Source organism: Lissotriton helveticus, chromosome 9 (genome assembly GCF_964261635.1).
Source record: "Lissotriton helveticus chromosome 9, aLisHel1.1, whole genome shotgun sequence".
NCBI lineage: Eukaryota > Metazoa > Chordata > Amphibia > Caudata > Salamandridae > Lissotriton > Lissotriton helveticus.
This window is the reverse complement of record NC_136070.1, coordinates 672,020,453-672,308,810: the sequence shown is the minus strand read 5'-3', so window position 1 is coordinate 672,308,810 and position 288,358 is coordinate 672,020,453.

The following is a 288,358-nucleotide window of genomic DNA, read 5'->3' as shown; positions in this document are numbered from 1 at the left end:
CTGGAAATAACTCTCCTCATTAAAAAATGCCTCACAACTTGAACTATGCATCCATTCTCCGGAAAAAACTTCACAAAAATTACTACGATTAACTATTCTCTTCCATCTACTATTTCTTTTGAAATCATAAATTGCCTTGTTTAGCTTCCTAATTCTATTGATTATCAAAATAAATAACTTTCGTTTAATTTCAAATGCCTGATCAATAACTTTCTCAACTTTTTTTTTCTCTTATAAAAAACCACTTTCTGTTGACCTTTCTTAATATTTTTTAACAAATTGCCACTTATCCTGTTGTGGAACATTCGTTTACGAATGTCCCTAAACTGTTGTTTCCTTCTACTATCATGCACAGAGTTATCTCTTGCTCTAGCAGTAACATTTTTGATTGGCCTTTCCTTTCCGTTTAAATTGCTTCTCTTTTTCTGGACTAAAACATTTTCTGTAGTACTACTTTTTTTTTTACAAATGTTTCTTATGAATGATTTCGTGGTCTTACCCGGTGCTTTCTTGGTGACTTGACGATTTTTTATTGTAGAGGACTGCTGCAATATGATGAACCTGCTGTCTTTGACGTTTTGTAGCCTTTCTGATTCTATCCTTAGACGGCATTCTCAAAATTTGAAATGATCTGCAGTTGAATCTGTGGTAAAATATAATAAAAATTTTTATTAACCACTATTACCAAACAGTAAATCAATAACAGTCATCAAAAACTTAACACACTCCTTGTCATTTTTACATAGAATAATTTTTAGTGCTTTGGCAAATTTAGTATTCACAAATAGTAGCAAAGAAATGGAATGCTTCTACATTTTACCTGTGCTGTTTTATATGTGAATCTGATCTAATTTTATGAGCATATTTTAATATTTTATTGAAGACACTACACATAACCTGTTTTTGAAGGTGTGTTTAATTTTAAATGAAACGGTTTACATTTTTACTTTTCATTTCTTGTAAATTTTAAAAATAAATGTTTATAGTTCCATAGGCTCAAGCAGGTCAGCTTCCCACCCTATGTCATACAATTCTGACAAATCGGCACCTCATCATGTTCTTCATCATCCTCAGGATTTAAATCATCCAAGGGATCTACTTCCACTGACGTTTCAATGACAAGTTCAATGATAAGATCGAGATCAACTGATTGCTCATTATCACTCATGCTTGATGTTGTCGTTATCTTTAAAAAAAGAGAACAACAATGAGATGTTGCAGAGTAAGGCACAAATCTCAGAGACTATAATAGTAAAATTGTTTAACAAGAGTAACATTTTGCAGCTATTATTTAGCCATGTCCAGCGATGCTGAAGAGGTGAGGCCTATGTCCAAGTTTTCAGTAAACAGGACTCATCTCTTCTTAACCTTGGATAAACCTCACCGACTCTGTGTCCCCTGCACATACTTAAATGTAAAGGGGCAGATTTATGTTAACTGGCACATCCCCAGGGATGCACCAGTTAACGTGCACCGCTGCTCTGCCACCCATGGTGTGCCGCATTTACAATGTGGAGCACCATTGAGTAAAAACAGCACAGATGCGTCACGCATCTGTGCCGCAAAAGCAGCACATTGCACGAATCACATCGTAAACACGACATGTCTACTGCAATGCACAGGAGGAAGCCACACATTGCATGGTGCTTCACTCCTTATGCCTGTTTCAAACAGCCATAAGGATTTGATTCAGCAATGCTATAAAGCTGACTCAGTGAAATCTTCTAAATTTCACTGTGTTAGTTTTACAGGGCTTTCATGCAAATGAATGCCCACCCTGCAACAAAACACCTATATGAAACCTGATGCAGGTTTCATGTGGCACAGGACTTTACAGCATAACACATCTGCCTAGATGCATCAAGTTGTAAATATGTCGCCACATAGCAAATCTTTTGCACCGCCGCTGCGTCACAAAAGTGACGCACAGTGACGCAAAAGAGGCATACACCTATCATAAATCTGTCCCTAACATTTTAAATGATTGATTCAGGATGACGATAAAGTGTGGCCTATCCAGAGGTTTGTTTGAGGTGAGGCCTACTCAGGGTTGCAGATGAAATTTACGCTTGTTGAAGAGTACAGAGGAGATAATACATGTGAAGGCCTACCAATGAAGTAAGTCATATCCACTTCACTCTTGAACAAATGCCAGACCTTTTCTGTGTCCGTGGACAGACCTAAACCTCATCTGCACAATGTCATTCGTAAACTTAGGAAACACAGGTGATGTAATTGAAAAATGTGGAGTTTCTTTTCCTCATTTCACAATCACATCACCTGTGTTTCCTTTGCTTAGGTATCTCATAGTGCAGATGGACTCTAGCATATCAAAGAGTACACATAAGTTGAGCAGTGTATACAACAATTTTGACATTTACAGAAGATTCAGCTTCTTATCTTGTTGGAGATGAAATGAGGCCTGGCTTGCAACATGGTGCATCTTTTGCATCACTGCTGCATCGGTTTCATGTGGCACGGGACTTTACAGCATGACACATCTGCCTAGATGCATCAAGTTGTAAATATGTCGCCACATAGCAAATCTTTTGCACCGCCGCTGCGTCACAAAAGTGACGCACAGTGACGCAAAAGAGTCATACACCTATCATAAATCTGTCCCTAACATTTTAAATGATTGATTCAGGATGACGATAAGGTGTGGCCTATCCAGAGGTTTGTTTAAGGTGAGGCCTACTCAGGGTTGCAGATGAAATTTACGCTTGTTGAAGAGTACAGAGGAGATAATACATGTGAAAGCCTACCAATGAAGTAAGTCATGTCCACTTCACTCTTGAACAAAGGCCAGACCTCTTCTGTGTCCGTGGACAGACCTAAACCTCATCTGCACAATGTCATTCGTAAACTTAGGAAACACAGGTGATGTAATTGAAAAATGTGGAGTTTCTTTTCCTCATTTCACAATCACATCACCTATGTTTCCTTTGCTTAGGTATCTCATAGTGCAGATGGACTCTAGCATATCAAAGAGTACACATAAGTTGAGCAGTGTATACAACAATTTTGACATTTACAGAAGATTCAGCTTCTTATCTTGTTGGAGATGAAATGAGGCCTGTCTTGCAACATGGTGCACGTTCTGCATCACTGCTGCATCGGTTTCATGTGGCACGGGACTTTACAGCATGACACATCTGCCTAGATGCATCAAGTTGCAAATATGTCGCCACATGGCAAATCTTTTGCACCGCCGCTGCGTCACAAAAGTCACGCACAGTGACGCAAAAGAGGCATACACCTATCATAAATCTGTCCCTAACATTTTAAATGATTGATTCAGGATGACGATAAAGTGTGGCCTATCCAGAGGTTTGTTTGAGGTGAGGCCTACTCAGGGTTGCAGATGAAATTTACGCTTGTTGAAGAGTACAGAGGAGATAATATATGTGAAGGCTTACCAATGAAGTAAGTCATATCAACTTCACTCTTGAACAAAGGCCAGACCTCTTCTGTGTCCGTGGACAGACCTAAACCTCATCTGCACAATGTCATTCGTAAACTTAGGAAACACAGGTGATGTAATTGAAAAATGTGGAGTTTCTTTTCCTCATTTCACAATCACATCACCTGTGTTTCCTTTGCTTAGGTATCTCATAGTGCAGATGGACTCTAGCATATCAAAGAGTACAGAGAAGTTGAGCAGTGTATACAACAATTTTGACATTTACAGAAGATTCAGCTTCTTATCTTGTTGGCGATGAAATGAGGCCTGTCTTGCAGCATGGTGCATCTTTTGCATCACTGCTGCATCGGTTTCATGTGGCATGGGACTTTACAGCATGACACATCTGCCTAGATGCATCAAGTTGTAAATATGTCGCCACATAGCAAATCTTTTGCACCGCCGCTGCGTCACAAAAGTGACGCACAGTGACGCAAAAGAGTCATACACCTATCATAAATCTGTCCCTAACATTTTAAATGATTGATTCAGGATGACGATAAGGTGTGGCCTATCCAGAGGTTTGTTTAAGGTGAGGCCTACTCAGGGTTGCAGATGAAATTTACGCTTGTTGAAGAGTACAGAGGAGATAATACATGTGAAAGCCTACCAATGAAGTAAGTCATGTCCACTTCACTCTTGAACAAAGGCCAGACCTCTTCTGAGTCCGTGGACAGACCTAGACCTCATCTGCACAATGTCATTCGTAAACTTAGGAAACACAGGTGATGTAATTGAAAAATGTGGAGTTTCTTTTCCTCATTTCACAATCACATCACCTGTGTTTCCTTTGCTTAGGTATCTCATAGTGCAGATGGAGTCTAGCATATCAAAGACTACGCAGAAGGTTAGAACTGTATGGAACATGGCTATGTAAGTCAAATAATCAAAATCTAAATTTGCCAAGCACACATGGGGGTGTATTTACAAGGACCTTGCACCACAGGGAAAGGTCTTAAATTAAAATGGGAAAAATAACATCAGAGAGACTCAAAGGCCTTATAAATATGCCCCAAGCAACCTATGAAGCTCTAGCATTACATATCAAGAAACCTAATTGATTTCAAAAATCGTTTTTAAACTCATCATCTAAATAAATGATATACCTACATTCATCGGGAAGTGACTTAAAATGCCCTAAGACACATGAAAGCGTTTTTTTTAAGCCCTTGCTCCATTTTTAGATCACTTTTAACATCGCTATGTAAGTCAAATAATCAAGATCTAAATTTGCCAAGCACAGATGGGGGCGTATTTACAAGGACCTTGCACCACAGGGAAAGGTCTTAAATTAAAATGGGAAAAATAACATCAGAGAGACACAAAGGCCTTATAAATATGCCCCAAGCAACCTATGAAGCTCTAGCAGTACATATCAAGAAACCTAATTGTTTTCATAAATCGTTTTTAAACACATCATCTAAATCAATTATATACCTACATTCAAGGGGAAATGACTTAAAATGGCCTAAGACACATGAAAGCGTTTTTTTTTAAGGCCCTTGCAACATTTTTGGGTCACTTTTAACATGGCTATGTTAGTCAAAGAATTAAAATCTAAATTTGCCAAGCACAGATGGGGGCATATTTACAAGGAGCTTGCACCACGGGGAAAGGTCTTAAATTAAAATGGGAAAAATTACATCAAAGGAAGTCAAAAGCCTTGAAAATATGCCCCAAGCAACCTATGAAACTCTAGCAGAACATATCAAGAAACCTAATTGATTTGAAAAAACGTTTTTAAACACATCTTGTAAAGCAATTATATTCATACATTCATGGGGAAGTGAGTTAAAATACCCTAAGACACATGAAAGCATTTTTGTAAGACCCTTGCACTATTTTGGCGTCACTTTTAACATGGCTATGTATCACAAAGAAACAAAATCTATTTGTAAAACACTTGACACAAAGCAACATTTTAAATACACAACTTTCTTCATAATTTTCACCCTAAACCATACTATTCTCTATCTAAATTAAATGAATCTTTTCTCACCTTAGCAAATACTTTATGAGTTTCAAAACAGTCTCAGAAACACACCAAATTGTCTTTAGCAGAGCAAAAGGTATGCACTCCAGAGTCAGCAAGCAACAATGCCACAGAAATGCTGTAATTCATCACACATATCTCTCATGTCACCCAATCAAAACTCTTCCCTCACTTTTTTCAAATCAACACCCTTCCCCCCCTGCCCTTTCTGCCTTTTTTGCATAGCAACCACCTCCTGAAAGACCTCTGATGTTTGCAAGTTCACACAACAATGTTTCAATTGAACTCTGAACTCTCAGTACACCTGCATATCCAATGCAATCTTTCATAAAATGATTTTTTCTTGACCATTCAAATTACATCTTTCAAAGAACTCATCCATGCACCCTAACTTTCTGTTTTCAGCAATCAAAATCCACCAATCACTGCTACTGCTTCATTAACACAGAAACTCCACAGTTTTTTTCATTTTAAACTCTTATTTTTTCAACTGCCATTTCATTGCCACACTTCATCTGACTGCAGCAGAACCTTCTCTCACCATGTTTTCTGTCTGGATTGTTGGACATAGTTACATCTACTGGGCTCAGAGGTATGCTGATAACAGAAATTTACCTAACCTCAATTTACAAGATGCGGAAATTAAGTGGTTTGGCCACAGAGGATTAAAATGTCACCAATTGATACCATTGGTGAAAACCTTTATGCATTTGCCTAAACCTGACCTGTTAATTGTGCACTGTGGAGGAAATGACTTGGGCACTTTGACTGGGGTAGGTCTGGAAATGCTTTTAAAGGACACCTTTGAGCAATTGATGGCACTTTTTCCTCAAACTGCCTTGGTATATTCAAATATATGCCAAAGACAGAAATGGAGGTGGTCGAACCAATTTTGTCCACAAATTGAGAAATCGAGGAAGCATGTAAACAAATCTGTTTCAGCTTACATGAGAGACCATGGAATGGGCTCCATCTACAACAATAACTTACGTTACTACATGCAAGATATCTACAGAGGAGATGGAGTTCACTTCTCAGATGAAGGGAACAGAGTTTTCATTCTGAATTTAAAACTGTGCATTGGTACCTACTTATAAGTACCTAAATGTACCATAAACCCAAAAGCTCTTCTCAGAGCTACCCTACATCTGATCACTCACAATTATTATTTTACTCTAACTTTTTTCACTAATTTTCAACAAAGTACGCTCCCCGGAGCGCTACCCGGTACGCGAACCGGAAGCTAACCGCGCGAAATTTAAAAAAAAAATGGTTTTTTTTCGCACATATGGGCCTCCTCAGCCACCCTCAGAAAACCTAGGGGGTCAAAATACGTCTACCGTGCCCCCTTCTACCCATTCTGAACATTATTTGCCCTCCATCTTGTATCTTAATTCGACCGAAACACAAAATGGTGGACTCCCGTAACGCTGCCGGTTCGCGTACCGGGGCGCTCACCGGGAAGCGCTCCATTAAAAAAGGCGGGAAAGTAATTTACAGAAGAAACCCTGGAGACACTTTCACCAAATATAGATTAGCTCATACTACATACCAATCCCTACCATTTTCACAAATTTGGTTGGAATTCCATTTAGCCATTTAGCCTGTAGACCTCTCTAAATAACCTGAGGTAAATTACTTCACAAAACACATCTGAAGTGTTGGAATTGACAACCAATTAAAATGTTACTTTCATTTTCTACTTTTTTTTACCTGACATTTGATTGGTTATGTACCTGAATATATATAAAAAAAGAGAGAGAAACACAGCCATTTTGACTACTACTTCCTGAACTACATTGCAAGATCATTTTCACTCACAACTTAAACTTGTTTTTAAAAGGTAAGATATTATTTTATAAATTTGAAAACATTTTCAGATAGTTATATATTATCCCTCTGTAAGAGTTAGACATTGAGAAAGGCTTGTTTATTATAATTATGGATTGATTTAGGTTTCTGTGGTATAATTATGAATTTACATAGGCTTTTTCACAGGCACTTTTTAATAGTACTACTTCATGCCTCAAAAGTACCTGTCAGAACTTAAACCCAACAGTGCCCTATCTCTACTGATATATTTATTTTTTATTCAAATTTCAGCACAAAAATGCAAGGAGAACAGAACGTTTCCTTTGAAATTGTCCTAGACATGAACAATGAGGAAATAATTGAACCCATTGACTTGGAATTCATGGATGAATCATGAGACCATGAACTTCTACAATGTGTAGAATCTGTGGATTATTTACTTCATTATGATGACGGTCAAATGTGGGAAGTTATGTTCACTCAACAAGAGGACATATCGGACAGTCAAATGTTAGACGTTCTATTAAATTTTGAAAAAGAATCAGAAAAATAAAATTATATTTAATATTAAAAAATTGTTTGAGTCTTTAATCATTTGTATATGTAATTCATAAACTAGTACCAAATTGATTATAATGTAAAGTCAGACTTATAGTATACTCTGCACAATTCCAAAAATACATTTATATTTAATAATCATTAATACTGCTACTTAAATAAATAAAAAAAAGCAACAAAAAGAACAATCAATAAACATACAATATTTCAAAATATCATAGTCTATCATTCTTTTTTCCTTATAGTACGCTCCCCGGACCGCTTCCCGGTGCTCGTACCGGGCGCTACCCACGCAAAAAAAAAAACTTTTTTTTTTTTTTTTTGCCCCGCGGGGCCCTTTTAAAGCCTCCACATCAAACCTAGGGGGTCAGGGAGGATCTACTATGCCCCCTTATGGTCATTTCCCCCTTTGTTTTGGCCTCCTCTTGTCTCTCGATCCTACCGAGAGACAAGATGGCGGCCGCTCCGGACTGTTTAGAATGTTGACAGACACCGGAGAGCCAATCAGCTTCGCTTCGTGAAGTTCCGTTACGCGTCAAGTACGCGAACCGGGGCGCTGCCCGGAGCGCGCTTACAGATATATATATTTTTTTGAACGTTAATTTCTCAAAATCCACTAGAGCACATATCTTGAGACCTAGCAAAGGCACATCGGGCTAACAGTCCCTACAATTTTGCCAAGTTTCGTGCAAATCCATTCAGCCATTCGGGCTAAAAGTGAGGCCAACCGCCCTATGGAAATTAACATGGGAAAAACGTGTTTTGGGACCCCCCTTTTTTCTCGGCCCCTCCTTGACGAACCCCCCCCAAATTTTCAGGGGACGCTCAGAAACAAAATGTTCCATTTTCCTGAAAATTTCAGCCAATTCCGTCCACAAACGCCAAAGTTATTAGACATAGAATTTTCAAAAATCCCATAGAGAAAAAACCCTAACTATATATACCTACTGGCGACCGCCAGTAGGTAATATATATATATATATATATATATATATATATATTTATATATATATATATATATATATATATATATATATATATATATATATATATATATATATATACACACACACATGTAAATAGATGTATATGTATATATATTCACTGAAAAAAACCCAAAGGTTACAGGACCGTTATGGTTAGGCTCAGATTTCACTCGTATGAAATCAATGAAATTCAGCAGTTATAGCTACCTGAGCTAAATGTAACTTATGCCCCCGTAATCCATTGCTTATGACCTCACGTATTACATCACTCATTACATCTCAAATGACATCACTAATGACATCACTGATGACACTTCCAGTAAGTGTTAGTATTTTGTAAGAGTTTATGACTGTCACCCATATATACTAAGGTACCACAAAAGTTACGGTAGTGTGCTAGGGAGACTACTAATGAGTGATACTACTTTTCATATCTATAATGTGAGTGACTGTGTGACTATTTATCATTGATCGTATGGGTGTGTGAGTGGCTGTATGGGTTTATAACTGGGTGTGTGAGTAGCTGTGTGGGTGAGTGAGATGCTGTGTGACTGGCTGTATTGGTGAGTGAGTGGGTATGTCATGGCTGTATTGGTGTGTGAATGGCGGGGTGAGTCGCTTTATGGGTAGGTAAGTGGGTGTTTAGTGACTGTATAGTTGAGTGAGTAGATGTCTGAATGGATGTATGAGTGAGTGACTGGGCGTGTAAGTGGCTGTATAGGGGAGCAAGTGGTTGTTCGAGTGCGTGCTTCATTAACTGAGTAGTTGTATGAATGGCTCTATCAATGAGTACGGGGATGTATGAGTGCTTGAATAAATGTGTGAATGGGTATGTAGGTGGTTGAGTGAGTGTGTGAGGGATTGTATGAGTGAGTAAGTTGCTGTATTGAGAGGCTGATTGGGTGAGTGAGTGGGTGTGCGAGTGAATTTGTAGGTAAATAAGTGGTTGTGTGAGTAGCTGTCTGGGTGAGTGTGTGGTTATGTGACTGGCTGTATGGGTGTGTAACTGGTTGCATGAGAGGCTGTATGGGGGAGTGAATTGTGTGAGTGGCAGTACAGGTGAGTGAGTGTGTGAGTGGGTCTGTGAGTGGGTCTATGGAGGAGTGAGAGGGTGTGTGAGTACTGGTATAGGTCTGTGAATGGGTATGTCAGCGTTTGGGTGGGTGTGTGAATGGGCATATAAAAGGTTGTTGGGGGCGTGTAGGTGTGTGTGGTTCTGTGGATGATGTCATCAGTGATGTCACTGATCATGTCATGAGTAATGTCCTATGTGAGTTCAAAAGTACATTAAGCCCACACCTGTTGACATTGCCAATGCTTGTTTAGTAAAGCAGAGAAAACCCAAGTATTGCAGATACATTTCACAGTGAATCTCTTCCTGATCAGTGAGTGGTAAGTAAGCACCCTTAGACAGCGAGGGCTCCATTCACTTGTGCTCTATGAATCCCTTTGTAGCTCAAAGTACACTGATGAGCAGAGAGTATCTGTGCCTCATGAACGTGAATTCAGAATTGCAGGCAGAGATTTCCTTTAAAAATTTGGTTTGATATTGCACATACTTCCTTTATGTTTACAATTAGAACGTATATTCTGCAAAGGCCTGTTACATGGTGTTCTGGAATGTTTTTTGATCAAAGCAACAGTCTTGCCAAGCCATCCTTTTAGAATTTAATGTATCTTTGGCCCAGAGTCACAAACTGCGCCTGGAGACTTCCTAGGAGAAGAGGGTGTTAGGTGCTCTGTTTTTTTTTTTAAAAAATCCAGTTTTACTTGTTTAAGAACATTTCAAATTGTTCAGTAACTTTACGCCATAATGGTTAATTATGTTGTTTAAAAAATGAAAATATCATAACCCCACAACCGAGACACGAAGAGGTGAGAGGGCTCTGCACTGAAATGTGATTAAAGTAGACAAATGCTTGGCCTCGCCTAAAGAGTCTTTTTCAACCTGCAGCTTACCCCCTACTCACCCATGGCATCAACAAAAAGGGCACTGGTTCAGGAAGTCTAATCAGCAGCTGTTTAGTAACAAAGTGTTCACTGAATTTGTAAAGGGGGCCCTTTCACCATCCCCTCAATCCCACATCACCAGTGTTTGCATCCCCTGCCCTCCAGCCACTGGAATGCAGGTAATACACGTCCACTATCTGGGAAGCTGTCCTCATCTTGTATCTGGTACCAATACATAACAGAGGCATGTAAATGTATTCCACTCTGCTGTATAATTAATACACTTAGTCAAACCTGGGGATGAACCTCAAAATCTCTTTTTCAATGCCTACATTATTTACCATGTATTTTCTCGACATATGCGCCCAGCCATTATTTTTCGCTTTCAACCCTTGAGCTGATCAGCTGACCTGGCTGGATCGGTGGTCTAGCAGTAGTCTAGTAATAGGGAGATGGTTTACCTGTTTCTACTACCTATTAAAATTTCCAATAGAGCACAATCTTCACAAGTAAATAATGTTTCTACATTTTACATCTTCAAACTGCATGCTGTCTCAATAATATTCACTACATTCCTTAAATCTGGCATTAAAAAGCTGTCCTTTAATCAAAACTTTGATATGTTGCCTCCCCGTTTTTTTCAACTCTCTTTCATATGTCCCTCTCCGTCCCTTCCACCCTCTACATGTCTCCCCTGTCTGAGCACAACCTACTCTGACACATGCACCATTGACTTTTCTATATTTCAGTAAATTTCCCACAACTCATTTACAAGATCACAATCTATCCTTCCTCTACTTAAAGTTATACCGATGCAATGTAACAATACCTAATCTCCACTAACTCCTGTATAATTACCACCAACCACATGTTTGAGTAACATTGCGACCAACCGCTAATACTTTAGTCCACCATATAAAACTGAAATTACTACATGGAATGATTTGCTTTGCGTGCACAAGACAAATCACGATAAATAAAAAACAGTAACGAATAACACTGAACTAACCATCAATCTTGGGTACTGGAGCAGCATGCTGCCCAGTGTAAAGCACTTTGCCACCTCGTCAGGGTTAGTAAGCGCTATATAAATGCAATTATAATACTGTATAATAGGCAGTGCATTGTGGGCACATCGGTTATAGTTAGCTCAGGTAACTTTAATACCAAGTTTCACAGGATTTGTACAGTGAAATCCGAGCTAACTATAACGTCCCAGTAATCTTTTATTTTCCAGTGAATTTCTAAGGATTTTTAATTCTATTTGCTTCCTATAACAACAACCCTGTAACCTTTGTTTTTTAAGTGAATTGCAAAGACTTTTCAAAATCTATTTCCTAAATATAACATCCCTGAAACTTTTGCTTTTTAAGTGAATTTCAATTGTTTCTCACTTGTAGCTTCATTTGCAGAGTGGTGGACAAAGGGGGCAGGACTTACTGGAGGTAACAGGAGGACTTCTGGACCCACAAAAAACCTCTGCATCCAAGACGACTTTATCCCCCAACCAGCAGTGTGCAAGGCACATTTGCAGAGTGTTGGAGAAAGGGGGCATGGTCTCCGAAGACCTCGCATCAATTCCTCTGTGTGGGACTTACTGGAGGTAACAGGATAGGTTTGTTCGTCCCTAAGTACACACTAGAGTCAAGGGGACTTCATCCTCCAACCAGCAGCATGCCAGGAGGCGTGATTGCAGAGTAGTTTAAAAAGGGGGCCTCCCGAGGGTGGGCACCTTGGGAGTTAGCAGGAGCAGGCCCTGGGGGAGGCGGTCTCCAGGTCCATGTAACGGATCCACGAGGGTTTCCCATGTGACTCCCCTTTTTTCTTGATTTTGCCCGAGGAAGGTGTTGTTCCCCGGGAACTCACGCAATGTAAAAAAAAGTCCTGGGGAGGTGGCAGTACCCAGGACTGCGGAAGTCAATGAGGCCCCCTGCATTGTTTTAGCATGAAGCCCCATTTAAAAAAAAATAAGCCCCGGGAGTGGTGGTCACCAGGACAGCGGGGAAGGCAATGAAGTCCTCCCCCTAATTAATGTTTAAAGTAACCCCAGGGTGGCGGTAGTCCCCAGGGCATAAAAAGCCCCCGGACGGGGCGCCCATGCACTCTCTACTTTTTTTGCATATTGCCACGGGGACTCGCCCCACCCAGGGGCCGATACTTAACAATGCGCTGGAGCCTGGGCTTTGTTTTTCTTTTATTTTCTCGGCAGGATTCACTGAAAAAAAAAAGGTGTCAGTGACGTTATAGTTAGAAAATAGAATTAAAAAACCCTGCAGAAATTCACTGAAAAAAACAATGGTTACAGGGACGGTTTAGTAACGCTCAGATTTTCCTTGTACAACACCATAAATTATGTGAGGTCATAAGCAATACATTGCTGGGGCATAAGTTATAGTTAGATCAGGTAACTAGAACTGCTGTATTTCACTAGTTTTGCATGAGTGAAATATGAGCCTAATCTGGCATTAAAAAACTGTCCTTTAATCTAAACTTTGGTTTGTTGCCTCTCTTTTTTAAGTCGTGGCTAGGCAGCGCATGCTCTGTCTCGTCGAGAGATGCTGTATACAGTATAGCAGGGGAAGCTCTGCCCACTTTCCGCCTATCTTCTTGATTGGCTGAATTAATAAATGCTGCAATCTGATTGGTTTTCGGCAACTTAATCCCGCCTCGTGACGGCCATATTGTTATTTTTTTCCTTCAATAGCTATCGGCCCCTTTACTTTTAAAAGTCTTTTGTTCCCCTGCCTCCCCCGTTCCCTCCTGCAGTCCATAAGTTCTCTGCCCACCACCACCCCCTCACCCACTCCCGTTAGTGCTTTCTTGAAGAACAGCATTTTTGTTTACAATACAATAGGGCTCGTGCAAATACGAGTCCTATTGCATTTGTAAATGCTTGTTTTCTTCTGGGATTGGCTGCGTGAGTTCGCACTATATTTTGCCTGACCTGTCCTATCCTGTCCAGAACACATGCGCATACAACGTCTTTAGACAGGCCAATTTACTGTGGAAGGCAGAGACAGCACAAGCAGCGAAACCAAAGAGGACAAAGTGAAGCGTGGTGAGTTCCACTCTGTCCTCCTCACACACAGATCATCCGCCTGACTACTCTTCTTTGGTATGCCTCCATAGCTGTACATTTCTCTAAAACTGTTAGTTGTATGCATCCTCAGGCAATAATGTTTAATTAGCGCTTAGGCTTTGGAACACAACTCTGGGAGCTTTGCGGGCTTAGCCACTTATGTGGTCTGGCTCAGGGAGCTTTCTGTGGCTGCCACCTCCGTTCGTCTCCTGTGTGCCTCGCCATAGCGGCCACAACTCGCCCTCCGTCCAGGACTCGGTTCCCCTCTAAGGCCGTTTTATCAGAAGCTGCGCGTGATTCAGCTCTGTGCCAGCTGCTCCACTTCCTTGTACAAGTGGAAGTATATGCCCTGGGTCGTTGTGGCTGGCCCGGCCCGGTACCGTCATGGCAATTCTGACACGGAGTAAGTTTCAAGCATTGTGCTAATCTCCTTGCTCTAGCTCATGGCTCTGCCTGTGCTCCTCGCCAAGAGCATCGAAGGATTCGAAGCATTTCCATTCTCGAGTCAAAATTTCATTTGTGTTCGTGAACATATTTCCATTGCAGCAAAGGCGTCGAACAGGCCACGTGCCTGCGATCATGCGATGTGTGTAATTTATACACAATGGGCACTTGAGGTCAAAGCACGCCACCCTTCGGCCATTACTGGGCTCCCTCACACAGCCTGTGAAACGCAGCAAGCAATCTAGGGTAGGAATGCAGCTGAGACAGGAAAGTAAGTTCCACACGAGTTTCTGGTTTTCTAATAATACAGCCTCAGAGTGAGTGCTATTTATTAGTTTATAAGTCGTAATGTGCTACATTGCGGAGAAAGTTTCTTTATGTTTTCTTTAAAAAAGCACACCCTCTTAGAAATCTATTTTTTGAAATACACAAGTACAAACTTGCTCCTTCAAGCCTCAGAGGGCATACTTTACATGGAAAGGCGCTGCAAGGACATGTGTGTCAAATGTGGTGAGAACGTGGCTGTAGGGCCTCTGCAGGGCCTGCCCTTTTCATATTTCAGGGTTAGCAGCTGATCACCGTTATTGTTAACAGTCAGGACCCAGACAGGTAGACCAAGGAGCAGAGGGACCCCCTCCCAGCAGCATGACGGGCAGCTCGGGTTCCAGCCACAAGCCTGTTAATGTCCTTTAGTATAGCTGGCATACAAAGCGCACTTGTCCCCCCACCACCATCCTTCCCCTCATAAAAACACTTGAATCAGTTTTGGTCTTCACAGTGTAAACATTTGTTAACTTACAGATCCGGCCAATTACTCCATTGGCCTCTTTTTACTTATTTGGGACCATCCTTTAATATATTTTTCTTCAAAACACCACAGCACTCCAATAACTGTAAAGATTATACATTTTTATGCTTGACCTTCGAGCTGTGCCAGCAGGCCACAACCAAGATAGCCTGCTCTCCTTAGGCTGACCGCCCCCCGGTCAACAGAGCCGCAGGTAAATAATCTGCCACCTCTTGTGACAACCACTGGCTTCCTGGGTAGAGCCAGAGAGTCCGGAGCCACCAGCAGGTCAGCACCCCTCTCTCGCCAGCACGGAGCCCTGATAGACTTCAAGACCTGTTCTGGGACCAAAAATGCCACCGACAAACGGAGTCCCTGTCATTTCTCTTGCCCAGGACCCCGCCACAGGGCGAGGCGCTCCCTGGCGGACTCGACCCCCCCCCCTCAGCAATCTAATACCTCTGCGATGGCTCCTAACACTGTCTGTATGAACAACTCATTACCTGCCTTAGACAAGTGCACCCCATCCGCCGCATATAGTTCTAACCTTGCTGTTTGTATCAACTTGTGCCTGATGGTCCGGATGCTGGATCTCTTTAGAATTTCCGCCACTGACTGATTCAGCCTCTTCACCGACCTATTCACAGCCCTTGGCGGCGCCCCTTCCGCCCATACTTGCCGTGGAATAACCTCAGACCAGAGTAATATCGCATTGGGCACCTTGTTCTTGACCGCTGCCAGCACTGAGAACAAAGCTTCCTTGACGCCCCTTCTTCCCGCCGGGATCATGTCATTGCCCCCTGAATAAGTCACTAAAATATCAGGGATAGGCATGCCGCTGGCCATGGCGCCCCGCAAATCATTAGGGACGCCCCCTAAACGTTGGCCGCCTATTCCCACCCAATGGTGGTCAATTCTTTTTGCCCTCTGTGCTCTCTCTTCCCGTGAGTCCTTGAAGGCAAGCCCTGCCCTGCGAATAAAAGAGTGGCCACACCAGCATATTTGGGATTTCTGGGATTTTGTACCTAGAGCAAATTGAAGATGAACATAATCAACGTGAGGCGGCAGGAATGGGGCATCAACACCGAGTACTTAAACTAACTGGGGGCGTACGTACCGCTCAAAGCATGTTGATTTCCATTGACCCACCCTCTTAATGATGTCCTCTGAGAGGCCTAATTCCGCTGCTGTCGTGGCTGCGCCGATGCGGAACGAATGGGATGTGAAATGAGTTGTGTCTACCCCTAGACCTACCAGAGCAAGCTTGCACACTCTAATGAACTGAAATCTGGTGAGGGGAACACCATCTCCATGCAATAACATTCTGTTGTCACCCCCCTTTGGCCTGATCTGCAGAAAATTCTTTGCCAAGCTTACCGGGCAACATGTCGCCCTTAGCATTGTTCTTAATTGGACCCAAACCCCTTTATCTAACGGATCGGTTTTTGATCTCCGCACCCTGACTTGCAGTGAGTCCTCAGTCAGAATCACATCCTCACATCGTATGCCCCCTTCTTTGTCTGCCTTTGAGGCTGGTAGCAACTCTGAAATCCTGAATGCCCCGAAAAAGGCTAATGAGTATGCTACTCTAAATAATTGTGTCTCGTATGGTGTAAAGCAAATTCTGGGCAGTATTTCCAGGATGTTAGTTAACCTGCTTGCATCTATGGGTCTCCTGTTGTCTTTTACCCCTGGTGACAGTCGCTCCCAACCCTTCATCGCTCTTCTCACCCTTGGGTCTTTTGTTGGGTCTGCCTCACCTCCTAATCCGGCATAGAATGCTATAGCCGACAGTTGCCTTCTCATCATCGCTGATGACTTGCCACTCGCTTTCTGATGCACTATAAATTCTAATACACTTAAAGGTGAAACCCCTCCATTCTCCCTGCCCCTTTCAAATAACCCTGATAAGCCTGCCATGACCTCTCATACATACTCTTGGTCTTGGGGGCCAGAGACGCTGTTATCAACTCAGGGGTGGGGCACCAAGCTTCCATAGTCCCGCCGGGAAGTCCGTCATCTCTATGTCTGCTTGCGGCCATCGGGTGCGAAATTCTGCCAACTTAAAATGGGACAAAGCGTCAGCGACCATGTTGTCTACCCCCGGCACGTGTCTGGCAGTAAAATGTACATTGCGCTGTAAACATTGCATCACTAGTTCCTTCAACAGGCGCAGAACCCAGGTGCACTTCGCTCTCTGATTGTTAATTGCCATCACCACTGACATGCTGTCTGACCAAAACACAATCTGCCGGTTCGCCAATATGTCCCCCCACAAATGCAAGGCCACAATTATTGGGAACAATTCTAAGAAGGTAATATTCCGTGTGAGTCCTGACAGCGCCCGTTCCTCCGGCCAGTGCTGCATGCACCACCTATGTCCCAAGACCGCCCCAAAACCCACGCTGCCTGCTGCATCTGTGAACAATTCTAACTCAACATTGGGGTGACTCGGCATCTGCCAGATCACTGTCCCATTGACATTTTTTAGAAATTCTTTCCAAATAGTTAAGTCGTTCTTCACTTCCGCTGAGAGTCTAGTATGATGCATGACGCAGCCCTGACATTGCCCTTGCTATGCTCCTAGAAAAGGCCCTGCCCATTGGTATGACTCTCAGTGCGAAGTTCAACTGCCCCACCAAAACTTGCAATTGATGCAGTGTTACCTTCCGGGCCACCAAACAGCTTTAAATGGCTGCCTTGAATGCCGCCACCTTCTCTTGTGGGAGCCTACATATCCCGTCTCTAGTGTCTATCTCTATGCCTAGGAATGTTAGACGAGTAGTTGGCCCTTCCGTCTTCTCTGCGGCAAGTGGCACGCCCAGAGCTTTTGCCAGGTGCTGGAAGCCCAGCAGGGCCTTCCTGCATGCTAAGGAGCCCTGCGGTCCCATGAACAAGAAATCATCTAGGTAGCGTACCACCTCGTATGATGTGATTGACGTAAAGAATTGTTGTACTGCCCACCCCAAGAACCTGCTGAAAGTCTCAAACACTGCGCACGCGATCGAGCACCCCATTGGCATGCAAAGATCGATGAAATACTCTTCCCTGAAGGTGAAACCTAAAAACTTGGTGTCCTCAGGATGCACTGGCAGGAGACGAAAGGCTGCCTCGATATCCGATTTAGCCATCAAAGCTCCTTCGCCTAGCCCCTGCAACTTCTGGATAGCGGTGTCAAAAGTGGTATTGCGCACTGTGCACAGATCTGGGTCAAGTTTGTCGTTGACGGATAAACCTGGTGGGCTTGATAGGTTGTGAATCAAACGGAATTTCCCTTTTTCCTTTTTTGGTACCAACCCCAATGGTGAGCATATCAAATCGGGCCTCGGCAACTGTTTGAAAGGTCCCGCCACCCTCCCCAGCGTAACTTCACTTGCAATTTTTTGTCTCGTCACTTCCATGTTCGGTAGTACTGAGCGTTGGTTGCACGGGGCAGCAGTAGCCGGGGTAGCAGAAGATGGGATGCGAAAGCCGGACAGAAAGCCATTATGTAAAAACTGGGCATCTTGCAATTTGTCATACTTGCTAAGAAGGTGTGTTAGCACGTGCAGTCTAATGGGTGTTGGCAAGTCTCTAGGGTGCTTGTGGGGGCCGTCCTTTAGCTTGGGTAGGGGCGGGCTGCTCTTTTGGCTTCCCCAATTTCTTGAAACATCTAGTTTCCGGGTGTGCCTGTCCGCCACAAAAGGAGCAACAGTGCTTGAATCTGCATGCTGTGCCACGGGTGCACTCATTCTTATTGAACTGCCAGTAGGCCAGTTTTTTATCTCCTGCCCCTCTGTCACCCCGAAAGGACTGATTGGGAAAGGGGTGACTGGTCTTATTCACAGGTAATGTTAAATAAAATACTGTCTGCCATACATTAATTTCGCGCTGGTCCCATGCTATCTCTGGGTGCACTGCCTTCATTTGCCTAAACTTGGTGTCGTATTGGAGCCATCCTGTCCCTGGGAATTCGGACGCCGCCCCATGAATTAATGATATGTAGCTAATTATTTGGGGTGCCACTGTGGGATACCCCTCAACAATGATAGCTGCGTACATTTGCGAATCCCGTAATCCAATTCTTGATCGACCAGTCTACCCATACCTTCTTCTGCTTATACTCCCCTTCTTTTCCTACTCTGGTTTTCCCCGGGACCACCCCGGCATTTATGAGATCAAAGACATCTATATATTCGCCCTTCAAAATCCTCTCCTTGGTCTCCAAGGGCACATGCCATGTAATACCGACCGATGGCGATAACGCCATGGACGCAGATCCATAAATTAAAGCGCTGTATGCTAAAGTTGGCTGCCCCATCACCACTGGCCCCACTGCCCCAGGATAGGAACTCACGGGGCCCCCTGCGCAGTTGCTAAGCATTTGTCCTTGCGTCGTTGTTGTTACCGCCATTGGGGATTGCCCCATGGCTACCCCCGGATAGGCCATTGCGGGAATCATTGAACCTATTGCGCAATTACTAAGCGCCTGCCCTTGCGACGTTGCTGCTACTACTCCTGGGGATTGCGCCACACCCCCTGACTGAACCCACACTTGCGCTATACCACTGCCTGGCTGTGCAACTATTGTTGGCGTGGTTTGCAGTCCCATTTGCGCATTAGGCGCTTCCACGGTTGAGACAGGCACTTTTCCCACCTGTGTACCATTGTTTGTTGTGTTGGCTCCCCCGTTTGAGCTCCCTATTTGCACTGTGTCCGACCCCAAGCCTGCTGTATCTAACACCTCTACCTCACCTGAGGATGTGGCTTGCGCGTCATTCGTTCTATTGCGCTTTTCGATTGGCGCATCTTTAAACTTCTCTGGTGTGCGCCGTGCCCGGTTGCTCCGCGCTGTTTGCTCTTGTGTACTTGTACCGGCCCATTACTTCAAAGTATTAAGCGCCCAATCCACGCCCTTCTCCTTGGTGACCTCCAACAGCTCAGTCAATGCTAGGTAGTCATCTTTTGTTGCCTGGGCTTCCTTTCCCTTTCGTGCACATCTTGGTGGCATTCTGCGCTTAATAAGAGACGAGAAAACATGTTATCATCAGCATTTTACCCTTTTATTCCCTGTGACTTGGCCTCTGAGGAACTCCACCCCACAGCCTCCTCCTTTCCGTGTCTTAAGATGTCCCCCCTCATCTGCATTCGTCTGTGTGCTGCCATTCACCATTCTCCCCTCTGGCATCTACTTGCCCCTCTTTAATCAAAGCCCCCATCTTGCTCTCACACTCGCAAATGCTAGTCTTTAATGCGGAGTAAAAGGTGAGAACTGCCAGTAAATGTGCTAGCTAAGTGAGTACCTACAATCAGCTTTCTTTCCACTGCGCCTACTCCCTTAATTGCGGTTAGCCGTAATCGGCTTCTAATTCTGTATAATTAGGTCCCGACTCGCTTGTCATGAATCGGGTCCGCTTACCGCCAAAATGTCCGCCCACCAATTACGTCCCATCAACTTGTTCCTTTTGCTGATTATCGCTTAGAGGCCGCCCTACGCCTCGTACACTGCTCGTTTACTGTTGCGCTTTATTCGTGCCGTTTCCGTGCCGTATTTAACTTTTTTAGAACTTCCATCCTTCCATTGTAAGGTAACGATTGGACCTCCCACCCGAAAGTCAAGTGTTTACTGGTGTGCCCCATTCGCACCCATGCTTATTCACTCGCTCCTTTCATCACGCCCGCTCCGATCATCCTTGTCTTACCCACGCGCTCCGAACTCTCGTAACTCACTCGCCACACGTTCTGTCTCCTCAACTTGTACGCCATGCATACCCTGAGGCGCTCTCAATCGTACATCGCCTGCTACGCGATATCCATACTACCACATCGCACACTGTGAGGCCCACTTACCTGCCCCTAGGGTCTCGCGGACGCTCCTCCTCAAATCGCTGCCGCCGCACTTGGCTGTAACTCTGACACGACCTCCGACCCAGACGCAGGAAAAATGGACAAAGAGGGGGAAGCTGACGCCCCTTTGGCTTTTAAACCCCCCGCCAAACCTTAATTACTTCCCGGGTGAATCTGCTCTTCTTTGCTGACGCGCTTCCGGTCCGCTTGTTATTGTGCCCCCCTTCCGGGTCTCGCGACCCGGAAGGGGTTCCTCCACTGCCAGGGCCCTTTGTTGCCACTAAAGGCGCCACGCCCCTTAAGTGGGGTGGCGCCCCTCAATTCTCTCATTTTGTAGGCTGTTCTTCTAACTATGCATTTCTGGTCTGTTGTATTCATCACATTAAAATGTGCAGGTGGCAAGATAAACTCCTCAGAGAATCAACAAGTGACAATTAGCTAAATGGCTTCCTGTCAAGAATATCTGGTGTATTCCAGCACTTAAACCAGGTACTTTCTAGACTTGCAGTCCTGCTCCGGTCAGCACCGTAGCAAGGACAGTCCCCCTCTCCTTCCCCCTTTCCAGTATGGGCACCATTGGGATCCCCTGTTACTTTTCTGGTATTGAGAAGAAGCATTGTGTAAAGTGTTCTAACTTCAAGGAGCAAAATCCAGGGACAAAAAAGGTATTCGAGGGGTGATGCATGTGACACAAAACAATCAAACAAGTGTGGTGTGATCCACCCTTGACTTTGAAAGTGCCTAATTCCATGTGGTACTAATGGGAACTGCCATGGCTGGAATATATTTTGCAGTTTCTTCGATTTGTGACCTCTATTAATGTCCACTAGACAAACTACCATCATGGAGAGGACAAATTATAAGGTTTGTCTATGCCCCCTTTCTGCAACTCATGACGCTTACATGGCAAACAAACAAGCTCAAGATTGACATATTTTGACCAGTGTTGCTTTTCACAATCCAAACGCAACTCACACCCGTCCCCAGGAAGCTTGGCGAGCACCCCTCTGGGTGACCCTGAGCAGGGTGGCACCTGGGGGGGGTTCATGTGGTGCAAGCGCTCAGTACTTGGCTGAGTCCAGCTCTCAGGACATGCCGCCTGACGACGTGTGAAGCACTTATACCTCTTCAGCTCACAGAGGGCCTCCCAATGCAGCAGCAATTCAATGCATATTTTAAAAATAAGTACGTGTTCGTAAGATGTTATATATGTGTTGAATGGCTAAACACTTATAAGGTCCAAAAGGTGAGACCGATTGCATTGCCAATGCTTGTTTTCTACTCTCTTTCATATGTCCCTCTCCGTCCCTTCCATCCTCTACATGTGAATGAATGAATGAATGAGTACATGCTAGTATAGCGCATGGCTACCCGGAGGCATCCCAGCGCTTTAGACCAAAACAAGTAGTCACCGCTCAACGAAATAGAAAGGTCTTCAACCGTTTCCTGAAGGCAAGATGGTTAGATTCCAGCCGGATAAAGTCAGGGAGCTGATTCCAAAATTTTGCTGAATGAAATGAAAAACGTCGGCCATGCATGTCCATTTGACCCTAGGGACTATCAGCAGGTTCCTGTGGTTAGATCTGAGAGATCGCGGAGTCTGATGGTGAAGAAACATAGGGCGAAGGAGGGCCGGGCCATTGTCAGTGGTTGACTTATGGACCATACACATGGCCTTGAACCAGACCCTTTCCTGCACCGGCAGCCAATGTAGTAGTCGCAGTGCCGCCTTAGCAGAGCTACGTCTCGGGACATCCATAAGAAGTCAGGCCGCACAGTTCTGAACAGTGTGTAAGATTTTGATGGTACCTTGAGGTGCACCCAGATAAACCGCGTTCGCATAATCCAAACTGGATAAGATAAGTGTCTGGACAAGGAGGCGTCTGGCCTCGAGAGGAAGAAGGGCCAGGACCTTCCTTAGGAGTCTAAGCAGACCATAACATGTAGCTGCGACCTTACGAGGTTGTACTCGAAAACCCAGACTAGGATCTAACCATACGCCCAGGCTCTTAATTTGGAGTTTCGGAGCGGAAGGGGGGCCGAGGCACTCAGGCCACCAAGGGTCTGGATTAATGGGGGCCTTGTACCCTAACATCATAATTTCGGTTTTTGAACCATTGAGCTTGAGGAAAGAGGAGTCCATCCATGCAAGAACCTTACTAAGACAGGGTGACAGATTATTTACCCCTGTCTCGGCTGCCTCCGCCCGTGAGAGGGAAACACCCAACTGCGTGTCATCGGCGTAGGTGACCAACTGAACTTCCCAGGGAAAACCACATCAGCCAAAGGCCTCATGCATATGTTAAACATGGTGGGGCTCAATGAAGATCCCTGGGGAATGCCATATTGCAGGGGAAGCTGTTTAGAAGTTGCTTCATCTTCAAACACAGCGAAGGTTCTGTCAGCAAGAAAGGACTGCAACCATTTAAGGGCAGTCCCTATGACTCCTACCTCCCTCAAGCGCTGGATCATGAGCAGGTGGTTAACCGTGTCGAAGGCTGCGCTGAGGTCCAGCAGGACCACCGCAGCGCAGGCTCCCACATCGACAATTTTCCTAGCTTCCTCGACCACGGTAACCAAGGCAGTCTCTGTGCCCTGCCTGCTTCTAAAACCCATCTGGGTGGGACGCAGGGCTTTGTTAGTCTCAACGAACGATGATAATGCGGAATTAGCATGTTTCTCAGCGATTTTACCCAACCCAGGCAGGAAGGATATGGGGCGATAATTTGACCAGTCTTCAGGGTCTAGGCTGTTTATTTTTAGAAGTGCCTTGACTCTAGCCTGCTTCCACAGTGGCGGAACCAAACCAGCAGCCAGGGAAGAGTTGATAACATCCCTGATGACTGAGGAAACAGTCGCAGAGGCCAGCTTAAGGACAGATGGAGGCGCAACATCTGAGGGGGAGCCTAATTTGAGATTCCCAAGGAGTCTTTCTACAGTGACTAAGTCAAGCAGAGGAAAAAACTCCAGCACAGCAGGCAATGCGGGGGCTGTTGGGGGAAGAATGGGATCCAAAGGGTGAAATGCTGAGTAGATATTTGCCACCTTAGATGCAAAGAAATTAGCCAACTCATCACAACGTTTTTGGGGGTCCAACGATTCATTAGGGGGACTGGGAGGGGTGACCAATGATTTAAAAATTTAAAAAATTTCCCTAGGGGAGTTGGCGGCAGAAGTAATCTTATCTGTATAGTAAGAAGATTGTGCAATTTTTATTTGATTTTTATATGTCCGTACTGCCAGTCTGCATTTGTTTTTGTTGTCGCCAGAAAATGTTTTTCTCCATTTTCTTTCAGACTGCTTACAACTTTGTTTAAGCAGTTTTAATTCAAGGGAGTGCCAAGGCTTTTTATTGGAGCCAATGCGATGGCAAACATCTGTTTTAGGGAGAGTGAGATCTAAAGAGGCCTCTAACCAACTATTAAAAGATGCGTTGGCCATTACGGGATTATCACAGAAGGTTGGAGGGGATTCATTCACGTTAGCTACGCAATCATCCAGAAAGAGTCTAGACCAAATCCGGCTCAACTTCCTAGTTAATCTGACCGGATAATTTTGGTCTGGGGGCAACCACGAAAATGATATCAAAGCATGGTCCGCCCAAGGGACAAAGAGCGACTCTTCCCAACGGATATAATCCAGGTTGGTAAAAAAGTGGTCAATCAGATGGCCTGCTAAATGAGTAGGTCCGGCCACGATTTGTTTGAGCTGTAGCATCCCAAGCCCTTCCATAAGATCTTGCAAGGGGGGAGCCTCCGGTTCGTCAAGGTGAATATTAAAATCACCCAAGATGGAGAAATTAGGGGCAGTACTAGTGATATGAGTAATCGTATCTTGGAGATTGTTGCAAAAATTATTATGTGCTCCAGGGGGCCGGTACACCAAAATCCCCGAGAAGGTACAAGTGGGGGAGAAAGAGATGGCAAACGCCATACTCTCACAGTCTAATAAAGGACTACTAGTAGTCCGACATCCGAATGTGTTTCTATAAATATTTGCGACCCCTCCCCCCCGCCCACTCAAACGATCATGCCTGCTAATAACATAGTTTGGCGGCGAGGCTCGAACTGCATCTGAGTCCGAGGCCTCATTCATCCAGGTTTCAGTTAAAAAGAGGATGTCGGGGTCTCAATCTTTCAACAACATACAGATTTTGCTAGCACGTTTGGGGAGGGAGGGGCAGTTAAGAAGCGCTAGGGAGTACGACTTTACTTTCCCATTTTTAAGAGGAGGTGTTTCTTATGGCCCGATGACAAAATTGCAGTGAGGGCAGGGGGTCAGTATCTCCTCCGGCGAGATAGAATGGGGGCATATCGATATTAAATCTCCTCTCATACTCCAGAGCTGCTCCCCACTATATTTAAAATTACCGGCTCTACTATGTCCCAGAGTACCGGCCCCTGGCTCCGTCCTGGCGGAGACGGGCTTTCCTTTGGCGCTCCTTCGGCGTGAGCGAGGCGCGTCCGCTGCTCGCTTCCGCTGCGCGGAGACATGATCGTTTTGATTTATACTGTCTCCGCGCGCGTCCAAGAGCCTAGTCCGCCAACCTGCGTGCCTCCCCAAGATGGCCGCTGTATCTTACCGGCAGCCTCCGTGGGCATAAACGACTACTTGGCTGAGTGAGGGCAGTAAATGCATGTCTACTCTGTCTGAGCACAACCTACTCTGACACATGCACCATTGACTTTTCTATATTTCAGTACATTTCCCACAACTCATTTACAAGATCAAAATCTCTCCTTCCTCTTCTGAAAGTTATACCTATGCAACCTAACAATACCTGATCTCCACTAACTCCTGTATTAATCCCACCAACCATATGTTTGAGCTCACCCCTCTGAGTAACATTTCTACCAACCGCTAATACTTTAGTCCACCATATAAAACTGAAATTACTACATGGAATGATTGGCTTTGAGTGCACAAGACGAATCGCGATAAATAACAAACAGTAACAAATACCACTGAACTAACCATCAATCTTGGGTACTGGAGCAGCATGCTGCCCAGTTTAAAGCTCTTTGCTGCCTCGTCAGGGGTAGTAAGCGCTATATAAATGCAATTATAATACAATAAAATAGGCAGTGCATTGTGGGCACATCAGTTATAGTTAGCTCAGGTAACTTTAATACCAAGTTTCACTGGTTTTGTACAGTGAAATCTGAGCTAACTATAACGTCCCTGTAATCTGTTTTTTCCAGTGAATTTCTAAGGATTTTTAATTCTATTTGCTTGCTATAACAACAGCCCTGTAACCTTTGTTTTTTAAGTGAATTTCAAAGGCTTTTCAAAATCTATTTCCTAAATATAACTTACCTGAAACCTTTTGTTTTTTAAGTGAATTTCAATGGTTTTTCACTTGTAGCTGCATTTGCAGAGCGGTGGACAAAGGGGGCGGGACTTACTGGAGGTAACAGGAGGGCTTCTGGGCCCACAAGAAACCTCAGCATCCAAGCGGACTTTATCCCCCAACCAGTAGTGTGCAAGGCACATTTGCCGAGTTTTGGAGAAAGGGGGCATGGTCTCCGAAGACCTCTCATCAATTCCGCTGTGTGGGACTTACTGGAGGTCAGACCAAGCAAAGAAAGGTACTGCCTACATTTCAAAATAGCAAGGGCCCTAGAGCAGAGTCCCAAGATTATAAATCGCTAGCTGAAGCTGACCCCGACATATTTTTTATGCCATATGACCACAGATAAAATTAGCAAAAAATAACATTTTTTATTTTCATAATATCAAAACAGACAAAAGATTCACAAATATATCATAAATAGACATCATCAATAATCAATAGTGTCCCACACATCACTTCATTCATACTACCAATCTCATTCATACAAGCATTCATCAATCCTAAAACATCACACTTCATTCGAGGAGGTAAAGGAGGTCTTCTGGGCCCACAAGAAACCTCCGCATCCAAGAGGACTTTATCCCCCAACGAGCAGTGTGCAAGGCACATTTGCAGAGTGTTGGAGAAAGGGGGCATGGTCTCCGAAGACCTCCCATCAATTCCGCTGTGTGAGACTTACTGGAGGTAACAGGATAGGTATGTTGGTCCCTAAGGACACACTAGAGTCAAGGGGACTTCATCCTCCAACCAGCAGCATGCCAGGAGGCATGATTGCAGAGTAGTTTAAAAAGGGGGCCTCCCGAGGGTGGGCACCTTGGGAGGTAGCAGGAGCAGGCCCTGGGGGGGGAGGTCCCGAGGGCCATGTATGGTTCCACAAGGGTGTCCAGGTGGCCCGCCTCTTTCTTGATTTTGCCCCAGGAAGGTGGTGGTCCCCGGGGACTCCCTGAATGTAAAAACAAAGTCATGAGGAGGTGGCAGTCCCCAGGGCTGCGGGGGGTCAATGAGGCCCCCTGCATTGTTTTAGCATGAAGCCACAGGGAGGTGGCAGTCCCGGGCTGGGAGGGTCTAGGAGGACCCCCATTTAAAAATAAATAAGCCCCGGGAGTGGTGGTTACCAGGGCATCGGGGAGGCAATGAAGTCCTCCCCCTCATTAATGTTTAAAGAAACCCCAGGGTGGTGGTAGTCCCCAGGCCATAAAAAGGCTCAGATTTCACTCGTACAACACCATAAATTATGTGATGTCATAAGCAGTACATTGATGGGGCATAAGTTATAGTTAGATCAGGTAACTAGAACTGCTGTATTTCACTAGTTTTGCATGAGTGAAATATGAGCCTAATTTTAACGTCCCTGTAACCTTTGTTTATTTTCCAATGAATATATATATATATATATATATATATATATATATATATATATATATATATATATATATATATATATATATATATATATATTAATATATATTTTTTATATATTATGTACTGCTGTACTGCGCAGAACATGTTTCTGTACAATCCCTTTGCTCAGAGGAGCAATAGGCACTACCAAAATGAAACCTGAAGTGCTTTAGAGCCGGACTAGGATGTCATGCATGAAAAGCATGTGGAGGGGACCTAAATAGGGTGCAAACATACTGTGTGAAGACGCTGCTTATTGACGGTTTTCTTAGATTTGAAAGATTTAAAAATAAAAGAGAAAAAAAGATAACCTTACTGACATGAAACATCTGATACTACTAAACATCATGGCACCAACCCCTGAAGATTTTGCTTTAAGTAGGTGTGACATATTCTTGTACTATTCCTGGATTACTACTAAACTTCAAAAGTAAGCAATGAGTAATTTGGTCTTACTTTTGGTTTAAACTATAAGTACTTCAGCAGTAAGTCAAATCTATAGTTTTGTGAATCAGGCATCAAAGACCGCAGGTACTGTTATCACAGAGAATCAAATTACCAGCAGGGTTAAATATAAATAGAAGGAAGATACCTAGCATTTGGAGTTGACTATAAAGGCTAGAAATACAATTCAAGTAATATACTTTTTTCAATCACAAAGTCAACTCTTTGCACACATTATCTAAAGAGAACCATAATGTTTTATCAGTTCTAGTCTGTTGGTGGTAATTTTAGTTTAGTATTTAATCACTGAATTCACAACAAACATCACTAAGATGAATCACTAGAATGACACAGCAGTTTCCCAAGTCTAATGGAGAAGGTAAGATTGACAGACACACAGATATTTAAAAATGAGCCTTAAAGGAAAATGAACATTATTTAAAAAGTCAGAAATGTTTTTTCACAAATGACTTTTTTTAGTCAAGTAAATCAATTATCTGTGGGATCAATTAATCTAAGGTAAGTAATATCTATTTGTATGACCATGCACACCTAGGAATGATTAACATTTTTATCCTGGGAAAAGTGTGGCTGTTTCATCTGGAAGCCAAATAGGTCCCATTTAAAAGAGATTGAACCCTTTAGTTCATGAGCTTGTAAAGGTCTCAAAAAAATGTTGCAAGACCCTCAAAGCATGTGTCATGGATGCTTAATATCGAATAACTCTAATTTCAAGGAATCTGGATAAAATATTAAAAGGAGTGCAATAGAAACTTACTAGACAGAAAAACAAAAGGCAGTGCTTCAAACAGAGGGAATCTATCATAGAAAACACATATTAAATAAGTAAAAACAACTTTGATAGCAATACAATCCATAAAACTAAGGCTGAATTTGGTTTTACAAAATGAAAAAGCTATTGGGCAGTAGGATAATAACTTGCACAGTTCTAGCACTAAAGAGCAAGAATGAACAAGCTAGAAACATGTGGTTTACAATAAACGGAGACTGCTTCTAAAGGACCAAGAAATAAGTGATGAATTCAGGCCGTTCTATCATAGCATTTATTGGGCTTAAGAGGCTAGCTAAGTGAAAGTTGTGACTTTTTTAAGGAAAGTAAGTGCTCATCATTATGCAAGACCCATGTAGCTTATTTAAGAGACGTCTGGCCGCCTGACTTGCTTGCACCTCAGTTAAGTACGTCTGGAAAGGCTAAATTTAGCACATGTGCTAACCCTTCACTTTGCATAACAATGCAATAAGCATAAATTAGCAATAAGGGATCCTGGCTTGGTCGACGACCTCGGGAAGCTGCGTTTTAGAGGGCGGACTAATTCTAAAACGGAGGGCTGCCCTTTCACCTAGTCCATCACCTAAGCCATCTCTAATGAGCAGAAAACGTTACTAGATAACAGGGAGTCGGTTGGACCACTGCTAGCAAGCGAGGAACTGATCTAACCCGGCCTGACACTAAAAATGCGACTAAAAAGATATCAGGAGCAGAGAACAACCAAAAAACAAGCACAACCAACCGTTAAAAACAAGACCTGGGCCCAAATAAACATAAAAAGGAGGACGGTGGGGAAAACAACCCTACAGCAACAGCACATGAGCAAAATCTGCGTCTCGCAAATAAGGCTAAACGGCTGCAGTATACTTACGAGGAGATAGGTACGCAGCAAGGAGAACCGGAGGAAAGAATCCTGGCAAAAGTTTGAGAAAAACATTGAGGATCATGTGTTTAATACTAATAAGAAATCAATAGAAAATACGACAGTGAAGGAGATCTCATAACGATGCACAACGTTGGCCCCAAGAAGAAATTTTAGTCAAAAAGCAAGAGAAAATCTCACACAGCGCTTGCTACATAGACTACAAGAAGAAAAGATAGACAATAATAAATTTAATTTAATTTAAGAAGATCAGTGGAAGCCATCTTAAAAAGAACTCTCCCCACTTAAAAGTCAGCAACACCAAAAAGCGGACCACCAAACTACAAAAATGACCGAAAATAACTTAGAAGTGGCAGGCATAAATGCTCACATCATAAAATATCCACCCTTTCTTTCCAAAACTTCAGCCAAAAAATTTAAACACAATCTATTGAGGAAAAACCCTGACACATTGATCTCGGACCCGTGCTGTAACCAAGACCTAAACGTGATCGCATACGACATGATATTCTTTACCAGGAAAACGGCGAAATGGCGCACAGTCATTACAGAGAAGCTCAACATACAATCTGTCAGCAATATACCACATGGCACTAAACTAGTGATCACACCGTCACCTAGAATCAAGGCAGACTTGTGCATAACGCTATATAAGAATGGAATAGTGCTTATACAGGCAGCCAATGCCGACTTAGAAACATTTGACCACATATTCCCTACCTTAAAGGATTGTGTAGAGAACACAAGGAAACAACAACGCCCTCTGAATGGGCAAGTAGATAGTCCAGACTCCATCGATTCTACCAACACTGACATCATTCTACTGAGAGACACACAGGACTCGCAACACAGAACGCATCCAAATGACACAGGCGGTAATCGACCTAATGAATATCAACACCCCCAACAAGCAATGTCAAAGACAAAATTCAATCGGAATAACGATGATATAGAGAGCTCAGAAAATCGGTTACCTCGGACTACTACAGCTCTAGATCCGACACAAGCACAGAAGGAAGAAACATCGCTGACCCACCAAGACGCTGAGCCGCAATGCCTAACAGCGCCAGAAGACTCAATGGAGAGAGAAGTCAGGCAGGATGAAATGACTGAAAACGGTGAAGAATTACCCATAAGCACTAATAAGAAGGCCCCGCAGCAAACACTGAGGGAAGTACGAAGACTGCGCTCACAGGATATGACTTCGCCGTCAGAGAGGCCACTCAGTAAGGACCTAAACATAAGTGACCTGGAAAACGCGACCACCCCAGCAAGCGCCCCATGTACAAGTCAAAGGTCAAGTAGGAACACACAAAGTAGCCACCACCCAATACCGAAAGGGAGTCCACGTAAAAGAGCGTCTTCCTTACACATCCCACACAATAGAGACATGGCTAATGGAACCGGAGGCACCAAAGAAAGGAACCTGAGAAAAGGAACGGAACCTACACATGAGGAAACAAAAGATGAGCATCGAACAGAGAGGAGGAACACTATGAATACAGGACCGCAGTCTCAAAAAGAAATTAGTAGAATACAGACACAAATTGAAAACATGTCAAAAGACTTACAAATCACACTGAAAAGAGTGGAAAACATCCTGGAACTCACGGTAGATACACACTCCAAAGTTGAGCACATGCAAGAACTACTGCAGATGTCGAGCAGACAAAATAGACCAAAGAGAACCCTCAGGTACTTAACAGAAGAAGAAACAAGGTCAATACTGAATAGTTACGAACCCGAAGAACACAGTAGAGGGGAGATAATTAAAACTGTGCCGATTGATGCTAACAGAATATCCAAACAAAATGGAAGGAAACTAGACTTCAACAACCTGCAGCAAGTCCATATATCCACGAACCTGAGTGAACAGGAATCTAATAATGCAAGAAAACCAGTGAAATGCATGTTGCTCAACTGCAGGTCAGCTGTAAAGCACGCATCAGACGTTGCTGCTCTTATCATTAATCAGGAAATCGATATAGCTATCCTAACTGAAACCTGGCTCTCGGAATCATCATCACCATGCATAGACCTGTTAGTGCCCCCCCAGTATAACATAGTAAGACTGGACAGACCAATAAAGATTGGGGGAGGGATAGCCTGCATCCACCGATCTGATATAGAAATCAACCAAATTCAATCCGACCCTATGGAAGGCTTTGAATACCTAGGCCTTAATGTTCGATCTACAGGCATTCAAAGTTGCATCCTGCATGTCATCTATCATCCCCCAGGAAATAATGCTACCTTTATAGACCAGTTAATGGAGATTATCACGGAAAATTCTAACATCCACTCGAACAACATATTCCTAGGTGATTTTAACTTACACTGGAATGACAATAAGGACAAACTGATCAACACTCTGAAGGACTTCCTGACTGAGTTAAACCTTACCCAAGCATGCACACAACCAACACACTCGAAAGGAGGAATTCTTGATTGGATACTTTCAAGAAGCAATATCATACAGTTACAATCTGTTATGCCATGCGACTGGTCGGATCACCACGTCATAACCTTCCTAATGCCAACGCTGAAAAGGGGAAAGACTAAGCAGCCTACTAAACTCAAGAAGTGGACACGGGAGACTAAAGAGTCGAATATCGAACGATTAGTAGAAGAATGTGAGAAAGATCTCAAGTTACCAAAGGACATGCAGAACGTGAATGACCTAATAGACCACTTCAACACAACAGTCACAAACTTAGTTAACACCACTATGCCACTAAAGTTAAAAAGAGTGTCGGAAAAGGACAAAAACCCATGGTTTAATGAAGATCTGAACGAGGATAGACGGAAACTGAGAATGGCCGAAAGGATATGGAGACAAAACCCGGCAACTCCAGAGCTGAAATCATTAAGGAAAATAAGGAAGGAATACAACAAAAAGATCCTGAAGTCTAAAAAGGAATATATTAGATCAGAATTGGATAACGCCAAAAACAGACCAAGGAAACTATTCGAGGTCCTAAAGCAACAATCCAACAAATCGGCAAAATCAGCCCAAGAATCCACTAAAACCCTTCTGAGCTGTGAAGTATTCGCTAATTTTTTCACCGACAAGGCCATCACATTGGACACAGAGCTCAAAGCTGAAGCGGACAATCTACTCATCCAACCACACAGTCTACACAATAACATTCAGACAAACGACCTTGAGGAAACTAAAAACAAAGCACACTGGGACACCTTCAAAACGTATGATCAGAATACCATCGCCAAAACACTAGAGGACATCAAACCAAATAACCACTTCAATGATCCACTCCCCACCAAATGTTTACAAAATATCAATCACGTCATCATCCCAATATGGACAAAAATAATAAATGCATCGCTATCGCAAGGGGTCCTTCCTGAATGCCTGAAAGCAGGCCAAGTGACACCGATCATCAAGAAACCAACAGCGGACCCAGCAGATCCGAATAACTTTCGCCCAGTCACCAATATTCCATTACTGGCCAAGTTAATCGAAAAATGCGTACAAAATCAACTAAGCCAACACATCACAAACTTCAGACTATTGGACAACTGCCAATCAGGATTCAGAACAGGACACAGCACGGAAACAGCGATCCTACATATCGCGGATGACGCCTTACAGGCCCTAGATCTTAATAGAACATGTCTACTGGTCCTTCTAGACTTATCATCAGCGTTTGACACGGTAAATCATGAGAAACTACTAGACAGGCTACACAAAAGGATGGGAATATCAGGTCTGGTACTGAAATGGTTTGAATCCTTCCTTCAGAACAGATCACAAAGATTCCTGGTCAACCAATCCTTATCCCCCTCTTGTCCAAACTCGATCGGGGTCCCTCAAGGATCTACCTTATCTCCCTCACTCTTTAACCTTTACGTTGAACCTCTGACAGAAATCCTCCAAGACGCAAACATATCCTATCACATGTACGCGGATGACACGCAGATCTACATCAAAGTAGCATCTCTAGAAGACATCAAGTTAATCAATGAAGCGTTAAGAAAGACAATGTATTGGTTAACCAGTAATCACCTGAAACTGAATGCTCAAAAAACTGAATTCCTATTAATTTCACCACCTAAGATCAATTCAGAGACGATAGAGTGGACCAAAATGATCACAGCACTAAACTGCACCCCTACGCTGGTGGACTCAGCCAAATCGTTAGGAGTCACCTTGGACAAGAATCTAAACATGAAAGCACACATCAAAATAATGGCAAAAAGTGCGCGCTTTCACTTGAACTACTTAAGGAAAATGAAACCGTTCATCTCATCGGCAGACCTCAAACTAGCAATTCAATCCTTAGTTATCTCAAGGATTGAATACGGATGTACAACCTTGGCAGGTCTACCAAAAATGTCCACGGCACCGCTAAAAGCATGCCTCAATGCAGCGGCAAGGCTCATCACCGGATCGAGGAAGTTCGACCATATTTCACCTCACCTAAAAGCGTTAAACTGGCTTCCATATGAAGCGAGAATCCAATTTAAAATGGCATGTATCACACACAAAGCACTCCACTACAAAACACCGAGTTACCTGGCCCAGAAGATTAAGATATCGGGAGGTTGCAGACCGGCCAGAAGTGCCAAGGAGCTGCTGTTGAGGCCACCCATATTCAGGAAAAAGAAAACCTATGACAGAGCGTTCTCTGGGGCAGCCCCCAGAGTATGGAACTCACTCCCTCCGAAGATCAGGAAAATCACTAACATTATTACATTCAAAAAGGAAGCTAAGAGCTTCCTAATGAACAAGTTCCTTACGTAGTCAAGTACGGACCTCAACGTCACTGCATCGGAAAGGGCCCGCACGGAGCATCGAATGGAAACTAGAAACAATGTCCAGTAAGCAGTAACGACCCAGAGGCTAGAGCACAGAGAGAACTAGATGAAATTGCATAATCAAAGCCAAGACAGTATGGTCTACTCAGGAACTCAGCATTGAATTTAACAGGATATTGGAGAAAAGTTATAAACTTTTTGTCAACTTGGGGTCAGACACAGGTTGAAAATTTTAGCATTATGCTATCCTGGTGTTAGTACTAACCGCATCTACCTCATTTCAATATGATACGCCTAGTTATGTAAAGTATAAATAAATTACCATACTGCAGTAAGACAATGCTAGGTGAATTGTAGCAGTAGGTTACACCTAATGTATGGAACTATAACTACCTACCTTCATTCCCTTTAGGTAACGCTATGTGAATGGTTTGTCTAATCTACCTCATGTTTATGTATTCTGTATTTCTAATATACCTCCTGTTCATATATGTTGTGAAGCGCTCTGATACCCAAGGGTCACGTTCGCGCTATATAAAACTTTCTAAATAAATAAATAAATGCACTATATTTTTGCATTGCACTCACTATCAAAATAAAGATCCAAATGTTCAAAAGCCTTCATAACATCTCTGAAATTCAGATCCTGTAGACCTGCACGTTTTTTCCTTCCTACACTACAGCCCCCAATAATGCTTTTTCAGTGAAAGAATTTATATGAAGACAAAGGAAAAGAAATGCATCTGTTATGATGACTTAAGTTTGTAATGACAATGGCAATTTAAATCTGTAACATATGAAAATGTACAGTAAGATTGTTATTTACATCATGCGACAACACTGCTTTTTTCACGAAATGTAAACTATGGTGATTTTCTCAACTTTAGCAGTATAAATCTACTCTTTCCATGTTTGATGTAAATTCAGGTGCTCCTAATCCCAATGAAGAAGAAAGTACAAAGATGGATAGAGAGAGAGAGAGAGCAAATAATATTTTCTGTTTCTTAACAGATATACCACATGATCAAACAGCTTCTCGGTAGAGTTTAGTAAACCATTACAGAATTCTTATCACCTACACTTCATTATGTATATAAATAGAACATAGCTATAATCTAAAGTGTTAACCTTAAGGAAGGAAACGATCTTTGACTATTTGGCATCTGTCGTCCAGCCCCCTTAATGAAGTTGCGCACAAAAGCATTTTCTGACATTCTGCCAATTAATTTAAAAAGTAAGATAAACGTTGGATCATAAATAGCAGGTGAGTTGATTAAAAATAAGTCGGCTCATGTGAACACATGGTTAGTATCGGATGTGCAACAAATTATGGATATTATATCTAGTCCTGTAAAGATCTCAGACACTGACTCAAGACATTAAACAACCCTCAGTTGAAAGTATATGGACACTATTCTAGTAGGCAAAGGATTTGGGATTTGTTTTCAAAGCAACTTATACTTTACAATAATGTTGTGGTTCAGGCGACAACAGTGGCAAAGACGAGAGCCTGACTGCTCAGCACATAATCGTTTGCCCAAAGATGTATGTAAATCAAATGTTGTTCCTGAAATAAAGATATCGTTGTTGTTTTCCCTTGGGTTAAAAAAGAGAACAAGACAGACTGCCCACTCTCTACGTCACCAAAATGACTAAACACCAAGGGAAGAGGAAATGTCAGATTAAAGGGATTCTAAGGATTTCAGAGACAGCCCTTATTAAGACATTGGCAGAAATTGGTAAAAATGGCACTACAGAAATAAATAAATAAAGTTATCTGTTTCTAAAAAAGAGAGGTTTTTCCGTAGGGCAGCGCTGCAGGCCTTCCTGCTGTGCTGCCCTACGTTAAAAGTGAAAGGGCAGGAGTGCGCCGTATCTATCAGCACATTCCTGCCCTTTTCCCCTGCACCGGCGCACTATGGGCTGCCGTGTGTCAACGCAGGCACCTTTGCACCATGGTGCAAGGGTGCCTGCGTTGCGGGATGATTATTTCTATGCAAAGAAAGGAAACCTCACTGCACAGAAACAATCAGAAGAGGCTTTTTCCTCTTTCTATGTGTGCTGCAGAATGCAGCACACATAGAAAAAGGAAACACGAGCAGAAATAAAGATATTTCTCCTCGTTGTGCGTCTTTTGTCACTGCCTCAGATTTACGAATTCTCGTAAATCTGGGGATGTGTAAAAAAGCCATGGATGTTGCTGGGAACGCCCCCAGCAACACCCATTGCACGCCCCTTCAATGCAGAAAAATTTGTTAAAGGGAGCCATATTTAAGAGGCGGGATTAAACTAAAAAAAGTGACTTAGTGCTGTCACGTAAATATGGAGTAGGCTCCTGCGTCACGGAACGTCACTAAAAGTGACATTCTGGCGGCGCAAGGGGTCTCATAAATGAGGCCCTGAGAGTTTAGAGCAATGTACATCCTATATTGAAGATCAGTGTCTGAAGAATATGGAACTGAGTGAAGTACGAACCCCATAAATTGAGAAAATAAAAACGATTTCTGAGGAGGAAATGTTTCTCACTGTGATAACCTAAGTATTCTGGGTTTTCTGGAGGAGCTGAAAAACAATACACAAAATCAATGCTTACATAAAACGTTATCTCAATTGCTATTCTCAAATAGACCCTCAGAAAGTTATTTGGCAAAATGAAAGTCAGAAAAAACACTTTTGTCAGGATTTTGCCTTTCAAGCAAAAGAATGTTGTTTTTGCACAGGCAAGTGTTGGAAAATAGGCTTCTCAAAAGGGTCACCCTAAACATTTTGCCTTCTTCCTCCTCTTTTTCTGACCTTCTTTGTGTTGCCCTTGGACACTGAGCACTTTGCCACTGCTGGCCAGTGCTAAAGTGCATGTGCTTCTCCTCTAAACATGGTAACATTGATGTATACACAACTCAAATATTTAATTTACTTGTAAGTCCCTTGTAAAGTGGTATACAATATATATCCAGGGCCTGTAATCTATATACTACTAGTGGGCCTGCAGGACTGGTTGTGGCACCCACACAAGTAGCCTTTCAAAATGTCACAGGCCTGCCATTGCAAGGCTTATGTGTGCAGTTTACTGCAATTTCTACATTTGCATTTCAAACCACTTGGCAAGCCTTAAACTCCCATTTGTTACACAGAAGTCACCCCTAAGGTAGATCCTAGGGTAGGTATGTATTTTTACATTTTACATGTCCTTGTAGTGACAAACAGCCACATTTGGTTTTCACTACTGTGAGGCCTACTCCTCTTATAGGCTAGCATTGGGAATTCCTTAAAACACTTTTCGTCTGTTATTACTTATCTGAAAGGAGTATATAAACATGTTTTATATCTTTGGAATGGTAATGATAAACCCTTTTAAATGGTAAAGTTGGATTTAACATTGATATTTTGAAAATGGCACTTTTAGAAAGTGAAAGGAACAAGTGATGGACAAAAGTCACCCCAGTCATAAGGATCAGGTTTAAATCCATCGTTCTTTTGCTCACCACACCACTCCAGTTTGGGCCCAGCCATATGCAAATCCGTCTTGACCCTGTTCCTCATCGGAACAGTCCAGCCTGAACTGCCAATCCGGGTCCTCCCTGGACTAGAAACATTCATAATGGCACTGGTTTCGGGGCATCACCCCATATCAGCCAGACTAGCTTGAATCCAGTGGCGTAGTGAGCATCGGGCCCATGTCTGGGCATACCCTTCCCACTTAGGGTGCCAAAAGCAAAAGGGACAAGTGATGGCCGGAATGCTAACTTTAGAAAGTGGCTATTTCTCTGCTTTTGCTGCTCTGTGTGCCTTGCAGCTTGTCTCCAATACACGTCTGGGGTGGGTGACAGCTGCATTCGCTCTAGTCAGCCACAAACACACGAAGGGTGGACATGACAGAGTACTCAATTGCATTATTCTGCATTCTGATAGCTCTTCCTAGGCAGGAAGAAAGAGGGGGAGCTCATACTTACACCCAAATAGACAGTGTCCTGTTTCCCACACAAAGGGCTGATTACCCCCTACTGATAGTCTAGAGCCACGGCTGGGATGAAAGCAGGCCTGTGCACTTCAAGGGCTTACTTTGAAGTCACCCCCTCTTCAAAGGCACAACAGGGTATACGTTCTGGGGCTCTGACACAACCAAGACAGTACATTACTGGACCTGTGAAGAACTCTGCCAAGAGTAAAGACTACTTTGCCACAAGGATTTCCACTTTGCCTGATTGCTGCTCTGGAGGAACTGCTTTCTGCTTTACTGAGCTGCCCTGCTCCCTGCTGATCTCTACCCTGCTGAGGACACCCATCTCACTTGAACCCAGCCTAACTCCAAGGGCTTGTTAGCTGTTTCTGAAGTCTCAGGGCCATCAAAAACTTCCTACAACACTGCTGCTGGACTCTGCCATTTGTGAGTCGTACCTTGCCTGAGGTGCCAATCTAGTCCTGGGCCTTGGAAATGGGTTCTGCAGCTTTTTTGCTACAAACTTGGTGCAGTGATGATTTTACACCGATTGGTACAGATGCAGTGCCCTTCAACACCAATGCTGATTGCGAGGTTCGACGCCGATCTGGGACCAGACTGCGATGCTCGACGTCCACGCTTTGCTCCATCCAAGGTTCTTTCTAAGAGGGACCTGCTTGAGTCCTGCAGCTGGCCTGCCCTCCATCCCAGTCGACCTGAACTTTGGATGTGCCCTGGTCCAGCATGACCTAAAATAACCCCTTAGCACTATTGGCTTCTGAGCATTACTTTTTGATTTATTCCTTAAAAATTTATGACTCCAGTTCTACTTATTGGATTTGTTCACTTTGGTCTTTTTCTAAACCTGTGTGGAGTATTTTTCTGATGTTTTCAGTATGTTGCAGTGTGGGTGGGTGTGTGTTCCACAAATAACTTACACACTTACACATTGCTTCTTTAGATAAGCCTGACTGTCCTGTACCAAACTACCAGAGGGGAAGTTCAGATTATTTTTGAATGTTTATCTAGCTTTCCCTGTCTCGGATTGTGGTCTCTACTTGGGCAGTGTGCATACCTCTGCCAACTAGAGACCCAATTGCTAACAGCAAGTGAGTTCACAAATATTACACAGTGAGAAAAGGTTCCAAAATTATGAATGTTAGCCAAATGAACAAAGATACTGCAGGCAAAAGTAGGCTGTTCTGTGAGGCAAAACAGGATGCAGTTGTTTTATATAAACATATATTTTTGCCAGGTAGTGTTTAGTGAGCTAACTATACCTTGCGCCTCTGCGATGTCCTGCTTGTGGCCTCACATATTATACCACTCATAATATGTTAAATAACTTAATTGATACATCACTAATGACATTTAAAATGACATCACCGATGACATCACTGATACTACTTTCATCATATACAACATAGAGTTACTGAGGGTACACTTGTGGACCTATTGCATGAAAATAGCGTGAGTGTGATTGTACATGATAAAACTTATACACTTACCAACTGCTTGAGTTTTGAGTACAATTATTACTCCTTTTTAAACAAGTAAAATGCTGAGTGCACCTAATGGTTGCAGAAGTATGTTTCAAAGTAAGTTGTGGCTTAAACTGTGGGAAAGGCCAAAGCCTCTGCTGACATTGGATTATCCACCCAAAAATATCTGGGAACATGCCAATGCTAAATAGTTGTAATACAGTGCTATAGTCAAATTCTATGTTGTAAGACATTTTGAAGTTGTCAATGTTTTTTCCAGAATGTTACTGATGATTTTGAGTTATTGCAAATGGTTGAATTATGTACAATGTACGAGTGTCCCACTTGGAGGCGGCTTATCTCACATAATCATGGCTCTAATGTTGCATGCCATTGTGTGCATCTCAGGAATCTGTATAGTGTATTTTACCCAACTGCAGAGGGATGTCCATAGGTTCTAGGAGAAGGTGTCTTTTGAGGGGAACATTCCAACCAGTCAACCTCATGACTTAACATTGTAGGTTATGGGGAGTCTATAAGAGGGTACTCCAAGGTGAATAGAAAATTGGCCACAGTTTGTGTGTTTAATTACTTCAAGTCCATAATCCCTATAGGATGCAGTCACAATTAGTGGATGATGCAAACAGTGATGTCACCAGTCAAGTCATTTAACATGACATGTGTAAAGTCCTAAGCAGTGAACGGTGGGAGATCAAGTTATAGCTAGCTTTGTTAATGATAACTGGTGAATTTCAGAGGTTCTTTTGATTTTAAATGTTAGTGTTTATCTTATTTCAACATCTAAGAGTAATATCACTGTAAACATTTTTTCCAGTGAAATTCATTTTTTTTGCCTTTTAACATAAGCTAATATCCTATTTGCGTACATAATTATAATGTTACTTTAACCTTTGGTTCGAGCCAATGGTAAGTTCGCTGCAACTGTATTTGTGATGATATGTCAAGATGTTAAACATGAAAATCAATTAAGTTTGTTTAAAAAAAAAACCCTAACGTTTGCTTCTTTCAGTGAATTTCATTAAAAAAATAATAATAATCATCCAATTACCCTGCAGCACACGTGCCCAACCCCGCGATGACCGGCCAACTCACCGTAATCCACGGCATCACATCCCACAGCTGCAGACCAACCTTGGAGAAGTGGAGAAGTGTGGCTCAATGATTGGAGCGGCAGACCCTGATGCAGAGGTCAGGCCCGGACCAGGGTTCAATACCCGCCTCGGTGGGTCTTGGGCTCAATTTCCCCGGACCTGATAATTCTCGCCTCGGTGCCTATTCTAATCATGGGTCCCAATCTGCAACTCTGGGCAATAGCTTGCTTAATCTCCACAACGGCCCCAACAGCGCTAGGATGCCTGGCTTCACCTTGGGGGTGCCCAGGAGTGGGCACTTCACAGGGAAAGGCCAGGAAGGGTTCCACAGTGGAATGTGTACAGCGCTTTGAGACCCCATCGGGGGTGATACGTGCCCTATATAAGCACTACTACATTTACATTTACATTCTACTTCCCATAGTAGGAAAAAAGCCAAGCCGCTACATTGGAGTGGCAACAGGGCCTGAATCCCAGCTTGGTCCTGCACCTAGCCCTCTGCGGGTGTCCACTCCCTGCCTGCCCATGGCAGACGGCCATGGCAGACGGCTAATCGCAGTGGAAAATTGGCCACAGGACCAGACCTTTGACTAGGCCCTGTGGCCAACCCTCCTCTACTCTCCCCTCCACAAGCATCCTACCCACATTTTCTTTTTTTCCATTTATTCGGTGCATCAGGGGTACCAGCCACCAACTTTCATTCCCATTATGCTGCAGTACCGCACTATTTTCCTTGGGGAAGCTTGGGCAGTACCGCAATACCATGGGAGTGAGGCTTGAGTGGCGGCTCCAAGAGGAGTACTGGACTACCTTATGGGAGGTACCCCAAAATTATGTTGAAAAACAGAAGTTTTGGGGAACTTGTGAGGGTTTGGGCACCTGCAGGGCTCGACTGCAGAGTCAGACAAGTCCAACTGCCTTCTGTGCATGGCTGAACAACTTGTGCAGCAGGGGATTTTCTACAGGGCACATCGTCCCTAGGGCATCCAATCCACATATTTTTCACGTACCACAGGTGTACCTGCCGCCCAAGTTTCAGCCCCATACTTCCAAGGTACAGCACAAGCTTCATTGGAAAAGTTTGCATAGTTCTACATCACCATGGGCGTGAAGCTTGAGTGGCGGCTCACACCGGAGTTGTGCAGTACCTCATGGAAGGCTCACATTGGGAACCACAATAGCACCACTCCCCACCACTCAAAAACATAACAATTTTGGTCCCTGGGCAGGTCCCTCTGGATTCTTCCTATCAGTGTCTGAGGGTGAGGGTGTCCATACCAAGCCCACTAAAACTATTTTGAAAAAATATTTTCATGACACGAGTCCCTGAGTCCTGTAGTGGTGCAACATTTTGTTCTGCGTTGCGGCCAGTCAATCAGATCAGATGGCTGATGGGAGAAAAAGCTCCCTCTGCCAATCAGAAGCCCACAGTTTTTAAATGTTCTGCACCGCAGGACTCCCATGGGACCAACAGTCTAATTATACCTAACTCTGTCACCCCTTTATAATAATAATAATCAACATCTGTAAAGTGTAAACTTATCACCCCTAAGGGTATCAAGGCACTGGGGGGGGGGCTTCAGGGAGATTAAGTGAGCTATTGCCCAGAGTCACATGATGCTGAGCTAAGCTGCAGCCAGCGCAGAGTATCAAACCGTGAGCCCCAGGTTCCGGAGTCAGCTGCTCTGGCCCCTGCGTCACACCTCTCCCTCAACCCACTTTTAAAACTGAAATTAGCAAAACAAATTTCATGAAGATCAAGTTTTCTAAGTAAACTTCTAACTTTCTGCCAAATTTGGTGTAATTTCTTCAGCCATTTTTTCTGTATCAGAGGGCAACAATTCCCATTAGAATGTAACATGGAAATCAGCATTTTGGGATCCCGTTCTTTTTGATGGATCAGTGAGAAACTTTCCATGAAGGAGTTGAGGTGGATGAACTTTGGTTTTGGAGAGTCTTGTGGAGATATGTTAAACAGCGCCAAAGTTATTAGTAAAAATTCTGACTGAACAATACCTACATAGTGGCAACATGAAATACTCTATTAGAAAGATTACTATAATCTACTGAAATGTTGGAGATTCATAAATTGTACGTCTTCCCTCACTTCTAAGTTGTAAAAGCATTTTTATTTCACACTGCAGTTCTTCTGACTCAATTGCAAGATTTCCCTTTGTAAGATTGCATTCATTGTATTTGTATTTTGATTTGCCACTTTCCTTCCATTTCCAGATTAAATTACCATTAGTCCTTTTCCTATTTTTTGTTTTAATTCTTATGCTCCAGAGTATTTCTACCCTTAGGGGGCAGAGTCATGGACATCCATTCACAAAAAAGTAAGGGGCAGCGACAGTGATATAATGTGAACCTTGGCTTCTTGACATCAGAGGACGTGACACCACCTTTAACACTGAAGTTCAGACGCCAAAGAGTGAGCACCACTCTGGTCACACCCACAGAACGCAAAAACACTTCCCATGTAAGGCACTCGGCAAATGACCTCTGCTGCAAACAAGTACTCCCATATTGTGTAAAGTAATGTGGAGTAATAGCTGTACCACAGAATGTGCACACATTATGATGTATAATTTATCTTTTCTTGCCAAATATTTTAATCAACAAATTTAATGATGATGCATTTTTAAACTTTTGGTAGTATAGATCACAGGCTGACACCGACAGTCAAGTTCCAGCAGAACTAGAAAACCAGGAAAGTCTGCTGAAGAAACACGTCCTTCTAATTCCTACCTTTTCTGCTAAAGTCGAGTGGAGAAACACATTAAAATTCCCAGTCTGCAGGACAAACAAACACAGTGCTTAGGGGAGTTTGGGGCCTGCAACTTGTAACCCTGGGCGTAGTTTGCGTAGTCGTGCTACGCGTAGCTATGCGAAGTGCACTTCGCACTACGCACGCAACGCTTAACTACGCAAACTGTGGTAGGGAAATGCTGTTCGCAATGATTGCACAGTGCCAGATGCTTGTCCGCACTGTGCAATAATTGAAAACGACATCATGCACAGTGCAAGCGGTCGTTTTCTGCCGCTCGAGCAGATTTGTACTCGAGCGGCAGCTTTCTCAACGCGGACTGGTAGTTTCTCATCGCGAGCGTCACAAGCATACCCGACCACTCGCAATGAGACACCTGACCTTCTCGCATTGCGAATCTCGCCGGGAGGTTTATTTTCCACGCTTGCCAACTTAAAATAGAGGACCACGAGGGAGCAAAAAAATGCCCACTACGCGTTTTTGCACTGTGCTTTGTGTGATTCGGGTAGCACGTAGTTGCACAAACTACGCACACTCCGTGAGCGTAGCGAAGTTTTCCGCCCAGGTTTTACCTGCAAGGCCTTAAAGGGTGTACTGCTGGCTGACAAACCGAAACAGAAACAAGTTTCAACTGAATTCTTCTGGCAAACCTAGAAGCCTGGAGCACCTGCGTATGTGCTTTTTTTACACAAAGGAGAAAGAAATTAAGCAACTTTATATGTTTTGTTGGTGCTCTCAGAGTCCAACTACTTTGTGACTGGTGCAGCCGTTGCGACTTCTGAGACCAGGAGATTTTAAGAGCAGTGCGAGAGGTAGCAAGGAGAAAGCCAGGGGTCGCAGTTGAGACCCCTAGCTATCCTCTTCAATGGCAGGGTATACTTCTACGGAACAGCTTCAATTTGAATGGATGGATATTTTAATTGCAGTACAATAATGTACAAGGTCAATGGCTGAGGATCGGTGTGCTTTACACCAATGCCATTTCATTTTGATAATGGTATAATGTAAGTAATATATGGCTAAATTAGACATTAGCCTCAGCAATAACATTGTTTGTTTTATGTATGAGTGCAAGCCTCCATCACTGGTATCCAAGCAAAATGTTAGGGGAATACATACATTGCAGCTTGTCACGAAAAGTATGTTAAAACATGGTATTAGTGGCATTATGTGGTATAATGTCATGCAAATCATCAACCTCATACAGCAGTAGCCTTATATGGAGATTGCCTGAGTTTGCCATGGAACACATGAGTTTGGACATTTTTGAAGGTGCCTGGGTGCCTTAGAATGGCTCCTGCACCTGAACATGTGCATGATGTTGGGCCTGCATCCACATGTACCCTGCATCCACACAACTCACAGTAAGCAACGCTGAAACTCTGGTTATGGGATTTACCTTAATATCCTTAGATAATGCAGTATGTATGTTTTAGTTAATTTACATGTCATTCTATAATACGTGTGTGTGTGTGCATGTATATTTGGGATATATATGTATATATATATATATTACCTACTGGCGGTCGCCAGTAGGTATATATAGTTAGGATTTTTTCTCTATGGGTTTTTTGAAAATTCTATGTCTAATAACTTTGGCGTTTGTGGACGGAATCGGCTGAAATTTTCAGGAAAATGGCACATTTTGTTTCTGAGCAGCCCTTGAAAAGTTGGGGGGGGTTCGTCCAGTGGGGGCCGAGAAAAAAGGGGGGTCCCAAAACGTGTTTTTAACATTGAGTTTTCCATAGGGCGGTTGGCCTCACTTTTAGCCCGAACGGCTGAATGGATTTGCACGAAACTTGGCAAAATTGTAGGGACTGGTAGCCCGATGTGCCTTTTGTAGGTCTCAATATATGTGCTCCAGTGGATTTTGAGAAATTAACGTTTAAAAAAAGATATATATCTGTAACAGCGGACCGGTTAGCGCTCTGGTTCGCGGACTTTTCGCGCAACGGAGCTTTGTGAAGCGAAGCTGATTGGTTCTCCGGCGTCTGTCAACATTCCAAACAGTCCGTAGCGGCCGCCATCTTGTCTCTCGGTAGGATCGAGAGACAAGAGGAGGTCAAAACAAAGGGGGAAATAACTATAAGGGGGCATAGTAGATCCTCGCTGACCCCCTAGGTTTGATGTGGAGGTTTTAAAAGGGCCCCGCGGGGCAAAAAAAAATAATAAAAATAATAATTGAACGGCTGAATGGATTTGCACGAAACTTGGCAAAATATTAGGGACTGGTAGCCCGATGTGCCTTTGCTAGGTCTCAATATATGTGCTCCAGTGGATTTTGAGAAATTAACGTTCAAAAAAAGAGATATATCTGTAACAGCGCTCCGCTTCGCGTAACGGAGGTTTGCGAAGCTGATTGGTCATTCTGTCACTGGGCTATAGTTGGGCTACATCTGGCTGATATTTGGGCTACATTTGTTTTTTTGTGTGTCTGGCGGCCATCTTTGGGCTACATTGGGCTACATTGGGCTTCATTGGGCTACATTCGGCTAATTAGCAAATAGCTCATCGCAAACTAGGAATGGTAAAGAATCGCTATTTATTCCTTAAAGTTCGCTATTTAGGAAATGCAAATAACTTTGATGATACATATGGCGGTTCATCTCTAACAAGATAAGAAGCATAGGGATAGATTTATGATGACTGGCGCATCACCAGGGATGTGTTAGTCATTCTGTGCCGCTGTTCCGTCACCTATGGTGTGCTGCATTTACAATGCGGCGCATCATGGGGCAAAAACAGCACAGATGCGTGATGTATCTGTGCCGTAAAGGTGGCGCATTGCTGAAGTTGTATCGCAAGTGTGATGAAGCTCCAGCAAGGGTCGGGGGTGCCCCTGTCGCAGGGTTTCTGTTCTCACACAGAACTGTGGACAGAGGATTGGAACCTCGGCGAATTAGGGTGTCCCAAAACTCACGTTAGTAATCAAAAACTATTTAGCAAGCTAGGTACAGTGTCACATTGGATATAACAAACTCTCAATGTTTAGACAATCCAGAATATGAACTTATAGTACCTCAGGATACGTGGAACTCATGAACAGTCGGTCGTTATATATTTCTTAGAAACCAGAACATGGAGTTAAGAAGAACACATGTGTATTTGAAATGTTTATTTACTAATGCCGTCTTCTCAGGCGTAGTACCTTAGATAATAAAAGTACACATATTATCAGTAGCAAAATTACCAGCATAGTTACTAGTACATAAAAAGTGAATGGTGATAGTATGTTAACATGCTGTAAATGAATAAGAGTTAGCAACACTTATAAGCAGCCGCGGGCCGTGGAGGGAGTTACGGTGAGGCAGGGAGGCGGGGAGGGGGAGAAGCAGGGTGGAGAATACAAGTACACATATTATCAGTAGCAAAATTACCAGCATAGTTACTAGTACATAAAAAGCGAATGGTGACAGTATGTTAACATGCTGTAAATGAATAAGAGTTAGCAACACTTATAAGCAGCCGCGGGCCGTGGAGGGAGTTACGGTGGGGCAGGGAGGCGGGGAGGGGGAGGGGCAAGGTAGAGAGGGCTCCACCCTGCTTCTCCCCCTCCCCGCCTCCCTGCCCCATCGTAACTCCCTCCACGGCCCGCGGCTGCTTATATCTCACCCTCCCTAATACACATATTATATTATTTGCTAAGAAGGTCTCTTTGTGTTGGTTTAGGGCGTGTCCATACTTTAGTGTCTTAGATTTGAAGGAATCACATCAGCATACACCAGCTCTCTCTTCATGTGAACCGCATCAACTGTTGTGTATGTGTGTTCGGCAAAGCAATATAAAACCCGCCTCATGCCCAGAATTGGCAGAAGTTGCACTTATGTTATGAGTATGAAGTCGTGGAGATCAGACCTCATAACAATTCTGTATCGTGTTGTTCTTGAAACTTTAGCACTCGCTGTACAGATATAGTTTAACAAGTAAAGCAGATAGTAGACCAATAACATATTATTCTCATGTAAACCACGATGAACTACTAGGTGGAAAGCTAAAGCAACAACTAAGTGTCGTGTGCAGAAGTTGCAAAAAAGGAAAAATGGCGTTTAAACCGGTAATGAGCCCATGCTAACTTAACACGGTGTAAAGATATCCAGGACCTAGATGACACCTCCTCATGATCCGGAAACGAACTGAATAAGATAATAGAAGTGCCATCTCATGAGAGCAGATTGCAAGTTTATATGTGGACGGTCCGCAAGGTAAAGCATTAAAAACTAGGAAAATTCAATGCTAAAGAAAAATAAAACAGCCAAGTACTTTATCGAGTCTTAAGCCAATAGGCAAGGTAAATAATAAAAACTTGACAAATAAGTCAATGAATTGTCAATGAAATGCTAGTACTCAGCATATCAAACATGAAAAAGGTCTATGACATAACTGTGTATGCAAAATAAGCTGCAACAGCCTCCAATAGGAAGTCACCGTCTTCATCCGAAAACAGTTCAGCCATCCAATTTAAAAGCGGAAAAGAACATACGTGCTCTCCCAGCACCGGATCCTCTATCACCATCAGAGGACAGCTCGGTGGGTTTTCAAGAAAGCTGTGTTCCAAGAAAGACTGTGCTGCCGCCAGTAAATTCCAGGGACCAAGTAGTCCATGCATCAATGCCACAGCCATAATCCTTTCGCCAGGACAAATCAACTCGTGAGTAATGATAGGAGTCATCAGCTGATTAAAGTCGACGTCAGGAGAAACCGGTCCGCAGAGACACAAATCAATGGCCCAATCGAAATCACAGGTCAGGCAGTGAAATACAGGCTGGACACAGGTGAAGTAGGAGAACCGAAAAGATAATCCATATGCCGTGCTTAATATCGCCAACGGCATTGTGCCATAATATTCTAGCATGCGATTGCGGAACAGTGTCAGCAGCTGCAGGGTCGGAGGTTGCATAGGAGGGACATCCATATTTAAAAATGTAAAAAAGCACAAGAGCGTCCGCTGGTAATGCAAGTAAAAATGCAATCCACGAACCAGAGTTGAGAAAATGGAATGAAAGGGAGCAGGGATGACTCCAAAGATTTTCTCAAATGAAGTCACGAGACCACTGGTAACAACTTTAAAAAAGTGTGCCAGGGATTTTGTGGAGGATGCGTTAAAGATAGTCGGAAACATGTTGCTGAAATTGAAAGGCAAACCTGTGTACGGGTGTTCGCTATGTGAAGTACGAAAGTTTCACGGGCCGAACTCAAGGCCACCTCTCTCTGAGACAAAAGAGCTCTTATTCTTGTCATGCCGTTGAAACGTGTCCCAAGGTTGGTATTTGTGGCCAGATTGAAAACTCCCTATGTTCATGTGTGGGAGGAAATAGAACATTTCTGCAGCAAATAACCCGTTCACTTACTGTTACGATAAAAGGAATACTTTTTAATTAACTCAGAACAATCTTCATTATTGAGCATCAAATAACTACCATTTTCCAACAACTTGAACGTGGGGATGATAGCAGGAACTGGCGTGCCTTGCAACACGCAAGCCATATTTGGTCGGTGTTTGTTGCATGAATCGTGTAACTGTATGTGCCTACACATTAGTGAATGATCTGGCGTCTCAGTGCATTCCTCTCCATTCAGATAAACTTCTTGATCATTTTTGAAACATCTGTATGTGTATGGAAGCGACCAGACCTCATGAACAAAAGCACTACCTAAAGGTTCATAAAGACCTATTGGTATATATTTCATACAATTTGAAAACTTATATAAAGCAAAAGGCAGCGTTATTAAACCGTGGATAAGGCATGTTGCCAAAAAACCCGCAATCCTCTGCTGATGATGTCACTGAGCATGTCATGAATGATGTAATATGTGACATCATCAGTAGTGGATTATGGGTAATAGTATCTCTAGTTTACTCCCCTATAGCTGTCTTTCTTTTAACATAAGTGTGTGTTTCCTTCCCTTATACTTACTGTTTTTGGTTCGCTTCCAGTTCGCGTACCAGCGAGCGAACTAGGAAGCGAACTAAGAGAAATAGAGGTTGGCACAGTTCCAAATATTGTACCAATTTTTTAATAACGGGGAGGTAGTTCTGAAAAGAACTTTTTTTTTTATTTTTCTGAACATTTTTTTACTGTTTTTGAATTTTTCGGAACAGTTTTATATTTTTTTGGGTTTTTCTTGGAGGGGGCAATGAAAACGATTCATTGTAAAGAGCTCAACAGGAGCAACAAAACAAAAAAAAGAAGTATTTATTATTTTGGGCGTTTCGGACAAACTTGCATATGATAGTCAATAGCTCTGTTGATCAGAGTGATGCTTCTTTCTCCGTAGGAAATGAATCCATCGCAAAATACGCAGGTGTGTTTTACTTCACCAAATCTCATTTGTATATTTGGCACCATCTCCCTGCCCTCTGGTCCCGTTACTTCCGGTACAACAGATCTTCTGGCCATAATAGGGAGATTATCTAGGTCGTTCCGAAACTGTGCAGCACTGTAGTTGTTAGGATGCCACCTAGTCATATGGCGATGCATTGTGTAGTTTCCGAAACTGTATTTTTTGTCGGTCCCTCTGGACAGTCTATCTTGACATATAAGGCAAGTTACGTATCTTGCATTTACTTTTTTCTGACCTTTGGAAATTTTAAAAAATTGCCAAATGAAGTTTTCTTTCCGGTGAGACGTCTTGGGCTGCTCAGGCAAAAACTGCCTCTCTTCGTGCTCGTCCTCCTGTTCCTCTTCTTCTTCTTCTTGTTGAATTACAACTTGAGCAGGTGGTCCACTCTTCCTTGGATGTGGTGGAGGTGGTGGGGAAGCACCAGCTGAAGCTACTAAAGAAGCCATTGCTCAGTGATCACAAAGGGTCTTTCTCTCACAATGATGAAAGTCAGAGTGAGGAAAGAAGGAGGGATTTTCATCATTTGGGAAAAACAAGAGTTCTCAACCAATCAAAAGTGTTCATTTTAGATTATATGACCTAGTCTTACATCATTAGGAAACCAAAAGTGAAATGAACCAATGAAAAGTGTTATTACCAAGTCACATGACTTGCTGTGTTTACGTTAAGCGCTTTGCAGGGCCTCCCGGTTTGCTTCCAGAAACCTGCGCTTTGGCACTCGCTTCGCGTACCAGTTTGCTAACGTAGCACGTCATATGACGTATCAAGCGACAACGTGGAACGTCATGCGGACGGGAGGCGTCACGATGTTGTTTTCTAACGCGGCACTTGCGGTAAAGAAACGTTTACCGGCTCGCGGTCTATTTCGCGGCATCAAGGTCAGCTAACGGGAAGCTTCCCGATTCGCGAAGCGGGAACGAAGAAAAAAAAATATTTTAAAAAAAAATTATTCATAAACATATAAAATATATTTTTGGATTTAAAGAAGAATACATTTTACAGCTACAGATATTAGCTGTTAAAAAACCAATGAAATTCACAGAAAAAACCATAGGTTATAGACCATATATAGTTAGGAATTAGCATTTACAAAACCTTGAAAATTCACTGAAAAAACCATAGGTTATAGACCATATATAGTTAGGAAATAGCATTTAGAAAACCTTATTTTACTCACACAAAACCATTGAAATTCCATATATAGTTAGTTGCACTAACTATATATCGCGCACCTGCAATCCACTGCTGATGATGTCACATATTACATCATTCATGACATGGTCAGTGACATCACTGATGACATCACTGATGACATCTCAAATGACATCACTGATGACATCACTGATGACAACATCCAGTGACTGTATGCTTCTGTAAAGTTAAAATATGTCTTACATATTGAAGAATGAGTGGATGTATAAGTGTCTGGATGAAGGATTTAGTAGGTGCATGACTGACTGTATAAGTGAGTGATTAAATGTGTCTCACTGAGTGCATGGGTTAGTGACTAAACTGTTTTAAATTGTGCATCATTGTGTCTGTTGTTTTGTAATCTGATGCATGTGTTGATCATTAGCTATATGACTAACTATATGGGTTATTGATTAGTTGCCCAAGTATTTGTATGGGAGACTGAGTGTGTGTGTGGGTGTCTGGGAGGTGTATGACTCTGTGCATAGATGTGTGAGCAGTTGATTCACTAGATGTATGGGTTCAAAAGTGCATGTGGAAACATCTGTATGGGCGGTTGACTGTGTGCATGAGTGTATTGGTGAGTGAATGGATATCTCAGTGCTACATGTCAAAGTAAGTACATATGTAAAACACAGTACATGTGATAGTTGACATATATAAATAACTGTGCATAAGAGCCAGTGAATGTGTGAGTGGCTGTATGGATTATTGTGAACTTGTATCAGGGATTGTATAACAGAGTAAATATGTGTTATTATATGTTCCAATAAGTAAGGTGTGTATAACTATATAGTTGAGGAAATCGAGGTGTGATTGATTCTTTGCAAGACTGACTAGGTGTGTGAGTAACTCCATGGATGAGTGACAGTCTGTGAGTGTCTGTTTACACTGAGTGTATCTAAGGTTATATTAGAGTCTGAAGAGGTTCATTGTATCATCACATGAATGATGTCATCAGTGATGTGATCAGTAATGTCAAATGAGATGTCATCAGTGATGTCATCAGTGATGTCATTTGAGATGTCATCAGTGATGTCATCAGTGATGTCACTGACCATGTCATGAATGATGTAATATGTGACATCATCAGCAGTGGATTGCAGGTGCGCGATATATAGTTAGTGCAACTAACTATATATGGAATTTCAATGGTTTTGTGTGAGTAAAATAAGGTTTTCTAAATGCTATTTCCTAACTATATATGGTCTATAACCTATGGTTTTTTCAGTGAATTTTCAAGGTTTTGTAAATGCTAATTCCTAACTATATATGGTCTATAACCTATGGTTTTTTCTGTGAATATATATATATATATGTCCACATAATCTCTCCGACTGGAAAGAAATTGAGCCGCACACGGAACTTTGTCTTGGCCGTTTTAATTGATGGGTGACAACAGGATAAGGCATAGTCCTGCCGCGTTTTGTTTCCCCATGGAAACTTTTTCGAAGGTGAGCCTTGCACCAAAAACACGCCGTGTTGTGTGTGTATTACCTACTGGCGGTCGCCAGTAGGTAGTTATAGTTAGGACCTATTATCCATAGAAAAACTACAACATTCTATTGGCAATAACTTTGGCGTCGATTGATGAATCTTCTTGAAATTTCCCAAAAAAGGGGGGTCCCAAAACATGTTTTCCCCATGCAATTTCCCATAGGACCTTTAGCCACGGCTACAGCCCAAATGGCTGAACGGAATTACACCAAATTTGGCAGAGAGGTAGTCCTCAGTTCCGACATGTGCCTTTGGCTTGTCTGGTGTCAATCTGTACAGTAGTTTCTGAGACAACTAGGGTTAAATTGTCATCGTAGCATAAGCGCACTGTCCCAATCACGCTCTCAATTCTAATTGGCTGTCAAGCGGTTGTAAACATTCAAAACCAGGAACTGTTGGCAGCCATTTTTTGTCTCGGTAGAAGCGAGGGTGAAGAAGTCGGTGAAGAAGTCTGTGAAATATGTGTTGAAAACATTAACAGGGACAGGTTAGACACAACCGGATTCCCTAGGCCTGCTCAGGGGGTTCCATAAGGACCCGTAGGGCAAAAAAAGTAAGATATATATTTTTTTTAAAGTCACAAGATGCGCATAGGATCCGCGTATCCTACGCGAACAAAAATGAACAAAAACGAAGTATGTATTTTTGAGATATACATCAAGCTTTTGGGTGGCACTAAAAATTGCCCTTGTGTTTATTGAGATATTTTAGTACCTACAAGTAAGTACCGATGCAGAGTCTAAAGTTCAAGAGGAAGGCCCTGTTCACTTCATCTGTAAAATGTACACCATCTCTCCTATAGATGTCTTGCATATTGAAACGCAGATTGTTGTGGTATATGGACCCCGTTCTATAGTCTCGGAGAAAAGCAGAAACAGATTTATTCACATGTTTCCTAGCTTTCTCAATCTGTGGACAAAATTGATTGGACCAGTTCCACTCCTGCCTTTGGCATATGTTAGAATAGACGAAGGCAGTTTGGGGGAAAAGTGACATCAATTTTGTAAAGGTGTCCTTCATAAGCATTTCTAGACCTACCCCAGTCAAAGTGCCTAGGTCATTGCCACCACAGTGCACAATTATGAGGTCAGAGTGTTGAAGATACAACAAGGATTTAACCAATGGCATCAATTGGTGCCACTTTAACCCTCTCTGTCCAATCCATTTAATGTCTACATTTGTTAAACCTAGGTCTTTGTGAATTCCTTTGTTTTCTGTGTACCTTTGGCTCCAGAAATTATAGCTGTGTCCCACAATCCACACTCTAAGCATCTTGTAAGGAGCTCTGGATGCACTCAGATGGTCTCTGTAAATGAAATGTCAGTTTGAAAACTAAGATTTTTCTAAAATGGTGGATAAGATGCAGTGTTGAAAAAAGAAAATACATGATTGGTTGTTTGAGAATATTGTACTCTGAAAACTAGGGTGCATGTTTGTGTTTTTTAAAAGCTTGATTCTTATTGGTTAACAAAAATTGATAGAACGGAACATTACATAAGATAAGCTGGTATATTGAGAAGTCAAAAACACTTGCTGTTTTGATTAGCCACATTGTGTGATGAACGTTTGACCTGTGTGTCAGTTAAGTGTTCCATGAAGTGTTTCTGTGGTAACAGGCAGAAGGTAGAATGGGGGTAGGTTTCAAATGTATGTCGTTTGGAAAGGATTGAAATGTCTAACCAATAGAAATGTGTGTTTGGTTCTGTATTAATGTGGGAAGCCATGTGATTTGATGTTTCGGGGTATATGTGTTCAAAATGAGAGGTAAACTGTGCCATTTTATGGTTTTGGTGAGAGGTGTTGAAAACAGAGATTCTGAATAAGAAAATCTGCTGTGTGACTGACATACTTCTTATTCTACAAAACAATTGGAAAGATGAGTTATTAATTTGTGAGGGAATGTATGTGGTGCATTTTGTTTTTAGTCAGAGTAATGTATTTGTCCTGCTAAAGTGCAAGGAATACTTTTTTTTCTCTAGAATTTTATTGTGAGTGTGTAAATGTAAATGTAGTTGAGCTTATATAGCGCACAGCTACCCGCAGTGGGTTTCCCGGCGCTTGCTTAGGGAACCCTTCCTGGTATTCCCCTGTGAGATAGCAGGGTATCCACAAGCTGAAAGTCAGGCATCCCGCCGCAAGGGGCCGTTGTGGAGATTAAGCAAGCTATTGCCCAGAGTCGCAGAGTGTGAACCCGTGAGTCGAAGAGGCACCGGGGCGAGAATTATCGAGTCCGTGGAATTTTTATCCCAAGACCCCGCCGAGGCAGGGAATTGAACCCTGGTCCAGGACCGATCTCAGCTTCCGGGTCTGCTGCCTCTAACCCCTGAGCCACACTTCTCCACAGTGTGTGTGCATTTAGAAAGTTTTTTGAGCATTTGTTTATTTGATGTGTTTGCACATAGATAAATATGCTGTTTTAATGTTTTTGGTAGAATTAGACACCAGTTATTTTTTATGTATTTGCAGAATGAGTGAAGTTTCTACATTAACATGCAGTAATTGTTCTACACTATGAAATGTGTTTTGGTAAAATACAAGGAATAGTGTTGTTTGTCTAAAATCGCATAGTGAATCTTCTGTGCATTTAGTAATCATTTTGAGAGAAGCATTTTGGTACTTCGGGGCATATTATCAAGCAGGATGTTAAAAATGATCGCCGTTTTAGTGGCAGAAAACTGCAGCTAAAGCGGCGATAATGGGTTTGATAATATGGCCTTGTGAATTCCAATAAAAACCCATGTTCTAGTGTGAACAAAGGCTTCTATTGAAATTCTCCAGGGCATATTATCAAGCCCATTATCGCTGCTTTAGCGGCAGTTTCTGCCGCTAAAACGGCGATAATTTTTACGCCCTGCTTGATAATATGCCCCTTCATGTGTTTTCCGACATGTTATTAGTTAAAAAGTTAGTTATCGTGTTCTCACATTTTGGTAGAATTGGAAAATTCTCATTGCTTATGTGTTTCCAAAATGAGTTTAGTATTAATAATAAAACGCAGTTCTGAAATATATGGAATGCATGCTTGATGTTTTTGCAGACAAATAAGTACATGTAGTCTTGCAGTGACACTACCCCAGTATGATTTCCTACACTACCCAAACACCACTGCACAAATGTAAACCCTTAATCTACGTCCAGCATCTTACACTATCTATTCACCACTTTATACCCCAAACCTTAAATCTACCCCAGCACAACCTCCTACACTACCCAAACACCAGTTTATTTCCTAGAACTCTATCCTACCATGACCCCCTATACTACATAAACACCACTGCACGACCTTAAAGCCTAAAACGCTATCCCTAGTATGATCTCCTATGGTATATAAACACCATTGCACTATGGTGGAACACTACCCCAGTATGACTCCTTATAGTACCTAATCACCATTTCATTACTCTAAAGCTTAAATCTATCACAGCAGGATCCCTTACACTACCCAAACACTACATAAACACCAACGCTCTACCCTACAACACTACTCCAGCACGTCTTCCTACACTACCCATTTACCAATGCACTACCCTAAACTCTAAAACACAGTAGTACCCACTACAGTACCCAAACACCATTGCACTACCCTAAACCTTAAATATAAACCAGCATGACCCCCTACACTTCAAAAACACTACTGCACTACCCTAAAACACTACCACAGCAGGACCCTATATACTACACAAAAACCAGTGCAGTACTCTTAACTCTAAATGTATCCCTAGTATGACCCCCTACACTACATAAACACTACAGTGCTACCCTAAACAGTAAAACACTACTCAGCACGACCCTGTATAGTACTCAAACACCATTGCACTACCCTAAACATTAAATCTATGTCACCACGACCTCCTACACTACTCAATCACGAATGCACTTTCTTAGAACACTACTCCAGCATGACCCCGTACACTACCGAAACAGTACTGCACTCCAGTAAAACACTATTCCAGCACGGCTCCATACACTACACAAACACCACTACACTACCTTAAATTCTAAAACACTATCCTTATTATGACCCCATACAGTACATAAACACTACTGCACTACCCAAGAACAGTACCTCAGCACGTCTTCCTACCCTACTCAAACACCATTGCACTACCCCACCATGACCCCCTACACTACACAAACACCACAGCACTACCTTAAACCCTAAAACACTATCCCTAGCATGACCCTGTACACTACATAAACACAACTGCACTATCCTAGAACACTGTCCCAGTAGGACCCCATACACTACACAAAGACTACTGTACGACCCTAAACCATAAATCTACCCCCAGTACAACTACCTACACTACCAAATCACAAGTGTAGTACCCTAAAGTCTAAAACAGTCCCCTAGCCTGACTCCCTACAGAACTGAAATATTATATTATCCATAGGAAAATCACAACATTCTATTTCCAATAACTTTGGCGCCGATTGATGAATGTTCTCGAAATTTTTCAAACTCTTGGCTAGCTTAGTTCCGCTCCTTCTCTAAAAGTTTGGGGGTGATTGGTCAAGCGAGGCAGAGAAAAAAGGGGGTCCCAAAATGTGTTTTCCCCATGCAATTTCCCATAGGACCTTTAGACATGGCTACAGCCCAAACGGCTGAACGGAATGACACCAAATTTGGTAGAGAGATAGTCCTCAGTTCCGACTTGTGCTTTTTGCTTATCTGGTGTCAATCTGTACAGTAGTTTCTTAGAAAATTAGGGTTAAAGTCATTTATATATCTATGGGCGCGACTGATCCGCGGATTGTACGAGTATTGTCATTGTAGCATAAGTGCACCGTCCCGTTCACGCGCTCAATTCTAATTGGCTGTCAAGTATTATTACTGTTACACTATCCTAAACCTTAAATCTACATCAACACGACATCCTACACTACTGAAATACCAATGCACTATCCTATAAGAGTACCTCAGCACGACTCTCTACACTATAGAAACAACACTGCACTACTGTAAATTCTAAATCTGTACTGTTGCAAAACCATACTGATTGTTTATATACTATGTATTAATCTATTTACTAAAGTAAAAGTGAACCAATTATGAATTCACTCAGTGTCTTTCCTTATAGTATTGTTATCATTTAGTTAATATGCATGTATTCATACAGTGCTTCAGGTTCTAGGGTTATGGAATGCTTCAAACTGCTAAGCATTATGTATGTAGTGGTCTTATCACCTTCACAGTTGTGCTTCAGGCCTACAGTTTTTTAATCAGAATTTGTATGAAATGTGTTTGTATAGTAATAAAAATGTATATATTTTTTTAAGTTTTTAATAAATATTTATGTATGTTTATTTTTTACAAATACTGTTTTTCATCGTTAAAATAAAGTTATCATGCCGCAGAAAGAAAGAAGAACAAAAAGTCAGAAAAAGGATATTTATTTGAAAAAAACTCAACCACAAGTGTTAGAAGACCAACGTAATGTGACTAAAAAGAGAACAATTTCTGGTAAGACTACAAAAGACTTTATAAAAAACATTTTTAGATTGAGAAAAAAAATACAAATGTGCAAAGCAGTGAAAATGTTCCAAGCACAAAAAAAGTGCAAAGAATAGGAAAGGCAAAAAAGGCAATGTAAAAACAAAGGATACAACTTTTAGTAAAGGAAGAGAAAATCAATATAAAGAAATCCGGCAAAAATTATTTTACAACAGAGTTGTCCATAACTTACTGAAAGACACAAAGAAATATAGAAAGAGAACACAATTTTATAAAAAGAAGAAGCATGTCGAATCCATTGTTGAAAAGGCTTTTGAAGTAAAGAGGAAACTCTTCATTCTAGTATTGAAGAGAATTCGATCACTAGATAAACCAATCCATTTAATGAAGGCCCAAAGTAAGAGGAAAAGAATAATTAACAAAACTAATTTTTTGTGATTTTTTTTAGGGCAATGGAAACATAGTTCAAGTTCACATCCTTTTTTTAATGAAGAGAGTTATTTACAGTGCAATGATTTGTTGCATGCAATTGATACCAGTGGTCGAGCTTATGAGGTTAGAAGTGGTTTTCCAATTGAGAAAGAGCAAATGGTTCCTAGAAATGCAGAAGAAGTTATAGCTGATGAAGTTCTAGGCAGACGTCCTAAAGCCCCAGTGTACTCTTGGGATTGTAGTAGTATTTGTAGTGTACAACAAGAATCTATTGATAAATTACGCAATTCCTTACAATCATATTGTAAAAAAAGTGTTAAACAAAAGATTACGCTGTTGCAAGGACTAGACCCTTGCAGAGTGAGAAAACATACTGGTTTGCAAGGTCATTCTCTGGCTTGTCTTTCTAGGAAAGTATGTCAAAGTGTTTTTCACCATTTCAGGATGTTGACAGCACATCATACTCAAATGCAGAAGTTAGTGAGAAGATTGTATCCACAAAAAGTCCAGCACTAAAGTTAAATGAGTTGAACAGTGCTCTTTTACGTGGGTCAGTATCAGATGTGAAAAAGGTTTGTGATGATATTGAGTTTTGTTACTTTGTTCCAGAAGAAGAGAGTGAAGAAACAGAGACTTTAATAGAAGAAAATGTTGTAGAGAATGTTGAACAGAGTTTTACAAACATTTTTGAAAACAAAATTACAAAGTTTAAGGTCATTTCAGGTGAGAGGCCAAATTTTTCATGTATTTGTTGTCGTCGAACTCACTACAAAAATCAGACTAGGAGTGTTGATCTGTATTTAAAAAGTGAAAAAGAAAATAATGATAAATGGAAAGAATTTGCAACTTAATTGTTAGTAGAGAATTGTTTTGATTTGGGTTCTGATCAGTGTATTTGTAAATATTGTTATAACAAATTAGATGAGAATAGAATGCCTGCTAGAACTGTGCATAATAATTTAGAGTTAGTTGATATTCCTCCAGAACTGACAGATCTCAATACCTATGAGTCTATTCTCATTCAATGTGTGCACCCGTTTCAGGCTATTGTTCTTATGGAGCCTAAAACAGGTAAATTGCCTCCTTCAGATTTACAAAGAGGATTAAAAGGAATAGTTGTGTATTTACCGTTAGATTTAAAGAAAACTATTGAAACTATTGGTGTAGACAGTGTAGAAAGTGAGCCATTAGTTATTCTTGTTAATGGTGTGCCAACTAAGAATACGAAAATCTGGCAGGAGTTAGTGGATGTTAGGAAAGTGCAAAAGGCAACATTGTATTTAAAAAGCAATACATACCATAAGAATGTTAATATAGGAGAAGAAGAAATAGTTTTAGCAGAAGATACTGAAACGTCAAGTGGACAAATTGAAAAAGTGGATATGTTAAGATGTGAAGAATTCTATGAACATTACAGTGTGCATCCACTTCATTCAAAAGAAGTGATGGGAAACACTATTGAAATGTTCCAAATGAAAAAAGCTAAAGGAAGTCCTATGAGTGTATGGGAAGAGAGCTTGGAAGCTCGTTGTTTTCCACAGTTGTTCCCAACTGGAAAAGAAGGAAGATATGATGAACGTCCTGTGCAGATTCCTGCATCTGAATATCGGACAACAAGATTATATTCAGAAGATCCAAGATTTCGACAATGTATCCCTAACATATTTTATTTTTTGTTTGAAAGTGACTCGTCTGGACTTTCATATGCAGTCAACCATATTCTAAAATCTGGAATACATCTGCAAAATGTATCTGCAAAAGATTTTATAGATAAAGTGCACCAGAGAGATGATCATCTAGAATCTCAGCTCATTAATTTGATGGAGTGTCAGCGTGGGACTAATGAATATTGGTATCGTCGTCATGGAGAACTGAAATGTATGCTATGGAACTTAGGAACTCCAACATGGTTCCTTACCCTGAGCTGTGCTAGGTACGCTTGGGGTGATTTACTAGAATTTCTTCAAGAGGCAAATTCGAATATAAGAAAACATTGAATACAAGACACCTGGAGAATTGTGCTCTTTGGATCCTGTTAATGTATGCAGGTATTTCAATCATCGATTTGAGGCTATGATGTCTTTTATCTGCAATAAAAAATCCTCCTTTTGGAGAAGTTCTGGATTTCTTTGGAGAAAGGAGTATCAAGCAAAAGGTGCTCCTCATATACATATGCTGTTATGGATTAAGGATGCTCCCAAATTTTGAACAGATGCAGATGATACTGTTTTGAGTGTTATTGAACAATATGCAACATGTGCTGTAACCAAAAGCACAGAGGAAAACAACATAAGAGCACAAGTGTTACGATTCCAAAGCCACCGATGTGGAAAATACTGTCGAAGAAAGTACAAATCTAAGGACAAGTTCTACACCAAATGTCGTTTTGCATTTCTACGTCCTGTAATATCCAAAGGAAGAGTGAACAGTTTTATGTCATCTTTGCGACATACTATCACAAGAAAGTCTCAAAAAAATACCTACAACTTAAGAAGAAATGAAGAGTCAAAATACATAAATGACTACAACCCAGTTATTTTGTCCATGTGGAATGCTAACATGGATATTCAATATGTTGCGGACAATTCCATTGCTGTTGCTCGATATGTAACATCTTATGTTAAAAAATCAGAAAAGACAGAATTGAAAGAAATGTGGGAAGAGATTTCTCACGAGAAGACTCTAAGAAATTATACAGTTTCAGTTTAAAGATGTTATCCCATCGAGAAATCGGAGCATATGAATGCTCAGATCGGTTATCATCTGAAAGTCTATACTCCAAATCTAGAAGAATCCTTTATGTGAGTCTAGGTCTTGCTGCAATGCGAAATCGAGTACTGAAATCTGTACAAGAAATTGAATATTTAGCAGAATAAGATCTAGAAAGTAGATATATTTTAAAAACGAATATGTTGGACACATATTACCCAAACAGAAGTCATCATCTTGAGAATATATGTCTCTATGAAGTGCTGCAAAACTACACTTTTAAAGGAAATACTACAGAGAATATCAATGATGTAAAATATGGAGTCATTGGTTCTGAAGGATGTTTGGTGAAACAAACGAAAGGAAATGTGATTAATCACAGAAAGCAGAGTTGCGACACTGCTGATAAAAGAGAATTTTACTATTTAGCTCTTTTACAACTATTCAAATCATGGCGTTCAAAAGTGGAATTACTTGGAGATTTCCAGAGCTATGGAGATTCCTTTAATGCTTGTAAAGATAGCATACAATGCAGTGCTTTTGCAATTTATGTGAAATTGTTGAACGATGAAATTGATCAAGAAGCTACAAGTGCAGCTGAGATTGCTAGAGACAGTTCTCAAGACAGTCAAAGTTCTGCTGCGCTGAGTCAAGAGATCCACTAGGACAACCAATTGTTGAAAACGATGCAGCAATCACCATGAATGAGGTGGAAACAGCAATGCATCAAGCTCAAGAAGATGTAACAAACTTACGAAACTTGGAAGAACAACTAAATGTTGAGCAGTAACAAATATATGAGTAAGTGAGACAACAGATTGACCATGGATTACTTCATGAAAAGAAAAAGTGCTCATGCACGCATTTCAACATATCCAAATGTACGTGAGTGGACAAGCTGGAACAGGAAAAGGTTTTTTGATTAGAGTAATTACAAGTTATCTTCAGAAAACAACTGAGTCGCATTTGTCTTGTGTTGTCACTGCTCCAGCTGGGTTGGCAGCACACAATATTAAAGGAATTTCTTTACACCGTTTGATAATGCTACCAGTAGAGCATGAAAAAAGATTGGAATATCACAAGCTATCTGGAGAAGCTTGTTGTGAAGTTTCAAGAGTCTTGAAGAAAATTGAACTTCTCATTATTGATGAGGTAAGCATTGTATCTAATTTAATGCTTGCCTTTGTGCATTTCAGAATGCAGCAAATTCTTAAAACAGAGTATGACATGTTATTTCGAGGAAAACACGTCATATTTTTTGGAGATCTACTGCAACTGACTCAACCAGTATTTAAAACAAACACTTGCGCAGAAGACACCAGAAAATCTCTGGGTAGTGTTGGAAACGTGAACATTTGGTCGTATTTTGAATGCAAAGCACTCATTACAAATATGAAACAGGCAAATGATGTTGAATATGGAACAATTCTTCAAGATATAAGAATTGGACTACTGACTGATCATGGCAAACAAGCTTTGCAGAGTCGATTACTTTCAAATTTGTTTCCAAATAAAGATATAGTTGCTGAGAAAATATAAATGGAAATTGCAGAAAAGAAATCTGTAATGTGCTTAATGCCAACACTGCGTGAGTGTTCTATATTCAATTAACAACTTTTGAAACTGGAAAATGAAGAAATAATAAAAATGGAAGCCATCGATAAAATAGAGCATGAAGGAAGCACTATTATTTTGACTGAAAAATTGAAGACAAAATGGGATTCTTTAGAAAAATCAATATATAAAACTGCTGGTTTAGAAAAGAATCTCTATACATGTAGAAACTGTTGAGTCATTTTAAGGCGTAATTTGGACGTAGAAAAAGGTTTAGTTAATGGAGCAATGGGCAAATTTGTGGATTTTGTTATTTATCAAAATAAAGATGGTATTGAATTCTTAAAAATAAAATTTGATCAGAATGAAGAAGTTAAACAAATTGGTCGTTGTTCAGTTCGTTTTCCACTTGTTAAAGATTTATATGTCCGTAGAAAACAGTTTCCAGTTTCTCTGGCATATGCAGTGACTATTCATAAATCTCAAAGTTTAAGTGTTGACAGTCCTTTGGTGAACATTGGAAATACTGTGTTTAAAGAGGGTATGGCGTATGTTGCTTTGTCGCAAGTCAAAACATTATCTGGTTTGTTTTTGATTGATTTTGATGATACTAAGGTTACTGTAGATGCCAACTGTGTCAAAGAGTACAATAGGTTAAAAAGAGCACATTCTCCTAATTTAAGTCAATATCCTGTATTTGAAAAGCGTGTGGTTGCTCGAAAAAGAAGGTATGAGAAAAGCTGTACTGAAGGTGTAGAGAAGGGAAAAAAACAAGATAATATTGTGATTGCAAGGAAAAAGAAAAAGGACACTGTTGAAGAGATTGTTGATTTTCAGTTTGAAAATAGGTCTGGTGTCAACTGCTATGCTAGTGTAGTAGTCAATGTTGTTTTTTTATTGAAGGTTTTGTTCCTTGTTACATTCTCTTTATGAAGAATTGAGAACAGATAAAAGTAAAATACAAAGCGTTTCTGATGTTCTTAATCTTTTGGATGTATGCTCTGGTTGTACCCAATTTACACAAAATATCCAACAAGATGCTCAGGAGTTTCTAATGTATATGCTTACAGAATTGGAAAATAAAGGTGCAGACATAGAGAATATTTTTGGCCTTTGCTATAAATGGGAACATCAATGTGAAAATTGTATGTATACATGTAGCAGTAATATAGACAGTGAAAGATTGTTATATTTGACATTACCAGACTGTAAATCAGTGTCTTTCAGTAAATTAGTTAAAGCTGCAAACCAAAACATGGAGTGTAGGCAATGCAAATCAGAAATGTTATCAACATTATTTATCGAAACATATGGAAAATATATAATTTTAATGATGCAACGTTGTAGAGCTGACACAAGAAAATTGGACACTTTGATAAAACATTTCGTAGCTATACAACTATCAATATCTAGAAGGACTTTTATAGCAGTAGCAATCATTTTCATTTTTTTTTTCATTTCATCAACTTTTATTCGATTATCAAATTGAATAATCATGAAAAGTACATACTAAAAATTTGAACACATGAGTAAGTTAGAAAGAGTCAGAAATAAAAAAGACATTTTAAGTAATAAAATAGGTTTTACAGTTCTATATAGTACTGGTTTGACTAGAGACCTTACGACGTATTGTTAAGACTGCTTTAAGGAAAGTCACTATGAGTTTAGCTTCATGTAATGATTTTAGAGATTGCAAGTAAAGAAATGCTGGAAAAGATTGTCTATATCCACTGGTTCGGAGAATCGGGATAATCCACGTTTTCCTTGGTGATTTATAATATTTGCAAAAAAGGACAACGTGGATCGTAGATTGTGGGGAGATTCCGTCACAAGGACAGTTCATCAAGTTGCGCAACCAGTTATGCGTTTCCGGAAATGAAACTAAACGAAAGAAAATATTAAAGCGTAGTCTTGTTAATAAAAACTTTTCATGATTGGATAAAAAGTACGTCAGATAGGGCTGTATGCATTTTCCAGACTGTTGGGCACAGATTTTTTCGTTTAGTGGTTTAGTAATCTCTGCCTGATTCCGTAGATCCCTCAAATGGCCCATACACATTAACTTTAACTGTTTCCTAGAGATGTCTTCCACTGTGGGAGGTTCTTCGAAGTAGGACTCACAGTCCAGGTCTTTAAAAAAGTTACATATATAGGTTAACCACGGGATTTTTTGCCAGTTTGTAAGCGCTAAACAGTCAGTGATGAGGGAGCGAGTTAGGTGACATTCAGGGTTGCACCATATTCGATGCCACAGTAAGATAGGCTGGCATCGGACGGTGTCAATAATATATTCCATGCCGAGCTCTCGATGTGAGGCTAGTATCGGGGAACTTTGAGGGAGGGCTAAAATGTATTTTATAAAAGCATTTTCAGTGACCTGTAGCTGGTCGATTCGTCCATGACCCCAGATTCCCGCTCCATAAGTGGCCACACTGTGGCATTTTGCATAGTATATGGTCAGGAGTTCGGGTGGAGCTGGTTTCCCCAATTTCCTCGAGAAAGAGGTTAGTGCCGATGTTGCACGTCGGAAGTGAAGGTTCCTGGCTTCAATTGCCTTTCGCCAATTCATTGCATCGTCCACTAGGATTCCCAGGTATGGGTAAACTGCGTTTTTTTCCAGTTTGTTGTTATCAACCATTATTGGTTTGGGGTTTTTAATCCTGGGACCGATATGCATTGTGAAAGTTTTCTTGATGTTTATTTTGAGACCAAGTGAGTCCATGAATGCTGCGTATTTATTGATTTGTGTCTGAAGTTGGTTTAAAGTCCGTGCTAAAATGACTGAATCGTCAGTATACAACAGTGTGGGTATCGGGCGATGATTTATCTGGGGGAGGTCCTGGCTCCCTTCCAACATAGCCTGTTCAAGCCCATTTGTATATAGGTTAAACAGGAAGGGAGCCAGTACACATCCCTGTCTTACTCCTTTCATTATTTGGAATGAACGGGACAGTTCGCCGCTGGTACCGAATCTTACTCGGCCTTCAGCATTTGAGTAGAGTTCTCGTAAAAAAGTTATTATCGGGGGATCCACGCCGAGGTCGCTTAGTATTTGCCAGAGTTTCGCATGCTGGACGCAGTCAAATGCCGCACTTAAGTCGACATAGACGAGGATGATGTTTCCTCCTTTGGCGTGAACGTATTTACCAGCCAGGAGAACAAGATTGAGGGCCTGCTCCACGGTCCCGAGCCCCCTCTGGAAACCATATTGCAGGTCGGTTATGATGTTATTCTCCCGGGCCCAAGATTGTAATCGGTCCAGGAGTACTCGACCTGCAATCTTACCCATGGAGTCCAGAAGGGAGATTGGTCTGTAGCAAGCGGGATCGTTGCGATCGCCTTTTTTGAAAATGGGTAAGAGGATTGAAGTTGACCATGAGTGAAAGAGGCCGATCGAAGCTACTGCTGACATAACCCGGGTGATTATCTGCGACCAAAAGTCTACATTGTGGAGAAACAAGTCCATTGGAACACCGTCAGGGCCGGGGGGCTTGCCTGTTTTGGAAGCCCTGATTGCTTTTGTAATTTCATTAAGATGAAAGTGTATTTTAATCGGATAGATGTCATTACTCGTTGGCTGGACCACGTATGTTGGGTTATCTGCTGCGGAATCTGAGGGTGTCCCAAAAATTTTTGCAAAGTGAGAAACCCAGTCTTCCTCGGTTATTGCCACATCAAGATGTTCAGTGTCTGCACTATTGGCCAAGAAGGGAGATCTTATGATTTGCCAGAATGTGGTGCTGTCTTTTCTTCGGGCACTATCGTGTAATCGTAGCCAAAGGTCTTGCTTGATTTGTTTTTTGCGGTCTTGCCTTGCAGAGTTGTATATTTTTCTCAGGTAAGAGATTTCATGGGGATCTCTCGTAGGTTTACGCAGGGCTTTTTTAAGAGATGAAAGTGCCTTCCGACAAGCGGTGTCGAACCATCTCGTGGTAGGGGACTTAATCTTATTTTTTAAATTGACAAATAGCTCATCCCTTATTGCTTCCTGAATTCTCTGGAAACATCTGACGATTATTTGCGGTGGTGCCTCCAGGGACATACATTTGGATAGCCATTGTTCAGTTTTTCCAAGGACCCTCTGTGTCACCTCTTCCGGGTCGATCTTGGCCCATTTAACTGTATACCCATTCAGTTTGTTGATGGACAGTGTTTGCTGGTTAAGGGAGGTCAGCTTTTCAGGGTGAGCTCTTGCCCGTTCGATGTTAATTTTTATACTGAGCGGGTAGTGGTCACTTATTGGGTTTGACCCGATTTCAAAGTTCGCTAGTTGCCCTTTGAGTGAATTAGAGGCTATTATATAGTCTATGGTTGTGGAGTAACCTCGCCCATAAATGGTAGGTAAAAAATCCTGCTGCGGGTCAACCAGTTCGTTTACGTGATCCATATCTAAGGAGAATAGGATATCGTTAAGTTTGTTTCCACATATCGAGTGGGCGAAGTGAGGTATAGGGTTGCCAAGTTCGTTTTGGAGACCACAGTTTCCATTTTTGTGGTTTGGGCACAAAGGAAAGTTGAAATCGCCACCCCGGATGATATGAGTTGCAGATGTATTGTTGTCGTTTTGGAGCGAAGATAAAAATGTGGCGATCTCTTCTAGGTTTGACCAGCAGTCCGAGGTACCAGAGTTATTATAGTAATTTATGAATATATAGTTATTGTCTTTGGGTGCTGTTATCTGCATGATTTGCATGATTTGAAATGTTGGGGACTCCTTTAGTAATTTCACTCTGAGGGGGAGGGTATTAGCAACATAGGTCGTGAGCCCCCCCTTTGGTCTACCCATGTTTCCCTGCACTGCTGAGGTGAACAAGGTTTCATATCCCGCAAGGTGTAATGGGGTTGTGCACCAAGTTTCTTGTAGGCACAGTATCTGATGTTCCCTGGCTGTATCAAGCCATAACCCCAGTGTTATTTTTGAGGGCAAGCCTGCAATGTTCCAGTATGCAGTGGAAAAACTCAGGTTTGTGGAGTCAGCAGAGACGTGGGGTGTGACTAACAAAGTATTCGCAGTCTGGATTACTGGCGATTGAAGTATTTGGGCCTGTGGAGGGTTAGAAGAAGCTTTAGGAGTTGTGATTTGCTGATGGTACAAGCCAGTGGTGGTTCTGTCTGGATCTGTGGAGGTTGTGCGGGTAACATTGTTAAGAGTGTTAGGGGAGACAATTGACGTTTCTGGGAATAGGTTTTTATATTTACAGGGAGTGGGCTCCGAGGGTGCTCGGAGCTGAATTGGGTTTGTTAGTTGTGGGGTGATAATGGTGTTTATGTTCCTGGGTTCAACCCTGAGTGGTCAATCGACCATCTCAAGGCAGTCGAAGCGGTTTTGCGTTGGAAAGCTCTGCCAACCTTCGTTGCATTGAAGGGGCCTATCTTGCCAGTATTGCCTTGGCCAATCTCTCGGGGCATTTCTGCTTCCGTGGTCGTAGGTATACTCCAACTGGTTCCATGGTTCTTTAGGAGTCTGGTGCCAGTTCCAGGGTGGGGTATAGCGAGGTTGTCTTGCAGGAGGATAAAAGAAAGAAAGATGCCGAGCATCAATTCCCCCCTTTTTTTCCAGCGAGGGCCACACGCAGATGTGATCCACTACGGAGGGGTCTCTGCAAGTTACTATAATGCAGTCCCCGCGGGTCGTTTTTGTTGTTTTACCTACCCATACTACCCTGCGGGTTGTGGAGATCCCTCCCGAGTGATGGGGTTCTAAAGGCCTGTTAATGCTTAGCCATTGCATGACCTTGTTTTTAAGTGACCATGCAGTTTCAGGTGTATCATGGGTTAGTTCTGGTACACCGGTAAGCACTATTGTATACGGAGTGGCTTCTGGGGGCAAGTGAGCTGGACGTCTGATTGCTGGTGTTTTTTTGGGGAAATTTTTGGGAGAAAACTGGGGTGCCACTGATTTTGGTGGAAGAGGTACTGGCTTTTTTATAGAGTGAAAATTGCTGGGATTATTTGTCACAGGTCCTGGAGTGTCTAGGGTAGCCGGGCCTGTATTAGATGTTTGTTGGTTCGGCACCACGGTGGTTTTACTCTGCTGCAATGGGGGAGTTGTGATTTGTGGATTTTGATTCGTAGTATTTTGTTTATGATTTTTTGGGGGTAAGGGAGTCGGATTTGATCGTTTTGTTGCTTTAGGTGGTTGTGGTTGAGGATGGGTTTTTAAGGACTGCGGGGCATTTCGCTGGCCCTTTATTTCTATGCGTGTATTGGTATCAAGAATTGTTGCAGAAAGTATGGTCAGCTGGGCTTCCAGGTTTCTGATGCTGAGTTGGATGGGTTTCAGGTACTGAAACAAGAGATCTTTTATTGTAGTCAAAACTTGTGAGGTAACTTTGCATGTTCTGCAGAGGTTGTCAGTGGCCTCATTAGGGGTTGTGAAATGAGGGAAATTAGCTGCAGGAGGGAGAAGTGTGTTTTGTTGCAGGGATTGTGTTGTAAGGTTTAGATGGTCTATGACGTGACCTGAACAAGGAGCCGTGGCTGCTGCATTGTCAATGGGTTTTGTGCTGCCTTGTTTTGGGATGGCTCCTTCCCTTTCTCCTTGAAGGTGCAAATTTGAGTTGGTCTGGAATTCTTCCTGAGTTTGACAAGCCGCCAAGTCAGGGGTTGCCTCTAAGTTGTCTAAAGTTAATGATAGGTCAGACTCAGACTGAGTTACGGAAAGATCTACTATGGATGGAACTGTATTAATATCGGGTACAGACACAGACACGGGAAGGGAACAATTATGGGAGTTAAGGTGAATGGGAGAAGGGGCAGTTGCTATGGTACCTAGAGATGATCGTTTTGCATTCATGAGGTCCAGTGACACTCTCTTTTCAAGAAGGGAGATACTCTGATTGATTACCTCATGGGTTCGTGAGATGAATAAGTCAATGGGCCCGGTTATCTGTGCTACCTCCTGGGCGTTCTTGGATTTTGTCTTTGCGGTACTCCTGGTTTTCGGCGGCATAATTGTGGTCTACTGGCTGAGGTTTCTTGAATTATGGGGGGTGGCCCGGTCCGGTCTCTATCGGGCACTAACGGGCAACAACGGGCCCGCCCTTGGCCCGGGCTTCACCCGGGCTGCGACCCGCGCGCGTCCCGCGCGCGTCCCGCGTTGCGTGGTGTACTCTCTCTTTAGTAGCTATTGGGTCAGAGGGGGCGTGGCACTGGGAGGGGGCGCGGCTCCCTCGGGAAGAGGACCAGCTGTTGGTGTTGCTTGCTGGTCCTCGCAGTCCCGGGGCCGCACCTCTCACCTCCTCTGCGGCCTCGCTCACACGCTGCTCCTCGCGCTGGTGACTGAAGAGCCTGGAAAAAGGCTGGAAGGCAAGTAAGCTGCTCCTGCAGCGACGGACAAAGTTCAAAAATACAGAGACCTCTATGCGAGAGGCACCCGCGAAGTGGGGGCCGCGAGAGGTAATGAGCGCTGACTGGGGGCGTGGCACTGGGAGGGGGCGCGGCTCCCTCGAGAAGAGGACCAGCTGTTGGTGTTGCTTGCTGGTCCTCGCAGTCCCGGGGCCGCACCTCTCACCTCCTCTGCGGCCTCGCTCACACGCTGCTCCTCGCGCTGGTGACTGAAGAGCCTGGAAAAAGGCTGGAAGGCAAGTAAGCTGCTCCTGCAGCGACGGACAAAGTTCAAAAATACAGAGACCTCTATGCGAGCGGCTACCGCGAAGCGGGGGCCGCGAGAGGTAATGAGCGCTGACTGGGGGCGTGGCACTGGGAGGGGGCGCGGCTCCCTCGGGAAGAGGACCAGCTGTTGGTGTTGCTTGCTGGTCCTCGCAGTCCCGGGGCCGCACCTCTCACCTCCTCTGCGGCCTCGCTCACACGCTGCTCCTCGCGCTGGTGACTGAAGAGCCTGGAAAAAGGCTGGAAGGCAAGTAAGCTGCTCCTGCAGCGACGGACAAAGTAAAAAAATACAGAGACCTCTATGCGAGCGGCTCCCGCGAAGCGGGGGCCGCGAGAGGTAATGAGCGCTGACTGGGGGCGTGGCACTGGGAGGGGGCGCGGCTCCCTCGGGAAGTGGACCAGCTGTTGGTGTTGCTTGCTGGTCCTCGCAGTCCCAGGGCCGCACCTCTCACCTCCTCTGCGGCCTCGCTCACACGCTGCTCCTCGCGCTGGTGACTGAAGAGCCTGGAAAAAGGCTGGAAGGCAAGTAAGCTGCTCCTGCAGCGACGGACAAAGTTCAAAAATACAGAGACCTCTATGCGATGCATTTTCCACAATGGTCCTTCAATAACATCTGGACATTACACTGCACATCTCAAAAGTGAGAAAAGCTGGAGTCTTTGTAATGATGTTGAGTTGGTTTTCAAACAACGTTTGCCTTTCGAATTACGAAATTCCTACCTAATATTTTTAAAGCCAAAATTTTAGGAAGGTAATTCAGCCTCTGAGGAATTTATTGTTATCATTCAATAGGATTATCATTGGACAATTTACATAAAAATTACTGTAATAATACAATTTGGCCTCTAGGAAATGTATTTCTTTAAATTATGGATTTTTTGTTGCACATTGTCTTGGTGTATAATTTTAACTGGCATTATTTATAGTGTTTGCAAATTTAAGTTATAACATTTTCCTAGCAGTAATCATTTTATATGCATGTGATTTGTATTATCTAGTATTTTACTATAGATGGATTATAGTTTTTTTTAAACAATCTAATCAATTGTTTTTTTTGCCCGCTGTTATGCAATGAGTACGATTGAAATCACTGTTTCTAGTGAAATTCAATATATTCTGAGAACAGCAAAAAAGGCAAAGAAATTTCTTTGTAAAATGTTAAAATTATGCTGTGCTGTTAAAAATGTATTATTATATGTTATAACTATTTTTTCTTTTCTTTTACAGATCCTAATTTTAAGATATCAAATTTAGCACCATTTAGATTATAAAAAGCAAGTGAATAAAATGTGTACCATTTTTACGTGTATTACTGTTGAGGTAAGTTTTAGTAAGTCTTAAAATGTACAATGGACTGTGTTTCCACACATTTGAATAAGAGGAACATGGATGGACTTAAACTAAGATGTAGGTAGCCAAATACCGGTCGGTAACGGCCGAATTCGGCCGTTACCGACCGGTATTTGGCTTTCGACATGTAGGGGGATTGCAACAGGGCATTTCGGTAATTTTACCGATTCGGTAAATATACCGGTCGGTAAATTTACCGACCGGTATTTTTACAGAATCTGTAAAATTGAGATGTAGGTGGGACTCTTCAGAGTCCCACAAGCCCTACAAATTCGGTGTTTTACCATCAAATTCAATTTGAAGGTAAAATACCGATTCAGGTGTGCATGCACATGTGTGCATGCACACCTGTGCCATATGACAGGCAGACCTGCCCTTAGGGCAGGTATGCCTGCCACATGGCCCCCGAACCTTTTTTGGGGGTGCTAGAGGGTGTCAAAGTGACACCCCCTGCACCCTTGTCAAAATCGGTATTTACCGATTCGGTAAATACCGACCGGTAATGCCCCATTCATTCCTATGGGCTTCAAAGCCCATAGGAATGAATGGAGCATTACCGGTCGGTATTTACCGAATCGGTAAATACAGATATTTACCGATTCGGTAAATGGAACATCTGGATGTTCCTACATACCCCCCCTTCTTATTTACCGATTCTTAATTACCGAATCGGTAAAATTCGGTAATTAAGAATCGGTAAATAAGTTCTACCTACATCTGGCCCTAGATTTCTGCCAGAAAATTGCAATGCAGGCAGGTATAAAATAGGGGACAGCTTCACAACACCTGTCTCCAAGATACATGGTATAGTACAGAAGAGACTGATGTGGTTGTTTTGCAGGTCTTGATGATTTCAGAATTAAAAGAAATAAAACTCTTTAACTTAAACTACATCAGTCAGTGTTTTCGCACATGTCATATTAGGTTGCATCCCTTTTCTTCAGTAATATATAAAAATGTTGTATCAGTTCCCTAAAACGTACGTAGTTGTAAATGTATCTTGTTCTCTGTTATCAGTACAGAAATGTACTCCTATAATAACAATAGGCCTAGCCATTAACTCTCTTTCTTTCTTATTTATAAGGTCAGGAAAAGGCATTCTGTATACCTTTTCTTTTCCATGTAAATATAATATCATCATACACAGTACTTTGCGTTGAACATGTGTTCTATAGGTTTTGCTGTGTGTGTTTGTACAGAACACTCATAGAACAAGACACATCTCCAAATTTATCACAAATGATAAATCTGGACCTGTTTGTGAATGCTGCACCATCCTCCTATTCGTGTAGCAAAGGACAACAAGGAAAATTGTTTTCACTTCGCCTCATTTTTTCACTTTCAATATATGCTGCAATGTACAGCATATATTGAAGGAGAAAAATGCCTTTACTGATTGTTTTTGTGCAGGAAGGTGTCCCTTCGTGCACAAAAACAATCTCCACACGACACAGACATCCTTGCACCATGGTGCAAGTGTGCCTATGTCACCAAATGGCTGCAGTTTGTGCAGCTGTGCAGAGGGAAGCACAGAGTTGCAACATATTTGGGTACATATGTTACATCCCTGTACTTCGTAAGTAGTTAAACAGTTTACAGTGTCATGCTGCAGCACTTGCTTATAATTCTGCACTTATGCATTCAACACATATCACAAATGTATTTTTGCAGTCAATTATGTACTACACATACATTCATCTAAACATTCACACACTAGCATACTACTTTAGATCTTTCTTTAACCAGAGTAGTTAGTTCTGAAAAGATTTTTTTTTTGTTTATGATGTTTTATTTATTTTTTTGTTTTGTTTAAAACAGGGAAAAAATGAGAACTGTGAAAAGAGAACTAAAAACTGGGAGGAGAGGAGAAAAGAAATCTAACAATGGTGGTGGTCAACAGCTCGACACACCAGAACAACCGACTGCTCTCCATATGCTATGAGCCGTCCGCATTTTACACAGGTCATTCTGAGTTTCCCTAATTGTGGACGAATATCAGGGTGTGTAGTAGATGTTGATGGTGTTGCTCCACTCGTACTCGGGCCTTCTAATGAAGCAGGAGGAGCCTTTCTCAATCTTCTTACCTCCTTCCTGGCAAAGTTGATTGGATGCTTTATTTGCAAGTGCTTCCGCATACTTGCAGTACAGCAGGAGTACTTTTTTGTGGGGTCTCCCATTGAAAGCACAGCCTTGCAAATGCGGCAAGTGACTTTCGTTGCATTCACCTTTTTAAAGTCTGGAGGTATAGTGAAAAATTTCCAGACAATGCTGGTATGTCTTTCCTTAGGTGGAGGTTCAGGAACAAATTTGTGCGCTGATGAATTCTCTGAATCAGAGGAAGGTGGTGGATTTGCAGCCAAGGTGTATTGAGGTGAATCCCTTCTGCAATAATGATGGAGCAGCAGATCTTCTCAGGCGGTCTTTCCTAGGAAAAGTTCTAATAAGAATGATTAAAATGGGTGGGGTCCTTCAATAGTTTCAATAGGAAGTGTAGTGAACCAATCAAATCTCTGTTTTTGAAATCACATAGGGTGCGCGTAGGATGCGCACACTCAACATGCAGCCTGATTGCATCATGCTCGCGTCCAGTGCGACTTCGTGAAATTGAATTAAAAAGTGGTCATTTTTAAGAAAGTTAAAGATTATTTTTATAATAACCTCAGATAATCTATTGCATTAATATTTATATTAAATATATATAAATAAGTTTTCCAACATTAAAGAAATCGCGGAAGTCGCACACCCACAGCGTCGGATATGCTACCGCGCGTCCGTCACGTCTAAGCATGGGTGGATTTTGCGAATTGGCAATCCGCGAACTTACGTATTTACGGATTCGCAATCCGCAAAATCCGCGAATTCTTGCGAATTTGCGGATTTTTTTTTTTGTGTTCGCAAGGGTTTCTGCCAGTTCGCAAGGGTTGTGTACCAGTTCGCAATTGCGAACTTACTTGTCGGCTCGCAACGGCCGCGACTATGTTGTTTCTACGTCTGGTTCATCATCACAGGTTCACAGCACCCTCTGTTTCACCACTGCCACCCTCTGGTACACCCATGCCACCCTCTGGTACATCACTGCCACCCTCTGGTTGGTTTATCACTGTAGATTATGGGGGTGAAAAAAAGCAAGCACACCTGCCCTGCTTCAACTGACATGAATTAATTTGGGGTTGATTAATGTGTCACTGAATTTAAACTTCCAGTCTGGCTGGCACCTGCTTCCTTATCTGTAATTTGCTTTCTGTTGCAGTGCAATTTTTTTTCACAGGACCTTTGTGGCCTACTTGTTGCTATTCTCTGAGCCTGCTGTGAGGGTCAGAGCAGGGTCATAGAATAGTTGCAAGTAGGCAACTGAACTCTGAAGGGGCCCCTCAGGAAGCACTACAGGGAATGGTTACTAATGATAACATTGAACTTTTGCACCTGCTGAGTGCTTTCAGTTTTGTCTGTAATTGCTTTCTGTTGCAGTGTAATTTTTTTAACAGGACCTTTGTTGTATACTTGTAGCTATTCTCTGAGCCTGCTGTGAGGGTCAGAGCAGGGTCATAGAATAGTTGCAAGTAGGCAAATGAACTCTGAAGGGGTACCTCAGGAAGCACTACAGGGAAAGGTTACTAATGATAAGATTGAACTTTTGCACCTGCTGAGTGCTTTCAGTTTTGCAAAAATCCAAATATCCAGGAGCATCCACAAAAAGTAACCCTTCCAGGTCAAGATCCAAATCAAAGTGACCAGCACATGAAGAAAGCACTGGGAGGAGCCTGCTGGACAGGAACAGGAAGTTGGAGACTGTGAGGCACTTCCTTCCTACCACCCCCCCCCCCAAAATGGACTCCTTGCAAAGAAAAAGTGCAGGCAAATGTCAACCTGAGGAGTTATTCTGATAAAAATCATAATTTTCAAGGTTTATGCTGCCTGCTGGTGGATTTCTTGTGCGAAATTGCAAATTTTGCAATCTCGCAATTGTGAGATTGTCGCTGCCCGCCGCATCTACGTGTTCGCAAGTGTTTACTCCCGCAAAATTGTATAGTATTCTAGTTGGCAAGTGCGACCAAGCAAAAAATCTGCGTCGCACGGATTTTACGAATTTTCTGCAAGTTCGCGAGAGTTCCCGGATTGCGAAATTGCCGAAAATCCGCAAAATCCGTGAGGGGAACGGATTTTACGCCCATGCTTAGTCACGTCACGTTATACGTACATCTTATGTATGCGCCAAGCGGCACGCACAAGTCGCATAGTAACCACGTTGGAAACGCAGTAACCGTCGCACACCCTTCGCCGATCCTAGACAGCGACCCTAAAATGGTGGACACGTTTCGTACAGTAAACGACCAGGTTGTTCGTAGGGTGCGCAACTCCAAAGAAAAAAATAATAATAACAATAATTTAATTATATTATGAACAATATACAATAATGTAAAAACAAATTTGAAAAAATGTGTAAGGTAACTTAAAAAATAATATAGAAAAATAAAACATTAAAAAGAATCTAGTTCGAAAATATACAAAAAAACAATAAATATATTTTAAAATTATCATTTAAAAAACCTTTGAAATTCACTGAAAAAACCATAGGTTTCAGGCAGGTTATAGTTAGGAATTATCACTTAAAAAACCTTTGAAATTCACTGAAAAAACCATAGGTTTCAGGGGTTTTATAGTTAGCTGGACATTTCACTCATACAAAACCATTGAAATTCCCCCGTTATAGTTAGTTGTATTAACTATAGCTTACACGCCCGAAATCCACTATTGATGATGTCACATATTACATCATTCATGACATGGTCAGTGACATCACTGATGACATCACTGATGACATCTCAAATGATATCACTGATGACATCATCCATCTGACAAGCTGATACACCTCATCATACAGTAGCATAACGTTTCATCACACATTATAAAATATGGAGTATCATGTTTGAAACCAGTGACGAACCAATACAAGTTTATAAAAACCCACTTAGTGATTCCTACATCTATACACACATCTAAACACTTACATACACATTCAGTCATACATGCTAACAAAGATTAATAGAATACTATCAAATATACTTATGCACCTATATCAACATTATACACCAGCACACATCCTATTCACTAATGCAGAAATCCTACTCACTTATGCAAGCAAACGATCATACTTACACAAACACCACTTAATTTATTCATATAGTTATAAAGTCATACTTAGTGTGTTATAAAATCACTATTACAAATATACAGTTATCCATACAGTCACTCATACAATCACTGAGTGTTAGGTATACTTATTTATATTCAACAACTGTCACATACACTGCCTTTTGTATGTCTAATTTGTTGGAAAGGTATGATCGAAAAATATATTTACTCATCACCACACCTATAAAGAGATTCTCTCACTGAAACAACTGTTTCCACAAACAATCTTAACCTCATATACCTACTAAATCATCTGTTTACATATCTTTGGACAGTGACCTACCCCCCACCCAACCACACACACACACATTCACTATTCCATACAAATAGTCACTTAACTAATTATTAACTAATATAGACTTTCACATACCTAGTTACCAACTTATGTAGTACTTTACGCAACAAGAGATAGCGTGATATAGATATTCACACTGTTTAACCACTATCCTATATATTTAGTGAGACACTTTAAATTCGTCACTTACACAATCAATCACAGTGCTACTAAATCCTCTATTCAGACACTATACATCCACTCACTCTTCAAAGGAGATTGCTATATTTATATATATAATACTTATTTAAATATCAAACCAAACCACATTCACTGGATGATGTCATCAGTGATGTCATTTGGGATGTCATCAGTGATGTCATCAGTGATGTCACTGACCATGTTATGAATGATGTAATATGTGACATCATCAGCAGCGGATTTCGGGCGCGCGAGTTATAGTTAGTACAACTAACTATAACGGGGGAATTTCAATGGTTTTGTACGAGTGAAATGTCCAGCTAACTATAACACCCCTGAAACCTATGATTTTTTTCATAGTGCACAGAATATTGTAGCTCTACTAGTATTGGTGTGTTTATGGTTTCGAGAATGGTAGTCTGTATTTTAGGGTGTGAGGAGCTGCATCAGGTGATCACGTCGATGATGTCACCATTGATGTTATTTGAGATGTCATGAGTGATATCACTGACCATGTCATGAGTGATGTAATATGTGACGTAATCAGCAGTGCATTGCGGTGGCGCGAGGTGTAGTTAGCACAGCTAACTATAATGGACGAATTCCTCTTGTTTTGTATGAGTGCAATATCCAACTAACTATGACGTCCATGAAACCTGTGTTTTTTTGCAGTGAATTTCTGAGGTTTTTTTAAATCCTAATTTCTAACTATAATGTCCCTGAAACTTGTGGTTTTTTCAGTGAATTTTATATAGATGTATTTAATCTCCTTTCACTCTTACAAGCAAGGAATCAGCACTCAGGTTGTAGATTAGAAGTATTTAATCTGCAAAGGACATGATCCACGCATTTCGGCTCGTCCAAACCTTGATAAGACATCATTGTAGCATCCTTATTTAAATGTACAAATGCCTAAAGTTGCCAACATTAACAAAGGACTATATATTACTTTAATCCAAAAAGCTGGCAGCCATATTGGCCTGGTCACGATGTGAAAATTCAGGAATTGATACAATAAAGAAAAGAAAACAAGTGTTAATATGCACACAATGTCATTACAGCATATCTTGCCCCCTTGACGGCCATACCTGTATGATCGTCAACGTGACTAATTCATAATAAACATACTTAGGATTACAAACATCAACATAAACAGTGGACTACACATTACTTTAAAGTGAAAGGCTATCGGCCATATTAATCTGGGCACGTTGCATATTATAATGGTTCTTACACGAAAGAAAATAAAAAAAAGGGGTGTTAATATACACACACTATCCCTAAATAAAGTTCTAGCGGTTATAGTTCCATTCCATTCACAATTCATTTGAGATGTCATGAGTGATGTCATGAGTGATGTAACTGACCATGTCATGAATGATGTAATGTCTGAGGTCATTAACAGTACATTGCGGGGGCGTAAGTCATAGTTAGCTCAGGTAACTATAACTGCTGAATTTCACTGGTTGTGTATGAATGACATCTGAATCTAACTATACTGTCCCTGTAATCTTTGTTTTTTTCTGCAAATTTCTAGTTTTTTTCCTAACGTTAAGTAAGATGCATATCACAATGGATGGTGAAGGGTTGGAAGCAGGGCATTGTGCTGCCCCCACCCAAGCTTGCTGCTCCTGCCTTCCCTCCTCCTAGCCATCCATTGTCCAAGTCCATGTCCCTGCTCCCTTATTCCTACCCTGTGTGGCCGTTGTTCTGCCACTGGCCTTCCCACCTTTTCTGAACAGTTAGGTTGCTGCCCCATCCACCTCCTCCCTATCCTCTGTTGTCTGAATCCATGGACTAGCCTCCTTCCTCCTGCCATGCATGGTCTGATGTGCTGGCACTGCCCTCCATTTCTCCATTTAGCATGATATACCAGACCACTCCTCCTGCCCTTCATTGCCCAATTCTATGCCCCATCATTGACCTCCTGCTTAGCCTCTGTGCTTAGCTTGCTGCCCCTATTCTCCTTCCCCTGCCCTCCAATGTCTGTGTCATTGCCCCTGCTCCATCCTTTTTGCTCACCATGTTCTATGGACCTGCCACTCCTATCTACTCTGAGTGTTCTGTGAGCTGCCACTCCCCTCCTACCTGCCTAGCATTGTCAGATGACTGTAACCTGCCACTGCCACCTCCACCATGCCTGCCCACATTTCATGCCCCTATCCCCTTCCTCCTGTCCTCCATGGTCCATTTTACTACCACACCCTTCTGCCCTCCCTGGTCTGTTGTGCTGCACCTGCTCCTCCAGCCTGCCCTGCGTGGTCGGTTGTGAGGCCCCTTCCCCTGAACTCTCTTGTATGTGTCCAGGTCCTGACCCTCCCTTCTATCCTCCATGGCCCTTTGTGCATGCCCCTGCACCCTCCTTCTTGCCCATCATAGCCATTGTGCTGCCACTAACCCTCCTCCTTGCCATGCATGGTCTTCTGTGCTGCCCCTGACCCTCTCCCACCTTCCCTCCATTGTCTGTATGTATGCCATTATAGTCTCACTGATGCTCTCCTTGGTATGTCTTGCTTCTAATGCCCATCCCACCTGACCTCCATGGTCATCTTGTTGCTTCTGCCCTGCCCCCCTTGCCCCAGCCCTCTGTTTCCATGTGCAGACCCCTATTCCCTCCCTCCTGGCTTGTCTGTTCCATTGTAATGCCACTGATCCGTCCCTCCTGCCCTTTATGGTCCGTTATGCTGCAGATTTCTCTCCTGTCTGTCCATTATGGTCAGCTAGCTACCATTGCCTCTTTCCCCTCTGTTCTCTGTTGTCCATGTGCATGGTCCTGTCCCCTCCCTATTGCTTTATATGGATTGTTGTGCTGCACTCCCGTCCCGCATGCCCTGTGTGGTGTATTGTGCTGCTGCAAACCCTGATGCCTGCCCTGTAGGGTCAATTTGGTGCACCTCTCCATGCCCCTCCTGTCCTCTATTATCCGAGTCCATGCCCCTACCCCAATTCCTCCTGCCTTCCATTATCCAATGTATCATACTTGCTAACATTGTGAACTTGGTAAGAGGGAGATTTTGAAACAAAACTGCTACCACTGCCCTTCCTGCCTGCCCAGTGTGGTCGAATTGTTGCCTCTGCACCCTCCTACCTGCCTTCAATTTTCAGTGTCCGTGCCTCTGGCCTCTGCCTAATGAACAACTAGATTGCTATCATTTTATATTTATTACAAAAGTGTGGAACGCCTGACGTCATCTTGATATAATCAAAACTAATACCTAGAGCATTTACTTTAGAAATTACATAAATGAGAGGGTCTTATTTGCATCACAATTATCGTTAGTGCTCTAAAACACTAAAATGAGGACATATTTTCTGAGTTTTCAAACAGCGACAAAACACTTTTGAATCATTTGTTATCTTTATGTTTTTTTATCCAGTTGACTACTTGATTGAATGATGCACTTAGGGGAGAGGATGTGGTGTTACTTCCAGAGCTGCAAACTTTGCAACTGGGGAACCAGGTTGGAGTTTCTGCTTCAGCTCAACATTCTGTGATTTTGGTCAAATCACTTAATCTCTCCATGTCTAAAACCAAAAGGAATTTGTTCTTGTGTGATGTAACCAATGCTCATGTAAAGCACTCCAATACCTGGCAAGTCTGCACTATATAAAACTGCAAAAACACAAAAAATAAAAAGTGTTTTGCACACTTCTGTCATTGGGCTACACGTGTGCTACATCTGGGTGATATTTGTGCTACATTTGGGCTTTTTTGTCTCTGGTGGCCATCTTGGGAGATTTATTTGTTATGAAGTTTCCTAATTTCCTCATTTACTGCAACCTCCTCAGTAGGAAATTATTTCCGTTTTTTACTTTGATTCCATCAAGAAGGTATTTAGATATGTCACACATTTGCCATACATTCTGAATCTTAGCACTGTAGTTGCTCATTAGATCACTGTAGTAAAGCTACTGCTTACCAGTGAAGTCTGCTGCTGGTATTAAAAGTGCATGTTTCAGTCTGAATGTTAGAATTTTTTAATGAAGTAGAAGAGGATTTGAGAAGTCAAAATGTGCCCTAATTTTTCTTTCTGCAGCACTAATCATAATTTCTATGGCAAAATGAACCCCCTCATTTTGTTCCTTTGCAAATTAATTGTTTTAAGTGTTACCACTTTATTCCAATCAAGATGGCATCAGGTGTGCAATACTTTTGTCATAAGTAAGACTGTTAGCGCTCTAGTTGTTCTTTAGAACACTCTGGGTCATTCTGTCATCGGGCTATACTTGGGCTACATCTGGGTGATATTTGTGCTACATTTGGGCTCCTTTGTCTCTGGTGGCCATCTTGGGAGACTTATTTGTTATGAAGTTTACTAATTTCCTCATTTACTACAGTCTCCTCAGTAGGAAATACTTTCAGTGTTTTACTTTGATTCCATCAAGAAGGCATTCAGATGTGTCAAACATTTACCACAAATTCAGAATGTTAGCACTCTAGTTGCTTATTAGATCACTGTAGTAAAGCTACTGCTCACCAGGGAAGTCTGCTGCTGGTATTGAAAGAGCATGTTTCAGTCTGCATGTCAGAATTTTCTAATGTAATAGAAGAGTATTTGAGAAGTCACTCAAAATGTGCCCTAATTTTTCTTTCTGCAGCACTAATCATACTTTCTGTTTTTTACTTCGAATCGGTTTTTATTGAGGACAAAATATAAGATACAATAAGAGGGTGACAGTAATACTCATAATAATAATCATAGTAACGCTAAACATGACAATAATGATTCCAAAATTGATGACAGTAAAAAACAATAATAAGATAATAATAATAATAATAATGGTAATAATAATAGTTACTGTGCTCAAGTGCCAAGTAACACCTTCTTCACAGAGCGCAAGCTTAATAGTATATAAGTGGTAGAACAGCCATTCCACACAACAGGGCAAAAGCAAATGTTTTACGTCAATTCTGCAAGGAGTAAAATGCTTTCTAGACATAACTGTGCTTGTGGATTCATGGAGGATCATAAAATGAGTTCGACGTGTCAAGGGATTTCCACAGTTTTCTGTGTGATGTACGCCATGGAGAAGTAGGGAGAGATTCATTGTCAGCACCTCTTGAAGAGTATAGCCAGTCCTGCCACGTTCTAAAAGAGACTTCACCGGCACTTTTCCACTTGCTTAGAATGACTTTACAAGCTAGAGTGAGCATGAGGTCCATCAAATGTCGATCTTGCAAGTGTACCAGTTGCGGATCCAACGCCCCTAATAAAATGTAGCAGAAATCTCATGGAGGTAAGATATTAAAGGTTTTGTGTATATAGTTGTAGATCGTGTCCCACTAGGATTGCAAGGAAGGGTAGTAAAAGAACATGGGGCCAAGTTGCCTACGCTAAGATTTACAGTTCCAGCATGTGGGGCTGTCGCTGAGTTTAAGCTTAAAAATGTTCTTGGTGTCCAGTTTGACCTATTCATTAACATTATCTTGGTTTGTGAGAGTATAGGCGATATTTTGTTAGAGAATGGGGTTAGGTGAATCTTTTCCCAGTCAAATGGGATATTATTGGAGATGACTTAATTTTCCCATTTCACCTCACATTTTCAATTCAATTTCCATGAGTTAGGGGAAAGAAGTTTATATACTTTGGAGACGATGTGCCCAGACTTCACCAGCTGTGTTAACTTGGCGACTATCGAGGGGTCAGAGGCTGTGATGGATCGTAATGAAAGGAGCGATTTGAGTTTTAGGAACTTATAAAAATCTAGTGGTTTGAGTCCATGTCGGGCCTGAAGGTCGGAAAAGGGTAAAGGTAGTGAACCAGGAAAGAGATCCTTGGCCAGATTTACTCTGCTTTTAGACCAGTGTTCCCAGTATTGTGGCCTGCCATCTATCTTTAAGCTTGGGTTGTGCCATAAGGAGGACAAGTTGGATTTATTAATCTTGAAATCGGTTTTGGAAACCCGTTCCAATCTCAGCACAGCCCTTTTAGTGTTGAGAAGAATGTATTTTGAGTGGGGAAAAGCAGAGACATCAGCTGTTAGAAGAGCAGAAAGAGGCATGTTATTGATGATCGATCTTTTTATGTCCAACCAGACAGGGGTGTAGTCTGTTTGGGGAAGTAGCCAGTTAGAACCCTGTTTACATAAATATGCAGTATGGTAGTTTCTAAAGTTCGGGAGACCCTTTTTCCTTTGGCAGCTGAAGCTTACTCAATGAGATTCTGGGTTTCTTGCCTTGCCATAGAAACGTGTTAAAAAGTTTATATACCTTCTTCAGGTAGTCATCCGAAAGTAACATTGGGAGCATGCTGGCAAGATAATTAACTAGAGTGGTTATCATAATTTTTAATGTCTCCGCCTTACCCCACCATGATAAGAATTTCGGGGACCACCCATCCAGCAGCGTAGATATCTTTTCATGAAGTGAGTTCTCATTAGTTTTTAGGGTGGTGATCAGATCTTTCTCAAAGTCCAGGCCCATGTACTTGAAGCATTTAGGTTGCCAGAGTAAGCCTGAGTCACCAATAATGTTCTTGTCACCAATGTTATTCAAGAGTTTCACTTCCATCTTGTCTTTATTTAATTTGTAGCCAGAAACTCTAGCGAAGTCTTCTATTAAAGACATTAGAGCCGGAATGGCTGTTTCGGCATTTTCAGAAATCACTAAGACATCGTCGGCGTAGGCCGTTATTTTTGCCATACACTTGTCAAATGTTATGTTATGTTATGTTATGTCAAAAATTTGTTAAGCGCACTGCCACCGATTGGTTTCCTGGCGCTGATAATAGACAGAAAACGAAGCCTGAGGTCATGAATATGTTGAGATTACTGATATGTTTGTCTGAAGAGCCAGGTTTTTAATGCTTTCCTAAATGACATGAGATCCGGACAAGTCCGGATCTCAAGGGGAAAGGTGTTCCACAGACGGGATGCCAGAACAGCAAATCTGCAACCTCCTGTGCGCTTGCGTTTGAAGGCAGGTATCTGGAGGAGGGCCAGATGGGCAGAGCGCAGATTGCGGGAAGGAATATGCCTGGTGATGAGTTTATCAATAAATGTAGGGCTTTTGCAGTGGAGTGACTTAAAAATCATGCATCCGGTTTTAAAGGAGCAGCGTTGGGCCATGGGGAGCCAATGAAGGTTCCTAAGCAAGGGTGTTGCTGAATGCCATCTGGGTTGTGCCGTGATCAGTCTAGCCGCGTAGTTCTGGACCATCTGGAGGCGCCTCAGCAAATAGAGGGGTAGGCCTAGGTATATGGAGTTTGCATATTCCAGGTGGGAGAGCACGGTGGCGATCACCACCTGGATGATGGCCTCTGGGGTGAGGAAGCGTCACACCTTCCGGATTTTCCTGAGCTGGAAAAAGCACTCGGAGACCACCTGACCCACTTGTGCTTTTAGTGAGAGATCACGATTCAGGGTGACTCCAAGTGTCTTTGCTGAGGAGGAGGGGATTGGGGCTTGACCCATATCTGATGGCCAGTAATGTGGGCCCCAGTGTTTGGCACTGTCTCCTGTGAGCACCAGCTCAGTTTTTCCAGGGTTTAGTTTTAGATGATTTTGGTTCATCCAAGTTTGGATGAACCTCATGGTAGACTGAAAATGGGAAATGGAGCAGATAGAGTTGTCGATGGTAAAGAGCAGTTGCCGGTCGTCTGCATAATTAAACACCGTCACCTGTTTATCTCTTAAGGCCTGGATAAGAGGAAGAATATAGATAATAAACAGGTGGGGTGACAACGAGGAGCCCTGTGGGACTCCACAAGTGATGGTCTGTTTAATTCCGGCCAGGTCTCTAAGACGAACCGCCTGGGATCGGTTCTCTAGGAAGGACTTCAGCCAGCAGGCAGCTAATCCCCCAATGCCGGCCCAGTTGACACGGTCGACCAATATGCTATGGTCGACCGTGTCAAACGCGGCCGACAGATCTAGCAGCACCAAGGCCTGGGGGGAACGTCTGTCAGCGCAGTCCCGGAGCGTATCTAGGACCGCGACTACCACTGCCTCTGTTGAGTGGGCAGGACGAAAACCTGCCTGGTGGGGTTCAAGGCAGTTTGATCCCTCCAAAAAATTGGGCAGGCATTTCGCGACGTGGGCCTCCATTACTTTTGCCAAGAAGAGGAGCAGAGAGATTGGCCGATAGTTTGCCATGCAAGTTGGGTCGACCCCAGGTTTCTTCAAGAGTGGTATGACCGTCGCTTCCTTAAATGCAAGGGGTACTAGTCCCGAGGTAAAAGAGTCATTCAGCAGAGTGTAGGCCGGAATCGAAAGAGCGGATAGACACTCTTTAAGGATGTAAGGGGGCATTTGTCTGAAGGGGCACCAGATTTGACTCTTACCAACAGCTCCAGGAATTGCTCTGGGGTAATAGTAGGAAAACTATTAAGTAGGACCGTGTTGGTAGTGGTATGAGTTTCAGAGGATGCTTTAATGAGGGATTTTGGGATACTCTCTTTGATGTCCGCAATTTTGTGGATAAAATAAACATTAAGTGCATCACAGAAGGTCTGGGTTGGAGTCACCCTAGGACGGACACTGTCTAAATTAGTCAACTCATTCAGAATTGAAAAAATATCCTTGGGTCTATCTGACGAGTTGAGGATGCGGGAGGAAAAATAAGCAGCTTTTGTGGCGAGAATGGCCTTCATATAATCTTTCCTGGCCGTGATAAAACAGGATTTTAGGTGAGGGGAATAACTGCGACGCCACTGTCGCTCTAGTTGGCGCAAAGACAGTTTCTTTGCTTTTAGTTCTTGCGAAAACCAACGTTGGGCGTCTGCGCGCCGGGCCAACTTAATTTCCTTATAAGGTACATGGATGTCGCTTGCTGCTTGAAGCCAAACGGCCAGGTTGGATTCGGATGAATTGATGTCAGGATGAGGAAGTGGGACAGTGTTAGTTAATGTTTTTAGAAATTCTGATTTGTCTAATGTATTCCATTTCCTTGCTCTGCTTCCGGCTAGGGTAGTAGTTGACTTAATGGGGAAGCAGGTAAGCTTAAATTTGAGAAGGAGGTGGTCCGACCAAAGACAAGGAATAGTTGCCGGGGATATGGTTAAGGAAAAGTTGGACCAAATCTGGTCCAAGATGTGTCCTTTGCAATGGGTTGGCGAGAGCACTTGTTGAGAGAAGTTCAGGTTCGTAAGAAGCTCAGTAAGCTCACTTGATTGGGGGCCTTCCAAGGGGTCATTAAACCAATAGTTAAAATCCCCTATCAGAAAACTCCTGGCATGTTCCATAGCTAAGTTGGCAATTTGCTCACTAAACATAAAAGGAAAGGATGGCATAGAATTAGGGGGTCTGTACAGGAGTACACACGAAAAGGTAGTATTAAAGGTTTCGATTTTTAGGACTAGGTTATCAGTGTCCGGCAAATTGAGGCAGGTGAGGGTGGTAACTTTTAAGGTAGAATGAATGATTGCTGCCACGCCCCCGCCAGATTTACCTGAAGCACGGTCCGCGTGTATGATGTAGTAATTCGGGGGAAGTGCAGCTATTATATCGGGAGCAGAGTCAGGGGTCAGCCAGGTCTCAGTTAATAAAAGGACATCAGGATGTTCAGTGATCAACAGTAGAAACATGTCCTGCTGATGTTTAACAAGAGAGCGGGTGTTTAAGTAAAGGATGGTCAAGGAGCAAGGATGGGAAGCAGACTCAACCTGACTAGAGAGGTCAGTGCACGGTGTAATAGGAATTTCTCCGAGGGTAGTGCAATCTGCCAAGATCCCTAGTTTCTTAGCCTTGTTGTACGTATCCCTTGGTATGTGGCCATGGCCTTTGTTGTGAGTCAAAAGATCATGGCGGGAATATGAGGTCAAACGGGCAGCGTGTCTGGCCCCGGGTCCCGTTTGGTCGCGGACGGGAGCAGACGGGCTCGCCTTTGGCGAGCCTCCGTCGCGCCACCGGCGTGCCCGCTGCGCTCATCCGCTGCGCTTCCAAACAGGGGGAACCATTTTATGGCTGTGAGGGCGGGAGGGGCCGAGCACTAGACCGCTCGCCTGCTCCTCACCTCACCCAAGATGGCGCCTGAATAATACACCCCGAGCAGCACCTAATCGGCTGCAATGGGGGACAACACACTTCAAGGTGGTCAGTTTAAGATTTCCAGCGGGTAATGCCAGGGCATGTCAAAGCATATCCCCGTAATCTGATCGCTATTCCTCAGGTGGTAGAGGAAGGGTTTAATAGCAAGCAGAAATAGAGAGGGGGAAAGAGGACAGCCCTGTCTAGTGCCCTGTTCTAGCTTGAAGGAAGATGAGAGCAGCCTCCCGCTCTAACCCTGGCTGAGGGATTGGAGAAAAGCGCCATCACCATACACGTGAAATTGTCCGCTAAATTAAATGTATCCAGCGCAGCCTTCAAATAGGACCAGTCTACTTTATCAAAGGCCTTTTCGGCGTCCAGGGTAATTGCAACTGTTGGGAAGTCAGTGGATTTGGCCTTCTCTAGTATATGAGCTAAGATGCGCGTATTGTCGCTAGATAGTCTATTTTTCAAAAAGCCCACTTGAGAGGGGTGGATGAGTTTGGCTAAAAAAAATTGAATGCGTTTAGCGAGAATCATAGCATAGATTTTACAGTCTAAGTCAATTAGTGATCTTGGTCTGTAATTTTTCGGGAGTGACCGGTCTTTTCCATCTTTGGGGATTACTACTATGATGGCTTCAGCTGGTGTATCATTAACTTGGCCAGAATTCGCGAATTTATTATATAGGTTGAGTAATGGTTGGGTCAGTGTTGGGGCGAAGCATTTGTAGAAATTTGCGTAAAACCCGTCTGGGCCGGGCGCTTTCCCAGATTTAAGTGCTTTGATTACGGATTCAATTTCTGAAGCAGTGGTCGGGTTATTACGTTCTGTTTGATCTTGGGCTGATAACAAGGGGAGCGAGCCATTATTTAGATAATCATGTGTTTTAGAGCCGTCAATATCTTTGTTTTTGCTATATCAATTGTTATAATAATCCTTAAAAACGTCTGCGATTTTGAAAGGGTCAGAGTGAGACACCCCAGAGTGGTCTGTTAAGCTCTTTAGCACGGATTTCTGAAGTTTAAACTTTAGATAGGCGGCAAGACTCTTGCCTGCTTTATAAGATTCGCATAGTTTGGTGTTCTTTTGTGATTTCAGCCATATCGCTGCTCTTTTGCTGACTATCTGTTGTATTCCTATTTCTTATTCATTATTTCATTCAGGGCGAGGGTATCTCTAGTGGTGTCTCTAGTGATTATATGTCTCTTCCCTAGCGTAGCAATTTCTTGTTCTGCAAGGTTGCTATTGGCATCTTTGTTCATACCCGTCCTTATTTTTATGATCTCCCCTCTATTGGCACATTTAAGAGCTTCTCACTGTGTAAGATCAGATGCTTCGCCTTCTTTATTGGACCTAAGGTACTCCTGTAAAGCAGTTTCTATGGCTCACCTATGGGTGTCCTTCTGTAACACTTCATTGTTTAACCTCCAAAGATTTGTTTTCTTGACATTACTCACCATGGTTAATGACAGTATGATACATGAGTGATCCGAAATTACTCTTGGTTCAATCAAGGTTTCCATGATGTTAGTAGAAGCATTCCCAGAGATGAGTACGTAACCAATGCATGAACAGGTATTATGTGGTGTCGAAAAGAAAGTGTAGTCTCTCTGCGGGATTTTGTAGTCTCCAGGAGTCTATCAGGTTAAAGTGTGAGCAGAGATTGAGAAGGGTTTTGTGAGAGTTGTTGGGGCGGAAAGGACAGCGGGAGTCCCTATCTAATGTCGGATCCAAGGGTAAGTTGAAATCACCGGCCATTATGTGTATTGCAATATCTGGGATTGTGCAGATATGTTAACTCGGCTCATTCCAGAACTCCGAATCGTCCTTGTTAGGTGCGTATATGTTAGTGACAAAAAATTCCTTGTTGTCTTTTCAGAGTTTCACGGAAACCCATCTTCCTTTAGTGTCGGAAGTACTATTTAGCACGTCAATATTAGATTTCTTTGCAATTAAGGTCAGAACTCCATTCTTTTTCCCTAGTGCGTCAGAACCCACAACGTTACTATATAATCTATTTCTAAGTGAATTGAAATGTTTTGTCAATCTTCGTCTCCTTGAGTACAATAACATCACCTTTTTGTTTATGAAGATAATCAAGTATCTTCCTCCGCTTGATCTGGTGGTTTAAGCCTTTTACGTTTAGTTAGACAACTTTGAGATTACTATTGGTGCGTGCCAAGGCACCGGGTGAAGTTAGTGTTGACAGTAGAGTGTTTTGCACATGTAGTGTATGGTACCGATCCTGTAATGAGCCGTGAGTGGTGTGCTGTATACCAGTTCATAGTTAGTAGAGTATCTGTGTTTGGACCACAGCATAAAAGGGCAGTTGAGTGAAATGCTTTTAAGCTGTCGAGCACGAGGACTGTATGTAACAAGGCGTACGTTATCGCTATAAATATTCTCATGATATGCAGGTCAATAACATGCGTGCAGGTAAACCCTTCTGATTCATCACACAAAGCTACAATTAAAAATTGGAGTCTGGCACTTGAGCATCAAAAACAATAACACACAGAAAAAAGCAAGCAAAATACACTAAGAAGAAAGAAAAATCGAAAAATTAGGGTCAAACCCCCCTCCCTACCCACCCTCTACCCAGCCCCTCCCACCCCACCCTGAAAGTACCTAGTAGACATGGTGACAAGGGGAAAATAGCTCCCCTCCCGTGGCAGCTAACAAAGTCATGTTAAACATATGAAACCATTTCTTATTCCACGAACAGCGAACTCTAACTACATAACTAGAGCTAAATTTAAATGCATGACAAGAACAGAGTTTGTCCTAGGAGCGGTTCAGGGGACCCCTATTGTGCAATCATTATCACGCTGTCGTCTAAAGCTATCCCATTTGAGCGTTAATATGCTCAAATATGCCTTAACAGGATTTAAGGCATGTAAACGTTACTAAGGTATTAGCCTAAAAGAAGAGAGCTAGAAATGAATTAGAGATGAGCTAGTAATGGGCCATTAGCCATTAAAGAGCAGGTAGCCAGTAGTTAGTATTGGCCCGCTAACGAGTTGAACAAGTATACTGATTTCTAGATAAAACGTCTAAATATGATTAAGCTGAACAAGCACTTTTGAGGATAAATATCCTATTTGAACCTCTAACGAGCTGCATCATGCATTATGATACTGCTGCAACTGAACAGTGATGTGAACACACTACAAAGCATTAGACCATCCGACAAGTATTAGATTAACTTAGAGAGATACTCAGGTGCCTCCACTGGAGGATCCCGGAGTTGCAGTGTCCATTGAGAGTTCATCTGGGCCGTCAAGGAATCTTTTCAGTTGTAGGGGGTTCATGAAGACTTGAGGAACCCCTTGAATAACCACACGGAATCTCGCTGGGCCTGCAAAACCAAACTGGTAAGTTCAAGGAGCATAGCCTGGGTCGAAGAGCAAGGAAACCTTTCCTAACATCCACCGTCTCTTTACTGTAATCTTGGGAGATAAAGATTTTGTTGGTTTTCCATAGGATATGATTGTTCTTACGCATGAAGGCCAGGATCTGCTCAACATGTTGGTAGCGGAAAGATTTGCATACAATTGGTCTTGGACCTTTTTGGTTTTGTGTAATTCTCGATGGGACCCTGTGGGCCCTATCAAACTCTAGAGGATTGCTGAAGGACAAATGAGTTGCTTGTGTGAACCAGGATTCCAGGAAGGAGATGCATGAACCAGAGGGATCCTCTGATCCCTCTGAAATTCCGAAAATACGCAGGTTCTCTCTTCAATTTCTATCTTCAAGTTCAGACAATCTTTTTGTCAGAGAATCTGTTGTGGTTGACAGGTTTTTGTGGGATTTACAGACTTTTGTCTCTGTGTCTTCCAAATGGCTTATTCTGTTCTCCGTTTCAGATATTTTTTTTATTGTAAACAACAAAGGAGTGACTGTGATACAAAGAAATAATAAATGGTGATAATAAATTTTTTTTATTTTGTTATTATTAACTCAGCTGTGCGCCGCGTGCGTGATCAATGATTACAAGCATGCAGTGCACCTGGCGGGGTGGTCTTTAAGTCCCTGATTAAGCCCAGATAGTTATCTTCAAATCGAGAAGGGTAGTCAAGGGGCTTGCTGGTTACCCAGTCATGGGTAGAGGGAAAGGACCCTACTTCTTTGAAGGACCCTCACTCACCACTAGTTGGTGACATGCTACATCCTCGGGTCCCCGCTGGGGTGACCGAGTGTCTCCCCAGCGTGCTACAACGCCTGGTTACAGCGGAGCAGGATGTGGTGAGTGCAACAGTGCCCAAATTAAGAAGTGACTAACTGTGATGGTGCAAATGTGTCAAAAAATTAAAAAATGCAAGGGTTGAGCCTTTAGAAAATTTTAATAATGGCCAGCCCGCATTGATTAAAAACAGAGTGAGCGGACTCCCCAGGTTCTTAATTAAGGAACCGGAATCCTAATTCAGAGACATAAATTTGGTCGACATGTTTCAGCTGTTCTGTGGCATATCGCTCAGCTTTCTTCAGGACCTATACAAACAAGTCCTCCGGTGGTGTGCGCGCGCTAAGGCGCACCCTCCCGAGAGGCTCTAAGTGTGAAAAATATATACAGTGAGAACACCACACTACACATTTGGCAGGGATGTGTTAAAAAACCTGTAAGAGAAATGGGACAGACAAGACCACAACACATAAACATGAAGAAGGACAGTTACTTTCTTCGTTATGAAGTATGATCAACAGTAGGTTTCACACCAAAGTTGGTCTGGGCAGCATGCAGATTTTGTGTGCCACCAATGCAGGGGAGCCACCTTGGATTCAATCATTGTGGAGTTTCTAAAATGGCCCCCAGGACCGTCCCTATAGTAAGGTCCGTGTCCGAACACTGCTCGGTATTCATTAATAACGAGCAATGTGCCATTCGCTTTTATTCGTAAAGCGAAGGAGTTAGTAGACCACAGTGTTTTAGGAAGAATCTTGCGAGTGTACTCTGAGATATTAGATAGGAACCAAGAGCCCACTTTGAGGGAAAGAAGGAAGTCCCTCTCATAGCGTAGCACAAGAGTGAACAGAAGTAGCGAGCAACTGTAAAAAGGGCATAGAAGTTGCTGTGAATACTCACTTCAAAAGGGACATGGTTACGCCCCAACGGAAAAGACAGCGTGGGATGTCTTCACGCGGCGTATCTCTGAGTACCAAAGTAGCGAAAAAAATCATCGAGAAAAAAGTCAGGGGCCGTTTGAGCAGAAATGACATGCTGTAAGTGGTTGTCTCAGCAACCGGTTGAAGTTCAACTTACTTTATCGCACGCGGCTCCCCTCCATGTACCTACGCGGACAACCGTTTCAGATAGCCTGGCATTGGTATCTCTGATGTCCTGTCTGATTGCAGAGATTTCTTCTTTCGTTGATTTTGCCAAATCGTGAACCTCTGCTAGTTTGTTTAATATAGTGTCCATTGTCGCGTTAATGTCCCGTTTACCTTTAGTAGGTGAGTCAGGGTTTGGTGGGTCGGCCTTGAGTCTCTTGAGGTTCTTGGCTTCTTTTTCTCCCATGTTGTACGGGATTGATAGTCGTAATACTTATGTAGTCTGTAAGTTAAAGGCTGTAGACAATATACTGTGTTTGCCGGCAGTAGGTCATGGGAAGACTCTGTTTTTCTCGCTGTGGCCTGTAGGTAGTGACCTGCAGGAAAGATATTGTGTGGCTGTTAGACCCTAGTGCTAACTTGTTGGCAAAGTGATAGTAGGTAGTGAATCAGGATTGTGAAGAACTTTCCACACTAGCAGCCATCTTAAGGTCAGGCAAAGCTGAGGTTAGAGATAGGCATTTTAAGGCGGCAGCCATTTTGAAGTGAGGCAACATGAGTAAAGTTTGTAAGGTAAAGTATTTCATAAATACCAACAGCAACACACATAAGTGCTGGGGCCCTAGCTGGTACACATATGCCAGTTATGTGACAATTGGAGGACATCAAAGGTTTGCTCAGAGCAGCTAGCAGCTGTTTTGTTAGATTGTTTCCTGCGTAATTCCCAACTGTGGAATTAATGATTTAAATATTTATTTAAATGTATCACATGCTGCCAGTATGTGACCAAATACGATAATTGCACCAATAGCACCCAATTGCTGCCTTTTAAGTTGTATTATATTCCAGGTATCAGTCGAGTTACTGCATAATATGTGAATTAACAGCTCTTACATTCAGTTACAGATCCAGTGAAGCGCTGCTTTATTAATTGCTCACTGGGTGCAGCCGCCGAGATTCAATGCGGGCTAACAGGCCTATGGAGCTGATTCACGGGTGCGCTCAAAAGGGGAAATGCCTAAAGTTAATGTGGTAGGGTCCTTTGCGAAGTGCCGAGTACGCCCGACATTTTAGCCACGAACGCGCACAACATACCAGGAATTAGATTAGTTGACCCTGATGTGTAGATCGACTCAGTAGCGTCGAACTATCAGTTAGATTAGTTGTCCCTGATGCATAGATCGACTCAGCAGTGTCCCGATGTTCGTTCCGTCACTCCGATGTCTTTACCGCCTCACTGCATCAGCGTGAGAGTTACGGAAGGTCTCGTCTGCAGTCGCCACTCCTGCGGCCAAGCACCGGCGTGGTCGGGGGTGTTCAGGGCACAGGCCGGGCTGTTTTTAATCTGGTACTGCCTCCATACGTGCAGGGATTTCTCTCAGATGAAAGCCGAGGGTGCACCCCGCATTCCAACACCTTTTCTTGGTGATAGGAGTGTCGCTTCTTTTAAACAGTGAACAGAAAAGGGAATAGAAGCTGTGCCATGGGAGGAGGTGAAAGCTCACGCCGCCATCTTCGCCGATGTCCAAACCACGCCCCGCACTAATCATACTTTCAATGGCAAAATGAACCCCCTCATTTTGTTTCTTTTTAAAGTAAATGTTTTAAGAGTTACCACTTTATTCCAATAAAGATGGCTGCAGGTGTGCAATACGTTTGTCATAAGTAGGACTGTTAGCGCTCTAGCTGTTCTTTAGAACACTCTGGGAAGCTGCTGTAGAACACAAAGGAATCAACTGACAGTCTCTGCCCTTGTTGGATGTACATGTTTTAATGAGAATGTCACACTTTATTCTCACATGACTGAGAAAGATAATGTGAATTTACAGAAAATATGCTATCAGTTTAGCTTATAGATCACCTTCCAAACCTCTGTGGGAAAAGCATGAGAAAATAGTTTTCTCTCAAACATGATTCATGATATCCCAGCAGAAGGCTTTCTCACATTGAAAAATCACCTTAGAACACACCACAATTCCTAAAATGAGCATTGTACCATCAACAAATGATTTATAATGTAACTAAAGTCTTAAAACTTTCTATTAACTGCAATGCTTTTTAATGAGGTGCTATCATGTATATTGGTCCCATGATGGCTGCCAACACTTCTTGGATGAAGTGCTGACAGCCAATCAGATCTCACGATGAGATGTGTGGTTAGGCTCCGCCCAGATATCTATATATTCCTTTTTCCATTAATATTAAAATAAACTACTGAACTGATTTACACCATTTAACAAAAAGGGTTCTTTCTGAACCAAGGGCAACATTTTTGCCAAATTTGGTGTCATTCCGTTCTGCAGTTCGGGCTGTAGCCCTGTCTAAAGTTTCCTATAGAAAATTGCATGAAGAAAACACGTTTTGGGACCCCCGTTTTTTCTCGGTCCCCGCTTGCTAAATCACCCCGAAACTTTCAAGATAGGAGCGGACCGAAGCGGGCCATAAGTTTTGAAAATTGCACGAAGATTCGTCAATCGGCGCCAAAGTTATTGGGAATAGAATGTTGCGATTTTCCTATGGTAACTAGGTCCTAACTATAACTGCCTACTGGCGACTGGCAGTAGGTAATTAATATACATATATATATATATATATATATATATATATATATATATATATATATATATATATATATATATATATATATATATATATATATATATATATATATATATATATGTATATATATATATATATATATATATATATATATATATATATATATATATATATATATATATATATATACACTTAAACACACACAAAGGTTGCCCTCGTTGAATACGCCAACACACTTTGAAGCAAACACCTCCTTTATTGTGGGCAGCAATGAAACGTGCTCTCAGTTAAAAGAGTTCGCCATACGCGTTTCGGGCAGCAGAACACCCTTGTTCACTGGCTCAGCACCTGGAAATCAAAGCAGCATGTGAGGAACACTCAAATACTTAAAGGACACGCCTCAGTGGGCTTCACCTGCCCCATTGCATCATGGTTCATCTGGTTCCTTCATTACCCACAGTGGGTGCAGCCAGAATTTCCAGTGATCAGAATTAAATCCCAAGTGGGTTCTCCTCAATGGAAACATCATTACCACTGCCAAATCAAACCCCACAATATTCGGGCTTCAAAATCCTCGTAGCACCAGTTTTTTCTTTGGTACTGCAGGTCCGCTTCATCCGCGGCGGGGCATATTCGCGGCGAGGCACGACGCTCTTTAAATCCATGCACACAAAGGTTGTCCTCGTTGAATACGCCAACACACTTTGCAGCAAACACCTCCTTTATTGTGGGCAGCAATGAAATGTGATCTCAGTTGAAAGAATTCACCATACGCGTTTCGGGCAGCAGAACGCCCTTGTTCACTGGCTCAGCACCTGGAAATCAAAGCAGCATGTGAGGAACTCTTAAATACTTAATGGACACGCCTCAGTGGGCTTCACCTGCCCCATTACATCATGGTTCATGTGGTTCCTTCATTACCCACAGTGGGTGCAGCCAGAATTTCCAGTGTTCATAATTAAATCTCAAGTGGGTTCTCCTCAATGGAAACATCATTACCACTGCCAAATCAAAACCCACAATATTCGGGCTTCAAAATCCTCGCAGCACCCGTTTTTTCTTTGGTACTGCAGGTTCTTGGATGAAGTGCTGACAGATGTGTGGTTAGGCTCCGCCCAGATATATATATATATTCCTTTTTCCATTAATAATAAAAAAAATACTGAACTGATTTACACCATTTAACAAAAAAGGGCTCTTTCTGACCCAACGGCAACCTTTTTGCCAAATTTGGTGTAATTCCGTTCTGCTGTTCGGGCTGTAGCTGTGTCTAAAGTTTCCTATGGAAAATTGCATAGAGAAAACACGCTTTGGGACCCCCTTTTTCTCAGCCCACCGCTTGCCAAATCACCCTGAAACTTTCAAGATAGGAGTGGACCGAAGCGGGCCATAAGTTTTGAACATTTCACTAAGATTCGTCAATCGGCACCAAAGTTATTGGGAATAGAATGTTGCGATTTTCCTATGGTAACTAGGTTCTAACTATAACTACCTACTGCCAGTAGGTAAAAAAAAAAAAAAATATATATATATATATATATATATATATATATATATATATATATATATATATATATATATATATATGTCCTGTCCGCCCCGGAGCAAGGGGCGGACAAGATTTTCTCCTTCATTTCGTTGTAACCGGAACAGGCTGTTTCCTGATTCACTGACCCTCCTGATTTACCGAGGCACAGCCGTTTTTCAACCGTCTGCGTTTCGGCGCATGGATTTCTTTCTCTGAAGAGGCTTGCTAGTGCCGTGCCCCCCATTTCACCCGATTCAACATCACCGGTGCCAGAAGTGTTCTCCCGACGGCATGTAGTTGCAGAGCCTGTTTGGTCTGAGGACCGGGAGAGCTGCATATCTGCCACTGGTAAGGAGACCTTAGTTTTTGGTGTCAGTCTTCGAAGAGATATAACGGGCTACGGGATTCTCCTCCAGTATTTTACTGTGTTTATTGAAGAAGCAGTGATCAGTGTTATCAACATTAAAAAACCTAACTTTTCCATTGATGCTATCCGTGACAGAGAATCAGCCGCGGAGGCCCTGTTCCAGAACTTACCGAAAGTAACAGACGAGCATAGAAGCTCTAATACAGAAACAAGAAGCAATGATGTAAGATCTCTATTGAAAATATTAGAAAAATTATTGAAAAATGAACTATCTAAATGGTGACAGAAAACTCATTAGAGAAGTACAGAGATGCCAATCGTGTCCCAAGAGGGCTGCGTGTGCTTATTGCACCCACAATTGAAAATCCAAACCCTCTTATGTTACAAGAATGGGCAGAAAACAACTTGCAGGCATCAATGAACATGATCCACATTCTAATAAAATATGCAGAGATTGATTGTAATTCCCTCTTGATAGAAATTGATTGTGTTAATGGCCTACTTGATGCAACTGGACAAACAGACTTGATTATTAAAGGGAAACATGAAATTGAATTACGAATAAAAAAACATGAAGACACTATCAAGGAAATGAAGATTTTCAAGTTTGCACGTGAGCAAAATGATTGCACCACTGGAAGAATCTTCACGTTTGCATGCAAATATGATAACTATAAAAGACAAGCATTAACTGGTGGCAACTCACAATGCACACAAGGAACAGTTGGAGGTGAGGCCAGAGCAAATGAAGGTGCTTCTGACTCAGTCTCTCTCACATCTTACAGCAAATCTGAGGATGGTCAACCAAGTACCCCGGCAACATTATCATGAGGTATAACCAGCCGAGGAACTGAATTTTGTCAACAAGGACCGGTGGTACACCTTGCGCCCCCGCAAACCTCAGTATGTGCAAGGAGAGCAACCAACAAACATGGGAGGGAGAGGAGGGTCAAGCACCGTGAAAACTACCTCAAGAGGGAATGTGCGAAGGAATTGGAAGAAATGAAAAGCGAAACTCAAAACACTGTTATCAATCTAACTGACACTATTCTATCCAAGGCTGAAATGCAACTCTCGACACAAGAGTCCCTAATGGCCTTAACATGAATGAGGATTTGCACAACTTTTTATGATGATAATTTTTGTATTTTTTTATTGACAATCTTGAATGTATCTGTAACCAGTTTCATGCTAATTTCAGATGTGGTTTGTTCTGTGAATTGGATACTATGTGCTGCACTTGCACTTTAGGATAATTTAGGCTTAAATGATTCAGGGTTTTTCCCTTGCTGCTAGTGAACTAGTATTTTTCACAACAAGATTTTGTACTTTATTCACTTTGCACAATTTTTATACAGACTATTTATCAATGTATGGCATCTGGATTATATATTTTTTATCTTGCATTTGATACAATTAGATTTTATCCAGTATGGTCTTTTTAGCAACCGGTCATTATGTATTTGACCATTTAAGATATTTTTACACTTGCACTTTATTAATGAATCTCTGCTGCTAAATTGACTGTTGAACTATATGTATCTTGTTGCTTAATTCTGATTTCCATTTCCATTTGTATGTTAGAAATGTTTAAACAAGATGTCATTGTCTTTACATGGCACTTTATATTTCCTAGTCATGCTGAGCTTTAACAATATTTTTTTCAGAGAGGTGTAATTTCAAAGTTCATTTTTTTGGGCACTTGCCCATCATACCTTGATAACAATACTGACCGTTATTCAGGGTATTGTTTGACTGGTTTTATTATATTTATTGCATTTTGTAGTAATTATGTTTTAGATACATTTTAAACCACTCTCAGGATCTCTTTTTCGTATTTGTGCGATTATTTCCCAAAACATTGTACTAGCTATACTGACTAGTCTGTTTTCTGCACATTTGAGCCGGGCGAGTTTGTTTTTACAGCTGATTGTGCTCACTTTCACTTTTTAACACGGCACTTAGATGAGACGCATCATGTGATCAAGCTACCACCGAGGAGCTCAACGCGTCGTGATAGGCACTGTTCCTGTGGATTTTGTGGTTTTGAAGAATTAAATAAACCGACACAAAACGCGTTTTGGCACATACTGCCTTTCTCAGGTTTCATTAGGTGTGTCTTTAAATTTATTTGTTAACCTCATTTCTAGGTTCACAACCGGAGTGGCATACATGGGGCTGGTCCCCATGTGGTCCTGAAGAAAAGGTGTAGGGGACACCTTGAAACATGTCGACAAGATAACTAGGCCTTTGACCACATTAATGATCTAAATTCTATATCCAACCCCTTTTTAGCATACCAACTAGAGGCAAGAATACATGTGTTGGCTTACTAGCTAGGTATTTTTAACTCACACTAATCACCACTCCACCATACACCACACCACACATAGTTTCAAACAAAAGTGCTCCTATGTATCCTTCGCAAGTCGCAGCACGCCCCAAGCAGTAGATGCTTGGGAAGCCCCAATGATGAAGCATGTCACCTAAGGGCAACTTTTGGTGAGTGAGGGGACTAAAGAAAAGAATGTTATTTTCCAAACAGGCATACCTAATTGGGAAGACCTGCTCTTACTTCACTGACTGGCTAGCTTCTTACAATCAATTGACTATGGGTTATATTGTTATAATTTAGAACCATGTGGGTAACTGCCCAGGAGGCAATACGTTTTCAGAGACCGGAGGGCAAGGCTGGTGGCAGAAAACATATCTTTGGCAAACATTTCCATAGGCTTTGACTCTTTATTGGGGGAGTTCTGGGGAACGCATTATGGTTAAGGCAGCTAGTAGATGCCTGTACCATTCAGCTCTTAGGATTGGGGTGTTTCAGTAAAAAATCTCTATGCCTATAACCAGGTCTATGTCGATTTACCATTTTCCTATTTACTGGAGGGCAAGATCCTGGCTTTGCCCAAGTGCCCACCTGCACGAGTAATGGGTTCATTGAACAGAAGTGAGGGTTCCTGGCTTGTTTGGCCTGGGTTGAGTGCCTCAGTCAGGACATTCATTTTTACCTCTGTTGTTGGCAGGGTAAGGTCCAAATTTCTACTGCACTCCTAATTGCTGTGGCACTGGAGATATACTTTTCTAATGCCAGAGCAGGGTTAGGGGAGGAAATATCAATGTCTGGAGAGATGTCCATTTCACTGACATCCTATAAGTTCACAAATATGTTCTCATCATCATATGAGGCATCTAAATCATCACTGTCGTCATCAACCTGTGGTTGGAAGGTTTCTGGGTCCTAGTAGTAGTACGTGCATGCTGGCAGGGACCTTTGGTGGGGACGCGGCTGTTACTGAGTTTCTGAGTCTGATGAAACTATCAGCTCTGGTTCTGATGTTGGTTACATCTGGACTGGCGTTGAGGCCCAGGGTTGCGACATTGGGCGTGGCACCTGAGGTTCGCCAGGGCAGGATCCATTGGCACAAGGCTCAGAGATAAGGCTGACCTTGTAGCAAGATCAAGTGGGACAGTCGGCATCGGGGACAAACCTGCCAGTGGTAACCTGACTGGAGGTCACCTTAGCTCCTAATGGCCTCAAAGCACTCCAGAGGGATTCAATGGAGTTCCAAATATTCTGTCTAGGGCCATTTTAAACTCATGGAGTTGTTGAGGAGATGCACATGGTTCAGAAAAGTCAGGTGCATCAGGATCAATTGTGGAATCAGTTCAGAGCGAGGAGATCAACTCTGTGGCCTAGAGGTACACGTGGTATTGCGGGACTCTGAATGGCAGGGGTGGTGGGACGAAGGGGACCCATCTTTGACTTCTTGTGCTTCCATGCTTTCTTCAACTGACTGGGCCTTCTTGGGCTTCCTCCAAAGCTGTGTGACAGCAAGTTTGGCTTTGCAGTGGTAGATGGCCTACTTGTTCATCTTCGTGCAGCATTTGCACAATGCTGAGTCGTGCCTGTATTCAAGGTACCAGACACAGACACCATGGTTGTCTTTCACAGACGTTTGTCAATTGCAGCCCTTGCAAGTTCTAAACCCTGTTGCTTTCGGAAGGGACATGTCCCTTGCACACTGGAAAATGAAGGGAAAAAACACCTGTCAAACTGATATGATCCAAAGGACCTCTTAAACTCCTTCGGAAGGCACAGAAAGAAAGGAACTGATGTCAGCACACAGAGGCGGTGCTGATATAGCATCCCGATGTCACATCTGGGATGGGATGGATCTGGTGCAGAGCTTCACAATCCCACCTATCAACGCGTGAAGGACTTGCTATTAAAAAATATCTGCATGCTGTCTGGCACATGGGAAAAGTACACAAGGCGAGAAAGCTGAGGTTAAACGTCTCTATCAGAATGTTTCTATATTTTCACAACTCTAAATTCTGAATAAAGGCACAGATTTCAGTGAGGGTTCAAATACATTTCTTTTGGGGGAGAATCATGGTATGGTTACCCACTTTCAACATTTTAGAAAATTAATCTAATGAGCCCTTTGTAGGAACCTGGCCCTGTATATGGTATGCTACTAGGTAGTTATACCAGGCACAGGGTTCAGGGGCTCCCCAAAAGTGTATGAGGCTCAATGTAAGCCCAAAGTGCTCTATTAGTGGTAGTGTGGGCAAGCAGCCTTAGGCGTAACACAGAGGAGTGTAAGATATTTATTGCACAACATTGATTAATAATGGACGCACAACTCAAAAAGGAGATCCACAACAATTGTAGAAAAATAAACTTTGTATTTTATTGTAAGACCAAGATCTCCGGAATAAGGTAAGAATGTTTTTAAATGAAAGTACTTTTCACTCTCAGAAATTGACACTTAGAACAATTTCTGAGCAGTTCAAGGTTATCTTATGGAGTAAAACAATAATGTGGTTATAAGGGTAAGTAACAGATTTGCAGTTCAAGTCTTCGGGACCAAAGGTCAGCAAGGTGCAAGGGTCAGGTGTATACCGAAACTGCACCACCAGAGGCACAGGGTGGCCGAGTGCAGTGGTAAAAATCGGAGTATGGCCCAAGGCGTTTCAATCTAGACTGGGGGTGCTCGAAGTCACACTGCTTACAGGTAAGTAAATCGGTTGCAGGGGCCAAGCTTTGGAGGTTAGGATGCACTGGGTCACAAAGCAGCCCCAAATATACAACACCAGTGGTACAGGGACGGCCAGATGCAGGGTGCAAATACAGCGTCGGGCACCCAATGCTTTTCAATAAGGATTCTGCATTCAACAAACAGGCTGCAGGCGTCGCACCAGAGTTTGCAGGAGGAAGACCAACAACAGCAGATGTAAGTAGGGATGTAAGGGGTCATAGAGGAAAAGCTGATTTAGCTCACCAAGATGCAGGTGCTTTGGCTTCAGGCAGTGGCGTAACAAAACATGAGGGACCCCCCTGCAAAGTACATGTAGGGGGCCCCTCTGACCACACTCAGGAGCTCTCAGGCTGGGGTACTGTGCTGAGGTAGCCTCCTGGAGCTCGGGCCCCCGCACCATGAGGGCTGCAGGGGCCTTTGTTACGCCACTGGGGTGAGGAGTGCCTTTAGACATTGGAGTCCTCTTACAAAAGCCGGTCGAGTTCAGGGGGAGCATCTGGATTCAGGCTGCAGACCTCGTTGAGGGGCCCAGGAGAGGGAGGCCAACTCTGGACTTGAGGTCAGGATCAATGCGTAGACTTCACTGGACAGGTGAGCCACTCAGGCTGTGGGTGTTGGCTGCCTAGTGGGCAGGAGTTGCGGTACCATTTGGATCCAGAGCCCTAGGAGTTGGATTCTTTTGGACAGAGTCACTGCCTTCTGGAGATATGGTCTTTGTTCAACAGCAGGCAGGTTTCCCAGGGATTCTGGAAGTCACTTGCCACAGCACAGGTGTCATCTTCTTTGCAGGGTCTTTTACACCTGGAAACAGGTCGGTAGGGTTGGGGCCTAGTCAGTAGTCATTTTTAGGCTTTGGCGCAAAACATTTTCTAAGTCGGTTGCAGGAATCTAGGTCTGGGGAGCCTCCTAAATACTAAATTCAGGGGCGTTTTAAAGGAGTAGCAGGTAGGGCTAATGGGCTCCTTGCCTGGGGTTACTACACCCACTATTGTGCCACCCACCTGTGGGAGGAGGCATAGACCTAGCCCTGATTGGAGAGGTCTGCTCATCTTAAAGATGGAGGGGACTGAAAAGCGTGCTCAACTTCACCTCCTCCAAGTGAGGGGTGAAGTTGGCAAAGGTGGGCACATCTCCTGGTCTTTCATAGTTTTCCAGCTGGTTTTCCCCCCAAAGTGAGAGTGCAAACCAGGGCTGCCATCTGTAGTACATTACAAAGGTGGCAGGCCTTTTTAGCTTCCCCTTCGAGCACTGACCCTTCCTCAGGAAGTATGTGTGACACCTCTGCCAAGGATGTTTCTGGTCCCAGAGAGCAGAGGCTCTCGACACAGGGGTCCAGAAATATGTTTGCGTGTGGCAGGCTGCATAAAGCCAGCCAGTGCCCACACCAGGGTCGGTAGATTTTCAAAGGCACCTCTGACGTGCCCTCTGAGTATGTTTTAATAAATCTCACACTGGCATCAGTATGGCTTTTATCACAAGGAGCTGTTTGGTACCAAACACTCCTTGTTTCAGTGAAGTCATCACGGTGCTGGGGAACTCGATTTGTAATGTTTCAAGCCCGTGTACTCCTGACAATATTTAAGAATGGACTTAACTATTGTAGGGGCCTATCTACTCATACAGATATTCTCTCACCTGTGGTATACTGCACCCTGCCTTAGGGCTGTAAGGCCTGCTAGAGGGGTGACTTACCCATATCTACAGGCAGTGCTGCCGGGCATGGCACCCAGGTAGGGTGCCATATAGACTTTGTCGTTTTTCACATCACAAGGGCATGCAAGTTGCAATGGCATTGGCATGGTCCTAGTAAGTGGGATCTCAGGGGACCCTCTTCAACTTTCAGTCCCCAGGTACCCAGGGCACCACTTACTAGGGACTTACAGGGGGCATAAGTAGCAATTGTGGAAATGTTTTAGGAAAGAAGCACTCGCACAGGGGACCTGTTTGGAAGGGAACCTGGGCACTACAGTGGAAATCACATCAAATACCCGACAAAAAGTGGAAGCTAACCATGTCAAAAGAGGTACTTTCTCACACCCTAATGGTATCATGAGAAACATACATGCTAAATTTAATACACTGTTGATAAGCTAAATTTTATCTAGAATCCTAACGAGTCAAACAACTGTTTGATTAAATATGGAAATGTATTGAATTGTCAAAGCTTTGAAGTAATTGAAAGAAAACTATAGTCTTCCCTTTTGACCCAAACTTATCCTAGTAATGTATTTAAAAAAAAACGCAAAGCTGCCCTCCAACTGTGGTAAATATTTATGAATTAAGGCAAATACAGATATTAGAATGTTGGTGTGCACTACTTCACATTTGATTCTGGAGCAAGTTAAGAAGGATTGCAGCTTTGGAGTCATGCAAATTTAGTTGTAAGGGCAATATTGCCACAGCAAAATAGCTGTACCTCATTGTTAGACCTGGCATCCTTGGAGTGGTTTTCCACCTAACTTTTGCCTTTAGACTACCTGTTTTTGCTGGCTTCGTTTTTGCAGGCCTTAGGACTCTGTGCTCTTTACCACTGCTAACCAGTGCTACATTGCTTGTACTCTCTGCTTGAGGCACGCTGACATTAGCTTATACCCAATTGTCATATATAATTTACATATAAGTCCCTAGTAAAATGGTACTACATGTGCCCATTGCCTGTAAAATAAATGCTACTAGTGGGTCTGCAGCACTGATTGTGCCTCCTACGTACGTAGCACTTTCGACATGTCTCAAGCTTGCCATTGCAGCCTGTGTGTGCAGCTAGTGTGTGCCATTTTGACCTGGCAAAATAAGCATTTTGCAAGGTCCAAACCTTCCTTTTTTAATACATAGAAGTCAACCCTAAGGTAGGCCCTAAACAGGCCCAAGGGCAGAGGTGCAGAGTATTAAAAAAGTTGAACATGTACATTTAAGTTTTACATGTCTTGGTAGTGAAAAACCTTTAAATTCATTTTTCAGTACTGCAAAGCCTACCTCTCTCATAGGATAACTTTGGAACTAACTTATTACATTTTTAAAGTGTAATTTTCAAATGGGAACTGTAACCTCTTCGTGTTTGGTGTCTCTCAAATCACAATCTAAAATTCTAACATGCTGAAGTCAGATTTTAAAAAGCTATTCTGAAAATGCCACTTTTAGAAAGTTTTTTTTAATTGCCTTTGCCAGTTGGTGCATGTAGCCTGTCTCTGGGTCACATCACTGGGTATGTGTGGCAGTTGGGCTTTGTGCATTCCTTTTAGACTGCCACATGAAATAGGGAGCTTAAGTGTGACTGGATGGGATATCACTGGTAAGATGGGTGGGAGGAGCTGGGCCCAGCCCTCGTTATACTTAAACAGGCTGTTTATTTATTTGTTAATTTTACAAGTTTTATATATAGCGCTAGCTTGACCCGTGGGTGTCAGAGCGCTTTACATGCACACAGGAGAAAAAAAGAAATGCATTACATAGCAGGACCTAAGGAAGCAGAGAAGATATCCGTAAAACATAATAATTAGGCAAACAGTAAATGGGAGGTGCAAAAAAACACATTCGCAAAACCATCTATCCTTAATGGTCATGTGAGAGGGGAGTCCGCTAGGATATTGAAGTCTACGGTAGTTGACATTGGTAGGTAAAGTACTTTTTGAGGAGATGGAGCTTCAGTTCCCTTTTGAAGCAGGGGAAGGAGGGGCTACATCTGAGATCTCTAGGGAGTGCGTTACACATCCTGGGTATGTTACCCGAGAAGGATCGGCACTGAGTGGTTTCCTTTTTCATTTTTGGAGGGATGAGAAGAAGTGAGTGGGAGCTTCTCAGGGTTCTGGATTTTCCTGCTTTAACTAGTTTGTTGTTTAGGTAGTTGGGGGAAGGTGAGTGAAGGGTTTTGTGTGTGATGCAGGCCAGTTTGTAAATACATCTCTCTTCCATGGGAAGCCAGTTGAGGGAGTTGAGGGTTGGTGAGATGTGTTCTAATTTTTTTACACCAGTTATGAGTTGAGCGGCCATGTTAAAGACTAACCTTATTGTAGCTAGGTGAGCTTTTGGTTTCCCTGTTAGGATGGTGTTCCCATAGTCCAGTTTAGAGAGGACTACGGATTTTCTACTATTGTCTTGAGATCATCCTGGGGAATGAAAGGTTTAATTTTCTTGAGGTGTTTAGTGAGTAAAGCGCACCTTTTGCAGAGTTTTTGATGTGGGTCTTCATTGATAAGTTCTTGTCCAGGGTAATGCCTAGTGACTTAACTGAGTCGGATAGGACGAGAGGGCAGTTTAGGGCATCAAGATTCTTGAGCCAATCTTGGATTGGTCGGTGGTTACTTTTTGGGGAGAACATTATTAATTTTGTTTTGTCCGGGTTTAGCTTTAGGTGGTTTGCGTTGAACCAAGTTTGTATCTTGGTTAGTGTGATATTGAGGTGTAGATTTGTGTGTCATCTGCATATAGGTGGTAGTTAACTCCTGCTTGTTTCAGAATGATAGTAAGGGGTTCCGTGAAGAGATTGAAGAGGGATGGTGAGATGTTCGAGCCTTGTGGGACCCCAAGTGTGACTTGTGTGGGTCTGGAGAGGCAGGAGTTGATTTTAATTTGTTGCGAAGTGTGCTGAAGGAAGGAAGTGAACCATTTTAGTACTATGCGGTTAATGCCAGAGCGCCTCTTCAAGGTCTCAAGTAAAGCTGGATGATTTATTGTGTTGAATGCCACTGATAGGTCAATGAGGATGAGGAGACATGCTTCACCTTCATCTAAGGCTCTGTGGATATCGTCAGAAATGTTGAGTATGGCTGTTTTAGTGCTACACCCTTTCCTGAAACCCGATTGAAAGGTGTTGAGGAGGTTGAACTCATCAATGTGTTTGTTGAGTTGTTGGAGAACGTACTTCTCCAGTGTTTTAGCTAGGAGCGGGAGGTTGCTGAGATCTTTAGGGTCGGCCCCTGGTTTCTTGAGTATGGGTCTGATTTGTCCTAGTTGAAGGGAGTCTGGGACACAGCCTGATGTGAGAGAGGAGTTGATGATTTTTGTCCACAAAGGGGCAATGATGTGGTTGAGTTGTTTTTTACTATTGTGGATGGGAGGGGGTCCATAGTGTGGGAAGAAGGTTTTAGGCTTGCAATTATGCTAAAGACCTCGTTTTCAGACATGAGTTCGAAGACTGACCGATGAACATTATTTTTTAGTCGGAAGCAGACATGCTTGTCCTTGGGATGATCTCTTTCAGTTTGGTCAAGGGTTGTTGAAGGGGGGCAGGTTGAGAGGGACGGAGGATTTGAGGTTTGGATGAAGGACTGTTTAGTTTTTGTGACTTTGTCTGTGAAGAAGCTGGCAATTTCTTCGCCTCGATCATTGGTGGCTTTGATTGCGTGTGGGATTGTGCCGTTTGTTTGACTTTTCACACTGTTGAAGAGTTCTCTAGGTCTGTTCTTTGCCTGGTCTAGTTGGCTGCGGAAGAAAGAGGCTTTTTCCCTAAAAATGTGTTTTTTATATGCCAACCTAGCAGATCTAAGTTGCACTAGGTGCAATGTCGATGGGTTTAGTCTCCAAGTCATTTCAGACTGTCTGAGTTGACGTCTTTCGTTATTAAGATCCATGTTGAACCAAGATTTATATGTGATTGTTCTCAGCTGTTTGAGTTTGAGCGGTACTACTTGATCTAACCCCTCCGCCATTGTAGAGGTAAAGTGAGCTGTGAGGTCTTCAGCCATCAAAGAGGAAGGGTGGAGCTGTAGATGAGTCTGAATCCTGGTTTCAAGTTCGGTTATAGGGACTTCTTTGATGCTCCTGGTCCAATGCTTAGGTCTGTCAGATCGTATTGGTTGGTATCTGATGTGAGTCAATAGTAAATAGAATACGGTGGTGGTAAGAGCAGTCAGTGGGAGAAATGGATCTCAGAGAGACCAGTTAATTTTTTGTGATGATCGCATCCAGCGTTGCTTCTCTGATGTGTGTTGGTTCATTGCAGAGTTGTTTGAGTTTGTTTATTTCAAGCAGGTTGGTGAGGTTCTCGACTGTGGTGTCTTCTGGGTTGTTCCAGTGGATATGATGGTCTCCCAGGAACACATCTTTTGTGTCTGTTAGGGAGAAACATGTCATTACATCTGTTAGTTCTTCAGTAAAGAGGGCACGCTCCCCAGGAGGATGGTAGATGGTGTGGAATTTGATGGGCGTGGTAACTTGGACTGTAAATTCAACACCCAGGTATTCAAGAGTCTGATATTCTGCATGTTTTAGTGTGATAAGCTGTATTCCTATTTTGTGAATGATGGCTAGTCTGCCACCAGTTTTTATCGGTCTGTCGTGTCTGGTTATGTTGTATCCTGGAGGAGTGAGTAAGTCTAGAATGGGGTTAGAGTGGTCATTTAGCCAGGACACTGTGAGGAATGCTATGTCTATTTCTTCAGCTACTAAAACTTCAGCGATGTCTGTGGCATGTTGTACTGCTGATCTACAGTTGATGAGCATGTAGGGTAGAGAACCGGGAGCCTCAATGTTGGTGTGTGCTATGTGGATAGAAGTGTATTGCACAGGAGGTCTGGGCAAGAAGGTAGTTCTAGGGACTCTGTTTGTGCCAACTATAACTGGGATAGCAAAAGGATTTGTTGCGACAAAGCGTTGTTGATCTCATCTGCTTCCAGTGCTGCACTGGGGTGGGGATCTCGGCTAGGTCGATGTGCCTGATTCTCCAAAGGCGTGGAGGGCCTTGGGGAGCCAAGTGGGGCCATGAGAGAGGCAGTGTGGGTGGAAGGTGCATAGCTGCCCGGAGTGTGGAACACAATGGCTTACTCTGGCTGTGAAGGTCTTGTTGGAAGCGTAGGATATCGGCCACTAGGGAGTCTATTTTCTGCTCCATTTGGGTTAGTTGTGGGGTAATTGAGCTAAAAGAGCTCCTTGCTTTTGGTGGGAGCTATGTATGATTAGGGTCCGTGGAAGGAGAGTGTACTGGGCAATGGGATTTGACGGTATCATTGGGATTGGAAGTGGGGATAGATTGACCGTGAGGAGCCGGGTCATTAATGCTTCTAGTCTTGGAGTTAGGAAGAGGTGGTGTGGGTCTAATGTCTAAGGGAGGATCATGAGCAATGGTAGGGAGGAAGTCAGTGTCCCGGGGATTTGCAGTGAGATTAGAAGTGTATACAGTTTGTCTATGTGATCGTGGGTTAGAGGAGGGAGAGTGTGCGGTGGTTTGAGGGAGGTAAATGTCAGCAGGACTATCATTGACGTTGGACATGTCCGAGGGAGGAGAGCGAGCAATAGTAGGGAGGAAGTCAGTGTCCAGGGGATTGGCCGTGAGATTAGAAGTGGAAATGGTTTGTGCATGTGGTCGTGGGTTGGGGGGAGTGTGTAGTGGTTTGAGGGAGGTGAGTGTCCGCAGGATTATCGTTGACGTTGGACATGGAAATGGTTAGTGCAGGAGGAATAAGGTCAGTGTTGGAGTTAGGGAAAGTTTTAGAGGGTAGAGTTGGATCATCTGGGGTCAAGAAGGGAGTGCCCGTGGCGGGTTCAGTCGTGGAGAGACTGTAGTTTGTGTCCGAACTGCCAAATTCGAGATTAGTCATGGGGTGTTTACTAACTGTGAGTTTGGCTGTGTCCTGTCTCCACACAAAAGGCTGCATACCTCCTGTAGTTGGTCTGGAGCCAGGGCCAGGAAGGCAGGGCACCTGTACACTGCAAAGGTGTGCCTCTAGAAGTTTCTTCCCACTTCAAAGGTACAACTGGGTATGTATACTAGACCTCAGACACAACCACTTTAGTAAACTTCCGGACCTGTAGATACTCTGCCAGGAAGAAGGACTGCTGAAAGGACTGACTGTGTCCTGGACTGCTGCTCTGAAGTACCGATGCCCTGCTGTGCTGACCTGCTGCCCTTTTGCCTGGGTGAGAAGAACTGAAACAGCATCTCTTGAACCAAGAACCCAGAGTGACTCCAAGGGCTAGTTTGCAGGCTTCCTGTTGAGAAACATCAGGGACTGTTGTATAACTCCTATATATCCCTATATCGTGTTAAGTTAGCATAGGTACGTTTGAGATTTAAACGCCATTTTTCCTTTCTTGCAACTTCTGCACACGACCCTCATTTGTTGACTTAGCTTTCAACCTAGTAGTTTGCCGTGGTGAATGTGAGAATAATATGTTATTGCTCTGATATCTGCTTTGTTTAATAAAACATGTCTGCACGGAGAGTGCTGAAGTTTCAGGAGCAACACGATATGGAATTGTTATGAGGTCTGATCTCCACGCCTTCATAGTCATAACACAAGTGCAGCCTTTGCCAACTTGGGCTTGAGGCGGGATTGATATTGCTTTGCAAGAGAATTGTTAACACACTTGATGCGGTGCACATGCAGAGAGAGCTGGTGTATGCTGATGTGATTCCTTCATGCTAGGACACTAAGGTATGGGCCCGCCCTAAAACAACCCAAAGAGACCTTCTTAGATAATAATATAATATATGTGTTAGGGAGGGTGAGATATAAGTGTTGTTAACTCTTATTCATTACAGCATGTTAACATGCTGTCACCATTCGCTTTTTATGTCTTAGTAACTATGCTGATAATTTTGCTATTGATAATAAGTATACTTGTATTATCAAAGATACTGCGCCTGAGAAGACGGCATTAGTAAATAAACATTTCAAATGCACATGTGTCTTCTTTACTCCATGTTCTGGTTTGTAATGATAATATAACGAAAGAGTGTTCATGAGTCCCACGTACCCTGAGGTACTGTAAGTTCATGTTCTGGTTTGTCTAAACATTGGGTGTTTGATATGTCCAATGAGACACTGTAGCTAGCTAGGTAAGGGGTGAGTTGGTTGCTAAGGTAAGTTTTGGGACATCCTAATTTGCCGAGGTTCCACTCCTCTGTGCACAGTTCTGTGTGAGTACAGAAACCCTGCAACATGGCGCCCAACGGTTTCGGTGGTCTTATATCATGACACTCGAGTAGTTTATCATTCATGCCTTAACCCCTTCACATCCGTTTCCGGAAAACGGGGTGTTGGTGAAACCTACCTATTTTTTGAAATAGGTCTTTATTCAAGCTTGATTCTTACTCAAACGGTTTCTTTGAATTACTACCCAGTTGTGCTACAAAGTATTCTTTGTGTTTTCTTGTTTCCAATTCTGTAATGGCGGCAGCGGTGGCTATTGCGCAGCATAGTCGCGTAGCGATACGCAACCATCTTCAGACGTACCAGGTCCCAGTAGATGGGATGGCTGTGATTTTCGTGGTAAGTGCAGATCCGGCGTTTCCTTACGAGTTGTTTTACTCTTGGGTTACGTTTCCGGCTGTGGACGCTAATTCTGGTTTGTACCACTCCTACACCGCCTCGGATGTCCCGGCTGAATATACGCCATACAGGGCATTGGAAATACCTATTGATCATTGGCAGCATCAAGTTTGGTTTGATGGCGCCCTCCCCCACTCTATGTCCCGTGCGAGGTTAGGTCCACTCTCAATTCCAGGTACTAATTGGCCTGCGTTGGGTGGCTTTACCCCGCACCCGAATCACGGGGCTTGTACCCTGGCAGAAATACGCAGGCTGCATGTAGTTTCCATTTCCGTGATTCGTGCTTTAGTGCAATACATCGGTCGACATCTTCCTGGTGGTCCCCAGGGGGGTGCGGCCGCTCCCATGGAACGAGGCGGAATGCGTCTCAATCCTGTTATGGTAAATTCGGTTTTTGGTGCGCGTCCTGTTGACAACGATGACTTCCCATTCTGGCTAGCAGAGAAGTTTGATCAACTGGAAGCGGTTTTTCCGAACTCTACTCCTGCTGATAAACATAGAATGTTGACGATTACTCTACCGAAGGATATTACTCCTGAACTTGCTGACTGTGACAGCTGGGGAAAAACCTTTGAGGCAGTTTATACAAGGTGCTTCGGCACCCCGTCTATGACTGCCCTGCCTGAAATCGTTAGACGTGTTCAGAATGATCACGGTCCAGAGGCAGCGGTTGAATTGGGTATGCGCCTGTGTGGTTCTTTTGAGATTGTAAGTGATCTCATTCTCTCCAATGTTAAAGGAGATGCAGTTAACTTTCAGGTGTCGAATGCTTTGGCTGCTCTGCCCGATGCCGACAAACCCCGCCAGTTAGCAAAGATTGTGGTGGCCGCTTATAAAACGATTGGCCGCACAAGTAGAGGTCTGAAATATTTTCCAGTGAAGGAGAAAAAACAACCACAGGGACAATCTGCAGTGACAGATGCCCAGCCCAAGTCCAAGAAACAAAATTGGCCTAAAAAACAGACACAGGGGAAGCAGACAATGCAGACTCAGAGTACTTTTCCTGCAATAGAAGCTCCTGCGCCATCCGAAAAAGTTTATGATTTGCGCGACCGCGCGATGATTAAATCACCTGATCGTTTTCAGGGTTCTGATCAACGCTCTCCTCGTTCCTTTCAGGACACATCGGCCCCGAAGACCGGTGGAGGAGGAGGGGGTGGACGTGGACGTGGTGGCCAACAAGGACGTGGTCAGTCCCGCCAGACGGACGGCGCGGTGAAGCAGGAGGATTCTACGCCTAGGCGTCCGCAGTTTGCGAAAAAGAAAGTCGCAGCCTTAACAGCGCATCGATATGCCACAGATAGTGAGAACGCGGCTTCGGAATCTGACTTGGGCTCTGACGTTGCTGGACAGCGCGGCGGAGATAACAATAGTCAGAGAGGCGCTGCGTCCACTACTGAGGGTGACAGCGACTGATGTCTACGTTGTGATAGAAACAGCGGATACGAGACTTGCTCCCCCTGAAAGACTATATGAAATTGTCCTGTTAATTGAAGGTGACATACAGCGTACCGTTAGAGGTGTATTTTGGGAGAATCTGTCTTCCACATATGATATTTTACTTTCGGAGGCTGACTGGCCCCCACCTTTTGTGCTCGCGGCGCCGCGAGGGGAGGAGGTAATCCTACCCAGTTTCGCGAACACTGTCTCGAAAGAGCATGCGCAGCATTTTGCAGAAGAGTGGGCTCGGGCTCTCGCGCCGGCTCTGTACCGTAACCAATGTGGTTGGGATAAATTGTCGCCTTGCCACGAAATTCCGTTGCGGTCTCAGCCGCAGCCTCAACCTCAATATCCCATTCGGCGTGAAGCAAAATCTTCCGTCGCGGAGATCCTTGAACAATTGGAATATCAGGGAGTTATTGAAACGTGTGTGTCACCGATGAATAATCCCCTTTTTACTGTGAATAAACCTGACGGATCATATCGTTTGGTTTTGGATTACCGGCATTTAAACTCGCATTGCCGTAACTGTGCAGTACAGAATACCCACGGCTCTGCCCTAGTGGATAGTCTCGTGCGTAAGCGTTTCAAGACAACGCTTGACATATCCAATGGTTTTTATGCCCACAGATTGGACAGCTTTAGCTCCCAATGGACCAGTTTTACAAGCGCTGGAGTCCAAAAGCAATTCCGGCGTCTTCCAATGGGCTACAAGAATAGTCCTGGTGTATTTACCGCTCGAATTGTCTCTATTCTGGAGGCACTCGACCCTGATGCTTTTTCGTATGTGGATGACATATATCTCACAGACGACGATATTTGGGAGCATCTGTGTCGTGTAAATTCTCTTGTTTGCAACTTCGCAGACATGGGTTACAAATTCAACTTTGCAAAATCGCACATTGCTGAACACACAGTGTTGTTTTTGGGCTATGAGCTCAACAATGAAGGTAGAGGTTTGGCTCCTCACTTCTTGGAGAAGTGCGCACAATTGCGCGCACCAACAACTCTGAAAAAATTACAATCCTTACTGGGCTTTTTGAATTTCGGCAGAACTTACATTCCGGAATATGCCCAGCGTATCAAGCCTTTGTATGCTTTGATACAACCAACTTTCTCAAAATCATGCTGGCTGCCTGAGCATTCAGCCATTTTGCAATCCTTGCAGGCTGATCTGCTCGCTTCTAAATATTTACTGACTCGTGATAACCACACCAACCTGGTCATAAGAATAATTCCTGGGACGGTGGGTTTCACTTACCTCACTTTTAATGAAGGTGACACAGTACCTATCGCTTACAAGTCACACTTGTACACTTCGGCTGAGATGCGGTTTCCCACAGTGGAAAAAGTTTTAACTGCTGTACAGATGGCAATTCTAAAAGAACGAGCTCTGTCACAGGGGAAACGCATGCTAGTGGTAACACCCTGTCCTCATTTGGAGGCAGTCACGAAAGCCAGTGTACCAAATTCAAAAGCTTTGCACCCTCGGTGGATTCAGTGGGCTGCGTCATTGTCATCCTCGGATGTCATGTTTATTTTTGACGCTACCTTACGGTCGCAGGAGTTCTTGCAGTATGAATTCGTTCACCCTGCTCCTCTGGCGATGCGACCTTTGGAGGACTTCCATTGCATCATTTACACTGATGGGTCGGCGCAGGTTGCGCATGGCTCTAAACATGCCTACGTTTCCGCATGCGCCATTGTGGTCGGTGCTATGTTGAATGATGAGTTCATTTCCAGGGAGGTACACACGTTGCCCCTGGGCGATTGCACCGCACAATTGGCAGAGCTTCGTGCTCTCTTACTAGCTTTGGAGTACACAGATCCAAGTGTTACTACTCTAATTGTAAGTGATTCTTACTACTGTGTCCAGTCTTACAATGAAAACTTGTTCTTTTGGATTCAAAATGATTTTCATGATTCCAAGGGTAGCACAATAAAACATAAAATGATCTGGGTTCGAGTGGCAGAGCTTAAGGCTATGTTGCCACTCGTTTATGTGATTCATACTCTCGGTCATCAGCGCGTGGGAGTACACGCTCTTGGCAACTCGCTTGCTGATGAAGCGGCGAAATCAGCAGTATCTACATACTTAGTTGCAGCAGTTACTAGGTCTAAAACCAAGATTGATAGCGACATCTTGGCAGCGATTGCTGCCTCTGAGAAGGGAAGTAAACATCCTTCGGGATTCCCTTCGAAGTATAAATACCACTTAAGTCCCGAAAAGGTTCCTTTTGTGACAATTCCTGATGTTGGGGAACGGCTGATTCCCAACTCGGATCGCAGAACAGACTTGATTGCAGCGGCTCATGAAGGTGTGGCGTCTGCGCATGCGGGCGTCTCAGCCACTGTAACGCACCTACAACAACGTTTCTGGTGGCGGGGACTGTACAAACAGACCCGTGATTATGTCCTTCTTTGTGACATATGCCAGCAGATTAAACCTTCAACTGCTACGCGTCCGCCTCAGACTCAGTTGTACATTTCTAATAAACCACTAGGCTGTGTTTATTTAGATCACTGCGGTCCATTTTCATCTGATACTGCGTATAAATACATCTTAGTAGCAGTTGACTCATGCACACGCTTTGTGTGGTTATGGCCACATCGCAGCGCTGATTCCCGGACTGTCATCAGAGATTTGCGTATCTTTATAGGGATTTTTGCCTGTGGTACCTTCCATTCGGATCAGGGTCCGGCTTTCGCCTCTAAGGCGTATAAGGATGCCATGACTTCGATGGGGGTCCAAGTCAAGTTTTCGTCACCCTACAGACCCGAGGGTAATAGTGTAGTTGAACGAATGAACCGTGATTTAAAGCAATCTTTGACAGCCCGAGTTATAGGCACTGGCAGAAATTGGCTGGCTCACCTCTATGGCGTGCAGCGTGCTCTTAATAATCTCCCTAGAAGGTCTCTGGGTGGGCGGACCCCATACGAAATGCTCTTTGGCATCAAGATGTTCGTCCCTGACCTTGACGGTCTAGACTCGGTGGTTCGCGCCACTTCCTTTGACGCAGATGAACATTGCAATGTTTTACAGAATCTACAAAAGACGAGAGACGCTCTTGCAAAGGAACATTTGCCCTCCACATCGGATGATGCGTTGCAGATCCCGGTAGTTGGCTGGCTACCCCGAGTTGGAGAACTGGTTCGAGAGAAGATCGACAACAAGAAAGAGTTTGGTCCCTCCTATCGAGCTCCGGTCCCAGTGCTTGGAGTGAAGGGCACAAGAACAGTCATTTTACCACCACTTCCAGGTCGTAAGGAAAACAGGTTTATTTCTATTGACAATGTCAAGATACACAGAGTGGCCGATTCTTCTTAGCATGACACCGGCTGTTTCCTGTCCTTCCATTGTGAGAAATTCAATTATGCCCACTGCTTCTAATAATGAACCTGAGGTGGCCATCGAATTACCTGCTGTTTCCACTCCATTATTGAATAATTTACCAGGAACTAACCTTGATGAGACAGACTATACATACCCCACTGATTTGTCCATGCCTGACCTGCAAGCTCGTTTAGCCACGGAATCCAGATTTTCATTTGACTCTGCTTCCCTTGCCTCGAAAAAACCCTCTAAAATTGCATTATATGCTAGCCTGTTTAAAAAACATTTTTTGATACCTCCTTGGATATACATTTGGCTGGTCCTTTTTTCAGTTTACCTTTTTATGTCAATTGGTTTTGTGTTTTATTTTTTTCGGATTATGAATGGACACTATGTCGAGGAGAGAACTTGCATTACTCATTTGAATGGAACTTTGGCCCCACTTTCCTCTTCACATTCTACACACAGATTAAAAAGAGACTTGACTTTGGTTAACATCACAGCTTGGCCTGTTCTGGATGGAATCGCGTGGGATGCTGTTCGTTTTCAGATTCATGGTCCAACGGAAGTCGTTAATGTTCCTAATGTACTGAGAGTTAATATGGGGGATGTGGTGAAACAAAACATTCGTTCTGATGATTGGGATGTTAATGCTGTGGAAAGTTTGTTTTCTGATTTGAAATACTATGCTGCCTTTGATGCTGAGGATTTATATTTAGAATCTGCTAATTATGGTGAATTGTTCTGTTACCAACATTATGGCAATCACTTCTTACACAAGACATCTTCCCGAAGGGATGCGGTTAATTTTACTCAGTGGGAACATTGCCCAGCACCTACACAAGGGAGTTCAGAAACGTTTCTTAAAAAGTATACTTATTTCACTGACTTTAATCAGTCCAATCCCGAGTCCTTTTATTTTAAATTTCAGAAACAGCCACTGTCCAAGGTTCGACTTACAAATACAAAATTGTTGTATTCGAAGGCCTTCCTAGATGAATTAGTTACTGGGGGGTATGAGTTATGGAAGGATACCATAGACCTTAAATCAGTTTGGGGCTCAAGGGCCTGGCAGGTACGAGGCACTGAGGCTTTGCACCGTGCATGTCTCATCCCAAATCATATGTGGTTTTTGAATGAAACCATTTCCCAAACCACATGCTTTGGATTGGCTACATCTAAAAGGTTAAACACCCCGTCTTTCCCGGAGTTGGAGGAATATGAGAATTGGAGTAATTTTACTAAATTGTCCATTAGAGAAATACAGGCTCTACTTCTGAATTCCTCCTTTAACATTTCCAGTATGAATCCCAAGGGTTGGCTGCTTTGGCACCGTAGTGCTGATTCTTGCCAAAAAAGATTTTTAAATATAACTGACGGTTTTAAGACTGTTAGACCTGATCCCCGTTTTGATTTGAGTCATACTGTCACTTCTTACTCTGTTGGCAAGTTGTGTCAAGCTTGGCTGAAACATTCAACTTTACCTGCGGTTAAGTATCACCTTTCCAAACTGAATGCAGACGTGGATTTGAATGATTTCATTAAGGGCCCAGCTAGTGGCAGGTCGAAAAGGTGGTTATATGGTGTTTACAATGAAATTTGGAAACTCTCACAGATTGAGGCTGCTTCACGCCTTAGGGCTATTGATCAGGCAAATCTTGAGAAAGTGCTTGCAGTGGTTGACAATAGCATTAACGTGCTTTCCTCTAGAATTTACACATTAGATAATATTGTGTCGTCTGTTGTTGATATTGTGCATGATGAAGTGTCTGTATTATACCATGGTCAAAATCAATTACGTTCAATCATGCAGTTTGCATGGACACTACAGACTCTAAAAATGGGTAAAGTTCCCTGGGGATACATGAACGTTTCTTCTTTATTTGCACCGTTTAATTTGACAGACAAACAACGCTTGCTTTCAATGCGTGATGCTTCCTTTTCTATGCTACATATTGAAAGGTTGGAATCTTTACCTTTTTCTGTGGCAGAATCCACTGCTGCTACGTGGCTTATCCACGGTTTAATAACACTGCCTTTTGCTTTATATAAGTTTTCAAATTGTATGAAATATGTGCCAATAGGTCGTTTTGAACCCTTAGGTAGCGGTTTTCTTCATGAGGTCTGGTCACTCCCATACACATACAGATGTTTCAAGGATGACCAAGAGGTTTATCTAACAGGGGATGAGTGTACTGAGACTCCAGATCATTCTTTAATGTGCAGACACATACAATTACACGGTTCATGTAACAAGGACCGCCCGAATATGGCTTGCGTTTTACAGGGCACGCCAGTTCCTGCTATCATCCCCACGTTTAAATTGTTAGAGAATGGTAGTTATTTAATGCTCAATAATGAAAACTGTTGTGGTTTAATTAAAGGTATAGCTTTCATAGTAACAGTTAGTGAGCGAGTTATTTGCTGCAGAAATGTTCTTTATCCTCCCACACGTGAACATAGGGAGTCTTCCATTTGGCCACAGATACCGACCTTGGGAGCAGAATTCAGCGGCATGGCTAGAATAAGAGCTCTATTGTCCCAGAAAGAGGTGGCCTTGAGCTCGGCCCGTGAAACTTTCGTGCTTCACATTGCTAACACCCGCACGGAGGTTCAGGCTCTTTTAAACACTGATTTGCCCTTGCATTTCGGAGCCATGGTCCGTTCTATCTTTAACGCATCCTCCACAACGGGCCTAGCACATTTTTTTAAAGTTGTTAGCGGTGGTCTCGTGACTTCCTTTGAGAAGATTTTTGGAGTCATCCCTGCTTTCTTCCATTCTATCTTTTCATCCTTATTTGGAGGGTTCCCGTTTTTACTTGCTTTAGCGGCTGGCGCATTGGTGGTTTTCTGCCTTTTTAAATATGGATGCCCTTCCTGTGCAAGTCCACGCACAGCTACTACTGACGCGGTTTCGCAACCGCATGCTTGATTATTATGGCACACTGCCGTTGGCGACTCTAAGCACGGCTTTTGGATTATCTTTTCGGTTCTCCTATTTCACCTGTGTCCAGCCTGTATTTCGCTGCCTGACCTGTGAGTTCCTTTGGGCCATTGATTTGTGTCTCTGCGGACCAATATCTGCTGACGTCGATTTTGATCAACTGATGAGTCCTATCATTGCTCACGAGTTGGTTTGTTCTGACGAAAGGATTATGGCCTTGGCGGTGGCACATGGACTAATGGGTCCCTGGGATGTGTTGTCGGCAGCGCAAACTTTCTTGGAACGAAGTTTTCTTGAAAACCCACCGAGCTGTCCTCTGATGGTTATAGAGGATCCGGTGCTGGAAGATCACGTATGTTCCTTTCATCTTTTAAATTGGATGGCTGAACTGTTTTCGGATGAGGACAGTGACTTCCTCCTGGAGGCTGTTGCAGCTTACTTTTCATATACAGTCTTATCATAGACACTGCCTCAAATTGGCATGCTGATTGATAGCATTTCCTTGATTTTATTGACTTTTGGTCAAGACATTTTTTTGCTTGCCTATTGGCTTGAGCCACATTATATTTGTGGGCTACTTTTTAGCATTAGTTTTTATTATTGAATCTTTATTCATGCTCGTTTATAAATGGATTCTGCTCTCATGTGATGGCACTTCTGTTACCTTATTTAGTCCGTTCTCGGATCATGGGGGGGTGTTGTATAACTCCTATATATCCCTATATCGTGTTAAGTTAGCATAGGTACGTTTGAGATTTAAACGCCATTTTTCCTTTCTTGCAACTTCTGCACACGACCCTCATTTGTTGACTTAGCTTTCAACCTAGTAGTTTGCCGTGGTGAATGTGAGAATAATATGTTATTGCTCTGATATCTGCTTTGTTTAATAAAACATGTCTGCACGGAGAGTGCTGAAGTTTCAGGAGCAACACGATATGGAATTGTTATGAGGTCTGATCTCCACGCCTTCATAGTCATAACACAAGTGCAGCCTTTGCCAACTTGGGCTTGAGGCGGGATTGATATTGCTTTGCAAGAGAATTGTTAACACACTTGATGCGGTGCACATGCAGAGAGAGCTGGTGTATGCTGATGTGATTCCTTCATGCTAGGACACTAAGGTATGGGCCCGCCCTAAAACAACCCAAAGAGACCTTCTTAGATAATAATATAATATATGTGTTAGGGAGGGTGAGATATAAGTGTTGTTAACTCTTATTCATTACAGCATGTTAACATGCTGTCACCATTCGCTTTTTATGTCTTAGTAACTATGCTGATAATTTTGCTATTGATAATAAGTATACTTGTATTATCAAAGATACTGCGCCTGAGAAGACGGCATTAGTAAATAAACATTTCAAATGCACATGTGTCTTCTTTACTCCATGTTCTGGTTTGTAATGATAATATAACGAAAGAGTGTTCATGAGTCCCACGTACCCTGAGGTACTGTAAGTTCATGTTCTGGTTTGTCTAAACATTGGGTGTTTGATATGTCCAATGAGACACTGTAGCTAGCTAGGTAAGGGGTGAGTTGGTTGCTAAGGTAAGTTTTGGGACCTCCTAATTTGCCGAGGTTCCACTCCTCTGTGCACAGTTCTGTGTGAGTACAGAAACCCTGCAACAGGACATAACAGTCTTTCAATAACCTTGAACCCAGCACATGGTCTTTGCTATCTGTGAGTCCTGCCCTCCCTAGTTGTGTTACTCCAGTCCAGGACGCTTAGAAGTGGGTCTGAATGTGCTTCTTTCAAGCCCAGCTGTTGTCCTCATCAGAAACCATGCAAAGTGATGCAAGGCCCCATCAAGCTCGTCGCACAGCTCCCTGGGACCAATACAAAGTGATGCCAAGACCTGTAAACCTAGCCGTACAGCTTCTTTGGTACCAAAGCCGAACTGCACTAAGTGTTGCAAAGCAACGCTACGCAGACCACGCAATAGGATTTAAGTTAGTGTGTTCAGCTTACCTCAGAAGGTCCCTGTAGCCGGACTGCGCTCCATTGTAGTTGGCCTGAACTTGTGACTATGTCCCAGTCCGGCATGATCACATAACCACAGTTGGTGCTTTGTGTTTTTATGTGCTATTTTCACTAAAATCTTTTAAATTGCATATCCCTGGCTCTACTGATTGGATTTTTGTCATTTTGGTCTTGCTTTATTTTTCTGAGTTGGTGTGGGGTCCTCTTTGTATGGTGTTTTCACATTATTACTGTTTGAAGTGTTGCACAAGTACTTTACACATTGTTTCTAAGTTAAGCCTGACTGCTCTGTGCCAACATACCAGGGAGTGAGCACGGGATTATTTGGGGTTTGCTTGTGCCTTATCCTGGCAAGGACTGTGATCACTGCTTGACCAGGGCTCATACCCCAGTCAACCAACAACCTAATTTCTCACACTCCTTATGTAAAATGTTCAATATTTTTACCATTTCATATAACATAAACATTTCATGAGATTATTGTCTACTGGAGAATAGTTCCGGTAGCATATATGTGGAAGAAATAGATTTTTTCTTTGCATTAGAATTTTTCACCTCAAACCAGTCTCTTGCTAGTTTCTTACATTAAAATATCCCAAAAGCTATGCCATTATAAGCATTCTGGCCTCTAGCATTTTGCATGATACACTTAATTTTGTATAATTGTTTAGAAAGCTACATGTAGTATATACAATACATTTCACACACTCATAAAAATAGGCTCTAAGCACATTCCCTCTATATTTTATTATAAGCATCTGTCTCAGTGCTTTAAATGGGAAAAAGAAAAGTGCAGGTACTCACCAAATTGAGCTATGACTGAGAGGGTGAGATGAGGAGGCAGGTTTAGAGTGAAGCCAGGGATAGCTACTGGGAAACATTTATTGGGAATCAAGATTTTCATGCCGTGAGTAATAACAGATGGAATTCTGCTGTCTGTTTTTGCTGTAGTTAACGTTACATCTCTGAATTCATATAGATTGTGAAAAGGTCAATCATCACACAAAAAAGTGTATCTACTGAGTAACTTCCAGCATGAAAGTGGTAACGGTGTGGTATCTAACTGCTTGTGCATGTGTGGTAGTGCAATGTAATTTAGAGATAGCACATTTTCCATTGATATGACCACTAGATGTTCACAGACATGAAGTTTTGCTGATAAAACTATACAGCGCACCACGGATAGTTTGTCAGGGTCCTATGTGCAAGGAAGGATACTGACCCCTGCTGCTGCTTGATATGTGAAATGCAGCAATAATCTGGGTTCTAAACAAGATAGGGAACGCATCTAGGGGACTCAATGCAGCACAGCTTTGAGCAGTCACTATAATAAGCAAAAGAACACAAGCAGAGAACTTGTTTCCCAACTCAATGGTCAGTAGCACATTGACCATCCATTAAATACATTTGTTTACCACAAATAGAGAGGCATCATAAATAGATAGGGATGAATACATTTGGCATAAACAGATGATCGTGGGCCTTGATTATTGATGCCGTATTTCTCTTTATTATGTATATTCTAAGATAACACAGACAACACATTTCACCTTTCAAAGGCTTCATCAGGGCTGCAAATATGAAGAACACATGTGTGTCATAAATTGATACATGTAAAAGCTAATAATTAGAAACATGTTACCTGCACATAAACTCTACAGTTACATTGCAGACCATCAACCCAAAAATTCTGTGTCCTGTTCACACAAACCAAGGACACATAAGTAAAGAACAACTACTCACTCCATGACATTGGTGGATTCAGAAAGTACAAAAAAACTCTTTCTATATCATCCTTATACCATTGTAATCTTTTGAAAAGAAGAGCTGCTTGGACATGTGTATGTACAAGACCAAATGCTTGGAAACACCAGAAGGCAAAACACCGTGAACAAAGGTAGAACAAGAGAACGCGAGGAATGGTTCAATATTAAAACACATGCGCACCCAAATCCAATGTAGTCATTTAAAAGTTACTAAAGTTTAAAGAGAATCCAGTGGGTTAAAAGACAACTAGGGAAGTCTCTGTGCCATTGCCCATGCAATATACACTAAGAAGACGACCAATTCCTTAGTGGGTCTCTTACCCAGATATCTGAACCAATGGTAAAATAAGCAGTATCAACGTTATAAAAACACCAAAAATCAATATAAATTGATATTTCATATATTTGTTTCAAATTCAATTCAATGCTAAGCCAACATCAAGCAAGAATTGTCATGATATTCTAGATTTGCAGGCAGTTCAATATTAGTTTCTGATGAAAAGATATGTTATGTCTCATGCAGGGGCCGCTGTGTATATCTCCAGATTAAAATGTGTGCAATGGGCATCCAAGTAGATATATCATATCATATCACAATCCAGTGGTTCTCAGATACACAATCTCTGTAAGTGAAAAAGACAATCAATAAGCCAATTGATCTTGAAGTAATGATCAAAGAAGTCTATTCTAAAATTGCTTAGTCCTCTGTGCCAATCCTAGTTAGCAGATATCTTTTTGCACTGGGTTCCTTTAGATAACTAGAATTCATATCATGATGCACCAGGCACACTTTGGACAAGATGTAGTTGACACTGACCTTCGTCCAAAATGTGCCCAGAGAACTGATAACTTGTTAGGTCTTTATGATGCCTTAAGGTTTGATTGCATACCCGTCAAATTAGATAGAGAGGGCAGTACTAAAACACTGCTTTGCAAGCAGACTGTATTAATGATACATTGACCCAAGTCAGAGTCCTACCCGAGCCTACGATCACTGTAAGGGAATTGTTACCTAGGAAGTAGTGTCCACTACGTTTTCCTCTAAGGCAGCACTCACACAAGAAACAGCTACTGGCGTCTTAAATTCCAAAGCTCTTTGAGTTCTTTTACAGCTGCACTCATGTAAATGAAAATATCATTGAGTCAAACATTTCAATCCAATCAAGAAGTGTATACCCTACTCTTCAACATACAAAAAACTAGTTCATGCCTATACTTCTGAAGGTGTAGTATCAGTCATAAAGTACACAAGATTTTATGTCAAGTTAAACAACAAGGTACACTCATAATAATAACTGAGGCATCGTGTAGGCTTAAACTTAAACTCCGCCCCACAACAGGAGGTAAATTCCAAACATTGTAATACTTGATGTTTGAACCTGTCTCAGCATAACTAGAGCCCGCAATGTTGCCAAGCACTCGTGCGCTTTATATAAAATTACTAGACTTGGTGAATTAGGCAGTTCATTAAATCTCGAGGTGATTCCACTGCAAGTATTGCAGAGCAGGTACTGTCCATACTAATATTTATTTGATGTTTACGACCCTCCATACCCACACCTGTAATGTAAAAACTACCCAAAAATTATTTTAGACTATCAGCAAAGTAAGCTTAACTCTAAACAAAGAGTACCAATAAAAATCGCAACCCACATCAATTCTCAAAGACTCACCGGTGAACAGCACCACAGATTCACATCCTGTGTCCCGCGATGTCGGGAGGCCGAAAAGAAAGTGTGGGTTCGCAGTGCCCCACCAATTGCAGCCACAAGACCAGTAGTGGGGTGTTTTTGCTGCCCGTAGGATTGACCCCGATGTAAAAGTGTACACCGCGACATCAAGCGTTATACCTTCCCTTTCTCAAACACTAGACTGAGAGCCACCGTATGTGTGGTTGAACGACGGTTCTGTCCTTTGCCGCACCTAGGCATGAGTGTAGTGTATAAGAGAATCGAATGTGTTAATTCAGTCATGTGCCGTATTCCCAAAAGTACCTTCAGTGGGGTAAAGACCAATCACATCCACCCCATCAAATGCGAGGTACTCAAAGAAGCAAACTTATGGTCTGAACGGGTAATAAGAGACCGATAGTTGCAGACAGAGTGAGTGATAGTGATAGAAAAGCCTCAACAAGATGTTTAAGAGGTACAATGTGGTTCAAGGAACAGACATCTTTATGGCAGTTGACATCAGTGTTTTAGGATATGTTAACATTTACGAGCTGTACACATCATCCCTCAAATGTTGGTCCACTTTGATCATTAACTGTTGAATCACTCCACAAATAAGAGGGGTATTACAGAAAGTAGTGTGTTCATTATCCGAGTTTAGACCTCTTTGAAATGCTCTAACTCTACAATTCCATTTAGCTTCACACTGTCGCAGTCATAGTTCCCTGTCACCTCCTCTTCAGGCAGGATGAACTGATTCAATACCATGGAAGGTAAAATTAGCTCTGTTTGCCTCCCATTTCACCAACATGTGATACTAGTGAGTAAGTCAAATCTTGTTTAATGCATGCTCTATGGTGTTCCTGAATGCATTATCTGAATTGTCGTGTTGTGCTCCCTACATACATTTTAAAATAGATACAGACAAGAAATTATGCCACAAAGGTTGACTGAGACTGATAATTGATAAACTAAAGAATGTCATAGTTATGACAGCTGTTTTTGAACCTCTTTTTCTTGATCAAAGCTAAGTGACAGACATTACATTCCCTAAATGTATGAAAACTTGTCGGGCATCTCAACCAAGTTCCCGGATCCTGTGTTTCTATGTACTGTGTAACTCAGACAGAGAAGTTCTTTAATGGTCTGCTCCTTTTGTATGTTATGGAAGGCTTGTTTTCAATCAGAGTCCCTATGCCCGGAACGCCCTTTAGAATTCTCAAACACCTTTATTCAAGAGTGGATAGTGATGAAGGATAGGTGGTCCCTGGCCTTTGGTTTGGGCTAAACCTTTAATGTGTTGGCACTTTTTGTATTTATTAATTTATTCAGTGTTTTATATAGCGCAAACATGACCCTAAACGGTATCAGAGCGCTTCACATTTACATAGCCTTAAACTTAGAACAGCATGTTTGACGTGTAATTGAGTAAAAATAACAAGCGTCCAGCAATTTGCTAGAGACAGTTGGGCTACAAGATCATATGTAGATATACCTCGATTTGAGACAGAAACATTTTTGCTTTCACACATATATACAAGTATAAACGATTGCTAGGGGTCGATTTGTAGTAACAAGGTGTGTGACAAGAAAGTAATCTAACAGTGTCTTATCTGCTGAAATTCTGGAAGGAATTTGCTCATAAAAAAAGGACTTGGCTTCTTTTTCGAAGGCGGAAACAGACAATGTTCTTCTAATGTTCGGGGGGGGGGGGGGAGAGCGTTCCAAACTCTTCCTGTTGCACCAGAGAAAGCTCAGTCATAAGTTATTTTCTTTCGGAAGTGGGCGGGTTTCAGTTGTAGATCTCCATGGCTCTGAGAAACTCTGCATCCTCCTGATAATGTGAGTTTCTGGGCTAGGTACATTGGTGTTTTGTAGTGTATCGCTTTGTGTGTGATACAAGCCATCTTTAGTTGGATTCTTACTTCGTATGGTAACCAGTTGAGCGCTTTCGAATGGGGGGGTGATGTGATCGAATTTTCTGGAGCCTGTTATACGTCTGTGGCTGCATTGAGACAAGCTTTTAGTGGGGCTGTTGAAATCTTGGGTAGACTGGCTAGAGTTGTGCATCCGTACTCGATCCTCTATATAAGTAATGCCTGGACTGCTGTTTTAAGGTCTGAGTTAGCTATGAAATGTTTCAGAATTCTGAGGTAGTTTAAATGGAAACGGGCATTTTTTGCCATCGTGTTAATGTGTGTTAGCATGTTCAGGTTTTTGTCAAGCATAATTCCAATGTAATTTTGTTGAGTGTACGATACTTGGAGTACAGTTTAGTGCCATGATCAGCTTGTCCATTCCATGATAGTCGTAGCTCTTTTTGGAGGGACAATCAGAAGAATTCAGTTTTAAGCAGGTTAAGCTTGAGATGATTACTAGTTAGCCAATGGAAGGTCCTCTTTAATGCCTGGTTCATGATACAGATCTCTTCCATTGATGTAATCTTGATATAAAGCTGTTTGTCATCTGTATACATGTGGCCGGAGATGTTTGCCTGCTGTAAGATTTCTGTTATTGGTTCTACGTAAAGATTTAATAGAGCAGGGGATAATGTTGAGCCCTGTGGTACTCCAATAAGATTAGGGGATGATGTAGATAATGTTTGGTTCACTATGAATCTTTGTGATCTGTTCTCTAAGAAGGATCTAATCCACTCTCGGACTGTACCCTCTAAACCCATCCTTTCTTTCTGGCGTTCTAATATTTTGGCATGGTTTACAGTGTTGAATGCTGATGAGAGGTCGAGCAGAATTAGAAGACAGGTTTCGTTGCAGTCAAGGGCAAGTAGAGCGTTGTCCACAATGTGAAGAATTGCTGTTTCAGTACTATGGTTTGGTCTAAACCCTGATTGATAGTCATTCAGCAGTTTATTATTATTATTATTATTATTGAGGGAATTTTATAAAGCGCCTGGTTACGCTCGGATGGCGTGTCCCCGCGCTATGGTAAGTGGAGTAGGCAAAGCTGGGCCGCAAGGTCTAGAGGTTTACCGTGTGTACAGGTGGGTTTTAAGCTTCTTCCTGAAGCCAAGTTCAGATGGCTCGAGACGAAGGTCCAAAGGTAAGTCATTTCAGCTTTTCGCCGCCAGGTAGCGGAAAGATCTGCCTCCCATGCGAGCCTTTCTTATCCTGGGGACCTTTAGTAGGCCTCCATAGGAGGAGCGCAGGGCGCGCATGGGCGCGTATCGTGTGACCAGACTCTGCAGCGGTACTGGTGCCTTCCCAGTAAGGATGCGATGGCAGGTGCCTCAAACTCGACCCTACTCCTTACTGGGAGCCAGTGAAGGGTCTGAAGGGCTGCTTTGGAAGCAGCTCTCTTGGGAAATTTCAAAATCAGGCAGGCTGCCGCATTCTGCAACACCTGGATGCGGTTTATTGCCTTACTGGTGGCTCCCAAGTACAGCAAATTGCCGTAGTCCAGGCGCGATGTGACGAGGGCATGCACCAGTGTTCTACGGGCCGTCGTAGGAAGGAGATCTAAAACCTTCCGCAGACCTTTTAGGACGGTGAAGCACATACCCACCACACGGCCTATCTGAGGACCAAAGGACAGGTCCGTGTCGAGCCAGACTCCAAGGTTCCTGGCTTCCTGACAGGGTGTAGGAACTTCGCCTAAGCATGAGGGCCACCATGCCGACGACCAAACAGATGGGCTACCTCCCACCACGAGCACCTCGGTCTTGCTGCCGTTCAGCTTGAGACAGTTGGTGGACATCCAGGTTGCAAGTTCTTGCATGCAAGCTCTGAATCTGTCCACCGCAAGACCGGGCGCGCGCGAAAGGGAGATGACCAGATGCGTGTCGTCAGCATAGGACACTATGCGAAGACCATGGCTTTCGACAATAGGTGCCACTGGGGAGACATATAAATTAAATAGGGTGGGGCTCTGGGACGAGCCCTGGGGCACGCCCTGTCCCAGACCGAATTCCCTGGAATAACATTCTCCCTGCCGAACCTGAAAGCTTCTCCCTGTCAGGAAGGATTGGAGCCATTCGAGTGCAGCGCCAGATATCCCGCCGCTGTCCAGACACTGTAGCAAGGTGGTATGAGCTACAGTGTTGAACGCTGCACTTAGGTCCAATAGGATGAGGGCCATGGTCTGACCCTCATCCGCCCCCTGGCGTAAGGTCTCCACAGCCATCAGAAGCGCTGATTCAGTTGAGTGGCGGGGACGGAAACCAAACTGGGTGTCGTGCAGGAGGGCAGCCTTCTCCACGAAATCCATCAATTGCATGTTTACCGTTTTTTCCGCCACTTTGGCCAGGTAGGGCAGGAGGGAGATAGGTCGGAGGTTCTCCAACTTTTTGAAGCTGATGTTAGGCTTCTTCCTAAGAGGTAGAACCACCGCCTGTTTCCAGTCTCTGGGCACGGTCCTAGTATGAAATGACAGGTCCAGCAAGTGTCTGATGTAAGGTTCTAGCACTGGCAAGCTCTCAGCTAGCCATTTCGGGGTGGTGGGGTCCCGTGGGGAGCCAGACTTAACGGACCTACAGATCTTTAAAAGGGCCTTCGGGGATGGGGTGGCAAAGTTGGTCAGTGTGTATTTATCCCCCCATTCCCTCGGGACTTCCACGAACTCCGACCCTACAGTGGGGTGACTAGGGAACGCTGAGTAAATTTTCGCTACTTTCTCGGCGAAAAAATCTGCAACCCTGTCACAGGATTCCACCGAGCAATCATCAGGGGCGATAGCTGGTTTCCCACCCGAGAGAATTTTATAGAGCAAAAACAATTCCTTCGTGGAATTCCCCGCTTCACTAATCCTAGTGGCATAATATGCCGCTTTGGACTTCCTGATTAGCCCGTGATAGGCTTGCCTCTCAGTTAGCTAGATCTCCTTAGCATCTGCGGCAAAAGCCCCTCGCCACTGTCTTTCAGCTCGCTTCAGTGCTGCTTTCGCAACACGAAGCTCATCACTATACCACAAGGCTGTTTTCTGTGTGCGGCCACCCGATTTAGCGTGGGAGAGTGGGGCCGTGCAATCGAGCGCTTCAGTGATGCGTTTACAGAGATTGGTGTTTGCAGTATCCGCATCATCCCCCCCAGGGCTTCCCCCATTGGTTAGTGCCGCACAGAATTTAGCCTGGGAGAAGGTGGCCCATCTCCGCCCAGGGTGGTTCAATGGTGCAGGCTCCGGTGGTCTTGCCCCTTGGATGCGTATGGAGAAAGGTACCAGGTGATGATCCGACCAGGGAATAGGAATGGGAGTCATAGCTTCTACTTCCCCCCAGTTAACAAATATAGGATCTAGCAAGTGGCCCAGCTGATGAGTGGGACCACCTACTATCTGGTTCAGCTGGAGGGCTCCCAGCGTCTGGCAGAAATCCCTGGCAGCGTTGTCCATGGGGTCATTCAGATGTAAATTAAGATCCCCTAGTACCAGGAACTTGTCTCTGCGCAGTGCAGCCTCCATAATGCCTTCTACCAGACTCTCCCCAAACCTGGCCATAGGGCCTGGGGGTCTATAGATCAGAAGACCCTTCAGCGTGCATCCCTCCTTAACTTTGATGGTGAAGCTCCCTGCCTCACTGTCCAGGATGGGGGAGTAGTCTAACTGGCATCGTAGGCTTTGCCTGGCAACAATAGCGATGCCCCCTCCTCTACCAGTAGGTCTATCTTGCCTAAGCATTATGTAGCTCTCTGGTAGAGCCTCTAAGGCATCAGGGGTGGAGCATTCATCTAACCACGTCTCTGTGAGAAACACAAGATCCCATTGTTTCTCAGTGATTAAATCATAGAGATCTAACTTGTGTTTCCGCAGGGAACGTACGTTGAGCAGGCCACAGGCCAGGTTATGGTCTCTAGAAGCCACCTCCCTGCCAGAGTCATAGGAGAAGTTGCAGTGCTCACAGACAATGTTAACCTCCACTCGCATGTTATGCAAACATGAGTTGGAAGTGGTACTGCGGAGAGCCATCAGCTCCTGCCTGCTCCACCGTATGTGCCCCGCCTGTTGGACATAGGGTCTGGCCCTGGCTCGCATACGATCGCGGACGGGCGCAGACGGGCTTGACTTAAGCGCGACTTCGGCGTGCTTTCGACGCGCCCGCTGCGCTCGTCCGCTGTGCTCCCGGAAAGGCATCCGCCTTAAGTATCCCGCAGCCCGTTAGCATGCAAAACACTAGACCGCTGATCGGCCTCCCGCGCACCGGAAGTGGCTGTCTTTACCTTCCGCGCCCTCCGCACAAAGGTGCTAACCACCGCGTCGGACTGGGGGCGAAGGATGAATAACAGATCAGCCCTCCGGTGTGCGTCCTCTGTCAGGTAGGTCTTCCGGACTCTGTGCTAAGGGGGCACCTAGACGGGAAGCCTAACTCGCTAACCCGCCGTCTGCACCAGCACAAGTACAATTAAAAGAGAGTTTTTTGTTTTAAAAACAGAATGGCAAACAATTAAAACGAATGCGCGCTGGCGCTAACACAAGCAGCAATGAGCTCTGCCACAACCCACTCACCACGAATACGGGCGGAACTTCCAGTGCCTTAAGTATCCCGCAGCCCGTCAGCGTGCAAAACACTAGACCGCTGATCGGCCTCCCACGCACCGGAAGTTTGAATTCAGAAATGTGCTGGCTCAGTTGTTGTACACATTTTCCCCAAACCTTGGCTTGCATGGGAATGTTTGTTACTGGTCTAAAGTTGTTAAGGTCTGAGGGGTTCTCTGTAGGTTTTTTTAAGATTGGAGTGACTTGCCCTACTTTTAGGCAGTCAGGTAGTGAACCTTGTGATAGCGAAGCATTAATAATGCAGATGGTTTACTATAGCCCAGCATTTTGCAGGTGGAGGATCATTGAAATGATTGTTTGGTTTTAGAGTCGAAATAATTTTAGCAATATCTTTGTCATCATATGACTTGAATTCTGACCAAACAGCATTATTTTTAGACAGTTCCAGAGCTAGTTGAGATTGAAGCTTAGCTGGAGTTCTCTTTTTGATCAAAAAGATCTCTGCAGCCCTTTTCAGATCCATCTACATGGATTTGGCTTTGGCTGTAAAGAAGGAGAATTATTTGCTGCTGCTGATTTCGATTTTGGAGCTATTGGCACGGATTTGGCCGTTTTGTTGGATTGATCTTTTAACAGTTCGAAGAATTTCCTCAGTCTTTTTTTTGCATTATTCAGTTCTTTCCTAAAAATGTATTTTTGAGTTTAGAATACTTTTATTGTAGGCTTTCCTGGCCTGTCTTAGTTGAATTAGATGGGGGGGGGGGGGTGAGGATGGGTGTTGTCTCCATTTCCGTTCTGTGAGTCTGAGTGATCGTCTTTCTTCGTTGAGAGATCCGTTAAACCAGGGTTTTTTATCTTTGTCAGGAACCCTTTGAGTTTTGAAGGGGCAATGTCCTCAATTATACTCATCATCATATTGTTGTTTTATTCCGTGAGATCACTAGCATCTACCAAGTTATTAGGCGGTTGCAGTTCTTTCACATAGCATGCTGCAAGATTCTCCATATTGAGCCCTCTGGTGTCACAAACTCATTTTCTGGGTTTTATTGATTGTGAGGAGGTTTTTCTTTCTATGTAGGGTATTTGGAAGGTAATGGTGTGATGATCAGACCAGTCGCAAGGGATGATTTTGATTCTATCGACAGCATTTTCTTTAGAGATGATCCAGTCTAAAGTAGAGCCTTTAGAAATGGTTGGTAGCTGGCATTCTTGGGCCAGAGATTGATCATCAAGGAAGGCTTTGAGCAAATTAATCTGATTATCATTGTGATCTTCCCAGGGAAGATTAAAGTCTTCTAAGAAAATATAATTGATTGGGGAGTAGAGTTTGCTGTGATGATTTCTATCAGCTGGTCTATGAACATGATGTTTTTGCCTGGGGTGTGGTAAAACATGTGAAGTTTGCAAATTTGGTTATCCAAGGATCTTAAGGACAAACCGAGGTATTCACATGACTTGGGGGGGTCTGATTGTACTCTCATAATGGCAATGTAAGATCTATGTATACCGGTGATGCCTCCACCCATTTTGTTTAGCCTGTCCAATCTCCCAATGCTGTAGTTCTGGGAGACTAATAGATCAAGGCAAGGCATGGGCAGGATTATTCAGATAGCCATGATTCTGTTTGAATAGTTGTGTCCATTTCCTGGTTTAACATGAGGCGGCTATGTCTGCGGCATGTTTCTTTGCTGAATGACAGTTAAGTAGTAGACACAATATAGGTTTCTGTGGTTTGACCCTTATAGAGTCTTGTTTTTCAGGAATTAAAATCACTTTTTTCAGGTTGTTGGAGTTTGGTATTCTGTGGTTAGTCTTTGCAGTTCTACTTGCGTTAATTGGGACTGAGTGAATGATATGTTCGCCTACCTTAGGGGAAAGTTGTGGAAGGTTTCATATGATAGGGTTTGTATCTCATTGTCTGTGAGATATCTGAGTTGATTGTGAGGACGGTATCATCTGTTTGTCGATGACATTGGGATAGTATTTAGTTAGTTATGGGGTTTGTGAATTGATTTCTGAAGGAGCTCCAATTTTGATAGAAATTTCTCTGATAGAAGTAGCAAGTTCTTCATATCTCTGATAGCGAGTTGCAGGGCCTTGTAAGTCTTGCTCGATTGAGAGCTGAGATTTTTTAACTCGCTACCAGGATGAGGCGAGACGGGTTGTTGTATGGGTGACCATGTAGGTATGCTAGGAGAAGCTATCTCTGGGAGACTGAGGCTTCTTTTTGACTTTTCTGTATATATTTTCTAATACCTTACTATTAACTTGCTGTTCCTATTATTGGCCATATGAGTACATCTCCAATTGTCCTGGTCAATGATTGTTGACTCTATCCTAACGTCTTTTTCCAATAAAGGGTATGGATCGGTGTTGGGGCTTGGTCTGGGGCATGGGGCTCTCCTGGGTAGGAGGTAATGCTAATTTAGAGTGAAGTGGGCTGTTAATCTTAGCTTCGGGGATTCTGGACTCCTGTTTCGACTGCTGTGGCTCTTTAGCGGTGGCAGATTCTATCGTAGCAGATTGATTCATGTGTGGGGAGACGGCTTGCGAGTTGTTGGCACAGTCCTGGGAACACGTGATGAGGATATTTTTTTGTGTTACATTCAGTCTTAAAGTGTTATATAATGTATGTATGTATACTTGTAAAATGCAGTGGTCGACACCAGTATAAGTTCGAAAAGTCTCTTTATATAGCAGCAACGACTATATTGCAATTGCATAAGAGGATGTGCAGGCCCCCAGAAACCAGTGATGATTCCAACCCGGCTGGGGGCGAGCGGAAGACTGGAGGTACTGCGGATGTAGGCAATGGATAGTGTGCCGCGTTGGTGTAGAAGAGCGGATGGAAAGTGTCCACGGGCTAGAATTAAGCCGTGCAGCATGAGCTGAACAGAAAGCTGAAGCGAGTTCGCTAAGGCGCTTCCAAGGAAGAACTGTTTCCTGGAATTATAGGAGGAGGACATCCAGTGTCCGGCGGCGTGGCAGGTAGCGAGGTGCCGGGAATGGCGGTGAGCGGAAAGGAGCCTACAGGATAGTGCAGGCGCCTGTGATCTGTCGTTGTAGGAACATCGGGGACACTGGTGCCGTATGAATAATCAAGGCTTGCAAGTTGTTGTTTGGCAGGGTTTTTGAGGGAGGGCTGGATTTAGGATTAGTATAATATTCCAAATGTCCGATATCGGACTTAAAATTTCTGATAAACCTCAACCATGGAATCAATAAGGCTCTTTCACATTGTAAGTTGTCTGCTAGGATATCCCGATTTAGCTTAGTCTCGGTTTTTATCCATATCCGATGCCAAAGGAGAATAGGCTCCATCCTAATTTAGTCTGCGATATAGGGGAGCCCCAACTCAGAGTGGCAGACATACACAGATAAACTGCTGGGGGCTGCCAATATGTATCTCAGAAAGCTGTTTTCCACAGTTTGTAGGGGTTGGGTGTCCGCAAATCCCCATACACCTACCTCATACATAGCTGCTGAGATGCATTTGGCTTTGTAAATGTGTATTAGTTCTGATGGAGGTCTTCTCCAAAGCTTCCTCGCAAAATTAGCAAGGGCTGTTGTAGTTCTAACAAACGCAAGTTTCTTTGCCGCAATGGCTCATTACCATGTGTCATTACGATCAAAGAGTATGCCCAAGTAAGCAAAGCTAGTTGTATGCTCTATTTTTTGGCCTTCCAAAAACATATCCCTACATTTAAGGCTGCCTGGCCCGCACCTCATTATATATGTTTTAGTGGTATTTACTTTACGGTCCAAATGACCCATATATTTGGTAAAACTATTTAAAAACCGCTGTAAACTCACTTGAGTGCGAGACATTAGAACCGCATTGTCAGCGTAGAGAAGAGCAGGAATAGGGCGTGCCGCTATTTGAGGAAAATCTTTATTATCCTTAATCAGTGCCTCGTACAGGACATTTATATAAAGGTTAAAAAGAGAAGGAGCCAGGACGCACCCTTGCCTGACTCCTCTTCTAATAGGGAAAGGGGCGGTCCGATCACCTGCTACTCCGAAGCGCACTCGTCTCTTAGCTTCGCAATATAGGCGTTTAAGGAAATTAATGATTTGGGTGTCCACCCCTACCTGTTTAAGAATGACCCACAGCTCACTATGTCTCATTGAATCAAATGCGGCAGTAAGATCTACAAACGCCAGAAACAATCTACCTCTCTTCACCCGTGTATACTTTCCCAACTAAAATGGCTAAGTTTACACTTTGCTCCACGGTCCCCATCCCCTCGCGAAAGCCGTATTGGATATCGGACAGGATATTGTTCTCTTCTGCCCAGTCTTGTAAACGTTTATTAGCATCTTAGTGCTGTAAGGAATGTTTCTCATTTCCTGTACCTTAAGCACTATAGTTAGGGTGCTGCGCCATTTTGCCATTTTAGTAGTGAAGAATATTAGGTTGTTAATAATGGCGCCTTTTTTATGCTAAAGGAGGGGTTTGAGATTAAGGTGTGTGGGTTTTTTATAAGTATATTGTGTTTAAAGGATTTGGTAGCATTATTGGAGAGATTTGGGGGTATGTTATGGTTTAGGAATTCCTTCCTTCAGATTTTAGATAGGTCCCTGTTATATTTGTGAGAAATTAATTTGGTCCTTATTTATTGTATTCTCTCTTGCTATGTCTATCTTGAGGCAGGAGGGAGAATAGGAAGATACATTATATTATGCGTTTCCTAGGCTGGTTGTATAATCTGTGATGGGGATATTCATCGTAGACTCCCAAAAATCACTGAATGGGAGCTACTCCAACATGGCTACCTCAATGCTAGGAGCATACAGTGCAGTCCTGTTTCTATGTTTATTAGTTATTCTAGTTCCCTAAAGTGCAGTCCTGTTTCTTTGTTCATCAGTTTACCTGGCTCCCTAAGGGTAAATGCCCTCTTTCTGGTCTTATTGAGTTTGGCGTGTCCTTGCACAGTTCATGGTGGCCATTTTGTAGCTTGAGGTAAGAGTGAGGGGAGAAGCTAGGGCAATAAACCAAGGTGGTTCTGTAGTAAATCTCCACTATCTGTTCTTGACTTATTTCTCTATTTCTTTCTTTAAAAATGTATCTACACCATTTATTTCCTTTTATCTTTCCTTCTCCTTGTAGACTGAAGGCAGAACCCCCCGCAGTGCTCTCTACTGTCTCCTCCTTGTCTCTGTGCTCCGGTGCCATTTTATATAACGCTGTGCTAAACTGTGTTCCGGTGGCATATACATAAATCGCTATGCTCAAACTGAGCGCATTTTGTGCACAGAGGATGTGCACTGCATGATGTAACATCTAGTTAACAGCTGTATCCTTCCTGGAGGGTGTACTGTGTAGTTGACCCCCTTCTTTGTAAAATTATTCATCAAGGAGTTAGATTCAGGATCTTGACATGTTGAGTATGAATTTGACATTGAAATGATTCGTATTCAGGTAATCGAAATAAGCCCTCATTTTCTCCTCTGTGCCTGTCCAAATTACAATCATATCATCGATGTATCGGCTCCAGTGATGTATTGCTTTAGTCCATTCAGATTCCACCTGGGCTCATGCATACATCTGATCTACCCAACCCCTAAAAAGGTTCACATAGGATGATGCAAATTTGAAACCCTTAGCAGTGCCCTGGAGTTATTGAAGCCAGCCCTTGTTTTAAAGAAAGAAATTATTGGTTAGAATCAGATAATTCATTTCCAATAGCATTTTGTTATGCTCCAAATAGTTGGCTCTTCTTGTGGACAAAAAGTGGTCCATAGCTATAGGTTCAAAATCCTTTTTTATGCAAGTACACAAAGACTCCAAATCTAGGGTTACCAACCACATTGTGTCTTCCCATGCAAGATCTTCAAATTCATTGAGGCTATCTGTTGTGTCTCGGATGAATGAAGGAAGTTTGACAACTAGGGGCTTAAGGAAATTGTGACAGGTGCTCTGATAAGGAGCGAATTCCCGATATTATGGGGCGTCCAGGGGGAAACTGATCTTTTCTGTAGATTTTGGCCAGTAAGTACAGACAAGGGAATCTTGGATAAGTGATTTTTAGAAAATCAAATTCAGTATCGAATAATAATTCCCCTCCAATGTGCTAACTTTTCAATTATTCTGGGTGTGGCAGTTGTATATGGATTTCCATGTAACCTCTTGAAACACGTGGGGTTGTCCAGCTGTCTGTAAACCTCCCTCTCGTAGTCCAATCAAATTCTTCATGACAACATTCCCTCCTTTGTCTGCCTCACATATAATCACAGATGTATCATCTCGAAGGCCAGTTAGAGCAGCTCTTTCTTCTTTTGATAGGTTCTCTGGATGATATTTGCCAACACACATGGTAAGGAAAGGTATATTTATACCTGGAAGGTGCTTAGGAATGTTTGCATTGACTTAAAGCCGGGCAGAGGGAAAATCATGAATGAACCCTTAGGGAAAAGCGGTTCATGCATAATAGATGAGTTCTTGGAGAAATCAATAGCCCTAGGCTAGGCAAAGTCCCAAAGCTTAAGGGTCTGGTTTCTAAGAACTCGTTGTGACGTTGGGGTGGACGCATGTAGGTGACCATGCCATATTTGTAGAGCATGGCTAATGCCTAAATAAGGGCTGGGATCTTGTGCCTATATAAGGGCAATACGAATTGTACCTATATAAGGACATGTATCAGGAAAACCTATATACGAACATCAAAATCGCAACAAAACATCCTGTTCTCAGTCCAAGTGAGCAAACTATGAAAGTCCTTCGCCATTCAGGAAAGGAAACTACAAAACCACATTGCCTTCTACACTAAAGGCCATACAAATATAGATTTTTGAGTTCCAGGCTCTTATATGATCATCTATCCCCTTAACACAACACCCGAGGAATGCTAAGCATATTACACTCTCCACAAGATGACATCAAATGTTTGAAGAAAGCATGATCTACGACACAATAACATACCCTGCAAACAACAACATGCATACCACCAGGAACATATTTATTGCCATATGACCAAGCCACATATCAAGGCTTTACACACCACAATAAACTCTTCCCAGATAGGGTCACTCTCACAAATTACTACGTAATGTGCCTGTAACACCACAGACAGCTCTACAGTAGATGTGAGGATAATTTCCAGATTCAGACTTGCATCCTAATTTCAAACAGTGGTCTGTTTAATCAAATTGGTATCTGATATAGTTATAATCAAACTATCTAACAATCAATTATACAAGGAGAGCAATCAAACGATATAGTCTGAGTAAAGATGAGAAACACAGGATAATCTTTTTTTTGAAAAAATATTTCTTATTTATATCAATCGTAAATTTATAGGGTACATATCAACTGTTCACGTTGATTGCAATGCTTACAAATGAAAAAGGAATTTCTGAATTCTTCCTACAATTCATCTGAAAAACAAGTCCAATCCAACAATAAAAACCATAAGGGGTCCATTAAGATGATGGGCGGACTTTGTCCGCCCGTCATCCTAGCGGGGATTGGGACCGCCCGCCATAAGGGCGGGGGTCCCGTGGGGGGTATTAGGATGTGCCCGCCACACTGGTGGGCACATCCTGCATTTTTAGCATTGTGGCGGGCGGTGCTCTCAGCACCGCCCGCCACAATGCTAAAAATGCATTTCAGCAATTGCATAAACAAAGCGGCAGGCACTGCGCGGTGCCTGCCGCTTTGTTTATGCAAATGAAGGGGGGTACCACAGGTACACCCCGTGTGCACCCCCGCCCCTCCTTCACTCTGGGGGCCCACAGGGGGCCCCCAGAGTGAAGACTGCATGCCTTTCTGTGGTGGCACTGCCGCCATGGAAAAGCATGTCTGGAAGCCCATGCTAATATGGCTGGCGGTGTCTATGAGACACCGCCGCCATATTAAACCTTTTCGCAAGGCGACCGGGGCGGAAAAGCGGCGGACGGTCTTTAAGTCCACCACGGTCCCCCCGCCATACTAATATGGCGGGGGGAAATTCGGGAAACGATGTCAGGCAGATTGCCTCTGCCAGCCTGGCGGTGGCTACCGCCAGCCTGGCGGAGGCAATCCGCCCGACATCCTAATGGGCCCCTAAGTGTCACCTATTTTTTCTTAAATTAATGGTCACTTATATAATTAAGAACAGATGGAGAAATGGACTCTATAGTCGATGTTTCGGTCTTCAATTGTATTAATCCTTCAGACCTTCTTCAGGACAACACAATGTGCATAGGGGAGGGACCCTGATTTTTATCGTCTCCCATACTGATTTGTAAGCAAATTTTCTTTTTTGAAGACCAGTCCCTATTTTTTTCTTTTTTTTTCACATTTGTTTTGCTTCATGTGAGTTCTGACATCGATGTCAGAACTCACGTGACTTCGAGAGACTTCCGCGTTTCAATCCGACAGGCTTCTGCGTTGTACGTCGATAGTTTGCCTTCACAAATTGGAAGCAAAATAAGTGTGAAAAAGAAAGAAAAAAATAAGGACTGGTCTTCAAAAAATATGCCCCCAATTTTGCACTTGTGCCTAGCTGGCTGCCACTTCCTATTGGGGCATTTGTACCCCGCATTTCTGCTATTGGATGAGGGGGGCTGGCGCCTACTTGGCGGTGCCCGCGGGGGGCACGGGCACTGTCCCACTTCTGGGTCGTGCGAAGGCGCCCAGAACCGGTTCTCTTCCGGGGGCTTGGCGCTGTGTTATGGCGCCGGCCCTTGAGCCCCCTGTGGGGGCGGCCTCTGCAAGAACTCGTGGGATGTTGCGTGAGATCATAAATTGTAGTAAATTAGGCATTTTTACGGGATCCGAAGTAAATGCAAAATTCCTTTAGTATGAAAGACACCCACATTTGTGTTTTTATTTTTTAATAACATAAATTAGTAATACAAAAGATAAACCAAAGGAACACACTATTATGATGAGTGTAAGAGGATTAGATCAATACATAGACAAAAATGCTACCGTCCATTCAGTGGTTTGTTTAATAAATGGAGAACGAGCTGCATGTTTTCATCTCAGTAAAGTATAATTAATCAGTGTCATAAAACTCGAAGAAATTCTTCAGGATGACCATCTGTCAGTGCGTGTGAACCTACCTACAGAGCACCGTACAGCAGATGTAAACAATTTCTATACAAAGAACATATGGAGGATAACAAGAGGAATACAAAAGAGAAGGCAGGTGGAGAGAAACGGTGGAGGGGAGCGAGGTTTATAGTAATTATTTGGGCACATTAGTGATGGAAAAAAGGAGCGGAAGAGCAGCTGGACAAAAGGGTTTGGGGAAGAGATATCATGTTCTGAGTCACAGTGTTTATGGATTCAAAATGTATTTACAGACGCTGTTAAGGCCTATGCATGCTGGTATGAGTGTCAATTTTCTCCACTATTTCCAGTAGTCGGCTATCTCCAAAGTCCTCAGTACCATTACGGGACACCAAAGACAGCGAGGTGTATATTATTATGTTTCGAAGGATATTGTGTGGAGTGTATGAGAGAATTTGGTAAAAATGTTATTAATCTGTCCTGCAAAACTACTACAAAATGCACAATGCCCACTACTGCATAACCTATTTTGGAACATCGACAAACTACTCTCAAATTTCCATCGACCTCTCACAATTTCCTTTAAAGTAGTTATGGGCGAAATTTACATTACACTGGTATAATGTGCCTAATTTTGAGAATTCCACGTAATTCTTGTAATTCATAATTCCTGAAATGCCATTATGCCACATTGCGTAATTACGCACCATTCTCTATAAAAATGTACTTTAAAAGCGCAAGAATTACAGAATATAAGAGGCAGTTCGTGGTGATTTTGGTATTTGAACTATGTTTTAGCACTAAATGCGTCTTGATTCACAAATTTGCACAAGGACACATTTCATGCTAAAACGTTGCATGAATTGATGGATTTGCATTTCACGTAATTCTGCTGTGATTTCTAAAATGTAGAAAAAAGCAAATTATTCAAATTTCACACACAGCTAATTTAAAGTCATTTCTATTTTCGGTGATAAACAGTGAAATGAGAAACAACGGGCAGTGACGAAAATAGAAAACAAGAAACTAGACCGCCACCTCCCTCCAGTACTCAACCTGAAACTCGACTCAGATACAGAAACATACAAACCAAAAGCAAAATTCGGTATACTCGATACAGTAGTACTTTTTTAAATCTCCCGTTAAAACGAAGGCCTGAGGAGCCATAAAAATCAAACCACAAGAGAGGAAGCTCAGTTTCCATAAACTACACACCAGGCCACATACAGGAAATACACAAACAACTCATACCTAAATTAAAGGGAGGTCCAACCATGAAACATCAAAAATCTACAAAAACAATCTTTCAAAAACTCATGAATCTAGTTCCAAAGGATGAAAGGTTTGGCACCCTTTAGATAAACACACTACACAGAAAGACGAACTGCTATGGTGTCCCACAACCTTGACCTCTAGCTGACCGAACACGTTATTATATTCATAGAAAAGATTTAAAAATCCTCGGCAAACACATTTCTTTGCTACATACCTGTGAGTAGAAGCTATATAGAATGACTTTATACCACCCTGCCACTTCTAGAAGGAGCAATCTTGGAAACTAAGTATGTGGAATCACATTACCTCCTCGTCCTGGTCTCCCCGTCCCATTCCTGATACGTGAGCAGCTAGTCTGCTCTACAGAACCCCTACCTAGCTGAGCTGTTGGCACTTCCCCCTAGGATGACGTCACCATCACGTGACTACTAAAGGGGGAAGTGCCGGATGAATCATCCTGTTTTCTTTTTTCTGCGGTCTACGACCGCGTTCCTGGCTGGGCTGTTTCCTGGAGGCTTCCTTTTTCTGACGGAAGAAAAACGGGTAAGTCTCCCTGCTGTTTGTTTGTTTTGTACGGCGGCCTGCTCTAGCGGCCGCCTCTGTTTTGTTTTCACTGCCGCTTCCCCCGAGCTACATTGGGCTTCCTTTCCTCATGGGGGCATTTTTGTTCCTCGCGGCTCGCGTTAGCGGCCGGCTTTGTGTTGGGGGCGCTTGGTTGCACGCGGCTCGCGTTAGCGGCCGTTTCTGTGCTCTGTGCTTCTGGGTGCTCACCTGGCTTGGGTTGGCCTGCTCCAGCGGCCGTTCCTGGGCATTCTCCGGTCCGTTTTCGCCCTGCTTTAGCGGGCAGGGGCTTTTCCATGGAGTTTGTTGTCTTGCACCATTTAAGGGGGCGATTTTGGCGGCTGGCTGGGCTTCTTATACTGGCCCAGTTTTATTTCCCCTCCCACAGGTGTTCGGGTCCTCGCCTATATCTGGGGTCCTATTTGGGATGTTTTTTGTCCTTGTTTTTTGCCTGTTGGGAGTGTTGTTAGGACTTGTACTTCTGCAATGGATTCAGTCGCTTCTTCTTCTGCGACCCCTCTGGATGCCCTGCGCCTCATTATTAATGAGGCTGTGGCTGCTGCTTTCCTGGCTAGGGACGCGGCTGAGCCTCATCCCAAGGTGCCTCGTGTGTCTTTAGATCCACAAGATGCTCCTGAGGGTGACGTTGATCCTGCTGAGGATGAGGGTGTCCGTGGTCATTTTGTTCAGGGTGCTGAGCTCGCTGACCTGTTTGCCCATGTGAGGTCCAACTTGGGTTTTTCTCCTCCTGCGGATGCTGTTGTTGAGGATGACTTTTTTACGCAGTATGTCCAGCCTGCTCCGGATTCTTTGCCTTTGCATGGTGCGGTGCGTAATGTGCTGTCCCACGAATGGAAGGAGGTGGACAAGTCTTCTTTTCCTCGTTTCCTGTCCAGACGTTACCCTCTTGAGGGTTTTGCTGATGAATTCCCTCAGGCTGTGAAAGTGGACAATTTGATGGCTGGCCTTTCCTCTCAAGGATTGGTTGTTTCTGAGGACGCCCTTCCTGCGGACGCTGTGGATAAGCGTGTTGAGGGGGCGGTGAAGCGTTCCTATGCTGCTTCTAATTTCTCTGTCCGGGCGACTGCGTATTCCAACTATATGGTTCAGTCTCTCCTTAAGGACTTCCAGTCCCTGTCTGTTCTGCTGTCCGAGGGCGAGGATGCCACTCCTCTTCTGTCTTTGATGGAGTTGCAGGTGCGTTACCTGTCGGACATTTCCTTTGACAATTTGGGGGCGGCGGCCGCCGCTTCTGGTGCTTCCATTGCTGCCCGGCGTCATATTTGGATGCGTTCCTGGAAGGCGGACTCTTCGCAGAAGTCGGTCCTCCTTAAGTTGCCTTTTGAAGGTTCTAAGGTGTTCGATCCTCAGCTGGAGGGCATGGTCAAGCAGTCCGCGGAGAACCGCAAGCTGGTGGCTCCGATCCGTCCTCCTGCTCGGGGGCGTGGATTTGGTTATCGTCGCGCTTTTGGGCCTCCTGCTCGTGGCGCTGCTCAGCCCTTTCGTGGCAGGGGTCGTGGCCGGGGGGCCCCTGGAGGTGCCAAGCCCCGGGCCGCTGCCGGTGTTGCCACCCCCGCTTCCTCCTCTTCTCAATGACTGTCTGCATTTACCCGTTGGTGGTCGACTCCAGCGCTTCCGCGCCCAGTGGTTGTCAGTTCCGGATGCCTGGGCGGTTCAGACTGTTTCGGAAGGTTGCCGGATAGAGTTTTCCTCTCCTCCTCCTCCGGGTTTTGTTCAGACTCCTCTGCCCCGTCTTCCTTTGCGAAGGGTGTCTTTGTTGGCGGGTGTTCAACTCCTGTTGGAGAAACAGGCTATTGTGGAGGTTCCACCGCTGGAGAGGGGCGAGGGTTGCTACTCAATCCTCTTTCTGGTTTCTAAGAAGGACACTTCGGATCTTCGTCCTGTTCTGGATCTGAAGCGTGTCAACCGCTTCGTCGTCCATCGCCCTTTCAAGATGGTGACCCTCCAGTCCATCCTGCCTCTGGTCCTTCCGGGTGGCTTCCTGGCGTCCCTGGATTTGATGGATGCGTACCTGCATGTTCCTGTCCATCCTGCCGACCAGCGTTTTCTGCGCTTTGCTGTGGGGACCCATCACTACCAGTTCCGGGTGCTGCCTTTCGGCCTGTCCTCTGCGCCCAGGGTGTTCACCAAGCTCCTGGCCCCTCTGGTGGGTATTCTTCATTCTATGGGGCTGCTGGTGTTTCCATATCTGGATGACTGGTTGATTGTCTCTCCGTCTTTTTCGCAGGCTCTGTCGGATGTGGCCCAGGTGTGTCATCTGCTGGGTTCCTTTGGGTTCCTTATCAACCACCGGAAGTCCTCCCTGGTGCCCTCTCAGTCCCTGAAGTTCCTGGGGGCTTTCTTCCGGATGGACCTGGGCATGGTGTTCCTCTCCCAGAAGTGCCAGTTGACTTTGTTTCGCCACCTTTCTTGGCTTCTTTCCCAGTCGCAGGTGTCTGCCCGTCTCTGGTTGCGGAGTCAGGGGAAGATGGCGTCCACTCTTCATCTCCTTCCTTGGGCCCGACTGCATCTGTACCCCCTGTTGCATCATGTCCTGTCTCACTGGGATCCCGCATCCTTGGACTTCGAGACTCTGATCCCTGTCACTCCGGGGATTCGGGCGGATCTCCAGTGGTGGTTGTCTCCTCTCTCCCTTTCCGGGGGGTTCGATCTCCTTCCCCCTCGGTCTGTGGTCGTGTTGTCCACGGATGCGAGTGCTTTGGGATGGGGGGCTGTTCTGGGTTCTTCCAAGGGTCAGGGTCGGTGGTCCCGATTCGAGTCCCTCCAGTCCTCGAACTGGAAGGAGCTGAGGGCGGTCTGGCTTGCTCTCCTTTGGTTCGCTCCTCTCCTTCGGGGTCGGGCGGTCTCTGTGCAGACCGACAATCAGGTGGTTCGCGCCTATGTGAATCACCTGGGGGGCATGTGTCATTCTCTCTTTCTCCTGTCCCGGGAGATCGGCCTTTGGGCCGAGTCGAATCTGTTGTCTCTGACGGCGGTCTATCTTTCGGGGAAGGAGAATGGGCCTGCGGATACTTTGAGCAGGGTGTTCCCCTCCTCAGTGTCCCTCTGTCTGTCCCCGGATCTGTTCGGCCAGATTGTCCTTCGTTTCAGCCTCCCTTGGCTGGATCTTTTTGCCTCGGAGGATTCCGCACTTCTTCCTCTGTTTTGCAGCATCATTCCGTCTCCGTTGGCTTGGGCGACCGATGCTTTCTCGATTCCTTGGTCGGGGGGTCTGCTGTTTGCCTTCCCTCCGTTTGCCTTAATTCCGAGGGTCCTCCGGAAGATTCGTTTGGATCGGGCGGAGGTTCTCCTGGTGGTTCCGGAGTGGTCTCGGCAGTCTTGGTTTCCCCTTCTGCTGACTTTTGCCGTTTGCCCTCATTGGAGGTTTCCCCTGTCTCCCTGCCCCCTGCGGGCTCCTCTTCTCAGTCTTGCCTCACTGCGTCGCCTCCGGCTGGGGGTTTGGCACTTGAGAGGTTGAGTTTGCTGGGTCTGGGTTGCTCGTTGGAGGTTGCCCAGTGTCTTCAGCTTTCCCGGCGTCCTTCCACCTTGAAGTCTTATGCCCGTCACTGGAAGACTTTTTCCACCTGGTGTCTTGGGAGGGGTCTCTCTCCTGCCTCCTGTGAGGCCGTGCGGGTGTTGGACTTCTTGCGAGATGGTTTTGTCTTGGGACTGGCGGTTTCTTCCCTGCGGGCGCAATGGGCTGCCGTTCTTGCCTTTCGGGGTTCCTCTGTTTCTTCTGTCTCCCCGTTGGTGGCTCGCCTTCTGAGGAGTTTCTTGCTTCAACTTCCTGTCTCCCGTTCCCCTGTGCCTCCTTGGGATCTGCCCTTGGTTCTTCGGGCTTTGACGGGTCCTCCATTTGAGCCTTTGGACTCCGTGGCCCTGAAGTTCCTTTCTGCCAAGGTTATCTTCCTGGTGGCCATTACCTCTGGGCGTAGGGTTGGTGAAATTGGTGCGCTGATGGCTTCTCCCCCCTTCTTGCGCTTCTGCGCTGACAAGGTCGTTCTCCGTCCGAGTCAGTTTTTTCTCCCTAAGGTGATTTCGACTTTTCACTGTCAGGAGGATATTGTTCTCCCTGTGTTTTTTCCGGCTCCTGCCTCTCCTGAGGAGGAGCTGCTCCATTCTTTGGATGTGTTGAGGGCTCTCCGCATCTACTTAGAGCGTACGGCTGGTTTCCGTAAGGTTGATTCCCTGTTCGTCACCTACGGCCTGTCGGGTCTGGGGCTTCGCCCTTCTTTGTCCACCTTGTCTCGTTGGGTCAAGGGTGCAGTGGTTTCTGCTTATGATTCGGTCCACTGCCCCCTGCCTTCTTCTGTTCAGGGTCGGTCGACTCGGAGTGTTTCGTCCTCCTGGGCCATGTTCAGGGGTGCCTCTTTGCGAGACATTTGCAATGCTGCTACGTGGGCTTCTCCCCACACTTTTGTTGCCCATTATCGTCTGGAGTTGGGGATGGCGGCCTCGGCTGCTTTTGGGACTAGTGTTCTGTCTGCAGTACTTGATTTGTAGTTTTGATTGATTAAAATGGACCTGTTTTTCTGTCATTCTTCTGGTCTGTTTTTTTCTTACAATCACCTTGTGCTTGGGTATGGGCTCACGTATCAGGAATGGGACGGGGAGACCAGGACGAGGAGGTAATGCCCGGTTACTCACCGGTAATAACCATTACTCCGAGTCCTGGTCTCCCCGTCCCATTCCTGAGCCCTTCCCTCCCTCCCTGGTTTGGGTTTTCCGTGGGTGATTGTATGTGTTTCGTTCTGTTGTCTTTGGTATTTTCAGGATGATTCATCCGGCACTTCCCCCTTTAGTAGTCACGTGATGGTGACGTCATCCTAGGGGGAAGTGCCAACAGCTCAGCTAGGTAGGGGTTCTGTAGAGCAGACTAGCTGCTCACGTATCAGGAATGGGACGGGGAGACCAGGACTCGGAGTAATGGTTATTACCGGTGAGTAACCAGGCAATACACCACAATACACCAACATCACCCATAACAATACTGTGGTAGCTTGCAAAGCATGCCAGAAAGAGTCAAATGAGCTCACAGAGATACAGGGCAAACATGTATTTTATGTTATTCCCCAATTATTTCTCACCTGGAAGTTTAGTTCACTCAGGATCCCGGACCAACAATGACAGTGGAACCAGAGTAGGTCTATGTTTTTTGGCACAACAGAAAGACATCACCTATGTTACATTAACCATATACTACTGATTAAAACTGCACATGAAAGGGGCCTTATACATCTTCAATAAAACCTCAATTTATTTTGTTCAAGTCATCAACATTGAACTCTGCTATTCCTCTACTGAAATTAATGTTAAGGCATCAGAAGTAGGCAATACAATTCCTCAAAACCACGCACTGATCTAGGTTCTCCATGTCCAGAGCATTTGTAAGTCATAGAGACACCTGATAATTCATCTAAAATTGGAACACTCTAAATATCTGACATATTTGGTTATAATGAATATATGTAGCTTCCTCCATGTGCATGCAAACTAATTCAAAACCGCTGTTGTCTCTGTTGTGGTAACTGGTTTATCAGATACAAAATGATAAAAAAAATGGTATCCCAGCAAAATTACTTGATTTTCTGGAAATTCTGCATCTATCCTATATTATACCAGAAGAGGAAGACTTTCAGTAGATTCATGATTTAAAAAAAGCTAAACATGCCTGAAAGTTATCACTACGATCACAATTTTGACCTGAATGTTCTGGGAACTTATAAAAGACAAGTTCTAATAAGCAATTGGGCTTGATAGATGGCAGTCTTTTGAGGTTACACGCCATGCAACTAAAAAAATCACAGCGTTTGTGACTAAAAACAATATTTTGAGATGTACAAAACCCATTCAGCAAGATGGAAAACTCTTTCTGACTTGCAAAAGGGTTTATTAAACCTTTCCAAATTGCAATTAAGGGCCGGAATACAATCTCGTCAGGAAGGCTATCCCACAGCCGGGATCTGGTTTTACCAAACAACACATTACAATGCCCAAACCCTTTACTTACCGGTCACTCTGAATCCGTCTTCATTTTCCTTGCGAGAACTATCAGGAAACGCAGAATGGAGTAGTCTGGAGGCACTTCCCATACCGAATCAGACCTGACAAGTACGATGCGTAGTTCCTATGTGCCAAATCGGTCCCACGAACAACACGTCAGAGCATCCGGAAGGGGAGTATTTCAGCTCCGAATTGCGCCACAGTATGATTCCTGTGAGGGAGACTGTGCAGCCATGTATCGCACGTCATCCCTATCCTCTACATCTATGATGAATACCGCAACCGACACATTCATCGCAGATGGTAAGTTATACACCTACCCCTACACAATAACTCGACTACCCCGCAAAAGACAATACAAGAGAAAGCAGGGTCGCAACTACAGCCAAATTGGGGTGGGGGTAGAATACTTCCAGCAACGTAGAGGCAATATTTGTGGGGCTAATACTTCCAGCAATTCTTACCCAAAGGGGGGGCTATGGCGAAAATACTCCCAGCAATGTCCAGCCAAAATTGGGAGGTGGAGTTCTAACACTCCTAGCAATGTAGACGCACATCTGGGGTTGGGGTGCTAATACACCTGCAATGTAGAGGCAAATCTGGGGTTAGGGGCTAACACTCACAGCAATGTAGGGGCAAATCTGGGGGTGGGGGGCTAATACTCCCAGCAATGTAGAGGCAAATCTGGAGTTGGGGGCCCAATACCACCAGCACTGTAGAGGCAACTCTGGGATTGGGGGCTAATACCCCATAAATGTAGAGGCAATTATTGGGTTGGGGGTTAATACCCCCCCCCGCACACTATGTAGAGGCAAATATGGGGTTGGGGGTTCATAACCCTAGCAATGTCGAGGCAAATCTGGGGTTGGGGGGCTAAAATCCCCAGCAATGTAGAGGCAAATCTGGTGTTGGGGGTCTGATACCCCCAACAATATAGAGGCAAATCTGAGGTTGGGGGTACTTCTCCCAGCAATGTAGAGACAAATCTTGGGTTGGGGGCTAACACCCCAGCAATGTGTACTTGAACAATGTAACTGGTGCTCATGCAAAGTGCCTCAATACCTACAGGGGGAGTACATGCTGCAGGAATTTCAATAAACAAAAACCAAAGGTAATTTTGCAGGAAATGCATTCCCACACTATGGCAGCAGAAGTTACTGGCAACTTTGAGGAATGGGCAGAGTGTAGATGCTAATGCTATAGGGACTGTTGAAAAACAAATAAAGCCTAATCATCTAGTAAATGGTCCCTTAAAACATGTGAAATACTCACATGTTTATGCACAAACATAACACACCAGCCACACACAGAAAGGACTGTAAGTGTGTGGAAGCTGTCTAAGCCTGGGCTGACAAATGACGGGATGCTGAAGCCCATAGAGCCCTTTAGGTGTTGAATTTGATCAGAAAGTGTTCTGCATAGGCTTTGATTGGCTATGTGTTAAATTGGACACTGGTCGATGGGCCGGTGCACCAGGGTCAGCTGTGGGCCTTGGTTTTGGGCCCTCTGTAAAACTCCCTAAGAGACTGACTTACTTCACCACTGCATTGTGGTGCAAGTATGTTGACCGCTCACCAGCTGTGCTGTAAATTGAGGCTGGGGTACAGCCTTTGGAGCATACTCACCTTAGTGCATTGCCTTGCGTGCCTTGACAGAAGCAGTGTCATCTCCCCCACACACCCATCACTCTCAGGTCATTGCAAGTGCAGGGAGGTTGCGTTGTATGCAGCAGCCTTGCAAGGAGGAAAGTCTCATTTGGACAGTCTAACCTACCCACCACCCTCTTGATCAGCAGCAGTGTGCCTTTGTGAAACCTCACGACAGTTAAAAGCACAGAGGCCACAATGAAAGAGATGATCACAGAATGTTAGCCAATTACTTTCAGAGTGCCTGAGCATCATTCTGATCCCAATCCGACAATGGGCCCTAGCATGTTGTGCATGTCCAAAGAGGAAATGTCATCATCAGGTAAGGACACTTAGCCTGCCAAATACTATTAGTAACACACTTTTGATGGTGGAACAGGAATCGCCATAACCACACATATGTATATATCCCAAAGTTAATGCATGAGTCCACCACAACTCACGACAAAACATTGCAGAGCAACAGAACACCAATGTACTCATAAAAGTATGACATTGTGATGCCTCTGTGTACCTTAAAGCCCAGAAAATATTTGACCAGACAACACATTACTCCATAGACCAAGCCACTCTGTACAGATTTCAGTGCCTCCCAATACAACAACCTAGAAGTGGTTGTGTCACATTGGTCGTTGAATTATTTTTCAGACAAAATCCATCTTGGTTTTGAAAAAAGCATGGGCCAACAACAAGGTGGGATACAGTCACCAGGTGTGGACTGTGGGTGCTGCACACAACTCCCAATCTGTATGTGTACATGGTCAGCTTTGGAGAATGTCACTCACAGCAATTCTGCATCGAGCTCCTCAGGCTGTAATATGTGCCGCAAAATAAATCCCATGTTGAATGTGCAGATAGTGTTCTGCAGAGTATTAGGAGTGTGCATGAGTCTCAGGACGTAGGATCCACCAACAGTGTTGGAGGGTCTAGTGCACAGCCTATTGTATAAGTAAGCAGCCAGTACTGGTAAGGATGCCAGGGGGGGTTACTCCCAAACACAATCAACATAGCCATCATCAAGCCAGGAGATAAGGGTACATCTTGTGAGGATGAGGGATATGTGCAGAATAAAGTCTGCTTTGTACACATTTGGCACTGAAATACTGTCTCAAAATCTATGAAAACATCAAGGAGACTTCCACAAAGACATATTGCCCTCAGGCTCTAGGGCAGTGTTTAATGGGCAAAATGGGAGCCCCCATAGACACACACAACAGCTACCCTTGTCACACCAGATTAGAGGTTGCAAAATATTGTCAATGCAAACACTCATTGGAACTGGGTGTAACATTCCAGTGTCACATGTGTGTTTGCATACAGTGCAATGTGTTTTCCTCAGCACAACCAGATATATCATCACAATGAGTCCATCTCCCTTGCTGTCCCCATACCTCGAACATTCAAAGTCAGAATGCCAATAATAAACATGTGTGTGTAGTCTACTGTGAAGTGCAGGAATGCGTTTCTGGTGTAGTCTGACACCAGGTGGCACAACAACACACACCATTGACTTCTCACTTGAGGGGACTATAGCCCTCTAAGCAATGTACTGTAATCCAATGTTCCAGCATCATGGCATTACAATATAAGCAATCACCACCTCCATCAAAAGGCAGTAAGCAAGGGCAAGAATAAACAATCAGTGACTAAAACTACCCACAAAGTGTAACTCCACAAATCTGCCCACACGCAACTCAGACAAGGCAAAGCTAGGTGTAGGTAAATTGCCCTGTGAGGACAATAGGTTTAGCATATTTGAGTATACTCAGAGCAGCCTTTACAACAATTAGTCATGAACATTCAGGGGCAGACAGCAAGCTGGAGAAACGCGGGCTACCGTTTTTGCCTACTTACATACACCTAATCTACACATATGTCCATTTCATCATTACCTAATGGCCTGATGATTGTATGGCTATGACCCCTCTCACATCCACCTCAAAGTACATGCTCATCTCTCAAAACTATCATACACACACATGCATGTCATAAGCACCCTTTGATGCATCTAGACGGAAAAGCATCTCTACCCCACAAGCTCAGGCATTGTACTCAAACTATTCCCAACTAATTCTTTTAATCTCACACTTGCGCTGCCCTTCTTACATGCACACCTAGATTTACAGAACCACTCTTCATCACTATGAACACAACACCTCTCACATACATGACATGTATTCAATGCAATGTACTCATCACCGCCTCAGCAGATGTCAAACATAACATGTCAAATGGGCCGCCCTCATCACCAGTTGCACCCTCAGTAATGTCTTGGACTGAACTCTTATCACAACTTGCAACAACACAGCCCACTCTGACATGCTTACTTAACACATCACCGCATCTCACAACAAGACGCTTACATTGCTCAATGAATATATTCTGAGCCATTTGCATATAAACATATACCCACCATATTCTGCTTAAGTTCTGCAGATTGTCATTTCTAAAACAAATGCATCCACAGATTCAAACACAATATACATCAATTACATATACAATTATGTATTGTCTTTTTCTCCTGACAGTCTTGTGTCCTGACATACCTGTCTCATCTCATGCAAGGGAGTTTAGACCTCACAATGGGAATAGGATTCACACAATTGAATTTAGACATGGCATCCATTCTGCAATCCTTAATCATCAAATTCTGAACCATTGGCTCAAATGTCACAGCTCAAATGTCTACCTTGTCAAACATTAACATTGCGTAGTCACAGTATGAGTCATGTCACATAGATAACAGTGATTGTGCACATTTGTCCTGTAACATAGGTTCTCGACTGTCAGGTCACACATCTGACTCTTATTGTGGAGACACCATGGTAGTAGTTATAGCTGGGGTGAGAGGCACTGACTTGTGTCATATATGCAGTGTCATAAAGATGAATCAGAATATTGTGCACATTGTAAACAGGTCACCATTTTCAGATGTGAAAAATAGTCAAAACACTTCCAAGTCTGATGATTGCATCTTCACAATGCTGCAGGTGGAACACCATGCCACTGGCAAGTCTGGGTGCATTGTTTGTACAGACTGTTAGTACTGAACCTATATTCTTCATGAGTCCAGTCAACACTGTGTACCAATCCTGTCTAGACTGCTGAAGTCACCATTTGTATTGCCCAAGTCTGATTGGCCCTCACTTCAATTAGACATATTGCACACTTCGTACAGCTAACATTGCTCTTATTTTCCATCTCAATTTGTTAACTTTTTCCAGAATGATGTACATTTGACATTTCTCAATCTGACAGTGATGCATCATATACATGGGTTACAAAAACCCTCAAGTATGAATAGTCAAGAGCATTTACACACATGTCAACTGTTGTGAATGTGTATCTAACATCATACCTTACAATTTCAGCCATGTTTCTACCAGTGACCACCTGTGTTTGAATGGCATGTGTTGTGACTGTTACAGAGTCAGACACATGGGCTCACTCTTTTGAATGGAGAGAATGAAATATTCCACATAATAATGTGGAAGGCCAGTGTGACATGTGACAAGAGTTAGCATAGCTGTGATTGTCCCATGGGATACATTTGATTACAATGAGCAGCATGGCTGGGACCAAAAATTGGCACACTGACCAAGCCAAACGCACCTAAGCTTCAACATAGACGACACATGCTGCCGTGATGTATAGCATGGGATTTCCATACTTGAGTGCTCCATAACAACATACTTCATAGTTGTATTAAAACCACACTGAGAACAGGCTCACCCATTAGTCAATGTGCAGAGACATGTCGAGCTATCGCATTACTGCTGAAGGTTATCCCCGTGCACATGTTTTTTTAATTTGTGCTGATCACATGAGCATGACACTACTGTAACTACCCTGAACATAACTTCCTCACATGTCCCTGATGAAAGGAGCATAACTGAGCATCTAATAACCCTTTTGCATATGCATCTTATAAAAATGAACAGTGGGTTTGGCTTGCTTATGACCTGCAAAAGGGCCAGCAGGCTAAGATACTACAACATGCATGGTTAAAGAAAGCTATACGACAAGGGACATACTCACCCCCTCCTTGCTGCTGTTTGGCTTTTAACTGCCCATCCAGGTCAGGGAAGACCACTGCTGGGATGGGGAGCATGTGGGGGGCAGGGTTCGCTGCTTGCCCCTCTTGCTTGGAAGTGACAGGCCCAGCTGGACTTCAGCGATCTTCTTGGTCCAGCCACAAAGATACTTCCACCTCTTGAGGCAATGATGGACGTACCAAGTGTCCAACCCTACATCGCACACATTCTGGGCAATGATCCAACACATATTTGCCTTCTCAAGGGTGTTGACCTGGAAGGATGACATGGTGACAGACCCTTAGTTCACATGCAACATGTTTCTGAGTCAGGCACTTGTACACATAGGTCATGATCACATTGGCAACAATGTCTGAGGGTTAGGCATATGGCACTATGTGCAGTTGTCCTATGTTCAATGATAACTCCATCCCATGAGGACAGTTATAAGATGTTTATCCCAGTACATACACTTGTACCTGCCCATAACATTCCCCACACACTGTTAAACTTACAAAAACACAATTTAGATGCTTGCCTATGAGATTCCTAATGCTAGAAGTGCATGGTAATTCCACATGTCCAATGAAAATGCAGTGTAATCATCACTAACCTGCTCCTCTGGTTTTCCATACAGCTGGCTGTACAGTGGCAGTAGTGTGTCCAGCAGGGCCTGGTTCTCCTCCTCTGTGAAAGCTGGGGCCCTGAGCCCTGTACGTGCCTTAGTAGGTCCCGAGGGTGTGGCAACAGCAGCAGCGAGATGGGGAGGTGTAGGAATGATGCAGGTAGTGCAGGCGAGGGAAGTCTCGAGGGAACAGACAGACAAAGCGATAGGTTTGCGTCGGTCGCATTTTACGAACCCGTCCAATGCATTACATTGCCTGGAGATGACACGCCTACCGTGACGTTCAAGAACTCATCATCGGACCACAAGGAACCTTGATACATTGGAGATGGGAGGTTACCAAGTCGGTTTCCATGCGATGAGGATACGAACCGAAACGCGTGTCTGTCACCATAATAACTTGCAGCCAATGGCAGTGTCCTAATCGGTTTGGATGAGGCTCCAGCATCCTTTGAAAACTCACCCGCGTCTGTCACCATAACAACTTGTAGCCAGTGGCTATGTCAGAATCGGTTTGGATGCGACTACAGGGTCTTTTGAAAACTCACCCGCATCTGTCACCTCAACACATTGCAGCCAATGGCTGTGCACGAATCGGTTCTGATGCAGCTACCGTGTCCTTTCAATAATCTATCAACAGTGCAGACATTTCTGTAATTGTTGTATTTTTGAGCATTATATGTGTGAAGGCAGATATTTCAAGATGAAATGGACCTTTATATGAATAGCCCACATTCCCATGAGGAGCTAACTTTGAGCGGCACATGACACACTGAATCTGTGGATAATACCAACATGATTCATAAGTGCTCCATTTACCCTTCTAGGCTTGGTCACAGTGCCAATGACTTTATGGGGCTGTACAAGTCCATTCTGTGCATATTCACTTCATTTTGGTGACTATGTGACCCTGTGTGCAATCAGTGTGATATCTGATGATAAATGTTTTGTGTGTAATTCATGGTTAAGAGATTGACCTTTGAATGAGTAAACCGTGACATTCTGCAGCTAAAACAGATTGCGTTTGTTGTGTGATTTACCAGTGTATCTTTGAGTCCCAGACTCAAGTGAATGAAGGTGTCATATATACAACTCCTACATAGTTAATGGTTTGTGTATGTAATTGTATGTGTGATGCAGACCTGACAACATGACAATGTCCACCCTGTGACAGGTGCATTTTCGGAGGATCGCTGTCTTTGTCTGCGATGCCTCTGTGTTGGTTGAGGGGGGCGGCGGGGGTCCGAGGGGTGGTGGGTGGTCCTGGGGGTGGTGGAGGTGGGTTTTGTGGCCCTCTTGAGTATCCGGGACGCATGTTCAGTGGCTCCGTGGCATCTGTTGTTTTTCAGGTGTGGCTCTGGCCTTGGCTCCCATTTGTGGTGCAGGCTGTGGTCCGACTTTAAACCAGGTCAGAGCAGGTGTAGGTTCCTGCTGCTAACACGCCTTATCGCCTGTTTTATGGTCTTATCGCCGATGTGGCTGGTCGTTGAGAATGTTGCGAAGTGGTGTTGTCGAGGCTTTTTGCTTGGGAACGCCTACTCTGCATCTCATTAGCGATAGTTGCGGCGGTCATCTGTGGCGATATTTTTTGCAGCTGCTCTCGTAGGTAAACTGGTGCTATGGGCGGTTAGCACCAGCTTGTGAATGGGGTGATGTATTTATTGCCACTTTGGCTGCGATAAAGTGCTGTTAACTTGGCTATGGCTCCTTGAGAGTATGGCCCAAAGCTGGGAAGACAATCAAGGGAAATGAAGGCCAACAACGAAGATAGGTGGAACACTTTGAAGAACTGCTGAACCAGACTATGCCGCAGTCTCCACCAAACACGCAGTCAGCTGAGGAGGACATACTAATTGACTGTGTTACAGCAAACAAATGATGGACGGGCTGCTGACAATGCAAAAATTCACCCCCAGTCAAAAGATCAGGGTTAAATTCATTGTTCTCTTGCCCACTACACCACCCCAGTTTGGACCCAGCCATATGAAAAACAGTCTTGACCCTGAGCCTCATGGGAACAGTCTAGACCGAACTGCCAGGTCAGGTCCTCCCTGGACCAGAAACATGCATCCTGGGACCGGTTTCAGGGTATGTCACCCTTCTCCAGCCAGGCTAGCTTGAATCCAGTGGCACAGTGAGCAAGGGACCCACGTCAGGGCATACCCATCCCATGTAGGGCAAAAAGTGTTACAGCAAACAAATGATGGACAGAATGCTGACAATCCAAAGATTCTCCCCGTCAAAATATTTGGGTTAAATCCATTGTTCTATTGCCCACAACCCCACCCCAGTTTGGACCCAGCCATATGCAAAACAGTCTTGACCCTGTGCATCATGGGAATGGTCCAGACGGAACTGCCAGGCCAGGTCCTCCCTGGAAAGGAAACAAGCATCCTGGGATCGGTTTACGGGTATGTCACCCTTCTTCAGCCAGGCTAGCTTGGATCCAGTGGCACAGTGAGCAAGGGACCCACGTCGACTGTAGCAGACCTACTGAGAAAGAAATCTGGCAAGCCATTGTTAATGTTAATGTTAAAAATACTTTATAAAGCGCACGCACACCGGAAGGTTTCATGGCGCTATGAAGGCTCAGAGATTGTAAGTGGACTAGCTCTAGTTATAAGCTTGTGCAAATAGCCATGTCTTGAGGGACCTCCTAAAGTGCATTACCTCAGTACAGGAGCGGATTTCCAATGCAAAGGTGTTCCATAGTCTAGGAGCAAGAGTGGCAAATCTGCAGCCTCCTTGGCGGATGCGTCTGAAGACGGGAGTGGTGAGAAGTGAGAGGTGTGCAGAGCGAAGGTTGCGGGGCGGGGTGTGTCTGGATATTAAGGTGTTGATGAACTTAGGATTGTTACCATGCAACGATTTGAAGATGAGACAGCTCACCTTGAAGGCATAGCGTTGAGAGATTGGTAGCCAGTGAAGTGACCTCAACAGAGGGGTAGCAGGCTGCCACCTGGGTTGATGCAGGATCAGTCTGGCCGCCTGGTTTTGTGCCATCTGTAACCGTTTAAACAGAGAGGTCGGCATGCCCAGGTATACAGAGTTTGCATAGTCCAGGAGAGATAGCACAGTGGCGACCACCACTTGTATCAAGGCTTCCTGTGTGAAAAAACGACGTATCTTTTTAATCTTCCTTATTTGGAAAAAACATTTGGAGACGACCATGCCAACCTGGGTTTTTAGTGACAGTTCCTGGTTGAGGGTAACTCCTAGTGTTTTAGCGGAAGAGGAGGGGGAGTGGGGAGGCATTAGTTCTGGAGGCCAGTAATGGGGACCCCATGATTTAAGACTGTCCCCTATAAGCATAAGTTATGTCTTCCCAGCCATTAAACATCTGAGAAATGGGAAGGTAGCAGGGCCTGAAAACATTCCCACAGAGGCACCGAAGGCAGACAGTGAAATATCAATGGAAATTCTCTGTGCCATGTTTAAAAGCATCTGGAAAGAGGAAAAGGTGCTATTAGACTGGAACGAGGAATTACTGATCAAAATTCCCAAGAAAGGTGACCTAAGTAACTTTGCAAACTAAAGAGGGATAAATCTTCAATCAACCACAGGCAAAGAGTTCAACAGAGTCATCCTGAACAGAATGAAGGAACAAGTACAACTTGATCTCAACATCTACAGGACAAAACACAAGATGCTGAAGGTAACACGGCAAGCACAACTGCAGACGCTCTTGCAGGCGATGCACTGGAAGAGGTTGTGGCCTTTACCTACCTGGGCACTACCATCGACAAGCGGGGAGACACAGTCACAGATGACAAGGCAAGAATCAGCAAAACAAAGGCTGCCTTCATTCAGCTAAAGACGATTTGGAGTTCCAAGGACCTAACACTGCAAACCAAGTTCAAGCTTTTTAACACCAACATAAAATTGGCCCTTCTGTATGGAGCAGAAACTTGCATGACAATAGTGACCACCACCAACAAAGTCCAGACCTTCATCAACACCTGTCTACGTAAAATCCACCAAATACGGTGGCTATACACCATCAGCAACAATGACCTATGACCGCAGATTTTCCAATTCCCAGCTCATGAAGAAATCATGAAAAGATGTTGGGACTGGATAGGTCACACCCTCCTCAAGCATGCATCACACACCACAGACAAGCTCTCACCTGGAACCCTCACTGGAAAAGATAAAGCGAAGGCTGAGCAACACCTGCCATTGAGGCCTCAAGGCTGACTGCAAGGAGATGGATTACACCTGGAGTCAGATTGAAGGAAAAGCCGAGGACAGAGATGGCTGGAGAGACCTGGCCGGTTGCCTATACCCCAGGAGGGGTAGTAGGCTTAAGTAAGTAAGTAAGTATGTGTTGGGTTACTTATAAGTTCTCCACACCCTACCATCCACAAACAAATGGGCTTGTTGAAAGATTCATCAAGACCCTTAAAAGAATAATTGAGGGTCTGCATGAGCCCATGAGACAGAAGTGAGACGTCTTCCTACCATGCCTGCTCTTTGTTTACCAAGAGATGCCACACAAGGGAGTGGGCTTTAGCCCATCTGAACTTCTGTATGGACACCCTATCAGGGGACCTCTCAGTCTAGTTAAAGAGGGGTGGGAGCAAGCTCCCAATAAATCCTCCCAGGATGTGGTTCGCCATCTGGAACCACATGGCTAAGTTCTGGAACAGAGCATCTAAGAACTTGGAGGCTAGCCAGGAAGTTATGAAACAGCGGTATGACAAAACGGCTACCCTTGTGGGATTTTAACCTGACCAGATGGTGTGGGTGATGGAGCTAGTGGAGCCCAGGGCTCTGGGATCACTGGACTGAACCATATGCGGTGGTGGAGAGAAAGGAGGAGTCCACTTACCTGGTGGATCTCAAGACCCCCAGGAATTCCTTAAGAGTATTCCATCTAAATTGCTTCAAACCCCACTATGAGAGGACTGAGGTCCCCATGCTGATGCTGACAGATGATGGGGAGGAGGAGGAGAATTAACCTCCCCCTGATCTCCTGTAATTCAAAGAGAAGGATGGGTCAAAAGTGTCAACCTCTCCCCAACCCTGACCCCAGAGCAGCAGAGGGACTATAACCAGTTAGTGGAACAGTCCGCCAAACTATTTGTCCTCACTTCAGGGCTTACACACTGGTGTACCCATGATGTAGATACAAAATGTGGAGGCTGTCTAACAAAGTGATGTCCAGCATCAAAGCAGAAGTCACTAGGAAGCTAGTGCTGAGGGCCATTGAGCCCTCCAGTAGTCCCTCATCCAACCCAGTGGTACTGATACCAAATGCGGCCCCATAGGCACCATCCGAGAGGTCTGATTCTGTGTTGGCTACAGGGGACTCAACTCAGTTGCAAAGATGATGCCTACCCCATCTCCTGAGCTGATAAGCTCATTGATGGTTAGGGGCTCCCCAGCTCCTGAGGACTTTTGATCTGACTTGCCCTGACTGAGGGGGCTAAAGAGAGGTCAAACCTATCCATCCCAAAGGGCCTCTTTCAGTTTAAAGTGATGCCCTTTGGACTCAAGAATGCCCCTGCCACCTTCCAGATGCTGGTGAGCCAGGTCTGGGCTGAAATGGAGGCCTTTAGTGCTGTCTACTTAGACGACATAGTTGTCTTAAGCAGCACCTGGCAAGACCCCCAATTTCCCTTGTAGGACATTTTTCAGGCCCTGCAGCAGGCAGGGCTGGCTATCAAGGCCAGTAAGTGCCAGATAGGGCAAGGGTCTGTGGTGTACATGAATGCCTGGTGGGCAGGGGTAAGGTGTAGCCCCTCCAGGCTGAAATAGAGAATATCCTGGGCTGGGAGCCCCCAAAAACTCAAACAAGGCCGTGAGGCCTTCCTGGGCCTCGCGGGGTACTACAGGAGGTTTGTTAAGAGATATGGCACCATTGTTGCCCCTTGACTGAGCTGCAGCCTAGGAAGGTGATCTGGACAGGGGTTTGTCAGAAAGCCTTTGACTCCTTAAATCAGGACATGTGCACAGCCCCTGTGCTCAAGGCCCCTGACTTTTCCCATGAGTTTATGCCTGGAGCATCATATAGAGGCAGGCCTATCACAGCTAAACGAGGAGAGCCTTGATCAACCTTTAGTGTTCATCACTAAGAGATATTTCCAAGGGAACAGAGGGGGAGTGCTATTGAGAGAGAAGCCTTTGCTGTGGTCTGGGCAATGAAGAAGCTGAGAACAATACTTGTTTGGGACTCCCTTCTGGGTTCAGATGGACCACAGGCCACTCAGGTGGCTAATGCAAATGGGGTGCAAATCCTAAATTGTTGAGGTGATTCATTTCCTTATTGGGACTGGACGTGGAAAAACGTCCTGGGTCAGACCACACCAATGCTGATAGTCTCACCAGGTTTTTCTACCTTAATGAAGAAAACTCCGAAGGGGTTGGTGGTTCTCCCCACTTTCTGCTGGGAGAGACCCGTGTTAGACCTGTCAGCCTTAGGATGGTCTTTCCCCAAACAGTTTGCTTCTTCTTCTCCATTTTGCTGGACCTATTTTTGTTGGACTGAGGACTCCGAGCACATTACCAGTGCCAACCAGTGCTAAAGCGCATGTGCTCACTCCGTAAAACATAGTAACATTGGCTTATACCCAATTGGCATTTTTAATTCACTTAATAGTCCCTAGTAGACTTCATTACATGTGCCCAGGGCCTGTAAATTAAATGCTACCAGTAGGCCGACAGCACTGATTGTGTACCTACTTGAGTAGCGCTTTAAACATGTTTCAGGTCTACCATTGCAGAGGCTGTTGGTGCAGTTTTAAACTGCAGTTTCAATCTGGCAAAATAAACCTTTTGTCAGGCCCACACCTTCCTTTTTTCTAATATATATGTCTCCCCTCTCCGCTCCCAAGGGAGGCCCTGGACAGCCCCAAGGGCTGGGTGCAGTGCATTTAAAAAGTTGGAGATTTACTTTTTTGTTTAAAATGTCCTGGTAGTGAAAAACCCTTAAATATGTTTTTCACTACTACAAGGCCTATCGCTATAATAGGATAACACTGGAGTTACCTTATTACATTTTAAAAGTGTAATTTCCAGGTGAGAGGAGATAACCCCTTTAAGTTTGGTGTCTATAGAATCCCAATTTTAAATCCTAACTGTTAGTAAAGTGGGATTTTATATTGCAATTCTGAAAATGCCACTTTTAGATAGATTGGTGCCAGGGAGGGAAGGCAGGAAATTTCACTCACTTCAATGAAACTATGTAGAAGCTTCCCCCACCTTCCAAAACCAGGGCACCACTGTATAAATGAGGAACCTAAGACACCAACTCTTCAGTACATTTCTGGACCTTTGGATATTCTGCCAGGGGGAGGACTGCTGTGATGTTGGAAGGACTGCAACTCTGCTGGACTGCTACTCTGAAGGAGCTACGGTTCTGCTCCACTGACTTGCCACCCTCTTGACATGGGAAGAAGAACTGGACCTGCAACCCATCTTGAACCCAGGACCCCAGAGTAACTTCAAGGGCTAGTATGCTGGGCTCCTGATCCAAGCCACAGAGACACAACAGGCTCCCCTACAGCTCCTGAACTCGTCTTCAGCAAACTCCTGATCCCCAAGTGGTGCGGTTAAATGCGAGCATATGTTCCTTTTTTCTAATTGAATAATTATTCCTTCAGCATGGATAAATCCATATTGTCTTTATATTACGGTAGCAGATACTGTTACTGGATATTCCATCCATTAATTTCTCAATTAATCAATTTTGCGTCTTTTTTTAACATTTGTAAAACTTTATTGAACATGACAGAAACAGCCGACACGTGTTTCACTCTAAGTGGCGAATAACGCAAGGGCTTTCTCAAGGCTATGCAAATTTTTTCATCAATCTATTTCTGGTTTCCGAATAATATCATAATACAGTAAGTCAATATCCAATTTTTATTTTGAAAAGGATGAGAAAGTTTCCAAGTAGGTCCTCCGTATAATACGATGTTGGCGGTGGCCCCTCAGGTTGTGTACCCTGGGTGTGGATCAGTGGGCTCTAAAATCCAGCTTTTGGGATCTTTGCGACCTCGAATCGGTCAGTTTGCATTTGAACTGTGCTTTTTATACTGAAAATCAGGACGAGCAGCTGCCAGCCCATATATTCACACAGCAAGCATCAATTGCCTTGAAGGACTGCCAATGTGAGGTTCCATTCCGCCCGCCCGTGACGCACAGCTTGCTCTTTGCTACATCGACCACCACCAGTGATGCTCTCCTTGCTACTACCGGCTCTCTCAATGTGAAAAGGCCTCTGGGCACAAAACTTAAGGAGATAAACTTTCAGTGGGACTAATCTGGGACGCCCCTTAGCTGAGGCAGCTGCGCGCTCAACAAAATTATAACATAACATAACATAACATAACCGATCAGCACTAGATCACGGTCAGCCTGAACATTTAAATTTGACCCTGTCCAGCGAGACCAGATTCACCAGTTGACGCTTTATGTTTGTGGGCGCTATATTGCAGTTTATTCTTTACAAATTCATGACTCTGGTTCTACTGATTGGATTTTTGTCATTTTGGTAGTGTTTTATTTATTACACTAGCAGCCCGTCCCGACGTTGTCCGGGTATGAAATAGAATGTGTGTAATGTGTGTATTTGGCAAGGGCAGTTTATTTTAAAATCTTGCGGTAGACAAAATTTTTTGTTTCATTAGAATAGGGACGGAGAAGGCCCAGCTGCAGCCCTGGTTGATGTTAGCAGGCGCATGTAATTGGTGTAGTGATCCGCCGCCTGAGCCCGGCTACAGCCCTGGTTGATGTTAGCAGGCGCGTGTAATGTCGTTGAATGAGAGTTATCAGCCGCGGGTAAATCCGTTTAATGAGAGAGTTGAGTGACAGCAAATAGGAGAGGCTGCAGTAATTGTCCCCGCAGACACGCTCATTTGCGTGTTCCCCCGCTTGAGGTCCAGATGCAGGCCTGTTTGATGTTAGCAGACGCGTGTTCCCCCGCTTGAGGCCCAGCTGCAGCCCTGGTTGATGTTATAAGGCGCGTGTAATTAGTGTACTGATCCGCCGCCTGAGCCCGGCTAGAGCCCTGGTTGATGATAGCAGGCGCGTGTAATTTCGTTGAATGAGAGAGTTCAGTAACAGCACGCAGGAGAGGCTGCAGTAACGTTACTTACCAGGCCTCCAGGTGAACGCGTTTGTCATGCCCCCAGCACACGGCCACAGCAGACGATCTTCTGATTAATGTACGACCCAAATGGCATGAAGGGCGGAACGTAGCACACACCCCCAGCGTTTCTCATGCCCCTAGCGTGCCCCTTGATGCAGCGCAATTGCGTTCACATGGCATGAAGGCCGGACACACGCCCCCAGCATTTCTCACGTCCCCAGCGTGCCCCTTGATGCAGCGCATCAACGTAATTGGTGCTTGTATGTACGACTCACATGGCATGAAGGGCGGACACACGCCCCCAGCGTTTGTCACGCCCCCAGCACACGCCCACAGCCCACGATGTGATGGGCATACCACACGCCCCCAGCGTTAGTCACGCCCCCAGCCCATGCCCATAGCACAACGCAGACACGCCCACAAGGGACTACTTTGCTGGCACGGTTCTTTTACTTTTTAAATGTATAGAGGAGTTGGCCTAACGGCTAAGGCGCTCGACCTCGGACCTGGGGATCTGGGTTCGAGTCTTGGTAACGACGCCAAACATCCTGTGATTCTGGGCAAATCACTTAATCTCCCCGTGCCTAACAAAAATGAATGTGTGTCCTCATGTAACGTAACTGGTGCTATGTAAAGCGCTCTGATACCTGATTCAGTTGAGGTCAAGTTTGCGCTATATAACACTCTGAAAAAAAAAATATATATATATATGGTGGCCGTCTGCGTAGCCTATGTCCTCCTGCTGCAACTGCCCTTTCCAACGCTGTATTGGGTGTTGTGATTGGTGCTGTGGTTATTGAGATTACCCGCCTCAAAGGTTTGGGCTCTCTCTTTATAATATTAGTATGGATTAAGCTCTATTTTTTTAACCTGGTGAGGGATCTTTTGTGTGGTGTTTTCACTGTTTTAGTGTTTGAAGCGTTGTACTAATGCTTTTCACTGTGAATCTTAAAAATGTTAAGACTTCCTGCTCTCCTGGTCTGATTGACTGTGTGTATCTAGCCTCCACTCTCTGTGAAGAAAAGTCAAGAGGTCTCTAGTGTACTGAGACAAAAGGTACCTGCAAGTAATACAGGTATTTTAAAATAAAAAAATGATGATGAGGGGTGTAGAGAGGTCAAATGGGGGGGGTCTGATTTTACCACAGCTCATCAAAAATATTTCCCCGGTCTAGCAGAGATTAGCAATATGTTTTCTTGTGTCTGTCTTTAATTGAACTCAGGCATAATAGTCCCAACACCTTTCATCGTTCATGCTCCCATCCTTCTCTTTTATTTCTTCAGCCATCTCTTACCTTTTCCATGATTTATGCTCCCTCCCTTATTCCTGTGCCCTCCTTCCCTCTATTTTGTCCATTTGGTCATCTTTCTCCATTCGGTCCATAATTCTCTTACTCCGCTCATATTCTCGCACTCTTTTTTTTTGTTCAGCCCCTTACCCCTTTCTCCCCTCCTTCGTTTCTCTTTCGCACCTTCACTCTCTCACTGCTTCTAGGGTCGTTTTTGGGTAGTCCTTTCCTTCTTCCTTCCTTCTCTCTCGTTCATTTGCACTCTTTCTCTTCCCCCATTCTACATTCTCTTTTATTTTCTCGTTATCGTTTCCACAGCCGTCTAACCACTCCCTCCACTCCTCATATTACCTATGTGCTTCCATCCTCTCCTTAAAACTTATTTTCTTATTTCTTGTCATTGTATTATTTATTTCCCTTCATTCAGATTACTCCTTCTCCTTTCTCTTTGCATCCGCCTTCTCGGGTTACCCGCCATTTCTTCTACATCTTTTTCCCTCTCATTATCTCCTTACAATTTTTGTCTTCATTGTCTTTCCATGTCTCTTTTCTTTCCCCGCTTGCTTTGCTTACTCTATCCTTCCTTCCGCACGTCCTTTCTCTCTTTCCACTTCTCTTCTGTCCCCACTCCTCTCACACTCCCCTCCGCTGTTCTCTCTTTTCCTTCTCGACGCCTCCCTCTTCCCTCCCTGGGGGCCCTCTTAAGCCCAGTTCGGCAGTGACTGGTCCTTCTCTCACTCTTCAATCTGTTAGTGTGAGCAGCATGCTTCTCTGTCCAGATTGCTGGGGCACAGCACCTTATGCGCTTTGCTCGAATTAGCCTCATAAACAACGTGCCCTGATTTCCGAGCCGAGCCCGCAGCAGACAGCGCGCTTTCATTACATCAAGCTATGGGAGGTGTTAATATCATATCGATTTCACAGAATGGAGCCAATTCCTTACGCTAAAGAGCTGCCGCTGCCACACGCGGCATCCAGATCTATTCACGCCTTAAATGCTGATTACAAATGTGCGTTTATTGAGAGGAAATACGGCATTAGGCGCTGCGTCCATTCCCATTTTCTCTTTTGATCTCCAACGCCGCTTGCTGTCTGTACTCTCCAAGTGCTCTCTCCTCCCTCTGTTTCTTCATGTCCTCCTCTTCCCTCCGAACCAAGCCTTGTATTCGTATTCCAATGGCATCAGGAAGTGATACCGCATGGCCATTGACTCACATTACATCACATATATGGTCTTTGCATGAGTCTTAACCATTATGGCTTCATACAGTAAGGCCTGTTTGATCAGTCTTCCGTAGTAAGGCCCCAACTAAAACCTGCTTCCGAGATCCAGAAAGCTATTTGCTGAGAGATACAATTTCGAAAAGTTTATGTTTTTCATATGCACAATGGTGCATAGCTTCACTAGGGGGTGTGTCACTGAAAGTCATTGCACATCCATTTCTTGGCTCCTGACTGGCAAACACGACAGGAGTCGGGAGTTTGACACCATAGGCGTCATTTATGAGGCTGTGCGTCACTTTTACGCCGGCGGTGCGTCACTTTTTCTGACGCACCAGTGGCGTAAAAAATGCGCCTTGTTGCGCCATATTTACAAAGTGACGCATCTATGCGCCACATTATACCTGCGCCAGGTATAATGGGCCTCATTTATAAAAAGTGACGTATCGCTGCGTGAAAACAGCGATGCGTCACTTTTCACTGCGCTCTCCCTGCGTCACTAATGATGCGTCATATTTACAGTATGACGCATCATGTCACAAGGAGTTACAGATACGTCAGTTTTTCTGACGTATCTGTAGGCGCAAAAGTGACGCATTGCTGGAGTTTGTCACAAAAGTGACGCAACTCCAGCAATGTGTACTTTCACTTGGGGCAAGCCCCATGTGAAAGGGCCTGCGTTAGTCTTACGCCTGCCATGAGGCAGGCGCAAGATTTTGACGCATTAGCGTGCAAGAAATGGCGCCGTGAAATCGCGTCACTTCTGTGACTCTTACTTGCGACAAAACGCCCCGCCTTGCATACATTATACCTGGCGCAGGTATAATGTGGCGCAGGGGTTTACAAAGTGATGCATCTACCTAGATACGTCACTTTGTAAATGTGGTGCAACAAGGCACATTTTTTACTCCACTGGTGCGTCACTAAAAGTGACACACCAGCGGCGTAAAAGTGACGCAAGGGCTAGTAAATGAGCCCCAATGTATGCAAGGGGGACGTATTGACGCAAGAAAGGGTCATGGAAGTGACGCAGTGAAATCTATGAGATTTCACTGCGCCACTTCTAGGACTCAAATGCGTCAACATTTTACGCCAGCCTCACAGCAGGCGTAAGACTGACGCAAGCCCTTGTGAAAGGACACATTGCTGGAGTTGCGTCACTTTTGTGACACACTCCAGCAATGCGTCACTTTTGCGCCTACAGATACGTCAGAAATACTGACGTATCTGTAAGTCCTTGCGCAATGATGCATCATACTGTAAATATGACGCATCATTGGTGTCGCAAGAAGGGCGCAATGCAAAGTGACGCATCGCTGTTTTCACGCAGTGATGCGTCACTTTTCATAAATGAGGCCCCATGTGAACTAAGCACCCGGTTACGACCCATGGGTCATGGATCTGTAATGAACAGACTATGTGGAGTCTCTTTCAAGACTGTCATTAGGTTTCTGTGTTGAAGTAAGTCAGTCTTCGGTATGATTCATGGAGGAATGTCACCATTTGAAAACAGGTCCTTGGAGTAACATCACAGTTACGGTTCAGGCTCCTAGAGTGACCTGATGCCCTTACATCTAGCAACAATCGATTTCAAAAGAAAACAAGCGTTGTCTAAGCCAACAGGTCTGACATTGGCTGCTGACCTTTTGGCTTTGACAATGTTTATTTTGTTCCAGAATGGTTGGGTACGAAGCCACACAATGTAAGAAAACAAAAGGTCCCTGAGCTAAAATATATATTTATTGTATGGAAAAAGTACACATTACAACGTTAGTCCCAAGCACTCAGGGGGGGCTATTTATTGCGCAGAAATGCTGAAGGAGGCTGAAGTAGGCTGACCCGGTAGCAAATGCTGTTTGCTGTGGTGAGTGGAAGCAGAATGTGAAGGACACTACAGCACACCAATGGATGAAAAGGGATGACTGAAACCCCCTTTTATGTGCACAATATTATTTTACAAAAGATCTCGGCTTCTGCTAGACCTAAAAAAAACCAAGACAAGAGCAAAACAGTAAGGCTCTTCAGCTCTCATTTCTCCTCATGCCAATTTTCTTTTTCATCTCTTCCCCCCTTCTGTCACTCCCAGGGACACCGGGGCCCAGAAGTGGTAAGGGTCCCAGAGCCTGCTGCGGGCCTAGATCTATGCTTACTCTTTAAGCAGGGTAGGTGTCGTATGTTGGGAATCGGAGAAGAAGGAGAATGGCAAAGAGAAAGGAAAGAGATGAAATAAAAGGACATGGTGAGTGACAGAAAGGGGAGGAAGAGAGGAAAAGTGCAAGAAAAGAAGGAAATAAGCCAGAAATAAGGATGCTAGGGAGGCAAAACGAGCAATGAGATAGTAGGAAGTGAGAGAAAGAAAATGGGAAGAGACAGAGGATGAAGACATGGATGAGAGAATGAAAGGGTTTATTAACATGCTTCAGTCGCTGCCACCTTGGAAGCAGCCTTCTTCTGTCGTAGAAGTGAGAGAGCGCCATTTAGGTGAAATTTGTAGGGGTGCATCATATGTACAAGTAGTCAGCACCCGTATATATTTATAGAGGACTTTAATCATGTTTAGATGCAAGGTGGAATAGAGTACTAGAGTAATTGGGTCTAGAAAACGTGAAGAGCCCATCTTATGATTTGCAAATCCACACTTGCTGTTTAACATAGAGATGTTGTTGAAATGGAACCTTTCACTAATGAGATTATTTTGCATTCAGATTTGCTTATTGAAATGTGTAATTGTGTTTTTATACTCGATAACTAGCTTAAAGTAGAAAAATGTATTTGTTTAAGGTTGGAGGCCTAGTGAATCAAAGGATTGCTCACGTAAAATCGTTGGGCCTATAGAACAAGCAGAGGCCTAGTCCATGAAACTCGTGCAGGCCTGGTTGAAAAAGTCTTGCTTAGCATTTAGCTGTGGAAATGTTTTATAAAAGATGCTTTAGAAATTATTGCAACATTTATAGAATGTGAGCCGAATTGTATGTATTTCTTTGCAGGTGCATCACCAAGCCGACAGTAGAGTAGAAGGGCCCATTGTGTATGAGAGTTAGAAATGCTAGACTCAGACATCGAGGAGTAGACCAGGAATTTGAAGAAGCAACTTGAAACGTTGGAGAGTCTGGGATCCAAGGACGTTTTAACGGACAAGGATGGACAAGTGCCATGGTGGAAAGTTCTGGAAATTAACACTTTCTAGAGGGGCATACCAGAAGGCGTGTCGCTCGCATTGTGGGGTTTCGTATTAGGGACAGCACCCCGAGGGGAGAGGCAGAGCAGACGGGCTGAGGAGCTAGAGAGAGCGGTTCGTGTTGGGCAAAGAGATTAGCGTGGATGAGAAACTCTAGTCTAAGAGAGAAGTGGGTGAATTTCCTTGGGAAGTCACCACGGCTGACACCTTTTTGGCTAGGATGGGCTACTGTTGAGTAGGGATGTCACTTAGTATAGTGTCGGGACAGATTAACTTGATTTTTCTTTCCAATGCATACCAGAATCCAAGTTACAGCAATTTTTGTTAGCCTAATGGTTCTGGAACTGATTCTCGTATTATTCATAAGCCGCCTAAGACTTTTCCGTAGGATTATGTTTGTATTAGTGCCCGTTTACCTTTTGAACCTCGTGTTGATGTGTCTGTATCTTCAGCTGTTTTCATTTCTGTAATAAATCTTTAAACTTGGTTCTTAGTCAGTGGTCATTTGGCAAAGGTAATTGGGAGTTGTTGCAGGTATTGAATATTGGTAAATAGGTTGCATAATTCACTCTATGACAGGTAAAAAGGTCCAGTCGACCTGTGATGGGATTTTGGAAAATGGTAAGCAGACCCAGAAAGTAAAAATCCCGCCTTTCCAGTTGGTAGCATAGTAGGATGGTTTATCTTCTGGAGTGAGGGTAATCTAGAAGTAGGTTGAGATTTCCCCGAGGCTCATAGAGAACCAAGGATGAGTGTCCAGAGAATCACGGATGGAGGATGGCGTTCCACGGAAACTGACGAAGAGTGACAGTGCGACAGAAAGCAGCAGGTCGGAGGAGAGTGAGTATGAAAAAGGGTCATGCGTCGTTAGATTGCGGTTATGTTGTGTTGTTGTGTTGTGTTGTCTTGCGGAGTTGAATGCCAGTAGTGTGAAAGGAAGTCAGGTTGTGAGCGCGCGCAACCGGAGAAAATCTTAAGCTCAAGAGGAGTTTAAGTGGTCCGGGTGTATCGAACACCCATAGTAATTGTCGACCATTGTTAAGGGGGTCATGAGGTACCATTGATCGCCCGCAGGAGCGAGATAGGGGGAACTAATGTGTGAGTGCGTGGGTAACGGACGCTGGTCGGAAGTTGCCGGGAGTTTGTAACCTATCAGTCGAGGCGATTGTCTAGCCGTTAGCGGACAGACAGTTGCCAATTCAGGTGACAATTACAGTCAGACTGTGGACGTACAGTCAAGGAAGTGGCTGCTTGGTCGGAAGTAATCATTTCAAGTGTATGACTGGGACGCATGAGAGACCGCGAGACGAACAGAGAGAGGAGGGGAACTGCTGCGAAACGGAGGCGAGTGACGTCAGAAAGAGCCACGCTGGGATTGGTCGGCTAGCGTGGAGCCGCGCTGGGATAGGGCGGTTAGTGTGAAGCCGCGCTGAGATTGGCGGATTGTCATCAGGAAGTAAACGAGCGCTGTAGAACAAGGAAATGTTGTGATTTTCATCATGAAATGTTTTAAAGTGTTGCGGAAATGTTTCAAGGGGGAAAACATGATAGAACCTCGGGGTGGGGAGGAGGCTCCCCCCGAGGATACTCCAGCTTATTATATGGCAACGAACGTTGGGCTACATACCATATTGTGGCTTGATAATTGGTGTAAGATGACAGACGAAAAGGAAGAATTGACATTCCCTAAATATGGAACATTTAGATTAGAGGTGTTGTATCAGCTGAAAGCGATTATGGCTGCGTTGCAACCTTTTCCCAGACCAACACAGTTTGAAGCGTTAAATGCGTGGATCAGGGCAGCCCATGAAAAGAACAGAGATAGGAGACAAGAAAGAGTGAAACGATCAGTTAGGGCGGTCCAAGATGCGAGATGGGATGCCATGGCCAAGAGATGGAGGATACAGACCATTGAAGGGGATAGGTTGTACCCGTTGCTGGAGAAGACAGGGGATGCACAAAGGAAAAGTACGGAGGATGAGGACAGTGAGACAGACGACAGCCTGATAGAGAGGCTGTTGTCAGAGAGACCACATCCATACAATCCTGAGTTGGAGGGAATGCCAATGTCAGCGAAGAGCTGGGAAGTCTCTGGCGGGGATGGTGGGGTTCAAATGGTGAGTGGTTTGAGTACCTCAGGGGACAAGTTTGGCCCAGCGGAGGGAGAAAAGGCACCTCCACCTTCCCCAGTGACGAGAGTAGTGGGGAGATTTACAGTACAAAAAGTTCGGGTGGAAGAGGGTGTCAACTCTCAGAAATTGCCAGATGCGCTTACAGTACCTGTTACCATGGGTCCCATAGTATCAGTGTACAACCCCGAACAGAGCCGAGGTGAGGATCCGCCACCAAGAGAGAGTGAGAGAAGTGTCAGTGAAGACAGGGGTAAGGTGGCGGATGGATGGAGGCAGTTGCCAAGGCCTGTAGAAAGAAGCACTCCTTTGGCAGCATCGGCAGACTCCTCTGAAGAGCAGGGGGGTTGGAGGGGACCAATGGATCTGAGGGGACCGAAGCCGAGGTCGATGAGGGAATTAAGGCCAGATTTGAGAACTTGGGAGACAATTGTGGACACTCAGAGCAACAGATCAATGTATGACTCTGGGTCTGGAAATCAGGAGAGTAGGATGGGGTCTCACTGCGTGTCTAGTGAAAGTAGGCAGGAATGGGAACGTGAAGGGGTGGGGAATAGGGGGTGTCCCCTCACACCTCGGGCGACAGGAGACAGGAGTGGGACCGCGAAGGCTGGGAGAACAGAAGGGTTCCCCCTAACACACCTGAAGAAAACAGACGAGAGAGTCAGGACTGTGGCGGGAGGGACCCTAATGGAACTGCTGGCCAAGGTACATTGAGGGCTGCGATAAAAGCAAGAAGGATAGATGTGTTGAGACTAAAATCAGAAGTGGAGGAGATAGTGGAAGGTACATTGCCACTAGAAAGGATCGAACTCTACGAACAAGACGAGCTATTGTTTGTGGCGAAGGATATTACGCGGAGGGCTAGGACAGCTCACGAGAAACTCTCTGAATTAGCGAAAAAGTATACTGTAGATCTGACGAAAACAAAAGCACTGCAGGGTGGCCACCGGTTACAGTACTCAGATCAAGATCTAGAAGAAAAGAGGTTGATCGGATTAAAAACACTCCTGAGGCACAGCCGGGAGCACTGTATTTTGCGTGTAACTTGTTTTAAAAATATTTGTAGAAACTTTTAAATTGTGTCAGACACCATTCCCTACCTGCTCTCTGTACTTTTGGGCGCTCTCTCTCTCTTGGCGACCCCCGCGCAGCCGAGGTAAACGCTGCCTGCGGGGCGAGGGAATCATTTCTCGGCGCCATCACCGGGACTCGTAGGCCACGCCCATTCACCCGAGGCCACGCCCCCCGCCTTCTTAAGCCGGGCTGATCACGAGCCCGAGCTTCAGATCTAACACTCCTGAGGCACAGCCGGGAGCACTGTATTTTGCGTGTAACTTGTTTTAAAAATATTTGTAGAAACTTTTAAATTGTGTCAGGCACCATTCCCTACCTGCTCTCTGTACTTTTGGGCGCTCTATCTCTCTTGGCGACCCCCGCGCAGCCGAGGTAAACGCTGCCTGCGGGGCGAGGGAATCATTTCTCGGCGCCATCACCGGGACTCGTAGGCCACGCCCATTCACCCGAGGCCACGCCCCCGCCTTCTTAAGCCGGGCTGATCACGAGCCCGAGCTTCAGATCTAACACTCCTGAGGCACAGCCGGGAGCACTGTATTTTGCGTGTAACTTGTTCTAAAAATATTTGTAGAAACTTTTAAATTGTGTCAGACACCATTCCCTACCTGCTCTCTGTACGTTTGGGCGCTCTCTCTCTCTTGGCGACCCCCGCGCAGCCGAGGTAAACGCTGCCTGCGGGGCGAGGGAATCATTTCTCGGCGCCATCACCGGGACTCGTAGGCCACGCCCATTCACCCGAGGCCACGCCTCGACCACCTCCTATAATAAATGTGTTTCCCCGGAAGCGCAGCGGACGGGCGCAGCGGGCGCGCCGTCTGCGCGCCGAAGGCAAGCCCGTCCGGGCCCGTCCGGGCCCAGCCGGCCCTAGGCCCAGTCACTATGCCCTACTCTCCCGCTGGTCGAACTACTTACACCAGAGACAGGCTCTTTGCACTTAATCCCTTGAAAAACCCCAAGTGTAACTATATCTATGCAGGAGAAAAACCATTTACTAACTGTGACCTCTTCAACCCGGCCCCAACCATCTTAAAATGCCACGGCCTACAGCTCGGCCTCCTTAACTGTAGGTCCCTTCCCAAACATTCTCACGAAATCAACCTCCTGGTACATGATCAAGCCATCGACATTCTGTTCCTCACGGAAACTTGGCTCACCCCCTGCTCTGACGCTGACATTGTCAATGCTCTACCACCTGGCTACCAAATCCACTCACAGAATAGACCCCTCGGCAGAGGAGGTGGCCTCGCAATAATCTACAGAGAGCAATTCTCCTGCAGAACCAACGATGGTAAGATCGACGACTGCGAAAGCTGCCACTTTGCCCTGTATCCTCCCTTTCTGGTCTGCTGATTTACCGCCCGCCGGGACCCCCAGCTAAATTCTCAAGCGCTCTTGTTGACATAATCACCCAGATGGCAACTACCACCCCCAATTTTTTAATCCTGGGAGACCTAAACCTCCATCTACTAGACCCCAGGGACATTACGGCTTCCGAACTTCTTCTTGACCTCACGTCTTTTGGCATCCGACTAGTGAACTCAGAGCCCACCCATGACAAGGGACACCTTTTGGACCCTATTTTCACCAACATCTCCGACCTCAAAACCCACACCCCCCTCCCCCTACCCTGGACAGACCATTTCCTGATACCTATTTACTGGCATTTCTTTGTCCCACCCACCCTACCAGCTAAAACCCGGGTCACTGATCGACTCTAGCATAAACTTTCGCCAGAAGAATGGGCTGCCACACTCAGGCTCACTCTTCCCCCTCCGGTCGCTGACCCAGTCACTGCGGACATCCAGTTCAATGCCTGGCTCACCCACTCACTCGACGATCTCCTCCCTAAAACTACCACTCTAAAACGAGCCAAAAGAGTGAACCCGGCTCCCTGGTACACTCCTGATCTTAATCTCTTACGCAAGGAATGCAAAGAACAGAGCGTTCTTGGAGGAAGGATAAATCTATAGGTAAAAAAGTCGCCTTCCGTACCTCCTTAAAAAACTACAAACTCGCCCTACGCATTACCAAAAGCACATACTGAAAGGATAAAAAACTCCTCCTGCTCTGCCAGGGAAACCTTCATCATTTTGAAAGAATTACTCAAAGTCCCAGATCCGCGACCAGAGAAACTTCCAGACCCTAACACTTCTGAGGAGAAATGTCTCAAACTGGCCAAATTCTTTGACGAGAAAATCCAGAAAATTCTCGCATCCCTACCTCTTGTCGACCTCAGTCTTATTGAGGAAGACTGCACCAATCCTAACCCAACCACCACCCAACTAAATTCTCTCGGCCCGGTAACTATTGAAGAGGTCCTAACTACGCTAGCTACCATCAAAAGCGGCTCCCCTAGTGACCCGGTGCCCTTACGCATCCTAAAAAAAGTGGGCCCAACGATCGCCCCTCCTTTAACTGACCTTATCAATTCCTCACTGTTCCAGGGAAAAGTCCCCCCCAGCTGGAAAAAGGCCGTTGTCAAGGCACCTCTTAAAAAACCTGCCTTAGACCCCCTGGACATGGCAAATTATAGGCCTATCTCCCTCCTCCCCGGAATAAGTAAAATCACTGAAAAGCTAGTCAACAAAAAGCTCTCGCAGTTTCTGGAGTCTAACAACTTGCTCAGAAGCTCGCAAACCGGATTCCGCCCAGGTCAAGGCACAGACATCGCCCTGCTTGTGGCAGTGGAGGAGGCCAGAATCATTTTGGACGCAGGAGGATCTGTGGCAGTGATCCTCCTGGACCTCAGTGCGACCTTTGACACTGTTAACCACCGGGTGTTAATCCAGCGACTCAAAAACATCGGTGTGGAGGGCACTGCCCTGGCCTGGTTCTCATCATTCCTAGACCACCGCTCCTTCCAGGTCTGGGAGAACGACACCAGCTCCCCCACAACCCCCCTCCAATGTGGAGTGCCCCAGGGCTCTTCATTAAGCCCGACATTATTTAATGTCTACATGTCCCCATTGGAGGAGGTGGTCATCCCGTTCGGAGTGAAAATTATCAGCTACGCGGATGACACCCAATTAGTTGTGTCTCTATCCCATCCCAACCAGGAACCTTCAAACCTCCATAGCTGCCTCTCCGAAATTCAGGGTTGGATGAACAGTTCGTCGTTGAAACTTAACGGATCAAAGACAGATATCCTACTCCTTGGCCAAAAGGGGCCCTCCCTCCTAACATCTGGCCCCCCTGCCTGGGCGAACCTCCAGTCCCCAAGACTGAGATCAAGAGCCTAGGAATCTGGCTAGAAAAAGACCTGTCCTTCAAGACCCAAGCCAAAAAAATCGCTGGGACCTGCTTCGGGCTCCTTAAATCTATCAGGAAAATTCTGCCCCTGCTCCCCCCCGTCTCCCAGAAATTGCTCATCCAAGGCCTCATTCTTTCAAGGCTGGACTATAGCAATGCCATCTATCTGGGTGCCCCCGAAGCAACCCTCAACAAAATGCAAAGGATCCAGAATGCCGCGGCCCGGATTCTCACCAACACGCCGGCCAGAGCGTCGGCCAAACCAGCCCTGAAGTATCTCCACTGGCTCCCAGTGAGAGAACGAGTCAAATTTAAGGCCCTCTGTCTGTCACACAAACTCCTGCAGGACAAAGGTCCCCCCATCCTCAAAAAATTCATTAGGCCCTACAAAGCCACAAGATCTCTTCGCTCTGATCATGAACACCTTATTACTATCCCCAGAGTGAAGAAAGCACGCACTGGCGGACGGCGTTTTTCTGTCAACGCGGCCCGCCTGTGGAATGCCCTCCCCCGTAATCTAAGGATGGAACCAGACTATCTCCGGTTCAGAAAACTTCTGAAAACTCACCTTTTTCCCTGATCTCCATTTTTTTCTCTTTTTCTTTCTTCCCTCCCCATTATGTTACCCTCTGGATTGTTTTGACCTTAGCGCTGGGATGCTTACGGGTAACTACGCGCTTTACAAAACCCTAAATAAAATATTAGGGAACTGATTGTGGGAATCCGAACGTGGTCCCAGCTGGAGAAGTGGGAGGAAAGGTGGTCAAAGAAAAAGAGTGGTAGACTGAGTGTTATAGAGACATCCCCGGGAGAAGGATTGATGCATACAGAAGCGTACCCCTTGCGGGAGGTGGCCCATGGGGGATATGTACATGTACCCTGGAGTAGGGGAGACCTGGCTGCATTTACGAACACATTTCCAAAGTTACGTGAGAGTCCAGTGGAATGGTACAAACAGGTAGAGAGGTTCGTTAAAATCTCAAAGGTGCTGTGGATTGATTTGAACACGCTGTTTGACATTGTGGTTCCAGGTGATTTGTGGATAGCATGCACGGTCAGTGTTGAATGGGAGGAAAGGTGGTCAAAGAAAAAGAGTGGTAGACTGAGTGTTATAGAGACATCCCCGGGAGAAGGATTGATGCATACAGAAGCGTACCCCTTGCGGGAGGTGGCCCATGGGGGATATGTACATGTACCCTGGAGTAGGGGAGACCTGGCTGCATTTACGAACACATTTCCAAAGTTACGTGAGAGTCCAGTGGAATGGTACAAACAGGTAGAGAGGTTCGTTAAAATCTCAAAGGTGCTGTGGATTGATTTGAACACGCTGTTTGACATTGTGGTTCCAGGTGATTTGTGGATAGCATGCAAGGTCAGTGTTGAATGGCCCACAGCGGAGCCAGAACGAGATGCTGCCACAAATGGACCGTCGCCCAGGGTGATGGCAAAGTATGAACAAGCGATCACGTGGCTAAAGACTAAAGTACCACCACTGGACATAGACTGGGTGAAAATAGACCGGACTAGGCAGGAACCAAAGGAGACAGTGCATGAATATTACGAGAGGCTATTGCAGATTTTCAAACAGTACAGTGGATTGGATGTGATGGATCCAAAGGACATGGGACAGTTTGCATCCAAGTTTGTCCTGGGACTAAGGCCTGATATCTGTCTCATGATACAGCAACATTTAATTTGTTGGCAGAACAAGCCTCTGGACGAGATCTTGAGGTACGCGAGGTATTGCAGTGATGAAATAGACTCAAAGACAAGGAAGCTTAAGGATAAACTGATGTTAGTACAGATGCAATCAGGAGGACAGGGTCAGTCAGGCAATGGCACGTTGGGGAGGAAATCAGGGGGACAGAAAAGGGACAATGAGGAAGGTCCGAGACCAAGGATAGATATAGCGACCCTGAAAAAGACGACCAAGTGTCATCAATGTCATGAGGTCGGGCATTGGAGACGCGAGTGTCCCCATAACCCTGACAATCTGGTACAGGAGGAAGAGGAGGAGGAAGTACAAGCCCCTCTGGTACGGAAAGTAACAGTGACAAAATTCCAGATGACAAAAGGGGGGACTTCAGCCCCTAGGGCTCCGGTTCCCCAGCCACCGAAAATTTCGACAGGGAACAAGGTATACAAGCAGATGCCTTTCATAGTTGAAGGGGACGAGTGCTATTACTTTGACCCAGTGACAGGACGGTACCTGGATGGGGAGGAGGGCTGTACTCTTGGAGCAGTGCTGGAAATAGATCACAGAGGACCTTATGTAGAGGCAGATGTAGATGGACATCCCACCACCTTTTTGGTTGATACTGGTGCTTCTCGAAACCACTGTGCGGTCTGCGGTAGTCCCCAACTTACCCCTTTCGGGACAGACCATACAAGTTGTAGGAGTAGCAAACAGAAGAATGGCAAACCCCCCTGACTGAGCCAGTCCCAGTGAAGATCGGAAGTTTCAGAGACAGACATCAGTTTGTAGTGTGTGATTCTAGTCCCGTGTGCCTGTTAGGAAGAGATCTTTTATGTAAACTCAATTGCACCATCTATTGTACCCCCAAGGGAGTAGAGTTACAGACAAACGATGATGATGCTGACTTTAAGGTTGCTAATACGCATGTGTGCATTGAATTGTACCCTGCGTTAACTGTGGAGGAACTCCTATGGGATTTGAGGGATTCGGTTTCACCAGAAGTGTGGGACTTTACAGGGGAAGAGATCGGTCTGATCAAAGGAGTAGAGCCCGTTAGAATTCAAGTAAGACCAAATGCTGAGTTCCCGAGAACATTCCAGTACAAGTTGACCCCAGAAACACTTGCAGGTATAAAACCTGTGATTGAGTCTATGATTAGACAGGGAATTCTAAAGGAGGTCATGGGCAGTCCATGCAATTCTCCGATCATGGGGTTACAGAAGCCTAGCGGGAAGTTCAGGATTGTGCAGGATTTGCGAAAGGTAAACAACATAGTTGTTCCATGCTGTCCAGTGGTACCGAATCCATCAGTGATACTGTTTCAGATTCCGTTCCAAGCTGAATGGTTTTCTGTGATTGATTTGTGTCAGGCCTTCTTTTCAATTCCATTGCATGAGGAGAGCCAATTTCTTTTTGCGTTCAAAATAGAGAGTCGCGTCCTAACATGGTGTCGTATACCTCAAGGGTATACGGAGAGCCCATCGATTTTTAATCAGTTGCTGAAAAGGAATCTTGAGAGTCTGGTACTGCCGCAGAACTCCGTTCTCGTGCAATACATAGACGACCTCCTTGTTGCGTCAGACACCGAAGATGCTTGTAGGATTTACACCATTGCCTTGCTGAACCATTTGCAAAAACAACAAGTGATGGACTGAATGTGGATCAATGTCACACACTCCCCCAGTCAAAAGATCTGGGCCCAAATCCATCGTTTTTTTGCACTCCACACCACCCTGGGTTAGACAATGGCGATATGCAAATCAGCTCTGACCCTGTTGCCCCATGGGAACAGTCCAGTCCGAACTACAAAAGCCATGTCCTTCCCAGAACGGAATCAAGCATCCGAGGACCGGACCGGTTTCGAGGTAACACCTCTCTTCAGCCCGGCTAGCTTGACTCCAAGTGGTGTGGAGTGCCTGGGACCCACGTCTGGGCATCCCCAGCGCACTTAGGGCGGCAATTGCAAAAACAACAAGTGATGGACTGAATGTGGATCAATGTCACACACTCCCCCAGTCAAAAGATCTGGGCCCAAATCCATCGTTTTTTTGCACTCCACACCACCCTGGGTTAGACAATGGCGATATGCAAATCAGCTCTGACCCTGTTGCCCCATGGGAACAGTCCAGTCCGAACTACAAAAGCCATGTCCTTCCCAGAACGGAATCAAGCATCCGAGGACCGGACCGGTTTCGAGGTGACACCTCTCTTCAGCCCGGCTAGCTTGACTCCAAGTGGTGTGGAGTGCCTGGGACCCACGTCTGGGCATCCCCAGCGCACTTAGGGCGGCAATTGCAAAAACAACAAGTGATGGACTGAATGTGGATCAATGTCACACACTCCCCCAGTCAAAAGATCTGGGCCCAAATCCATCGTTTTTTTGCACTCCACACCACCCTGGGTTAGACAATGGCGATATGCAAATCAGCTCTGACCCTGTTGCCCCATGGGAACAGTCCAGTCCGAACTACAAAAGCCATGTCCTTCCCAGAACGGAATCAAGCATCCGAGGACCGGACCGGTTTCGAGGTAACACCTCTCTTCAGCCCGGCTAGCTTGACTCCAAGTGGTGTGGAGTGCCTGGGACCCACGTCTGGGCATCCCCAGCGCACTTAGGGCGGCAATTGCAAAAACAACAAGTGATGGACTGAATGTGGATCAATGTCACACACTCCCCCAGTCAAAAGATCTGGGCCCAAATCCATCGTTTTTTTGCACTCCACACCACCCTGGGTTAGACAATGGCGATATGCAAATCAGCTCTGACCCTGTTGCCCCATGGGAACAGTCCAGTCCGAACTACAAAAGCCATGTCCTTCCCAGAACGGAATCAAGCATCCGAGGACCGGACCGGTTTCGAGGTAACACCTCTCTTCAGCCCGGCTAGCTTGACTCCAAGTGGTGTGGAGTGCCTGGGACCCACGTCTGGGCATCCCCAGCGCACTTAGGGCGGCTGGGGGAGTGTGTGACATTGATCCACATTCAGTCCATCACTTGTTGTTTTTGCAATTGCCGCCCTAAGTGCGCTGGGGATGCCCAGACGTGGGTCCCAGGCACTCCACACCACTTGGAGTCAAGCTAGCCGGGCTGAAGAGAGGTGTTACCTCGAAACCGGTCCGGTCCTCGGATGCTTGATTCCGTTCTGGGAAGGACATGGCTTTTGTAGTTCGGACTGGACTGTTCCCATGGGGCAACAGGGTCAGAGCTGATTTGCATATCGCCATTGTCTAACCCAGGGTGGTGTGGAGTGCAAAAAAACGATGGATTTGGGCCCAGATCTTTTGACTGGGGGAGTGTGTGACATTGATCCACATTCAGTCCATCACTTGTTGTTTTTGCAATTGCCGCCCTAAGTGCGCTGGGGATGCCCAGACGTGGGTCCCAGGCACTCCACACCACTTGGAGTCAAGCTAGCCGGGCTGAAGAGAGGTGTTACCTCGAAACCGGTCCGGTCCTCGGATGCTTGATTCCGTTCTGGGAAGGACATGGCTTTTGTAGTTCGGACTGGACTGTTCCCATGGGGCAACAGGGTCAGAGCTGATTTGCATATCGCCATTGTCTAACCCAGGGTGGTGTGGAGTGCAAAAAAACGATGGATTTGGGCCCAGATCTTTTGACTGGGGGAGTGTGTGACATTGATCCACATTCAGTCCATCACTTGTTGTTTTTGCAATTGCCGCCCTAAGTGCGCTGGGGATGCCCAGACGTGGGTCCCAGGCACTCCACACCACTTGGAGTCAAGCTAGCCGGGCTGAAGAGAGGTGTTACCTCGAAACCGGTCCGGTCCTCGGATGCTTGATTCCGTTCTGGGAAGGACATGGCTTTTGTAGTTCGGACTGGACTGTTCCCATGGGGCAACAGGGTCAGAGCTGATTTGCATATCGCCATTGTCTAACCCAGGGTGGTGTGGAGTGCAAAAAAACGATGGATTTGGGCCCAGATCTTTTGACTGGGGGAGTGTGTGACATTGATCCACATTCAGTCCATCACTTGTTGTTTTTGCAATTGCCGCCCTAAGTGCGCTGGGGATGCCCAGACGTGGGTCCCAGGCACTCCACACCACTTGGAGTCAAGCTAGCCGGGCTGAAGAGAGGTGTTACCTCGAAACCGGTCCGGTCCTCGGATGCTTGATTCCGTTCTGGGAAGGACATGGCTTTTGTAGTTCGGACTGGACTGTTCCCATGGGGCAACAGGGTCAGAGCTGATTTGCATATCGCCATTGTCTAACCCAGGGTGGTGTGGAGTGCAAAAAAACGATGGATTTGGGCCCAGATCTTTTGACTGGGGGAGTGTGTGACATTGATCCACATTCAGTCCATCACTTGTTGTTTTTGCAATTGCCGCCCTAAGTGCGCTGGGGATGCCCAGACGTGGGTCCCAGGCACTCCACACCACTTGGAGTCAAGCTAGCCGGGCTGAAGAGAGGTGTTACCTCGAAACCGGTCCGGTCCTCGGATGCTTGATTCCGTTCTGGGAAGGACATGGCTTTTGTAGTTCGGACTGGACTGTTCCCATGGGGCAACAGGGTCAGAGCTGATTTGCATATCGCCATTGTCTAACCCAGGGTGGTGTGGAGTGCAAAAAAACGATGGATTTGGGCCCAGATCTTTTGACTGGGGGAGTGTGTGACATTGATCCACATTCAGTCCATCACTTGTTGTTTTTGCAATTGCTGAACCATTTGGCAGAAAATGGACACAAGGTGTCCCCCAACAAGTTACAGTACTGCCTGTCTGAGGTGCAGTATCTGGGTCACAGAATAGAAAAGGGAAAGAGAAAAGTGTCGCCTGACAGGATTGAGGCGATCATGAGAATGACGGTGCCCTCGACTCAAAGAGAGGTTAGGATGTTCCTAGGCATGGTTGGCTATTGCCGACAGTGGATTACTAACTTTTCCCTGAAGGCGAAACCATTGCAGAAACTGACGCACAAGGATGTAAGTGATCCGGTACCATGGGACACAGATTGTATGATGGCTTTCCTCGAGCTGAGAGAGGACCTGTGTCGCGCTCCGGCTTTGGGAATGCCCGATTACACCAAATCATTTGCATTGTTCTGCTGTGAGAGAGAGGGGTGTGCATTGGCAGTCTTAGTGCAAGATCATGGAGGAGTCCGTAGACCAGTTGCATACTTTTCAGCTACCTTAGATCCAGTAGCCGCAGCGTTGCCCGGATGTCTCAAATCCGTTGCTGCAACAGGTGTCAGCATTGAAAGATGTGAAAGTATTGTAATGGGATATCCACTGACTGTGCATGTACCTCACTCTGTGGAATTGTTAATGACCAGGACCAAGACGCAGCACTTGACTAACAATAGGCTCACACGCTATGAGCAGGTTATACTTGCTGCGGAGAATGTGACTCTCAGGAGGTGCTCTGTCTTGAACCCTGCTACCTTGTTGCCATTACCAAATGATATAGAAGATGATTGGGAAGACCATGATTGCCTTGATGTGACTGAACTATGCACCAAACCTAGACCGGATATTGTTGATGAGCCATTGGCGGACCCTGATGAAATTTACTTTGTGGATGGCTCATGTGTAAGAGACAATACTGGTCAGTTGAGAGCAGCGTTTGCTGTCTGTACTATTTCTGGAATAATTGAAGCAGCCTGCCTGGAAGGAGTACACTCCACGCAGGTGGCTGAGATAATTGGGTTGACGCGTGCCTGTCTGGCTGCCAACGGGATTCGGATCACCATATTCACCGACAGCCAATATGGATTTGGGGTGGTTCATGACTTCGGTCAATTGTGGTCTCAAAGGGGCTACATGACATCATCGGGCTCCCCAATCAGGAATGGCGAATTTATCCGGTTGTTGCTGGAGGCCTTGCAAGGTATTGCAGAGATAGCTGTGGTAAAATGCACGGCCCACACCAAAGGTACGGATTTTGTGACAATGGGGAATCGCTATGCTGATGAAGTTGCACGATACTGTGCGGAGCAGGGATACTCCTTTACAGAACAAACGATTGAGGGACCAAAGGAAAGAACCGAACTAAGCATGATGCTTGAGGTGGCAGACACATGGGAAGAGTTGAGAGACATGCAAGGACAGGCGTCAGATTATGAAAGAAGGGTGTGGGAATCGGCCGGTTGTGTCAAAAGAGATTTGGACATGTGGGTTTCGGCTGATGGAAGAGCTGTGTTGCCGAATGAGCTGGTGAGTGCAATAGGCAGACGTGGTACAATCCGAAATTTAGACAGGCTGCGGAAGCAGTGTGTCAGAGATGTATAACATGTCAACAGATGAATGTTGGGAAAAGAACACCAGTTACATTGAGTCACATTGGGAGGTCCGGCGGACCTTTCTATAGGATGCAACTGGATTTCATTGAGATGCCGAGGTGCAACCGCCTCAGGTATGTCTTGGTGATTGTGTGTGTGTTCTCTAGATGGGTTGAGGCATATCCCACTCGTAGGTGCGATACACTCACAGTAGCAAAACTATTGTTGAGGGAGCTAGTGCCACGATTCGTGGTTCCGACCTCTTTGGAATCGGACAGAGGAAAGCACTTCAATAGCGAAGTTGTGAAGATGCTCTGCTCTGCATTGAACATTGATCAGAGACTGCATTGTAGCTACCGCCCAGAGGCTTCTGGTATAGTGGAGCAAATAAACGGAACTCTCAAGGCCCGAATGGCAAAGGTGTGCTCACCCACATCCCTGAAGTGGCCCGATGCACTGCCGTTGGTACTAATGAGTATGCGTAGTACCCCAGACAGGAGGACAGGGCTCTCACCTCATAATTGTTGATGGGGAGGGCTATGAGACTGCCATCTATTCCTACAACTGCCTTGCTGAATATCACCGATGATCTGATTCTTGATTATTGCAGGGGACTTTCTGATGTCATCCGTTCTGTGTCTCTTCAGGTGCAGGCTGCGGAAGTCCCGGCTTCTAGCGACCTTTGTCACGACTTGTGCCCTGGTGACTGGGTCCTGGTGCGGAAGAACGTTCGGAAGAGCTGCCTGGATGTGCGCTGGAGAGGACCTTTCCAAGTTATCCTGGTAACAACCACCGCTGTGAAGTGTGGCGGATTGCCAAACTGGATCCATGCTTCTCACACCCGCCGAGTCCCAGCACCTCTGGAAGGAACAGCTCCTCTAGAAGAGAGAAATTCTGATGAGGAAGAAGATCCAGAAGAGGGGTCGAGTCAAGCTGTGGGGGTGCCGGTGGAAGTTGGGGACTCTCCGGATCGAGCGGAAAGTGACCACGACAACAGTGACACTGAGTCTGCCTCAGAAAGGGGAAGTGGCGACGAAGGTGATCTGAGCGCAGACGAGGCTGACAGTGGGCACGAACAGAGTGTGCAAACGAGAAGCAGAAGAGCAAGAAATGCAGAGGCTCATTGGCCAGAGAGACGGAGGCGAATGAATGTGAGATTGGCTTCCGAAAGAGATCTTGCTCCTGTGTCTGAAGAATCAGATCCGGAGGAGGGAGATCAAGAATCAGAGCAACGGGGTCCGAGAAGGTCAAGAAGGGTGAGAGTACCTTGCCGAAGATACGCCACTCCTGAGTGGACCTACCCTTTTACAAATGCCAGGTGTACTGAGGTCCGGGAGGGTGAGGTCAGTGGCTGTGACCAGTACGATCCCAAACGTTAAGTTGGAAGTGATACTGTTGGTACCTGGACTTGAAATTGAAGACGTACTGACACTCACAATTCCTAATCCCCCTTACCTAAGCAAGATACGTGATTTACTCCTGGATAGATTGATTTTTCCTACATTTGGTCCGGATATACCATCTTATGACTCAGTTGTGCTCCGCATGGAACTTTTAGACTATGTGTTGCAGGCAATCGGAGCAAGTATCATCATTGAATATTAAAGACTTTGTAAAAACTTTGAAAAGACTTTGTAAATGGCTGTTTAACTTAACCTAGAGCCGAGTGGAAGAAGAACAAATTTAGGGACTTTCCACAGAGGACGGAGAAGGGTTAAGCTTGTCTGTTGTTGAAGCAAAAGAAGAACTGAAACGGGGATTTCTGTCATCCGAGGTGGTTCGTGGGACTCAAATAACAAAGAAAGAGACTTTGGGTGCTTTCCGAGAACGAACTACTTTGTGCTGAGACCATGGCGCCTGGAAACCGAATCGTAGAGCTAAATGCATAGTAGGCACTCTTTTAGGAGGAGTGATACTCCTTATAGCTATAGTAGTGTTAGTTTCCTATTTTGCACCACACGAACAGGTAGTGAAGGCTGAGGGGACACCGACACCTACCACCCCTAGCCAGAAGGAAGACCGAGCAAGAAGAGAGAAAGCTTTGCTGGCTGCAGAAAGTCGTAGGCTACATACAGATCTGTCTAAAGGAAATTTTGGACAGAATGCGTATGCAAAGTTGTTATATGAGTACATTGATGCGATGGACGCGAAAGACTGTTATGTGTGTATGCAATTGCCAGCTTCAGTAGACGAGGGTATTAGATACCATCACCTTCCATTGACATATGGAATTTCATGTAGTTTGCTGCTTAGCATATTTTATGGGCGAAACCATTTTGAATATTTCTTTTCGAATTATGATGCTGTGTTACCGGAAGTCCCTGCTTATAAACACTTGAATAAGTGGGATTATTGTAAGTCAGAGGACAGGCTTGGATATTTCTTCATTCCTACACAAGAATTAGACATCCCGTACGCACACTGACACAATTTGACCTGCTTACTATCAGAGACAGAGAAGAAGTTCATTGAGCAAGTTGAAGATAGGTACACGAGGCAAAAGCGGCTGAGAGATTCAGGACAAGGCAAGGTAGACTGGACCGAAGAAGAGAAGCAGCATAGATCAAGGGGGAGTTATGGTCCAATAGCTCTAGATGAAGTGCAGAAAGGGAAGTTGTGCCTTCACCGACCACAGACGTATTATGAAAATGTGTTTGTGGGTCATACTACATGTGAACACACCTTCACATTGGAATATTACACAAAAGATTTCTTGAAGAGCGTGGTACAGGTGATCCCTACTGTGTATTTCGTCTGCGGAAAGAATGCGTATGTGAGATTGCCTGGGAAGTGGTATGGAACATGCTATTTAGCCATTATTTTTCCCAAGATTTATCACACTGAGGATTTTGCTCTTTTGGAGGGAGGGCAGCCAAGGAGGGTGAAGCGAGGGGAAAGTGCTGGAGCAATTGTGGGAGATGTGTTTGGAGCAGCGATACCTATGTTGGGAGTCATTTTGAATGACGTAAAGATACGGCGATTGGCGACTGTGGTGGACGAATTGTCAATGAACACAGCTAAGTCATTAGTGTTGGTTGAGGGTGAGATGTTGTCGATCAGGACAATGGTTTTGCAGAACCGTCTTGCGCTAGACGTCATCCTAGAGAAAGAGGGAGGAGTCTGTAAACGATTGAAGGTTCAGGAATGTTGCACTTATATCCCAGACAACTCTAAGGATCTGGAGACTTATATAAGCAACATTACGGCAATCCATTATGAAATAGAGGATTTGACTCAAGAGAATGCGTGGGAGTCGGTTGGCAAGGGATTTGGGAAAGTTGGAAACTGGTTTGCCAATTTAGGGAAGGGTTTCCTTGGGTTTGTACTGAAACCCCTCATCATAGCAGTGGCGTGTGTGATTGGATTGTGGGGTCTAGTGAGATTGTACAAATGGTACAAGTCCACTAGATTGGCGAGATCAATGAGAGCGTAAGAGATGAGAATGGAAAGGCTCCAAGATAGTCAATATCATAGCTTGAGAGCGTTGGAGATTCTCAAGCGAGGGAAAATGGCCACAAGCACTGTTTAGAGCGGTTCTTACCCTGAGGATGGTGTAAGGGTGGTGATGACACGGGTCATCAAAGGGGGGAACTGAGAGAGCGCCATTTAAGTGAAATTTGTAGGGGTGCATCATATGTACAAGTAGTCAGCACCCGTATATATATATATAGAGGACTTTAATCATGTTTAGATGCAAGGTGGAATAGAGTACTAGAGTAATTGGGTCTAGAAAACGTGAAGAGCCCATCTTATGATTTGCAAATCCACACTTGCTATTTAACATAGAGATGTTGTTGAAATGGAACCTTTCACTAATGAGATTATTTTGCATTCAGATTTGCTTATTGAAATGTGTAATTGTATTTTTATACTCGATACCTAGCTTAAAGTAGAAAAATGTATTTGTTTAAGGTTGGAGGCCTAGTGAATCAAAGGATTGCTCACGTAAAATCGTTGGGCCTATAGAACAAGCAGAGGCCTAGTCCATGAAACTCGTGCAGGCCTGGTTGAAAAAGTCTTGCTTAGCATTTAGCTGTGGAAATGTTTTATAAAAGATGCGTTTAGAAATTATTGCAACATTTATAGAATGTGAGCCGAATTGTATGTATTTCTTTGCAGGTGCATCACCAAGCCGACAGTAGAGTAGAAGGGCCCATTGTGTATGAGAGTTAGAAATGCTAGACTCAGACATGGAGGAGTAGACCAGGAATTTGAAGAAGGAACTTGAAACGTTGGAGAGTCTGGGATCCAAGGACGTTTTAACGGACAAGGATGGACAAGTGCCATGGTGGAAAGTTCTGGAAATCAACACCTTCTAGAGGGGCGTACCAGAAGGCGTGTCGCTCGCATTGTGGGGTTTCGTATTAGGGACAGCACCCCGAGGGGAGAGGCAGAGCAGATGGGCTGAGGAGCTAGAGAGAGCGGTCGTGTTGGGCAAAGAGATTAGCGTGGATGAGAAACTCTAGTCTAAGAGAGAAGTGGGTGAATTTCCTTGGGAAGTCACCACGGCTGACACCTTTTTGGCTAGGATGGGCTACTGTTGAGTAGGGATGTCACTTAGTATAGTGTAGGGACAGATTAACTTGATTTTTCTTTCCAATGCATACCAGAATCCAAGTTACAGCAATTTTTGTTAGCCTAATGGTTCTGGAACTGATTCTCGTATTATTCATAAGCCGCCTAAGACTTTTCCGTAGGATTATGTTTGTATTAGTGCCCGTTTACCTTTTGAACCTCGTCTTGAGGTGTCTGTATCTTCAGCTGTTTTCATTTCTGTAATAAATCTTTAAACTTGGTTCTTAGTCAGTGGTCATTTGGCAAAGGTAATTGGGAGTTGTTGCAGGTATTGATTATTTTTAAATAGGTTGCCTAATTCACTCTATGACAGGTAAAAAGGTCCAGTCGACCTTTGACGGGATTTTGGAAAATGATAAGCAGACCCAGAAAGTAAAAATCCCGCCTTTCCAGTAGCATGCCCCTTCTAAGATGGCGGAGCCTAAAGTATGTTAATGAACCAGAGGGACAGGCAAGGGCTTGCTCATTGATGAAAACAAGAACATTCACACACAGCTCCCATGTTTACTTTTATTCTTCGATGTTTGTATGTCTTTAATAATGAGTTTGAAAAAAATAAGCCTTCAAAAATACCAAAAGTAGAATATCCGCATCCACTCTACCTTAAAGTGCCGTATGAAGTGATGTTGATTCCACCGACAGTGGAATGCAATTTTGTTTCCTAGGATATCATACAAGGTGTGTATTTTGAGCCTTTCTGTGGCTATAAGCCTTTTTGGAATGCTAATGTTCTATTCTTGACTACGTGTCCACGTCCATTTCTGTGTCTTACTAGACACAGAACTTTGCACTGAGGAAGCCTGTAACTGGGCGAAACGCGTTGGCTGTATCAGTTTGTACTTGATAAAGAGGCAACCAAATAAAAGAATCACAGATTCAAACAGAGGGATCTCTTTGACTCTCATCTTATTGACACTTGTTACTTCAAACGTTATGAGTGTATTTTGTTTTGTTGCTGCTCAAATGTGTTTACATGACTCTTACATTTGGAGTACAATACGTGTTAGGAAAAGCATTTATGATTAATTTTAGCAATATTCTGTTTGTGTTTCACACTGTACTGTATCTTAACACTTGCTCTTTGCACATAAAAACAGGAATGCGTGTTGTAATGCACTTCTTACCCACTATGAGGTTTCCTGCTGTGCGTTTGAATTTTAATGTTCTCGCTTGTGTTACAACGTATTTTTTTAAACGCTTGCTCTTTTATGGCCTTTGTTGATCAGTGCCAAAATAAAGATTTTGAAAGTAAAAATTCATAATCCTTTTAGCAATCTGCCTTTCTGAGCTTTAGGGGCCAGCCAGGTGGGGAAGTGTAGCATGGATTCAGCAGTCTGTCATGCTTCCTTGCCTTCTTATCCTCTAGCACTCTCTTCCTCCGCTTTCCTTTGCTCCACCTATCCCCGCTTGCTCCTTTCCTTTTGCATCTCATGTCCTCTCTTACCTTTCTTCCCCTTACCCCTTCTCCTCACGGGTCATCCATTCCTTCCATGCATCTCTCTCTGACTCCCCTCTTCGGTATGACTCCCACTTCTATCCAGTGGTCAAAGTAGGGGGAACAAGTAGAGGAGCTGTGGACAAAGAATCAGAGGGCATGAATAACCTGAGGATTGGGTCGGGTGTGGAGTCAAAGGTGTGGCCAGAAAGAGCAAAACATCCCAATTTTTAATATTTGTTTGTTCACTAACCAGTTAGAGCTTATTACATTATTTAATTCAACCAATAGGTGGATACACATGCTTATTTGGGTTTTAATATGAGTTATTGACATTACAATACATTCTCAAAGTGGGATATGTTTCCAATCACAGAATGTCCCAAATACGCTTAAAAGTGGAATCACAAGCCATTTGTCTCAGACTCATGCAGTTTCTGTCATCAGCACTTTTCCCTTTTTCCACAAGAGCGGTTCAAACATGAATGGCAAAATATCCTAGTTTGCAAACGTTTTCCACATAATTATGATTCTGCCACATTTGCCACATAATACATCATCTGCTGCATAATGTGATGATTGTAACTAAAACATTATTTGTAGCTCAAACGGATTAAAAGTTACTAAAAATGTGACTTGTTTTGCTTAGAAGTAGAGGACCCTTTGTAAAGGTCGAACGGTCACCTTTCTCACTGCTGCATTTGCATGTTACACTGGATTCTAATGAGGCAAAATCTTTGCAGAGACTGTTTGTATGTATAAAAATGTCAAAATAATAAAGTATCAGAAAATGTACTGCATTACGCTGCAACCTTTTTTTGCTGCATAATTTATTCAACACTGCGACATCATTTTGTCCCCCATCGCTGCATAGTTCGATTGACCCCAAAGCAAGCAGCACATGTTAAAAGTGCTTGTGCATGTAGCAGAGAGACTGTGAAGTTTATGAACTTAGTTTGGTGTGGGTGCAAATCCTGCTTTTCCAATCCCTGGTGAGTTGCACTACTACTGCTGAACCAAGGCCAATGGAGGTACCAATGGGTGAAGTGGACTGGCATCAAGAGTCCTTTGACCTCAGTGACTGAGTCAGTGTCGCTTTAGGGTGTGCTGCTTTGTAGGGCTGCCTGCACATCTGAAGGTATTCATCAGTATGGATTGTGGTGAGCCGGCTTTCAAGGTTAATAAACACTTTTTTTTAAAACACATTTTTATTGTTTACAAAACGAGACCAGGTCTCTAGTTCAACAGGACATAGATAGACAAGTGCATATATATCAATCCAGTCAGCTGATAGTCAAGGCAACCGCCCCCTGGTTGGGCCTGGTATGGAGGAATACTAGCCCAGCAATTTATATGTAAGGTACATAGTTGGCAGCATTCACAAGTCTGAGTGTACTTCCAGCAATATATCTAGGCAGAGGTCTCCCGAGTTATATACTGTAAATTGAACTATAATAAACAGTCTAACCCCCCACCGACCTCCCCTCCCTCTGCATGCCCTGGCTGAGTCAGTTACCTATCAGGAAGGAATCTATTTTTTGAGATACAGCGTTTACAAGGTGTGAAGTAGTTTCCTATGCAGGTATGTGCTTTTTTGTCATTTTGTCTCCCCTCCAATGCCTCATGCTGAGAAAAACAACATGGGTTGAGAGTGGAATTCCGCATAATGAGCAAGCGTCCTACCTGCATTATCAGGGGCTATCCTGTGACTCATTCCACCAATGCCTCCCATAGCCTGGCAGCCTCCAAGGATCCTCAGCCTCGCCCGGACTCGCTCAGGTGTATAGCCCCCTCATAATCCACCCAGCGTATGATTCTCTCTTTTCCATCCCACCACGGAGGGCCCCCTTAGGGACTTCCAACGTCTGGAAATCTCCCTCTTGGCCTTGCTGGTAACTTTAGTCTTGGAAGTGTGTGGAAACCAGTGTAGTAATCAATGCTGTGTACTGTGAACTTCCCTCTTAGTCACCTCAGGGAGAACATCTGCTACTGCCCCCCAGAAGCTTCCCAGCACCTGGGCAACTCCATAACATATTAAGGAATTTGGCCCCTGACTCCTCACATTGGGGGCATTTAGCACTCTCTGCCACGAAATACCTACTTATCCGTCCGGGTGTGAGATATGCCCTGTGAAGTATATAAAAGTTGATCAGTTGAAACCGGGCATTCCTAGATACTCTGGGGAAGCGGTCCACTAAGTCATCTCAGACATTTTCTTCAATGGGGACACCCAGATCCCCCTCCCTGCGCAATCATAAATTATCAAATACAGGTAGTGCCCCGCCCGAAGCCTGTGGTATAAACAAGTGACTGCCTTATATGTGCCTGAGTAAGCTACTAGATACTGACATCCTCCCAAGAGTGAAGGTTCTGATAGCCCTGCCCCCCCCCCAATGTTTTTGAATTGCTGTGGTGATGGCCCTATGTATCAGAAAGCGTCCCTGCGGCAAATCAAAACACTCCTGGAATTCTTAGAATGACAGCAAAAAGCCATCTTATTATAGTACCTTAATCGTTTTTGCTCTGGCCACTATCCATTCCCTCAACCCAAGCCAGTTCCTTCCCATTTGGAAGTTCTAGAAAAAATCCCAGCAACATTTCTGGGGCATATGGTCATCTAATTTTCAGCTTCTGTTAGCTCCTGACCCAACTCTTGAGGGATACTCTAAATTCAGAACTGTCTTCCACTCCCAGGGCAGGAAGCCGCAACACAATACAAGATAGCAGTCGAAGTCTCGACATGGAAGAATCCAAGTGCTCTGTCCTGTGGACCGTTCTGGCCTCCCACTACATGAGCCACTGCAGCTGCTCAGCCAAGTAGTAACTTTCAAAGTCCGGAAGGGCCTGGCTGCCTGCTGCCGTAGGTCTCTGAAGGGGGGTCAGTGCCACTCTGCGCCTGCCGGATCACCAGATAAAGCCTGTTATCAATGATTGTAAGGTATGGAATACACCCACCGGGATCCATAACGGGAGACCTACGAAGAAGTATGTGTGAGAACAATCTGGTAGTGGTGTTCCCAAAAAGGGAAAAACGCACATCAAATCATAAACAAATGTAAAGCAACCTTGTAATCAGGGCACATTTATATCAAAAGTGATGTAACTACAGCAGGGGTGCTATAGAGACCAATGCCACTCACTACCAAATAATGACTAGAGCAGATTAGAGCGACCTGCCAACACAAGTATCAAAATAGAAAGGTCAGCGAAGCACAACCCAATTACAACTGTTAAGGGATCTTGTCAGACTCAAGATTATTTAATCAAGAAGTCAACCTGTAGGGTACAAGATATAGTAATGACATAAACAAATTTCCATTTGCATCAGAACAAGATGACCAAATCAAAGTATTTATGCGTGTAGTTTTCTTTATTCGTTGTTCAAATTCAAGCATGAGATGCAGCCAACACGTGATTCGTCTGTACAACGTTGGTACTCAGACTTTCTCAAGGCTGTAGACACAGATAATATGAACATAAATCTAACAAATAATAATAATATATTATGATAAATAAAGCATTATTAATGAACATAATGCATAATCAAGTACTCAGGAAAAAGAAGAGGGAAGAACAACTGAGAATGAGTGTGCAGAAGAAAGTTTGGATGTGATAAATGTCAAGGTTGGCACTCCACAGGATCGGTGCGTCGTGATAAAGCTCCACCTCCGGACCTCCCGAACACCCCGAATATATGATCACAGGGTGTTCAGGTGATACGGTGAGGGAAAAAACCCCAAAAGGGGAAAAACCCGGGAAAGGAAAGGAAGGGGGCTGCTGGGAAGGGAAGCTGTAAAACAAAATGCACACAGGTTAATACAATTCTTTAACCCTACTCTCATTCAATTCTCGCTAAAAAGGAAAGATATGTCTCCTGCCCTTTTCTGCCCTTTGAGCTTCCAGCCAACACGTACTCCTCCTTCTTTCCTTCCCTAAACAACATAAATACCAACATTAGAGTCTATGATTATCCTAGTATTACTGGGAGTATTAAACACTAGGGAAAGTAACCTACCCCTGGGGGATTAACCACCCGCTCAAAACAACCTTCAAAGTAATCATAAGCCAGCAATATAGATTCCTTCATCCACACCGCTGGTAAGCCCAAACGCAGGAAATGTCATAAGTTACACCAAACACGGCAGGGCGTAGTTCCAGCACTACCGCCGTCCGCTTTGGTATTTGTAATCCAAAAACGGTAAATCCAATAGTCATGAGTTCATGACGGTAATATGGAGGAGCCCCCCCCCTACATTCCACCACTGGACGGATCTGAATACACAACACAACAGCCGACTCGCTGCCACACCTCCTCTCACTGAGTCTTTAGTTCAAATGCCCAAAATGAAGTGGAAACCAGCACAAGCCAAGTCACTGAGCTGAAAACGCTCGCGAAAGCAAACACAGAAGCGCCTGTAGAAAGCGCGGTACTTTACCAGAACGAAGATATCACCAGCCGGCAATACTTTCAGGGAGACGCGGCATCTAGAAGTTCTAAAGCAAAACGAGCAGCAAGCGCTTCCGCAGGGAACAGGAAAAATCAAGTACACTCGCTCCGGCGCCCAGACTCACTATATCCCATGTGCAGCAAAGGATCATGGGAGATGTAGTCCGAGGCCCGAGCATCATGGGATGTATAGTTCGGTAGGCGCGAGGTCAGTTCCTGACAATAAAAGCACCCATCACAGACAAAGGGGCCGATTACGATGGCGGGCGGACAAAGTCCACCCGCCATCGTTGCTGGAAAAGGGACCGCCCGCCATAGGTGCGGCGGTCCCGCAAAACGAATTAGGATGCGCCTGCCATATTGGCGGGCGCATCCTGTATGTTTACATTGTGGCGGGTGGCAGCACCCGCCACAATGTAAAAATACATGTTTTACATTTGCATGTACAACGTGGCAGGCACCGTGCGGTGCTGGTGCCATACGTAGATAACTTGTAAATCGTTTTTTTCTAGAAACAGATTTGTATATTTTATTTGCTGTATAGAATACATTAAATACCGTTCAAACATGGCGGACTCATGATTTCACTGGCCATCTTCTATGTTAGTTGTTGATCGTGTGCTCCGTTTTTCCACGTGACTCTACACGTTACGTGAGTCCCTAATTTAAGATGGCCGCCAGCCTCGTTTTTTTGCGAGCCGCGTTATCAAGAGTGGGGGACCCTGCCTTATTCAGGTGAGCGACTTACTAGGCTGCCACTAGGACTTAATCCTCAGATAATATTATACCAGATTTATGAATTCGGGATGGGCACTAATGCTTACATATATATATTAATTTCTTTTTAGATTATGACGGACGGGGTTCATATACTCACCTATATACATAGTCTTTAAATTCCCGGGTGAATGTTACGTTGTGCTACAGATAGAAACAGTTAGAACCCATAATTTTAGTGCGGACAGGCTAATTACTGTCGGACTTTCCCGTTTTATTTTTTATTTTTGATATCTAACATGTAGGTCGCTCTCCATGGGCCCGATTCACAGAACTAACTTAAGACAAAATCCTAAACTTACTATCATTTTGGTATTCACAGAAGGCACTTACTCATTTTGGTATTCACAGAAGGCACTTACTCATTTTGGTATTCACAGAAGTTTGGAGTCCTAACTTTAGGACTCCTAAATGCCTTCTGTGAATACCGAAAGTCTTAAAATTAGGATTTTTCTCAATTTAGTAGTAGCAAAGTTAGGATTCCTAACTTTAGGACTCCTAAATGCCTTCTGTGAATACCTAAAGTCTTAAAATTAGGATTTTTCTCAATTTAGTAGTAGTAAAGTTAGGACTCCTAATTTTAGGACTCCTAAATGCCTTCTGTGAATACCGAAAGTCTCAAAATTAGGATTTTTCTCAACTTTACTACTACTAAACTGAGAAAAATCCTAATTTTAAGATTTTCGGTATTCACAGAAGGCACTTCTTTAGATGTACCTTGGAACATTTATGTTTTGACGCTAGAGGGGATATTACACTAGAAGAGTCTCTACAGCACATATGAGCACTATCCCCGTCCTGTTCCTTACGCTGGGTGAGCGTCAGTCATCATATTATTATTCACTTGTGGGGCGGAGAGGTTTGCCGTGTTTTCGGCCAGTATATGAATTTGTGGTGACTCCCTACACTTGGTTATACCAGCATCTCAGGGTTCAGAATTTAGACTCTTTTTCTACTTAATACTCCAGCTTATATTTTGCTACTGATGACCCTGATCTAATTTATGCTACGACTTTCAGTCACTTTTACGCTAGAGGGTTCCTATTACTATATGTCCCATTTACCTTGTTGTGGTTTTTTGAATTACAACTGAGTCTTCATATATATGTTGAATATTTTACACAGGTGCACGTTTACTTATGGTGCACTTTGTATCTTGCAGCTTTATACGTTTCGAATTTAAGTACAAGACTAGGACGCAATGACTCTAACTATATATTATATTTCTATGAGATCTGATCATCTCTTATTATTCGTTTACAGTGCTATTAGTAAGACCTTGATTGAATATTTCTTTCAAACTATACTGTTCACTTATAGGGCCTCTCTGCCTCAGCCCTTCTGAAGTTTTCATACATTGTGGTTAGTGGTACAAAAGAGGTGGTGATGGATGGAGCATCTGAACCAATCAAACACTCACACCCAGTCAACTGATCTGGGTTTAATCCATCACCGTTCTTTAGCCCACTCTGCCACCCCAGTTCAGACATGGCCATATGCAAATCAGTCTGACCCTGTGCCTCATGGGAACAGTCCAGCCCGAACTGCCAAGCCATGCCTTCCCTGGACCGGAAACAAGCTTCCTAGGACCGGTTTCTGGTATTTCAGCCATCTTCAGCCAGGCTTGCTTGAATCCAGTGAGCAAGGGACTCACGACTGAGCATATCCTGCCAACATATGGCGAACAAAGCGATGCAAATGGGGGTGGTGATGGACGGAGCATCTGAACCAATCAAACACTCACACCCAGTCAACAGATCTGGGTTTAATCCATCACCGTTCTGCTAATGTCAGATGATTGTCGAGTTTCTGTTGGCTTGCGCTGGGAAACCCTTGTTGGGTAGCTGTGCGCGTTATAAAATAAATTAACATAACATAACATAGCCCACTCTGCCACCCCATGTCCAGACATGGCCATATGCAAATCAGTCTGACCCTGTGCCTGAACTGCCAAGCCATGCCTTCCCTGGACCGGAAACAAGCTTCCTAGGACCGGTTTCTGGCATTTCAGCCGTCTTCAGCCAGGCTTGCTTGAATCCAGTGGCAAAGTGAGAAAGGGACTCACGTCTGAGCATACCCTGCCAACATATGGCAAACAAAGTGGTACAAAAGGGGGTGGTGATGGACGGAACATCTGAACCAATCAAACACTCACACCCAGTCAACAGATCTGGGTTTAATCCATCACCGTTCTTTAGCCCACTCTGCCACCCGAGTTCAGACATGGACATATGCAAATCAGTCTGACCCTGTGCCTCATGGGAACAGTCCAGCCCGAACTGCCAAGCCATGCCTTTCCTGGAACGGAAACAAGCTTCCTAGGACCGGTTTCTGGCATTTCAGCCGTCTTCAGCCAGGCTTTCTTGAATCCAATGGCAAAGTGAGCACGGGACTCATGTCTGAGCATACCCTGCCAACATATGGCGAACAAATCGGTACAAAAGGGGGTGGTGAAGGACAGAGCATCTGAACCAATCAAAAACTCACACCCAGTCAACAGATCTGCGTTTAATCCATCAACGTTCTTTAGCCCACTCTGCCACCCCAGTTCAGACATGGCAATATGCAAATCAGTCTGACCCTGTGCCTCATGGGAACAGTCCAGCCCGAATTGCCAAGCCATGCCTTCCCTGGACCGGAAACAAGCTTCCTAGGACCAGTTTCTGGCATTTCAGCCATCTTCAGCCAGGCTTGCTTGAATCCAGTGGCAAAGTGAGCAAGGGACTCACGTCTGAGCATACCCTGCCAACATATGGCGAACAAAGCGGTACAAAAGGGGGTGGTGATGGGCAGAGCATATGAACCAATCAAACACTCACACCCAGTCAACAGATCTGGGTTTAATCCATCACCGTTCTTTAGCCCACTCTGCCACCCCAGTTCAGGCATTGCCAAATGCAAATAAATCTGACCCAGTGCCTCAAGGTAACCGTCCAGCCCGAACTGCCAAGCCATGCCTTCCCTGGACCGGAAACAAGCTTCCTAGGACCGGTTTCTGGCATTTCAGCCATCTTCAGCCAGGCTTGCTTTAATCCAGTGGCAAAGTGAGCAAGGGACTCACGTCTGAGCATACCCTGCCAACATATGGCAAACAAAGCGGTACAAAAGGGGGTGGTGATGGATGGAACATCTGGACCAATCAAACACTCACACCCAGTCAACAGATCTGGGTGTAATCTATCACCGTTCTTTAGCCCACTCTGCCACCCCAGTTCAGACATGGCCATATGCAAATCAATCTGACCCTGTGCCTCATGGGAACCGTCTAGCCTGAACTGCCAAGTCATGCCTTCCCTGGACCGGAAACAAGCTTCCTAGGACCAGTTTTTGGCATTTCAGCCGTTTTCAGCCAGGCTTGCTTGAATCCAGAGGCAAAGTGAGCAAGGGACTCACGTCTGAGCATTCCCTGCCAACATATGGCGAACAAAGCGGTACAAAAGGGGGTGGTGATGGACGGAGCATCTGAACCAATCAAACACTCACACCCAGTCAACAGATCTGGGTTTAATCCATCACCGTTCTTTAGCCATATGCAAATCAGTCTGACCCTGTGGAGATACACGGCTTAGTTCTTGTTCAACGCAATCCCAACAAAGGGGAATTGTGATTCGAAATTGTTCTAGCTAAGTACTCATCAGTTATAATGAGGTTGTGTACATTAAGTGTACAAAGTATAGTCAGACGTGTAAATCATGTAGGTGTGAGAAAAAGGAATAGTCTTGTTTTTCTGGGTGTAACGTTCTCCACGAGTCAACGAGACCTCATTGGAACTGCCATCCCCTCAAAGCTTTTGACCTCTCTGACAGTTGGGGACTCCCTCAGGGGCAGGTGGGAGCGATCTAAGTCAATGTCTGCTACACAATTGTAATCTCCTCCCTGGATTATCGACCCCACTAGATATGGCACTAATGTTCTTGAAAAGGTTGCTAGGAATGAGATTTGGTCCACATAGACTCCCAATTTTCACATCAAGGCTGTTTAATTTACCAGTTCCCACTACATAACGCCCCTCAGGATCCACTAGCTGGCCAGTACACTGAAAAAGTACTGTTGGTTTAATCCACACCAACACTCCTGAGTAGTCCGTATAGAAATCCTGAGCTCGCCACCTGCGCTGTAGAGTGGCCCTCTCTTTGGCAATTACATGTGTTTCCTGCAGCAAGGCAATTTGTGCCACCCTCCTAGCAAGATAGGCATATACTTTATGTTGTTTAGACATGGTGTTCATCCCTCGGACCTTTCCATGAGAAGCATTTAAATTCTACGGTGGGCGCCTTGTGTCAATTGGTATCATCTACCCCCTCTCCTTGGGGTCACTCATTAGCCTACTCTTGTATGTTCCTAGTGGTATGTCTAAATGGTACTACGCTCGCCAGACTCCCAAGTCCCAACTGGAAAAAACAAACAAGAAAAACCCCAACTCCTTCTGCCCTGGACAGGCAAGAGTCTATACCCCACTCAAACACAATACCAATGGGTATCTATTTGCGGGAGCACCAGCGGAACTGCAACAAGGGGTGAATGGTAAGTGGCCAATGATAATGCAGAACATCCCAGCCTGGTTGCTCCCCACCCAAATCCAGGTGAGAATAGGGTCATGATTCGAATGTTATTCCTGCAGGATCTGTTTTTGATGTCCTCTGCATGTATTTCCAGGGTCTTATCTCTGCTTTCCATAATGGCCAGTGAGTGCTGTACTGATGCAATCTCTGGGGGTATGTCCATCAGCGTGCGCTCAGTGGATGCAACCCTCTCAGCTAACCGGCGATGCACGACCTTAAGTAGATTGATATCAGTACCTTTGGCGTCAATCTTTGCCTTCAGCACTTCACAAGATGCAGTAATAGGCTACATAATGTCACAGAGTGTTGATCGGTCTTGAGGGGCTTCCGAGGGGGGCACTCTGGCCTCCTCCTCCTCCTCCTCATCAGTGTGCGTTGATATCGAGTACGGACCAGGAGCTCTCTACCAGTGTTTCTTGGATACCTTCCTCATGTTTGATAAAGAGCAGCTCTCAAAGTCAGCCAGACCCCTCCTATTATCCTAGTTTCCAGGGGTACCCGTATTCTCTAGAGAAAGGCCAAGCTCTCGAGGTTACACAGCAGGGCCGTCCGTCACACTCACCAATTGCGTCGTAAACTGCAGCCCTTTCTGTTTGGTAGCTGACTCAGGTTCTCCACTGCTAACCCTTGGAATGCTTCCCGGTACAGCATTGGGGGTCCAGCGGGCCTCGCCTTCAGAAGTTTCTTGCATCTCGCTGCACAACTCGGGGCTGGGGTCAACCCTTTCCAAAGTCTCAGGACTGAGGTGTGGGGAAAAGAAGTTTTGCAGTCACTCCGACTCAATTTTCTGGATCCCTGTCTCAGGGACTAAATACAGCTGTGCGGTGGTGGCCACCATGGTCAGCAGGGATGTGAAACCTCCATAATCGGCATCAGTTCACGCCACCTCCACTCTGGTGCCCACATCCAGGTCCCATAGTCTGATCCAGAAACTCCCCCAGGCCAGTCACTCACCAGAGATCTGCCTAATGCAGCCAAATATGAGAGGGGGGCGGAGCTAGCCACGCCTGAAGATGGCCGCTTTCTGAGTGAGCTCCTTCAGTCACTCCAAAATCCTGCATCTATCTTGAGCTACTATCCTGCTGATGAACTAAATAAACGGTAACGACGGACCGGAGCATTTCCCCGACCCAGAAAGCAGACTACCGCGCCCTGAGGTGCACTGTGGTCGAAGAAATCACTTGTGTAAGCTCTCTGCTGTGGTGCGGCCTGCTCAAAGACTGTGCGTGTGACCTGGCTGCTGACAGTATCGGGCCGTGGTGGGCGTGCACTACTCGAGCCGCGCTGGAGGAGGCGACTAGAGCTCTGGGAGACGAGCTGCAGGCTGCCTGCGGAGAGGGGCGACTGACTGCCTCCAAGTATCGGGATGGGTGACGGTGATAGCGGGACCCGAGCATAAGGTAACTGGTGCCCCAGGGGCTCATCGGACCCTCCGCAGACGACGTGCTCCTTATTAGCCATATTCAGGCCGACAGTGAGGGGCACATGCATGCATACACGCCCCCCGTACCTGCACAGCACTAGCTGTAGGACCTCCTGAGGTGCGGTGAAACAGACTGGAATGTAGAGACTGCCATCCTGCACTGCCTATCCCTGTCCCGTTGATCAGCGGCACACCTGCTGCACACAGTCTGAATCTCCAGCTCTGTCACTCATACGCTTGAAACCCTATGAGCCACATTGCCCTGGAAGGCCTGAGCCATGCCACCTGCCCAAAAGTGCTAGGCCTAACACGAGGTACACATGCTGTGAAGGGGGGCATGTGAAGTGAGTGCACCTTGTGCTTGCGCAGTGTGGGAGAGGACGGCACCGACCATTTTCATTTTCTGCTTGGGGCACCTGCTCCTCTATAAGATCCTACTGGGGGACACACTGCGAGGTCCTCACCATTAACCCCAGAGAGGCACGCTATACTAGTACCATGTTTGCAGTACTCCCGTTGAGGGTGTGTTTCCTCTTTGCATGCCTCTGGGTGTCCAGCGCAGCGTGTTCCACCGGCACCCTCACTGTCGCTGTGCCTAACTCTATTATGCCTGGGCTCGTCTCCTGATCTGGTTGCTAGTGACCCACGACGCTACAACATCCACAGCGCCTAGATTAATATACTATACTCCACAATGGGTAAACCTGATAGAAACCAGCGCAAAATAAACGTTGAGCAACCCAAGAAAGGTAGGGAAAATTACCAGGATGGGCAAAATGAAAAGCTGCAGATGGCGTCCAGTACAGGCAGTCCTGCTACTGTAGATATTCAGGCCATGTTTTCAACAATACAAGCCTCCCTCACTAACATTACGGCAAAATAGACTCCCTCACATATCGGATAGATCGCATGTCTGAGAGGTTGGACAGGCAAACTGAAAGAATACACATGGCAGAACGGCGCATCTCAGACTCAGAAGATGCCCAACGACAACTAGAGACCAAGCAAGAAAAAAATGAACACCCACCTGAAGACACTCATGGCAAAGGCTGAAGACCTAGAAGCGAGATTGTGCCACAGTAACCTACGCCTTATGGGAATCGCAGAAACGACCAATACAGGTCTCATGGAGCGATATATTCAACAATTGCTTATCACCCTAATGGGCAGAGACAATTTTTCAGATGTCTTCATTGTGGAGTGGGCTCATAGATCGCTAGCCCCATCTCAGCCGCCTGGATCTAGACCGCGCCCAATAATTGCTAAAGTACTGAACTACAGAGACCGTGACGCCACCCTCCGCAAAGCTCGTGAGTTGGGTAAACTAAACTATCAAGGTATGGACATCTCCATAAATCCTGACTTTTCCCCGCAAGTACAAGAGGCCCGAAAGAAATTTGTTACAGTCAAAAAGATGCTCAGAGATCACAATGTACCATATGCAATGCTCCACTCACCTAAGACGAAAATAACTGAGAGTGGAAAGGCAGCGATCTACAGTGACCCAAAGACGTGCTTAAGTACTTACAACAAATAGGATTTCAACCTCCATGCCGAAGATCGCCTAGGAGCAGCCCTGAAGACCACCCGAATACTTCAGATGTTGAATGATGGCCCACTCCCTACTTCGCTGTTTTAATTACAATGTCGCATGCCACGAACTGTATGCACACACCTATGCACCATCATAGATAGATGTGTGCTATGACTCTCTAGGTGGGAGGTGGCTGGGATACAGTCTCTACATACTGATAGGATGCTTATGTCCTTCCTTAAGCTGTGTTCAAGGTACTGTGTTAATTTTGATAACTGTCAGATTGCATTATATTACATTGGTTCTGATGTTTGGAATGTTGCTATATGTTCTAGAGTGACCCCCTGGTGGCCATGTGTCACCGGGGTAGCCGGCTGGAAGCTCTTGACCCAGTGTGTATACCACACCACTTCTCCTCTCTGTCTCATTAGGTTGGGGGAGAAGGGAAAATCTCTGGTTAATTATGGGGATTGTCTTCGTCACAGTTGGGCTGATGAAGTGGGAGAGACGGGTGTGTGGGTGGGGCGGGACTACTGTAATGTTGCATGTTCTTTCTTGTCAAGTCACGATACAGTCACTAGTGTCCACGGGCACTGTGCACCCACAAGCTATTTACATTACTAGGCTCAGGATAACATTGCTCATTTACATTGCGTACCAAAATCGATCTATTAGATGCTATGTCTGGAAACACATTGACACACACTAACGGTAACCCTCTCCTGCTGAAATTGGCCACCTGGAATGTACGGGGTCTCAATAGCCCTCGGAAAATCCGACAGGTATTAGCTTACCTAGACAGACATGCTATAGATATAGCCATGCTCCAAGAGACACATTTGCATCTGCTTAAGCTGATAAATTAGGAAAGCACTGGGCAGACCTAGTAGTTTCCTCATCATGCTCCAACTATGCACGTGGGGTCATCACCCTGATAAGAAAAGGTACACAGTTTACACTGGAGCGGACCATCACAGACACTCAAGGGAGGTACGTCATCCTGACTGGAATATTACGAGGCACCAGAGTAGACTTCATTAACACATATGGCCCTAACATAGATGACCCTGACATCTACATGCAATTATGTACAGAGCTACGAGGGCTACCAACAATGGAATTAGTCTGGGGCGGAGATCTCAATGTGGCACTGGACAGTACTTATGACAGATCACAAAATACGACCAAGAGACACCAGCGCGCTGCTGCAGTGATTTTAAATAGTATGAGAGAATTCAAAATGCACCATATATTGTATGCGTTATCTGTATACCTATGAAAGCACCCATTCCTCGAAGGTCCATAATATCTGGTCCAGTCTTGATTATTGGATACTCACAGTTCAGATGTGCACATGGACCACTGATGTCCGGCACCTCCCGAAAACATTATCAGACCATAAACCTGTTTTGCTCTCCCTGCAAATACCAACGTATACTCCACAACCATTTATATGGCGTTTTAATGCTAACTCCCTTCTGGATCCACTACATACTGAGACAATCCATTTGGCAATAGAGGACTATTTTACCACTAATAAACTATCGGTTGATAGTGCGGGCACCCTCTGGGAGGCTTTCAAGGTGACCTTACGGGGCATTTGCATAAGCACAAAGGCGGGGATACTTAAAGATCTCCACAAGCAACTGCGGCAATGTGAATCACCCATTAAACAATTGGAAACAGAGTATGAGGCTACTCGCAATGCAAATCTATTAGGTGCAATACGAAATGAAATCAGTAATTATAATGCCCTAGCAGAGGATGAAATCAAATACATCACAAAACGCCACACGGCACAAAAGATGGGTGAGGGGGGCAGTCCAGGTCTTATGCTCGCAAACAACATTCGCATAGAGCATACACAGCATACTATTCTCCAAATGGTGAGTGAAGATGACGAAGATCGCCACCTTCCTCGAGACAAACGGATCCCTCGACCCCTCGCAGTCCGGTTTCCGAGCCAACCACAGCACCGAGACCGCCCTCATCGCAGCCACTGACGACATCAGATCCCTGCTCGACAACGGAGATCCGAAGCCACCAATGTCATCTGCGGCGTACCACACGGATCATCACTCAGCCCAACCCTCTTCAACGTGTACATGAGCCCTCTCGCAGCCATCGCATGCAAACACAACCTCAACATCATCTCCTACGCCGAGGACACCCAGCTAATCCTCTCCCTCACCAACGACCCCGCCACCGCCAGAACCAGCCTGCACGAAGGGATGAAAGACGTCGCCGAGTGGATGAAGAACAGCCGCCTGAAACTGAACTCAGACAAGATGGAAGTCTTCATCCTAGGATCATCGCCCTCCGCCTGGGACGACTCCTGGTGGCCCTCCGCCCTAGGCACCACTCCCAAGCCAACGGACCACGCACGCAACCTGGGTTTCATCCTGGACTCCTCCCTCTCGATGACCAGACAAGTCAACGCCGTATCATCATCATGCTTCAACACCCTGCGCATGCTCCGTAAGATCTTTCGATGGATCCCCACCGAAACCAGGAAGACGGTCACCCAGGCACTCGTCACCAGCCGACTGGACTACGGAAACACCCTCTACGCCGGAACCACAGCCAAACTGCAGAAAAGACTCCAGCACATCCAGAATGCCTCCGCATGACTTGTCTTGGACACAGCCACATCTCCGGCCACTGGAGAGACCTGCACTGGCTCCCCATCAGCAAGAGGATCACGTTCAGGCTCCTCACACACGCTCACAAGGCCCTCCACGACCAGGGCCCCAAGTACCTTAACGACCGCCTGACCTTCTACGCACCCACCCGCCAGCTACGCTCGACCAGCCTCGCCCTCGCCGCCGTACCACGCATTCGCAAAGCCACCGCCGGGGGAAGATCCTAGCTTGGCTCTCCAGTGCACAAAGTGCCTTCCTAGAGCAACCAATCACAATAGAAGAAGTTCAGGAAGCGATAAAAGCACTGCTGAGTAACAAATCGCCAGGTCCAGATGGATACATGGGTGAATTTTATAATGCGTATTCAGAGTTATTGTGCCCATATTTATTGGAAATGTATGATGAAGCATATCACAATCAATCTCTTCCCCATACACTACGAGAAGCTTTGCCAGGGGCACTGTTAAAATCGGATAAAAACCCGGAGAAAGGAGACTCTTATTGACAGTTATCGTTAATAAATACGGACACTAAGATACTGGTTAAAATAATTGCAACTTGCCTACAACCGCTTATGATGAATATTGTGTTACCTGACCAATCTGGCTTTATACCAGCTAGGTTTATGGCACATAATCTCTGTACCATATTTGCCCTCCTACACCAATTGAACCCCGACCTAGAAGCTGTGGCAGTACTTCTCGACGCGGCCAAAGCATTTGATTTGATTGAGTGGGTCTACCTATTCACTATTTTACAACAACTTAGTCTTCCTCCGTCGTTGCTGAATTGGATCAAATTATTATACACAAACCCATCTGCACGCATTAAAGTAAATAGAAAAATATCAGGTGTAATACAGATACAAAGAGGGACGCGGCATGGCTGCCCACTCTCCCCACTACTCTTTGCAATAGCCCTAGAGCCACTAGCCTGCAAAATCCGCCAATGATATACACATACAGCCCTGAGATTCACCCTGCGCCCTATTGGCATATCATTATACGCTGACGATATGGTGCTATATATCAGAGATCCCAATGCCAATCTATCACCACTCATCAGGGAATACATAAAATGTGGTAGACAATCGGGCCTTCAGATAAATTGGAACAAGTCTGCAGTAATACCACTGTTGGAGAAAGCGACATCTCCGCAGATGGACTTTACCCTAATGTGGCAGGAGGACCCTATTAAATATTTAGGTATCTGGATACATCAAGATTCAGAACAGGTATTGCAAAGAAACTATGGCACTGCACTTGTCAAAATAGAGATACAGGTTGATCGGTGGATAACACTGCCCCTCTCTCTAGCAGGCAGGATCTCCCTGGTTAAAATGGTAACTCTGCCTAAGATGCTTTATCCCTTCACTAACGTTCCAATACCCCCTCCAACACCTATATTTAATCGCCTGCGCACCACTGTAACTAAATTCATATGGGCGGGACAACAAGCCAGAATAAGTCTTCACACACTGACGCTACCTTACGCATCCAGGGGATTCGCGGTCTCTGATTTTTACATCTACTATCTATGCGCGCAAGCACAATATGCGCACTACTGGTTTCACCCTGTGCGTTATATGCCACATCTCGCGGTGGAAGATGGAGACGCCCATCTCTTTAAATGAACAAGTATCCTGCCACATAAAAGACCTCACCTGTCCAAATGTAAGATTAATAATGTGCAGACCACATCCCTGGCATGGCAGTGTTTTGCCAGCCTCGCAGACAAAGATCCAATATATGTTCCAAATTTCCCACTACCCCAACACCCAGCCCTGTTGGTAACACAAGAGAAAGTAAGTATGGAACTACTGACCCAGGTTGGCATCTCAGTATTGGGTGACATGTACCCTAATGGGAAATTCATAACGACGAACGATTTTGCATTTGTGAGTAATCAAACACTTCTGTTCAAGTTTGCTTATTATAGATTACGTGCAGCTGTACAGGAATACTACACGTCATTCCCTGATGAACCACCTACACTAGAAACACTACAACTATTGATAACTACCACAATCCATACATATATTGTGACAAAACTATACAGGGCCCTGCAGAGGGAAAATGGCGCTGACACACGAAAGGCACAGGATAGATGGAACAGTATACTTTTTTTTAAGTTTGAAAAGCTTTATTGAGTAGATTAAAGCAATGTAAAACATCAGTACAATAGCAATGAAAAAAATTAGGAGCAAATTTGAGAAAAGTAATGGAAGACATTGCACCAGTAAGACTAAAACCCCCAGAGGGGGTGAAAAATGTACTAAGGGGAATATGCTTTTAAAAGTTTACATTTTGGGGGAAAGAAAGAAGGGAGGGAGGAAAAAAGAAAGGAAGAGGGAAAGAAAGAGAAAATGCAGCAATTAAAAGATAAATACAATGAAAGTAAGGAGAGGATATTGTAAAATATAAATATAACAGGTAATTATGGGGTACATCTAGATAAAAAAAAACATTAAAGGGGACCATAATAAATCACGTTTGATCAACAGGGGGATAGAAGAAGCACATGCACGATCTAATCTATGATGATGACAAAGTAAATTCCACCAAGCATTGTAAACAACATTCTTAGTATCTTTCCAGTTAGTTGTGATAATTTGAAAAGCAATAGCAATACAGAGATCAATAAATTTACGAGTATGGGGCGGGACATCCCAAACAGGGGCCATACCACCCAGAAAAACAGAAGAAATATCAAAAGGAACAGTATTGGATAAAATATTGTTAAGTGTAGACCAAACTTGCGACCACATTAGTTGAACTTTAGGGCATAGAAAAAACATGTGTAGCAAATCACTAGTAATGCGAGAACAAGACCAACATTTTTTAGAGTCTAACAATTTGAATTTAAAGAGGTCACAAGGAGTATAGAAAAGTCTAGTATAGAAAAAGTAGAGGGTCTGCGTGGTGCTGGCAGAACGAGAAGCTGAGTGTAGTTTGGACCAAATGGAATCCCAGGTGAGCTCAGAGAAAGTATGACTTAGGTCCAACTCCCAAATAAGTTCAAGTTTAGTTTTAGGTCTATCAATTGGGGAGGGAGAGAGTAGTTTATAAATGGCCGAAGCTCTAAGAGGGATATGAAAATTTGGAGGGGAGGCAAGAAGAGGGGGAGAGAAGGAAGGAGGGATATCCTGTAGGATAATAGAGGATAATAGAGGGAGAAGTGCATGAAAGTGTGAAAAGTGTTTGTTGGAGATACCAAAAGAGGCGCGGAGTTCCTGATAGGTTAGTAAAGTCTTATTGGAAAGAAGCTGTCTATAAGTAAGAATTCCTTTATCGATCCATTCCTTCCAGAACAGTGCTCGATTGCGCAGTTTAATGGATTTGTTATACCATAATGGAGTATCCAAGTGAAGAGAGAGGGCAAGGAAAATGAACGGAAGAGGGCAAGTGTTAAAGCTTTAGAATGTTTAAAAGTAGGCGAGGCAAACTTAGGGGGTGGCTGGGTGAGATTAGAAGCAGTAAGAAAAGAAAAAGGGAAAATTCGAGCTGATTCCAGAGAGCTCCAAGCTGTTATAGGTGAGGAGGTGGAGTCAAGAAGAAAAGGCCAAATTTGTTTGAGAGAGAAAGCAGAGTGAAAACGTGAAATGTTCGGGAAGTTAACTCCACCAAGATGTTTAGGTTGTTAAAGGCGAGTCAGAGAGACTCTAGCCTTGCGCTTATTCCATAGGAATTTGGAAAAGAGACTATTAATGGACTTAAAAAGAAATGAGGGAGGGAGAGAGGGAGCATAGAAAGACAAAAGTTCACAATAGGAAGGAGCATCATTTTGATTGTAGAAAGACGACCCCACCAAGAGAGGAAGAGGGGAGACCAGCGTTCTATAAGGGAAGAAAGTTTTTAAGGATGTGAGAATGGTTGATTTTAATAGTCTCTCTAATAGTGTTGGCATAAAGGACTCCGAGACATTTGATGGAACTAGAATTCCACTGAAAACCAGAGCCATGAAACATGTGAGGAAGACAAAACTTATTAAGCGGGAGGACTTCTGTTTTATCAATATTTAATTTGTAACCGGAGACGGAGGAATAATCATGTAATAAGGAAAAGAAAGCAGGAAGGGCAACAGCAGGATTGGAAATGTAAAGCAAAATATCATCTGCGTAAGCAGTGAATTTAATCTCTACATCCTTGTAGACAAAACCGGAATAAGAAGGGGATTGTCGGATTTTTTCAAGGAAAGGCTCTAGCGCTAAAATAAAAAGGAGAGGGGATAATGGGCAAACTTGCCTGGTTCCTCTGTGGAGGGGAAAATAAGCGGATTGTATACCATTAATCCAGATAGAAGTAGAGGGAGCAGAATATAGTATTTGAACATATTTGAGGAAAGTGGGGCTAAAACCATGCCATCTCAGGGCACCAAACATAAAATCCCAATTAACACGGTCAAAAGCCTTCTCGGCGTCCAGGGTAATGGCTGCTATAGGGTTATCCATTTTAGCAGAGAGATGAATAATGTTGAGAAGGGTTCTCGAATTGTCGGTAATAGACCTGCCTTTGACAAACCCAGATTGGTGAATATTAACTAAATCGGGAATGATAGAATTGATACGTAAGGCCAAAAGTTTCGCATATATTTTACAATCAGTATTGATCAGGGAGATGGGTCTGTAGTTTTTGCACAGGGAAGGATCTTTATCTTTTTTAGGGAGTAGAACAAGCATAGCCTGCGTGAAGGAACCTTTGGACTCACCTGTATTAATAAAGTGATTAAATAAATGGAGTAGATGGGGAACCAAGACAGATTTAAAATGTAGGAAGAAACGAACTGTAAAGCCATCAGGGCCAGGCGTCTTATCTTTGGGGAGGAGAGAAAGGGCAGCAAGAATTTCTTTGTCCGAAATTGGGGCATCAAGAGGAGAGAAATCCACCAAAGGGGTGGGAGGCTTAAGGATGGAATGAAAGAAGGAATCCAATTGTTCAACAGAAGGGGTAGACTCAGGGGTATAAAGGGTGGAGTAAAATTGAACAAAACAATCAAGAATTTTAGAATCAGAGGATTGAGGAGAGCCGTGAGGGTCCGTAATGGTAACTATCTTAGATTTTTGTTTTTTAACTTTGAGATAATTCGCTAAAGCTTTACCAGCCTTATTACGGCCACCATAAATTTTTGCATTGAATTGGAGAAGCTGATTAGAGGCAGAGTCCCAAGAGTGTTTATTAAATTGCATTTTGGCAGTAATGAGAGAAGACAACGAATCGGGAGAGTTGGTAGTATAATAAAGATGCTCAAGTTCCTTGATACGTGTAAGAAAAGAAGAGGACTGTGAAAGTGCCTTCTTTTTTTTGCGCGACACAAAGTCAATAATACAGCCACGAGCAGTAGCCTTAAAAGCATCCCAAATGAAATGAAAATCAGAAGAGGTGTGTAAGTTGTTAATAAAGAAATCATCCATGAAGTGAGTAAAGTGTTCAGTGAAAGAGGGATCAAGTAAAAGGGAGTTGTTAAAGCGCCATCTGCGGGACTGGGGTGAGGGGGAAGGATGGTCCATATCCAAAATAACAGGGGCGTGATCAGAGATAAGGATAGAGCCTATTTCAGAATTGGTCATGAATTGGAAGGCGTGATGGGAGAGAAAGATGTAATCAATACGGGAGAGGGAGGCATGTACAGGAGAAAGAAAGGAAAATTCAAGAGAGTCAGGGTGTGAAATTCTCCATGAATCTATGAGACCTCTAGAAGAGATGGATCTGTGGAAGGACTTCTGCATTTTATTGGGAACATAACGTGCCTGTGATTTGCGATCCAGAAAAGGGTCCATCAATTGATTACAATCCCCCCCAACAATCATATCTTCATTAGCATTAGAGGAAAGGAGGGAGGAAAAGTCGTTCCAGAAAGAGGGATCAATACCATTCGGACCATAAACATTGCAAAGGGAGAGGTGAACATCGTTAACCGTACAATCTAGGAACAACCACTTACCATTAGAATCGGCAGATTCTTTTTGTATTTGCACAGACAGAGCTTTGTGAAATAGAATAACAACACCATTCTTATGATTAACAGCCGGAGAACAAAAAACATCCCCAACCCACTGTCTACGTAACATTGACAAATCCTGAGTAGAAAGATGCGTTTCTTGAAGAAAGGCATTTTGACATTGTAAACGGGCAAGATGAGACAAAACACGTTGTTTCTTAATAGGGTTGCGGAAACCTTTCATAGGAGGAGAGAGAAAAAGGAATAGAGTAAGAAAGTAGTGCAGGCAGGAAGAGAAAGAAGGCAAGAAGATAGAAAGAGGTAACTCACAACAAACATGATGAAATAAAAAAGGAGCAGAATAAACCCCAAACATAAAAGGAAAGAGATATCAAAGAAAGACGATACAATACTATCATAAGGAGGTGCAAAGGGGGAATGAGAGAAAATGAGAAGAAGGGATTAGAGGAACTAGTACCATTGCGTCGGAGAAGAGGAAAGAAGAGTAATAGGGGAAGGATGAGTGAAGTAAAAGATGCTGAGAGAAACCAAAAAGGAGAAGGAAGGAAAGGAAAGGGAAGTAAGTAGGAAGGAAGAAGGGAGCCCAAAGCAACCCTAGAGAAGACAGCAAGAAGAAGGATGGTGAGAAGAACCAAAAAGGTTCCAGCCATACAGAACACGTAACAAAAAGGACAATGAAATGAGAGCGGGAGCAGCGAGAAAAGACGACCGCACAAGAAGAAAAATATAAAGGTCGAGAACACAGTCCGAGGAACCAGAAGAAGAAAAGACTAGAAAAAGAAAAGAAATACAAAGAGAACCAAGGACCGAGCACGACATAAGAACAAATGAAGGAGACTTACCGAACAAGTATGCAGGGAATCAGCGTACTGGGATGACGGAAACGAACAATGACACAATACAATGGAGAGGATGGCAAACGAAACAACAGGAAACGGACCTAAGGAACGATAAAAACAAAAGAGTGAGGTGATATGAAAGGAGGCAACAAGTCAACACATAGTAGACAATAAAATAAACACAGAGACAGAGACATTGTAAGCTAAGAGCCGCTTTGCTCCATGGAATCGTCTCTGTGGGAGTGGATGAATCTGCGGAGATCAGCCGGATCCTCGAAGCTGTAAGACCGTTCCTTGTATGTAACCTTGAAGAAGCAAGGATGAATTAGACCATATCTAGCGTTCATGGAACGAAGCGTAGGCCGCAAATCCAGAAATTCTTTTCGGCGCGTCGCAGTCGGTTTGGGGACATCCTGAGAAAAAAATAGTTTGTGGCCTGACCATAACAGTTGCTTGTGTTGTTTGGCTGAGTGGAGAATAGTCATGAGGTCAGAATAGAGAAGAAAATAAGCAATAATGCCTCTAGGTTTTGAAGATGAGGAGGAGTTTTTAGGACCCAGACGGTGCGCTCGTTGAATATTGACATCCACATGTTTAGGCATAGCAACAATTGGTAAGACTTGAGTCTTCAAAAAAAGGATAATGTCGGACCCTTCAGAATTCTCCGGAACACCATAAATACGTAGGTTGTTGCGTCTATTTCAATTTTCCAAATCTTCAGACGTTTTCTTGAGGACCTGAACCTCCTTGGTGAGATTGTCCAGTTTGGCAGCAATATCTTGGGCGTCACTGATTTTTTGCTCAACATCAGTAACCCTTTTGTCAAGATTAGACCACTTATCATCCAGCCTTTGCAGGGTAGCAGTAGTGTCTGCAATAAAAGGGCGAATTAAGCGAAGTTCTTCCATAAGGTCCTCAAGAGTGACAGGAGGCGGAGACTTGGAAGGAGATGGTGGGTCCTTTTTGAGGCGTTTGCCCACAGGTGTAGAATCCTTACGTGAGGTGGGAGCAGCATTGGAAGCTTTTGTAGTATGTCCGTGCTCCATATTGGCAAAGCCAAAAAAAGAGAAAAATTAAAGGCGTAAGTTAAAGTATGAGCAGCGTACCGTAGGATGAGGGCTGCAAAATACCAAAAGGAGCAATGAAAAGCTGAAATAATGTGCCACCGGGAGTCTGCAGAGCACAAAAAGGAAGTTGGAATGGGCCCAGGAGATGCAAAACCCCAACAGAACAATGTCAAGGCAAGTGTTGAGGTAAATAGTAGAGGCCAAGGTCCGACGACAAAGGGGAAGCCAAGAAAAAGTCACCAAATGCCACAAAAGAGTTCAAATGCACTTAAAAACCATTATAATAGTAAACTGAACAAGGCCATTGGGCGATATTCCTGAAGTGGGAACATTCTGGGTGGTTTAGAAGCAAAAATGTAAAAAAACGGTGAAAAATAAAAAACAAAATGGCGGCCGTTTCCGAGGTAATTGCATTTATGCAAAAAAAATGCCCAAAACGATCAGGAAAGCATGCAGAAACATACCCATGTGCTGGGGGGCAGTTCCGACGCTGGAAACAGCTGTTTCCGCCGAGAAACGCCTTCTAGGAACGGAACCTTCGCAGCAGAAGCGCCGCCGAAATCGCGGAGCTCAGAGGGGAGCGGCCATTTTTATCGCCGCGTCGCGCGCCCTCTTGGAACAGTATACTTGACAAGCCCCTAGAGCTAGATGAGTGGCAATCATGCTGTGCTCACCGAACTACTTACTCCAAATGGTAATTTGCCTATAATCCACTATAAATATCTCCACTAGACATACCACACACCGGTTAAATTACACAAACATGGCTTGAGAACGGGTGTGAAATGTAAAAGATGTAAACTAGACCGAGCCGATTTTGGTCATTTGGCATGGTATTGCCATAAAGTGCACTCATACTGGGTACAGGTGATCCAATTATTGAATGACATGCTGCAATGTAAGCTAGAGTGTACGCCGCGGGTATGCCTATTGGGTTATATGACATGCTTGAAATCTACGAGAAAGAAGCTAGCCGCCATACTGTTGCTACTAGTGAAGCGGAGAGTAGCTATGCATTGAGACAGCTCAACAGCACCAACTGTAGACCGCTGGATATCGGACTCTATATATTGTAAGGCCAATTTTTTTAGCTACGCAGAAGAATTACCAACAGCTGCTAAGCCGGATAATTTCTAGGAGCCTCTTTCAGATTATTTACGTACACACCCTGATCTGTTTAAACCTAATGCATGATTCCTGTCTGTGTTCTCTTCTTGGGGAGAGAATAAGGTGGACAATGGATAGCTTCTTTGTTACGTAATGCTGTATCATGTACAACTACTGACCATATAATGTACAAGGTGCGATTGACTTGATGATGTATGTAAACATGCTGACTATATCTTTTGGAAAAATGTATAAATAAATAAAAATATGAGAGGGGGCACCTCTGCAGGGTTTGAAGTTCACCTGACGCCTGCACATCTCTCCTCTGCAGTGGTGCCAGGGCCAGTCCCTCTCACACCTGTATCGCCACAGAGCTCTTCTCGCGGCCTATAGGTGACGCCGCTCTCGTGTCCACCAGTGGTCACCTCATACTCCAAGCCAGGGACACAGCTGAAGTTTCCTGTAGTGGCATCTGGGCACCGCAGTCTCCACTGCAGCAAGCATGTATCAGGCAGGGCAGACTACCGTCGGCAGGTCCCTGGATTCACGAGGCACAGATGCTATGCTGCAGGGCCACCCCTCGCAGGGCAGTGGTGCAGTCAGCACCAGAGGCAACACAACCAGGCCCCGCGGATTTTACCTTAGCCAGCAGGCCTCATGACTCTCCCTGACAGGACTCTGGGCTGTCCGGGGCATATGCTCTATCAGCTGCAGGCCGCTCCCAATTATCTCTCCTACTCCTCTCGCAGCTCGGGAGTCGCCCCGGTTCTCATTGCTGAGCCTGCCTTTTCTCTCGATCCTTCAAGGAGCCACCATCTCGGCTACACAAATGTGAGGCACACCCCTCCCTCTTGAACATCACACCGCCAGTAGTTTTCAGGTCACCAGCTGCTACTGTGCCACTCCCCCAAGGCTCTCATAGTCAATGGGGGTACTGGGTATCTGGATGTCAGTGTCTGAGCTCTGCGATTCATGTCCTTCTACATCAGCGTCTGGCCACGCCTCCAAGTTAACCCACACTAATCACCGTTAGGGTCCATCTGCTGGTGCTTAGACACCAGGGCTTCTAAGTCTAGCGGGCCTTCTAAGGTCTAGCATGGGAATGTGCTCTCTCAGGCGAGTGAAGGCTGAACATGATTCCCTAGTTCCAAATTCAGCAGCTCTGGCCATAGTGCCACATCCTCTCCCCCTGACATACTGCCGAATGAGACAAACTTGCACTGCCTTCAGCGACGACCCATTTGTACCCCGCTATAAACACCTGGATGCGACTCAATACATATTATGCACTAGACAAGTGCAATATGCTGCCCGGAAAAAAAAAGTTATAACATCCTCTAAAAATCAAATACTCAAAGGGAGTGCAAGATTAAGTAAAGCATGTGAAATTTAAGCAGGAACAACATGGTTACCTTACGGCTTTTACACACATTTTTAAGTAAACAAAGTGTTTTTGCCTGAAATATGAAGGACATGACTAATAAGCCCAAAAGGGGCCCTTTCAATGCCCATTACTTATATCCTTCCAAAAACGTAAGCAGTGTGGTTTAAAAAGATCACTTCCATGAACACAGAGCCATGGTACACATTTTATAAACTAAAATAAGGTATATAGCTGTAAAGCATCAGATTAAACATTTTCCACACCACGCATCAACCGGGTATTGCAGTACCTCTAGGAATGCACTTCCCTACCCAGGGAAAACAATGATGTTCAAAGAAAGACGAGAAAATGAAAGTTGCACTTCACTGGCAAACTCTGTAAAGTTGCGCTAATGTGTTTGAGTGTGAATAAAACCTATCTGGCCACTATGAGACCACTCTGTCATGCTTTATTTGGTTATTTGGTTATTTTTCGTATTTTGAACCTTTTTTCTCTCCCTCCCAAGGCTCCACTTTGAAATAGAAAGATGTCATAAAAAGATATATCCAGCAAAAGCGTCTCTTTCTATTGGATCCATTTCACAGGGGAATGAATGAAGGAAAGGAGAGGAAAGAGTGGGAAAGAAGCCATTTTGTGAAAGTCACGGTTTTCATTCAGCAAGTGAGGATGAGTGAGACAGAGACAGAAAGAGAGGGAATAAGATGAAGAGGAAGAAAGAGGGGAGGCAGCTGTCCGCGGCAGAGCAGGAGAAGTAGCACCTTTCCACCATCTCCATCCCGATTCTTCCCTCTATATCGCTATCTCTCAAATTCTAGCCTCTCATCTTCTCTTACTCCACCCCTGGATTGTTAGCTGTATGTATGTATTGCTTTATTCAGCCAAAGCTTTAGAGAAGCGTAGTTTTTCTCTTTATGTTTTGCTTCAGTCTTTCTTTAAAAATTTCTGTAGGAGTGCATTATAATCGTGAGTAGCCAGCACTCATGTGTATTCTATGGGACTAATGTAGGACTAAAAGAGTTAAAGTTCAAGATGTCAAAATATTTCTCTGTTCAATCATATTTTTATGTGTTAGAAATGTAATTGAATACTTTGAATCTCATATTGACACCTAAGTATAAGTGACCTTTGAAACGTGTTTGTGAAATGATCTAACATTAATTACCATTGTAATAATAATTTAGTAGAATTGGCTATTCATAATGATGAAAATTGTGATAAAACATGACTTATGAGTTACTGAGAAGATGTATTATAACCCGTGTGGTGTTAATTTACCCTCATGGTAGGCCTGAATTGTGTTTTTATTCCCATCCTCCACCGGTGATTTACTTTGCTGTTGCCTGAACTGTGAAATGTTGCATGTATTTGTAGACCATGAGAACCAAATGAGATCAGGGACATCTGGACAAGGAGCCGCAGAGGCTGCTCCTCCTGGGGAATAGGAACATTCAAAGGGACTCATTTTCCTAGCTAAAAGTCCAAAACTAAACTAAAAAGGTACTCAAACAGTCACAGGCACACTGAAGCCGGCCAGGGGGTTCTTCACCCTCAGAAGGGATCTTCTCCCTGTGTCCGTTTAAGCCTCACATGCAGGCTTCTTTTGTTCGTTCCCTAATCCCACGACGGGGTCGCACAGCTTTTGCAACTCAGGAGCACTTAATCCGGGCCCAGGCGCAATCCTAGTGTCCCATCTGACAATGTCTCGACAGTGCACCAGGGCTCTTACCAGCAGTCCGTCCCTAACACTTAACTATTCTTCAGCACAGTTCTCTTCTAAGTCCCTAACTCAGCCCTTCTTCCAGTGCTCTGTTCTCCTTCCTTCCTTTCCTGGGCCGCAGATTATAACGAGTGCTCCCTCGTACCTCTGGATCTGTGAACAGAATGGGGGGCTCAATGGCAGGGGACTTATCCGCTGACATTTGCTCACTGTGATCAGGAGAGGCCTCACCACTTGCAATCAGAGCCGGCCTCTCCTCTCTTTGATCCGGCTCCTCACCCCTCATCAAAGCATCCGAGAAGGGTATGTACCGAGGAACTGCTTCACATTCGTCGTCAGCGACACCGTTTCTCACCCATTCGTCATATGGCAGTGGCAGGGGAACGCGCCTTGCGGCCCTGGATCCGGAGTGCGGTGCGGGTGGTGAGGAGTACTTGCCTCAGCTCCGACCACCTTGGATCCAAGCAGGACTTCCGCTGGTACGACAGCCCAGTCCCCGGGTTGTATAGTGTGTCCTTACCCCTCCGGCAGCGGCTTCAGGGTGTCTGCTACCTGCTGATGAACAGAACGGAGATCTTTAGTCAAAGCATATGAATAAAATTCAATTTCAAAGAAACCAGATGAGGTCTATTCTGTGCTTTCATATCGCTCTACCAATGTCAATTTGAATGTGAACACATCTCAGGCCTATCAATAAATTTGTGCACTGACAATAGGTAATACATTACATATCTGACTTTTCGCTGTATTACCTGTGGACCGACGTATGCATTTACTGAATTCTAAGAGAAGAGAAAAAATAAAACAAAACAGACATGTTGTATTCCCGAATTTGCACTTGAGAGACAGCAAAAAGGGAAGTTCAAACCGCTATTCCTATAGCGAGCACACAGTGTCTACTTTGTGAACCTTCACTGTTGTGCAAAACTTCAAACACTTCTTTTTATTTTTTTTATTTTTTTTATTTTAACAGTAATTTATTAAGGCATAATCTGACCAAGAGAGAACGCCAAGCGGAGTCCGAAGTTAACAAATTTAAGCGAGAACTGGAAATCTTAGGATTTACCATCTTGAACAGAAATACAAAGGGGGATCAACCAGCCGGTATCACATTTTTGAGTGGAAAGAAACAATCCACCATAGATTATACAATTGTCAATAAGGAACTCTTGAACCTAGTTGACTCCTTCTGTATTAAAACCCGTCCGGAGAGCGATCACGTCCCTCAAAAAATAGCCCAACATATAAATCTGCTTCATAAAAAGAACACAACAGCCTTAGCAAAAATGCCGTGATTCATGCCTAGTGCATTCCATGGGCCCTTCATTTTTTTTTTAAGTTTGAAAAACCTTTATTTATCTCTTAAACATAGCACACAGCTTGTAGCCTACAACCCGGAGGCCGGCAGCAAATGAGTTGCAGCTAGGCTGTGACATCTGTTCACATCATACATAGCCAATTAGCCGACATCCCTGAGGTCCGACGGCTTTCAAGTATTATGCAGTATAATAACCTCCAACATAGTCATAGTTTTGCCTATCCGAACCTGTCTCGCCCTTCTGTCGTGTAAGTGATTAGTTACTTGCCAATCATTGTTGTGGCTGCCTCACTTAAATTGCAGGGTTGTTACGGTACCTTATATACTAAAAAAAAACAATTTTCGACCCCAACAATCCCCCCACCCTAAACTCGTCATCTGCTCGCCGTCCCATCCCATCATCCAAGAAGTATATTACCTTACCGTCTCACCCTCTTCCTCCCAAGGGGGTTACCTACATCCACCCTCTACCTTTCCTCTCGAGATGATCAAGTCAGTACCACTCAGTGCGCTCTGCAGTCCTACGCTCCTATACAGACCATCAGTCCAAGCTAAGTTCCCTCTTCTTCCCCTCTCCTCTCTTGGTGGTCCAGTCCTTCCAGGATCATCCCGGCTCCCTACACTGCTTAGCCCAGTTAAGTGCTCCATTAAGTCTGCCCAGGCCTCTCCTCCATCAGTTCCTGTACGCTATGCGCTTCGCTCTGTGCTGTGTCCTCCCGGTCTCCCACTTGCAAGCCCTGTCCATCATTCGCCTTCCCCGGTGTTGTCTCCTCACTATCCCCCGTGTGGAAGTGTGTCCGATACAGGCTCCAAAAATTCTTAGGCCGACTCTTAGGCGGAAGGAGTTCGCCGTATGTTTCCGACTGCGTGCAGCAATACAGCATATCTCTTGCCCATCTTTTCTTGGTTGGTATTGGACCTCTCATCCAGCATAAGGCGACTACCCGCCTAGCAACTAACAAGCCTATATCTGCTAGACGTCGCAGTGCAACCGGTAGTGGTTTGGAGTAACCTAGCAGTGCCAGCGCCGGGTTAGCCGGCATCTCTATTTCCAAGATCACACTCATCTCTGAAAATACTTCTTCCCAAAATGTATTGACCCCAGGGCAGCCCCACGCCATATGCATGAAATCTGCTTCTTGAGCATGGCAACGCTCACATTCAGCAGTTTGTCGAAGCCCATATCTATGCAGCCTCTCTGGCGTGTAATAAAGCCGCTGCAAGAATTTGAAATGGATCAGCCTATGTTTACCATTAAGAGATATCTTCCTCGTATTTGTACAACAGTATTTCCACATTATGGGCCCGATGTAGGTGGCAAATACTGGTCGGAAACGGCCGAATTCGGCCGTTTCGGACCGGTATTTGGCATCTTGAGATGTAGGGGGCCAGATTTTACAGATTCTGTAAATTTACAGAATCGGTAAATTTACAGAATCTGTAAAATACCGAATCGGTATTTTTACCGATTCGGTACCTTCCAGATGTAGGTGGGACTCTTGAGAGTCCCTAAGGCCTTACAGAATCGGTATTTTACCACCCAATCCAATTGGGTGGTAAAATACCGATTCCAGGTGTGCATGCACATGTGTGTATGCACAGCTAGCCATGTGACAGACAGACATGCCCTTAGGGCATGTCTGTGTGCCACATGGCAAACATGCCCGTCTTTGGGGTGCTAGAGGGTGTCAAAGTGACACCCCCTGCACCCTTGCTAAAATCGGTATTTACCGATTCTGTAATTATAGAATCGGTATTGCCCATTGATTCCTATGGGCTTCAAGGCCCATAGGAATCAATGGGCAATACCGATTCGGTAGTTACAGAATTGGTAAATACCGAATCCTAAAGATTCGGTAAATACAGATTCTGTAATACCTACATCTCCCCCCTTCATATTTACCGACTCTTAAATACCGAATCGGTAAAATTCGGTATTTAAGAGTCGGTAAATATGAATTACCTACATCTGGCCCTATGTCATCTATCTGTATTTGTAAATCGCGCTGCCACGCCCTCCTCGCCTTTGAGTGTTGCTGTTCCTCTTGTTGGGCACCTATCTTGATTAAGGTCGTAACCAACTTGTGAGGGGCTGCCGTTTTAATCACGTAGGTGAGTTCCGGGATCTCCGGAGGCTCGACCGGGTCTGTACCTAATAGTCCCAACAGTGCATTGCGTACCCTGTAAAACTGGAATTGTTGTAACAGTGTGGCCTCAGTACCTGAGGAGAGAACCTGCTCCCATGTTTTTACTACCCCATCTATAAATAGGTCCTCCTACTTTACTATGCCTAGTTTTTTTAGCGAGTATATGACTCCTTTCTCTTTCAGTGGGGGAAGCCACACTGCCCAGTCTATCAACATAAGTGGGGAGTATAGCAGCACATAGTTCTTTTCCTGTGAGAGCGCATGCCACGCGTGATTAGTGGCCTGAAGCGAGTCCAGTTTGCCAATACTGCGATCAACCGGGTAAAACACTGTGGCCGGTAAAGGGATGGGGTCCGCGAACAAGCGCTCAAGTATCACATGGGGGATATTCGTTTTCCAGTGTATCCATGTGTGTAGATGGGCCGCCTGGGTGACTCTGTAATACCTTTCCATGTCCGGCGCACCCAATCCTCCCATCTCATAGGGAAGTGTTAATATTTTCCATTGAACTCTAGGTTGTTTGCCGCCCCAGGCAAGTTTAACTAGCACTTGAGTCAGGCTCTTGAAAAAGGCCTTAGATAGGACTACTGGAATATTATTAAACAGGAACAGGAATCTAGGTAATACCACCATTTTCATGATAGCAATCCTTCCCATTAAGGACAAGGGCAGCCTGCACCATGCGTCCACATCCTCGGTCAGCTTCATGAATGCCACTCCGTAATTTTCCCGTATTAGGAGGTCAGGATCCGTGTGTAGCTGTATCCCTAAGTACCTGACCGGTTCCGTAGTCCATTGCAATGGGTATTCCATATTAATCAAATTGTAGCGTCACTGGTGTTAATGGGAACGCCACCGATTTATTCCAGTTCACTTTTAGGCCCGATAGAGCCCCAAATCTAACTACTTCTCTTAGCACTGAGGAGAGGTTTGTTTCCGGATCTCGCACATATAACAATGTGTCATCCGCGTATGTAGAGACACCAATCTGATATGATGGAAAGTTAATCCCTTCAAACCTATGGTATTCCCTGATCGCGCAGCCAATGGTTCTGCTCCCAACGAATACAATAATGGCGAAAGAGGGCAGCCCTGCCTCGTACCTCTTCCTATGTCAAAAGCTTCCGTGACCCGATCACCCAGTCGCAGCCTCGCTGTGGGCTGGTAATATAATGCTCCTATCATCTGCAGAAAGGGTTCACCTAGCCCCAGCTTACGAAGTACTCTCAGCATGAAAGGCCACTCCACCGAGTCAAATGCCTTCTCCATGTCTAGAAAAATCGCTAACGCTTTGTTCTCCTGTCGTACATGCTGCATGGTCCCTAGTACCGTGCGGATATAATAAGTGAGGTTTCTGGCTGGGATAAATCCTGCCTGCTCCGGGTCAACCAGTTCCGGTACAAGTAACGCCAGACGAGTGGCCAATACTTTTGCATACAATTTCGCGTCCACATTTATCAGGGAGAGTGGTCTGTATGAACCACATGTGTTAGAAGGTTTCCCTGGTTTCAGAATTGTGACCAGTAGTGCCTCCCTCATTGAGCTAGGCATGCTGCCCTCTACACAGATATCGTCAAACAGTGTTGACAAATGTGGAACAAGCTTATCTTTAAAAGCCTTATAAAAGCCCACTGTCAACCCATCAGCTCCCGGTGCACTGCCAGATCGCATCCCCTCCAGCGCCTCCATAATCTCATCTTGTTGTATGGGCATCATCAATAATTCTCTGTCAGAGTTGGACAGTAGGGGCAATTTAGTGTAGCTAAGATAGTCATCAATTTCCTCTTACACACTAGAGGATCTGGACTTATAAAGTCCAGAATAAAAGCCTCTGAACTCCTCAAGTATTTCCATTTCCCCTGTGAGTACTTCCCCCGTTGACGCTACCATTTCCTCTATCACTAGAGGTCGTCGTTCATTCCGCATCATTCTAGCTAGGAGAGAGCCGGGTTGTTCCCCCTCACCATAGGTGCGTGCAGTGGCGTATTTGCCCATGTGTTGTACCTCCCGGTCCGCCTCTTCATTATAGTCGGAGATGAGAATTTTGATTTGCTCTGCAGTGGCAGTGTCAAACCTACACTGCTGTTGCCTTTCTAGGGCCAATAATCGAGTTTCAAGACTTTTCAGCCTTTGCCTTATCGCCTTGAGCACACTGGAATGTTTGGACATTGCACTACCATGAATATACACTTTAAATGCGTCCCATACTGTCTGAAAACTGTCGACTGACCCCACATTGATTTAAAAAAAGCCATCTATTTCCTCAGCCTGCTCTCCTCTGAATACTTCATCCAATAATGAGTACGGAGGGAAGCGCCATGTGAATGGGGGAATTTTTCTCATCGGAGCTTCCAAAACCAGGAGTAGGGGGGAGTGGTCTGATAAGGTGCGTGGCAATATCGTGCATCCCTTAATGCTTTTAACAATGGGTTGTGATGCTAGCCAGTAGTCGATTATTGTATGGGTATCATGGTATGCAGAGTAGTGTGTATACCCGTCCCTCGTTGAGTTTCTATATCTCCAGACATCTACCTAGTCCAGTTTGACCAGTTCCGACTTCATCTGCAAAGCCGCGGCCGCCGTGCGTCTTGCTGACCCCGCGGACCTGTCTAACTCAGGATTGAACACCAAATTAAAGTCACCCCCCCACAACATTCTGGAGCCAACATACGATCTGCATTGTGTAGCCAGGTCATCGTAAAATTCCGGGGAATCGTAGTTGGGGCCATAAACATTAACAACTATTAAATCGTGTCCTTTACCCACACACGTGGTGATCAAGTAACGGCCTGCTGTGTCCGCTTTAATCATCGTCAGCTGTAACTTAGATCTAGGATTCACCCATACCATCACTCCTCTGGAATGTGTAGTAAACCCTGCAGCCACACTATTACCTTTCAGCCCCCTAGCTGAGAGCATTCTGCTCGTGATTGGAAGGTGAGTCTCCTGGATGAGTGCTAAGTCAATGTGGTGTCTGTGTAAATAATGTAACACCTTTCTCAGTTTGCGGTGATCGTTTAGCACTCTCACATGCCACGTTAACCCTCTCAGAGTCTCTAAATCACTCTCCTCATTCATTCCACTATTATCAGCCATCTCATAGGCAGGACATCATCGTTTTCAAACAGAAGCTTCCCCTCCGGCTCTCGGACGGGGTACCCCTGTGGGTGTCGGCTAGCAAAACTAGTCTCTGACAATAAGAACTGGGAGGCACATCTTCTGGCGTAACAAACAACTTCCCTGACCCTTGAACAAAACTTCCCCCACCCCACTCTCTCCCTTCCACAGCCGACCACCCCCAACCTGGCCTGGCAGTACCCGATCCCACCCTCCGTCCTCCTCCCATTGGACCCTTCCTGTACGACCCCAAAAACTGGCCCTCCTAGGGGCCATTAATGCAATAAGCGCCAGGGCAGAGGTCGCCAGCAGAAACACATAACAATACTTCAGTATATACACTTCACAGTCGCCCCTAGCACTATCACCCTCCAAAGTGTCAATCAACGTGAGACTAAATCTATACTCAGTGAGTTCTGCAAAGGCATCTTACATCGTTCCCCCTCCCCCACTCACAGCAGACCCCGCATATCAAAGTTCAATAACCGTGTACATTTAGTTGTGCGCTGATACATTTTCCGCAAATTGGTTATATGATATCGCCTGACTGCTATCAGGCACATATATAATGTAAAGATCTCACTCCGCCATAGTGTCGCAGTCCATTCATAAGCCTCTTCATTCTCTCTTTTTGTGGCTCTTCTCCGCGCACAGGGCAGAACACAAGAACAGGACCCATTGTTATTAAACTGCTCAGCCTCCAATGAGTCAAACAGTGAGCCGACCGGCAAACCACCAGCCAAACTATTCCTGCTCGTCTAGATGGCTGTTCTCATCCTGCTCCCCATTTTGACTTCTTGGGCTGCTCCTCTGCTCCTTGGACCACTCCTTTAAAGATTTCTGGAGTTCCCTAGGGTCCGTGAAAAAATTGGAGTGCCCTCGTCTATTTATCCGCAGTTTTGCCGGATACAGCATAGCATAGTCTAAGCCAAGTTCCCGCATTTGTTTCTTATATGGGGCAAAGTGCCGTCGCTCCTCTTGAACTTTCCCTGTAAAGTCAGGGTACAAGGAAACATCCATACCTTCAAATTGTAGCTTCCCTTTGTCCCTTGCTACCCGCAACGCTGTATCACGGTCTCTATAGTTCAGCAATTTTGCTATTATCGGTCTCGGGGGCGCACCCGGGCGCGGGCGCGGTCCCAACGTGCGGTGAGGTCTTTCTACAATAAACATCGGCGAGAAGACATCCTCTCCCAGAAGAGTGATCAGGAGTTTCTCTATTTATTTATTTATTTATCTATTATTGCAATTTATAAAGCGCAACGTATGCCCGTAGGCGTCTTGGCGCTGTAACTTCAGTTATAGTTAGGCTGTCCTGTTTTCAGTTTCTATTTTTGGTCAATTCTGGTGGGGTTTTGTCAGTGTATTCAATATCTTAAAAAACAGTTGTTATCAGTGGTTAAACATTTTCACGCCACTAAAAACAACAGAAAAAGTGTTTTTCCGGTGTTTATGGAACGTTTTGCTTTTATCTGAAAGAACATGGTATATAGTCAGTGTACCTATAGTGTATATGAGGTCCAAAGAGATTTTTGCAAATTAATATTATTGTAGTACACCATACAATACTTCTTCAGTGAGTCTTTGGTCATGTGCGCTCGCGCTTTCCTTCCCATGTAAACTTCTGTGAAAAGGCCCTCTCAGCATTCATAGCCCCTTGGGCTGAGAACCGTCAGCTAAGGGGCACAGTTGGGATGACTCTTTCTTTGATGCCACATAAAGCACGAAATGATAAATATTTGCATTTTAGTTCCTGGGCATAAGAAAACAATGCACCAGAATGGACTAAAAAGTCAATAGCATCCTTCATTAACTCTGAAGATTGTTAAGATGCTTTCAGCATACCATCTAACAAGTGGCAAGGATCTCCTACAGGGAATCACTTCAGCTCGGGTATCAATTTTGACAGGTCATCACACACATTTTTTATATACATAGCTGAATCACTACATATACAAATCATATCACTCCAATCTTTGTTGAACTTGGAAAGAACCTTTTTTGCACAGCATAATAAGTGACACTGCGTTCCATGTTTTCCAAAGGTCTGGCGTCACGTTTTCACCACTATCCCAGATGTATTAAAGATTTTTACCCATTCTCTGTGGGTAAATGTGATGACACATATTAGGAAAGATATTTATGAAACTAGCCATTTTACCTATCAGTGAAAGAATCAAATGCAGCCAAAATATCAAATGTGAGTTTGATATGTCCTGATTCTCTACAGTTTATAAAATAATTAAACTAAACCTAAAAAGTGAAACTAAACCCTGCATCTTTAGACCAAAGGCCATACAACTGAAAAAAGTAAAAGGAAGAAGAAACAATATTTTAGTGGCATCTCTAAAGAACAATACTCAAGCAGAATAATGTTAGCCAGTCTTTCTTACTGCTAGCTTGTATAACAAAGTTACATTTTATTGACCCCTTCAGTAAGAACAAAATGCCTCTTTCACTTTCTTTTTCCTTTCTTTGAATGGCATTTAGTTTGTGGTTGTGCAGGTGTTTTTTCAGTGTTTATATGTTTTCACCGGTGAGGGCTATTTTTCTTTCAGTGGGGTTTTATCAGTTATTATAGGTTTAAACCTAAAACCCCACAGCCTAGTTATAGTCTAAGAAGGCTAGCAAGCTGTCATTGATAAAAGGGAGCGGGCGCGTTACTGGTCAAACAACCATGTCTTCACCAGTTTCCTGAACTGGAGAAGAGAGTGACTTAATCTAATCGTTAATGGAAGAGAGTTCCAAAGTTTGGCTGCTGTAACCGTAAAACGCCTGTCTCCCCAAGTGACAGTCCTTGTGTGCGGTACCGTAAGTTGATGCTGCGTCATAGATCTTAGCTGTCTAGTCGGACGGTAAGCAGAGAGCTGCTCTTTGAGAAATTTCGGTCCTTGTTTATGAAGCGCTTTGAATGTCAGGCATAGCGTTTTAAATTTGATCCGATTTTTAATCTTCAGCCAGTGGTAGCTTCTGATTATTTGGCTAATCGGTTTAAATTTAGGGGTCCTAGAGAGCAGTCTTGCCGCCACATTCTGAATCATTTGTAATTTGGAGACCACCCTGACTTGGGCATTGGCAAATAAGCCATTGCAATAATCCAATGAGGAGAGCACAAGTGAACTTACCACAGTTTTACCAGCGCTTTCCGGAAGAAAAGGGATTATCTTTTTTACAAAGAGTTCCATCTTCCCAGTTTGTGTCGTCTCCGCAATCCCCGTAATGCGAATGTTCGAGCGACTCGAGCGGGCCTCCAAGTCCGCTGACTTATCCTGTAGGACCTGTAGTAGTCTAGAGAACTGTTTGCGGTCTTTATCCCACTCTGTCTGCGCTTCTTCCACTTCGGTGAGCTGCCTCTCGGACATGTCGAGTCGCTCCGCGTGTTTGTCCACCCGCCCCGACATGCGATCCATACGGTAAGTGAGGGCGTCTATCTTCGAGCCAATTGACGCCATGCTGTCCTGCAATCCTTTCTCCATTGTCACTAGCATATCTTTTATGTCTGCATATATTGAGCTCTCTGGGCACCTGCTTCTCGGCGATGTGTCGGGCGCTGGTGTTTCAGGCATCTTGGTTCTACGTTGGTCGAACGCAAGCTTGGTCTGAGTTTTATCGTTCTTGCCCATAGTGAGTAGCTAAGGTCCCAGGTATCTTGCTCTCCTGTGAGGTGCTGCAGCCGCCTTAGCAGGTTCCTGTAGTGGCCCCACTGGGGTGAATACTGCCGCTTGTAGCCTTCAATATTTTAGCCCTGTATTTACGATCGTAGAGCTTCTCTCACTGCACAGCTGATATCCAGGCCTCTCCTTTGTCTCTCTCCAGTAGCAGTGGTCCTCCACAATCTCCCAGCCAAGCCTTCTACCTCCTTCCCGGAGATGCCAGGGAATAGCACTGTCACTGCCCTAGTAGTCAACCTTGCAAAGGACTGAGCTCAGGCGTGTCCCTCAAACTGGGCCTCCTGATCACTTCTCCTAGTGTGCGACGTTCTTACTACCAGCCCTCTTCACTGCGATCACACTAGCGTCATGCTTGGTGAGCTGGCAAAAGCTGCCAATTTGGCGCACAGGTTCCAGTTCCAGCCGCGACACTGCAGTTCGCGCCGTCCAGCTTCACGTTAGCTCAGTACCTGGGGGAGGGGGAGGGGGCCCCTGTTCCATTCTTAGCGTACGGCCTGCAGTGGGGGTATTGCGGTGGTCATCGTTCCCGCCTTTTCGCCGAGTTATTCAATATACCCTCACTTCTTTTGGGGCCGTTGTCCGTCACCAGGCTTGTGTTTCCAGGCCCGCTTTAACAAGTTGTGTAGGCAGTGGGGGGGGGGGGGAGGGGAGGCAACCGTCCCATCTATCCAATGTGAAGTTCTTCACGATCAGTTTCGTTGCGTGTCCCCTCGGCGGCAGAGGCAGATTCTAACACATTCTATTTGGGGCTCGGGTCACACAAGCTGATTCCGACCCACAGCTGTGAGCCTTGTGCCAGCCGCTAGATGAAAGCAACGTGCGAGTTAAAACTCCCGCTTTCCCCTCCTCCACACTCCAGGGTCGTCTGTTGTCTCTCGGCCTCTCAGAGCGTGCCCCCGTGTTATCTCACCTCCGATCGCGGTGAGCTCCCTCCGCGCCGCCGTCCGTTGTGTGTGCCTCGGAGAGACTTCTGTGGTCACCGGGTTACTGCTCCTTCACCGGCCGCACGTAGGGTTACGTACGCCGGCTAGCCGATCATGCAAGTCCGCTGCTTTGGGCCTGGTCCGCCAGCAATCCCACGTGTGCTCCAACTTCTCCGTATATCGTCGGATTTCAACGGACGGCCCTCCAAACGATCCTCACCGACTTCGGAGAGCAAACCCTCGCTGTAGGAATTTGCAGCCTCCGTTGATTAAGGATATTTAACAGGATTATATAGGTGATAGCCCGGGCTCGGCTTCTACACTTCCTTCATCGGCGCTGGCAAGCTCCGCCCCCCAACTTCAAACACTTGAATTTGAATTTGAATTTAAAAACATTTATATATCGCACTTTTACCATGCGGTTTCTTGGCGCTGTTGGATTGTGAGGAAGCAGGCAGGAGCGGAGGGGGATTTAAGCATTGTAGGCTCGGGAAAAGAGGAGAGTTTTGAGGCCCTTCCTGAACTCGATATAGGAGGATGACATACGGAGTTCCGAGGGAAGGGAGTTCCAAAACGCAGGAGCAAGCACTGCGAATTTCGTGCCGCCAGTCTTTTTCTTGCTGAAGCGGGGAATGGTTAACAGAGCCTGATGAGTAGACCTAAGCTCTCGTCCAGGTATGTAAGGAGTGATGGCAGAACAAATAAATTCCGGGGCGGTGCCCATTTTAGCCTGGAAAGTGGTGCAGCCAAGCTTGAACAGGGCACGCTCTTTCACCGGCAGCCAGTGCAAGGCCTGCAATAGGGGGGTGACTCGATGATATTTGGGCAGGCCGTGAATCAGGCGGGCAGCCTGGTTCTGCACCAGCTGCAAACGGCGAATGGCGTAAGCTGGAGCGCCGTTATAGATGATGTTCCCATAATCGAGGCGCGAGAGCACCATAGCCATCACAATAATTTTTAGGGCGGGTAAAGAAAAAAAACGAGAGATCTTCCTGATGATTCGGAGGGAAAAGAAACAGGAGGAAACAACCGAGTTAACCTGAGAGTGAACAGAAAGTGAGGGATCCAGGAAGATGCCAAGGGTCTTGACCTTGGGGACTGGGAGCGGGGGGACACCAAGTGAGGAGGGCCAGTGAGAAGGGGACCAGGGACTGCAACCACCTCTGGTCAAGACTAACTCCGTCTTGTCCGGGTTGAGTTTGAGGTGGTTGCAGTTCATCCAGTCTTGGATGAGCAACATGACCGATTGGACATTTGAGGCAGAGGAGGAAGAGTGGGAAAGGGTAAAAATTAGCTGGAGGTCATCGGCGTAATTGAACACCGTGACCTCGAGCTGCTGTAACATAAAAATAAGGGGGTAGATGTATAAATTAAACAAAAGAGGGGAGAGGGAGGAACCTTGGGGGACTCCACATACCACCTTACGAGAGGCAGCGGTAAAACCGGCAAGGTGGACAGCCTGAGCCCTATCACTCAGGAAGGACTTAAGCAACACTTCTAATATTCTTTTTCTTACTCAAACAACTATATTTTTGCTCATGACCATGCTCACATATTATAGATGCAGCAGGAAACTAACTTCTACAAAGCTTTAATTTCTAAAAAAAATATTTTGCTCAGGATCACACAAGCATCTTTCACCTTTCTCACTATTTAGACCATGTAACATTTTGTTTAGGGGAAACCTGTTCACCAGCTCTAATAGGGATTGTCAGCTCAACTATACAGACTAACTGATAAGAGACTTGTACACCTTTACTTAGTGCTGCACAATAATGATGTTGTTACCTAGGAATGTGAAGCAAAACAACAACAAAAAAATACCGAACTATTGTTCCCTTCAAAGGTCAAAAAAGGAAACACTAGTCTGGGGCTACCAGTCCTTTCATCCCTTCCATCCCTATCTAATTAAAATAATCCTCTAATAAAGACTATCAGTTTATTTTCACAGACTAGCTAATAAAGAACTAGCAATGTACTTGCAAGACTACAATAATGGTATTATCACCCAACACCTGTAGAACAAAACTACCCACATCTAATTCCCCTTTTAGATCAAAGCAGGACAGGCTAATAAAAATTTGAGAAGAGGAGGGAGCAATATACATGTTACCTAATTTTAATTTATAAGAGAGCTAGTGGGGAGCTAGCTTCCAGCGGGGAGCTAGCCTCCTCCCCCAGTTTGACAGGAAGAAATCTGAAACATATTTCACTTCAGTCAACACCATCAACCCCCGGGTGTAGCACTGAGCATAAACAAAATTCTAGGAGATACATAGCACTTTTGAGAGGGCTAGAACGCCTTTTAGCACATGTACAAATGTCATTGCCACAAAATGATGTGTGTGCCTATTAATATCTAATACAATATAACTAAGGAAAATTCATTATAATTATTTATCTATTACAAAACACACTATTTCTTTTTGAGGCCTTTTATTCCCATGAAGGAGTAAGGAAATGGGACTGGGACACAGCTAAAGTCCCCCATAACTAGGCACTATGCGACATTCATTAGGGAAATGGCAGCAAAAGGAAAATCTATAAAAGAACAAAAATTACTTAGGTGATTGTCAGGCTTGTGACACAACACCATGAGTACACCGTAGAACTCTTTTATTTCTCATCTATACCATTTGACCAAATAGACATACACTGCTGAAGTGTTGTATGTGAATGTTAGGGACCAGAACAAATTCCCCACAGAGGAGCTTGTACTAGTATCAAAAATAGAATTGTCAAAACAATACAAAACAGAAACATACATAAAATAAAAACAAGCATACCAATGCAGCAGGTATACTTGCCGTGCTAAGCACAGAAAGCATAGACAAATCACAGTAACACATGCAAATGAACTGTGACACACAACACGATGCCATGCATTTCATGCACAGTGAGCCTGCGGCCCAAAACCCAGCATGCTGGCCTGCTTAATTTGTCAGGCTTAAGATCGATCAGCATACCTACCCCGCAGAACAGAAAAAGCAATGCAAAATAAGCCAAAGAAAACATAAAACACACAATATAGGTACATGCGTATAACATAAAATAATACGCAATAATACATATACCAAACACAAAGGCCACAAAAGGAAAACACAATATTAGTTACTCAAAGGACTATATTTTTCTAATGCATGTCATGCATCATGCGGTGTCAGTGCACACTTAATCTGTCTAGCACAAAGCTGCATCAATACTCACCGTAACACACAGATAAAAATATGTCCCATTGCACTGAAACGAAACAAATCAAACAACAAAAAAAACAACAACTCACAAAATATGGGACAAAAAGGCAACCATTTAGTAAAAATACCTTCTACAAATACTTACTTTAAAACCTATTCTTGGAGCTCATTCACACCAGTTCATCTATATTATCTATCATCACCCTATATATACTAACTGTTCACTTTCTGTTCTGAAAACCCTGTCTGCTGTTTTAGACAAGAAACAGACTTAACCTCTTTAACCATCAGCCAAAAAGATAAAACATTTAGCAGCATTGAAAATCACATGACAATCTTGTAATGACATTTAATGCAGCATCAAAAAGGGAAAAAGATATACATTTACTTTCACATCTTTCACTTGTCTAAATGGGCCGTTTTATAACCAATGCAATTTCTCATCTTTAAACAAAAAGTGTGCCATCTCACTACATTTAATCCTGTTGCCAAAGGTATATTCTCACCCCAGAACATACTAAATACTCCAGTGCACACTAGCAGACATTTGCACAAAACACGCACTCTGCACCTCCACTCAGCCGGTGGGGCACTGGGCCCACTGCAATGGTGTCCCATGGACAAACTGCATACAAATACTGTTACACACATATATACATTCCCACCAGGCCGCTCCTATGAGCAACACAATCAATATTCTTTACCTAATAGGCGCTATGCATTTACCTACTCTCGCATGATCAGTACTCTCCACTAGGGATCCACTAGCAAAGTCACTAATCAGTATGCCAATCAGAGACCCCCCAACTCAATAATTATTTAAATAGAAAACTTTTATTATATGACATGGACCAACAGTGAAACAAAAAAATCAAGAACAAAATGGACACAACAGACAACCAATAAATCTCTTTTTCTCTGTGCCTTTAAACTGCACACAAATCAGTCACTTATTCTGAATACTATTCAAACAATAGGAGTAACATGTGCTTAAACTATTGCATCTGAGACACTCACTAACATATTTAGTAAATTAATTTTTCTCAAAACAATCCATCTTTTCTCAGACTAGGCCATTTTAAAGTGTAATTCTCTATGTCCAAATACAATAATCTGTTGAAAGTTCTTCATAATTGTGTTCCTAATACTAAATCACATGTGTTCTGACCAACTGCATTATACTTTAGTCTAAACCAGCAGCAGTTTGCACTCATAATTATGCAGACTCGCTCCAAATTCATAATTCACATGGCTTCGACTGTGTATCTCTGCCTGTCTGTGCCAAGAGCTGAGCCTCCTAGCCCCCCCCCTCTCCCCCCCCCACAATCTGCTGCCTGTGCTCTGGGAATCCATTGGAATGCTCTTATCACACCAAGGCCACAACTGGTCTGCTCTGCATCTATTTTCCCTTTTCTAATTAACCCTTCCAGAACGGAATAAAAATTCACACACTGTTATTCTAAACCTTACCAGCCCAGAGATCTACAACCCTTTTTTTTATTATTGTGGACTGAAACACATTCACTCAACAGGTCATGTTTAAAACTAACTAAACAACTCCTGCTCTCCACCCCCTTTTGAGGCCCGCTTTTGCCGTTCAGAAATGCATTTCACTCTCATAGTCTTCTAAGAGCTAAGAATTTTGGATTTGCTAGCCAGCCTTCCTGCCCCCCCACCACCTTACAGACCTCAAGGTCAAAATCTGCCTCGTGATCTGCGCTCCTCGTTCTGGAGCTGACAAAGCCAATAAGCCTTCCTAACTCCTTCTAACATGCAATAATTAACCCTATTTTAAAAAAAACATTTCTCTTTTTTTTCACTTCTTTCTAACTTTACATTCTTTCTACATTCTATAAATATACATTCTAATTACTGGTAATCAAATCCTTATTCTTTTCTTCATCTTCTACTGTTCACAAATTAAGGGGATGAAAGAAACCAAATTAAATAAGTTCCAAACACATTTTATTTTTTTGAGAAGGCCACAGTGTTTTTTTTTCTCATTTTTTCTTTTCTGAGAGCCAGGCACAACCATCTCAGGTAGCTCACAAGGACCAGACAATCTAACTCATGCAACAAGACGCACTCACTTCATTCACACAAACATTTACACAAACAAAAGGCAGCCCACAGACTGCTCTCAAACCAAACCAATTATAACCAAATCAAACATATTACATGAAATACATTCCCCATCCTCTTAATCGCTGCTCACATTGGCTCACTGAGCCATTAAAAGCAACTGTAAATGGGAACAACCTGCAAATTCCAAATGTACACATTTTGTCTTCCTTTAAAACTAAACTTTTGATCTGTCCATATGGGAATCAAACATGCTCTGACAGCTGTGCCTAGCAAACAATCTCTCCTGCAAGTAATCTATCTTAGCTGCATCAAAAATAATAAACAAAATCGGGATAAATCCATATTCACATACATCTCAAATTCTATTCTACAGGAGCGGGTTGGGTCTCGGCCAATCTGACATCAGTTGAACTGCAGCAATACCCAAAACATCGCAACTTACTGAAACACGGCATCTTGCACACTCAATCAAACACCACCAAACTCACTCAATCAGACACCGCCAAAGAACCCACACATACCCAGACACAAAAGAACCAAGCAACTATCTCCACACACAACCACGTACAACCGCACACGCACACGCACGTCCTATGCATTGAGTCCCTGCCAAAAACGTGTTACCATAATGGGACATGGCCCGTCGACCAAGTCCTGGGCAACCTGGACCCTACCACAGACCGTACAGTACACTAACTGTTCTGAGGTTGGAGGACTCATCCGCCACCCGGGCGGCACTATAGACCGTTGCGCACTTTACCCCGGAAGATCTGGGACTCTTCCATCAAACCACTCACACTAGGGGTTTGGGTCCTTTCCCAGTATTCAACCATGATGAGCCACACTCCAGTCTCAGTACCACCCAGTCGGATACTCTAAAACAGACATCCACCCGAAACCCCCATCACCAATAGGGTCCACTTGCACTCTGAGTTCCCCGGAGTGAAGAACCGGGTTATTTAAGACCCGGTGGCACCAGGGGCACGTCCAAAGTCTTCGGGTATCACTTGTCTTAGAACACAGAGACACAGAAACTTCTTGGTGGCGTCAAAGATTGAATTTATTGGCTGCAGCCAGTAACAGAAGTCCTAGAAGTCAACACGGTATGAGTTCTCAGGAGACTGCTCAATTTTACAAAGCAAGTCATCCCTTTTTATGCCAAAAATCACATTCCAGACAAATACCTTACATTTACAAACTGTCCAATCACATGTATCCACACCAAAAGTATCGCATGACGGTAAAACACACTTTTCAGTTACCCGGCCCATGATCAATCATTGGTCAAACCCAACATTCTTCTTAAGACAGGTCGAACGAACCCATAATAAAAAAAGGCACATCCCCATCGTAAACAGACCATAAAGAAAGGAGCAGAAACAGGTGTGAGTAGGATAAGGCATATTTGTGTGCAATAAAAGTTTTACGATGTCCTGTGCTCTGATCCTTAATCTTGATCAGCTAAAGGGCAGGAACTGGTTTAACAAGGTCAGCTTCAGGCAACAGGGTCAGTTCACTCAGGTCAAACAGGAGTCAGCACGAACTGAAGGTACATGTACTTAAATGACTTGTTCAGCCACAGTCATCGGCCTATGTGAGGGCAACCACAAAATGGCTGCCATACACAAAATGGAACCCAAGGGTTCAGAACGAAATCCCTAAATACGTAGTGAATCCATCGATCTAACGTGATGAAAACACTCATACTTGTCGTACTAACTAGTTACGGTTCGCTAATATCAAATTCGTAACGTAACCATGACCTTTATGAAACGGGTTCAGAATTCACGGAACCTCAGACCCTCCTTTTGCCCTTACATAGGCAATAACCTAAACTCACGTCAATCTGAATCTAGGTCTATATTCATCAGATCATCAAAATGTTGCTGGAGCATAATCCTATTACTTAGTACCTCTCTTGGGACAGGTCTCCTTGCACACGTAGTAGCACAGAGGCCACATATAGCAGGAGCGCACGGCACACAAAGACAGAACAGGAAAAGAATCGCTAAAGCCATCCCAATGATCATCAGAATCTTCCATCCCCAGGTCGATAACAGTTCCCAGAACCATCCAATCAACGACCAATCTCCTTTATCCACATGTACAGACTCAGAGATCTTATGTAACTTGGAAATGGCCTGGTATACTGTAGGAGCATTGTCTGGTATGAAAACGCAGTAACTCGATTGGATCACTTTACATACTCCACCTCTGTCTGCAAGTATGACGTCTAACGCAACTCGATTCTGCAACGTCATAAGGCGATCCGCTTGTAGCTCAGCGGTCAGATAACCAAGGGCACCGGCAGTTTCATTTATGGTGGATTCAACCACTCTCGTTAATTGCCGTAGGTTTCTACTGTTTGCCATAGGTCCCCAAAATGGTAGGAAACCCTTAAAGAAGTCTCTCACTTCTTGTCCAGCGGTATCTTCCTGATCGAAGACACCTCTAACAACTCTCGTTCTGTGGTAATCTACAGCAGCAGTATACATAGGAGGCAACAAATATGCAACATAACATGTTCCCGAAAAATCAGGGGGCAACCATGTATATGCTCTATCATAGCAGACAAAATATGTGCCCTTAGCTGCTAAAAACGGTGGGGAAGTCTGGGACGCAAAAACATACGTCTCAGTGCAGATACTCTTCCCTAACTGAGCTCTCGGATTCTTGCCATTACCTTTCAGACAAAGATGACCCTGATGGGGTACGATCCAAATCGGAGAGGATCTTTTCGCTCGCTGGTTCTCACTCAGACTAACTCCATATCCAGTCACGTTCCATCCAATATATGCTAGTGTCTCATCTCTCGGCATCGTCTCATAGGAACTAACTCCTCTAATCATATCGACTATACCCTTAACTAGAGCACTATTCTTTGGATTGTCCTTCACAGAACGTAGGGGGTAGACTTCATGAGCATAGATGAACATTGTTCTGTATGCCCACACAGAACCATTATAGCTGAATGGCAGGACCAGGTAAGGAATACCTTTATCAGTAGTATGAGGCATAAGACCACACACCCAACAGTTAGTCGTGTTCACTACTAGCTGGTGTTGGTGCAGGAGCTGAACAAAGGAGTTATTAACAAATCCCAACCTTCTAATGGATTCATGTTCAGGCAGAGGATGAAAAGAATGCGAAGAAACAGTAGAAGAAGGTATGGGTTGTGTAGTGGGTGCAAACGTCACTTGAAAAGAGAATATAATATATCCCATCAAAAACATCATCAAGCTAAGTAACATAAAAAGACATAATATTAGGAAACACTTTCTACTCATAATTCGACACATTTTGCTCTTAAAACTCATTTCTTCAACAGGTCTCTCCATCTCCAAAAACTCCATCCTCTAACCGTGCTGTTCGCGGCGGTTGGTTCTTCTGTGCTAAGGAATGCGTCTGTCAGTCCAGGGAACACCCTAGGACCAACCAGAACCTCGACCTTGTGTCTTCGGCTTGCACTCCCAAGTCTTTACACCGCGACCTTCCAGCTGAACCCGGATGGCGGTTCGAAAAACAAAAATCGGTCAAAACAGTTTCTTAGATGGGAGAGCTGTATTTCAAAAAATAGCAAAGAAAATAATTTTTACTTTATTAGTCCAACGATTCTTGGTCGCAAATTATAACGGCCTTTATCAGGCAATGTCTGATCACGAAACAAAAGTTCAGGCTCAGTAGTGTCCAGTCGAACTGACGGTGGCACAACTTCTTGCAGAAGATCATCGCTTTCACGCTCAGAACTCGTCCCAATTAAACGTGCATCGCTAAAAGGCAGAAAACGAGGCACAGTGTCAGTTTCTGAATCAGGAATACCCTTCTGGACCCACCGGTCATACGGCAGAGGCAAAGGAGCCCTCTTACAATGTACGCCATGGATCCAGTTTTTCTTTCCTTGCACTCGCACTGCAGATCGCGTATGTGAGAAGTTGGCCTGGTATATGATGCTCACTAGTTCTAGTGATCACCTTGTACCATGCCAAGCAACCCTTATGGTGCAGGTTGTAAAGTCAACCTTATAGACAAGCTATCCTAGGGGTAGCATGGACTAAGCAGTCTTAGGCTAAACTCTGTAAAGGCATGTGAAGCAAGCTGTTTTACCATACACAATCCCTTGAATACCAAATGAAGGGACACCACACAGATATATATTGAAAATATATATAGATTTATTTCTACAAATAACCCTGATACTCTTTATGAGCACAGAAGCAAATGCGTTAAAACAAAACACAGTTTAAATACACAAAAGTTGCACAATTATGGATGAGCCCTAGGGGCCACCTAAACCATATACTAAAATAGTGGTATAAGAACCACTATGGGGAAAGTGAAGAGGCCTAGGGCCTGGGGAATCACTGGAGCTGTTCGGGACTAGCAGTGAAGAAGTCGGGAAAGGCCCGCGGGACTCGGGTGCAGTGCGGAAAGTGCACGCTTTATCAATGCAATGTCAATGGTGCGTAAAAGTTACAAAGTTAGTTATTAAGGAACATTCCGAGTGACCTAGAAGGATGAAACTTTAGACACAGACACTAGAGGTGTACACCAGTTTGGGAACACCGGCGTTGCTGAGTTACCTCACCCACAGGAAGCGGGTGCACAGGGTCGAAGTAGTGTCGGGTTTCGTCACGCAGGTCGATGGTGCTTGGAGCTGAAGATGCTGCAGGCGGCTCGATGTGAAGAGTTCCGGTGGATCCAAGGGTGGATCTGAAGAGGTGAAGACCTGAAAGCAGAGGGGACAATGTTCAAAGTCACTAGCCAGTGACTACAGTGGAACCAGAGTGGAACCAGGCGATGTCGGGTGCAAACAGGCAACGAGGTGTAGCTTCTCTCTGCAGCCACGTGGACACGAGGGGTCGAAGACATCCAGGAGTCGGTCACGAGCTGTCCCACGCAGGCTTCTCGCTGTTGGCAGTGTCGGCAACTTGATTGGAGCAAACAGGCCTTGGCTAATGCAAGCCACACAGGAATCAAAAAAGGCTTGTTACTCGGACCAGCAAGGTCAGAGCAGGTGCTCCTTTTTACAGGAGCAAGGGCAAGTCTGGAGCAACCAGACCCGCAGTGTAAGTTGAAGGTTTCGTCGCCAAGATGGCCGCTAGCCACGTATCAAGTGGACGGGATGGCGCATCAAGTGGCACAATGCAAAAGGGCCCCACGCAGATCGTGGAGATGCTGGGGGGCTGATCTTCGGTGCAAGGGCTGCTCGAGGTTGGGGCTTCTCAAACCCCAAAGCACAGCATCGAGGGTACCTCTGATACTGCGCAGTCAGCGTTTCGGGGGTCTTCCAAGAGGTCCGGTCCCACATCTCTCGGTGCCTCCACGGGTCCCTTCTTTGCAGGGACTGTGGATCGGGCTGTGAGAAGTCTGGGAGTCTGAGTCTTGTCAGGCTCTGGGCTCGGGCTCCGGCGGGAGGCGGCGGCAAAGCAGACGTCGAGTTGCTGGTTGGTGCCTGTGTTCACAGGGTGGTCACTCCTTGGCCACAAGGGAGATTCTCTTCCGTCTTCTGTGCAGCAGAATGTCGAAGTCCAGTCTTCTTCTGTATTTCAAGTTGATTCAGGATGATCTGAAGTCTCAGGACACAGCTCCCACTCTTATCCGAATCTGGGGGGCCGGATCACCTACTAGGTCCCTCCTCTGGGTGGAACCAGGAAGGGGGTGGTTACACCCCCTTTCCTTTGTCCAGTTTCGTGCCAGGACTGGGGCTGGAAAGCCCCAGCACCGGTTTGAACTGGCCTATGCACAGGGACACCTTGTGTGCCCCAGGCATGTCTGATTCTATTCAGCCCTGTCCTACCCAATACACAAAATCCTGTCTGGAGTGGTGCTAGCACCTCCCCAGGCAGGAAACCCTTTGTCCAAGCTGCCCTCGCTGGAAGGACTCCCAGCAGCAGGAGGTCAGACTTGTGTCTGTGGTGGCAGCATCTATTTTGTGATGCTAAGGCTCTGTTTAACTTTAACCGGGGTTCAGGCTAGGTACATGTCGTGTCCCTCTAGAAGGGTGGAATGCTACCCCCATTGCCAGAACTGGTGAGGGGGTAGTATTCCAATTCGTATGACACCTTACTAGACATGTTTTGATAAAGCCAAACCCAAGATAGCATTTAACCGCGATGTTCATAATGCACTTAAGAGTATATGGTATGGCAATATCATGAAACAGCTAAAGGACATGGTTCCGAAAGCTGCAGACAGGCTCAGCTCATGCCAGAGCACCATCTCACATATTTCCAAGCACTCTGCCTCCAGGATTGATGAGGCCTTCCATAGGAGTGACTGATAGGAACATATGTGTCCATTTTAGGTTAGGTATAGGCATACTACACCTAAGTAAGGGGTGGTTACACCGACTTACCCCAGCTGAGTGATCAGCCAGTTGTGTCAAATATGGAGGCCAGGCCAGGGGTGGCACAATACATGCTGCAGCCCCTGGTAGGCCTTGGAAGCACCTATGCCCTGGGTACCTGGGTACACTGTTACAGGGGCCAATAAGGTGAACCAGTTCCAATTTCGTTATGCACCTAAAGTACATGGGTAACAATTTAGAGAGAGAACAGCAGGCTTTGGGTCTGATTAGCAGGCCCACAGCCACATTAAGTCATAAACCAGTGAAGCAAAAAGCAAAAATTTGGGGTGACCATAGGATAGCAGACCCTACTCTCCTACAGCGTAGACAATAGCACCAAGTAGGGACCAGTCCAGCGGGGCTGATCGTTCTTTGTCTGCTGGAAATTTTTCACTAGACCCAGGTGCCAGGATCGATGGCATGTCCTGAATCTTCAGAAGCCTGAGGCAATGTATCATGAACCTGTTGGTGTAAGACACGCAATTTAGCCGTCAAATCATACAGATAGTCAAGCAATACAGGGTGTTCAATCTCGCTGAATTTCGTCGGCCTCGGCACTCCCCATATGTTTGCCGGGCGACCAAAAACGATCTCGTATGGACTAAGTCCCACTCGAGAATGTACAGTCATTCTAGAGTCGATGACTGATGCACTACGAGACGCCATCCAGATTAGGGTGACCCGGTTTTTTGGCGCATTTTCCAAATAGTAGAGATCCTTTGGATGCACTGTATTTTTGTGCAATAACCGGGGCACGATCGCAGTTTTACAGGAGTATAAGATTGCGGAGTTAAATCAGTAACATACGTAAACGGACTACAAAAATGGACGCTATGACGTCATTTTGTAGTTTCGTAAATATCGCGAGATTACGCGATAGAGGTGCCTAACAGAGATGCTTTTTTCGTGTAACCATTCTCAGACACATCCAGGATGCGACATGTATGTTTCTCAGAAATGATAAACTGGGCATTATCAAGCTAGTTATAAACCTGAAGGACAGCGTTGTGCACTCGCTGTCTAACCTGATTGGTGGAGAGACCACCTTGTGACCTTTAAAAGGATAGCTTGAGCCCGGGTCTTTGCCTCCCCCTGTCTCAGCTATTGCCAGAGACAACGCCGGACAGGTAAGGAGTTCCACCTTGGGCTTCTTTGTTTTTTTTCCTGATAAACTCTTGCAACAGATAGTTTTGTGCAATACTTACAGAGAGACACTGATCACTCTTGATGTTCAGTGTCAACTTTTAAATTTTTTTTGCTAACTGTTTTATGTGAGGAGCATTTGATGGGGTTTTTAGTGGGGTGATGTCCCCGTTTAGTAAGGCCACAGTAACACAAGTTCTTTGTAAGTAAGGGAGAGTAATTTCACTGGCACACATAGAAATGAGGTTTGCAGTGGATTAATTTGTCCTGCAGCCTATATTTAGTTCCGGTGCACTTTCCTCTTACAGAGCGGGGTCTCACTACGCCTGAGTCAGGACCAGGACGAGGTGAGGTCTCTTCCCCGGGCACTCTGGGTGAGTGATTATATGTACTGCAGTTAGACATATACTGAAGGCACGTTTGGTCCTTTGCTTACAGATGGTTTTTCCTGTGTTTTGTTTGGTTTCTTCCTCTATAGATTCAATAAAATCACCAGGTGTCATGGAGGAGTGAAGCCACAGTATTTGGAGACTCATATCCTTTACTGTTCAAGTATATTATATAACTATTTCTTTGAGTTTTGTCACCAACACATTTTTTTGCAGTCGCATTATTAAGAGAACAGAGGCCCTGATGAAAGCCTAGGGTCAAGTTCCCGCTTAGGCTGAAACATGTCGGCCCCTATGCAGATATTTGTTAAACTGCAGAAGTATTGATTTGCGCTGTTCCTTGTTTTTAATTAGGAAGAGGTCTTGGTAGAATAAAGTTGGAATGAGATTCTCTATCCTATTTTAACTTTTCACACACTTATCGTTTTGCACTGCACCTAACCGTCTTATCAGTTTCTTATGGTTGTCCTTGTGTTGGCATGTGTAAACCATGTGTCCGCAGATGGTACCACTTTGTCTCAATGATCTAGAGACACTGGACCGAGGACGGAGGACCACATGAGAATATTGATCATACATGATATTGATGGGAATCCAACATAGGTATTCATTTTGCTAACACAGGGTTAACCATCTTCTGGATGACGCCTTGAGCTAGTACTCTTACTAACCTGAGACAATAGCTCTTTTCCTGATAAATGATTCAGATGTTAGACCCATAGGTTTTCTAGGTTGATCGGATTCTGGTACAAAGGGGATACAACCTATGTAGGTCTTTAAATATCCCTTAGGCCCTCCCCAATGATGTGTTTATATATATAAAACAGTCATTCTAGTTGAAAAAAGTCCTAATGGCAAAGCATCAGGCCATTTAAGACCAGAGCTCGCCTGTATCTTGGCAAGTTTTAACTTAAGAGTGCCATTATAGCACTCCACTAGACCAGCTGATTGGGGTTGATTTTCAGCGTGAAACTTTTGTCGAATTCCTAAACCATCATACACTCTCTTCATCACTTGACCCACAAATTCACTCCCATTGTCACTCCAGACCATTCTCGGCAAACCATACCTAGGGAAAAACTCCTTAACAAGGGCTTTAGCTGTGGAGAAGGCAGTATTATCTTTTAGGGGATATGCTTCTACCCATCTCGAAAAGGCACAAACAACCACGAGTACGTATTTCAGGTTGTTGCATCTCTCCATATGGATAAAATCTAATTGCAGAACCTCAAACAGATACGTCGGAGGCGCAAAGTGACCAGCTGGAGTTGGAGTTCCCTTACCAGGATTGTACATCAGACAAACCATACAATTCTTGACCATATTCTCTGCACACTTAGGATTTCCAGCATTTTGCCATACTGGAGCCACAACTTACAAATCCCTTTCGCACTGATATGAGCCATTCCATGCGCCATCGTAACCACTGCAATCACGTACGCATCGGGTAACAACCATCACTGATGCTCTGACAACTCAACCCAACAACCATTCGCATCCAATTTACCCGTACTCTCTCTCCATACGCTCAACTCTTTCTCTGTAGCTTCAGCTTGAATAGACTTCACACTTTCTATCGTATCCTCACACATACTTCCATCTGGAACCCATCTCGCCGGACCTGCAACATACATGCGACTCATCACATCCCTCGCCACATCTTTCGCAACTTCATCCGCAAACGCATTACCGCGACCAACGTCATCGGTAACCTTCTTATGTGCACTGCATTTCACAATCGCAACTTGCAACGGCAAGGTAAGTGACTCGAGAAGCTCATTCACCAACTGACCATTCTGAATCTTCGTTCCATGAGACGTGAGGAACCCACGTTCCTTCCACAAGCGTCCAAAACTATGAGCCACACCAAACGCATACTGGCTGTCGGTATATACAGTCACTCTCTTCCCTTTCGACAACACACACGCTCTCGTAAGTGCAATCAACTCTGCTGTTTGGGCTGAATTATGTGGGATACGTGCAGCTTCAACAATCGTATGCAAAGTCGTAACAGCATATGCCGCAGTCGTATCACCATTCGGAAGCTTGAAGCACGAACCATCCACCCATAAGGTACCATCACACTTCACAAGAGGAGTGTCCCTAAGGTCTATTCTTCCTTTCGTTTCCTCTTCTGTCCTAAGAAAACAATCATGCTGTTCAGAAACATCTGTCTCTACAGAAATCGGCAACAACGTAGCTGGATTCAACGTATTGCATCTCTTTATGTGCACATGACTCGCAAAAAGTGTCAACTCATAACCTGACAATCGAGCACTAGTTAAGTGCTGTGTCTTCGTCCTGTTTAACAAGGTATCCACTGCATGTGGAACCATCACAATCAGCGTATTATCCATCACCAAGCCAGCAGACTGTCGAATGGAAACAGCTGCTGCCGCTGTGGCTCTCAAACAACTCGGCAACGCTCTAGCTACCTGATCCAAAGTCGACGAGAAATACGGACATGGACGTTGCTTATCGCCGAACTGCTTTGTCAAAACTGACAATGCACATCCCTCTCTCTCGTGCACATACGACGTAAAAGGCTTGCTATAGTCTGGAGTACCCAACACAGGAGCCGAACACAATGCATCACGTAATTCCGAAAAACTTTTCTGACAATCGTCAGACCACGGGAGAGGATTCGGTGTATCTTTACAAGTCAATGCCAACAGAGGTTTGGCCAGCAGAGAAAAATTCAGTATCCACTGTCTACAATATGACGTGATACCCAAGAAAGAACGCACTTCTCTCTGTGTACTTGGCACAGTCATTCGAGCAATCGCTTGAATTCGTTCTGGGGTCAACCTTCTTCCCTCCTTTGACAAGAGATGACCTAAATAGGTTACTTCTTGGTGACAATACTGCAATTTAGAAGGTGACACTTTATGATGCAAGTCCGACAAATGTCGCAACAAAGAAAGAGTAGCTTCTTTACAAGTTTTCTCATCATCAGCAGCCACTAACCGATCATCCACATACTGAATAAGAGCAGCACCAGCAGGCAACACAAGAGTATCAAGTTGAGTTTTCAAAGCCTGACAATAGATAGAAGGACTTTCACAATAGCTTTGGGGAGCTCTCTTAAACCGGAAGCTTCGGCCTCCTAAAGAGAAGCCAAAAATATCTCTACTCTCCTCGGCAATTGGAATGCTGAAGAAAGCATTTTTCAAGTCGATGACTGAAAACAAAGCAGCTGAAGCAGGAATCAAAGTCAACAAAGCAGTAATATCTGGAACAACTGGAAACTGTGGCACAACGATCTAGATCTCTAAGATCAATCACAAACCTGTAAGCAGATGGCTGAGAAGAGTCAGTGCGTTTCAGGACAGGCAAAACAGAACTGTTACACACATTACCTCTCGTTTCTTCAATCACATCTTTCTCAATCAGATCATAGATGATTGCTAAAGGCACTCTTTCACCATCGCTAGAAATCCTATATTGGGGAATGCGTGGCAATTTAACATTTGCTTTAAGCGTTACAACGTAAGGTGGAATCTCCAAAAGACCCACATCATTAGGACCAGTAGCCCAAAGAGTATCAGGGAGAGAACACAATTCCGGTGGAAGCCGATCTTTAGACAAATACATCGGAGAGATCACTTTCTTACCCAATGTAAGCTGTACTCCCGAAGGAGAACAATGCAATGTCGCATTCAACCTTTTCAACAAATCCAAGCCCAACAAATTCTCGCCACAACCTGTAGTTAAAATGAGGGGTGCTTCCAATTCACAAGGTCCTATAGAAAGAGACAAGGGACTAGAAACTGGATTACGAACTGGGGCGCCCGAGAATCCTACCGAAACATTCGTTAAGCCAGACAAAGGTGCACCAGGGAGTTTAGAGTGCATGATAGAACACTTCGCTGCACCAGTATCCAAAAGAAAAGGCTCTACCACACCCGATGTGGCTACTGCAACATAAGGCCCACTCTGATCTACTGGAACCGACACTACTCCCTCTCTTTGTCAATGGCTGTCCTAGCAACCATTATAGTCAGCATTCTCACTCTCAACATAATAGTCATCAGCATAGTACTGAGTCGACTGACCAGATGCAATTTTCTGTTGATCAAAGCAATTCATAGAATTCTGTGGGGGAAAGGAACGTTCGTTCTGAGGAAACGCACCACGTCCTCTACCCCTAGATACTTGCTGAAAACCACCACGGCCTCTCGGGGCCGTCATACCACTGTCGCAACACAGGGCACTCATTTTTATAATGGCCTTTCTCGCTACAATACGCACACTGATTCAAACCCAAGGGGGGTCTTGGAGGAAAATACCCAGCGTTCTGTTGCACATGTACCCATACTCGCTGAAAATGAGGCAGAATAGCTGGATTAGCGTTTGGGTCCCCTTCCTTCCAAACTGGGGTAACTTCTCTCATGGGATACTGTCTCACTTTCCTCCTAACTGCGGAATCAGGTTCAAACAGTCGCTGAGAAGGTCAATCGCTCCTTAACGCAAGTACCATCGCAACTGCATTCTCATTTCCGGGACCCACTATCGTCCCTTTCGCAAACTCAGACTGGACATTTAGCAATTCTACAGGGACTGAACCCAAATCATTATCTTCCCATTCCTCACGAAGGAAAGTACACATAACTTCAAAAACATACCTTTGCTTGGGTGCTTCCCACTGCTGGAAAACATCCATAACTGACTTTAAGTTATACCTCGAAACATTCGAAACCCATCTGCGAGACAAGAAATCTAACACTGCCCGTTCTTCGGGACCAGGTAGCTGACTACGCATTTGTTTACGTGCAGAAACAGGGGTCATACTCAATGACCCAAAGAAAGGAGACAAAAGACCAGTAACAGTATCAGTCATTCATTGTCGAGCAGAAGGAGAAGCTGTCATAAGGACAGGAGACAAAGTATTTTGAGGTGATTGAAGCGTAGGGTTAGTAGCAAGAGAAGTTGAAGGTACAGGAGATTAAGGCAAAGTAGTTCCAGACAAAACCGATAGCAAAGTCGGCGGCCCCAGAGGAGGCTGCGCCGTAGGAGGAAGAACCAGCTGAGGAGGAGCCGGTGGCTGAACAGCAACAAGAAGTTGTGCAACTGGAGGATGCGGAGGTGCCGTAGCACTCTGTGCATGAGGGGGTGGTAGTCTCAACAAATGTGACATCAAAGGATCCTTCTCAGGGTCCTTCGTTGCATTCTCAAGAATAGGTGGCAATGCTGGATATCATTGATCGATAGCCATATTATGTTGCCTATCTGACACCTCAATTGCTTTATCTTCTTCGTTTTCTTTAAACTGCCTAGCAGCTTGCATTATTGATATATCCTTTTCTCTTTTATCTCTTTTAGCCTGTTTAATTTCTCGTTTTCTGGCTTCTTTACGCCAAAGGCGAAAGGAGTCAAACATTGCCGGCCGGGCTTTCTTCCTAAATAATTTAGTTTCTAAATTGTCTAAAATCTCTGTATTAAAGCTACCATGTTGGGGCCATTGTAAGACACCATCTTTTCTAGTGTAGTGGACCCATACTTCATTGAACATAATGGGGCCCACACCGTGTTTAGAATAAAGTTCATAAAGCGGAGTTCCAACTGGAGGTATCGGACATGAATCCTCCAATGGGGAATCCCTGTTGCAACCACAACCAAACCAAGTACCAAATTTGCTACAATTAGGCATCTTCGCTCACTAATCGAGCTTCAAACTTCAAGGGATTATCTCTACCGATACACTTGTAAATATACAAGACCCTCGGCTTTGGGAATTGCAATTTTCAAATCAAAACTAAGGACCAAACAAACTAAGAACCAAAGGACCAAGAACTAAAGACTGGGAGCGACCCACTTATACTTAACTGAGGTATCAGTCACGCCACCAGAAGACCCGTCTATCGTCTCGCCGTACAAAGCATCACAAATGGGTCCAAGACAGGGCGACAGTCAGGGCAGCAGTCCTTCGTAGCCGTCAGGAAAGTGTGAAGCCTCGCAGAAAAGATCTTCAGTCCACATTCGACATGCCGGGGTCGATGAAGTGGTGGCCGTCCTCCAGAATTTCCTCACGAAGCTCCTCACGATCTTCAGGCTTGGACCGGTACCGCTGAAGTCGCCCCACGTTGGGCGCCAACTGAAGAACCGGGTTATTTAAGACCCGGCGGTGCCAGGAGCACGCCCAAAGTCTTCGAGTATAACCTGTCTTAGAACACAGAGACACGGAAACTTCTTGGTGGCGTCAAAGATCGAATTTATTGGCTGCAGCCAGTAACAGAAGTCCTAGAAGTCAACACGTTATGAGTTCTCAGGAAACTGCTCAATTTTACAAAGCAAGTCATCCCTTTTTATGCCAAAAATCACATTCCAGACAAATACCTTACATTTACAAACTGTCCAATCACATGTATCCACACCAAAAGTATCGCATGACGGTAAAACCCACTTTTCAGTTACCCGGCCCATGATCAATCATTGGTCAAACCCAACATTCTTCTTAAGACAGGTCGAACGAACCCATAATAAAAAAAGGCACATCCCCATCGTAAACAGACCATAAAGAAAGGAGCAGAAACAGGTGTGAGTAGGATAAGGCATATTTGTGTGCAATAAAAGTTTTACGATGTCCTGTGCTCTGATCCTTAATCTTGATCAGCTAAAGAGCAGGAACTGGGGGGCGTGGCTTACGCGCCGACGTGCGATGGCGCTGCCCGGCTGAGCTCCGTGTCAACGCGGGAGCTATTCTAGGATTTCTGTGTCCTCTCCTCATACGGACACCGGATAAAGCTTTTTCCATACGGCGGAACATGGTCCCCATGCACTACGAGTGGCGGCGGTGCTCCAATTTGCCGTTTTGACGTCTTTTTGCTTTGCAGCCTCTGTTCTGTGTACAGGGACGCGAGCGGCCGCCATTTTGTGCCGCCGCGCTCGCGTTCCGTTTTTTGGCGGTTCTACCATCGTTCCAGTGATTATACCGCTGCTACAGGTCACATCTCGACAAGGTATGTCGTGAATACAGCGCTTCATGCTTTCTCTACATTTTTATGAACCTTGGCGCCAGTTTTCTCCTCAGCTTCTCTATTAATAATTGTGCTCCATCTAGGCGGCCATTTTGAGGGACTACCTGCGCACTTGCTGTATGCCTGCATCTCTGTCACCAGTGACCCACCGGTCCTCATTGCAATAAATCACACGGTTTCCAATCTCTATGGACGCTTTGCTGCTTTCTCCCTCAATATATCAATGGTTGGTTCTTTGGCTGTGACTATCTGATTTTTGCTGCCTCGAGTTGCCTGTCATATAGGTTGGACTTAGTGCTTCTCCAGTGCTACCTACCGTCTCGCCTTGGTCCTCTTCCTCCAAGTACTCTCTATACATTTAATTCGAGGGTTTCATAATCTTTAATTTTTGGTTTGGCTTCTAACCCTGCAATCCTCCTAGCTTGCCCCTCTGGTGGCACCATGTCTCAGGACGCAGGTCATACGAGAGCGTCTGTCACCGGAACAAAACCAAAACGCCTTAAGAATGACCCTCCGTCCCCAATTCGCACCTCTCAAAACCCGGTGCTGGACTCCATTTTAGAAGAGGTCCGTGGCTTGCAACCGTTCATGCTGGCAACTAATGAGAAGCTCAAACAAATCGAAGACAGATGGGTAGTCATGGAAAACAAAGTCTTGCAACTAGAACAACGTATTAGTGATGTCCAGGATGTATCTACAAAAATTCCTACTCTTGAAAAGGAGATACAGCAGCTGAAACTTCACACTGAGGACCTTGAAAACCGTAACAGGCGGAACAACCTACGTATTTACGGTGTTCCGGAGTCCTATGGGGAGGGAGATATGGTGACCTTCGTCCGCAAACTCCTCTACGAACTTTTGGGCCTACCACCAGAATCTGTCCCATTAAACATTCAGCGTGCGCATCGACTGGGTCGACTAACGTCCAACCCGGCCAAACCCAGAGGTATCATCTTGCTTTTTCTGGAATTTGCTGAATTGATGACTGTACTTAAAGCTGCAAGAGCGAAACGTCGCCTCTTATGGTCTGACCACATCATCTACATATCCCAAGACTTATCGAATGCTACTAATGCGCGTCGCAAGGAATTCCTTAATCTCCGTCCACGCATGAGGGAACTCAACATCCAATATGGAATCCTTCATCCTTGTCTCTGCAAAATAACCCACAATGGCCGTTCACGTACCTTTGAGGATCCGCAGAAGCTTCGTGAATTTCTTCTCACCGTCTCTTCACCCACGATGGACACCAATGACTGAAACTAACTATCTTCTGTTCTCTGCAATCATTTTTCTATTGTCTTGACGACTGTTGTGGCCTTGTCCCGGTTTCTTTCTTGTCATATCTGGCTATAACTTTATTTCTTATTGAATATATCCTACCTATATTCCCGCGTTTTCCCTGCTCTGTTGGCTGGACGCCCGCGTTGGCGCTTCCTTGCCTCTAGTACTTAGATCTTCTTTCTCTTCTCAGGCCTGGCATCTTTGCCTTGACCTGTTTCTTAGCTGTTTTCTACTTTTCTTCTCCTTCCTCTTTCCTCTCCTTTTCACAGGCCATTGTTGCGTATTCTTTGCTCATTCATGTTCAGTTATCTTCTTTGTTTCCCTTTTTGTCTTTCTTATTGTAGTCTCTTGTTCTCCTCATGGTTACTCCTTATTCTCTTTCTGGATTGTGATGCTCCTCTATATTTTGTTTTCCTATATTTACCCGATTTGTATTGATAACATGTTTGTCTTCCGTGTCTCCCCCTTTAGTTCCCTACCTGCAGTGTATTGGATCCAACTGTTACCCTCCTTCCTTACCTCCCATCATGTGTAACTTCGTAACGTGGAATGTTCGTGGTCTCGGCAACCCAGTTAAGCGTCAAAAGGTACTGTCCCACTTATCCAAGTTGAATGCTCAGATTGCTTTTCTCCAAGAAACGCATTGTACAGATGTTGAATCGCTGAAGCTTAAGAGGGCTTGGGTGGGTCAAGTGGTGTTTTCTCCTGCGATCGATAAAAAAGGGGGTGTTGCTATTTTATTCCGTAAAGGTCTGGATGTTCAAATTTTATCATCTCAATCGGATGCTGAGGGTCGTTGGGTTATGTCAAAGGTGTCTATACAAAGTAAACCTATGGTGCTCCTAAATATATATGGTCCCGTTCGTCCTGACCCTAAATTTTGGAATGATATTAAAATCCTCATTTCCTCTATTGACTGCCCTAATGTTGTCATAGCTGGTGACCTTAACCAATGGTTGGACCCATTTTCGGATAGACTATCCTCCTCTAAATTCCAGCCGGACAAGACTCATAAAGCATTCCAATCTGCAATTGCCTCCCGTCCCCTTTTTGATGTGTGGAAAACCTGTAATCCTGACTCACTCGAATACACCTTCTACTCTAATGTACACCATACCAGGTCCAGAATTGATTATATTCTAGTCAGTAAATCTCTTCTCCCGGCGATTCAAAACTCTGAGATTGGATCCATTTTCCTTTCGGACCATGCACCTGTATATGCCACTTTTGACCTATCCCACACTACCACCTCTTTCAGTCGCTGGAAATTTAACACTTACCTTCTCTCTGATCCGGATTTTATGTCTAAAGTTAAAAGTTTCATATCTGAGTACTTCTCCCTCAATTTACCCCATGACACATCAGTTTCAAATAATTGGGATGCTTTTAAGGCAGCACTACGAGGTTTTACAATTTCCTATGTTTCTAGGAAAAATAAAACTCAATAGGGCCAAATACACCGCCCAACTCGTCAACATTAAGACCCTAGAACACTCCTACTTCTCTTCCAAGAATCCCGATGCTCTCCTCCACCTTATTAAAGCCAAATCTGAACTCAATCAAATTGCCACGGTTGAAGCTTGCAACACCCTTTTAAAGATCAAGTCCAAATTTCATGGGGGCCAAAATAAGGCGGGGAAAATGTTGGCAAATTATCTCAAAATCAAATCTGAACGCAAATCAATTGGATCTATTCTTAATGAGGACACTAATACAAAGGTTTCCTCTGATGAGGATATTGCTCAGGTATTCCATAATTATTATAAACTCTTATATACAGATGATACATGTCCTGCAGATGCAGATCTCTCTCGTTTCTTTGAAGGCCTTCCCCCCCCTCCAGCACTTCCTACTGAATTTCAGCAGTTAGAAGCTGACATTACCCCTCAAGAAATACTCAAGGCTATTACCTCCCTTAAGAAAGCGAAAGCCCCTGGTCCAGATGGTCTACCCATTGAATTTTATGCCAACATGCATTCCAGTTTTTGTTCCTCACCTTTTACAACTTTTTAATTCCTTTATTGCAAGTGCCAAGGCGTCGGGTTCCTTTTTGGATGCCCTCATAATCATCATTCCCAAACCAGATAAGGACCATTCCCTATGCAAAAATTATCGTCCCATATCCCTTATTAATTACGATTGTAAAATTTTTGCCAAAATTTTAGCTGCCCGCCTCGAATCCCTTATACCTCTGTTAATCACGACCGATCAAGTTGGCTTCGTGAAAGGCAGACTTGCTGCAGACAATGCCCATGTCTTTACCAATATTATTTCCCATGGTAACCGTTTCAAGGCCCCTCTAGCTGCCCTTTCACTAGACGCAGAGAAAGCGTTTGATCGAATTAACTGGAAATTTATGTTTAAGGCATTACATTGGTTTGGTTTTGGCCCCCACTTCATTTCCTTGGTTGGACTCCTTTACTCTGCTCCCCGTGCAAGTGTTTTTGTCAATAACCAATTCTCTAAGTTTTTCCCCCTATCTAGAGGGACAAGACAGGGCTGTCCTCTTTCCCCGTTACTTTTTATTCTTTGCCTTGAACCCTTCCTTATTAAAATCCGTTCTAACCCCCTCATCCAGGGATTCAAACAATCCTCGTTTGAGACAAAAATCTCGGCATATGCCGATGATGTTCTGGTCTACATGGCCAACCCTGTCTCATCCCTTCCCCCATTCTTAGAAGAGGTCCAACTATATTCATCTGTCTCTGGCTATAAACTTAATCTCTCCAAAACGGAAGTACTACCCCTTAACTCATCCTGTTATCAATATATGTTTGATTCCACCGACTTTGCATGGTGTCCCTCCAAGATCAAATATCTGGGCATTTGGTTCTCCTCCACCCTACGAGACACACTCAAACTGACTTTTACTTCCCTTACTCAAAAACTTCAATCACTCCTTCACTCATGGTCTCCTCTTTTCCTTTCATGGTGGGGTCGCTTAGACACCATCAAAATGATGATCTCTCCACATATACTATATACTGTTTCCATGCTTCCTGTTAAAATTCCCAAATTGTACTTTACTAGGCTAAACTCCATCTGTTCTAAATTTTTATGGAACGATAAGCGACCCCGAATTTCCCTACCAAAACTTTTCCGCCCTAAATCTGAAGGGGGGGTTCGCTTCCCTGACTTCCAATCATACCATTCGGCCTTTTTACTCAAACAAGCCTTTTCATTGGCATTTGATTTTACTGACACCCCATTACCCAGATGGATTGAAGTTGAGAGATCTTTGTTAAAGGATTTCACTTTTCAACAATCCCTTTTTATGTCCAACTGCTCATTTCTGACGCACTACCCTGTGTTGAAATATTCCCATACACTGCTACACAATATTTTTTCAAAAGACTCATCGCCCTTACAGATTTTTCTTTCCTCCAGTATTTGGTACAACAAATATCTCAGATATAAGGGCAAATCTTTCTACTTCAAGTATTGGAAAGAAAAGGATATTATGTTTGTTTATCAATTCTTTTCAGGTTCATCCATTCTTTCATTTGATGAAATGCAAACTAAGTTGGATTTATCTGTCCAACATCGTAATGAATTTGACATTATTACTACTGCCATTGTGTCTCATTTATCTACCCTCCCTACGTTTGATATCCTCCCCTCCCTTACTCCTTCCACCCCTCTATACCCATTGTTCACTCAACAAATACCCAAAGCTGCTTTGATCTATAAAATGTTATTGGATAATGTTGGTCCTAGACCTAAAACTGTTAATGAAGTTGCTTGGGAAACTGATTTCTCTTTCTCGTTATCTATTGATACTTGGGATCGATTATGGTCCAAACTGTTTAAGACTTCAGTGTCGGCTCGTATAACTCAATCACTTTTTTTTATTTACCATAGAGCTCTGTTTAGCCCTGTAAGTATTACCAAATTCTCCCCTTCCTCCTCACCCCTTTGTTGGTCCTGTTCATCTCACCCGGGCACACTTAAACACCTCTTATTTGAGTGCCCACGAGTTATCACCTTTTGGAAATCAGTTTGGAAATACTGTATGCGTATTTTTCATTTTTATGAACCTTTTTCATCGTTGCATATTTTTTTAGGTTCTATATCCGATGTTTTGGACTTACATTCTTATAATGCAAACTTGTTTGACCTGTTCATTGCCACTGCATACAAAGTCATCTTGTCTTGCTGGAAGGATAACTCTAAACTGTCTGTGCAGACATGGTGGAATTTTGTGTGTGATGAGCATAGAATTGCTATTGCTTCTTCTTTATCGGTCACCTTGAAAATTAAGTCTGATCTTACTTGGCTACCTTTCTCCACCTTTTTATCCTCTTCTCCCCCCCCTTAAACCTCCCCTCCTCCCTTTCTCTTCCTCTTTTCCTCTTTTCCTCTTTTTCTTCTTTCTTTTTCTATACGATCTCCTCCACTTACATGCTTTTACTTCCTCGTTTCTCTTTCTCTATATCTCAAAAATGTCTTTTATGATTTTCTCCTATCGAATTTGCATTATCTTATGTTGTAATCTTATAATGTACCATTTATCTTATGCTTAATAAAACTTTCTTAAACTGAAAAAAAAAGAGCAGGAACTGGTTTAACAAGGTCAGCTTCAGGCAACAGGGTCAGTTCACTCAGGTCAAACAGGAGTCAGCACGAACTGGAGGTACATGTACTTAAAGGACTTGTTCAGCCACAGTCATCGGCCTATGTGAGGGCAACCACAAAATGGCTGCCATACACAAAATGGAACCCAAGGGTTCAGAATGAAATCCCTAAATACGTAGTGAATCCATCGGTCTAACGTGATGAAAACACTCATACTTGTCGTACTAACTAGTTACGGTTCGCTAATATCAAATTCGTAACGTAACCATGACCTTTATGAAACGGGTTCAGAATTCACGGAACCTCAGGAGCACACTAGCCTCAGGAGCACACTAGCTCCTTTAACCACTGGGGACACACTAGTCCCGGAGCACACTAGCTCCTTCAATCACCAGTCGGACCACTCACCTCCTGCTCGCAGAACCGACATCCACCGTTCTCCACCGCCGGCTGCTGGGACCAACACGGTCAGCTCCAAAGTTCCGCCTTCCGGACCCCGGCGCAGGATCATGAACCGGGACCTCTCCCGATCAGCAGGGTGGGGCAGCGCTGCGAGAACCAAGCTCGGCATCAAAGTGGGTACCCAGACCCACCGTGCCGACCAGAGGGTCCCCGGCCTTCTGCTACCCACTTACGGGTGAGAAAGATCCTTATCGCGGAGTCCCTATTCGGGCGCCATCTGATAAGCGTGGCTCAAATCCACCTGAGCGAATTACCTTACTCATCTATCATTCTCATATAATAAGCCAGCCGAACAGTGGAGAAGAATTAGAAATATATTTATTAGGCCATAAGATTCATCTGCGGATGGGCCCCGTGAGTCTACACCCCAGGGAGTGCGCCGGAAGGACTGACCCATCCCATCAGGACAATACATTATAACATAGCATTGCAGGGTAAAGACACGCCCAGACTGGAAAAGTACTGGGCTCAGCAGAGGGCGAACAATAGCCTCACACAAGAAGCATCTACACCTGCAAAAGAAACATTTTCTCTCAAGGCCACGGAGCCGAGACTCGGCTTCTCCAGAGCATGGAAACATTTCTGCAAGAAAAATACCCAAGGCGAGAGATGCTGAAACCAGGGATTTTCTGCTCATAAGGGAGGGGGGAAAACTGTACCATGAGACATTGGAGCTGCAGAGCAAATGTCAGCATCAGAAGTCTCTCTCTGTCATAGACAAGCCTCTCTCTCTTATGAGAGAAGTTGACGCTTGCATATTACAAAAATAGCTCAGTGGGTTGCAGCACATGAATAACTGCATATTGGTTAGACACATTAGGTTAACATATTCATAACATCATTAGAACATTCTGCAACAGGAAAATTACTATCTATCAAACTGTATGTGGACAAGACATCGTTAGTTTAGGTAAGAGTCTATTGTTCAGTCAATTGCAAGGCTTGAAAGAAATTAGATAAAGAAGAAGAGATGAATTCTCATGGGAGACGGAGATGGCTCCAAGAATGTGTGGGAAATTAACTGTGGTAAGCAGGAGGTGGTGAAAGGAGTTAATGAAGGTCGCTGGGGGAATGGAAAGGTACCCATAGTTTGTAGGAGGTGCCTGTATGTAGATGGCTGCTTTTGTACTATTGAAGATAGGGACAGCTGACACTTCTCTTGGAAATGCTTCAAGGTACAGGCCTCTTTCGGTGATTGAGGCATTAGGCTACATAACCATAGTTTGAGTTTCCTCTTAGGAGAACTCTGACGATTGACACATTTTCAACCTCGCTTAGACTAGGTTTCCTCTTTCAAGTAGTGTAGGGATAGTTAGGGAACTTTGTTTTTTCCCCTTTCAAGGAGTTTTATGCAATCTAACTGACATTTTAGTCTTTTAGTAACCTATGTGGCAATAACCAAATTGGAAGGTTTCTTTTCATTAGTTGAATTGGTTCTGGAGATTTGGCTTCATCCTATTCTATTTGTATGCTATCATGCTAAGATTGATATATCTGAGTCCTTTTAAAAATTTACAATAAACTGATTAACCAGAATCCAGTTGTGGATCTGAGTTTCTGAAAAATGTCTGTCTTGGGGTTAATGAGTTGGGAAGTTCCTTACCTCTCATTCTGTTTAATAAGAACATTCGACAAATAGTTGAGGAGACAAATCTCCACAATAGCAAATTTCTCTGATTTTTGGCAGAGTTTAGTTTTCGTTTTGACAGGTGAGTTCACGGCATCACTACAATATAGAGAATGTTTGTTTTAATTGGATAGGCATGTGGAAAATTGGCTCTCTAACGTGGGTGCATCACTTAACAGTATTTTATTTTTATTTTGCAGTGCAGTGTTTATCCATGAAGGCTAAAAGAATGCTTTACGATTCTCTGACCATGACAAAACAGAAAGAGACTGCATTTTTGTGTGTGTCTCTGACCGTAAGTATGTCCATGATTCGGTGTGTGTATCCATGGGTTCATGTTTTCTGTGCCCACGTGTGGGCCTTTGTATGCGCATTTGGAAGGGCTTTTATTGGAAGAAGATGCTAGGTGGGCAGTTCCCGCGGTGGAAGCACCGCCCGCGAAAGCTTGGACCCCACTAGCATTACAAATTACTGCTCTTACCCTAAGGTTCGGAATCAGAGCCTGTAATGGGCGAATGAAATCCGATATACCGAGCAAAACCACTTACAATAGAAGGGGGAGAGAGTCTCGTTTGGACTATGTTTTGGCCCAATTGGTGAGGTGGACTACAATTCGGGATTTTAGAGTGATGGAAAGGATCGAGAGCGATCACAACGCCCTTGAGCTTGACCTGGTTCATCCAGGCCCTCAAGCTCTAGTGCCTATAGTGGGAGGTAAAAAACCCGCGCTACTCCTGGATAACAGCAGGAGAAGAATCAGGTGGGAACACCTGGTTACATCTAAGGACAAACTCCCCTTGCTCTATGCTGAGATTATTCCTATTTTAGAAACCATGGGGAGCTTTGACATTGAGGTAAACAACATAGGCTCCCAGACTAAACTGTATAAAGCCCATGAGGACCTTACAAAAATCGCGGCACTCCATTTTTCCAGCAGCCCACGGAAGTCAAGGGAGATGCCCCAAGGCAAAGTATTGTGGTATAATCAAGCATGTAGACGGGCTAAAACAAAACTTCTTGGTGTAATTAAGGAGGGGACAGGTGGGGAACGTCTCAAACAAAGCAGGCGAGCCTATAAAAAACTTCTTGCCCAGGCCAAAGTAGAATGGGAGGAAAACCAGTGGGAGGAACTTACAAAGGCTTTAGCCCTCCAAAATCAACGTTTGTTTTGGAGGATAGTGAATGGGGGGTCAGGAAATCTACATTCGGCACTAGAGCCTAACATAGCACCTGGGGTCTGGCAGGCTCATTTTCAATCTCTATATAGCTCTGAGCCGGGAGAACTTCCTGCTGCTACTGAGGTGGACACGCTGGGCTACAAAGGGGAGCCGATAACGCTGGGCGAGGTCACTGCTGCTATCTCTGGCCTAGCTTCCGGGAAGGCGCCGGGACTGGACTGTCTACCGGGGGACCTGTTTAAACAGGAGCCCACTGTCTGGGCACCTTACCTCGCCGCCCTTTTTAACAGTGTTCTTGGTGGGATGGAAATCCCTAGTACTTGGCTGGGGGCAGAGGTGGTCCCCATTTTATAAAGGGCTCCCCTCTCCTCCCAGCCAACTACAGACCGATTAGTCTAATAGACGTGCCGCAGAAGCTGTTCGGTAGGGTTTTGCTGAACAGGCTTCAGGATTGGATGGAGGAGGTGGGAGCCCTCAGTCCGTATCAGGCGGGGTTTAGGAAGGGGGTATCCACAGCGGACCAGGTTTTTAGATTAAATCTAATCTATTGGAAGACAGCAAAGTTCGACGGCGGCAGTTTGTACACAATTTTTGTGGACTTACGGGCCGCCTTCGACCTGGTCCCCAGGGGGAAACTCTGGAGCGTCTTGGCAGAGATGGATGTCCCCGCAGACATCCTGTCAATCTTACAGAGGCTGCATTACAGTAACTATGCGCGTGTGAGGTGTGGGAGGTCGGGGGAGCTGACCGATAGATTCCCCGTTGGCCGAGGGGTTAGACAGGGCTGTGTGCTGGCGCCGACCCTGTTTTGCCTTTTTGTCAACGGGGTAGTCGCCCATCTCAATGCCACCGATTACACGGACGCCCCCAAACTAAATGGCAGCAGGGTGCCCGCAATCATGTTTGCGGACGATACCCTGTTGCTATCTAAAACCCCTATGGGCATTCAAAGGATACTCGACTCCTTCATGGCCTTCTGCCATGACAGAGGGCTAGAAATAAATGCCGCAAAAAACAAATTCATGGTTTTGAACCCGAACGCGAAACTGCGACCGAATCCATTACTGGGGGCAGTGCGGCTTGAGCGAGTAGCCACCTTCGAATACCTAGGTGTGACCCTTAACCCCTTCGACGCTCATGACGAGCTCAGCTCGTCATGGAGTTTCCATTGATTTCAATGGAAAGTCAATGGTCATTCTAGCACACCCCTTAGCATCCAAGTGGTTAATGAAACTATGACCTGGGGATCCCATCAGAGTAGGGCAAACCTCAAACTTATACAAACCACTGGGGGTATTGCCCGGATAATGACTGGCTCGACGTACCGCCCATTGGGGGCTCTAATCCAGATTTACAAGGCCCAGGCTAGAGGAGCGATTGTGTACGGGGCTGAACTGTGGGGTTATAGGCCTTGCCGCAGCCTGTCAGTAACAGAAAATAAGTTCATAAGACAGGTAGCCGCACTCCCCCTGAGTACCCCGCTTCTTCCCTTGAGGCTTGACTTAGGGTTACGACCATTAGCTGACGAGATAAGCCTGAGACCCATAGCCTTTTGGCGCAGGCTGTGGAGTAGTGTTGATCTCGCAGACTACAGGGCGGAACTGGCCGAACTACTGAACCACCCCAAGGCGCTTAGTATTCCCTGGGTTAAAAATATCCAAGCTACTTGTATGGAATTGGGCCTCCCTGATCTATGGACTGAGCCGGCGACGGCAGCACCTAATATCTCCAAGAGGTCCCTGTCGAATTTGTACCATGAACGCAAATTGGCATTGGCCAAAGCTGCCCAGCCAGACGGGTCTCTATCATCCGTGTTCATGCAGAGCAAGGATCTCTATAGGTTTGAGAAGGCACTGGATCCTATCTATCCTATACTTGCCAGAAAGCTATTCCTCCAGTGGAGGTACGGCACATTGCCCTTTAGGTCCTTTACAAACTTGTGGTCATCGGCGTCCCACACAAAGTACTGTCCTGTATGTGCGGACAAGGAAGAAAATGATCTGCATGTGGTCTTCTTCTGCCCAGCCTACAAGGCAGCAAGAAAGTATTGGCTCCTTCCGTTGATAAGGAATATGGGTGGCAGGGAATATGCACCAATGTACAGGATTTTAAAATCAGATGTCACTGGCCCAACAGTTTTTGCGCTCTCAAAGTTTTTTATTAATGTCTGGTACACGCGTAATCGCATTTAAAAAAATGTTGGGTAGTGTTTAGAAATGTTATCTTTGCCAAAGGCGTTTAACCCTGTACAGGAGCCTTTTATATATGTATCAAATGTTTTATTTGTTTTGATGAAGTTACATGTGTTTTCTTTTTGTATCGTGTATCTTTTATGACCAAATGGTCGAAATAAAGATTGGTAAAAGTATGCGTATTTGTCATCAAGCGTGTGTGGCTCCCTGTTCTCATATCTCTATATGTGTCAATATGTGTGTGTAAAAAGTGGGCAAGCCCACAAATTAACATGAAGAACTGAGCGAAATCCGAGGCCAATTGTCTGGCTTGGCTCCAACAGTCCATGCACAAGCAGAGTCACTATTTCGATACGTAATCCTGAAACAAAATATTTTATATAAATACGATAAATTATCTTCAAAATTCAAAAAACACTATTTCGTTAACGTGTTGATACATTTCACTTTAGTATATCAGAATAAATCACTGAACTGAGTGTATTTATTAAATGGGATAGTTTTTAAACATGATTTTAAAAACAGTCCGAATGCCATTAGTGAAATAGAGGCAAGTTAGCTTTCACATGTACATTATATCTGGCTTAGATTCTTTTTATACATGGAATAAATATTGTAGTCTATTAAATGACACTCAAAAAGTTCATACCTGCCAACTTAAATGAAAATCTCACCATGTGAGGAGGGGGTGGGGCCTTGGAGGGGGCAGAGCCTCATGCTGAGAGGTACCTAAAAGCCACTTTAGCCCCCACCCTGCCCCAAACCCCCTCCTCTGAAAAAAAAGCGTGCCGAGGCTGGTGCTGATGTTCTGGTGTGTTTCACACCCCTTATTCAGACCCCCCCAGGATATTGCGGCTGAATTAGCAAATTTAGCGGCACAAATCTGGAAATTTAGCGGCACAAATCTTGAAATTTAGCGGCATTTTTGCGGTACTTTCTTTTGCAATTTTTCCAACATCAAACACAGATATCTTATTTTTTTTGTTATTTTATAACATGAAGCTATGTATATTTGGTTTATTTATAATTTAGACAATTTGTTTTAGGAGCTGACTAGCTACAAGCGATGGCATTGCATGAAAACGTCAATGGGGACAAAAACATTCGGGAACCACACTACACAACATTACATTAGTGGTCTTTAGAATGCAGGAGCCACAGTCCCAGGTAATCCAGTGACAAAAGCGTGTGGTACTTGGTAGGAATAGGGGGTCAAGTGCGCAATGCAGGATGAAGAGGCCTTATGTGCTCAGTAGGAATTAGAGACCTACAGCATGGCGTTGAAGTCTAGGAGAAGGGATCTGTTGGGCAGTGTAGATGGGACAGGGGGTGGGGGGTCTGATCTCAGGTGTAGGAAGAGGAGTCCTGATATGATCTGCTGGAAGAGGGTGATGATGCCTGAAGTGCTGATTTAGAGGAGGAGCGATGGGGTGCTGTGTGCTGTCTGGGGTTTTAAGTTGGCCGGGTCTCACCGGTGCTGAGCACCAACAGTTTTTTAAAAGGGACCTCAAAACGGGTCTCTATCGGGCTCTCTTTTGTGCCCTGGCACAGGCGGTCCATTTTTTTCCGGACTGCATCCATGTGTGCGTGCTCACACTGCTCACTTCTCACTAGTGGAGAAGTAGCAGCATGACGTCATGCCAGGGGAACGTTGTAGGGGAAGGGAAATCCTTTATAGAGAGTCATTTTCTGTCTGGATTTTTCTTCTCTTGTTGAAACTCAGGAGCAGCAACATTGTCGTGGTGTCACCAGGGCTTTAAGTGGAAGATTTTTCAATATTCTATACAAGCCATGGTTGCTGCTTATTTATGTTATGTAACTAACAACCATTGACAAAGCCAATAGTGCTGACTTGTTATAGGTAGGATGTTACTTGCTGTATCATAAATCTGGATGAAATGACAGAAACAGCAAAATACAATTCGGGCACCACACTGTGCTCAGCACAGATTTTTAGCTTGTGTTTTTAAGACTCGTACTTAATTACATTGGCCACGCCCCTTCGAGACACCACCACCCCGTGTTTTTTCATCCCACTTAAAGCCCTGGTACTATCCATGTAAGTAAGCGCTTCATGGCCTCAGATAGGAGTAGTGAGTGTTCTAAAAATGTTTCAATGCAATACGATAAAATGAAGCGGAGGGCTTTTTGTGTGCCGTGTTGTGCTGCAGTGAGAGTCCTGGTGAACTTTGAAGAGTAGGAGGCGGTGGTCTGCTGTTCAGGAATAGAAAGGAGGGCTGATGTGCAGCGTTCAAAGTGGAGCCCTTGTGTTGGGCAGTCGGCACAAGCATACCCTTCTCTTAGTGCATTTAGTTCTTCGAACAAATGTTGTAAAGTCTCTACTTTGGAAGCTGAATGCTCGTTGGTGGACAGGTGATGGTGTGGACTGATACCGAGTGTCCTGAAAATTTTCTAATTTGGGGTTTGAACTCTGCCTGTGCAGCTTTGCCGGGATGTGTGGTCCCGGCACGAAGCAGCTCTCCGGACAGCGCGCCCGGCTAGCACCTTTCCTGGCACAGGACACGAACCCCGGGGTTCAGAAGTCCAAAGCTTCCGCGAGGCAGGGATCTCAACGCGCCCTCTGACAGAAGACCGCCCAGAAACCAGGAGGGCTGTGAAGGTACATTTGCTGATCTCGAGCTGCCCCCCATCCTCATTCGGTCACTCTGCATCATGAGCTGCCTCCACAACTGCCTTAACCTCCTGTGTCCCGCGCCAAACACAAGTAGTGCTTTATTCAGCCCTCCCCGGGGGTCTGCGTGGGATACAGTCTCAAAACGAGAGTTTAGGGTGAGAGCCACGGGGCCAATAGAAAGGGTCCACCTGCATCCCTTGGATTTCGCGGGCACTTTAGAAAAAATTTCGGCATTTACACAAAACTGCCGATTTCGCGATTTTATTGCAAATCGCGAAATCGCGAAATCCTGGAGGGTCTGCTTATTGAACGTTGGTAGTTCAAAGCCTCGGAAAACGAGCAGGAAATTACCTATTTGCAGTGGTTTTCATCTCGTTTTCCCTGCCGCTGTGTAATATTGGCTCCTCACCGGGTGACCAGGAGAGGGGAGCCAAAATTGTGTCACACAATGGCACCGTGTGAGTTGGCAGGTCTGAAGGTTTACTGTACAGTGCACATCCTGAAGTCACATTTTTGAATGTACACTGAAAAAGTACGCTTGGGGAAATAAAATACTTGCCTAGGATAACACTATTTGGAAAAGGCAAGGTAACCTGGATTGATCTCAGGTTATCTGGTTTCACATTGGACAATTCTGCCACTAGATAGGTATCTCTCTGTTTTTCTTCAGTTTTTCAAAGTTTACTGCTTGGTCTTTAATCCTTAGTACATGATATTATAGAGAGGGTGGTAGGTAGAAGCCACATGAAGGATCTGCTCTTTTTGGGCTTGAGAGCTCTAAGAGGAACTCACACTTAGCCAGAGCCAAGCATCTGGCTTGAGCTTTCAGTGGTTTGCCGACCCCTGCATGTGTTTCAGGGTGAGTTTTTGTATCTTTTCTGTCTACCTGAATCCGCTTGTGAGTCCACACGTGTTCGTCTTCGGTGTGTGTGTCGATGTCTGTGCTGAGCATGTGTGACCAGTGTTCCTGTGTCTGTGTGTGTTTGCATACATTTATGTCCACATATACTCACGTTTGTGTACTTCTATATGTATATGCCTTTTTTTAACTACCATATTTGATGCTGGAATTTTGATTTGCATGTACGTAGGCAACTTATAAAGCACACACCTTGCTATTAATGACTACAGTGCTATACAACTTAACCTTTGATATGTTTGTTGAAGTGGATATGAAAAACGTGTACTGCTGAGACCCCTTCCATGGAGATCCAATGACAGGGCAAATTATACAAGGCTGAGGTGCTGTTTGAAGAGGTGAGTCTTCAGTTTTACACAAAAGTGTTGAGCAATGGCTGTAACTCAGAGGTCTTCAAACTTTTTGATGCCTAGACCCCCTTGTAAAACCTTTTTAGGTGTAAGGACCCCCTTCCGACAAAAGTTTCTAGAAACTGGTACTCCTAATCATCAACTTTTGACAACCATAAATGCGCCTGTTAGACCTCATCACATCCATCCATCATTCATCCACCCCCACTTTTACACATCCATCCATCCTTTCATCCTTCCATCCATACATCCATCCTTCATCCATCCACCCTTTCATCCTTCCATCCATACATCCATCCTTTACCCATACACCCTTCCATCCATCCACCCATCATTCATCCACCCACCTTTTCACACATCCATCCATCATTCATCCATGCAACCTTTTATCCATCCATCCACCCTTTCATCCTCCCATCCATACATCCATCCTTTATCTATCCACCCTTTCATCCATCCACCCACCCTTTCATCCATCCATCCATCCATCATTCATCCCCCCACCTTTTCACACATCCATCCATGCATCATTCATCCATGCAACCTTTTATCCATCCATACATCCATCCTTCATCCATCCACCCTTTCATCCTTCCATCCATCCATCCTTTATCCGTCCCCCCTTTCATCCATCATTCATCCCCCACCTTTTCACACATCCATCCATGCATCATTCATCCATGCAACCTTTAACCATCCATGCATCCATCCACCCTTTCATCCATCCATCCTTCATCCGTCCACCCTTTCATCCTTCCATCCATACATCTATCCTTCATCCATCCACCCTTTCATCCATCCTTTCACCCATCATTAATCCACCCATCCTTTTACACAGCCATCCATCCATCATTCATGCAACCTTTTATCCATCCATACATCCTTCATCCATCTACCCTTTCATCCATCCACCCTTTCATCCATTCATCCACCCTGTCATCCATCCACTTATCATTTATCCACCCACCTTTTCACACATCCATCCATCCTTCATCCTTACATCCATCCATCCACCCATCATTCATCCACCTACCTTTTCTGTGCCTCTCTCATGGGGGGGGGGTCAGTATCTCTCTGTGATTTCTACCTTCTTCTTTCCTGCTCATGGGAGGGCATCTCTGTGCCTCTCTGCTGGGGGTGGGGGGGGGGGGCGTGTCATGGGACCCACAGCACCAGGCGCGCAACATCCATTGAACTCAAAGGGCTACACTAGAGCCTGCTCACCCAGCCCCCCCCCCCCCCCACAGCTCGTGTATGTGAGCCCGGCTGAAATAGCTTCAGGGGGGACACACACAGCCACACCAGAGTACTTGACAGGTCTTTAAAAGACCTTTTACTTGTTAATGAGGCTTTGATGTTTTTCACACCTCGGTGTGAATTAGGCCTCCGCCGTGAGCACCGTGAGCACCGTCGATCAGCCAGACGCCAGGAACTGCATGCTCTGACAGATTCTGCGACCCCCTTCCAAGGACTCCACGACCCCCCTGGGGGTCGCGCCCCAAAGATTGAAGACCTCTGCTCTAACTGATCTGGAAGGGAATTGTTTTCCAGATGTTTGGGGGAGGCCTCTATCAAAACCCCTTTCTTAGGCCCAAGGGGCAAGCAGGGGTTATTGGGCCCAACTATGGGGACTACATTATTTTACCCCTAACCTGGGCCTGACATACTTTGGGTTTTGAGAAACTGGGCCAAATACTCCCCCTTTTAGCACTTGACTTCCAGTACTAGCATGGGTCGAGCAGTGCAAGACTTCTTCAGGTAGGGTAGGGGTAAGGCATATACAGACTCAAGAGTCAAAATGCAAATAGTAACTGCAATAACATGGTCTATATGTAAAGTCATGGAGGCTAACATTATGCATGATTCTTATAAGCCCCACTCACAACAGCAACAATGGTAAGAGTTTAGAACTCCTAAAAGATTCCAATAAACTATAAAACCTAGGAAGACGCATTCTCTTCCTTCATTTGTTGCTGCTACTCACAAGATAAGTATATAGGAAATCTGAACTATATGCCTTTATTAGACTGTTTGCATAAATTATCTGTTTTGAAGGTAATATATTTTCTTGTTTAGCTGGATTCACTTGCTGTTAGGAAAATAATTAATAATTTTAAGTGTGTATTTGCATCTTCTAAACCAGTTTTCATTTCAGTGTCTCTCTTATAGGGAAGAATATTTTACGGATTTTTTTCCTGATAAAGTCTTTAGTGGTTAATCTGGAATATTGCTAGATTTTGAGTGCGATAAAATACATTTTTGCAGTACATACTATTTGAAGGACCACGGTGCATCATGTTTTTTTTCTCATTTTTATTGGTTTTGCGTTTCCGTGCAGTGCTGCATGTTTTTAACATGCAGTGGGAGTACCTTGATGGTCCTGCACGAGCTTTGCAACATTCACAGGAGAACAAAGGCTTTCTGCCTGCAGCCACTTACCACTTGATTTAGAGGATAGGATCTTGGCAACGGTGGCAGGCTGAACGCATCATGTAATACACATTCATTGGCCATCTTTGGGTTTTGAGCTGTGTTATTAACGTTAGTGTAACCAGCCATTTTAATTGTTTGGGAAAAAATGATGTGAGAGATTTTTACAGTTAAGCCTGTATATCGATCAATACATCAGGAAGATGACTGAGATTAACAGAGAGGCTGATATGGAAGGAAAATAGAAAACTATTTAAATAAGATATTGGAAAAACTCATGGGTTCTATTTCTGATTCAATTGATAAAAAGTTGGATAGTCTGTGGTCGAATTTTAGGCAGAAGGTAATCGAGTATATGTTTTGCTAGAGAAATAACAGTTAATGAAGGTAATAGTTGCAGTGGGTGGGTTGGCAAGGCTCAGGGAAAAAGGAGATCAGAAGAATGTATTTCTGAGGTGCCAAAGAAGTGAAAAATATTAATGAGACTAAGTCAGACTACATGATAGGTAGTGCAGCAGGCAATGTGGATGGGCAACTGAAAGGCCCACAGAAAGTTCCCACAAGTAGTGATTTGCTAAAGAATACAGAGAACGTAGAGATTGATTTATCATATTCCTCTGAGTTTGATTCTGAGAATGAGGTGATCGAAATTAAAGAAAGGGGAACTTAAAAGGTGGCAGATAAGGCCTCAGAGGAAAAGGGCATATTAAAGGACCCATTTGGAAACAAAAAGCCCTATACTTTTTAGATCAAGCATCCTTTATCTCATGAATGGTCACCATGTGGCTCAGTAAGTTGCACATTGGTTAAGAAGAGAAATTCCAAAAGAGGTATGGTCTAGAGTGCAATCTGAATGTTCAATACCAACTTTTCCTGATAAGGTTGCTTTGACACTGGATCTAGATGTGAAGGTCTTAGACGTTATAAGCCAAAGAGGAAGGACTCGTGGAAGGGCTTGGACTGGAGACTAAAGTCTTGCCAGAACAGACTTCTGTATATAATAGGTTATCTAACAAAAATATTTGAAATGGCGGAGGAGGCTTACATTATTTAAACCAATGTGGATCAAGATGAGTTGCTCCAGCGGGTGCAACAAGCAATCTACCTTCTGGGTAATGCTTATACAGCTCTCTTGAATGATAGAACAAAATGTATTTTGTTGAATATGGGCCCAAAATGAATTGACCTTTCATCAAAGGTCAAGGTTGCCTCTTTGGAGATAACTTTATTAAGGAAAACACCAAGTACCGTGGGTGTATTTAGCTCAATTCCGAAATCCCAAAAAGATATTAAAAACGTTTTTGAGGGTAGAGTTTTTAGAGGGGCTGGGGGAATGTCGGGTCTTTTCCCCGGCCAAGCATTACAGACTTCCATACCCTTTATGGGTAGAGGATTTAGACCCTACAGTTTCAATCAGTGTGGATTGGGACCTCTCAAGGATTATTCCTGCAGAGATAATGGTCTAGAGGAAGATTTTCAAGAGGAGAAAAAAGTTGATGTGAGAGTTCAACAGGTTAGTAATGCACATCATTCGATTCAAGAGATGGTGAGAGGTTTCAGAATAGAGTTTGTGGGCTTTGCGGTTCAAGAGAAAGCACCTCAAGAGATTATTTTGTTGGACGAGGAGAAGGTTTTAATAAACAAGGAAGTAGAGGAGTTGCCTGCAAAAGGAGCAATTGTGGAGGTGAAGGACCAGAAATTGCTATAGAGACAGACGTGGATTTTCAAGGATGGAGCACGAGATGTAGAGTGTTTTCTGTAGGTGGTCATTAGACGAATCAAGAGAAGAACTTACAAATCAATCATCAAGTTGTTAGTGGGTTCAATTTGCATTTTTTTGTCTCATTCAGGACACAGTGAAATGTCATGTAATGCTTCTTATAGACCCATGTGTCTGCGTCGAGATATGGAGATATGTGAACAAGATGGAGGGGGGTCTTCGAAGGAAGCGATAACTGTATAGCTGAATAGCTGTAGACGATAACGATCTAGACGCAAACAAAATTATTTTCTCGCAACCATCATATCTTTTTTTCGATAATACTGCCCCCAAACCTATGTCACTCGCATCAGTGGTCAAATAACATTCTAAATTCGGGTAAAACTACTCAAGGCACTCACTTTTTCTAGATCAGATGTAACTTGACAAAACTCTGCCTCACATTCTGCAGTCCATTCAAATTTTGCATTCTTCTTCAAAAGTAAAAGTATGTTGTAAACTTTGTTGGCAAAATTTGGAATAAACTTTGCATAATACTCGGCCACAGTCACGGCCCGTATAGGGAGTTACGGTGGGGCAGGAACGCGGGGCAGGGGAGGGGCAGGGTGGGGGGTGCTAAAAACCGGAGTATGGATTATTGGAGGTAAGTAAACAATTTAATTAATCAAACAAATTTCGTAGCGCACACTGCCTCGCATTTTGCGAAGCAGGGCGCGCTACGAAATTCGTTGTATTTATTAGATTGTTTACTTACCTCCAATTATCCATACTCCGGTTTTTAGCACCCCCACCCTGCCCCTCCCCCGCCCCACCTTCCTGCCCCACCGTAACTCCCTCCACGGGTCGCGGCTGCTCGGCCATATCCGAAAATGACCTCACTTCATCTTTAGTTGTTGGAGCCGGGAACCTACTATGGAGTTGACCAATTTCCCATCCTCATCGCCAATTGTTATGAAGGAGGCACGCTGAAGTATTATCCAATAAAGCTTTTTTAGCTGATAGGTAAAACAGGGGAGAGCCAGAGCACGGCTTCCACTCCAAGACATCCATAGTAACTTATGCCCTGGACTGGAACCTGCAGTGGAACACAACATGCATTCCATGCCTCGCTCTATGCCACTCTCCAAAGGATAGCACAATACAACAGAGGGTGTATTTTTTATATTAAGAAAAAACAAAAACAATGTTGAGAACAATTTTTTACCCATTTTATGAAAATTATCACAGGTTGTGTGTGGTAAGTTGTCTGAAGGAGAATGAGAACTAAGAGCCTAAGGGGGAATGATGTGACACAATTGTTGAGCTCATATACCTCTCCACATAAACCAATTGCGATTGTAACTTTGGCAAGATGAGTGACGAAAGTAATGAGAGATGCTGGTCTGGATGTTAGTCGTTTTGGACCAATGCAGTGTGGGGAGATTCCGCATCAAACGCTTTGGTAATGGGTGGAGTCTTCAGGATATTTTAAGAGCTACTAATTGGTCAAACCAGAGTATGTTTCGAAATTGCTATTTTAAACCAGTGGAGAATGTAATTGATAATGTTTTAACAGGACTTTGTACTTGCCTAATGATAGCCACAGTGGCTTGACATAAAATGTAGATTTTCCACAGCCTGATGGGTTGAAAACCTAGGGGCTTATTTATGAGCCCTTGCGTCACTTTTACGCCGTTGGTGCGTCACTTTTTGTGACGCACCAGCGGAGTAAAAAATGTGCCTTGTTGCACCATATTTACAAAGTGACGCATCTAGGTAGATGCGTCACTTTGTAAACCCCTGCGCCACATTATACCTGCGCCAGGTATATTGGGTCTCATTTATGAGGCCGTGCGTCACTTTTGCGCCGCCGGTGCGTCACTTTTTGTGACGCACCAGCAGCGTAAAAAATGTGCCTCGTTGCACCATATTTACAAAGTGACGCATCTAGGTACATGCGTCACTTTGTAAACCCCTGCGCTACATTATACCTACGTCAGGTATAATGTATGCAGGGGGGGCGTTCTGACGCAAGAAAGGGTCATAGAAGTGACACAGTGAAATCTATAAGATTTCACTGTGCCACTCCTAGGACACAAATGCGTCAATTTCTTACGCCTGCCTCACAGCAGGCGTAAGACTGACGCAGGCCCTTTCACATAGGGCTTGCCCCATGTGAAAGGACACATTGCTGGAATTGTGTCACTTTTGTGACACACTCCAGCAATGCGTCACTTTTGCGCCATACAGATACGTCAGAAATACTGACGTACCTGTAACTCCTTGCGCCATGATGCGTCATACTGTAAATATGACGCATCATTAGTATCGCAAGGAGGGCGCAGTGAAAAGTGACGCATCGCTGTTTTCACGCAGCGATGCTTCACTTTTCATAAATGAGGCCCAATGTATGCAAGGGGGGCGTTTTGACGCAAAAAAGGGTCACGGAAGTGACGCAGTGAAATCTATAAGATTTCACTGCGCCACTTCTAGGACGCAAATGCGTCAATTTCTTACGCCTGCCTCACAGCAGGCGTAAGACTGACGCAGGCCCTTTCACATGGGGCTTGCCCCATGTGAAAGAACACTTTGCTGGAGTTGCGTCACTTTTGTGACACACTCCAGCAATGCGTCACTTTTGCGCCATACAGATACGTCAGAAATACTGACGTATCTGTAACTCCTTGCGCAATGATGCATCATACTATAAATATGACGCATCATTGGTGTCGCAAGGAGGGCGCAATGAAAAGTGACGCATCGCTGTTTTCACGCAGCGATGCGTCACTTTTCATAAATGAGGCCCCTAGATTTTATTTAAAACTTAGAGGCTAAAAATATTACATCACTGTTAATTAACCCACTCTGATTTAATTATGTTTGGTTTACAGAATGAAGCAGCAAAGCAACGGAGGACGTCTCAGGTTGGATTATTGAGTGATGGTGCATTAACAACAAGATACTGTAAAGATAAAAAAGAATTGACAGTATTAGCTTGTTCACCACATTTTAAATAAGGAAGAACTTCTAAGACTCACAAAAGACCACCCCTTGCCTGTTTGCTTTGAGAGTGTGGGATTTCAATTAAACTTCTGGCTTCCTCCTCGACTGTACTGCCCCTGCCAGTGACCAGTATGATGCACTAAGGAAATGGATGTTTGCCAGAGTCCAGAGACTTTAGAGTGTGACCCCTGAGTGCGACCCATGGCCATGCCTGCTGTTCCAATGAACAGTTCTGATGGAATCCGGGTACTGCGCATTGCCATGCAAATACTATTTTTTTTTTACATATTTGCGCACTGTGCCGATATAGCCATGTCTTTGAAAGCCTAAAGATTTTTCCTGCTGAGAACAGTCTAAGCAGGTGCTACAGCTGCATAGAAATTGACTTCTACAGCGAACTGAAACTGAGTTGATAGAGGGTATTTTTAATTGACTCCAAATACAGAAAGTGCAGCAAAGATTGCTCCATCAGGGAGCACTCCCTCACTCTCGATGCCAATACGTTTGGCCTCGGGCTCCTCGCTCATGCCCACAATTAGTCATGGTTTGGGGCATTTTCTACCTTTCTTCTCTTTGCCGCATCTTGCATGTTGCTCCATCATGCTCGGCTTTCGGAATCCCCTGGAACAACAGCTTATAACGGCCATGAGTCGCGGTCTTGAGAAAAGTAGGGAAAACAGCTCTGCTGGAAAGAAGTTCACACTACCTCCTACCAAGCACCAAAACGTATTCGAAAAGGGTTCGGGCCCAGGGCTTTAAGTGGGTCGGGTCCTGGCACCACTCAGCAGATATAAACAAAATGGACGTGGAAATGATGTCACGAGTACACAATATAATGGCCTTCAATTTACTGCTCCTGAAAGGGTGAGAGTTTTGAGGTCGTGACCTTCAGATCACTACAGACGTTTAGAGCACACTTCTGCTCGCGGGTCTATCTTGCCTGCAGTGCACGTGACAGCGCTTCTAACCAGAGAGACGGTGAGAGCTCTTTCTGATTTTTCCCTGCTTCACCATAAGTTTTCACCAGTCATGGATGAGCTAACATGGGATGTGGCAATCACGTAGGCGTGGAGACGCATCCACCCTCCACACCCGACTGTTCTCTTTCTCTCTCCTCCTATACCCTCACTTGGCTATCCCCGACTACTTCCTTCACTCCCCTTAATACCCGATTCCATTTCACCCTTATCTTCTCCCCTCTCTCCATTTTCTACCCCCCCCCGTAGTCTTTCGTCGCTTTCTCTTTTCGCTTTCTTCAGCCCTCATCTTCTCTTTCTTATCCCACCGCATTTTAAACATTCCTCTCCTCCACATATCTCCGCGCCCCCTGGGTTGGCAAGGAATCACCTGTAATAATTGAGCAGGAGGGGGCCGGCAGGTGGGAGCGCGTGGCATTGATCCAGGGGGGCTGGCGTATCCCCAGCCTGTGATGGATCACACGGCACTCATGACATATCACATTAGACGAGCATTAAATATGATAAATGCGCCATGACAGGCGACAGCGCTGCTGGATGCGGTGACTCACTTCTGAATTGTTACCAGGCAGCCCCAGTGGTATTTCTTCTCCAGGCTGGGGGGCAGGGATGGGCCTGGAAGAGAGTGCTCTCGGCGGCCACCCTCCTTGCCAGCTCCTTAAGCCAATCATATTGTCAGGGATCTCGCAGAAGCAGCCAGACGTCGGGCCTCTCACGACTTTGTCCGCAGGGAAGGAATGACTGTGGTGCCGCGGTTTTCATTCACGCTCAAGTCTTTTCCTTGACACGGTATAGGGGTCCAGATTTTGAATACCAAAAACTGTGACATTTAAAAAAAATAAAAGGAGGCCCACAAATGTACAGCAACCGAGCTGCACAGAATGACAGCTCTCCAACCTAAAATCCCAGCAGAGGCACTAAGAAAATAAATAGGAGATACATTTTAATGAAATTGTTTTCCTATAACAGCAGCTATCTAGTCCTGCTTTGTAGCCCATAAAACATTCCTCCCTCTTAGCTTGCAGTCGAATCTCTCCAAAAACTGGGACAGGGGCCAATTTGCCTAAATCTCCCGGGACAGCTGGTGAAAATCCAAGACTGGCCAGGCAAGTCCGAGTAGCCAGGTCACGGGTACCAAGTTCAGAGTGGGAAATGGGAGGAGGGAAGAGCTGTGTTGGGGGACGAGGGGGGGCGGGGGGGGGGGGGGGGGTTGCTACAGCGGAGGTCCGGGTCCCTGCGCACTTGCTGTGGAGAAAGCACTTCAACTAGAAACTTTTCTTGTAGATTTTCGGGGGTGGGGAGTTGTTATGGGTGTTGTAGCATTTGGGCAGCGCTTCACTCGAGTAAGTAGTTATCCATCTTATTATTGATGGCTGGCAGAATGTTGGTTGCTGTGGTGCCCATGGGTCAAATCGTTGAATGTTGATTATCCTTACCTGTATGAGGAGCGGGTTCCAGAAGCACAGACGTCTGTGCAGAGAAAGCACTCCAGTCACTTAACAATAACAATAATAAAGCTCATACAGCCTGATTCATCAAGCCGAATTGCGCTCGCAAAGGGCCAGATTCTGAGAATCTGGCCCTTTGCGAGCGCAATTTTTGCATTTGGGATTCATCATCCCAAATGCAAAAATCGGTAATTGCTAAATCGCTAAATTGCGAGGAATTACATTTAAGGAATCTCTATTTGAGATTCCTTAAATGCAATTCATCAACCATTTTTAAATTGCTAATTCGCAATTTCGGGCCGCTATTTACCGAGAGGTCAGACCTCTCGGTAAATAGCAAAAACTTAGAAGTTGCATGTTGCGCAACACCTGTTTCAATTTGCATTTAAGGGGTGCTACAGGGTGTCCTTTGGACACCCCTGGCACCCTTTAAATCGCTATCTTATTTGCGAGTAGCAAATTGCTAATCGCAAATAAGGAATACTCCCCATTCATTCCTATGGGCCTTTTGGCCAATAGGAATGAATGGGGAGTTATTCCTTATTTGCGATTAGCAATTTGCTACTCGCAAATAAGGAATGTGTAGGAATCTCTATTTATTTAGCAATTCCTACATGAATACCGTTTTGCGAGTCCTTAATAGCGATTCGCTATGAATCGCTATTAGGGGCTCGCAAAACGGCCCGTTGATGAATAAGGCTGTTATTCTGATTGAGATGATGGTCGAGAGCAAGGCTACTCTGGATCTGAGGCTCCTCCTGAGGCAATAGATCCGGATTTTGGATTTAAGGAAGCTTGGCCCTGCACCATAGATTGTTGGGTGAAGATGAAGAGTGACTTCAAAAAGAAATGGCTTAAGATTGGAAACCTGTGCAGGTCCTGAAAGGTTGGGTGATGCAGTTAATCAGTACAAACTTGTAAGGCGGTGTTTGTGTAGCTTGCGGGTAATAGGACAAATAGTTCTTCCGATTAGCACAGGAATTCCCTGTGCAAATGACAATATGAGGTATTAGGTGTTTAGTGATTTGCCAAGTTTACCTCAGAATCATATTCATATTGTCTGCATTATTCATAAGACCTTCTCAAATAGAGACCAGTCAATCAATTAAAATCTGGTCTCTCACTTATTGAAACTGGCATGTTCTTTTTGGCTGAGGCGAGGCTCTAGCTAAGCAGAACCTACCACTATCATCAGGGGTGGGTGATAATACTCACCGTATAACCTGCACATTCCTTGGGCAGGCTTATCACAGAGGCAATATGTAAAGCATTGGTACAGCACTCTCACACAATAAATACACAAAAGAGACTTCACACGTGGTGTATGTAAATAAAATTTGATTTCAACACACACATTAATTAATACAACACGAACATCAAGTTCTGGGCATAAATCACATTTGGAAATATCACTAGCAGTACTAGGCCCAACCGTGTTAAATTACATCAGTAATATGCACACTTGGGAGAGATCCTACTTTACCCCCGCACCCAATGCAGTGCTAAATGTTGTCAGAACTAGTCACACACTGGCAATTATTGAAATTCAATACCACACAGTAAGAGGATGCATCCCAGATCACAATGCTATCAGAAATGCGTACGCCCTGATAATTACAACACATTAAGCAGCAGCGTGGGCAAGGCTGAACAGTGAGAAAACAATGTCAAACGTAGTATTCTTTTGGCAAGGAATTAACGTGTAAAGCAACACCATCATGCAGTGCAATTAATAACAGGCAGTCACTCCCACACACTCAATCAGCACTGCCTACGCAGTGCCACGGATATCAGGCAGGTCCATATGGAGCACACTCGCACACACACCCATACAGCACCGTAATGCGGTGCAACTGATATCCTGCAGGTCAGTTAAAAATGTACATACAGACCCTGTGTCCCAAGTCCTCCTCCATCATTCAGCTAACCCCGACTACCCTACACCCCCAGGCAGGAGATAAAGAAAAACGTCAAACTCCCCCTGATATGAGGCCGACCGCGGCAAGAGTCACACTTAGTCAGAGTCCCAGGTAAGAAGGTGGGTTAGGTAGCAGGGCTAATTAGGCAGCAGTCAACAAATAGGGGTTTGGCCACTACTCAGGAAGTTTACGCATGGTATGCAGAGCAGAAGAAGGCTGAGGGCAATAGTCAGTCAATCAAAGGATTCCACACTTTGAATTCCGGCACCAGCCCAGTTCTGCAAAGCTGGGGAGTGGGTGGGTCACACTGTCTCCTGACCCATTTCTGACTGTTCTTAGAAGCGTTCCTTAGCCAAATCAATTACTCTCACCATCCAGGCTTGATTTGGGCAATACTACCTGGCAACACAAAGTTATTGGGATGGGTGAGGAGAGGGAAGTTGGTCCGCCATATTGAGGGAACAAAAGGAATAATCGATGAATGGGGGATGAAACAGGAGAGTTTCTCGGAAGAAGGAGGCACACTGTTAGAATCAGGTCGATCAAAGTAGCACCCAGGCAACCTGGGCACCAAGGAACACAAATCCGCTCCTCCCTACCTCCCTGAAACTGAAGCACATCTGGTGTGCATTGTTACGAGTGGCACCAGACAGTTCGGGTCACGCACAATGCATAGTCATAAACTCCTTGCTCCCTGGAAATGAGGTACGACATCTGGTGGGTGTGTGTTGATATGGGTCACACCAGACAATTCCGGTCACAGACACAACAAAGTGTTGCAAATTCAGAACCTCTCTGGAAATGAGACACAATATCTGGTGTGCATTGATATGGGTTGCACCAGACAATTCTTGTCAAACACACAGGCACAAGTTCAACAGTGCAGAACGAGGTAGAATGAGGCATTACTACAGGTAGGCCCTCACCTCTGAGGGTCGCAACCTGTGAATCGGACAAGTCACGCAATGAGCATGCAGTCGGCGTGTCGCACCAGAGAGAAGCAGCGTGACTGATGAAGCAGGCCATGCAAGGTCCGCAACCGGTGAATCAGCTTACCACCAAGACACTTATGCAAGTTGAGACCCCACAATGCAGGGGCCACACTCCTTAGATGAAGGCAGTACTTTTGGGGCTCTGCACTAGGCAATCCGGTCTCCAGGCAAAATACTTAGTTCCATGTTCACGCCACGCTACCAGATGAGATCCAGCAGACGATGTGAGAACTTAAGAAGGCACCGCTCTCCAGGTCTCACACATAGACGGTGTGGGTCCCTCGTGAGATGTCTTTGATGTCCCTGAGACATCCACAAGCGAACAGGGGGCAAGCCAACAAGCCCTTGGAGAGCCCAAGGGTCCCACACAGCAGAAGGTAGTCAGCCCACTATTTAGGAAGGGTGCATGGTCCCTTCCAATGGCTGTTATCCTCCTTGTGCAGAACAGATTCCTCTGGCAGTGTGGACCATGCACTTCCAGGACCTAAGGTCCCATGTCCCCACAAGTGTATCTCTACCTTGCTGAAGTATGGCACCAGTATTTATACTGTAGTGTGCCTTCGAATTTGGGGGTGGTTCAGAGAGTTACCCATTGAACCAAAATTGTCTGCCCTAAATTTCAGTCCTGTCTGCCATGGGGCAGTAGAATACAGATCTTAGTCTTTAGTGGGACCATGATCTGCCTTCCCAGGGGCCAAGGAGCCAATACCTCTACCCCAATTCTATCCAGTCAGGCCCTCAAATGACAGAGGTCTGTCATTTCTGCTGTATGCCCAATGTTTATATCTGTCGCTGGGGAATGCACATATGTGCTCCCCCAGCCTCCAGTGTGGACTGGAGGCAAACTAAAAGGCATACAAAGAGTTTTAGAGTGGGAAAACACCCACTTTCTAGAAGTGCAATTTCTGATCTATTGATGACAAATCCCTATTTACCCCAGGAGAGGGTTTGTCATTGTGAATCCAATAATAGGAAACATTATGAGGCTGCTCTACTGTAAGCCACTATTGCAACTTGAAGTAATTTCAACCATTCTCCCATGTTAACCTAAGGGATGAGCAAACCTCATAGGCAGTGAAACACGCATGGGTTTTCTTCACTACCTAGGCAGGGTACACATGTGTACCTGCCCTGTCTTCACCTACCACTTGCTTCACCACTTAAGACTTTCCTCAGTGATGCCCTAATGGTAGTGGAAGGTACCCTCAGGATTGGCAAGTGGTTTAGAAAGACCAATATGAGCATAAGTGTCATTGCGTACATGTAGGCCTGCAATGGAGGGCTTAACACGTTTAAAAACCTCATGGGTGCAAGTGCGCACCCACAGGCCTGCAATGTCAGGCTGGAGATATGTCTAAAAACATCAGGTCAGCACCATTTCTCAACATGTGTAGGAAGGGCATGCACATTTTCACACTGCATTTACAGAAGGAAAGTGCCCAGAGCCCTAAGGCCACTGAAAGAGAATCATCAAAATCCATGAGAAAAAAAGCAAAGAGCTTAGTGAAACAGTACCTCTAGTGTGCCAGGTCTAAGATCACTGTATTCCCATTCTGAATTTTCACACTCCTATACATATTGTAAAAAAAAATAGATATTAGATAATTATAATTTTGTTTCGTGGGGGCGACTACAAACTTTAAAAAATAATCACAACCCATGTCAGGGTGAACTTTCAAAGTCAATAAATTAACCTGGGCTCAATCCCCTGGTTGCTATGGCACAGAGAAGACATGCTTAACATAGGGCAACGTGTAAAGCAGTTTTGCAGTACCTAAACAGTAATAAACCTCAAAATGCAAAACAATAAAAATACCAAACCAAATTAGAAAAACAGAGTATAATTTAATAAACAAAATGCTACCACATGACAAAAATATTGGCACTACATTTATCCCCTGCCCAACCTAGTTATGTTTACACTGTCACTGTAGTGGGTGACACAACGGGTGCTGTAGTCAACTAGTGACATTTAACTTATAAGCCTGAGAACACTTTGTACCAAGACTAGAGACTTATAGGTAAGTTAAATATGTCAACTAGGCGTATACCAATTTCACCAGCGAAATATCCAGGCTGACTCTGCAAAAAGGGCAACTTTTCTAAACTTATAATCCCCCTCCCCCAATGCCTTTTCAACTGATTGAAAACAAGAGGGCAGTCTGTGGATGTAACCCCACTACACTGAAGGCATTTTATTTCATGACAAAAATGTTGGAAACAGTGCATACACCTAGCCACTACATTGCAAGGTAAGTATAGGTGGAGGTAAAAATAATAATAAAATATTTGCCCTGCGGATGTAGTGGTAGGGAGTGTACTGGTTGCAGCATTATTGCAGGTCATTACCTGTGCCCGAATTAGTGTGAACGTGGCATCCTCGAGCCCGTTTCTCGAAGGTGTCTGTGGGCGTAGCCGGAAAGCTGTGCAGTCTTTCTCCCCTATCCCACTGCTGCCAAGCTGGCTGTGGCATCGTTTAGGAGGGGTGGAAGTGCTACAGATTGGAACCCCACAGCTTCCAGGGTGACTGCTTGTTCAGTTAAAGTGGTGCAGCACTTATTATTATTATTTTGAAACTTTTTTGAACACTCTCACTCGGAGAGGTCTTTCCCTTCCCTGGTTGTATAGATATTCTTTCTTGGCCTGAACTATCTTTAACCCCTGGAAGTCTCTTTTTAATAATTAATACTTAGTGACCAGCGTAAGCCTCTCCGTTTCCACATGTGATTTTTCTTAAAATGTAAAATGTCCTATTTGCCTTTCTTTCAGACAATCCTCTACCCTGTGCCCCCCTGTCCACTCCCGACCTGATGATGGTGTAGCCCCGGCTGGGGCCCCACACCAAAACGCGCGTTGGCGTTTATACCATCTGAGGACCAACCAAATGATTTGGGAGAATATTCCAACTGCCCCCAATCGATCGCTGATCATAACATTTCTGCGGAGTGATATGTGAATGTACTTGTTGCACTTATTTTGATGTGAGAAGTATGCATGTGTATGTTTGGTGAGATTAGAGTGTGGCTGTCGTGTGGGCCACGGTGAGGATATAACTTGTTTTTATATTGATGCTGTGTTATCTTTTTCATCATGAATTATGTGTAATCATGCCTTCTTCATGAAATTTATGACTTGAAAATATATTGTCTTGAAAAATAATAAAAAATATATATATTTTTACGTTTCTACGTAGCTGTTTAAGAATTTCTTTTGTGGTTCGAGGCTAGTATAAACATATTCGGACCTCTCCTGAGGCCACTCTAAATATAATAGGCAGGTATCTTCCTTCTGCCCTGACATGAAAAATTAGGACCTTGAAGCGCGCAGTAGGCGCAACAATATACGCATTCTAGGTTTACCAGAGTCCACAAACACGGGGCGCATGGACCTATTTGTCGAGACCTTGCTCAGGGACCTATTTGGCAAGGAGGCCTTTACCGCCACTTTCCTAGTGGAACAGGCGCATCGCTCCCTTGGCCCTCATCCCAATCCGGGCTGCCCTCCCAGACCCATTATAGCCCGACTACTAGATTTTCGAGACAGGGACACAGTGCTTTGGCTGGTGAGAGAAAATGGCACTACATCCTGGCAAAGTTTGACTATAGCGCTGTTCCCTGACTTCACTACAATGGTCCAGGGGGTGAGAAGGAAATACACAGGCGTGAAGGCCATGCTCCTCAATTTGGGACTTAGATTTGGCCAGATCTACCCGGTCCGCCTACGGATTGATGTTGAAGGGAGGTCCAGAGTGTTTAATACCCCCGCTGCAGTTCAGGCATTTTGTAAAACCTACAAGGGGAGCTCTGGTGCCAAGAATAAAGACTTTTCTAGGGTTTCTTCGCCTCACAGTGGCTCGATGGCAAGCGTGGAATTTTCTCATCCCAATATTATAAGCTGCTGAAACCCGTGTGCAAAGGCTAATTAATCTGTTACCTATTGTTCTAGGGCAAGATATGTGCTATCAATTCTTATGCAAAGAGGGGTAGCCGGCGAGGCGTTGCCTCACCCCAAGTGTATACCACTTCAAATCTGCTATAATAGTTGGAATATATGTGGATTTGTTTTTTTCTTACTATCCATTTTGATCCCATGATGCATTCTATTGGTTTGTTATTGGGAGTTTTCCCTGCGAAGGGGTGTGCAGGGATGGGTGGTGGGTGGGGTTGTTTGTTATCGCTGGGTACCATTGCTGCTAGATCTGAATGCTCGCTGTGACAGGTTATATGTTAAATGCAACTCACACACGCAGTCAAGTTTAAATTACCTTTATGTCTTTGTGGAGTAAACTGTCCACCTTTTCCGACCTGACACTGATCACTTGGAACGTGCAGGGCCTAAACAACGCTAGGAAGGGGAATCAGGTGTTACACTATTTGCAGAGACATCATGTCGATGTCGCATTTCTGCAAGAGATGCACTAGTCTAAGTCACCTTCCACTAATTTTGCTTCCTCTTTGGGCCCTCATCGCTATTTCGCGAATTATAGTATAAACGCCCGCGGAACAGCTGTTCTAATCCATGGACACTTGCCCTTTCAATTAGCCAGGGTCCGCAACGATAGTGAGCATCGCTATACAATGGTAACGGGGCACTTGCTGAGATATCGACTGCCATTTGTTTGTGTCTATGTGCCTAATATTGACAACCCAGAATTCTTCCACGACCTTGCAGTTCGATGCAGACTATATTTGCATGCATGGCAATTTTATTTTTCTATTGGACAATGTGCAGGACAGAACATCTGGCTCTCTAGATTCCAAGCTACGGTCGTGTCGTGCACTGTTGGAGTTGTGTGACTCGCTTAGTCTTGTGGATGTGTGGCGACTTTGACGACCAGGGGAGTCTGCATATATTCACTACTCTGCGCAATATGATACATGGACTCGATTGGATTTCTGGCTGATATCCCCAACTTGTCAGCTTGGTATAGCGCATCTCAGCATCTTCCTATCACGTTCTCTAATCACTCCCCTGTGGTTCTCAAAGTCAGGGTCCCCAGGCCTGAGGGGTGTGAGAGACAGTGAAAGTTCCCCGGTCAGCCGTTGCTGGACGAGGTGTTCAGTGCAGAACTTTGCGCTGCTATTGTAGAATATTTTGATTTAAAATTAAGGTTCGGTGCAATCGTGGGCCACTCTCTGGGAGGCTTTTAAAGAAACATGTGTGAACCCTGATGGCACAGTATTAGGGACCCATCGCAGAACCAACAGCGAGGTTGTTAAAACCATTATCCCTTCCCAAAATGGCCACCACGTCCCCGTCCCCCAAACCACTGTCCGCGCATGCGCCAGTAGGGATCCGAAAAAACATTGCCGGCAGCTGCAGCTGATTGTCGGAAATCAGGGGTGTATAAAACAAGCAACAACTCACATGCAAACGACAGGAGAGAACGAGAGGTCGTACCCGTGGGAAGCGCCGCATTCTAATCAAAAAGGTAAGCGGGAGCAAACGGCCTGTAGTGAACGCGGTAACTCTAGAGTCTATTGACTTATGTCGGACTAACCCAGCATTATGCCACTGCGGGGTAATGGTATAAACTAGCTTAACTGGCCCTGGCGCCGGCGCGATGAAGGTTAGAGCGGTTATATATCATAGACCCACACCATCGAGTCAGGTCATGGTAATATGGTAATACTCGACTGGGCGTTTAGATCGATAGGCATGGCTGAGATGCGCAGAACAATGGCCAGCATTTAAACAGGGGAAATAGCTATCACAGAGGTCCAGCTAAAAGCTAGAAGAGGAGATTGCATGAATACTAACGCTCCTCAAGTCCTTTAAATACATGCACTGTGACTGATCTAAACAGAGCAGAGTCCCCTAACATAATGGCGCCCTGTAGAAACCAGGAAGCAAATGCAAACTGAGTAGGCTGTGTAGAAGCAGTAGGGAGATCCATAAGAACGGTTGATAAACCTATAACAGTGTGACCCGTTTCTCATACAGATAGAAGTGTATGCCCACCTGATCGTTATCAAGCGACACATGACGAGGCTGCTACACAAGGTGAACCACGGGGAAAGTGACCCCCCCTTAATTATAAGGTAGGTATGGGACCTAAAATATGGGAGGATGTTAGTTAGTTTTTGACACCTTATCCCGCAGCATATTAAAAACCAATCCCTAACTATTACTACAGGGAAGACCACAGGCAACAAAGGGAGAATACAAACCCCAAAGAATGTTTCCAGATCTAACGAAGATATAGACAGGAAGACAAGAATATAAATTTGCAGCATCTGATAAAACGGTAATGGTTCAGTTCTCACCTAAACTAATCCATCCTTGAACTAGGATATAGACAATAATCACTAATACTTAAATAAAAATTTTGTTAATAGATTGGAACTATCTGAAAACATAACAAAACGAAATTCAAGAATACAAATCTGCACCATCTGATAAAACGGTAATGGTTCATTTTTTCTCTAGACTAACCTGTCCCTGAATCAGGATTGACAATAGTCACTAATATATACATAAAAATTCCGTCAATAGATTGGAACTTTCTGAACATAGAAAGGTCGCCATTGTGCCCCCGGATTTGGGTGAAGACCGAGCAATATTAAGCCCGTGTTCTACTTGTCGAGACTAAGGTCAGTAGTCCCCTAAAATGTGTTAAATCCAAAGCTAAAGCACTGGTCATCGACTATAATGTAATGCCACAACGGGACGTTAGCCAAATTCACGCTATGTGACATGCATCAAATTTGTAGTGGGGTGTATAAACCTATGTAATAAGTTGGTGCCACTGGCATCGAGGACCACTATCACAATGAACATGTATTCGAATATAGGTTATGTAGATGTGTAGATATAATGCTTAACTGAATGTCACCACCAATCAAAGGGCATGTTATGTAATGAGTACCTCATTAAGAATGCATCAGATATTGACTGATATAATTCTGTCTTATACAGCCTTGATTTCCATCCATTGAATCAGATGACCCCTATCGATATCGTCCTGATGAAGGTGTAGCGATATCCATGTGCTGATACACCGAAACGCGTCGACGCTTTTTGTATTTTCGTATGAATTCAAGCCACTAGAATCCCGGATATCTTGCACACTGCAATACCAGGGCCTCTAGTATATTATCGGATAGGCTGTTGAATCATTTGTTAAATGTGACCACATTTCTTATTCTCTGTGTATAGAGGGGTTCTTTTTGTCCTTTGTGTATTCGTTTTCCTTTATTGAAAGTATGTCGACAATTTAGAAATTGTGTATTTTTATATGTACTGTGCTGTTCAGTTGAATCTAACAGATTCAATTGTTTTTTAATTATTGTATAATTTCTGAATTTTGCCATTTTTTAATGATTGTCCTTTTATTGAATGTTTTCAGTAAAATCGCTTTTCTACTGAAATTTTAACCTTGATGCTTATTTTAATTAATAAAAACTGTGAACATCACATACTAGTCCGTGACCAGACTGTTTAATAGTGACATGGGGTTACCCATACTGTTTATTTGTGCTTAGGTATCCAAATACATATACTCTTCCAGGGATTTTTCTCTGACTTTACACAGGCTTTTAAAGCTTACATGCAGGGGGTCTGTATTTCTTAACATGCTGGGGTATTGAAAGATCTGAGGCGTACATCAGCTCGCATTGAGCAGCAACTAGACTCACTTGACAGAGAACAGGTGGTACAATCGGACCCAGCTCACTGCGGCCGATGATTGGCACTCTTGTTAGAATTCTGGGAAGTGGCTGAGCGTGAAACACATTTTTCAAGTAAATATGCCACTGCGCGCCGCAATGGCGAGGGAGACAGACCTGGCCGCACCTTGGCACGTCTCTTGAGACCCTCCACCTGACAATCTTACTTTTCCTGTATCTGTTCCTCAAGTGGACAGACGCTAACGGGTACCCGAGTTATAAGGGATGAAATCCTGGACTATTACTCAAATCTGTATTCAACGCGCGTAACTCATGGTGATGAGGTTTGCAATTAATACTTAGCGGAAATTGAATTGGTTTGGCTTGATAAAGTAATGCAATAATTCCTGACTGAGCCTTCTCTGCTGAGGAAATCATTAGTGCTATCGATGACATGAATGTTTCGGATGCCCCGGGATTGGACGGGTTCACTGGCAATTTTGATAAAGCTTAAAAGAGCCTCTTGACGCCTAACCTTCTCGAGGTCTATAATGAAGCACTCGAACACAAGGAACTGCCTCCCACGTTATGTGAGGCAGTAATAATCCTTCTTCCAAAGGACAGGAAAGACCCACTCCTGTGTTGTTCAAATAGACTGTTGTCACTCTTCAATTTTGATTATAAAATCCTCGTTAAAATGATTGCATTGAGGCTAGCTCTGCTATTAGATTGCAATATTTCCCCGACTCAGTCAGGATTTGTCCCTTACAGTTCGGCAGCGCTAAACCTGCGTACATTGTTTACGGTCATACACAGAATCTTACCTGAGGTGCCGACGGCTGCCTTATTACTTGACACCAAGAAGGCCTTCAACTCTTTGAAATGGCCTTTTTTCTTGACAGTTATGAAGAGGATGGGAATGCCTAAGGAATTCATTGAGCTCACTAGTGCACTACTTTTTAATTCGCCTATAGCCAGGCTTCGTCTAAACAGCACCCTGTCTTCTCAGTTTGCCCCCACCCACAGCAGTAGACAGGGCTATCCGCTTTCTCAGTTGCTTTTCATTATAGCGCTAGACTCACTGGTACGACAATTGCAGGAGCGACATCTACACAGAGGTCGTCAGTTCAAGACGGGTACCCTTTTAATCGCACTTTACACCGATGACATTATTCTTTATGTACGCCACCCTAGGGAGAATTTGGAACCACTAATCAGGGAGATCATTCGATTTGGTGGACTCTCGGGTTTGGGCATAAACTAGGGTAAATCTAACTACAAGCGCAGACAAATGGGACTGTGAGTTCGCCTGAAGTGGTGTGATGAGTCGGCTAGATATTTGGGAATCCAGATACACAAAGTAACTGAACAGATCATTTTACTCAACTATGGCCCAGCACTGCATAAGTTAGAGCAACAGTTGGAAGGCTGGTTGAAGCTCCCGCTTTATTTGGCTGGTTGAGCCGCAATCATACAAATGGTGGTCCTCTCCAAATTCTTATATCTGTTTCATAATATACCCATTCCACTCCCCAATAGCTATTTCAGAACTATCCATTCCCACCTCATCAGGATAGTTTGGGATGAAGGCAGAGCCAGAGTTGGTTGGGACACATTGACCTTACTGTATGAAAGAGGAGGGTTTGCGGTCCCTAATTTTCAGTTTTATTATCTAGTTGCACAGTGCAGCTTTGCGCACTCCTGGTACCACCCAGATGCACGTATCCAGTATACTAGGCATGAGGCTGACCTAGTGCTTCCAGCCCTGCTGAGAACAGTACTACCATGGGGATTTCCCTGTGACCCCCGAGACATTCAATCAGTATCAACCACTAGTTGGGCCTGGCAGAAGCTAGCATGAGTAACAGGTGGGCACGCTTTAATCTCTTCTGAGATTCTGATTAATAATAACCCATGGCTCCCTACCATTGAGGAGAAGCTGGTCCAATGCACACTTACCTCCTACTCCTTAGATAAGATCGGAGACTTGTTCCCGGAGGGTCACGTGTTTTCTAGAGCAGAGGGTGGGAGGTTTAGCAAAGCTACTTTCATGGACCAATTTGTTTTATGTAGGGTCTGGCGGGCCCTTAGAGCACGTATTACAGAATTTCCATTGGAGCCTGAGTCCTTCCCGCCACTAACGATAGTGATTACGAGCAGCGAGGTGACCACTTGATTTCCAAATTATACAAATCATCCATGGCTTTAGTCCGTAGTAGGGATGCCAAGATCTGAGAGGCATGGGAGGAGACCTAGGACACCGGCTGCGGGACTCACATTGGTTCTTTTGTTGTACCCAGAACAAAGAGGTTTCCCTAAACAGTAGGCATTAGTTGATCCACTTTAAGTACCTATGAAGGGCATACATGTCGCCTGTGAAAATCAATGCTATTTACCCATATTGGCCTCACAGCTGTTCTAAGTGTGGAAGCCCTCATGCCGATTTTGCACATATGACCTGGAATTGTGTTAAAATTGGGGATTACTGGAGATCCATTCACATAATTCTATCACGTATGACACAACTGGACATTGCCCCTATGCCTAAGGTAGCTTTGTTGGGATGTGTACACGGTTTACCCAAGTGGATGCCCAAATTCCTTGCTATTGCCCTTCTACTTGCGAAGAGAGAGATATCGCTCCGGTGGGGCAGTAAGGTTACCCCTACAACCAAAGCCTGGCTTACCAGCCTCACACACTGTAATACAAATTACGAACTGTATGTGTCAACACAACCCATTGTATCTAGACCCAAGGACATTTGGAATCCCCTAAAGACTTTTCTGCTTGAAAATTAGCTCTACCCTCTACCTCACAGCAGCCCGCGGGAATAGCCCCCACCGGGGTCCTGTAAACCTGCATTACTATCTTTTTTTCTATCAATGTAATCACCATGCTGGGAATGTGGGGTGGTGGATTTATAGGAAGAATAACGCTGCCAAGTTGTTTAAACATTGCCGGGGGGGGGGGGGAATATATAAATGAAACAGGATGCCTCAATATATCTGTGTGTGATGATTGAGAACATATTCTCTCAGGGAGGATACCGTGTGTTTTTTCTTTTTCTTCTTTGCCTTGTCACAATGTGCAGCCATGATTATGCTTGTATTGCATTTACTTGAAAATGGTAAATAAAGTTTTTTTTTAACAATCCACATTTAGTTAAATAATTTTGAGTATACATACTAGCACATTGCTGACCATTATGCAAAACAGTTTCTTGTGGAATACCCTCTCTGTAAAACAACTCCTCCAGAAACTCTACAATACTTTCTGAAGTAATCTACTTGACCATTTTGACCTTAGGGCATTTTGAAAAACAATCACCACAACAATGCTGAGTGCCTGGGGAAAAACTCAAAAGGCCCAAAAAAGTAAACTCCAACCTTCCTCCTTGGTCCTGCAGGAAGTTCAACAGGACAAGAACTGGCAATGAGTAACTTAGCTGACTTGTCACTAGACTCACACTCACAACACAATCTAACATGATGATCAACCATAGCATCAATACCAGGCCACCAAAAATGTTCTCTCGCATGTCTCCTAGTACCAGATATTCCCATAGGACCTTCATGTGCACAATCAATAATTTTTTTGTATACATTCACTCATTTGTGATGAGGTCACTGTGTCAACCAAAGCATCTTTCTTCAATTATCAACCACATAGATGGGTGGGTTCCAATTGGGATCTAATCTGATGCCCATATCTACTCGATGAGGCCACCCTAGCAAGGATTGCCATTTTCTTGCTATATACACTTTTCTACAAGTACCTCGACCTGATAAATCCTAATCAGCCCAAAATTATCCTGCCAAATCAATTTTCTGCCCCAAATATCTTCCAGGAGACACATCAGGAGGTAGTAAACAATTATTACGCCACAATTCATCTATAATATATTGCCCAACAATGGTGTACTAAGCATATGAGTCAATAAGAACGGTAACTTGTTTACCGTCAATATTAATGTTACAAAATAGAAACCTGTTTTTAACATTCCCATCACTTAAACCTAGGACAGTATTCTTCAAAGTTTGTTGAATGTGCATCCCATACATTTACTGAGTTTGCTCTCCGGGTATTAGATCTACATAACCCTTTTTATTACACTTTGAATATATGTATCTAAGGCAGGAAAATCTTTAAAATTACCTAGATTAGACACACTCCCACATCTATAATACAAGGGATATGTTCTTTTGATTTCCTCTTTCTTAAACATGGGTTTCTAAACCTTATCAGTGTATTTAGTCACAACATGAACCTCACCCCCCCACCCCCACATCCCCTCCCCGTGGAGGTGTCGCTTATTTCTTGTACAAGTTTCTCAGAATGTTCTATAGTCTTAGCGATTTCAATTGATGCAGTAGGTGATGTCTGCACTGGCTCATAACCTTTCTTGTCTTGGACTTTCTTGTTGCTGGTCTGCATTAAAATCTAATATCTCAACTCTCACCCGTAATTTATATTTTCGATTAAAGTGATTGCAACTTTGATACATATTGCTCGATGGATTCATCCACACCTTATATACTGGAGTAAAACATAAATAGCTCCATAACGACATTAGTTTTCCTCTAATTCCTCATGTGCATTTGTTTGGAAACATACTGATAAACATCTATATTCCCAACTTTCACCAAAGCTGGTAAATGTTTGTACTACTTTAACCCAAAACCACCTAAACATTGTTTTAATACCAATAATTTCCTTTCTGGTCCACAATCATCTCCTTCC